This window comes from Tubulanus polymorphus, chromosome 8, assembly GCF_964204645.1.
Source record: "Tubulanus polymorphus chromosome 8, tnTubPoly1.2, whole genome shotgun sequence".
In the NCBI taxonomy this organism is placed as follows: Eukaryota; Metazoa; Nemertea; class Palaeonemertea; order Tubulaniformes; family Tubulanidae; genus Tubulanus; species Tubulanus polymorphus.
Genome location: NC_134032.1, coordinates 2174364 through 2462721, shown reverse-complemented (window position 1 = coordinate 2462721; position 288358 = coordinate 2174364). Strand labels below are relative to the sequence as shown.

General features: G+C 38.4%; 10 protein-coding genes, 2 long non-coding RNA genes and 1 other non-coding gene across 26 annotated transcripts; 4 read left to right on the top strand and 9 right to left on the bottom strand.

The window, feature by feature from the left end:
* Window positions 1-12728: 12728 nt before the first annotated feature.
* LOC141910011 (uncharacterized) lies at window positions 12729-23699 on the top strand. The gene is made up of 11 exons (XM_074800702.1): window positions 12729-12895; window positions 13001-13091; window positions 13210-13297; window positions 13451-13536; window positions 13621-13794; window positions 13934-14031; window positions 14255-14382; window positions 21489-21601; window positions 22503-22654; window positions 23076-23256; window positions 23657-23699. Exons 1-11 carry the CDS (start codon window positions 12847-12849, stop codon window positions 23697-23699), a joined length of 1203 nt encoding a protein of 400 aa, XP_074656803.1. The 5' UTR covers window positions 12729-12846.
* Window positions 23700-24446: 747 nt separating this feature from the next.
* On the bottom strand, window positions 24447-27107 carry LOC141910010 (G2/M phase-specific E3 ubiquitin-protein ligase-like). The gene is made up of 5 exons (XM_074800701.1): window positions 26645-27107; window positions 26147-26322; window positions 25777-25946; window positions 24971-25197; window positions 24447-24694 (listed from the first exon to the last, which is right to left on the bottom strand). Exons 1-5 carry the CDS (start codon window positions 27105-27107, stop codon window positions 24447-24449), a joined length of 1284 nt encoding a protein of 427 aa, XP_074656802.1.
* A 45897-nt stretch (window positions 27108-73004) lies between these two features.
* LOC141910107 (uncharacterized) lies at window positions 73005-77287 on the bottom strand. The gene is made up of 5 exons (XM_074800820.1): window positions 77172-77287; window positions 76448-76578; window positions 75085-75276; window positions 74946-75008; window positions 73005-73518 (listed from the first exon to the last, which is right to left on the bottom strand). Exons 2-4 carry the CDS (start codon window positions 76566-76568, stop codon window positions 74962-74964), a joined length of 360 nt encoding a protein of 119 aa, XP_074656921.1. The 5' UTR covers window positions 76569-76578; window positions 77172-77287; the 3' UTR covers window positions 73005-73518; window positions 74946-74961.
* An 18577-nt stretch (window positions 77288-95864) lies between these two features.
* LOC141909737 (uncharacterized) lies at window positions 95865-99622 on the top strand. Its single transcript, XR_012619786.1, has 5 exons — window positions 95865-95993; window positions 96108-96406; window positions 97044-97138; window positions 97252-97359; window positions 98027-99622. It is a non-coding gene; the product is annotated as an uncharacterized LOC141909737 (long non-coding RNA).
* Window positions 99623-100375: 753 nt separating this feature from the next.
* LOC141909479 (uncharacterized) lies at window positions 100376-101102 on the bottom strand. The gene is made up of 3 exons (XR_012619745.1): window positions 101074-101102; window positions 100597-100645; window positions 100376-100511 (listed from the first exon to the last, which is right to left on the bottom strand). It is a non-coding gene; the product is annotated as an uncharacterized LOC141909479 (long non-coding RNA).
* A 24192-nt stretch (window positions 101103-125294) lies between these two features.
* On the bottom strand, window positions 125295-138106 carry LOC141909485 (cubilin-like). 6 transcript variants are annotated; one of them, XM_074799869.1, is made up of 15 exons: window positions 137940-138106; window positions 134643-134794; window positions 134311-134392; window positions 132438-132569; window positions 132228-132361; window positions 131877-131967; window positions 131663-131797; window positions 131314-131543; window positions 131110-131227; window positions 129874-129918; window positions 129387-129431; window positions 128028-128078; window positions 127844-127939; window positions 127706-127755; window positions 125295-127234 (listed from the first exon to the last, which is right to left on the bottom strand). In XM_074799869.1, exons 1-15 carry the CDS (start codon window positions 137998-138000, stop codon window positions 127037-127039), a joined length of 1620 nt encoding a protein of 539 aa, XP_074655970.1. In that variant the 5' UTR covers window positions 138001-138106; the 3' UTR covers window positions 125295-127036. The 6 variants fall into 6 exon arrangements, 4 of the variants coding, with proteins under 4 accessions (XP_074655970.1, XP_074655971.1, XP_074655973.1 ...); XM_074799870.1 differs by having other exon boundaries at window positions 131886-131967; XR_012619749.1 differs by lacking the exons at window positions 125295-127234; window positions 127706-127755 and adding exons at window positions 129549-129593; window positions 129692-129756 and having other exon boundaries at window positions 127853-127939.
* An 11656-nt stretch (window positions 138107-149762) lies between these two features.
* On the bottom strand, window positions 149763-161621 carry LOC141909490 (caspase-7-like). Of its 2 annotated transcripts, none has more exons than XM_074799883.1 (4): window positions 161530-161621; window positions 154836-155020; window positions 154297-154417; window positions 149763-152817 (listed from the first exon to the last, which is right to left on the bottom strand). In XM_074799883.1, exons 2-4 carry the CDS (start codon window positions 154938-154940, stop codon window positions 152594-152596), a joined length of 450 nt encoding a protein of 149 aa, XP_074655984.1. In that variant the 5' UTR covers window positions 154941-155020; window positions 161530-161621; the 3' UTR covers window positions 149763-152593. The 2 variants fall into 2 exon arrangements, with proteins under 2 accessions (XP_074655984.1, XP_074655983.1); XM_074799882.1 differs by lacking the exon at window positions 161530-161621 and adding an exon at window positions 155966-156276.
* Window positions 161622-170124: 8503 nt separating this feature from the next.
* On the top strand, window positions 170125-279248 carry LOC141909487 (beta-1,3-galactosyltransferase 5-like). 5 transcript variants are annotated; one of them, XM_074799879.1, is made up of 4 exons: window positions 170125-170234; window positions 180960-181962; window positions 247691-247798; window positions 268700-268755. In XM_074799879.1, the coding sequence occupies exons 2-3, from the start codon at window positions 181057-181059 to the stop codon at window positions 247754-247756; spliced, it is 972 nt and encodes a 323-aa protein (XP_074655980.1). In that variant the 5' UTR covers window positions 170125-170234; window positions 180960-181056; the 3' UTR covers window positions 247757-247798; window positions 268700-268755. The 5 variants fall into 5 exon arrangements, with proteins under 5 accessions (XP_074655980.1, XP_074655977.1, XP_074655976.1 ...); XM_074799876.1 differs by lacking the exons at window positions 170125-170234; window positions 268700-268755 and adding exons at window positions 172700-172795; window positions 279167-279248; XM_074799875.1 differs by lacking the exon at window positions 170125-170234 and adding an exon at window positions 172700-172795.
* On the bottom strand, window positions 191631-196839 carry LOC141909489 (caspase-1-B-like). 2 transcript variants are annotated; one of them, XM_074799881.1, is made up of 12 exons: window positions 195960-196839; window positions 195272-195405; window positions 194912-195002; window positions 194699-194833; window positions 194354-194583; window positions 194158-194275; window positions 193705-193872; window positions 193507-193615; window positions 193143-193399; window positions 192758-192905; window positions 192401-192445; window positions 191631-192237 (listed from the first exon to the last, which is right to left on the bottom strand). In XM_074799881.1, the coding sequence occupies exons 6-10, from the start codon at window positions 194251-194253 to the stop codon at window positions 192831-192833; spliced, it is 705 nt and encodes a 234-aa protein (XP_074655982.1). In that variant the 5' UTR covers window positions 194254-194275; window positions 194354-194583; window positions 194699-194833; window positions 194912-195002; window positions 195272-195405; window positions 195960-196839; the 3' UTR covers window positions 191631-192237; window positions 192401-192445; window positions 192758-192830. The 2 variants fall into 2 exon arrangements, with proteins under 2 accessions (XP_074655982.1, XP_074655981.1); XM_074799880.1 differs by lacking the exons at window positions 191631-192237; window positions 192401-192445; window positions 192758-192905; window positions 193143-193399; window positions 193507-193615 and having other exon boundaries at window positions 193734-193872.
* On the top strand, window positions 200303-203867 carry LOC141909899 (collectin-10-like). The gene is made up of 3 exons (XM_074800583.1): window positions 200303-200399; window positions 202999-203202; window positions 203644-203867. The coding sequence occupies exons 1-3, from the start codon at window positions 200303-200305 to the stop codon at window positions 203865-203867; spliced, it is 525 nt and encodes a 174-aa protein (XP_074656684.1).
* On the bottom strand, window positions 224342-237611 carry LOC141909486 (uncharacterized). The gene is made up of 6 exons (XM_074799874.1): window positions 237437-237611; window positions 230054-230401; window positions 229094-229361; window positions 228320-228475; window positions 226623-226722; window positions 224342-225798 (listed from the first exon to the last, which is right to left on the bottom strand). The coding sequence occupies exons 1-6, from the start codon at window positions 237471-237473 to the stop codon at window positions 225340-225342; spliced, it is 1368 nt and encodes a 455-aa protein (XP_074655975.1). The 5' UTR covers window positions 237474-237611; the 3' UTR covers window positions 224342-225339.
* Window positions 242227-242298, bottom strand: Trnat-cgu (transfer RNA threonine (anticodon CGU)). Its single transcript has one exon. It is a non-coding gene; the product is annotated as a tRNA-Thr (tRNA).
* On the bottom strand, window positions 269830-279245 carry LOC141909484 (monocarboxylate transporter 12-B-like). 3 transcript variants are annotated; one of them, XR_012619747.1, is made up of 4 exons: window positions 279156-279245; window positions 275085-277126; window positions 271414-272934; window positions 269830-271286 (listed from the first exon to the last, which is right to left on the bottom strand). XR_012619747.1 is itself a non-coding variant. In XM_074799867.1 (3 exons), the coding sequence occupies exons 2-3, from the start codon at window positions 277024-277026 to the stop codon at window positions 272726-272728; spliced, it is 2151 nt and encodes a 716-aa protein (XP_074655968.1). In that variant the 5' UTR covers window positions 277027-277126; window positions 279156-279245; the 3' UTR covers window positions 269830-272725. The 3 variants fall into 3 exon arrangements, 2 of the variants coding, with proteins under 2 accessions (XP_074655968.1, XP_074655969.1); XM_074799867.1 differs by having other exon boundaries at window positions 269830-272934; XM_074799868.1 differs by having other exon boundaries at window positions 269830-272934; window positions 275085-277145; window positions 279156-279239.
* Window positions 279249-288358: the final 9110 nt, after the last annotated feature.

Sequence of the window (288358 nt, the reverse complement as noted above, 5' to 3'; positions counted from 1 at the left end):
TATATTATGTATACTTGAATCCAATGATTGAATATCAGTTATTAAAAAAAAAGATTAGCTATTTCCCTATATTATACAATGCCGTATAATATTAAAAATTAGGCCTACTGAGGTGGTTTTTAGATATGCCGTAATCTAGTATCCAAATTCAAAGGACGAGCTCTGACTATTGTTTAGTTGTTTCATCGGGTATATCATGCGATATTACAGCATTCAACAGTATTTATACTAGTATAGTATAGTATATATTTATTACTCATCACAGTTGTACAAACTGGTTTGATGGGAAAAAATAGTTTTACAATAGTTTTACAGAAAGCATTCTACTGACGACTGCGGAATAAGAGTATGACAAAAGGTTATGTTATAGGTTAAATATCATACAGAGATGATTAATTTTCTGGTAACTATGGTTCGAGGGCCTTGAGAAGGAACTTTCTTCGTTTAAATATTTTAATAAGAAGGCATCCTAATTATAGTATTTATAGAAAGATTGACACGAACAAACTTAGGGCCTATTTCCAAACATAGACCTTGTCAAATAGAAACAAAATACTTAAGTAAAAGACTCACCTTTCAGTTAAAGAACAAATCATAATATCTATGATGTTATGATTTACGTCGTTCTTCTTGATGTTCTTGAAGAGAAAGAAATGTATAAAACTGCAATGAGGCTCCTTCACACTAACCATTACTCAAAAATGTCTATACCATTGTTTGGTTACTAATTACTGAGTTCAGCTATAGGCAAGATGACACATCACAGGTGACACACTGTAATTAAAAATGGCATTGTTAAGAGTGCAAGTCGACTAACTTCCCTGAATAGGCTTAAAGAGTAGTTGCTCACCGAGCCTCGGCTAAACATAGCAACAACCAGCTTACTCTTAAAATTCCAAAACGCAAATGCCTCTAAAATATATAAAACATATATAGGATCGTGGTGTTTGACTAGAGAGACCAGAAACAGAATTGATTCCTACAATTTGATGTTACAAATGCTTACAGATTTATTCAAGCAACAATATCAATATGTCACTGCAATATGAACAGTGTAAACCATGGAAATCAAATATGACATCGAATACACACAATGGCACAGTGAAACATAGGACCGCGTCCCAAAAGCGATATTCTACATTTCACTAAACCGTAAATACGTGTGCATTTAACAGTGTACATGTAGATACAATCATTAAACTATTCTGATTATTGTGAACACTATACCCATTTAAAATCTGTTGAAAGTTTTAAGGACTGGTAACTTTAACCCAGGGCATAATTTCCGTGGGTATTTTCAGCAACAACAGCAGTATAGACATTTTCCATATAGATGGACCCACAAACTATTAGGCGTAAGAAGTACGTAAAGGTTTGATGCTCTAGTCTAGTGAGACCACCCCCCCCCCCCCCCGAGACAGGGTGTCTTTATCCCCGAAATGTGAACTGCCGATTAGTCATTCGTATTCGAAAAAAGGGTCAGATTTTAAGAAAAATCCCGTTTAAGATTCAACTCACCTTACCTCGCCTGAGGACCGGTCGTAATGCGCGTGTATAGTAAATTCAACGTGCGTTAAGAATGAATCCTCAGAACAGGTTGACAATACAATATTACATGATTTCAAAGACCGAACTCAATAACAGGACACAATGTAAACAGATATTGTCATAATGCGGTTCAACGGACACCGTAAAATTTGACCCTGTATATATTCTAACTTCAAGCAATATTCTAACATTTTTGAAGTAAGATATTCTACCGGTCCTCACTAAAATGATACGTTTATAAAGCAACTTTAATCCGAAAAATCTTAGAACGGTTTGCGATATATACATTCAATTACTGCACCACCAATAGATTGTTTAGTTTTAAAAACGAACTCGTTAGATCATGGATAGAGCAAAACTATCTCATCTGATAATGTTAAAAAATACCAAACACAACCATATGTTTTCTTTACTTCTCTCATTCCGTTTCATTATCCTTAATAACACGTTCTGTTAATTCGAACGTATGATGAATTTTTGGAGAAATCCGCGGAATGATGCTCCTATCATGTCGGTGCGGGATGATGGGATCCTGATACCCTCTAAGAGGTTGCCGATAGATACGTTTACATATACTGGGTGTCACACATGCAAGATCTCCCACCGAATTACTAACGCTGATTTCTAACGAATCGTATTGTTCACCACATTTCTTTCTAATCAACAACAAAAATTGATTGTGAATATTCCTCCCAAGGTCAAACGAAGAGAATTTGACCTTCAGGTCTGATATTCATATCGACTTCGGGAGGAATATTCCTCGGAATGTCAAACGAAGGAAAATGGAACTGTTGGTTTCCATAGACAAGTGGCTACCAGGTAGTTTTTCTTTTTATTGTGGGTTTTTGTCTAAAATGGACTTGGTCTGATATTCGAAATATCAACTTTGGGATGAATTTGCTTCCAAACCACTAAACGCTAAAAACCTGAGCTTTTAGAATGAATGATTTCGTGAACGTTTTCTGTACGAATTGTACAAGCGCGAATCTCACAATTTTCGATCGATCTTATTTTTGATTGAATTAATTCGGTTTCGTGAATTTCAACTAAATCCACTATGTCGGGCGTTAGTGGGTTGCGAGAAAACTCTGGTCGCATGATTTCACCATTCAGCATGAGCATATCTCGAACCATTCTCACACGGTTTTGTTCATTGTGTTTTAGCGCTTTGAAGTCGTTGATTTGGGCGGCTGCTCTATCATTCATTTTTAGGGGTAGTTGGTCTCGTACGCAGTAATTCGAACCTTTTAGGTTTTTGCTATACGTCATAGCTTCAATTTGCACTTACTTCCCGATCCGATACGATGTGCTATGTCTAAAACAGCTTTACTGCTTTTTGAAGCGAGAGAAACTTTCATTTTCTCGGTTAAAAGGTTATGGGCCACTTCAACAAAGGTTTCGCTGAAACAGAATACACTGAACAATAAACCGTATAATAAAGTGGAATTATAACGAGGGTTGAGGGACCGTTGTTCTAAAGAACATTAATGTTTCTAAAATTGTTTTATTTGTAAAATAATTTTCAGTCTCTTATTTAACTTTATTTTTACTTGCGCAGTTTGTAGCTGGCCCCTTGTTTAAAGTAATGGAGACAAAAGCTAAAATCCAGCCAATTGATTTTCCAGTAGAGCTCTCCCATTTGCCTCAAAAATGCAAAAAGCAGCTTTAATACAATTAGCTCCGCACTCGACGACGCTACGTACATTTCTGTTTGCGATCACGTGGTTTGTTTTCGCCCAATTTTGTGAGTTTTTCTCGCTGTGTTTGTCGCCTATCAAACATTCTGGCAGTCGAGTGTATTGTTGAATGCGGAACTCGGTGAAAACCTCATCGGTGACGACGAGAAAGAAAACACCGACCAGTAGAATGTTGATTGCGTTCATGATCTCATCTGATGAAATTCTCAGTTGAATGTGTTGAATGACACCTCTATGATTATGATTATGTTATATATGAATAAGAAAATTTATCACTCCCATTTTGCATTTAAAACGATTTTGCAGTGGAAAGGTGCAAGATGTTTGAGTCTGATTGGTCCAACACATCTTCACAGCTCGCATTGTCCAAATTTCTGAAAAACGATTGCCTGAATTTATCGCCAAAAGCAAAAAAACTAAATCGTTTAGAATCTAGAAACTGTCTGGAATTAGAATGTAGGCCTTTAGGTTCGAAAAGTGTTGATCTCACCAGGGGTGTTTTTCTGTAAAGAAAGATTTCTGGATCCTTCATTCGGACCCTACAGCCACAAAATTACTGAAATGAACACAATGGGAGTCACAGTACTGAATACAAATGGCCCTTGATGCCGTTAAGAGGATTGCAGTGTTTGAAGCTGAAGTTTGTCTTCAAGCTCATACAATCTGAATATCAAAACCTGAATTCATGTAGAGAGGAGTAGAATCGTATCTTTGCTTTTCGCTGCAGTTGATGTAGCTACAGTTGAAAGTGATAGTTGCGATGGTTGCAGTAAATGGTAAATTACTGTGAATTCGCTGAAGTTGACGAAAAAAAAACAAATATATTGTCGTATTTGAGATGGTGTTATAAATGTAGCCGGTATGACGAATGATTAGATGCATGCGTTTCCTCCCCATGTTGTTTTGGCGGAATGTTAGTTGCCATTTGAGTCTTCAGATTTTTATTCAATAATCTATAGCTGCTGCTGGTGCTACTAATGCTGTTATTGCTGCTCCTGCTGATATAGCTGCTGATGCTGCTGCTGCTACCACTGCTTCTACAGCTGATGCTGCTACTGGTGCTACTGCTGCAGCTGTTGGCAGCAGTTGGTCCATCATATTTCTTCTGAAACCAGCGTAAATAACAACCTATTTGTTTAGAAAATTATTTTTACATTTTAACATTTAGAAAAGGTACACGTTATTCTTCTCAAGGAACAGATTTAATAATCGAAACCCGTCATCCGCAAATTCTAAACATTAAACACACAATTAGTAGTCGATTCAAATATTGAAGGACAATTTTCTTTCTCTTTTCATATTATATGATATGATAAAAACTATGCTCCAATTTTTATTTTTATATCTCTCTTTTTGTTAGGCCGAGATCCAACGAAACAAATGCTCACACGGAAAACGTACTGCGCATTTCACACAATTCGATCAATGCCAACTACACTATCGCTTACAAAGTTAAATCAATATCAATGATAATACATGCAACGGTAATGATAATGGTAATAAAAATAATAATAATAGCATAAATTATAATTAGTGACAATTAATGATTATTAATAATATTGATAATAATTATAATAATTATACTTATTATAATAATTATACTATACTTATTATAATAATTATCATAATTATAACAATGATTATAATTATAATTATAATTATAATAAAATATAAGTACTGTAGTGCTTTGATGATCTTTATTTACTTCGAGTTCGTTAATACCAAACATTTAATGTAAGGTTATCCACAGTGCCATAATTGGTATGTGACAAATGGCGGAAAATTGGATAACCAACCTTCGTTTGGTACATCGGCGCCTTAACAATTTGATGGATTGACATGCGCGCATGATTAACGTACAAATCGCCGTTTGTGCATCTCAATGAAACCCATTTCCCCTTGCCGAATAAACTACCATCGATTCGATACTCTAGTATCTTTTTCTTCGGATATTTCCCACACTCAACTTTACGTCCACTGTGATACAACAGCAAGTATTTCTTCATGTAAACCGATCCGGCACCAAATCCACCAACTAATAGAGAAATCGAGTAGCTCTTTATCTTTATAGGTTTCTTTCTGTCTCCAAAATACAATTTCAGATACTTAATCGTCGAGTTCACAGCTTGGCTGTTATTAGCACCTTCGACCAGTGTGAGTTTCACGTTGTTCCCTGTTTCATGATTATACGCCGTCATATTGGCTCCCTCTCCGTACACGATTCCACGTTCAGTATCAACTTTATCAAAATCGAAGAAATAACAAAGATTGCGCAGATTTGGTCGCACGACTTCATCAGCTGAAATAAGAACATATACCGTGCATCAGTTTGATAAATGCGGTTCAGTGAACTAGTGGTTTGTACGGTGTGGCTGATCAGGGCAATCGTGTACAATTCCACAATTCCTGCTAAGCATATGGGGACACCAGAATGCTCGCTAAAACAAAAGAAAACGCCGAATCTTTCTTAAAAAGTCCGTTTAGGCGCGGCAAAACTAAGAACGTTCCGTTTTGGTAACAGTGTCGTCTTGAGATATCATAAAAGCGCCATGGCCGACTGGTTTGAGGTATCCCCTTTCCAGATTTGTGGGTTAGAATCATGCATAGTTTACGGCAGATTTCGTGTGTAATTCATACCCTTTGATTACCGCGATAACCAGATGCAAATATTATAGGCAAATAACTTACTGTTTTTGCTACACATGGATTTACTGCTGCTGCTACGGCTGCGACTGCTGCTGTTGCTGCAGCTGCTTCGGTTGCTGGGACTCGTACCGGGAGTGGTCGGTCCATCATCTCTCTTCTGAAACAAATGTTAATAATAAACATATTAGTTCACGAAATAATTTTGCATTAAGAGACAGAAACGTAATATTTTATTGTTTTCATGTATTTACTTATCTATCTATTATAGTGACTTGTACATCACATATTAATACATAGATTTAGAACCCACCCGTAAGAATTATAAGTCACTTTATACTAAATGATGTCATAATATCATGAAAAATAGACTTCCTTAAAGCGCGAGACCATAGAAAGTATATATCATACTGTAAAGACTGACGAGGACGGTACATTTCAGTTATAACAGTTCTATACCTCATCAACGAACTAACTCTTTGAATGACAACTTCAAAAACAAGAGTACAAGCCACATTTGTTAGTTTCAGTCCCGACCTCGCGCTATTCTGCATCCGATTTTAAACAAGTAAAATCGTTACGATAAACTGCTTTAATTAGATACCCGCACCGCTACTGTCGCAATCGAGGATTCCACGTATGGCAGGCGAGGATGCGCCAGGTGTCGCTTGTAGATAGTTAGTCACCAACGTTCAATTTCCTTCTACATTTCAATTAAATCTGAATGAACTCTTCGCTTAAATGAATCGATTATTCATATAATGTATTGTATATTTGGTGGGTGCTGTGATAATATATGGACACAGGAGTCTAAAAATCCAGTTCAAAGTTTACTGTAACAGTTATTGAACTGGATCATTTCTTTTTGCGTTGAAAGATTTTTTTAAATTCTAAGAATGCATTCAGTAAATTGTTACTATGTCTACTGTAATTTACTTGATATTTAGTATTTGAATGAACCTACCTTGTAGTACTTGGTTATGCCGTTGATGGCACTGCACGCGTAGTCGGTGTTGACGTCATACAGGTAACAATATCCTCCGTTGAACGACATGTCCGAACATTTCTGATCTTTCATACAATCACGAGCGCACTTGATGATGTTTTGAACATTTCTGTTTGCGATCACGTGGTTTGTTTTCGCCCAGTTTTGTGAGTTTATCTCGCGGTGTTTGTCGCCTATCAAACATTCTGGCAGTCGAGTGAATTGTTGAATACGGAACTCGGTTAAAACCGCATCAGCGACGACGGAACAGAAAACACCGACCAGTAAAATGTTGATCGCGTTCATGATCTCGGCTGATGAAATTCTCAGTTAAATGCGGCGGATGACACCAAAATACTGATTATATATGCATTCCGAAATCTGGACCAACCTCTAAAAATCTGATTGGTTTTTAAACTAATCATGTCATATATGAATACAATTTTCATTGGCTTTTTCCCAAAGATTTTAACACTCCCCAAATGTATTTCTAGGACTGCGTACGTACGAAAGGCGCATGGTGTTTCAGTCTGATTGGTCCAACACATCTTCACAGCTCGTATTGTTCAAATTTCTGAAATCCAATTGCCTGAACATTTTGCCTAGAGCACCTAACTAAATCAATTAGTATAAAAATCGCTTGGAAAAAATGTATCCCTAAATAGAAAACATGAAGAAGAAGATACTGGACTTGAACAATGCAGTAAAATAAGTCTCTTCTAACAATTATAATTTATAGTCGACTGTAATATGAACACATTCAACCAAATACCTGCACGCTTGTAGTTGTCTGAATTGAGAGATAGGGCTTTCATTGTGAATAGAGTTGATCTCACTGGGAGGCGACGTTTTGTTAAAGTGGATTCCCATATTCGGACCATACAGCCCAAACATTTTGAACATTACTGAATAATACAAAGTGGGCTTATGTTCCGTTGACGAATTCCACTATCTAAAAACGAAGATTCTCTCTCTTATTTGAATTGTTTAACTTTATTGTAATTTTAATCTTCTGCTTTTCTCTGAAATAAATTAAAATCAAAACTAAAATATAGCTGCAAAGCAGCGATAACGGGTTTTCTGCACAATCTTAGAATCCTGTTCAACGGTGGATTTCGACAAAGCATTTGATAAGGCACAACATCAGCCATTACTAAACAGGCTATTAGGAAACAGTATCAATGATAGGTCGCCCAAATGGCTCAGAAGTTATCTCTGAACGAAAACTTGTAGCCGAAATCAACGGAACGCCTCATCTTGGAATAAGTCGGTCTAACTAGTGGAGTCACGCAAGGTAGTATCCTAACCCGTCTTCTGTTTAATGTCCTGACAAATGACATACACAGTAATCCAATATATACCAGACCGAGTAAATTTCCAAAACAAACTTAACACGCTGTTCGACCAAAAAACTTAACGTTCCGACAAGAAAATCTTGTTCGAGTGAAAACAATTCTGTTTGATCGAACAATACGCTTTTTGTTTGAACCAAAACTTTCTTCATTATGACATAAAAATTTATTCGAATGAAAAGCTTTGTTATTGTTGAAATGAAACACATTTTGTCCCTGCAAAAAAAAATCTGGTTGAGCGAAAACAATTCTTTTCGAACGAATGTTTGAATGAAAACAATTCTGTTCGATTGTCGAAATACTTAAATCTTTTGGTTGAAAAAATTTTTTACAATATACTAGTTCGAATGAAAATCTTTTCGAACGAATGTTCAAATTAAAACGATTCTGTTCGATCGAACAATTGTTCGAACGAAAAACCTTTCGTTTGGACAAAAAAAGTTTGTTCAACTTTGTTCTAACGATTTTATCAAATTGGTTCAATCGAAAAGAATATCATTGGTTGGAATGAAATAAATTTTGTTCCGACGAAAGAATTTTCAAGCGAAAGGTCGTTTGAACGAAAAAAAAGATATTTCTGTGGCTCCGCAGTAACTTATCGCCAGACGTAGGTCAGCCTTGTGACGCGATGCGATCCTCGTGTTGCATCGCAAGTTTCGGTGCAAGTCGGTTGCGATATGATTGTCAGCGACTGTGTGCGACCAGTTTCTGCCAGTCGCAAGAGCGCGTCGTGTGCAACCAGTTTCTGCCAGTCGCAAGAGCGCGTCAGTCGGTTGTGACAGTCGTGTCGCGTCGCAGAAAGTAGAACACGTGCGACTCCTTGTGACTGGCGTTGCTGAAAGCCGCAACCTGTCGCAAGGGAGCGTAGGTCGATGAGTCGTTGCGAGAAAATTGTTGCTGGCGGTCGCAGTGATTGGCATCGCAGTGAGTCACAAGCCGTCGCAAGGCCGACCTACGCCCTGCTTAAGTCATTAGGAATTAATGAAATACCAGTTTCATTTATGATGAGAAAACTCAAATGAAAAGTCTGGCTTATAAAGCTGTCTGCCCAGACGAAATTTTCAAAAAAATCTTTATTTTTGGCAATAAAATTGATAATTGTGATTGATCTTTGCAAGTCACAACCAGTTAATCACTAATTAACATGCATTTTAATAAATCTGATTCCTCCTTTACAGTGAACTTAGCTTTAACCTAGCAGAGGCTACTAGCCTATGTAGGCCTATGTATATGCGTAGGCCTAACATCCGGACAGATTGGTCGTAGGCCTATTGAATAACAACCCACCTAAATATCGTAAATTGTGTTTTGAAGTTCAATCCAATGAGTCCGTTAATAAACGCAACAATTATACTGTGTTTGTTTGAGACAGTAAAGCTCAGTACCGGTAGGCCTAAAGCCGCGTAAAACTCGATAAACACTTCAAGCGACATAGCAAACCATCTCCTTTTCCCCACAGCGAACGCTTACTCCGAATGTCAAGTGTGAGTCCAGCATACGGATAGGAGTGTGTTATATACTTGTATTTAGTAAATACCTTGTGCATTTGACAATGATCGGTATGTACTGTAGGAAATATAGAGTATTGATGGTATTGATATAGAGGTTGAAGCCCGCGGCCGAATAAAGTAATATATTCTTTTATTTTGATACCTCGTCGACCTCGGCTTTTCTCCGGTATATCTCTTCGGCGTGTTTCGTTTAGGCCCACGACTCCCCTGTACACCTAGGATTTATCTTAGTAAATACACGGTTAATTTGGTATGGAAAAATAGGTATTGCTTAACTAACTGCCGAAACCTGAAAACCTGAAAATTTCGAAATTGTTTGGAATAATTTATACGGGGCATTTCTTATAGATGATTGTGGTGAATTTAAATTTAAAGTTGGTCAAAATGTTAGAATTTCTAAGTATAAAAAGATATTTCATAAAGGATACGATCGTAATTTTACTAGAGAAATATATAAAATATAAAAGTAATAACAACAAAACCGTATGTCTATAAGTTAGAAGATTTAGATGGTGAAGAAGTTGATGGGAATTTTTGTGAAGAAGAATTAATTTTAACTACTGAAAATCTAGAACAAGAATATAAAATTGAAAAAGTACTAAAAACAAAAACTGTTAAAAGAAAAAAATATGGGGTTGGACGGCCAGATGAATTTAATGATTGGATATTATCGAGTAATAAAAATTCGAATTTCGAGATCCAAATTCGACTTAATAAATCAAATTTCCACATAATAAGTCAAATTTCCACATAGTTAGTCGGAATTCGACCAACGTAACAAATCAAATTTCGACATTAAGTCCAAATTCGACTCGATAAGTCAAATATCGACTTAATAAGTCGAATTTCGACTTAAATAAGTCGATTTTTCACATAATAAGTCGAATTTCCACATAATAAGTCGAATTTCCACATGAGGAGTCGAGATAATCAGTCGAAATTGTGAAAATATTATCTCGTATGTCACCTAGGGGCTTCGGTACGTATGCGCCGTTTCTCTATCGTGTAGAAACTTCTACAAACGCTACCAGTTAGTACGAATTCGGTGCTAGTATTTCACTTGACAGACCCTGCCTTCACAAGCAAGAAATAACCTTACTCTTAGTTGGGTAGTTTCCTAATCATTTGTGTATTATCTGCGACATGAATGTCATTCCATATTGTTTCTAATTCACATGAATCTTACATCGATTCCTGTACGTATTGGTTGATTAGGGTAACATGCCCATTTTTATCTATAACCATATCTTATGGATTTATTCAATCAATTTTACTCGTCTAATCACAACAATAACTATAACTATATCTGATTATTTGTCATAGCCATATACGTTTATTTCATCATAGTCCAATAGATATCATTAGAATTATTTGATCTTAATTCTATGGTAATTTTGGGGCCTTCTCATTTAAGTTGCATTGTTTTACTCCCGAGGCCCAGAAAAACAGTTGATTCGATGTCAAATGAAATGTAGACATCAACCAACCGAGTAGACAAACTACTAGCGCACTCTGGCGGTGCCGGCAGGTCGCTGTAACGAATTTACTGTGTCTAATTTAGGCTGCTCGATCGACGGCTTCACGATGACGATGATGGGATTCATTTCGATATACTCGACGATGGAAATTGCGCTGGATCGCTGCTTCGTATGGTGGCTGATTAGGGCCAAGTTAAAAGAAAAAAATTTCGTGCAATATACCATGCAAAAAATATATTGCTTCGTTTCTGCGTACGTTTCTGCGCGGTGCAAAAACGAAATTTACCGCGCTAAAACGCGCCAAAACGAGCGCAGAAACGAAATTTCGTTTTAGCGCCCGTTTTGGCGCGTTTCTGCGCGGTGATTTCTCGTTTTTGCGCCGCGCAAAAACGAAGTTCGTTTCTGCGTCCGTTTTTGCGCCGCGCAAAAACGAAATTTACCGCGCAGAAACGCGCCAAAACGAGCGCAGAAACGAACCTTCGTTTTAGCGCCCGTTTTGGCGCGTTTTAGCGCGGTGATTTCTCGTTTTTGCGCCCCGCAAAAACGAACTTCGTTTCTGCGTCCGTTTTTGCGGGGCGCCAAAACGAAATTTACCGCGCAGAAACGCGCCAAAACGAGCGCAGAAACGAACCTTCGTTTTGACGCCCCTTTTGGCGCGTTTTAGCGCGGTGATTTCTCGTTTTTGCGCCCCGCAAAAACGAAGTTCGTTTCTGCGTCCGTTTTTGCGCGGCGCAAAAACGAAATTTACCGCGCAGAAACGCGCCAAAACGAGCGCAGAAACGAACGTTCTTTTTAGCGCCCGTTTTGGCGCGTTTCTGCGCGGTGATTTCTCGTTTTTGCGCCGCGCAAAAACGAACTTCGTTTCTGCGTCCGTTTTTGCGCGGCACAAAAACGAAATTTACCGCGCAGAAACGCGCTAAAACGAACGCAGAAACGAACTTTCGTTTTAGCGCCCGTTTTGGCGCGTTTTAGCGCGGTGATTTCTCGTTTTTGCGCCCCGCAAAAACGAAGTTCGTTTCTGCGTCCGTTTTTGCGCCATCGCAAAAACGAAATTTACCGCGCAAAAACGCGCCAAAACGAGCGCAGAAACGAACGTTCGTTTTAGCGCCCGTTTTGGCGCGTTTTAGCGCGGTGATTTCTCGTTTTTGCGCCGCGCAAAAACGAACTTCGTTTCTTCGTTCATGCGCGGTAATTTTGGTCGGATGGTGGCGCCAGGGTTCATCTCGTGATACTAATTACGGCCTCAAAACGTTGTATTATTATACCAATTATTTTCTAATTAATTTTCAGAGTTACGTTTATACGCAATAAAATTTCCTTTATCGGTGATTTTCTGATTTTTTACGAAAGCCAGTAGCACTGCCTTCACTTAAAAGTAAACAAATTCAACTTAAATATTTGTAAAAATTGACGTTTTGATGCGGTAGCCAGTGCGTCAAGAATAGTGGTTATATTCACGGTTGAGAAGAGAGTAGGGCATGCGCGTGTAGTTTTAATACAATACAATAAGGTCAGTTCAGTTGAACGTCTGACTGCCCCATTGATACGTGTGATATTGACGACGCGCTATAAGGGTTCCTACGCCGCTACGGCCTCCCAAATCCCACAAATAAACCCCTCGCGCGGTAGATCATGTCGTGTTTTCTACAAGAAGAAGGACAGGATGATGATGTCAGCTCAGGTATGGAAATTGTCTGATTGTCAATACTGATATTTCGAAATTTCATCAAAATATTAATTCTTGGTATTCTAATCCACTCTGACAACTGGTTATATTTCTTTATAGAGGACAATATCATCACACAATTGTTCAACGACGGATTTACTAATAAGGAAATTTGCCACTCACTCGAGACTTATTTTGGATTGGCAATGAGGTAAGAGGTTATGTAGCCCCTAAATAAATGTTACATGCTGAGAGATCGATTAGGCTTAGTTATGCATTTTTGCTAAAATATTCGCAGAATCGTTCTCAAAACCTTGCTCTCTTTGCAGTGAGCGTACATTAAAACGGCGACTCAACAAACTGGGATTAAAAAGGAGATGTAACTATCAATTACATGAAGTTGTCAGTGTAGTAGAGGTAATTATACGGTGAGACCTATCCATATTTAATTTCTAGTGTTTCATTAATATCAAAATGTGTCATCGTAATATCAAGAATGTATGAATGGAGATTCAGATATCATTCTGACAAGTTAATTACTGCCAGTAATATAGGTTTCTTTAATTATAGGAAGAGGTACGTGGCAGTGGTAGCTGTTTGGGCTACAGAGCCATGATTAGTCGATTGAGGAATCGCTATGGAATTCGTGTTCCTAGGTACGATGATGGTCCGTAATTATCAGGAGTGATACATCGACTGTTAACCTATATTTTAACCCAGCATTGATGAATTATTTTCAGGACAGTTGTTTCGGGTGTCCAGCGCTTGATTGATCCAGAAGGAGTCAGGGAAAGAGCTAGTGGTATCCTCCGTCGCCGTAATTATTCAGCCAAAGGTCCTAATTATTTGATACATGTTGATGGGCATGATAAGCTTAAGCCGTATGGCTTTGCTATACATGGAGCCATAGATGGGTAGGTAATCGGTTGTTTTTCCATATGCTGGCCTGGATTGTTCTATCATTTGATCTGATATGTGTGTGTGTGTGTGTGTGTGTGTGTGTGTGTGTGTGTGTGTGTGTGTGTATGTCTTAGGTATTGCTCCAATGTATAGTTATTCTAGGAGGATTCTTTGGCTCAACGTAAGCAATACAAATAATGACCCTGCTGTTATTGGCTGGTATTTTGTCGATTTTATAGAGCAAATAAAAGGTAGGTATTTTGTCATTATGCAACAAACCTGAAAATATAATCTCAATTTTCCAATATTTTCGATACTCTAATCGAAATAATGCATGAAAAATATTAAATTGTTATTGCCTTACAACGACTGCTTTGAGAAATACAATGACTTCACTATTACAATGCAATGCCATATATACATGTCAAGAACAATTGGGTATTCATGTTTTTTTTATTATTTGATTTTTTTTAGCTGTACCTCGTTGCGTCAGGATTGATGCGGGGACCGAAAATGGTATTTTGGCATCCATTCAAGAAGCTTTCCTTACGGACCATACAAATGAAGCCAGTGTAGTAATCGGAAGATCTACTAGTAATCAGGTTCGTTGACGATAAAAATTTCACTCTTTTACAATGAAAAAGTTTCAATCATCACTTTCTGATTACATATATTTAATTGTTGACATGTATCCGTAATAACCAACCTTAAAAACACTGCTAGCTAAAATAAATTTATAACCAAAGCTCAGGCGCGGATCCATGAGGTAGCACCTGGGGCACGTGCTACCCGCTTGACTTTTAGTTGGGCCCCAAAAACCTTTCCCATCATAAATTCGGTACCACCTGAGGACGTCCAATGGCCTAATATGTCCCCTAATATGTTTTTCTTTGTTTGAAAGAAGCTCAAATGCTTGAAATTGCATCTGCAGGGGCTTATTTTCAGAGGGAGGAAACCCCCTTTGGCTTCGCGTCTTCGGCGCTCACTACCAGTGGATATTGCCTCTTTGCAATAATTATCGCCCTTTGTCGGTGACGCCATTCAGTTTGACACCATTCTTTCTCTAGTTTATAGTTTGAACCGCTCTTATCAGTACACTTTCATTCAGGCATTACGGTAATTCGACTCTCTTTAGATAAACGACTATTTCCAGGCATCACCCACGTCTCTCTTTCCTCTGCGCATGCGTATATAATCATAACCTTATAGTTTTAGTAAAATATATTCAGTTAGTGATATGGAAATTCATGAGTTAGATCTGATCAATTGATAGTCGCCACTCGGACGGCCAGAGTCGACGACATTGGTGCCGTGACCAGGATACTAATCATCATCATCAATACACAACGCAATGCATTAATGGATAAAAAAGTCAACTAACTCAAACGAAGTCAAAAGTTAAGAAAATTCAATTCATCATGACGAAGATCGAACAACTCATCAGAAAAAGAGAATCAACCATCGACGCATTTGATGCGGAATACTCTGTTATTCTGCAAATAATGCAGCAAACAACGGTAACCGAAGACCAGGGGACTGAGCTCGAAGCTCGCCTGGAAGAATTACAAGACGCACACGAAACACGGGAAAACGTTTCTAATCAAATCCAAGAGATGATTAGAAACGACGACGACGACTATAAAAACGAAACGAAAACATCAAACGCAAGACGATCAGAAGAACGAGTTAAACTTCTGAAAACCAAACGATATATTGAAAACCACACGAAGTCTAAACAACCCGAAACATCAACTGTCCGGGTAACAGACGACAATGATCATCATCAATTTACGGCGAGATTACCTAAATTGAAACTGCCTGTATTCGACGGAACTTACACCCAGTGGACAGCGTTCTGGGAAACGATTGAATGCGACGTCATCGCAGGAAAATTCAGCGATATAACAAAATTCAACTATATCGTCGGTCAGCTTCGGGGAAGCGCCCTCGAAGCAGTTAAGGGACTATTCGCATCCGGCTCGAATCTCGAGACATTGACATCAATTCTGAAAGATCGTTTCGGACAAAATCGAAAAATTGTTCGAGCGCATATTCAGGAAATCTATGATATTCCATCAACAACTTCGAACTATTCAGGACTGTCACAATTTCTAAATAAGATCAACGCGAATGTAAGATCATTAAAACATCTGGGCGTTGACGTTAACGCGTGTGCACCATTCATCATAACATCGTTAGAGAAAAAACTACCGCGTAATCTATTAGAAAAAATGGGCACATGCGGTCAAAAAGATAACTTTGATCTGGATAAATTCATTAACACATACGAAGAGTGTCTCGACAATCTGGGTGAAAATGTAAGTGAAAAATCTCTACAGTACCAACATCAGTATCGAAATTCGAGATCCGGTACTGCGACATCATTGGTATCCGTCACTAAACAGACACAGTTGAAATGCACATTTTGTGACGGTGAACACTACCCAACAAACTGTCAACTACCAATCGAAGAACGTCTTCAAAGGGTAATCGAAAGACGATTATGTCGAAACTGTCTCAAACCAAATCATCAAGCAAAGGACTGTCAAAACCGCAATCGCTGTAAAATATGCAAGAAGACACATCACACGTCAATTCACCGAGATCAACATCAACAAACCGTCTCCGGATGTACATTCGTCAACCAAGGTCATGCGCTGGATAAAATCGTTCAAACATCGGATATAAATAATGTCAAATCATGCGAGGATATGAATTTCAGTATCGATTTCGGAAAATACGCATTGGATACTACCAACATGGTCAGTAATCAAAATCATGATTATCAAAATGAGGTTGTGTTGCTGCAAACGGGGCAGGTGAGTATTGAATATCACAATCACACTTTGGAAGCCAATACCCTGCTCGACAATTGTTCCTCTATGTCATACATTCGCTCCGCTGTTGCCAAAGCTCTCAAATTGGTACCGTCGTACCAACTATCGAAAAAGGTAAATGGTTTCGGTGGCCATTCTACGAAGCGCGTATTTGATATGGCACCCATAGGCATTAGAACATCTGATGGCGTTAAATTCATCGACGTAGCTGTCACTGATGAGATAATTCGTCCCATCTATCGACACGGTTGGGCTGATTGTCTAAAGTACGAACAAATCTCAAATGCAAACCTCGCAGATAACTTCAAATCCGAGGTATTCGTGGTCGATTTATTAATCGGTACTGCCCATCATCATCTATTCTTAAAGAACAATCTGGAGGACGTACCGGACGGTCCCCAGTTACAACACACGAATCTCGGTAGTTTCGTTTTCGGGCCCTTACACAGGTTGTTAACCCCTATTGATACAAATAGGTCTAGTACAAATGCATACACGGTAAGTACCCTTACAGACTCATCAATTAACAATCGGGAACTGTTGGATGACCAAAGCATAGGAGACTATCTACACCAAAACATAGCTGAGTTTCCCGGGGATAACACTTTCGATCGAGAAAGTTTCATAACGCAGTATCAAGGTAAGATAGAGTATAAACATGGGTGTTACTGGGCCCCACTCCCATGGAAACATGAACATGATGAGCTGGGTACCGATCTGGAACAATGCCGGGCTAGATTGTTTCAGATCACCAATCGTCTCCAAAGAACCAATCAACTTGACCAGTACATAAAAGTAATGGAAGAACATCGCAACCGAGGTACAGTATCTGAATTACCAAACCCTGATTCTGTCAAGGAAGGGGATTGTTACTACTTGCCACATTTCCCTGTACTAAAGGAGAGTAACACAACCCCTTTACGGATCGTCTTTGCGGCTAACGCAGGCTCCCCATCATTAAACGACTGTCTGTATGAGGGTCCAAATATGCTCATTGATCTACCTACCCTCATAATGAAATTCAGAATTGGTAGAATTGGTTTGTCGGCAGACATAGCTAAGGCATTTCTATCAGTGAAACTACAGGAAGGCGACAGGAGGTATGTACGATTTCTCTGGTACAAGGACAATAACCCAAACAATCCGATCGTTCCTTACCAACACAATACCGTTATTTTCGGTTCTACTGCTAGCCCGTTCATGCTAGCGGCAGTGTTGAATAAGCATTTGCAACTGAGCGATTCTTGGATCGCAGCGGATATGATCAACAGATTTTACGTTGATAATCTACTCACGAGTGTGATGTCAGAGGTCGATGCTCTGTCATATTATCAATCATCGAACAAAATTCTCAACGACGCAGGTTTCCACTTACGTCAGTGGGCCTCGAACTCGAAACAGGTAAGCGATGCAGCGAAAATCGATGAAATTCAGTACCCCACAGAAGAGGTGTCAGTTCTAGGAATGAGCTGGAATACTAGAACTGACCTCATTTCGTTATCTCAGGCTCAGTTGGTTACAACAACAACAAATACTAAACGGTCTGTAGTTTCGCAAACAGCCTCGGTTTATGACCCACTTGGCTTAGCTGGCCCAGTTATCGTATTAGCTAAGATATTTATCAACAAACTGTGGCTGACTGGAAAAGACTGGGATGACAGGTTATCAACAGAAGAAACGGGTGAGTGGGATGTCATTAGGTCAAATTTACGACAGACGAATGAAATCATAGTGCCGCGTTGGCTTGGTATGGACACCAATCAGAAGGTACATTTCATGGTATTCTCCGATGCTGCTCCGAATGTAGCCATCGGCTGTGTGGTTTATGCAAAACAAGGTGGAAATGTACAGATTATAGGTTCTAAAAACAAAGTCGTGTCCAAAAACAAATCCGGATGGACTGTTCCAAAGTTGGAGCTCGAAGCGATGACTATGGCTGTCAAATATGTAAACACAGTCATAGACGCATATTCATCACAATTCAAAACAATTGAGGTAAGATATTTTACCGATTCAACTATAGCTCTGTGTTGGCTGAAATCAAACAAGGATTTGACCCAATTTGTAAAGAATCGAGTCGAAAAGATCAAGAATGGGAGCCTTGTGGATCGCTGGACGCATGTGGCTTCAGAACACAATCCGGCTGACATCATTTCTAGAGGCATGTCCTTTGACAATCTTAGAAGATCTATGTGGTTCACAGGCCCTCAGTGGATGCTAGCCTCTTTGGCCCCTCCCGTTGCTAATGAGGATATCGGGGTCACAATCCTCGCAGCAGCAACAGAATACGAAAATGAATTCATCACTCGAGAAACGCAAGATTCCGACAAACAAGGTATTCACAACATTATTGATGTCAACGAATTCACTGATTGGACCAAGCTCATAAAGGTTATAGCGTTGGTCAAGCGAGCCTTTAAAAAAGGGCTAACACACAAACGATGTCAATTGTCTGCTGCTGACATGTACTCAGCTGAAATGACACTGATACTTAGCCACCAACGTAGAACATACCCTGATGTTTTCAGATACATCGAAACAAACAAAGGTAAGTGCCCTGCTCTTGTTAGGCAGTTAGGTATCGAAAAAGACAAACATGGTGGTTACCTTCGTTGTGTAGGTCGACTTAAGAATGCGAAACAGGTAAACCCTCTTCTCATTTCACACAACTCATACCTAGCTACGCTCATCATACGCCAATCTCACGAAAATGTCCTACACTACGGTGTTGGTATGACAATATGCGATGTTCGGAAGCGATATTGGATCTCGGCGGTCAGATTCGTTGCCAAGAAAGTTCTCCATCGATGCGTAACATGCAAAAAGCTGTACGGTAAGCCCTATACCGCCCCTGACCCCCCACCTCTTCCGGACTTCAGGTTGACCAATTTCAGGCCTTTCTCCGCCACTGCCGTGGATTTCACTGGCCATTTGAATGTCCGGAAAGGGGTGACAGAGGTAGGTAAATGTTACATATGTTTGTACACGTGTTGTACAACCCGTGCGGTGCATTTAGAAGTGGTTAACGACCTGTCCGTAGATTCATACATACGCTCGTTTCGACGTTTTTGTACGGCCTATTCGACTCCAAATATACTCTACAGCGATAATGCGAAAACCTTCGTCGCGGGGGAGGCTGAAATAAAGCGTTTATTTGAAATCGCAAATTCGTCTCAATCACAAAACCATTTTGCTGAAAAGCGTGTTGCCTTCAAGTATGCTCCAGTCCAAGCCCCTTGGATGGCGGGAGTTCACGAGCGGTGCGTAGGTACGATAAAACGAGCTGTCAAGAAAACGCTTAAGAATGCTCTCGTTACAATTGAAGAATTACAAACGCTTGTTAAAGAAATTCAGGCTATAGTAAATAATAGGCCCCTAACTTACGTCGAAGAAAAAATTGACGAGCTAAAACCAGTCACTCCTAATTCGTTAATCTATGGACGTGACGTCGAGTTGATACCTAACGAAGAAATCGGGGAATCTGAAATATTTGATGCGGATTATTTGAACAACACGAGCATAACGTTGCAAAAGATGGCCTTTTATAGAGCCAAGCTCATTACTGATTTTCAAAACCGCTTTAAATCTGAGTACCTAGCGGTACTCCGCGAACGACATAGAACTGAAATTAAAAAGCGACATCACAAAAAGGCCACAATAAAAAACGGAGATGTGGTAGTGATTAACGACAAAGACACTCCTCGTCACAAATGGAAACTCGGAATTATTACCGAAACCCTCGAAAGTAGTGACGGCGGTATCCGCGCGGCTAGGGTCAAAACCATCAACGGAACAACTTGTCGAGCAGTGTCAAAATTATATCCACTTGAATTTAGTGTAGATGTGATTGTGAAACAAAACAAATCAGCATCTGACAAACCCAAACCATTAAAAAGACCCTGTCGTGAAGCAGCACACAAAGCTCGAGCTAAGATTGCTCAACTGGCGACTGATAGTGATCATGATTCGGATTCGACTTAGTTGGGAATTTACATTCGAACGTGTTTAAGTTTACATAAAAATTCTTATGTTGAAAATTGTGTGCATCTCGTTCAATCTCGCATATATTTTAGTTTAGCGTAGATTAGTATTAGATTAAATAGTTTGTTATATGTTACATGTTCAAATGAAATCAAAGTGTATCGGTGATTACATATTCGTGGATTATTTCAACGCGCGCAGCCATGACCTATGGAATGGAACACAGTGACCTACAACCGTGGATAACTCATATCACCGGATGATATAAACATTAGTAATTTTAATCACGCCAGTAACTGTTTACGCGTTTACACCTGGAACTTTAATTGTTCAACTACAAATTGCATATGCGGATATTATAAAAAGACACTAGAACTACGCTGCGACTATTTCATATCTTGTACCTATCTTCCGGCGGGGGAGGATGTCGGTGACGCCATTCAGTTTGACACCATTCTTTCTCTAGTTTATAGTTTGAACCGCTCTTATCAGTACACTTTCATTCAGGCATTACGGTAATTCGACTCTCTTTAGATAAACGACTATTTCCAGGCATCACCCACGTCTCTCTTTCCTCTGCGCATGCGTATATAATCATAACCTTATAGTTTTAGTAAAATATATTCAGTTAGTGATATGGAAATTCATGAGTTAGATCTGATCAATTGATAGTCGCCACTCGGACGGCCAGAGTCGACGACACCCTTTCATCAGGTGCTACCACTCCATATATGCCCTGGATCCGCCCCTGAAGCTTTTGCATACCTATTTGATTTGTTTTGTCATTTTATTAGTTCCCTGTAAATATGTACATTATTTACATCAGCAAAAACACCAAAAAGGGTACGTGCGCACACAAACTATAAATAGAAAATGTTATTTTCCTTCAGCGAATAGAGAGGTGGTGGCGAACACTGAGACATTCACTTGGCCAATATTGGATGAATCTGTTCAAAGACATGGCGGATCGTGGTTTGTTTTCGAATGCTGATCCTATTCATATGTAAGACTTAATCACTGAATGTTTGTTTTTAGCCCACTTGGGACTTTAGTCCCAGCGGGCTATTGCGTTCACTTTTCACCCGTAGATGGAATCCAGCTTCAATGCATGGATTGTCTTGATCTTTGATTTATACATGTATCTCCCCTAAACACATCTTCAGCCCAAAAACTGGCCCGGTCAGATTCAAGATGGCCGACTCGCGGCTATTTTTGTTCGCCAAAATCGCACTTACACATTTTTGGAGTTTTTAAGGGCAATTTTAAAGACACTTCAATCTTGATCTTTCAGATATGTTTGTATCCCCCTATGGTGCATCAGCATAAGAAAAATTGGGTCGATCGGACACAATATGGCCATCCTGTGACCTTTTTTATGCCCAAATAGTTCATTTTTGACCAGAATTCGGAGACCTGAATGGTTTGCCATTTTTCATTGAAATTGGTGATGGGTATATTTTGAGAAGGGCTCTTAAACAAATTGTTCGATCAGTCAAGCGTGACGCAATTGACAGCCATCTTAGTGTCGACAGTCCTCATTTGTAGATAGAAAATGGTTTTCCGGACTCATTCTATGATTGTGTCGAATTTCAAGGTCATTGGTTTTTGTATTATGGTCACCAGGGGCGTTGAATAGCCGATTAACTTAGTATTTTCATATTGTATTTGTCCCTAGGCATATTTTGTAACCACAATCAATTGCAAAATTGTAGCTTGCGACATTTTGAATGATTGTGGTCAGTTTCAAGGTCATTCTTTTCTTGATATGTTCACTAGGTCTATTGAATATTGAAATTTTCAGATTGTTTTTCAAACCACTTTCCAAGTGGGCGTGGTGTCCCTGGTCCCCTAGTTGTATCATTAATATGATATATGGATATATTTTCAAGTATTACCATTTTCAGTGACACGCTACGATACTGTTTTTTTTATTTGATCACCAACGACTTGCTTGACTTCCAAAGGGAATGGAACACACATGTAATTGGTCCTCAGAGTAACATGGAAGTACCGAGTGGTAAACCTGATTTATTGTACTTCACTCCAGAGGTGTTTGGTGAGTTATATTAAAATAATGTCACAAATTATACCATTTATCATTTGCCTACATAAAACGTTTGAATATATATCTCTAGTGAGGGAATTTATTATTATGTGGAAACTAGGGTAGGATCCCGGATTTTGGATAAGGGAGGCGGGAGGCATCCGGCTAAATCCCCCGAGGGGGTCTGGAGGCCGTTCTCCTACAAAATTCTGAAATACAGGATTTTCAGGCATGAGGACAAAATCCACACCTGGGGTCTTTTTCAAAACGTATCTCGGCAATAATAAGGGGGCGGGCGGGGCGTACGCCGCTTCCGTCCCTCTAAATCCACCCCTGGACCATACGCATTTATAGCATTGTTGTCTTTGATATGGTCATTGTACTTATGGTTCTCGTATAATGACCAGTATGTTTATCTGAATTTGTATTCTAGGAACAGATGATTACAAAGTGGCCATTGATACGGGAATACTGGATCAAATACGCCGGGATTTTTGCAAAATCCCAAATCGAACTCGAGGGTGTGATCCACAATTTTCCGCGTTATGTGATGGAATTCTCGCGCAAAGCAATTTTGGAAGATTTCCTTCAACCTCGATCGAAGCTTGCGACATGTATGATTGGCTATTATCTAAGTTTAGATAAATGTGTAAAATGTATTTTGTATACATGTTAGTACTGTATGTATATATTGGAAGATAAAGACAGAATAAATTCATATTTTCCAAGATACTTCTTATTAGATCTTTATTCTTGTAGACTTGCTGGCGGACACATATTCAACAATGTTAGAATACGTCTCTTGGTGGAAATATCTATTTATTGAAGGCAGTTGTCTTGGGCAAAGCCTTTACATGTTGTTCTTATCGAAACATATTTGAATGGTATCTAAACTCAATCAATGGTTAATTGAAGAAGTCCTACTGGTACCCTTGGATGTTTTTATTGCTGTCTGTTTCTTTAGTTCTGACACATTAGCTTCTGTTTTTCATCATGCGAGTTTATATACTTTAGGTTACTTGTATTTCTGGTCATTCCACCTGATGATGGCTGTTAATCAACAGCCAAAACGTTGTGGTCTCGTTTTAATAAATTCTATTATTTAAAATTCAAATTGTGGGACTTCTTCAATTATGTACAGTCTACACGGATTAGAGTGTTTATTCAACTACTATCAATCAATAGTGGTGGGTTAAATTGACCAATTGGCATCTAATTCTGCTAATCTAATCTATTAACACAATCAAGTCTCAGCATATCCAACTCATGATCAACACTGACTTTAGTTTTGAGTTGTTCTGTTTAACTTAATGGTTTCTCTTGAAGAACAAACAGTCTCAACCAGAATGCCGACAAACATCAAGAGAAAGCGATTATATTTCTATTAACTGGCAATAAATTTTATTGTTATATTCAACCACTGTGGGGAAATAAACATTAAAAAATGTGTCAGGCATATAACTTTGTCTTCATAAAATGACCTTAACATTCATACTTTGATGTGCTAGCACACAATAGGTAGTATTTTAAACAGATTGCTTAGTCATCCCTAGGCAATCAATAAAAAAAAAGTTAATGTTAAACAGTAGATTATCCTAAGTTTCGTTTCCATAATACTTAGTCGTCCATCAATGAATTGTAAAAACATTTTAGTGCATTTATAACCGTAATCAATACCATAAAATCTAAGCTAGCATAATCACTTTTACTTAAAACAGTAGATAATGCAGTGTCACACATGTAACTAGAAGTAAAGTCTACAAACAGTTTAACAGATTATAATCCAGCAAATCACGGTTATGACCTATGCCTCAGTGAAAGTTTGGCTGGCATTTTTTATTGCTGCATCCATATAAAATTTAAACAATTCGTAAGAATTGTGTACCGGCACCGAAAGAACATTGCCGCATGTGTTTGCAATGGGAAAGTCTTTAGTACAGTCACCAATATCTCCCCGATGTCGAAACTGCAGGGTTAATTTAGGGCTGAACCCTAAAACTGGAATCTCTTCTAGGCCAGTGATGAAACGTATGAAATCCGTAATGAATTCACCTAAAAAACAAATTTAATCAGAAAAATACTTAATTTGCTATGAAAAACGCCACCTGGTTGTAAAGCAACCACATTTTAGAACCACCAAATATCAAAAGGATCCATAGAAGCGTCTTCAAAATTTCTCAAACTAACTGGATTCTGTCTAGGGACGAATGAAAAGTGAACGCAATAGCCCGCTGAGACTCAAGTTCCAAGTGGGCTAAAAATTGGTATTACTGTCTATTACAGCTAAAGTCCCAAGTGGGCTAAAAATTACAACATGGCTAAATTTACCTTCGATATCAAGGATATATTCCTTGAAATATCCGTATGCTCTGTTTTCCAAACGTAATCGATTTGATTCTGGTTCGCTCCAGTAGGTTTGTTCCATGTCGAATAGAGCATACACATCCTCGGCTGTATATTTTCTGCCTTCCAGTTTACAAAACGCATCTTTAAAAAGATGTGGGTATGCGGTTATGTAAAATAACACGCCATTATCCTCCAATCCAGATTTTAACCTGAAAGGAATGATACATTTTAAAGCAAATCGTGGCATCTCATCGACTCAATCAATTATATAATGCATTTTTAATTTCTATAGTTTGGTGGCCATTTTTAAAGAATTATTTAAGTGAAAAAACATGTAGTCTGTCCACTGATGTAGCCCTGCTGTGTATCGTTAACCCTAATTATTCTTTATTTATGTAATGGCTCGAATGTTGCAGCCACTTGTATTATATGGATGATGAACTGAATTACTATTAAATTACTTATTGCCATTGGGAGTAGGCCTAAGGAAAGAATATACGAGCATAATAAGTTCCAGGTTTATCATGTTATCAAATTTCAAGATTTTAAAGTTTTCAAAAAGCGGTGAGATCGAAGCATTGTATTTTGAATTAGTTATTACCCGAACAGCTTTTTCCGCAATTTAGTTAACGTATTGATTTATTGTTTAGAAATCATAGGCCCCAAACAGGAAGACAATAATTGAGGTGTGAATCTATATAGCTATATTATAAATGTCCGAATTGCCTTTGAGATAATACTTGTGTCCACAAAATACAACATATATAATATAAAGGCACTGAACTTACTGTGCCAAAGGTACACTCAGTCGCTGAACAGCCAGAAATTTACATAGTCCTTTGATTAGTCGCTCCTTGTTGTTATATGTTGCCAGAGTCATGCAGCCAGAAACTGAGATGACGCATTCATGTTTTGCCACCATCTCGTTGAAGCTTTCTTCATCTTCACATCCTGCTATCTATAGAATCAAAAATACATGTATTTTTGATAGAATTCAGAGAAAAAAGATAACTGTTGCTGTGAATACATGTTTACTTGATCTTGCCCATCATCTGGGGAAATTTGTTTACATGAAGGCTTGGCTGCGTTTCTAAGCTACGTTCAAGACGTAATTTTTTCTTTATAAAAATGTATCAGATTAAGAAGACATTTCCTTACCTGTTCTAAAGTATCTTTCTCATCCCCGCAAGCTTCCAACGGTATCTTATTCCCTCTAGTCTCGTTTGCAATCATCGCATACGTAAATGGATCCAAGAAGGTTGGTAGTGGTCCTCTGTGCGTTATGCTGTACGAAAGTATGCGTCCAGCTGCCAGATAATACTGCTTTTCAACGGCTTGAATTAATGGAATACAATTAATTAATCATTCTGTGATACACTTACAATGTATAAATTATTTTTGTTTAATTTTTCTTCCTTTTACACATTTCTGTCAGTCTAGCATAATGCATACTGAGCCGTCCTTGTTTAAGACAAGTGTCACCAATTACTGTAATAAATATTTTTCCAGAGATTCGCGATGGTAAACTACAGGTTAATCATTCTTACCAATAAGCTGTTGAATGATGCCAAGTGATTAGTATGTGATTATATAAACAACAATTTTTGGGAGCTGTATGAGTTTTTGAGATGAAATGATGTGCCGATAGATATTCACCTGATGCGCTCAAAGCCAAGAATTTTTTCTCTTCATTTCCAGCGAACAAACACGAATTACTCAGCTGTTTGACGAATAAAGTAAGAAATTCTCTCGTTGGACCACCTCCATCAATTGCAAATTCCGCCTCAAACAATACGTTTAATCTGTTTCGGGCGCACCACTGTCTTCTTAAAGCAGCTCGAAATCCGACGTAGAGTGCCTCACTGCGGTCCCCTACATTTATCAAATTTACCCCATTTGCGTGTTCATCGGGCTGAAGCATGTTCAATATATCTCTGAGTGTCATGAGATCGTCTGTGTCACGAATGATAATTGTACTACTAGCACCGTCAATAATAGAGTCCTGATCTGAAACCGAGCCTGCTATTGGACTGAGAACAGTCGCAGAATGTTGAGAAGTACTTGCAACAGCTACTTGGTTCATCTGAATGTGCTGATTCTGTGTTGTTGGTTGTTCCATCATCTGATGAATTTCAGGGGGGCGAAACTCGTCAGAAGAGAAAAGAAATGCTGACATCGAACTTCCATTTGTTTGGCCGAGTGCTGACTGTGAGGGGGTTGATTGGTTAGGTTGACCGGTTTGGAAAGGCGGGTAAGAGAGTCCAGTGGTGAAATCAAGTGCTGACTGTGAGGGGGTTGACTGGTTAGGTTGACTGGTGACCGAAGGCTGATGAGATCCGAATGCTGATATTGAACTTCCAATTGTTTGACCGAGTGCTGAATGTGAGGGGGTTGACTGGTTAGGTTGACTGGTGACCGAAGGCTGATGAGATCCGAATGCTGATATTGAACTTCCAATTGTTTGACCGAGTGCTGACTGTGAGGGGGTTGACTGGTTAGGTTGACTGGTGACCGAAGGCTGATGAGATCCGAATGCTGATATTGAACTTCCAATTGTTTGACCGAGTGCTGACTGTGAGGGGGTTGACTGGTTAGGTTGACTGGTGACCGAAGGCTGATGAGATCCGACAGCTGATAAAGGGTCCGTATCTGCTTCATGTGTCGACAGTTCTTCACAACGCGTATGTAGATAAAGTCTTATGGGAAAATTGTTCACCGATGTCGCATAAGTCCCGAGACAGAATGGTTCTCCATTTATAAGATTTGGTACGGACTTCCCAGTAAAATCACCGACGTAAACATCCGTAAGATCGGAGCATTGTACATTATTGGCTCGTGACAAACCATTCGGAAGAAAATAGTTTTGTAACTCTTGTTTTAGTTCTTCGTAACTGAGGGATTTTTCTAAGTCCAATTTAAACGATCCTCCTCCTCTACTGATTGGCACCAGTTCGTATTTGCCGTTTGCCTTCGCATGTTTCCACCCAATTCGAATTTTGTAAGTTGTTTTGACAGCGTTTTGGTTTCCTATTTTACTATTCTCAGCTGCTTTATCCTTGTTGCTTACGCCTTGTTTAGTTTTCAGTCGCCGGTACGAGTGAAGTCTGTGAAGGACGCTGCTTGAACTTGTCCCTGAAATAAGAATTCATATAGTAAAATGCTGGAATCAAATTTTAAAATTATCCATTTAAAGTGCGTACGCTTGACTTCTGGGTATTTTTAACCCCCCTTCCCCCCATGTACGCTATCTGTACATTTTTATAACCCACTTGAGTAAATACTTCAGTAAATACTAAATAACCCCCCTCCCTATAAAACTAAATTTTTCAGGATTCATGGTTTAAAGAAGGCAAAATTCTCCAGCCTTCATCAGAGCTCCGACGACGATGTACCGTATCGACAAAGTGAAAATTCCTGGGAAATCCCAAGAAACATAGGGGATATTTGTAAAAATCATAATAAACTTCCCCCCTTAGAAAGTATGTACACTTTTAGCTCACCCCTCCCCTCCCCCTGTACGTTTTTGTACGGATTTTAAAACCCCCCTTCCCCTATGGGCATACGTACTTTATGCACGGCTCCATATTTTTCACAATCAGAATCCACAGATTAATGCATGAACTGTTTCTACTTTTTAGAATTAGGCAAATGTAGATTAATGAGAGATTAATAATAGAACAAATTCTTAGTATAATCAGATCACTTACCAGTACTGTTCCGAGCTACTCTGCATCGTTGTTTCAGACGATTTCGGTCACCAACCGTTGTGATTCCTATCGTACAAAAATCTTCATCGCTCAACATCTCTACATCTTCTAAGCCGATCTAGAGTAAAGATATGAATTGATTAAATAACAGCTATAGCCCATAAGCTACAACTTAATAGATGGGACGCGTATATGTGGATACTACAATGTGTCTGAAATATATTTCTTTTATCAGATTTAATGTCGTTTGACCCTTAAACCTCGATGAGAGTCCCTGTAGAAGCGATTTGCCTTAAAGCCTTGCGGCGAACAGGCACCTCGCTCGAGCAGCAACGTCGCGGTCGGCAAAACATGTAGTTGCCGCCCCTTTCTCACCAAAAATGGAACTCTCAGCCACGTACACCATTTATTTTGAACCGTACATTCCCGGCTCGCGCGATATTTTGACAGAAAAATTTTTTTCAAATCAATTTTGTAACTAATTGTATTAATAATGTTTTCCTAGGGAATTTTCGGTAAATTTTCTTGCAGAAAAATATATTATTTAGATTTATTACACTTATCTAGATTTCATCTATTACATATTAACTACTTGTTAGCAATCTGAGCCAGGCCAGCACTACTACTTACCTTCTGTTCTTTGAATATACTAATGAATTGCCCGAGACCAAGTTCCTGTAATATATCCACAAGCTGAAAAACGAATTACAATTTACTTCTGGGTTCATACGACCTTGACGTGTTGCTGGAACCGAAATTGACACAGAAAAGGAGTGTGATTTGGAGCCGTCGGAGCACACGTCGGAGCATAGTAACTCCGATATCGCCATCGGGAATTACCGTACACTTCGGATATATAAATTATGGACCGGGCCCTCACTATCACGGATAGTTTTGTAAAATTACAATTGTCTTTGCTTTAAAGGCCTTTGATTTATTCATTTTTACCAATTCTATGAGGCCCGGGAAAATTTTGACCGGCAGCGCCCTTTTCGGGTTTCCAGCGCGATATCCATAGCAACGTAGGCTACCTGGTTAACATACCGGTACGCACGTGCTATTATATCCCAAATCAATGTAGGCCAACAGACGATGAAAATATATACGTATAGTATTGAGTAGTTCCTTTGAGATGACCACAATAAAATCGGGTCACTGATAAAGTATCTGATGATGATGATGATGATGATGATGATGAAATAACAAGAGAAAAAGCTCACCTCAACAGCGTCCATGATTGCGAAGAAGGCGATCGATACAGGGGTCGTCTCAAAACTTCTATAGAAAACGAATATCTTCTAGTCCTCGAAACCCTCTTCCCGATGATTTTAAAGAGCACCCTTCTTTTACAGAAAAATGACACTTCTATTAGATGAGAATAGAAGGGCCCAGACACTATGATGCCAGAGTTAATCGTTTAATTTGAAAATAAATCGAGTTGAACCATTCTGTTTCCAAAAGCACGCAACCATGAATTAGATCTTCGAAAATAAAAACTCAAGGGAGTTCATAACTCGATGTGCACTGGGCATCAATATCGGCGTTTAGATAGACCTAACAAAATTTTGAATTATATGGCGTTTATTGTAATTAGACAAATTTCATGATATATTTTCTATTTAATAATTTTTTCGCCATTAATGGGCTTACTGATCAATTCAATGTTTTTCACGCCGTCAATAAACTTTCAATTTAGTTTTCTTGTTTTTCCACGATTTCGGGAAGTGGGGGCTAGTTAGTCAAGTAAGTGAATTAGTGCCTTGGCCTCTAAAATAGGCTACGTTTTAGGATGAAGTGTTGAACTTTAGAGATGGGCCCCGAACGTGGTGCCGTTGTGACCTAGAATGCACGGCTCGGGACTGCACCACGTGGTAAAAATGGACGCAGAAACGAAGTTCGTTTTTGCGGGGCGCAAAAATGAGAAATCACCGCGCTAAAACGCGCCAAAACGGGCGCTAAAACGAAAGTTCGTTTCTGCGCTCGTTTTGGCGCGTTTCAGCGCGGTAAATTTCGTTTTTGCGCCCCGCAAAACGGACGCAGAAACGAAGTTCGTTTTTGCGGGGCGCAAAAACGAGAAATCACCGCGCTAAAACGCGCCAAAACGGGCGCTAAAACGAACGTTCGTTTCTGCGCTCGTTTTGGCGCGTTTCTGCGCGGTAAATTTCGTTTTTGCGCCCCGCAAAAACGGACGCACAAACGAACTTCGTTTTTGCGGGGCGCAAAAACGAGAAATCACCGCGCTAAAACGCGCCAAAACGGGCGCTAAAACGAAGGTTCGTTTCTGCGCTCGTTTTGGCGCGTTTCTGCGCGGTAAATTTCGTTTTTGCGCGGCGCAAAAACGGACGCAGAAACGAACTTCGTTTTTGCGCGGCGCAAAAACGAGAAATCACCGCGCTAAAACGCGCCAAAACGGGCGCTAAAACGAAGGTTCGTTTCTGCGCTCGTCTTGGCGCGTTTCTGCGCGGTAAATTTCGTTTTTGCGCGGCGCAAAAACGGACGCAGAAACGAAGTTCGTTTTTGCGCGGCGCAAAAACGAGAAATCACCGCGCTAAAACGCGCCAAAACGGGCGCTAAAACGAAGGTTCGTTTCTGCGCTCGTTTTGGCGCGTTTCTGCACGGTAAATTTCGTTTTGGCGCCCCGCAAAAACGGACGCAGAAACGAAGTTCGTTTTTGCGGGGCGCAAAAACGAGAAATCACCGCGCTAAAACGCGCCAAAACGGGCGCTAAAACGAACGTTCGTTTCTGCGCTCGTTTTGGCGCGTTTCTGCGCGGTAAATTTCGTTTTTGCGCGGCGCAAAAACGGACGCAGAAACGAACTTCGTTTTTGCGCGGCGCAAAAACGAGAAATCACCGCGCAGAAACGCGCCAAAACGGGCGCTAAAACGAAATTTCGTTTCTGCGCTCGTTTTGGCGCGTTTTAGCGCGGTAAATTTCGTTTTTGCGCCGCGCAGAAACGGACGCAGAAACGAAGCAATATATTTTTTGCATGGTATATTGCACGAAATTTTTTTTTTTTAACTTGGCCCTAATCAGCCACCATAGTTTGTTCCTTATTTACTCGAAAATGTATCCTTTTGCTGGAGCTCAGTTTCCTTTGGTCTCTTGGTACAGGCAGCACCCTCGCTCTTCGGTGTTGTCATATCGCGGAAAGACGGAATCGCGGAATTTTCCAAAAACGCGGAATTTCTTCATTTTTACTATAAATAGAAAACGGGTTTTCCCACGGGGATACCCGTGCCTAATATAAACATATTATCCGCAATTGCAAGTAGTCGCAGAATGTAATATGTGGTTACATCTGATTTAAAACGATATAGAATGATATATGTGTAAATATTGAGGAAAAATCCAGACCGTACATATTGACCGTATGTAAACGTACCTCGTTTGGTCATAATACGACCAGTGAAACAGTGCAGTTTTAATAACCATCGTTTTTATATCTATTTCACAATGCAGCATTTATTGAATTAGTATAAAGGTTTATTAATGGTAACATTCACAGAACTCGTATATGTGGTCTCACCCGACGCACTGCCTTGAGTACAGGCCCGATGCACAAATTACTGTGATTGGTTCAGCAGTCAATGTTGATAGATTAATTGCCCACGTAGGTTCTCCATTTTTTTCGTTTGGAAGTATCCTTAATTAGTTGAGTGACGATGGTAATAGATTATCACATAGGCCTACCAGGTATCGGTAATGAAAACATGCGTCCGGTGCCTGGTCCAACAAGGGTTATCCCGCGGAAAAACACGGTTATTATGTATAGTGGAGAATGCAGAAATTCCGTGTTGTTGGAAAATGCTGCGATTCCGTGATTCCGCGATATGACAACACCGCTCAGGCGCATCTTATATTCAAAAGAATTTCGGGGGGAACTCCCAGACCAAAAACTTTGCTTTGTCCACCCCTAACCGAAATCCCGAATCCTCCGCTGACAATATTTTAGCAAATCTCCTCTGAGGTAACGGGTAGCTATAGCTCGTATCTAAACCCTCCCGTGGACGGGTTGTGCTAGTATTCATATTCTCTAAATGGATTATGTTTATGACTAATTTTTTTATTCAATTTGTCAAACAAAACTTACGCATTGTTATGTTCCTTCTATTAGTAAAATGTGATTCAAATAGAAGCAGTGTTATTGATTACTTCGTAATATACTTCTGAAATTGTAATGCCAGCGCAGTATTCAAATGTTACTCTACGTAGTGCCCGACAGCATCATTAATCTATTGAGAATCTGTTACCATAGCATTCAGCGATTATTTCTTAATGCCGTAAAATCTCTCGCCAGTTATGTTACTGCCAAGGACGACAATAAGAAACGGCTCAAATGGCACGATGGAAAATTCTACAGTTGAACAACACTGTTCATTGAATAAGGTCATCTTTAACATCGTAATCGTGTATGTTTAGACATAGAATAATTTGGAAAACCTTACAAAATAACGAAGGTTGAACCTTTCAAAGGCATGAATTTGAAAATTTGAACGCCTTTATTCTCCAGGTCAATCATTCCCATTCATGGAAAAACCACTTCTATTTTTTGCAAATTCCCATGTAATGATCCATGTACGAAGTACATGAAAAAAAACTGAATTTCCCGTACAATTAAAGCATACGGGTTAACAGGCATGCAGAATTACATTTTTCCTCGTGTCTTTCCGAGCCTGCAATCGGACTTCGTGGAATAATTCATCTGTCCCATCGTGTTGAATTTGTATAATATTGCAGAAGTCTTTCTTCGCGCATTGGCATCGCATAAGAACAAAAACCAAGGCATCCCCATCCGGTATCAGCCCAATTGCTCATTTGGCCAAAAAGGATAATATTTCAGTTCCGGATGATTTACCAATAACATCAGTCTAAATAAATGCTACGTATTTATGATTATTACGTACTCTATACTTTCTTATTCATCATCGAGATCTTAAATCATTACTCAGTGATTTGATGAAAACTCTTCTGTAGAGGTTGATAAGTATAATATCTCAATCTATGCTTTCAACGTTCGTAGTTGTAAAGTGAATTTTGAACCATTTTCATATCTTTTGAACAATTTGAAAGCAGACTTTTCTATTTTGAGGCTTTCAAAAACCTGGACAAACGAACTGCATGATAATCAGAGGTTTTACAGATTCCAAGGCATGAAAAGCGTTATAAGTTTTTTAAAAAATTTTAAGATTATAAAAAATTGTCAGGGGGTAGGATTTTTAGATACATTTTTTACGTAAAATTTAGACCAAATCTATATGAAGACAAAAATAGTTTTAAATGCCTCTTTATATATAAATATATCGATTTTGAAAAAGAAAGAAATAGTTAATTGGTTTGATCTACCAACCACCAACACAAAACAAAGCAGCGATGGCTTAAACAATTTATCATTTCATTCCACTTTTAGAGAAACTCAATACAGAAAACGAAGTTGGCATTCTAATGGGCTATTTCAGTTAGTAGAGTATCATATCATAAAAAAGATGGATATATATGGGAAATGATAAGGATGCACAGGGAAATGATCTACTGAACATTATAACAAGGGCAACGTATTAGGTGGGCCTACGTTAGAAGCAATGTGTACGTATTTAGAATATATGGAAGATATTCATTTGAAAATAGCGCAGCTGAAATTGTTGAAGTATTTAAATCGATGAAAATGGATTCAAATTCCGTTCATTTGTTTGAACTGAACAAACCGTCTAATTTACGTTGTAATATTCGGTTACTACTGCTGTGAAAACACTTGTCTCGCTAGTCCACGTATATAATAGCACCCAGCGGAAATAGAATCACAACTGAATTCAGTTAGTTCTACGAAATACGTGAGTTAAACGATTTGTTATCATTCTAAAGTGGCAGTTCCTAGTTTTGTGCTCTGACGTCTCCCTTTTAAACCCTATAATTTAAAACACCTTTTCCAGGTTTTAATACATTGTCAACGATGATCAGTAAGTCAAATATCATAAATCAATTCATTCTAAACATATATTCATTCGAATGTTTTCTAATTCATTAAGTAGCGACTCAATACGTTTCATACAGATAAGACTAGGTTTACGGTTTATTAATGAACATGTATTTCTAGGTGAGTTATTAAAGCTTATTCTTCCACTTTGTGGGATTTTTGCGTCAGTGTGCGCCATGGCTGCAGGCGAAGGAGAACGAAAATTGACGACCAGAGGATTCGTGTTCGACTGCTTTGTTGATCAAAGTACTGAGTGTTCATATCTTCTTTGAAATAATGATGTATGATCATGTAAAAGATTCTGCAGTTGTAGAGACTGACTAGGGCTGTATATTTCAGTTCATACACTGGTAGTTTATTTCTCTCTCTTTATATTGCATGTCAGCCAAGTACACAGAAAATTGGACCTATTTATTGAGGCACTGTGACTGAGATTAGTAACGGGTTTTTAACCGCTACGTGTACTCAAAACTCAATACCGAACGAATAAACCTGCTTACAATGCTTAGAATGCATACAAAATGAATACAAAACGTTAACCACGTACTCCCGCCCCAAAATTTCGTGAATATTATTATCCCCTATAAAATATTAATATTTCAATATCATTTACATTTATATCTGACATATATTTTCACTAAGTGAAATTAACGTTGGTAAAGAACTTGATTGATAACTAATGAATGCAAATTACGAGAGTCTCGTGTTCAGAAAACAGAATTCACATACACATTTTGTCGTTTCGCTCGGCGGTTACGAACAGCCGTGATTCTTTGATCAGCAGCAACGGCAGATGCGCGGATTGGACGTTTTCCAACCACAGATCCGTCTACGTTTTCGGTAGGATTCGCCTCGCCTAGCGATCCCGGATCTGCGCATGTTGTACCATTGGTGAATCCAATGGATGTCCTCAAAGTAGCGTTTCGAACTTTCCAGTCTTTTTCACGACGCAACGCGGTGTCGTCTCCTAGACGCCATAGGTTTCTGGGTCGTCATGAATTTGAAAGACGGAGCCTAATTTAACATTTTCCTGATATCTCCCGGGCGAAAGATGCCGTTCGCGTAAGCTCAACAAATATTCACATTTTGCAGCGACGACAAAATTAACTGAACAATAACCATATATAATTCATACGACGAGTAATCAAATCTCGATGGACAAGGAATTCAGGATCACTAAATTCCGTCTCGCACACGTAGGCTTGAGGAAACCCTGCAATACGGCGTCCATACTTGAGCATGGACGGCGTGAGCGGCTGAATGTCGGACGCATTGAAGATTGATGTCAAAGGCCAAATCATTCAGTTGACTTTCAATTTCTATTAACAGTACAATGTAACTAAATTCAAATGTGAGTTTCGATCGACATAAAATCTTTTTGATCATGCCTTTAACCAAGCCCACTAGCCGCTCATAAAAACCCCTTGCCAGGGACTACGTTTGGCTATAAACTCCGGTTGAACTCGATCTATTTTCAGCCAAATAACTAGCAACCTTATTCGACGAAATTATCTCATTCAAGACTTCATTGGCCGATGTAAAAGTAGATGCATTGTCGGATATGCATTTTCTAGGAACTGACCGATACTACTCGACTGCTAGGCAAATGCAGATGTACGTAGTGGAAGAAAGCATGGTTTACCCTAAATACACTGGCATTTAAAACTTTAATAGCAATTTAACGCGCTGTCTGAGATCAGGAATCCAATAAGAGACCATTCAATTAGTACGTACACGCTGAGGGGGAGTGGGTGAGTAGTTAACGTAGAATGCGTATTTGTGTATGGTGGAGGGAGTAGGATTTTTAGGTACATTTTTGTTCCGTTTATTTCTGACATCCGACAATAGTGGTTCCGGGACTCAAGGTCACTAGTCTCGCCGCGTAGTTTGATAGATCTCAACACGTGGCGCACGGAAAACTGAAGATGTCGCAACATAAACTCGAAATCACCAAATCCACAAATTTGTGATACTTTGGCAACGAAATAGGATAGGTCTCTTTGCCAAATCAGAAATGTCAGCATCGTCGATTCTGCCGTTTGAATGTATTATTCCATCGTCACCGATACATAACTGTAAGTTTTAAATCAATCTATCAGTAACTGGGGCTCAATTATGTAAGAAAACTATTATACCAATATCCGAGTAAAAGATCGAAAGTATTGTATTTGATGATGCTGTGATAATATATGGATTGGGGAGTAAAAAAAATCCAGTTCAAAATTCATTGTAAATGAACTAATTTTGACAACGGACTACCTATCAGTATTGTAGTAGAACAGTTTTATAAATTGTCTTCTAAAAACTTGTAACGTACCGAAATATATGAAAAAGTTTACGCAGAACAAGACGTTTCGAAATCCGTAAAATATTCCTTCTAATTCACGCCACAAAAGTATTAGGTAAAACGTTCTAGTAGGGGATCCGTAAAGATTAATACGATGGTTTATCCAGATCACATACATGAGAAATTCGTTGAAGTTATGCATTAATTTAGTGACAGTGTTGGGTAGAACACAAACTATATAGACTAAAATGACAACTAGAAGTGTTTTACTAGTCGATGACCGAAAGCGTTCTGCTCCTGTTCTATTCAACATGCTAGATTTCTGAGCACGGGATAAACCAGTTAGAATTGATGCTATGATGATCGCAATGGCCGGAAATATCTCCTGAAAGAATACTCTTGCCATTGTTATAATAACATAAAGAAATTGATTCATCCTATAAGACTGCTTGCAACTGAATTGAATGAAGGTTTCGTTATATCTACGAACCGCATTGCGATAAATGTAGATACTTTTACTCGAAGAATCGAGGTTTATGATGCAGGAAAACACTATGACACCACATACTATGACGACACGCCGCTTGTAGGTGAAATATCTCATATGAAAGAATGGTAAACGTATAGAAACAAATCTTTCAACAGCAATTGCTAAGACTATGTAGTGTGATACTGCTATTGCTTGGTTGTAGGATATGTTAACCAACAAACATTTTGGAATTAATTTGTTAGGAATGTACTGAAAATAATAATAGAAATGGTACAATGATGATGAACACAGTTTGCCATGTTTTGACAATGTCATATAGTTATCTCCACATATTTTCGGGTAAAATTGGAATTTTACCAGGATGTATTTCAAATAATATGGAAAGTTGCTCAGCTTGATAAATAAAACGATTTGTTCTGAAAACGCGAGAGTTATGAGATAGGGGAACGTGTAACGAACAGTCTGGTATCTGCGACATTTAATCAGTAGAATTATTGTCAGAAAGTTGAACACACTTCCGAGTGGAAACACTAACAAAGTAAATGTGTAGAAGTTGAGAAGATAAGCGCGTCTAGTGAAACTTCTAAAGGCTGTAATAAAAGCTGGTGTCCTGGAAGCGTATGACAGTCGCTGGGTTGTAGTAACGGCGATGATAGTAACATTATTCATTGATGATACCAGCCGTTTAGAATCCGAATGCTACTCGGTGAACTGCGCAGAAACGCACACGATGCTCCCGTCTCTCAACTGTTATCATTTCTCAACAATCGATATGAAATTACAGTTGAAATGCTCGACATCAAACTCACCGTAGATAATTATGGAGATAAAACGGTACTTCTAATATTACTCATTCTGATCGCTTTGTCGATCTCATACAAAGGTTTCAGTCCTCATAATAAACTCCTTCTAAAATTTGTCAGTACGCTAGGACCCAAAACCTAACTATGCGCAGTGATTCGTGTATTTTATATCAATGTATATTTATTTATATTATAGGTGTATTTATTTGACGTATATAACATTTTAGACAGAACCACCAAAAATATTTCTAGTATTTTATATTAACTTTTTACTCTTTTTACTCTCAACAATTGTGGGATTTTACATTTATTGTTTCCTTTCCAGTTATCCATGGTTTCAAGTAAGCCTAATTGACTGTTTGTTGAGCTTCGTTGTATAAAACCGTGTTGACCGTTGAACAGGATTCTATTTAATTCCCTTCATTTTCTTAAGCATGGTGTAGCTGCTTCGGCATACATGCGATCGTGGTCGACACAGTATCCAGACAAGATCAAGAAGTTTTCTCCGATCGAAAACAGGTGGCCGAAATTAACGGAACTGTCTCATCTTGGAAATAAGTAGATCTAACTAGTGGAGTCACGCAAGGTAGTATCCTCAGTCGTCTTCTCTTCACTGTCCTGAGAGGCAGAGTAATCGCAAAGGTACAGGACCGAGTAAATTTCCAAAACGACCTAATCAAGTTGTGTCCCGTACATGGTCAGAAACACGTATGATAAGCATCATCCTGAAATGGCATAATATGGATATCGGATACAAAGAAAATCCAGGTTCGTATCATACCTATTGTGTTCGGGTGTGAAGATTACTTTGGTCGAAAAAAGTTTACTCCGTAATGAAAAGACTATTTAGTTCCACGAAAATCTTTTTCTTTGGAATGAAAAATTTTCGATGGATCAATATACTTGTTTGAACGAAAAACTTAATGTTCCGACAAGAAAATTTTGTTCGAATGAAAACAATTTTGCTCAATCGAACAATATACTTTTTATACAAATGAAAAGTTGTTCGAATAAAAAGCTATGTTATTGTTTGGACGAAAAATTGTTTGTCCCGACAAAAAAAAAATTGGTGAACGAAAACAATTTTGTTCGAATAATAGTTTGAATAAAAAGAATTCTGTTCGATCGAACATTTTCGAATTTTTATTTAAAGTTTTGTTCGAACGAACATTATTCATTGATGATACCAGCCGTTTAGAATCCGAATGCTACTCGGTGAACTGCGCAGAAACGCACACGATGCTCCCGTCTCTCAACTGTTATCATTTCTCAACAATCGATATGAAATTACAGTTGAAATGCTCGACATCAAACTCACCGTAGATAATTATGGAGATACAACGATACTTCTAATATTACTCATTCTGATCGCTCTGTCGATCTCATACAAAGGTTTCAGTCCTCACAATAAACTCCTTCTAAAATTTGTCAGTACGCTAGGACCCAAAACCTAACTATGCGCAGTGATTCGTGTTATATTTTATATCAATGTATATTTATTTATATTATATGTGTATTTATTTGATGTATATAACATTTTAGACAGAACCACCAAAAATATTTCTAGTATTTTATATTAACTTTTTACTCTTTTTACTCTCAACTATTGTGGGATTTTACATTTATTGTTTCCTTTCCAGTTATCCATGGTTTCAAGTAAGCCTAATTGACTGTTTGTTGAGCTTCGTTGTATAAAACCGTGTTGACCGTTGAACAGGATTCTATTAAATTCCCTTCATTTTCTTAAGCATGGTGTAGCTGCTTCGGCATACATGCGATCGTGGTCGACACAGTATCCAGACAAGATCAAGAAGTTTTCTCCGATCGAAAACAGGTGGCCGAAATTAACGGAACTGTCTCTTGGAAATAAGTTGATCTAACTAGTGGAGTCACGCAAGGTAGTATCCTCAGTCGTCTTCTCTTCACTGTCCTGAGAGGCAGAGTAATCGCAAAGGTACAGGACCGAGTAAATTTCCAAAACGACCTAATCAAGTTGTGTCCCGTACATGGTCAGAAACACGTATGATAAGCATCATCCTGAAAAGGCATAATATGGATATCGGATACAAAGAAAATCCAGGTTCGTATTATACCTATTGTGTTCGGGTGTGAAGATTACTTTGTTCGAAAAAAGTTTACTCCGTAATGAAAAGACTATTTAGTTCCACGAAAATCTTTTTCTTTGGAATGAAAAACTTTCGATGGATCAATATACTTGTTTGAACGAAAAACTTAATGTTCCCACAAGAAAATTTTGTTTGAATGAAAACAATTTTGCTCAATCGAACAATATACTTTTTATACAAATGAAAAGTTGTTCGAATAAAAAACTATGTTATTGTTTGGACGAAAAATTGTTTGTCCCGACAAAAAAAAATTGGTGAACGAAAACAATTTTGTTCGAATAATAGTTTGAATAAAAAGAATTCTATTCGATCGAACATTTTCGAATTTTTATTTAAAGTTTTGTTCGAACGAAATCAATTTTGTTCGATCGAAAAAAACATTTTCGGTTCGAACAAAAACATTTTGTTCTGACAAAAAAATTATTTTGAACGAAAAGATTTTCAGACGAAAAAAAGATCTTATCATCCGGGGCTCCGTAGTAACTCATCAGGAATTAATAAAATACAAGTTTCATTAATGATGAAAAACTCAAATGAAACCCATGTTTATAAAGCTGCCTGCTCAGACGAATGCTAACAGCTTATCAAAATCTTCATATCAGCTGATGCAGGCCTACGTATATGCACGTAGGTCTAGCTTCCAGACAGATGAGGCTTAGACCTATTGCGGTTTAACCCTCGTAAACATCGTATTCCTACACCTCTATTTAACAGGGTTAGATTTCATGGTGTATTCCATTTGCAATATCAATTTCATTTTCGGACGAAGAAACAAATCATTTGTGCTACGTGTCATGGCAGTGTTGCCGGATTTTCTATTGCAAATTTTGAAAAATTATATTGTGTTTGTTTGAAACAGTAAAGCACGTAGGCCTAAAAGTAGCACAACTCAATAAACACTTCAAGCGGCCAAACGATCTCCGATCACCCGCGGTATCGGAAATACTGAATCCGAATATCAAGCGTGATTTCAGCTTGCGGATAAGCATGTGTTATATACAGTTATTTATTAAATATCCTGTCGATTTGGTAAAGCTCGGTGTGTACTGAGAAATAGAATATTGATACATGGTTGAAGCCCGTGGCCGAATCACTGGTGGTAATAAATTCATTTATTTTGGTACCTCGTCAACACTACCGGTGTTGTCATATCGCGGAAAGACGGAATCGCGGAATTTTCCAAAAACGCGGAATTTCTTCATTTTTACTTTAAATAGTAAACGGGTTTTCCCACGGTGATACCCACTGTCGGACAGGGCACTGGACCGATCGATGCAACGAGTTAGGTTCGAATCCCATTATTTGCAGGCAATTTTATATGGAATTATTATATTACGATACCGTTGACTGGCTGCCACCTGTAGAAGAAGTCAGAATCAAGTGGGGTGAAAGAGACCAGGCACCTAATGTCTATTTCTACTAGGCAAACTTCGGTTATCGAAGTTCATCGACTTTTTGAGAACTTCAGAAACGAATATTATCAGATAAATATTTAGCACGTTCGCGGTGTCGGACCGTAGTTGTAGATGGTTGCAAATATGAAATCCTACGACCAAACAAGTTCCGGTTCAAATTCCTTTGAAATTATTATAATTTTACGGCCGTCCAGTACCGCTACCAATAAGTCTTTTGATCCAAATAATCAGAATAGGAACATATGTGTTATAGCAGTCACAAAGTAAACTTTAAAAAAAACGAAACCATTTTATAATCTTTCATATCATTTAATTCTAAAAGATAAACCGCATTCGCTTTTAACAACAATGTAGACACACAACACGCATGAACAATCCTAAGCCAGAATGAAATATACATAATGTCTATTTATTTTCGTCTGACATCGATCCAGTCCCACAGTTTTGAGAGTTAACTCTGAGTTACTTAGAATCAATTCATTTCCAATGTTTTAAATCCAGAGACCAGAGTCAAATCTTAACTCGGAACTGAGTCCTGGAGAATGACCCATGGTGTCATCACAAATCCTACGTTTACGTACCATCGATGTGTATTCCTTCAGTTAATGCAGCGATACTCTGTATCACTGAATTCGCAAAGCACGTATTGCCATTCTTGGTATTGCCTAGGTTCTCCATTATTTGTAACAGTATCGTTAAGTTGTTGACTGGCGATATAATAAATTATCAAATACTAATTCCCGGTGTTGAAAACCTGGGTCCGGTGCCCTGTCCGACAGTGGGTATCCCCGTGGGAAAACTCGTTTCCTATTTATAGTAAAAATGAAGAAATTCCGCGTTTTTGGAAAATTCCGCGATTCCGTCTTTCCGCGATATGACAACACCGCAACACTACAGCTTTTCTCTGCTGCATCTTTCCGGCATGTTTAGTTTAGGCCTACGACTCGCCGGTACTTTAATGGTACTTAAATGATATATCGTACTAAATATCCGTACAATTTTGTAAAGGAAAATAGAATATTGTTAAACTAACTGCCTGAAACCCGTGGCCAAATCACTGGGAGTAATACATTTATTTGTACTTGATTTGATTTTCATGGCGAGGAGAATTCGCAGCGGATCCGCGGAACGACGATTAAAGACACACGTTGATTCATCGATCTTTACAGCTACAGCTCGACGGTGCTTGTAATATTTAGAGCAGTAAATATCCCGTGGATGATGAAGTGTACAGATGAAGAAGACGGGTAATTGTTGAAATTTTTCTTTGAAGACCGCGGCTGAGTGTGAAGTCTTGCGGCAATAAATTTGTTTATTTATATTTGAATTGATAATCGAAGTGACGAGCAGCCTATCACTCGGGTATCTTAACTACACCACTCTCGGATCATTTTTTCACATTCGCTTGCAGTCTATCCAAAAAACAAACAAATAATAGCAAGACCTCCAACACAAAACAGATAATCAATGAACAAGGAATGAAAAACATTTGTGAAAAACTAAGAACAACTAATTTCCAAGCACTCATTCACGATGATGACACCCCAATTAACGATGCCTTTGAATCTTTCTCTTCGACTATTAATCATATTATTGGATCTGAAACAATAACCAAGAAATTCTAACACAATAAATACAACACACCCAAAAATCCTTGGATAACGAAAGGTATAATTCAATCAATATACAACAAAGACAACAAATATAAACATTTTCTCTCGATAAAAAACCCTACTCTTCAAATAGTTGAAAAGAACAACTTTAAAATCTATAAAAATAAACTTAACTCTATTATCAGAGCAGCAAAAAAACAGCACTATCAAAAATCTTTAAATCTGCAAATGGTAACATCAAAAACACATGGAAAATCTTAAAAGAAATAATCAACAAAACAAACAACAAGCAAGACATCACACACTCATTCAAAATCAATAACACTGATACAGACGACCCAGCAGTAATCGCTAACTCTTTCAACAGTCACTTCAACAAAATCGGCGAAACCTTGGCTAACAATTTACCTAAGCCCCAGTTTTTATCAGACTTTTACCTAAATAAAGTGCCCAAATCTAATTCAAATTTCTTCCTTTCACCAGTTTGTGAACAAGATGTCATAGAAGTTGTAAGGAATCTTAAACAAAAACACTCATCTGGCCAAGATAACATTTCAACGCATACATTAAAACAAATCATTAACTATATCTCTTGTCCTCTCACACACCTTATCAATCAATCTCTCAAAACAGGGGTTTTTCCAAATCATCTTAAAACAGCCAAAATGATTCCCCTACACAAAAAGGGTGAGAAGGATCTAGTTAAAAACTATCGACCAATATCGCTACTCAACTCTATATCAAAAATATACGAAAAACTCGTTCACCAAAAAATCTCAAAATTCATTGAAAAACAAATATTCCAAAATCAATATGGTTTTCGACCAAACCACTCTACGGAACATGCCATTCTTGAACTTATCGACAGAATTACAAATTCCTTAGATAACCACAATAATTGGACCATTGGTATTTTTTTAGACCTCTTTAAAGCTTTCGACCCCCTGAACCACAAAATTCTACTCAAAAAGCTTGAACATTACGGTATTCGAGGAACAGCCTTAAATTGGTTTTCCTCTTATCTTTCTGACAGGCAACACTTCGTTTCATTTAATTCTTCAACCTCTTCAACACTCTTCACAAATATAGGCGTCCCCCAAGGCTCCATCCTTGGCCCTCTCTTATTCCTCGTATACATCAATGACATCTACCGCTGTACTGACCATTTAAACTACATTCTATTCGCAGACGACACAAATTGCATCTCATCTCATAAGAACCTCAACACTCTCGCACAAAAATACTGATCTCCTAAAATTAGATGACTGGCTTCTAGCCAACAGATCAACACCTAATCATACAAAAACTAAATACATTATATTTCATAACTACCAAAGAAAACCGTACTTGCATCACAATTTTCACATCAAATTAGGCGATACCGTTATAGAACGAGTAAAGCAAACAGACTTCCTAGGTCTAACGATACACGAAAATCCCAATTGGAAACCACACATCGAAAAAATACACAAAAAAATCTCTCGGATCACTGGAATAATAAACAAAACCAAGAACATACTTGACTATCAACACCTTGTTACACTTTACTATACCCTTATATATCCTCACCTAACCTACGGGCTACTAGCATGGGGTCACTCGCAACACAACAACAGATGCCTACTCGTCCAGAAAAAATTTCCAGAATCATAACCAAATCAAATTATACCACCCACTCTGATCCTCTCTTCAAAAAGTTAAACATTCTCAAAATAAACGACATCCTCATACAAAAAACCACCATATTCATCCATCAAACTTTACTATCGTCACCACATCATTTCAAAAACATCTTTACCATTGAAAACCTTTCTCCCACTATCAACACCTACAAAAGCATTCAACATGATCACACATATTGTCTACCTCTAAATCAACCAAATACAAGCACTAAATCTTTCTCAAAAATGTTCTCAATTTGGGAAAACCTTCCCTTCTCAATGCAAATGCTGCACATGAATAAACATACTCTTAAACGCCATCTAAAGTCACATCTCACCTCCAAATACAATATGAACATAATCTGCAACAACTCAACCTGTTACAATTGCTCCAAATTTGCCATTACATCAACTTAGCGTCTCATTATTATAACAATACAAGTATTCCCTAAACCATTCTACTGTACTTATAAATTCTCTCAAGCACGAGCTCATCTGTTCCTTTTCTCTCTCTGTCTTCTTCTTTATTCTCTCTCTTTCATTGGGTGCCTGCGTTAGCGGCCTTTAAGGCTTTGCAAGGCCCACATGGAAAAGCGCGCTATAACATTTGTAAATTTTTTTTTATTTTCTCGTTCTTTTTTATATTTGTTTAGCTTTCTTATGATTTGATTGTTCTGCTTTTCCGTGAAATAAATATTGAATTGAATTGAATTGCCTGTGGTGGATTTCGGGATGATGATTCAGAAAAACATGTACAGTGAGATCAAAAGTCATTTTCATAGCTCGAAAGGCCAATCAATACACACCAACCAAGCGGGGTACGTTAAACTTTTGGCTGCTTACTATAACAGAACCAGAACGAACCATCTAATTGAAGATGCGCTTTCGGAACATTGGCGCCAATGAGAATTTTGACCTTACTGGGCTCAACGACACTAAGGATCAAGCCTTTGTAGTGTTCATATTGACAACTTCGAGGATTGTGGAGGATAATTGAGTTCACCTTCATGCGTCCAGGCGATAGTAACAACGAGACGTTCCGCAATAGAATCGAACCCTGGCACTCACTGTAAACGAGACCCTTTCAGACATTTAAGGCTAATGTATCAATCAGATCGATTTCACATGGGCCTCTACTAGCGCATACATACGTAGAGATACGATATCCGATTAGCCCTTTGACTATAGCAGCTAGTGGGAGCATCCATCTCAATTTTTGAATCATGGGGGGATGCACGTGACCGCCGCCATCTTGGACGGGCACCATCTTGGATCACATGACCGTTGTCATATTGGATTAACCGCAACTACAATTTTAACACAACCCCATTGAAACCCCCTATTACTTCTCGGGTAGTTCTCGGAAACTAATATTCTGTATAGAAAACGGAACAAGTAATCAGTACCCAGCTTTAAAACGTTTCCAAAACATTGTAGCGACTTGAATCAAACTTTAAACACCTTTCTATTCTCTATTGTTGCGAATATTCTAAGTAAAAAAGCTAATATCCGAATTCCAGAGGTTTCACCGCTTCAGCTTTTCAATTTCCTATTGAAGCTCTCGTATCACACCTCCTGTTCAAATTAGTTTGCCTGCAAGATGATTGGTTTCAATGACATTGATACAAATTTGTATAAAATTGGAACTAATGCGAATGTTTCAGTTTAGATGATAGTAACAGAGAACTGCTGCAAACCAACGGGATCGTTTGAAAATAATGAACAATACACGAGCATATGTTTACCATACGCCAGGGGAGTTTAGATGGCTAGGTATAGCGTACATCACTCCGGCACTGGTTCTAGTCGGTGCCACGTTTAACGGAATGGTTATCGTCGTATTCCACAAACTGAAAACTAAGAACCGCTGCATCGATTTACTGAAATACCTCGCACTCGTCGACATCGTGTTTTTACTGTCGAATTTCATTCAGAACCCAGTTCGCTATTACATTCACTATGCGCGATTCGGTTTAGAGTCTGTTAAGAAATTTCCTGATAACCGAATTTCTCCGATAAACTTAAATATATGGGGAATTATATTTGCTAAAGGATTTCTTGTGTTTCGAAATTACCTAACCGTCATAATTCAGTGCGAAAGATTGGTTACTATAATTTCCCCGCTACAAATTAAACGCAGCCTAAAACCAGTCATCATAATCACGGGTATATTATCAATATCTTTATGTACTTACTATCCCATGACACTCATTGTAGTATTGTCCGGAAGATATGAAGGATTCCGCTTCCTTCATTACATAGCCATAAGACGAAATAAACCATTTTTTGTTCTAATGAACAGATACATAGAACCAATTATACGAATTATTATTTCAAATATTCTAGTTTTCGCTGCAAACATTGCTCTCATTGTTGTCTTATATGTCAAAAGTAAACAACGCCAAAAAACTCTCTCGGCGACCAAGATCTCAACCTCTCAAAATCAGACTAAAGCAACTAAAATGGTGCTTACAATGAGTATTGTTTTTACCGTTCTAGAATTGCCAGGTTTTCTCGGTAAGTTCGGAGGCCGCGTATATCACAAGGATATTATGCATCACATTTACGGGGTTACATCACTTTTTAATTCGTGTGTCAATTTCATACTTTATATAATTGTAAACAAGCAATTCAGAAAAACGATGTTTCTTTTATTGAAAGCCGTTTGAATTCCTTTTCCATCAAAATCCGTGGGACAAAGAAAATGACCAGAATATTTTCTATAAAAAAGTGCGACAGTGAAACTCTTATGACCTGCGAACTCTTAGAGTCAATGATTCTAACATTTGATTGACGATTGGTAATGTCGTTACACGTGATTCCGGAGTTAGTGACTACAACAGTCTAATTATAGTAGACCCAGCCGTACTCTGGCTGGCTGCATCGGTGAAATTCCATACACATTATCTGATCATTCGCGTGAAAATCCTAAATTCCCTGATTTCTTAGTCGGTATTTGGTTAAATTTAAATAAATTACGGTGACTAGAGCGGAGTCTTCGTATGCAGCCGGGAATTGGAACTCGGTACCCCTTCTACTTACTTTGACGCTATAACCGACGCCGAATTTGACTGGCCAATGAGTTCATAAAACAAGTCGTTACCCTGTCGTGATTAAAATATGATATGGTGAATTTCTCGCGTTCAATACTTAAATCTATAAAGGTCTATCTGTTTGATTCACTTGTATTCATCTGATGAGGGGATACGATCTCGAAAATTTCGTGTTTAATAAACCGTTTTTACTCATTAGAAAATGAGGTTTTCAACGTTATCGCTTTTATGGTTGTTCGGATACTTGAACTCTTTACCCAAGATCAATTTTCTATACCGCGTGAGTATCAGTTTCACTTTTGTTCAGTTTTGTTTCAGTTTTGACCATTCGGAAGTTGAGCTTTTCATTTTTTCCATTTGACAACCGTAAACCTTTGTAAGTACCTAATAACCCTGATCACGACGAACTAAGACGCACTTAAATATCCCTCCAGGTGATATGAGTCAATACTGAGATATTGAATTCGGTTCCTAATGACTATTGAAAATATGATCATCACGTAGTTATAATTGTTGTCTCACTCGGCTGAGATGCTAACAGATGGTTTTTATGGATCTTCAATCAATCAACACTGAATATTAATGCAATGATCAGCGCACAGGGCCTGGATGATTAGTCAGAAGTCCCGCGGTATTCGGTAAGGGAGGAGACGAGTTAGGAGACCGAAAGCAAGTCTAACATATCGAATTTCGGAGCCGCCACGCATCCAGACCGCTGTAGCCATAATGAAATCAAACTCAACGATTGGTTTTCTCATAAAAGGTGCGTCAATTTTTTCCACTGTAAAAACCGTTATTTATGTTGGATGACATGTTAAAAAAAAAATGTTTGCTGGTTTTTGTTCTCACCCGAGCATTCAAAACTTTTTGGATTTCTCACGCGAGAATTTGTAGATAATGTGGTTTTCTCGCGAGAGCTTTCGAAACTGGGTTTTCTGAAAAAGAAAACATAAACGTCTTGTCATTTAGTGAAGGATATCATTTTTTCCTTTTACCTCCACAGTTTCGCTGACGGCTGGTTATTTGATTGAAGCGATTCGGGTAAGAAACGCAATCCGTATAGTGATACCTGGATGATTATTCGAATCCATCAAAACTACGTTCTAATGAATTGACCACGTGACTGGTTTTTAGGGTACGACTTGTGATGCGCGATTCGAACGTTTCGCTACCGATCACGCCATGTGTCTGAAAAGAGGCGCCGACTCAGGTAAGAATACCGCTAAATCGATAAAAACAGAAAATTCTGTAAACTCGACCGCCGATCACACAACTATGTACTTTTGTACTTCGAGATTTCCGATTTCAAAATCAAACCCTCGGTTTCGCTCGCGGCAGCAGGTGTGGTGGGTTTGCAAGGGACACCAAATCCAATCAAATCTACGAATCAAGTGAATCAGAGGGTCAATCCTTATTTTCAGAACACGTAATAATAGCTTAAATGTTTAGAGTGTTTTCCAGATGCTGTTTCTAGTTGTGATGAACTGAAATAGCGTCAAAATAATAACGAAGATTGTAATGTTTGCAAGATTGAAATTTCAGCTAGATTTTTATTTCGGATATCCAATGGACTTCATTTAAGTGGTCCCTTTCTCGTCCTGTCTAAATTTCGATGAACATCCCCCGGGATCGAATCCCCTCCCTGTCTGGTTTTGTTTCAGAAATGGACGGCGCCTCACGAGACGTTTTGACAAAAATCGTCAACAGTTATAGAACTCTGAAAATGACCCGCGATCGAAACAGATACATGTTCCGTATGGTAAGCTAGTAATAACAATGACAAAAACTACAATAATGATAATTATCAAAGCGATTTATAAAGAGCTTCACCAGGGCGATTTACAAGTTAAAAATGCCTCCACAAAGAAAGCATTTTAACTGCTCCATCGATGGAAGTGACTTCCCGGCTGTGATAGGAAACTCGTCCCACTTTGGGGCACTGTTGGAAAATGCACGACCACCATTATACTGTGACTATGAACAACTAATGAAACTTGATTAGCTGATCGAATTGCACGTGTGTGCTGCTTGTTATAGTTGGGTAGTCAGTGTTAACTAATGATGTTACTCGCAGGTCCTAAGTAGAGCCGGTTTTTGACTCTAAGTGACAGGTTTTGTGCTGGGTGTCAAATCCATTGCATATGGAAGACAGACGATGGAAGTCAGTCCATGTGGACGTAACGCTTAAAAATGGGCACATTTCGCGCGCGTTATGAACAGCCCCCGATTTTGTTAGGAACCATTTAATAACCGGGAGCCAGACACTTAAATGATAATTTTCTCTTCTCATTACACGTAAACTCGATATTGCCGATGTTATTGTGTTTCAGTATTGGGATACAGTATTGAGTCGTATGGCTGAAAACTACGCGTCCACTTGTCCCGATACCGTCATATCCGAAACGAGGAACTATATACCAGGTAATACACAACCATCCAGAAATAAAACATGAGACCTCCCTCCGTACAACCCTAATGACGTCATCATTCAATAATATAATCTATACGATTCAGGTCGAGGTCGCGTGGATCAGTTGGTGTTAGTAATGGCGGATGAGGTGATGAACGTCTACCGGAATTACGTCACTGCGGCCGAGTCACGTGACTACGCGGGTATTCTCATGGATGCGGCTGGAGAACTCAGTGACGGAACGACGAATCAATTTCTGTCGATGTTCCTCTCCCCGGATAATGCGGTGAAAGTAAGAGCTTATAGCACCTCCCGTCGATTCGAAAAAAAAGTTTTGTATTACCAAAACAAATTCGTTTATTCAAGAACTAATTATCTTATTTTTTCAATTTTTAAAAGTTTTATTTTAAAGTTTTCCACAAACTCAAGATGTAACGCGCTATGTCAATCATGTCAGGGATCCTAAAAATGGCTTGATTTCTATGATTATATTTTCTTGTTTCAATGTTATAGTTTGAACATGCTACTGCTATGAAGTTGGGCTGCGGTCTGAAGGCGTGTTCACCGCAAAAGAACGTGCTCGTTTGTAACATAGCCCCCAGGTATTTAGCATTTCACTCAAGTTTAGAATTGATCATGGAGTCACCCGCATGGAGCTTGCAGAATTGGTGTCTAGTGTCAATATCAAATTGCGCCGGGTCGGGTTCCTGCTGAGCTGTCTTTTCAGTAGTACATATCTGATAAAGTTGTTTAGTTGGACAAGCACAGATGAGCAGCTTAACTAAAAACATCGATCATTTCATTGAAATGTTACCGAAAATTCTCCTTTAGAATTGGGTTGTCTTCAAAGAGACTTTTTGGTAATCTTTCATTACAGCATAAAATGGATTTTAAAGGTTGATGTTTCAGTTCAGCTGCCTCAATCTGTGCTGGTTCAATAAACACCTATCAAGTTTGTTCCACTAAAACTGGCTGAGCTAGGCCACCCAACTGACGTCCTCTCACGCAAAAGTTTAAACAAATATTTACAAAACGAATATTTGAAAAAATCTCAAGAGCTTTAAACCGACCTAATAAGCAAATTATCATAATCAGGCTGTCCCGGGTTCGAAACCGAGTTGATTCCGAGTTGGTCTCAGATGCTGAATCGATGATAAGAGAGGTCCTAGGTTCGAACCCATTGATTGTAAATTCTAATTGGTTCCTAATTAAACATAAATCATTAATTCGGGAATGATCCTACCTTTTGGATTTTCGTTTAACTTAACAATTCCGGACATTCAGTAATTTTTGGAAAGTTCCAAAAGATGGCGAGCTATGATTATGGTCTTTTCGAACAACATGTCTTTAGTAGCTCCATCGGAATTCAGTCAGTTCCGGTAAATTCTGATAGATGACGATCCATGATTCCAGGAACATCTGCAAATTCTAATTCATCCTGATTATTTTTGCTTTACCATAGGAAAGTTCGTCAAAACAGTGAGCGAATGTCGAGTGCGGAACCTTCACTGGATTGTCCCGACAACTTCAACGCAGAATATCAGTTATGTGGTGAGTTTCAAGTAACGCATTGGGCTGGGGAATATAAAATAAATGAAGGAAAAAGACATTATCTCTTATGACTGGATGATTCTTTGGTCGTTTTCTTACTCCGATGGAGGTAGGGGTAGTTCAATGTAGACATTTATATGTGGGCATGGGGGAGGGAGGTCAAAACTTTGAAATTTAGCGTGGACGTCTTTTGTTGAAACTCCTTAAGTTGTTTCAGTCGGTAGATCACCATTATAAACAACAATTTTATTCTGGTTGTTTTTATTTGATTGTTTTCAGATTGTGGTGACAGGAATGTGTGCAGCTATAACGCTTTGCTTTATCCGGTCACCTGCAGTTGTTGGTGCGATAGAGTTTTCGTATCTTCCGTCAAACCGTACGTTAACAGAGACGAATCATGTTCGCGTAAGTGTCTCGAAGGTTCTCACGAGATCCCGTCGCGTTTCCCGAAGTAATTTTCTCGAGGGTTCTCGCGAGATCCATCTGTACAAATACAATATTATTCTTAATATACAATTTGTATCACATAATTCGTTATCGACAACATTACGCAATGTGTTTTATTTTTCAAGGCGTTGATTAACTTCATCTTCTCGTTTGTTCTGTAGTAAATTGTACAAAAGTGAGAACGGATGAAAGTATGACGCAACAGTTTGACGGGATCGATTCTAACCTGGAGATGAAGGATTTAGTAGCGTCTTGTATGACACCGGATACATCTCCAACAACTCCAGCTCCAACGACTCCAGTTCCAACGACTCCGGTGCCAACGACTCCAGCTCCAACGACTCCAGTTCCGACGACCCCAGCTCCAATGACACCAGCTCCAACGACTCTCGTTCCAACATCAACAACGACTCAAAATTCGAAGATAACTTCGACTCCAAGTACCAGGACTCCAGCTCCAAGTGCGCAACATCCAGACGAGTCAAACGGTAGGGTATCTCTAGCAGCCAGTGAAGATAGTCACTGAAAATTTGTCAAATTTGTCGTGAAAAAATTCGCTCAACACAACCATTCAGCCGGAGACAGGGTCTCTAGTCGACTTCCTAAGTGAACATTCAAACTAAAACGGTTTTTCGATTTGTTTCTAGGACGACAGAAATTTGTTATCTGCAAGATACGTTTTACAAAGAAAAATGGCCGCTCTCCGGCGCGTCGCCGCAAGAAGAAGAGGTACATGTGCAGGCGGCCTATAAACTCCAGAATATTGAAACATTTATTCGGGCGACTGGCAAATAACACCGCACAGGTGAATATAGCGCCATCTAGTGGACGACTCCGTGACTAAACAGGCGAAATCAAATGTCGTAGATTTATTGATGTAGGCGTATGTTTATGTGTATATGTATGCCAAATATAGCAAGAAATACATGAACTGCAGCCTACACAAACTATATTAGTTTGATTTCTTACAATGGGCGACTCGTAATCAGAGAGGGTTTAGGGCCGATAAGGTACTGCAGTAACCATAGAATGAGCGGGCCGTAGAAACGGCCAACAGTCACCATGCACCAAGTCACTTAATCATCTGACTGGTCACTAGCCACTTCAATCGCTAGACAAACTTACAAACTTCGTCAGTCACTACTGGTCTATGGTCGAGTGATTAGCGTGCTAGTCTGGCGCGCGCTGGAGGTCGCAGGTTCGAGTCCATCTTAAGGCGTATCTTAAGGTTATCGGCATTTTTTGTCGTTTATTTTATTCTCGTGTTCCAACCTAGTCACTCTGGAAGGTCTAGGATTTTTAGGAGATTATTCCTCATGAAATAAAGAACCGTCTTTAACCATTTCTGGTCGTTGATTTTACAACTTATGACGTCATTCAATGAAATTAATTAATTGCTTATTTCACCCATCGATTCCGGCGCCCAATTAGCGACAACGAAACGAAAACAAAACAGGGAGTTGGAAACACAGGAATCAATTCTAATTCGATCGCAGCAGCAGCAGCAGCAGCAACCTCCTCTTATCGTCGCTTTTGTTAGATCTTCGGCACGACTACGCAATCTATTATCGGGAGCGTTAGATTGGCGGCAGCACGTGCAGTTATATATAATTGCTGCGAGGTGACACTAGTGCAGATAATTGAAAAGAAAAATCAGCAACTCGGGATGCAACACTGTTTGTTGTCTAACGATCTGGAGCAAGTTCTTCACCTGTACCATTGAAATACTGTTTGTTCAGAATCGTCGGTGATTTCTTAGTGAAACTCTCTGAAGTCGTCATCGGATGAGTCACGTCGATTGAAATCGTTTGTCTCATCGCTCTTAACTAACTGTAAGTCGTACTTTCTTTTCTCGATACACTCAAATTCACCACTTCTTCCAATTCAATTTACTAAGTGTAAGTTATACGCATTTTCATTAGTCGTCATATTACTGAAGTAATCCGAAGGGTTTCCTCCGCTGCCTGCGCGTTGCAGTTTTGACAAGGATGTTATTAATCAAAGAGATATTGACACCAGAGATATTGTCAATGGCATTTGTAATTTCTGACTGGATATCCGCAGCAGAGGGAGCAATTATATATCTTGCGACATCAGAACAAGGCTCACAAAAAATCCAATGGTAAGGGCGATGTCGGAGGTGGAATTGTAAGCAACCGTGCGTGAGGGGGATATGGAAGGAACCAGTTTAGATTAGAGTAGATAGCTTACAAAGAATACAGTGCGCAGATGTTGGATTAATATACAACATTTCAACATTACAAAATAATCTCCAGTTCCAACTAAATAACCAATTGTACTTGGTGCACGCACCATGGTGGTTGTAACAAGCAGATTTACCCGTTTAGTCAGCTGAAACACGACCATTGGTGATTCTGAAGTTTTACATAGATCTAGGAGCTTTACTCCAAGAGCATCAACAGCATGGTTGCCACTTGGGTTTCCCAGTTAAGAGGCTATCACACCCAACCCATAAACTAGATCATTAATACTATAATTTAATACGATACATGAATTGTCCAATTTGAAAATTGTTTATATCTGCCAATTTAAAAATTTTTGCAGACTTAAATAATGGTGAGGTATGGGCTCTAATATCGGTTTTAAAGATAATGCGGAACGCTTTCTTCTGGACACGACCGTAGAGTAGATACAGAATTTGTCAACAATTAATATTGATTTTCTGAGCCTCTTTTGAAAACCGATTGATGGCAGCACAATAAGTGCGCGCACCTGCTTTGTTCATTCTCATAGAAAACTAACCGAATACGACCAGCTGTACGCGCGCAGTTCCGTAGAGAAAACGGATAACGGGATTCGAGCCCACTTCGTTCTAATGTATTCTCAACCAGGTTTTGAAGATCTATATGTAGTCACAAGTTGAAATTTGTCAGTCGTCTGCGCCTGGTTGGCTGCTGAAAACCGGTTAGGCCAAAACTAACGACTTTCGAGATACATATTCGCTAATTATTTCTTAGGGGTTTGGGAAAACGAAATTATCTCAACATACCGATGTAGATGGTGCCATAAGCTTTCCGATGATATATGATACATATGGTTAGATACCTCATGAGTGGCTAGCGAATGTCATTTGTTTTTGCGTTTTAAGGACTTTTTTAAGTTTGGCGTTTTTCAGCGCCTACAACCTACGTAGCGCTAGCTGCCCAGGCCTTGCCCCTCCTTCGAACAAGAACTAGTCACTCTTGCACATCCAAAAAATAAGTCTGGTCTCTTAATATCGTTAAAGTTAAGACCTGAATGAAGCCCAGGGGCTGAAGTCAAGTCTAGCCTGACAGGCCTAGCCCTATTAGGGTACGACATGCCTAGGCCTACTACAATAAATAGTGAAAAAAAAAACAAAATGATTGGTGTTGGAAGTTGAGAAATTATCAAGTTAGTTAGGCCAGTTATATAATTGTTTCGTTTACATCCTAAAATAGGTTTGGCGGCAGGATTTTATGTAGATTCGGATGGAGTCTCGAACCACGAGTTAGTTGGACCAACTATTTCAAATCTCGGGTCGGAATCTGGTCAGTATTTCAAGTCTCGTGAATTAGTCATACATTTGATTCAAACTAAAACGGTTTTTCGATTTGTTTCTAGGACGACAGAAATTTGTTATCTGCAAGATACGTTTTACAAAGAAAAATGGCCGCTCTCCGGCGCGTCGCCGCAAGAAGAAGAGGTACATGTGCAGGCGGCCTATAAACTCCAGAATATTGAAACATTTATTCGGGCGACTGGCAAATAACACCGCACAGGTGAATATAGCGCCATCTAGTGGACGACTCCGTGACTAAACAGGCGAAATCAAATGTCGTAGATTTATTGATGTAGGCGTATGTTTATGTGTATATGTATGCCAAATATAGCAAGAAATACATGAACTGCAGCCTACACAAACTATATTAGTTTGATTTCTTACAATGGGCGACTCGTAATCAGAGAGGGTTTAGGGCCGATAAGGTACTGCAGTAACCATAGAATGAGCGGGCCGTAGAAACGGCCAACAGTCACCATGCACCAAGTCACTTAATCATCTGACTGGTCACTAGCCACTTCAATCGCTAGACAAACTTACAAACTTCGTCAGTCACTACTGGTCTATGGTCGAGTGATTAGCGTGCTCGTCTGGCGCGCGCTGGAGGTCGCAGGTTCGAGTCCATCTTAAGGCGTATCTTAAGGTTATCGGCATTTTTTGTCGTTTATTTTATTCTCGTGTTCCAACCTAGTCACTCTGGAAGGTCTAGGATTTTTAGGAGATTATTCCTCATGAAATAAAGAACCGTCTTTAACCATTTCTGGTCGTTGATTTTACAACTTATGACGTCATTCAATGAAATTAATTAATTGCTTATTTCACCCATCGATTCCGGCGCCCAATTAGCGACAACGAAACGAAAACAAAACAGGGAGTTGGAAACACAGGAATCAATTCTAATTCGATCGCAGCAGCAGCAGCAGCAGCAACCTCCTCTTATCGTCGCTTTTGTTAGATCTTCGGCACGACTACGCAATCTATTATCGGGAGCGTTAGATTGGCGGCAGCACGTGCAGTTATATATAATTGCTGCGAGGTGACACTAGTGCAGATAATTGAAAAGAAAAATCAGCAACTCGGGATGCAACACTGTTTGTTGTCTAACGATCTGGAGCAGGTTCTTCACCTGTACCATTGAAATACTGTTTGTTCAGAATCGTCGGTGATTTCTTAGTGAAACTCTCTGAAGTCGTCATCGGATGAGTCACGTCGATGATAATGGTGAGGTATGGGCTCTAATATCGGTTTTAAAGATAATGCGGAACGCTTTCTTCTGGACACGACCGTAGAGTAGATACAGAATTTGTCAACAATTAATATTGATTTTCTGAGCCTCTTTTGAAAACCGATTGATGGCAGCACAATAAGTGCGCGCACCTGCTTTGTTCATTCTCATAGAAAACTAACCGAATACGACCAGCTGTACGCGCGCAGTTCCGTAGAGAAAACGGATAACGGGATTCGAGCCCACTTCGTTCTAATGTATTCTCAACCAGGTTTTGAAGATCTATATGTAGTCACAAGTTGAAATTTGTCAGTCGTCTGCGCCTGGTTGGCTGCTGAAAACCGGTTAGGCCAAAACTAACGACTTTCGAGGTACATATTCGCTAATTATTTCTTAGGGGTTTGGGAAAACGAAATTATCTCAACATACCGATGTAGATGGTGCCATAAGCTTTCCGATGATATATGATACATATGGTTAGATACCTCATGAGTGGCTAGCGAATGTCATTTGTTTTTGCGTTTTAAGGACTTTTTTAAGTTTGGCGTTTTTCAGCGCCTACAACCTACGTAGCGCTAGCTGCCCAGGCCTTGCCCCTCCTTCGAACAAGAACTAGTCACTCTTGCACATCCAAAAAATAAGTCTGGTCTCTTAATATCGTTAAAGTTAAGACCTGAATGAAGCCCAGGGGCTGAAGTCAGGTCTAGCCTGACAGGCCTAGCCCTATTAGGGTACGACATGCCTAGGCCTACTACAATAAATAGTGAAAAAAAAAACAAAATGATTGGTGTTGGAAGTTGAGAAATTATCAAGTTAGTTAGGCCAGTTATATAATTGTTTCGTTTACATCCTAAAATAGGTTTGGCGGCAGGATTTTATGTAGATTCGGATGGAGTCTCGAACCACGAGTTAGTTGGACCAACTATTTCAAATCTCGGGTCGGAATCTGGTCAGTATTTCAAGTCTCGTGAATTAGTCATACATTTGATAGTAAAAAAGTCTAATAATTGTTTGTTTACTTTTAAAAAACAGGTTTTTCGGCAGCGTTTTTTTGTAAGACGATGGATAGTGATAAAAGTATTTCCTCAAAGTCTGGTTCCAGCAAAAGAAAAAAATATTTCCAGGGAAGCAGTTCGAGAAAAAATTTAAAAAAAATTGTTCAAATGGTTTTATCTAGTAAGTTATTGATACAAATATTGTGATTTTTAGTACGATTAAATTTATTCAAAAGTTACTAATTTGTTCTTGTAATTATTGTTAGAGGATTCTATGTTCTGTCTCATTTTCGTTCAATTCCCGTATCCAGAAGGTATCGTATACTCCATTTCTTTGCAATTGACATTTCATCTATACTTGGAGCAATCATTTAATGGTCAAATCGTTACTCCAAGATCAATTGTTATTAACTTGTGGTACATAAGTCAAACGTTCTTCGACTTCAGCTGAAAATTGTTGTTCATTTGCAGTAAATTTTTGGAAGTTGCATTTGGATTTGTGCCTAATAACTTTAAACAAATTGGGATCACAAATTTCTTCAGAGTCAAATGAAACAGTATGAATTCGATGAATCATAGTAATTAGGCATAGTTTAAAAACTTAATTTTACTCGTTAACTTAATTTCATCGATGCTTGTCAGACCGTCATTTCATTACAATAAAAATGAATCTCTACAAATGAATACAGGCAATGAAAATATTCTGAATTTCATTAGGACAAGGCAATAAACTACACGACACAGAAAACCTTCTTGCGAGTGAAGATGCCACAACACCAGTACATGAACAAACGACACAGACAGACATATCTGAAGATTATCTGGAACAACTGAATTTATTAAAAGAACAGCTGAAAAATGTCGAAAAGGAAAATGGCAATTTAAAAATCATTAATAGTCGCTTGGAAAAATTAATGACGGATAATAATGTTTTTACTGTATCGGAAGGTTCTCTAGATCATATATTCAAAGCTATTATTCCATCAGGTTCTCGAACAAATGAACATCATTTTTGCAAACTTGAAAAACCAAACACATCCATTTCAGAGTCAAGTCGACAGACTGTTGAGAAGAGAGCTTCCAAAGCAAAATCAATACTACAATTTATTTCATCCAAAGACCAAAGTATCACTGAGGCTGCTAAATTAGTTGCACATATGTTGAAAAAAGATGAAAATCTAAAAAATCTTGTAATCAATGAATTTCCAGAAATGAAAGGAACTAAGCTCACTCCTGAACAGTCAGTTGACTTGAAACTGAATTTGCGTCTTACAATGACCAAAATGCTAGAATAAGACCGTAACTTGAAAAGTCAAAATGTAAAGGTGTTTCCCTCATCAGATAAGATTCGAGTAGAACTAAAAAAACGCAGTGATCACATCGATCAGAATATATTCACTGGCGAAAAGAATTTAGTGATCAATGCTCGAACTCTAGAAGAAAAACTTGTCCCCTATGTATACATAGTGAATTTAAAATCACATCTTGAATACGTTGTTAACAATTTGATAGTCACCGGAAAATTTGTGACGGATGAGCATTTTCATGATGAAATTTGGGTAAAGATCGGAGCCGATAAAGGTGGTGGCTCTTCGAAGCTAGTACTGTCTGTACTAAATAGTACACTAGTAAACAGTACCGATCACACCGAGTTGATTTCATATTTCGAAGCTGTCGATACTTACAGCAATATGAAGATCATATTTGGCAAAATCTTTGATCAACTGCCACAAATTAGATATGTCGAATGTAGTAGAGGAACTTTGGCTATAAGATTTTTTCTGATCGGCGATTTAGCTTTTCTGTGTACATGTATGGGCCACCAGGGTTCATCGGCTTCTTATCCATGCCTTTGGTGTGAAATTAGATTGGAACAGCTGAGAAAACGTGATGGTAAACCACACACACCTGATCATATAGTAGTGCAGTGTAGAACTGTAGCCGATTATAATGTTAATGCTGAAAAGCAGCAACCAGGGCAAAACACAAAAAGCATTTGCAATGAAATGCTAGTGAGGATTGACGATTTGGACCATTTAGTTCCTCCTCCACTGCACATATCTTTGGGGTTAGGTCTGTTATTCTTTGAGATGTTGGAGCAGAAATGTCAGGAAGTCGACAATGAAGGATTAAAAGATCGGGATATCGATTTGTACAGAAACTGGAAAGAAAAATCCCTAGATGTATGCGCAGTGCAGGAGGAATTAAATCAGTACAAGGAAATGATTGTCACTCTTAATCAAACTGTTGACCTTCTTAAACAATCCAAAAAAAGGGTCGTTGTGTTATTAGTTGTTCAGCAAAGATTTGTTTGATTAGAAACATTCCGAATGCCAAACAAAATGATTTTGTTGAGTGCATTGATTGCGATTCCCCCTATCACAAGCAATGTATATTTGGACCTACAGCTAATTTCAAATGTATGGAATGTTGTACGGGGAAAACTATGTCAGCGGATAGTATTATCAAGCTGGAAATTCAAGAAATATCGGAAAAGAAATCTGAGTTAGCTGATCTAAAATCGAGATTGTCTGAAGCTCAAAACCAATTACAGGAAATATTCAAAGTTGTTAATTCATCAATGGGGCCGGTTACAAAACGGCTAAATGAAATTCTTGCCGAAATAGGTATTGATCGGCAAGCGTACTATAGTGGTTGCATTGTTGGAAACCATATAAATAAAATGCTCAAAAATGATGACAAATCCAACAATCCACAGAAACTATGTAGTGTTCTCTCAGGTCATGCTGATGATGATTACACGAAATTTCTCGAGCTATTCGAGAGACTTAGTAACTTATATGCACTATACACGGCATGTAGATTTCTCACAGCAGATGAAAAGTCCTTATTCCGTAAACTGTGTCATGATTTCGGACGATTTTACACCGACGCATTTCCTAGTTCCACTATCACGCCAAAACTCCATATACTTATTTACCACGCTCCTGATTTTGTTGATATGTGGGGTTCTCTGGGGCTCTTCGGTGAGCAAGCACTTGAAGGTAAACACGCAAGCGTGAACAGAGACAACAGAATCTACTGTACAGTCCGTGATCAAGTTCTGCGAACTAAATATCTATTCATCAATCAAGGTCTTTACGCGACAAAACCACCAAAATCCGAAGCAACGAAACGAAAATGCGAGTGTGGTGGCTTTTACATCAGTCAAGATAACACTCGACAGTGTAAAAAGTGTAAAAGGCTTGTTTGAATGTATGTACCGTTACCTGAAAAGAAAACGGAAAATTATTGTAAATGTATACCGCACGCATGTATATATCTTATATTTCACTTTTATTCGTTAAAATCACACAGGTCGGTGAAATAAGGCAGAGTATTTCTTGTTTGCTCTTAATATAATTGAGAGGAAAAAATTATGAGATTTTATTTACTCACCTTTTTACTTCACACGAACAGTTGTCGGTTTCAAGATTCACGATATATATACAATTGTCTTCTCTGCATAAAAAATATCAATTACTGTAAAATATTAAATTGAAAATTTGGAATTCTAATACAAGTAGATTATGAGATTTTGTCTGGTTAGCTAATGATAGCTTATTGATTAATGTTGTGCAATAAATGGAATAACAAATAAATTAATATATTTGGAACAAAAATACTGACAATCATTTTCATGTGCACAATCTTAAGTATCATGTTGGTTCTGCCAGAATGGGTTAGCTGCGTGAGTTGACTTGGAAACTTAACCAAACCGCACAGACTACAGCCTCGAATCAACATTAAATGTTTCCCATGGACCCGAGTCGACCCAGTTTCCCAAATTTATAGTAGACCCAAATCGAACAAATCACCTAGCCACCAGAAACAAACATGGAAGTGGTTCAAAACTACTTACTTTATTCTAAAATATTCCTGGGTTCAATCGCCATATTAGTTTAGGGTTCATTTCATTTTCGGTAGCCAAGGCTAAGTTTTGAGTACGTTGTGAGAAACTTTTTGATTTCCAATCACTGAAATCAAAAGATGAAAGAAACTAAGCCTCCCATACTTAACCTCACTGCCATATATACGGCAATCAGTGGGTCTTTAGGCCTACTATTAGCTTAGTCTTCATCAAATAAAAAGGAAGGACAAAAAGGCCTACCAGGTACACTGGACCAGGAGACCTAATCAGCCTGTAATTTGCCTTACAAAAGATCCTATAAATACTTACACGCTTATTTGGCAGCACACATTTCCTAAATAGACTTAATTACTCTCTGCAGTTAAGGGAGAACTCTTTTAAGCTTTTTTCTTCGTTGAAACATCGCATTCATCATCGATTCAATGAACCCGGAAGTAAAAGTAAACGTCAATATCAAGTAACTAACAAACTGCATCTTCTCAAGAATTATCTCAAGCTCAAATATGAACCGATTGAGGTATAAATATGTTGCGATAGTCCGTGTTTAAACTGATACAGACATCTAAAATACGCGTGAAACGGCAATAATCCGCGGTCGTGTCGCTAGCGAAAAGGCGGCCATTGTTATTTCTCGGAACCTATGTATCGGCTTGCTGTCACCGATTCAATTCAATTAAACGTCGGTCAAGGTCATTTATAGTTAGTATTAGCTCTACGGTCGTGTGTTAATGTTTCATTACCACACTGGGCTTGTAATGGGCTTGTGATCTCTCTATAGAAGGCTGGGTCTGTGTACTTGCTGTTATTGCATTCACTTTTCCATATTTGAGATTTTGCCATGTGCTTATTGGTTTTTAAAAACATTGACTCGTTAATGCTTTTTCTCGTTTCCATATGACAAATTGCTGAAATATGCTTAATCAACAACAATCAAACATCATTTTCTTAGCGACCGCTGGCCATAGCCTGTGTATTCGTGGCCAAGCAGGTACTGGCAAGTCGTTTTGTTTGCACCATATATATAAAACCATGCGTAGAAATGGTAAGGTGGAATCAGTTTGTGCGAGTACTGGCATAGCATGCCTCCAGCTAAGCAATATGAATGCAAAGACTTTACATAGTTGGAGTGGTATTCAAGATGGACGATATTCGAAATCTGAATTATCTCATCGGTTTTTACATGATTCTTCATTATCCAATGTAAAGTCTGCTATATCTGAGACAGAGGTTTTGATCATTGATGAAATCTCGATGATATCCCGTCATGTTTTCGAACAGGTGGAGTATGTTTGTCGGTTAGTTCGTAATAATGATAGTAATTTTGGAGGATTGCAAGTTATTCTTAGTGGTGACTTCTTTCAGCTCCCACTTGTTCCAAATCCATCCTGTTATGATGACGATAAATACTGCTTTAAGGGTGATGTTTTCAAATTCCATCACGTATGTATTTTGGAGCAAGTAGTTCGTCAAAGTGAAATGAGAAACAGAATTCAATTAGATTCATTACCTGGAGAAATTAAAATCTACAAGTCATCCAATGAATTTGGTTCACTTTCAGACATCAATTCACTTTCAGCTATTCAGAATCTATATTAACGGAAACGTATTTGGAACCTTACACGTCTCTATCTAACAATACGGATTGCAGTAAATCCCAATGCATTTCAGTAAACCACACCAATCGGTTACTTGGTTTTCCATGAGGGAATAATAGCACATGAAAAACACCTCAATGTTACAATACGGGTTTCGGCAAATCTCATGAAATTCAGTATCTACGGCCAATCGGTAACTTAGTTTGGAATGCGACATTTGGAATATTTTCTGTACAGCTATAAAACCATTGCACACTGTTGCTGACTGAAAGTATCGAGATGTCAGCATGAACGCACGAAGATTCAACGCGGCATCCGTCGAGAAACTGTATAAGTCGGCCTACAGGGTCAAATATTATTTGGAAGACACTCTGCCGGAGGAAACTCTTCGCTTTCTAGAAGTTTTCGAAAGGGCTTTTAACGTCAGCAAGACATTAAGTTTGTCGGTTATTATATCCACCACAGCTGCATAAATGGGGCCAACACAACGATTAAAGTTGGACCACACCTGTCGACGTCACTGAATATATTCATGACAACAGTTGCAGCATCGGGGGCGGGCAAAAGTATTGCCTTCGACAAGTTAATGAAACCGGCCTTTAATACTTTTTAGGCTGCGAAACACGAGTCTCCAACAAGTCACCAACAACGTTCCGGCGGTTATGGAATTATAACATCGGACGAAGGAGGACGAATCCTTAAAGCAATCATCCAAAAACAAAGCAAAGGGGAGTCTGAGCAAGCTCTACTTTGTTAACTATTGGGGGGAGGGGGCGGCGAAGGAGATGCCGTTAATCTATCATCAGGACAACGTGGATTTGACAAAACGGTCAAAATAGTTTCTCCATGCACATAATAACTCAGCCAGACACCTAGCTGACTGAATTGGTGCAGATTCAAGGAACGGCAGATGGTTTTTATGACAGGTTTATTTGTATGGTGTGCAAGCCAAAATATTTTGCGGCCGAAATAAACAACGAAAACGCCGCTCTTTTTATAAAGCTGATGTTATTAATGATATATACGATATAATATACAATACGCACAGCCGGCCGAGGGTTTACACCCTCGATGCAGCAGCATCGACAATGTACACTACCCTCAAAAACAACTTCGCTGCATATATGGCTGCAAAATATGCATCCGACTCATCAGACGATAAGTACAATTATTTCTTTAATGACAGTTCACGTTATGTATTGATACAATTTGCAGGCAATCTAACGTGTTACGTTACATTGTTTCAGACGATGAAATGGAGATACTGATACTGAAATGGAAACTCCGATCCTAAAATGGAGGCATCGCTGATGTCCACGAAAGACCCGATGCACGTGGTTAAACTTGTAGCAGTGCTCCATGTGTTTTATTCGGCACGAACTGGAGTTGACATCCCACTAGTCATTAATGAACCGATGTGGAGCGTAGCAGCGTCATTACTGCACGGCTCTAAAAAGCAAAAGGCAGTGTTCACAGAGGTATATACACACACAAAGTATATATATACCTATTTGTTGTCAGTGATTTTTTAAGTTTCTATACTAACCGTTTCATTTACTTCCAGGCAGTATCTTCCCTTTCCAAGGCCACGATCAATGTGTTTTTTTACTTACCAACAGAAGGTGGTTAATGTCATTTTGTAAAGTGACGGCCTGATTATACCTGTAAGAGCTATACAAAAGAGAATTCGAGGTAATACAGCACTCACACTTAAAAGTAAGCAATTGTTTTCATACACCATGCTAATCAATTCAGAATAGATTATGTTATAGATATTCATGTTAAATACCTTTCGCATTGCTGTCGAATTGTCGATAATTTGTGAACAGATGCGCTTTTGCAATTGGGAGAGGTTAAAATGCGGCCGAACATTTCGCGAGGTATTCTACAAGCCACACCTCGACAGTTTCGATGCTACCCACGCCGCTGTATTAAATAAAAACTTCAACCACGAACGGTATAGAGAACGTTTCAACAACTTCGGAAATACAGAGCAATCACTAAAACAAATCGCTGCAGCGCACCATCCGCATGCGCATTTATTAGCCGATTTGTCCGAAAAAGAAGTTACACAGGATGTTGAACAACCTCAGGAAGAACGGCAGGAAACCCAGGACCCGCAACCGACCCAAACCGACGAACCACAACCTTCGTCCAGTTGTGGAACCCGGCACGGACAGAAACGGCAGAAAGCGAGCGCTGCCGTTGGAGGAGCTTCTAAAAAGAAAGGATAACGATATAGATAGCTATTGTATAATTTTTACTTCTAAATAAATATGTGCTCTTAATTGTTAAAAGGCAACTTGTCCATTCTTTCACGGTGGTTTCTATGACTGTTAATCCCCTGATGACATTTGGAACTGAAATCATGCAACGAAATCACCAAACATAAGAAAAAATATTGTGAATTAATATTACTGTAATTAAGAATTTATTCAAATGAAGTGATAACTTCATTGTTAGATCGTACCGGTGTATGCAAATAAAACTATGGCAAAAAACACATCTAACAATCCACGCAATCCGCAATCGATCAAGTCAATCATGACGACGACCTTAAGGCATGTCTCTGTAACCGAAGGAAGAGCATAAAACACGGTTCAGGACTCGTCAGCGGACACCGGCCCAGAATGATTTTCAAAACGTGTATTGTCGGTACCTAGCACGATTTCAGCGTTTTTCGGGAATTCCCTGAAATTTCGGCGTTTTTCAGAAATTCCCTGAAATTTCAGCGTTTTTATTTCAGCGTTTCAGCGTTTCAGTGATTCAGCTTTTTCAGCGAAGTTCAGGAACCGGTCCACGACGTCTACACTAAAATCAAAGTCTACTATAGCCCCGTACATACACCCATTCACGCTGACGCTGCCCACGATGTCTACACTAAAATCAAAGTCTACTAAAACACAGTAAGGTATCAGGCTACCGTTGTCACACTAAAATCCAAAATGTACTATAACCTCAGAGTTACATTTAGTCTACTATGTACACGATTTGGTGGCGCTACTAAGCAATTCAATGACAATGAGACTTTATTTATGTGTCACAAAATCAACATTCTCCATTCTCATGATTTTAACTAATAAACATGCTCCTTAATGACACCTAAACTACAGTCGTACCGAATAGGTTTTCATCCACATCCCATTCAACCAGGAATTCGTGCATAAATACGACATTACACCACAAAAAGCTTCCCGAACGAGAAACTTATATCTTAATCTGTTTTCTAGCATCATTTTCATCATTTCCTTTCAGCCGCCATGACGAAATAAGGTTTGTTCTGGCAATTTGAATATGACCGAATCTGCTCCGCGGCATCCTCACCTGCCAGGGTCTGAACCCCGCCTGCCGAAGCTTCGGTGTTTGGTGTGAAACTAGAAAGGATTCGCCATTGAAAATTCATAAATTGACTAGTGCTTTAATGGGCGACTTCAATATGTCAAAAACAATTGCTGGTGTGCATTTGACCATACTGTACCGATACACCGGGTCGCGAAATGAAAATCTGTTGGACCGCGGATTCATCTTTAGTCGTCGAGAACGATATACCCCGTTTAATGTCAGACTAAAAAGGATTCACCAATGCAAAATTATGAATTGACCACACTGACCAATTCAAACTTTTCGAATATTGGAAAGATTTGATTTCGGCTAAAAAAGGATTTCATCAACGCAACTTCAAAAGTTGACCACCACTGATTACCACGAATGATAAATATTCAAACCTTCGCGTCCGATGTCAAATTCGATAGGCTCGTTGCATTTTCAATCCTTGAACTGGCCAGCAGTACGTAACTACATAACTTAGAATGGTTTTTTCACATCTGGGCCACATTCACTTGCCGCCGTGCCTTAATGTCAGATGTAGGCCTATCGTGTTACATAGTAAAGCTAACACCGGTACATAAACTTTTTAAAGCTTTACTCGAATTATCTGAACACAACAGAACTTGCAACAAAACTCAGAATGAATGAAAATGTTATTTTTTCCGTCCTAAGGCCACAGCTTTAGCCTTTCTCATTGGCCTATTAATTTGTTGTTCGAATGAAGTCAATTGACTTTATTGGATCATGGCGTTTATTTATACGACCTTGATTCAATTTCAATTTATTTTATTTTATCCAGTAAAAGTAATTAATTTCCGGTTTACAAAACTAGGCCCTAGTATCGCCACCTACAGTTTAATGCATTGATGTCTTTTTTACGAAAACACGAGTTTGTCCTTCGTACTACCTTCTACCTATTACTGGCCAACTTCATCATGTTGAAGATTTTTGCCAGGTACGGACTTTTGTTGGATCAGTGAGTCGACGAGCACTGATATGTGGCTTACCGGTATAACGTGGTTTCACAAGGATTCGAACCCAACCTCTCGGTTGTGAGCCTAACACCTTATCCACTATGCCACCATTCCACAGGACAGGACAATTGTCTTTTTGATAAATAGCGCCATCTACTGACATTTTCACGCGTTGATGTCATTTTCAAGAACACAAGAAGTTTGTCATTTTGGCGGGGATGGCCGCCCATAGTCGACACAGCGCTGCATCGTGGAAAAGACTAAGGGAATACTACGGAAAACGTAGATGAATCTGTTGTTGGAAAACGTCCAATCTGCGCTGCTGCCGTTGTTGCTGATCAAAGAATCACGGCTATTGCAACGGCCGAGCATAACGACTAAATCTCTATGTGGATTCTGTCTTCTGAACATGAAACTCTCGTAATTTGCATTCATTTGTAATCAATTAGGTATTCTTTACCAACGTTATCTCCTCTTTGTGAAAATATAAATCAGCTTTAAATGTATATTATATTGAAATATTAATATTGCATAGGGGAGATACTTATTTTCACGAAATTTTGGGGCGGGAGTATGTCGTTACGTTTTAGTTTGATTTGTATGTATTATATTTTGTAAGCATGTATAATCGTTCGGTATTGAGTTTTGTGTACATTTAGCGGTTGAAATCCTACAGTCACGGTGCCTCAATAAATGGGTCCGATTTTCTGAGTACTGGGCTCACATGTAATGTAATGAGAGAGAAATAAACTACTGTTACATAAATTGGGGTATACAGTCCTCGTCAGTCACTACAACTGCAGTATGTTTTACATGTTCACACATCATTGACAAAATGGAGGGTCCATTTCGATTTATCGATGGAGACAATAAGAAAATACCAGATCCAACCGTTGACTGCAGTGTTTGTTCAGATATTACGCCATGTCTGATAGATGACATCCCTCTCGCACTGCACGTCGGCCTTTACATGGTCTCAGGTTGATCGAAGCCATGGCTGTGCCACTGACTATTGTTTCAACAATCCCATCCTACCGAGCTACCTGTACATCAACTTGCTGAAATATTTTCAGCAGTCTAAACGCTACTGTGATTACTGATACGAATACAATCCATGAAGAGAGAACTGAGTTTATTTTTCCAGAACTGAATGCGAATTACAAAAACATGTAGTTTTGAATTGTTAAAATCAAATGGAATAAGTCTAATGGAATAGTCAAAACACATGTTGATGATATCCACACCGAGAGCGATTGTACGCATACAATTTATCAACAAAGCAGTCGAAAACGAAACCTCTGGTCGTCAATTTTCGTTCTTCTTCGCCTACAGCCATGGCGCACACTGACGCAAAAATCCCACAAAGTGGAAGAATAAGCTTTTATAACTCACCTAGAAATACATGTTCATTAATAAACCGTAAACCTAGTCTTATCTGTATGAAACGTATTGAGTCGCTACTTAATGAATTAGAAAACATTCGAATGAATATATATATAAAGAATGAATTGATTTATGATATTTGACTTACTGATCATCGTTGACAATGTATTAAAACCTGGAAAAGGTGTTTTAAATTACAGGGTTTAAAAGGGAGACGTCACAGCACAAAACTAGGAACTGCCACTTTAGAATGATCAAAAATCGTTTTACTCACGTATTTCTTAGAACTAACTGAATTCAGTTGTGAGTCTCTTTCCGCTGGGTGCTGTTATATACAACGTAAATTAGACAGTTTGTTCAGTTCAAACAAATGAACGGAATTTGAATCCATTTTCATCGATTTAAATACGTCAACAATTTCAGCTGCGCTATTTTCAAATGAATATCTTCCATATATTCTAAATACGTATACATTGCTTCTAACGTAGGCCCGCCTAATACGTTGCCCTTGTTATAATTAATGGTCAGTAGATCATTTCCCTGTACATCCTTATCATTTCCCATATCCATTTTTATGATATGATACTCTACTAACTGAAATAGCCCATTACATAGCCTACTTCGTTTTCTGTATTGAGTTTCTTTAAAAGTGGAATGAAACGAAAAATTGGTTAAGCCATTTCAGCTTTGTTTTGTGCGGGTGGTCGATAGATCAAACCAATTAACTTATTTCTTTCTTTTTCAAAATCCATATCTATAAAGAGGCAATCAAAACTATTTCTGTCTTCATATAGATTTAGTCTAAATTTCACGTACAAAATGTATCTAAAAACCTACCCCCTGACAATTTTTTATAATCTTAAAAACACTTTTCATACCTTGGAATCTGTAAAACCTGCGATTATCATGCAGTTCGTTTGTCCAGGTTTCCGAAAGCCTCAAAATAGAAAAGTCTGCTTTTGAATTGTTCAAAAGATATGAAAATGGTTCAAAATTCACGTTACAACTACGAACGTTAAAAGCGCAGATTGAGATATTATGCTTTTCAACCTCTACAGAAGAGTTTTCATCAAATCACTGAGTTATGATTTAAGATGTCGATGATGAATAAGTATAGAGTAGGTAAAAATCATTAATACGTAGCATTTATTTAGACTGATGTTATTGGTAAATCATCCGGAACTGAAATGTTATCCTTTTTGGCCAAATGACCCGTTGAGCTGATACCGGATGGTGATGCCTTGTTCTTATGCGATGCCAATGCGCGAAGAAAGACTTGTGTGAGTTATTTGGCACTATCGATTCCAATAGGAATTCCTGTTCTATCAGTTGAAGCAAATAACGGTTGAGTTACAGAAAAATTCGGTTGAAATACCAAGTCAATATCTACGTATATAATTCTAATGATGTTCACTGTCACCGAGTTTTCGAAGATAGTTCCTGATCTTAAAGGAAGTGTCATTGTTAGATACGTTGCATAGTGCTTTTTTCATTACGCGGTAGTATACTTGATACATTAATTAGAGCGCTGGGAAATGTATGTCAATGGATATTTATCATTTTTGACATATCCAAGATTATGTCTTAACGTGGAAATAAGTTGAAATGAGCTTATTCATAGGGAAGTCTAATTGAAGAGTGTTTGGGTAAAGTAGGGGGGTCTGACAGTCATTGTCTAGTAAAGCGTTCTTATCATTCTTTATTAGGTTTTCTGCTGCCTCCGCATAAACCCTATTGTATTCCCACTGATTATCATTTTAACATATTTTCCACTTAGTTTCGTCACGTAAAAATCATCTATTAGATTCGACCACTAACAGCTTTTAAACGAAATGTTAAACTGTGATAGTAATATAACAGTCTCTTTCTCTTCATAGATTCTATGGATGTACTGTGCATCGTATTTTAAACTTAGAATTACTTAAAGATAGCACCGGTGGAAATAGCAATCGCCAATCATGGCGCGGACTTGCTAAAATCTGGAAGTTCGTGACGTCATTTCATAAATAAATAAAGAAGAAAGGCTCCGAGAATTTCCAAATTACCAGTTACTGTGAATAAGCGGGGTTCCACCATTCACAAGTTCAAAATGTACTACTTCCTTGTTTGTGAAATAAGCTTATTCATACTATTATGAAAAAGCAGTTCCTTTTAAACATTCTATAATAATATATTTTTTTTTTGTTCGCGGATATCAGTACTACGAAAATTCATGCGGATCTTTGAGAAAATAAGGCCAGAAAACAAGCATAACTTTTACAATTAAGACAGTATTGAATTATAAATTACATTTCAGCACAAGTGGTGACATTTATTATTTGTTATACATGTAATTGTAATTGATACGTTTAGATACATTGATCCTGTTCCTTTTCCCTAACTGGAACTTCCGATTATCTCGATGAAGTCTCAAGGTCCGTGAACCTCTTGTTTTTCGTTGTTATCGCCGGTTTCTCCCTGTATATTGTTTTATCCATCGACGTCCTCACTTCCCAGTTCCAGTTGAGATTTTGCTTTAGGAAAAAAAATGAAAGCATAAACACCTTATAGAGTTAATACTGTTTGACTATACAGTCACATGAATATTTCAAGTAGTGGAATTCGGTACAGAGTAGATATAAACTGTATTTGTGTTATGTCGTTAAATCCAGCGCCTCTATAGTGACAAGCCTTTTTTTTCTTAATTTCAAATTTTTAAAATTTTAAAATCCTTGCTGCTGGAAATGACATGAAGAAAAAAGCGGGGGTGAATAAGCGGGGTTCCACCATTCACGAGTTCAATATGTACTTCCTTGCTTGTGAAATAAGCTTATTTATACTGTTATAAAATAGCAGTTTCTGTAATGTGCGTATGTATAGTTTAGTTATTTCAGTTCTGATCTGAATTTTAAGTCAACTCGTATTGTATACAGATTTAGAAATTCTGACAAATGTATTTTCACGCTTTGTGAGTTTAATGCTTAGTTGAGGTACAAAAGTCGAAATGCGCGCTTTTTGGGTGTCAGTCCATTCTGTAAGTCGGCAGGACGGTTTTCGTTCGCTCTGGAATAAATCTCTGCGGGAATAATGTGTTGTAAGTACATGTACTATTAATTTTGTAATGTATTTAGGCGTTTGTCGACGTTTTGTGTAAATTTCTGTCAAGATTCAACGATTTGAAAGCTCGTAGTTTACATTTTTGCAGCCAATTTCAGGATAAGTTTCGACTTATTTCTCTTTATAATTTGTCAACATTTATTTGAGCGCTAGAGCGCTTAAATTTATCGTTTTTTCCGCATACTTAATAAACTTGAAACTTCTTCATTTATATATGAATTTCGTAGCTAGTTTGCATATTAATTAAACATGTTAATTAAGGCTTGGAGTAATTGCGTAGACTTAGTATGTTTACAATTTGTATTTTGTAGAAACCGTGTCTCCTCGTCGTTAAAAAACTGAACATATCTAAACACGCGTTAACTCCGTTCATGACGTCTCGTTTCGACCATCCAATATAGTTCCTTTTAAACATTATTCCGATTTATATTGTAACTTAATCTGGGGTAGTAATTATGCAATAAGTCCACTCATTTTATTGCAAAAAGCAATAATAATTAACAATACGTCCCACTATCTAGAACACACTGATCCTATCTTCAAGAAATTCAATATCCTAAAATTGAAACATATTACAAAATTCTAACTATTCATGTTCAAATTTCATAACTTACAATTGCCAAATTATTTCATCCAGTATAACCAGAGGAATATGGATATACGCTCATATCCAACAAGAAACAGGAATTTCGCATTGCTAGATTAGAGGATCATCAAAACACAATATTCTGTAAGAATTTCTGGACGTCTTTTTTGTAGCGAGTTGCAAAAGCTTCCCGAAATTACCGGGTAAAATCACTCTTTGCTCCTCGCTTTCTTCATTTATCATCGGGTTTCGTTTTGGGGTAGAATTTTCGAGTGTTCATTGGTGAATAAGTTGTTGAAATTGAGTAATTCGTCGCTCCACCAAACCTCTTTGTTAGTCATTTTCAACGTCGATCATTTTGTTTAGACGTTTCTTCCAGACACCTCTGAACTTGAGTGACATCTGAAATAATGAGATCAGTTTCGGATGTTTTCTATGGTGGCTGATTCTGGTCACAATATTTCCTATTGTTTCAAAGAAAGGTTGTGCAATAAAAAATATTTGTCGAGGCATCGCTGAAAACAGCTTGATTTTAGCACCCACTTTATGTAGAGTTAGATGCTCAATCACAGGCTACCGGTGGAATTCTGGTAGTGGCGCGGAATCGCCCGTGTCAATAGGCTGTGCCAAAAGTGTGATTTAGAGGCGGTAGGGGACGAGTATCACTTTTTACTCGTCTGCCCGTCCTTCCAGGAATTCAGAGCAAGATACATCCCGGAACGCTATTGGAGATTCCCCAGTTAGTTGCACAATTTTTTTTAATTCAAATTGCCAAACCCTTAAAAAACTGGCGTTGCATATACGCAAATGTTTAACACATTGTTAATGTAAATTGAATGCTGCGAGGTATGTTGTAAAATAATTTTCTGCTTTGTGCAATTGCATAATTCTGGACTAAATTAACTTATTGTAATTGTAATTGTAATTGAAATCAACTTTGGACGAGAAAACAACTTTTGGCCCAAGGGCTATCTTGGTGGTCCTGAAGAAGACCCTCAAATTCTGAATATTCCTTTTCACTTTTCATCTGCTGATAATTTAGTTACGTGTAGAATACCCGTGATATCAGTGAAATATGATACCGACTTACTGGATATGCAACTGGAAAGTTGGAGCAATTTGAAAAAGGCGGGTATAGGTATCGGTTCATTTGAAAATGGAAAAAGTAATACACATTAGCCTAAACGTTGAAGAAGGTTCACGAGCATGGGCAAGATGAATATGAAAAGGACACACGGTTCGTGCAATTGCATTTTAGAAAGGCGCATAGCCATATTTAAAAACAAGAATCTGGAACTAATCACTGTAAAATGGCTGCTCTTCATAGAATTCAGTTATTCAAAATGAATTTGTAACAAAGGCTCTTTTAAACTTTTCAAAATGTGCTACTCGTCGCCACTCAAAGATAGAGACGAGTTGTTTTTCTCCTAAGAAATTATTTCTAGGGATCAAAACTTTGCAGTTCAATGGTTTTAAGAGATTGTCTTAGTTAATCAGATGTAGTAAAATATCAAACCTTTGGAAGTACCTTTTCAATAAAGTGCTATTTTCCTTTGCCACAAGGCTCGCAACCTATTGCTCCTAGATTCATCCCCATTCCCGATTTTAAATCACTTTTGATATCATTTGATTGAATCACCTAGGATGTTTCTCTCGAATATTTTACTCAGACCAATGTTTATAGGTATTAGTTGTTTTCAAGATCTGAAAGTTGATCTCAGCATGGACGTATGAACTAGTTCATACGTTCATGGACGTATGAACTAGTTTATACGTCCATGATCTCAGCACCCGCTTTTAGGGCCTGAAAACCGACGGTTAGACCCTACCTAGTCTCTCGTCAATTTACAGCAAGGTAGCAACAGTCGATGGGCCAGATTTGCGACCATGCTCTACAATGAGAAGTACAAAAGAGTCAAAATACAATCAACCCTTGATAGCCCTGGTGATTACAATCTATAATTCTACCTGAGTTCTCAGAGGTGCCGACGCCTCCGAAAGTTGAAGATATTTTCGTCTCATTAGAGGAACCGCCTACACTCATTTCAGAATGGTCTACATTTATCCGTGGATTTTTCTCCGCCACATTGTCACCGATTTGAACATTTTCAGAATGTTCTACATGTATTTCTGGATTTCTCTGCGCCACGGTCCCATGTACTGAAAAGCCGAATTTAGAATGCAGTCAATTCATCTCAATAAGTCTTTATCATCTTATAGTAAGACATTGCCCTAGTACTAGTACTGTCCAGAGTATTTTCACAATTAGCCTCTATTCATAATCATTCAGGTTTTCCATGTTGAAACAATTCATATGGATTATCATTTACCTATTGGGCAGATTTCGGTTGAACGTATTGCGATTTAGGAATAGAAATTTCGGATAACAAATTCTCTACCGACCGCTTCTACCAGGTTTATAAATTGCAAACTCTCTACCGACCGCTTCTACCAGGTTAACATATTACAAACTCTCTACCGGCCGCTTCTATTAGGTCTTACAGATTACAAACTCTTTACCGACCGCTTCTATCAGGTTTACAGATAACAAACTCTCTCTGCCTGCCGCTTCTATCAGGTTTTTCAGATACGAAAACCTAATTTTATCAATAATTCTCTAAAACTAAACTAAATCAAAACATAAATAATACAAATAGTGGGATTTTCTTTTGATTCATCCCGGGAAGATGAACGTATATTGTACAAATCAAATATCATATCCATCGAGGAAGCGTCTGCAAAACTTACTAAGATAACTCGATACCTTCTATGGACAACGGACGATAAGTGAACACAATAGCCCGCTGGGACTAGAGTCATGAAAACAACATGGTTCAAGCTTACATCTTCACTGACAAATCGTTGTAAAGATGCGCGTAACCTGGGAGTTTTACTTATCTTATGCCGTTCTGGTAGATTTAGTTATTTTGTGTTACTCCCTCTCGGGTTGTATTAAAATTGAGAACATTTGTTGCATCTAAAATTCCCATAAACAAACTTTCGAAGATTTCATTCTTGCCCAACTAATGCTCGGTTTCATTAAAAGTCGACACTGACCAAAATCGAGTCAATTTTTGATAAACTTTTTTCTTATCTATGCATTGTTGTTACAGCGTAGCTGATTTTTACCTCGCACAGTTTAGTGGGCCACTCGACCATTGGTCGTTTAATATTCATTCAAGAATTAAAAACATTCGGGTGAGGGGGTCCATTTTTTACTTCAGAATCTCCAGACACACATCTTTTTATTGCCTACTTTACTATTTAAGATCACATTTGGACTCAGTCACACCCGTACAAATGAACACTGAATATAACCATATATTATTACCTAGATTCTCAGCAGGTCTGCTGATGCCTTCGAAACTTGACGATATTGTCGTCTTATTATTGTTACCGCCTATCCTTATTTTGGAATTGTCTACATTTATTTCTGGTTTTCTCTCCGCCATCGTACTTGCACTGAAAAACAGAATTAGAATTACATCATTCTATCTCTAACAGTGCAGACATTCTACTGACCTATGAATTGTTTTTTCCTGTATTTTCACAATTAACCTCTACTCATATTCAGGCTGAAGCTTTCCGTGTTGCTGACTTTAACTCTCTACCGGCCGCTTCTATCAGGTTAACAGATTACAAACTCTCTATCGGTCGCTTCTGTCAGCGTTACAGAATTCGAATCAAAACCTGAGTATCTACTCAATAGCTAGTATCTAGTGCCAGACAGTTGACTAGCCATAATCAGCACACTAGTTATCGAACAGCTAACAGCTGTCGAACAGCTCGCTAGCTCTCTCACAGTTCGCGCGATATCATACAGTACATTTTAGCTATCAAAGAGCTCACTAGCTCTCAGGCACTTCCCTATTAATCAGACAGCTCCCTGGCTGCCAGACAGCTGTCAAACATTTCACTAGCTACCAGACAGCTGACTAGCCCGCGAGCCGTCAGATGGCCCACTAGCTGTCAGACTGTTCGCTAGTTATCGGGCAGTTCACCCGCTATCGGACAGTTCACAGCTCTCGACATTGAAAAAGATCTAAACAACATACCTCTTGATATGACGAAACTGTATGAAAAATGTACGGACACTACTGCTCCGTATCTTCTACTTAGACACTGAAATGCGGTAAAATTGAATTTTCACGGACCAATATTCAACCATGCCTCTGTCACGTGATATATTGATATAGCCATGTCGGCTGTTGTTTCGGTCCACGCGATTGAAGTGAAATCAAAAAATTTTTGTTTAAAAAATTTATTTTCAACACCCGGTCTAGTAACACACTGACCTAAAACGAAATTGTTCAAAAAGTAAGATAAGCGAGAGCACAGTCCTAAATGACGTTCAATCACATTATATTCCAAAGTCACGAATCGGAGGTGTACCCCTGGTTTATAATATGGGAAAGTTGCGCCATAGAACAAAGCATTTCTTTCAAAGGCTTGATCGGTGATGTTTATTTTCAGATGGCCACATTTTATGGGTCGACTTTTGAAAAATGAAGTTTTGAAAATGTTTAATCCAATGAACCCAAAATAATATCGAGGTTTTAAATGTAGCTAGATTCAGATCGCGCTGTATAAAAAATTAGTAATTGAAAATGAATAAGATCACAGGTTTTCTGTTTATTTGAATTCCTCGTGATTTTGAAGCAGATTTGTTCTCATTGTTTGAGATTTGAACCTGTGTTTTATGTTTGCACGGTTGTTCTTGTAAGTAAATAAGCTGATGTGATTGAAAAGTTCTCCTGGTTACACACCTCTTGATTAGGTTCTATAGAGATCTGTTTCAATATGCAGTTACATATATATTTCAAGAACGTGGAATTCGGTCCAGATTAGATATAAATTGTTATAGTGACATGGTTTTTATTAGATCTCACAGTTCAATCTCATTGAAAGTATGTAGAACGATAGATTTCAGTAAACAATTGAATTGCAAATCAATTTTGTGCACAAAACGCTGTATACGTACTGCATATACGCTCATTCTACGGAATATCAGTTAATACTATAAATTCAGTTAATACTATAAATTCAGCTAATTACCATCTGTATTGTAAATAATATGATACCTGGATTCAAAGAGGGCGAGCACCTAATGTAGGTTCGGACCTACACATTTTTGGTTGGTTTACCATTTCCGAAATTCGTATTCCAATCCATAAACATGTTTAACGGGTTTAAAATCAACTGCCATCAAAATAGAATATTGTGGAAAAGTTATTTTCAAACGTAAAGTATATCAAATATGCGACTTTTGAGTTTAAGTCAAGCTATTACCGAAAAATTAGACTTTTAAATCGGCAATTTTTCAGCACGTGGTCACTGTCATTGCTTTTGTTAGTAGGTGCGCGTTGTGACGTCATCTCTGCCAAACGCTAACGGCTTCCAGTCATTTCACTAGGCATTTCATAGGGACATCACATCGTTTTCGAACTCCTGATATTGTTGCTTCTCTTATATATGACACGATAAACGTATATTAGTGAGTGGTGCTGTCGGTCTGTGACAAACGATGTTTATTTCATAGGCTACGCACATAGGCTACGCGAACTAGCGCGCGCATGTGCTTGTGTTGATCGTCAAAGATAACATCATAAATAGAGCCACCGCGGGTGGTATGTGAACTATACGCACAATGTGAAGGATAAATGAATGACTGACTAATTTACGGCTAATAAGAGATACCTTTTTTTCCATCAGACAGATCTTAGGTCGTAACTTATATACTAAATTTTTTTTTAAATGTTTTTCAAGAATTTGTCAAGTGAAAAAAGATATATACCTGCTTATGCGTATAGTTTGACGCGCGACCATCGCAAATATAATGATATAGTTCTGATATAAATCGCAATAATTTGTCTCGCCATTTTATGGTGGCTGATTCGGGCCATACTAAAAAATTTTTCTTTACGGCTAGAGCAAACAATAAAAACATTTCCACAATGGCCCGTTTTTTGGTTTTCTCGCGCGAGAATTCAAAACTTTTGGTTTTCTCGCGCGAGAAAACTAAACATTTTGGTTTGGAAATTTTTTCTGACTGGCTAGAAGCTGGATAAAAACCAAAGTTCCCGAATTCTCGCGCGAGAAAACCAAACTTTTTGAATTCTCGCGCGAGAAAACCAAAAAACGGGCCAATGTGAAAATTTTTTTATCGTTGCTTTAGCCGTACAGAAATCTTTTTTTGCATGGCCCGAATCAGCCACCATACCATTTAGATAACCGCGTGCTAAATATTTGTGGTACGGACCGGGGAGAGCTGAAATGATCTTATTTATTTGGTGGTTACCTCTCTATTTTCTATTTTGTAGTTTCGATATCATCCGCAAGTCATATCATAAATGTAGTAGTGTAGTCATCCCCTCGATTGATCAGTCTTATTACGCATCTCTTCGCATATACGTTTTTTGTTGTTTTCTGGAATTTTTTTGACATATAATTTTGCTCTCTTGCCATTTGATGATGTATGTACATTTTTCAACGATTCTAGGTCGAATCTGTGTAAGGAGGGGCATATGATACAGGAATGATACAAATTGTAATTTCTTTGAGAATTTCTTTGTAATTTCTTTAGCATTAAGATTATTTTACGTAAGTATCACTGCAAATTCCCCTGCACTCTGCACAAGGTTCCAGCGCCTTAATTTTAATTACAGCCTGTTGGCTTGCACTGGATACCTCGTAACCGTACTACGTTATTTGTTAAAAGTATTAACTGTTCTTGCGATTATATGTGTCATGGTTTACGAAAATAAATTATTATTATTATTTGAATAACTTAAACAATATATTCAAGTAACTTAATAAATGTTTCATTATTAATTAAATATGCAAAAAAATAGTAGGCTTGACCTTTTATCGGTGCCGGACTGGCCAAGTGTCTAATTATCTGTGCCTATATAAGTACATTTTCAAATTCGTTCTATTGCATCTGACATTCATAGAATACAAATCTACTCAAATTGATGTGAATCGTAAGTTTGAGAGGGTTCATAGTTAGATCACACACACACCACTATCACCGTTACATTTAAGGAAATTTATCATATCTGAAACATCTTATATCGGTACGGTAGCTAGAAATAGACTTATTCACTTAGCGTCGCTGTAAGTAAAATGTAAAACTTGATATTTTCAGTTCGACAAAAGCCGTTGCCACGATAAAGCAGCCCATTGTTGTACCTTTTGTCCCCTTCTCAGGAAAATCAAAAACTCCCCTTCATCTCTTAATAATAACAACTTGTTTTCACGCACTGCCGGACTGGCCAGTGTCTAATTATATGTGCCCATATAAGTACATTTACTCATTCGTTCGCTCGCATCTGGACATTCGTAGCATAAAAATCTACTATGTCTACTTCAACCCATACTCAGGAGGATCGAGTAGCAGTGCCCGGCCTGGATTTAGCCCGGTCAACCTGCTACCTAATTGCTAAATCTCACAATTCCCCAAATTTCTTAAAACTTCGATTTCAAATTTGCAATCCCACGTTAGCTTATCCCAAAAATTCTACATTATTTTTCGCAGGCATCAAATAATTCATTGAAATTAATTTTCTTGTTATTGCTGCTTTTTTAAATGGAGGTAGAGGTAAAAACTTGCCGCCCTCCTCACTTTTTCAGAGGGCAGGTAAAAACTTGCCGCCCTCCTCACGTTTTCAGAGGGCAGATGAGAAACAAGGGCATTTTTGCGTGGTTAGGTTATCATCGAATGAATTTGAAATCCATTGAAATCCAATTTCTTCCTAAGTGCGAGAATGAATGATTTTAGAGATTAGAGAAAATTTTAATTCTTGTGAAAATCGCAGTGAAACAATGCATCAATTGGTACGCAATTCACAAGTGATAATCATTGACATCAGGCTACAGAGGAGCCATCGAACGTCTTCCCAAAAGTAGAGAACTCAATAAGTAACGGAATAAGGAATAAGGAACAAGTTACCAACTTCACCGTGGTAACTTATAGACGAGCACAAAGTGAAAGATCCTAGAGACGCAAAAACAAACGTTTAATGATGACCTGGTGACATAGACTCAATATGTATTTATGGCAAAATATTACATTTTTTACCTAAATGAGTCATCATTTTAGTAGAACGCGTGGATGAATTTATCCAAATGACTCGACGATTTTCTGGCCGGGTTGTAAAATCGCAAGTTTTTCTTGAAGCACTCGGCGGCAGTCTTGTCGCATTGGCACAGTACCATATCACATCTGTTATTTCTTGATTCTAGTAGAAAAAATGAGAATCTTCAAAAGAATCTTCATAAAAAACAAAATGCACTAAATATGGAATTAATCATAAGATCTCGTGAGCTTAATTACAAACGCCGAATAATCTATTAGCTCAACGATACAATGCACTTTTTGACGTGTCGAATTTCATATCATCTGCTTCGCCCTTTCACTGGCGATATCATTTGGGCTGTGACGATGTAATCCGATAGATAACGGCGATGTCCCCTGACACGTGACACTTGACCTATTAACCTAATTTCGACTAGATGACAAACTAGCCACCTGGCTGCTAAAACGTCATCAGTATGCTTTACGGATGTCTTACAGTCGTTGAAATGCTCTATCTCATAGAAAGTGCTTACAATGTTTTCTATTATAATAAAACTAATTTATGTTAACAAAGACGTGAACTAAGATTAACATCGAGATCTAAGTCACTGGTTACCTTGATGTTCAAACTTTGTGTACCAAACATTTTATCGTCGTTTAAAGCTCTTACAACTAGCATCATAACCGATAGTTTGATGAGTCTTTCTTCATTAAAAAACCGCATGAATTCATTTTGAAATCAAAATCAACATAAACACAGATTTATTGCTCGTGGATTATTCAAATAGTACCCAGCGAAAGGGTTCAGGCTGCTTTTATTTTCAATGTTAGATTTTGTACCATCTTTGCAACACGGACGCAGATTGTAGTGTCAATGTTCTCCTCAAATGTACCGAGTAAACGTCGTTACTTATCTTACATTGAATTTGAGTAAAGTACGTAATTTCAAAACGCTAAGTGCAACAATCGGGTTTAAGTGATCGGCACTATCGACGTTAAGATATCTCTGGTTGGATATACGTACCGCAAATGATCGCGCCATTTTGCATTTTCCACGCGTATCTATTCAGATAAACTGAAGTAAACAGAATGTCCCAAAAACTCTTGCTTTTACATTCGTTGTTGCTAATACGACCGTAACAATCATCGTGCACTTTACAGCACCTTTAGAAAAATAGTACGGGATTTTAAGCTTGAATTTCATGTGACAATTTACATGTGAATAAAATGATATATATGTATTGAATAAAACAAACCGACAATTAATGAGATGCGTTGGTACTTTTACCAGTTAATAACTTAAAACCCAATAAAGGAAATGTTGGCTCCATAACCAAACCTAACAACTTGAGACCAGTCTTAATTCATTCAGGTTCTACAGCATTCCAACAGCATTAGGCCAGCGGAATTATGCTTTGGTTCTATAACCGTTTACAATATAGGACCTGTAAAATCTAAGTTGGTACTTTAACTGATCTAAGGATATTGAATTTAATTTCCAGTTAAGTAAAAAGGTCAAAAAAAGTAATTAACTCCGGTTAAACATTGAAGATTGTCTTTTGAAGTTATAGATCGAAATACACGTATTTGTCTCTTGCATTGCAATGGCTTTAAATGCATTTGAATGAAATTTGGTGTAGGTTTGTTGCAAGGTATTATCATCGCATAGAACGTAATTTCATCGTCACTGTTGGGTGCTATATACCTGTCAATCTGATCAAGGACACGCCCACTACCTCCCTTCCCGCAATAGTTGCCGTATTCGTTGAAATCTGATACCGGTCGTTTTGTCAATTCTTTCATCATATGGCCAAACTGGTCCAAGCTTCTTTCCTCAACGCTGATAGAAATTACGGTATCTGTAATAAAAGTTCAATCTGTAATTGCATCACTGTATTATAACCTGTGCAATGTAATTCAGTTTTCGATCGTATTTAAATAAACGAACATTCGATAAAACTCGTGAGTGGCAAACGGGATGGAGTCCTGCTTGCGGCTAACAGTGCACGGACAACACTTCAGAGACTGCGGTCCCGTTAGGTTAAAACAACAACGATCAGATAGGTTGAAAATCTGCGTGAACGAAGCTCCAAAAGACGTACAGTAAAGCAAAACCTGAGAAGACTTACCAAATTTCCACAATGAGCACAACAAACAAATGTAAAACAAACGATAGAATATGAAATTCCTGTAAAACAAAAAGTAGCATTCAACTATAGTTACTTCCTGAAAGTAAAGAAGAAATCTACAAGAACATTGCACGAACGTTTTTAGTATTATCATTGTAAATGAAATTTTGGTGTTTTTTTCAATATATCCAATTATCTGTTGAAACTATGCAAAAAGACTTCCTGTAAAACTCACATTTTTCTACGTCAGTCTTGGAGCACACGATAACTGCAACTGCCAGAACTAAACTACTGATAAAACTACAATCAAAAATCTAATATAATCTAAACCTATTTAAATGCGGATTCGAATATAAATTTTATTCAAAATACGTGCAGTAATCTGTCGATTGATGCTGTTCAGAGGTCATTGTTCTGACAGAATGATCAATCGAGGGATTTTGCAATTTCATTTGCGCTGGAAATATATCCATCATATCTTTGAATAATGAACTTATCATACAAATAAATTGTTTGCCATACACTGTGCAAGCAACATACAGACCTTGTGACCTAGATACATATATGATTAGAAATTAGGATTTTATCTCAAGCAAATAACGCAAAAATTGTTTCTAAATCTTTTTATAGACTGATTCTAAAGAAGTGGAGAACAATAATGACGGTGCCCAGGGGTCACTCAGATCAAACATAACCCCATCAATACGATATTGTTCACCGTTGAGTTCCATATTTCCGTACCATATTTCTATGAAATATTTTGTTAAAATAGATTTCTTTTATCATCGTATCAAAGAAAAGAAGTGTAGTTATCTATATCTGTGTGGAAATTTGCTCTATTTTGAGGATTACTATTTTTCCAGGCTTCTATTCCAGAAATTGTGCATGGTAATTTCGAATCCAAGATTGCTGACTTAGGTCACATGACCTCAACGCACCAATCTGAACCCAGGAACTCTGAAATTAATCCCCATTTCGTATCTCAAATTTGGTGTATAGTTTGTTTATATAGGTTCAGTAGCTCCTAAGTAATGCTTAAGTTAACTGGAGACACTAGTTTCACCCAAAATCACCTTCGTATTATACCATGTAAAATGGCCAGTGAAAGCTCGGGGACACGTGTGCATATTCAGATCAGGATTTACGAATATATGATAGAATATGATTTGTTATGGTTTTCATATGCAAATAGTTTATAACGTTTTAAATCGCGTTGCAGCTGTTCGTTTATTTATCATATCGGTATAACTTAATGATACATTCATATTATGTTATGGTATGTTGTTGCTGTAGCTTTATTCAGGTCTGAACCTGTTAATCCCCTGATCAACCTCAATGAAGTATTGGGACCAATCGAAATCAATTCTGGGATTTGCATCCCTGTTATTTATGAATTCAGCGTCAGCATCAAGTCCGAACCTAGGCTGTTCCTCGTCATCGTGTGCACTGTGTTGGTTTAATATGACACTATGTTCAGTTCCAAAAACCGAAACACCATTCACCAGGAACCGTCCACCATCATCTTGCAAAGTTCTCTTCTTTGCTTGGGTATTACTAACGTAGTCTTCAAACGGCGTTTGCACACTATGTTAATAACCTCGCCCAACGAGAAAATGCTTGGAAGTAATCGATGGCTCGTCTAGAGGCGAAGGCGATACAGTGGCGATTTGGCGACTATTCAGTAGCCCGGCAATAATCGAGAAGACTTCTCCCATTCAAATGTTAGGTTGTCGGCTTTGACGATATGTCTCACGGATTTCTTCACTTCTTGCACCATGCGTTTAACCAGACCCTGATGACGTGGTCCTGTGGGTGGAGCAAGCTTCCACTGGACATCGTACTTCCGCGTGTAAGTTTGAAGTTTTTCCCGATCTAGGCTAAACTGCAACTAACGGAATTCGTTATCTGCTCCTCCTAAACAAGTTGCGCCGTCACGAACGATAATAGCGGGGGCACCACGTGTGCTAGCGAATCGTTCGAAAGCTGGCATAAATGCTGACGTCGACAAGTCTCGGACAGAGATTAAATGTACAGCTCGTAGCAAGCCCAAACGAATACCGCACAATTGTCCTTGGTTGTCGTATTACGGTTCAACGTCACGAGGACTGGTCCAAGGTTATTAACAATCGTTGTCTTGAACGGTCGGCTGAATGGCGTCAGCCGAAAGTTTGATAGGTCGGCCATTCGTTGCTGTAGTGGCTTCACTCGTTAACGTCGACAGGTGACGCACTCATGGATAACACGTCTGGCTAATATTGGTGTCAACAACAATCCAGTACTAACACCAAAATGGAATTATTAAATTAAGTGGAATCAGTTGTAAAGCTGAAAAAAGAAATACAGTTATGCTTGGGTCAGGATAAAGACATAGCAATAAGGGAGCATCTCAAAATTTCGATAGTTATTTAAATTAGAATAACCCTCGGAAGGGGATTGGGTGAAAGCCTCCCGCGGGTTATTCCTCGCGTTGCGGGGGGAGGCATACTGTATTAAATTCGTCGTCCGCCTGTACGCAGTGGTTTCCGTGTCATAGCAGCTAAACGACAAAATTTCTTCAAATTCAACAGTTGTGTTGTACTATATGTGGTTAGTAACTGATTAGATTTTGGGTCCTGTTACATCCAAGGTCAACGTCACAGGAAGCCATTTTGCGAATTTCATTTACGGGCTCTAACTCATAAACGGTATAGGATAACTAACTGAAATTCTATGGATGGGTTGTCCTAGGGACCGTGGGTAACTGATTAGATTCCTGGTCGTATTGGTCAAAGTCAAGGTTACTATGAGGTTACTAGAAGCTGTTATGTATTTTTCATTTCCGGGCTCTATCTCATGGATTGAAGATAATTTGGTGCCATTTTTTGGATGGGTTATCCTAAAGACTAAGAGTAGGGTCAATAACTTATTACATTTCGGGTCCTGTAGGTCGAAGGTCAAGGTCCCAGAACCTGTTTTGTATCATTCACGCTTGTCAGTGTAAACGCTATCTTAATTTTGGCGTTGATTGCGATTAAATGTTCACGAATTGGTAAAGGTCGTTAATCAAAAAGAATCAAACACGTTAGAGTCAAACACGCTGCCAACACGTTAGAGTTACCGCACGCGCATTGAGGATGTCGTTCGGCCTTGTAGCTCCATTTGTCACATCCGAATCATTCATATTTTTCGAAAGCCTGCAGTGGGCTGGGTTTGGAATAATCTATCTCTCGCGAACTCTGAAAATATCGGATATTGACTTATCGCTATCGAGCTGCCCTGGTTAGAAAGATGGAAGGAGAATGCGATTTCAATGTTTCATTTTCAATTGTTATGTCTCCACCATTCATCTGTGTATGCAAATTAGGCTCGCACTACACCATCGTCCCATCGAAAATTGATCATCTTTTAATCAATTGGTTTACGATTATAGACGTCGTCGTCATGATGGTATAAACACTTCTGCGAGAAGTCTGGAATGTAATTGCCATTTTATAAGATTGGTAACAAGCACATATACTGTTCGCAAACAAGTAATTTACACGACGGACAATCGAAGTTTTTAAAGCCCCCGTTACATTTTGTTGTGTTGTACTGCGTGTCTCCAACACCGACGGGCAGACGAATTCAGATGTGTGGACGGCCTCTATCACAGCATGTTACACTATCTCAGAAAATGTATTACCGAAGCCTAAAAATCAATCATTCATTAAATAAAGTTGAAATATTTTTTGTGGGCATCTGTTCCTAATGCAAACTAGCGACACGGTGCATCCTCACTTGCCACAAATGGAATTATAATATCACAAAACATGTGTAACCGGTTGGATCCCGGCTTGCCACAATCGGAAGCCTCGATTTCTACAATAGAACGTGGTATCACTTCGGTTCTCAGTGATAGTACGGCCTGGGTCAAACTCGAGCGAGTTAAGATAAGATAAGATATTTATTTCACTCCAACCATAAGATGGTACGTGGAGACAAGATTGAATACAAAATATGGAATATAAAAATTTACAAAACATGAACAGAATTATATACATATATACAAAACAAAATAGGAATTAACAAAATTTAATATCAAACTTTCAGTAATAAAACTATTTACAAACTAAGCAAGTACAGAGATTGCATTATATACAGCAAGATATATCACACGTATATACACAATTCACTGGAGGGATCTGTATAAACTTAAACCTAACTGGATAAATCTAGCTAATTGTGGGGTAGGATTCCTTAATATTTCCAAGTTTCTGGACATACTTAAATGGATGGAATTATCACGCAGATCACTTAGCAAAGTGCAGTCATAAATGAAGTGAAGCTCATCTCCTACGGTGTTACAGGCAGGGCACAGTCTTTCACTTCGGTCTATATGAGCGTTCGATCGATTATTTACCGGTAATAAATAGGAACCAATTCTGAATTCGAATAAGCTATGCACAAGACTTCCATCAAGTTGAGTTATATATTTTTCAAGCCTAACATCGTTCTTATATAGTTTGAAATTAACATACTGCTGATCGTCATTCACTTTTTGAAGCATTTCTTGTACGTGTTGGTCACGGAGGACTTGTTTCACGTACTTGGAGAGCGTTTTATAATTTTCCATGTATTGCTGTAACCATATGTAAGATAAGCCAATGTCGTCAAATATTTTCTTTATATACAATAACCAAGGGGACTTGTGTTTTTCGCGTACATACAGATTGAGGGATATACGGTACAGGATTGCATTAAGTTTTGATTCTTTGCCGGTAACAGTTTTAAGCCAAAAGTTTACCATCCTCCGTTTTACCTCGATACTCATGGGGTACCGCCCAAGTTCAGCTAATACCTGCAGGTTGTGCGAACATTTTGACACTTTCATAATAATTTTGCAAAACGTACAGTGCAGACTCTCTAATAAATCGAGGCTTTCAAAGCCCCATATCTCACAACCATATAACGCAACGGGTGCGACGCACATATCAAATAGTTTCAGCATAACATCTATCGGGAGCTTCAAGCGTCTGCCTTTTTGTATTACCGAGAACATTGCTCTCATTGCCTTGTCATATAGTTATTTTTTTGCTTTGGCGAAGCTGCCATTCCAATTGAACTTAACTCCCAGGTATAGATAGTCCTCAACGATCTCAATCTCATTGTAGAAAACTCTGCGACAGTCGGGCCCTTAAACGGGCGCACCAAAGACCAACAACACACACACGTATATCGCAGATACAAAAATGACATAGAATTTATTCCCAATACTGTATTTATATAAGGTACAAATAATGTGAGTAATAAACCGTGAACTAACTCGACCATAAACCGTAACAACAGGATATACAGATAAGCTTGCTTACAATATTCAACATTTCTCCCGCCGCAAAATATAAATCTCAAATTTGATATTACAATTTCATTTTCTTACACCATTCTAGTTTACCTCAAATAAAAAATACAGATATACATACAATAATTAAATTCGATTTTAACAGCAAGTATTATAAATATTTCAAGAGCGCAATTAATCATCATCCGACTCCTCCGCCCGGCGCGAAAGTTGACGAATTTTTGCTTCTGCTGCAACTGCCGCTGCTCTCTTCGGACGTGTTGATACTGGAGCATCACTCACTGAAGAACTTATTACGGGTTCCTTAGCGCAAACCTCTAACGGATACAAACAACTTATAGCTCTATTCGTAAATCCGGTTGATGTTTTAAGAGATGCGGATCTCACGTGGCCATCGTTTCCTCGATGTAATTCAGTAACTACACCTAGACGCCACCTTAAACGAGGACCGCTATCGTGAATTTGAACTACTGAACCGACCTTCATATCACAACAATTATGGCCCGTAGTACGGTGAAACTCACGTAAACTTAACACATATTCACCCTTCCATCTATTCCAAAATTGTGTAATCAATGAATCCAAATAATTATATCTTTTCACAAATTTCTCATTATCAACACGAAAGTCTGGATCAGTATTATCAAAATCTGCAACCGGAACAGAAGTAAGACGGTGTCCACAAAGGAGCATGGACGGAGTCAGAGGTTCCGGGTCGCGTACATCATCAGATATATACGTAATTGATTTAATCGACTTTCAATCTGCGTAACTAAAGTATGCAACTCATCAAATGTCACGGAGGTTCTACCTAGCACCTTATAAATTGATGATTTCACCAAAGATACTAATCGTTCATAAAATCCGCCGTGCCACGGCGCACGTTTTGGAATGAATTTCCAAATAATCCCTTGTTGGGATGAATATGTCGAAAATTCTACTGCAGAAAAAATGCGGATCAGAATATCATTAGCACAAGTGAACGTAGATGCATTATCAGAAATGAGCTGTCTAGGTACGGACCTACGTGACACAAATCTCTTAAATGCTAATATGAATTGTTCTGTAGTAAGATCTGACACAAGCTCCAAATGAACTGCACGGCTCACCGCGCATGTAAACAAACAAATGTGTGTTTTCACATAATCTCCACTTTTCGATCTTACGAACAAAGGCCCCAGATAATCCACGCCTGTAAAATGAAAGCATGGTACTTCTGTGATTCGAGATATAGGCAAGGGTTGAGGATCTGGGAGCCTGTAAGGTTTACATGATAATTTGCGACATACAACACATTTTCAAGTATATTCTTTACAAGTTGTCGAATCTGCGGAATCCAATAGACCTCTCTGAGTTGTGCGATAGTAGAATTAACTCCAGAATGGAAGTTGTAACAATGCTCTCTGTACACTATCAAACGAGTAAGGTAATGATATTTTGGGAGTAATATTGGAGTCTTAGCAGAATCGATGATAGGAGCATTTTGCAATCTCCCTCTACATCTTATCAAATTATCGTTACCTATATATAATTGTAATTGATTGACAATGGCCAAGCAAGAACCTTTGTTACCCTGAACCTTCGTCAATGGTTCGCGTACCTTTGGAAACTCAGAATCTTGAATGAATTTTATCCACCAATATTCTGCGGAATGCATTTCTTCCGCTGTAATTCTACCGTGAAGCCTCGGGGTAACTCCGGCTCTGCAGTTGTTGATGAATCGAAACACCAGTGAAGACAGTCGTAACAAACTAACAATAGAAGAAAAACAATTTTAATCAACAAACGGTAACGGTGCATCGAAAACATCGGCATCAGAATCAGTGGACATAACATGGATTTCAGAATCATCAATGGCCATCGAAAGGTACTCCGGCCTAATATTACTAATAAGCCAGTCTGGACCATGGAACCAGAATTGATACAACTCACGTAGTTTAGAACAATCAACACCTCGAGTGAGCAAATCAGCAGGATTTTCATCAGACCTACAATAATACCAGCGTGTACTCTCAACCAAAGATCTTATTCCATACACTCTATTCCTAATGAATTCACTTAATTTCTTTTTAGACTTAAGCCATGATAACACGATCTGGCTGTCTGTGTACATATATACATCGATATTTGGAGCATTTGCCTTTAAAGCGGTACAAATATAATCAGTCAACCTTGACGCTATCAATGCTGCAATTAATTCTAACCTTGGAATAGTAGTTTCTTTGTTAGGAGCTACCCGTGATTTAGAAGAAATCAAGATACATTCATCACCACACTTCAAATATGAAACAGCCCCATACGCAGATTTACTGGCATCAGCAAACGTATGTAATTCTAGCTGTGCATTTTGATCACGACCGGCAAAGTAACATCGAGGTAACGAGATTTCTGGAAGATTGCTTAGGTCACCAGCTATTTCTCTCCACCGAGAACACAAAACGTCTGGCAGGGGATCGTCCCAGTCGTAAGAATCCTTCCAAAGACTCTGAACAAAGACCTTTATTTTAACAGTTACTGGGGTGAAAAACCCTAATGGATCATAGATCTTACTCATGTCTCTCGTTACTGTGCGTTTCGTGATAGGTGTACCGGGTTCTAGGGTATTTATGGATCTAGATTTCAATGATAGACAATCGGATTCTGTATCCCAAGTAACACCTAAAATGTCTACAGTTAATGACTTCTCTAAGACGCCATCACTTCGAGCGTGTTCCCTCAATAGAGAACAGTTCGAAGACCAGGAACGTAAATTGAAATGACCTTCAGCGAGCACATCTCGCGATCGTGAATAATATTCCAAGGCCTGTTCCTCATAATCTACGGAGGAAACTACATTATCCATGTAAATGTTGTGTATCAAATCGTTGGTAACAGAATTCAAATTATTCTGTAAATGGAACAAAACTGTACTGTTTAAAATGAAAGGCGAGCATGTCGCACCAAACAAAACCCGTTTAAAACGGTATACCTCCAAGGGTGAATTCGGATCGGTTGGATCTTTAGGCCAAAAAAATCTAGTCACGTCACGATCCCGAGGGTGTAACCCAATCTGTAGAAAAGCTTTTTCTATATCAGCAGCTAGACCTATTTTACCGAAGCGAAATCTCATGAGTATTTGAATTATTTCATTGAACAACGAAGGGCCACTATTCAAACAGTCATTTAAACTAGGATTATCGCCTACACTAAAACTACAGTCGAATACGATACGCACAGGCGTCGTCACTGACTGTTTGAATACTGGGTGATGAGCTAAGTAGTGTTTAACATTAGAATTATCTAATTCAGATTCGGAAACCTTTTCGATGAAATTCTTTGAAAGCTGATCAACAATGATGTCCGAATACTTTCCCAACATCTCAGGAGATTTCCTTAATCTATCAATAGTTGAATGCGTTCTATTCACTATCACGTCAAAATTTGACGGCAGAACTGGATGATTTTCACGCCATGGCAATTTAGCGTAGTATGTATTGTCATGCTTTTCAATATAATCCGTGCAATAATATGTAACAAATTCTTTATCATTATCAAACGATGAATTTGGCATAATTCCAGTGTTCTCCAATGACCAAAAATCACCAACTGATTCCGGCGTTTTTCCTGCGCTTGTTAATACACTCATTACAGCTACAGGACGATCAGCAAAAATACCAACCGGACCACAAACCAAATAGCCCAATTTCGAACTAATTGCTACAGGACCAACAGACGACTTAACAATATGACCGGTCACAAAATCATAATAAAAATCCGACCCGATTAACACCTGAACATTAATCTTGTCAGAATTTACAGTGTCCGCAAACTGCAGCGATTTAAATTCTGGAATATCTCTGAATGCAGTATTCACCGATATAGGCTGAGTAATTTCGGGTACTACCAATGCTTTTACAACTACACAGCTGTCATTGCAACGGACATTCAATGTAACCAAATCCAAATGATGTACACTACGTTTATCAGAACCAAAAACAGATATGCTTACTGTCTCTTTCCTAGTGATTGGAAGCCCTAAATCTTTGGCTAATTGAGACGTAATAAACGTCCGTTGCGCCCCATCGTCAAAAAGCAAATTAGCAATGATTGTTTTATCAGTACCGGAAACTTCCGTCACCGCAGTTTTTAACATAACAGTATCTAATAACTTAGCATTAGTCGTTACAGCTGTGGTTTCAAATTCTATCAAGGATATATTTTGGTTTGATTGGCAGGTTCCACCTTCAACCACTGAATTAGTTTGAGTTGCTGAATTAGATACGATTAATCTTCTTTGCTTAACTCTACCCGGTTCACTAAAGCTCATGTCAGCCTGATTTCCGGTACCAGGCCACATGCGGGATACGGCAAAATACAAACTACTGTGGTGTCGTTTTTTGCAAAACTTACATAAAACTTCCGACCGACAATTACTCACTCTATGCTTTCCAAGGCAATTAAAACATAAGCCTGCCTTTTGAACGATGTCCTTTCTCTTCCTAACGTCGGTAACATAAAAACAATCTGATGGCAAATGAGATTTACAACAGTACACGCAGTTTCGAGTAACATTCCTGACGGGTTTCGAATTAACAGATTGTTTTGAATTGATATTTAAATGCAACGATTGAATAGGCGCGTTCGTTTCTGGTGACATGCATGATTCCTTTAATTGAATTTGAACAAGTAAAGCTTCTCTGAGCTCAGATAAACACCAATCACTATCAGGTTTATTATACATAATTGCCATAGACATTTTAACATCGTAAGGTAACTTGTCCAACATAGCTGGAACAAGCATCACGCCGTAGGATTCAGTAGAAATACCAATTGAACCGAGATGTCGAATATACGTTTCAGAACTATCATAAAAACGCCTTAATGACGAAACTTCAGTTGTTGGCGGATTCAATTCAGTTAAAGCCTGCAAATATGCTTTTGACAAACGGTGCGTCTGACCAAAACGATTTTGTAATAATTCAACGGCACTATCATAGTTTTCTGAAGTCATAGGAAGACCATCAATACAGCGTCACCACTAATTTGACCGAGCAAATAACTATATTTCTCAATGTTAGAAAACGCTGAATTATTATGCACTGTTGATTCAAACAACCCCCAAAAGGTAGACCATTCAAGCAGATTCCCAGTAAACGTGGGCAATTTAAGCGTCGGAAGTGTGGATTTCCGAAATCCTTCAGTTCTAACTTTAGTAGCGGTTAACGTCGTATTCTTCAAATATTGTTCATAAAACAACTTACGATCAGTGGCATTCGAAATGGCCTCTTCTGCTTCATTAGAAACTTGCATGTAGACGCTGTCATCTTTCATCATCACCAACATTTCTTCATTTATGTCAGTCAGAAGCGTGATCTTGCTCTCGAGTCGCTGCACTAATCGTTCGAGTTTCGCGATGTCCGGCGCCTGAGTTGTTCTTGAATTGACCACCGAATCTGCGTCATTCAAAATCATCGTGACTTGTCCCCGCTGGGCTGTCCTCTTCCGCACAAGGCCTTTGTAGCCTTCGCTTTGTCGTCTGTCTTCCGCCATCACGTACTGCCAGGCTCGAGGGCTCGAGGGACCAAAAATGTAGAAAACTCTGCGACAGTCGGGCCCTTAAACGGGCGCACCAAAGACCAACAACACACCACGTATATCGCAGATACAAAAATGACATAGAATTTATTCCCAATACTGTATTTATATAAGGTACAAATAATGTGAGTAATAAACCGTGAACTAACTCGACCATAAACCGTAACAACAGGATATACAGATAAGCTTGCTTACAATATTCAACACTCATCTGTGCCAAACATAAACTTTGTATCTATCTTGATCCTACATTTACTTCTTGCAAAAATTAAAACTTTAGTTTTATCGATATTAACCGTTAAATCGTTTTCTAAACAATATGCATACAAAGTATCCAGCTGCGACTGCAGTGAATTTTCATCCTCAGCTAAGATAACTGTGTCATCTGCATACAAAATAATAAATAGATTTAACAGGGTGTCAAGATCATGATCGCAGTCCGAATTCAGCTTTTCTATAAATGAGAGAGTTGGATTACCATTACCCACGAAAAATGCCTCTATATCATTTAAATAGAGTGAAAATAGGATTGGTGATAGATTTTCGCCCTGTCTCAAACCTCTGCCGGCAGTGAAATATTGTGAGGTATTGCCATTATATTTTACGCACGATTTTACAGAGTCGTACATGCTTTTAATAACGTTCAGGAAGTTTCCTGTAATACAATTACTAATTAGTTTCTTCCAAAGAGTTACTCTACAGATTGAATCAAATGCCTTTTTAAAATCTACGAACGCACAGAACAGTCTTCTCCCCTGGCCAAGGTACAGTTCAACAATGGTTTTAAGAGTGTAGATATGATCAACTGTCGAGTATTTAGATCTGAAACCACCCTTGGCTTCACTTATAATATTGTTTGCATCTAAAAATAGAGATAGTCTCTGATTCAATATGCTCGTAAACAGTTTTCCTAGGCAGCTCACTAGAGTGATGCCTCTGTAATTATCGGGATCGTCGGGATCACCTTTGTTCTTGTAGATCGGTTTGATCACCCCAATCGACCAAGTATCCGGTACATGGCCAGTCCTTAGAACAAGATTGAATAGGTTTTGCAAAATATCAACTAAATAGGGATATCGGTTGACTTTTAGCAATTCATTTGTTATCCCGTCGATGCCAGATGCCTTTTTATTCTTAAGTAGCGAGATCGCTTTTATTACTTCATCAGTATCTATCTCGCGGTTCAGAATATGATTATCATAGATAGGCAGCTGATTGTCAACAATATCGTGCTTGTCCTGTGTCTCGCCTAAATCATTTAATTTCATGAAATGCTCGAAAAACGAAGATTATTTCACACGCAAGCGCCACCTAGCGGCGATCGTGGTCAACACACCGTATTAGCAGAGTACGGTGAATTAAACGCCGTCTGCTCGGTCGGATTTTCGTAGTTAAAATATCACGTGATAATAATCACGATCACGATCACGTGATAATCATTCGAAAAAGAAATTTAGAAAAAGAATCGTTATCAACCGTATTATGGTATGTAAGATAAAACACATGACCTCGAAAGCGAAATAAGTTGTAGGCACCGCGGCCGTAGACTGAGAGTGGCAGAAATTGCGGATTCGAACACGATCGACCACTGCGATTTATACCCTTGAACATCCCTTTTTTCAGTAACCATTATTATCATTATTATAGACCACGGCTGTACAGCGAGGAAACTTGAAGCAACCTTGACCCTACTTAGTATGCGAACGCGCACCTGTAGCATATTCAGCCAGCGGAGTCATCGGCGTTTGTCGATGATTTCCGATTCATATTAAATAAGTTTGTAAGCTATATTTTATTAGTCTTGTGATGAATATTCAATTGTATTTTGCTAATATACGATATTTAAACTTTCTTTTCATAAATAAATTGATATTACGGTATTTTATAAAATTAGATTTCGTGCGGAGTCATGTGACCGTACATCATGGCGGATTGTAAACAAAAAGTGATGACAGCTAGAGAAGATGAATATGTCTTTAAATTACACCCAAAAATGTGTTTTCCTACCAAATAACAATGATCAACTATTAGGATACGACGGTTACTATTGTTTTAAGATCATCATGCTTTCAAATGGAAGAATGAAACGACAGCTTGTCACCGGAAAGCGATTCAATCCAAATTCAATTAGTTTTATTGAAAACTGCCGCTGATCAAATCACGTATAAAGGATAAAGCATGAGTTCACCCACGGTAAGTACTTTATTGCTATATGAATAAACAAAATATGAGGCCAGAATGTATGCACCTTCGTTCGATTTGCTGCCGATAGCCTAGGCTACTAGCCTACCTATACATCACGTCCACAAACTCCATTCATTTGTAGTACACGTCTATTCAAATGTATAGTTAATTATCCTCTATAAACCGCCATACTTTCTATACTGTCAAAATCCTTAAATGTAGCGGCACACAAGCGTATTTTCGCCCGATCGCGGCGAATTTATAAATCGCCCGAAAAATTCGCTCGTGTGGCCACTCACGGCGACGACGATTTCGTCGGCCGACTCGATCGCCCGGCGAATCGCCCGTATCAAACATGTTTAATATTTTCGGCCGATTATTTACACCGGCGATCGGGTGTATGAATTCGCCGGCGAATTCGCTAGCGCTCGTGTGTCCCTAGCTTAATACTGATGCGGGCGGGCGGTAGGCCTATCAGAGGCTTGCTGGCTGTAGGCTACATCTCTCTCCCTTGCCCTCCCTATTTTGTTTTATCTCTCGTCATCACTTAAGACCGAATCAGGCAGGGCTGTCAATGAGAATCAGTAATTAAGTATGAACTAAAACTGGTTATAAGTTTCAGCTTGTTTTTTCTTTTATTTTTCAGAAATTACATAAATTTATGACGTGCAACAGTGATTTACATCATAGAACAAAAACTAATTAGAGAATCTGGAACTGATTGGGAAGCTAGCTTCGAAGGTACAGTTCCTCAAAATTTTCGGCATTTTAAGTTTTTAAACATTATAACAAGTATGATGAATAAACTTATATCAATGCATATTCAGCTCATGAAGAAATATTTCTCATTATAGGTTAAACCTGATCACTGACATTGCTACATTTCTGGCAAGTTCGTGTATTACTCGATGGTGACATTTTCTTGAAGAATCCTCCACAGTTACACTTCCGGATTATTTTGTGTAAGTGCAGTGATTTTGTTGAGTAGAGACCTTGATTCAAAAACATTAATTTTGTGCGGACTACTCTGTTCCGCAAACAGGAATAGATTCTGGCATCTTGGTTCATACTCGCATGCTTGCTTTCAAGCCCCTGCTCTCCAAAGAGCCCCAATGACTTCCATGTTTGGATGAATTCAGGCACGTGATAGATCAAAACATGCAATTTGGGAGTTATATTCGCCGTGGGGAAATTTTGAGGAAACCATGTACCAAATTCATGAATACTGTTCACTACATGTTCTATTTCAGGTTCGGACAAAAACCGACAAGCTGAATATACTTGATAGATATCTTGAAACTTCTCGAAAAGATCCAAAAATAACTTTCGGTCATTCGGATAATTGTTGAGACAGGATAATAGTATTTGTGGATTGTTAATTCCATTTTCCTCATCCTTTTTAAACAACTTGTGTACATGGTTTCCTACAAAGCTATTCGAGTGATATGCCTGTCTGTCGACTCCTATCTTTTTAAGATTTTCATTTAGATCTTTTTGTATTGGTCCCATCTCTAAGGTTATGTCCTTATATATTTGGTTAAGCTTGGTTCTTCTCGGATTTAACAGTACTTTTATTGATGGAATTTCTATATCTTTGATTTTGCTCATGTTTTCTTCTGCTTGTTTCAGGAATTTATCCGGTGTTATTTTTTTGTCCGCAAGTGGCCGACATTTCAAACAAAGGAAATCGCTATCAGAAATATCAGGATCATATACAGATTGAACACATTGGCTGTGGTATGGTGCTTCGCAGTTCGTGCAATACAAATATATATGTGGCTGCGGATTCTCAATAGAACGAATTATACAAATCGGCGCCCCACAGTTTAATGGACTAGAGCGTTTTTTCTTTGCATTTTTCAATAAGTCGACTAGCTCTTGACAAGATTGTAACTTCTGTTTTAGGCTATCCAGTTCATCCTGCAAGCTAGTTACAGATGCTGAAGCTGCTCTCCATGCTTCCCATTGCTCGGGAAAACGTTCTCCGAGGGAAGATTCATCAAGTTCACAACAACGTTTTTCTAGCATCTCGAAGAACATTAACCCTAAGCCAAGAGAAACATGGAGACCAGGAGGAACTAGATGGCCTAAATCAGAGGGCTTGAAAAGCATACTACTTTGAATATTTTGTGTCTCCGCACCAATAACCCGTGGTGTAGCTTCAGCAGTTTGTGCATTCCTTAAATAGGACCCGATTGAACGCGATTGGTACTGCTTGAATGTTGGGGTATGAGGTGTTGCATCTTTTTTGCGCAAATCATGGAGTGTTACCTCACACCATAGGCATGGATAAGATGATGCGCTGCCTTGATGGCCCATCATCTGGCAAAGGAAATGAAGGTCCCCCATTAGAAATAGTCTAACGGTAATTTCTTGATCAAAAACGATGATGGTTTTGACAGTTGAAATTTCACCCTGGAATTTTCCAAAAACCTTATTCAAATTCTCCAAACAGTCAACCCCTTCATAAAAACTGATCAAATGCGTTTGATCTGGACTATTCGGGGATGGTCCGTTTATGATGGCTAGTACCATCTTTGTACTACCGCCCCCTTTATCCACCCCGATCTTTGCCCATATTTCGTCATGAAATTCTGGGGACCTATTTAACTGATTTTTCATTATCAGTTTTTCTACTGACTTTTGTATTAATAGCTCTATTGATGTCACAGAAACAAACGCTGACAATTGCTTTTCATGCGTTCTGCTATTAATTTCCAGTTCTATTTCACCAGCTTCAATGAATGTAGAAAACGACTCTTGTCTGGCTGCAAGCTCTTGTCTAATATTTCGACTAGACGGAAAAATCTGAATATTGTAATGTTTCAAGATTTTTTTAAGTTCAAGTAACTTATTCATCGGTAGTCTCAAATTTAATTTCAATTCTATTACTTGAGTTGGATCTAATTGATTTACAGTTGCGATACCGGCCAACTCCAGAGCCTTTTTGACTAAATCAGGATACCTTTTCATGAAACAAGATAATGTTACAGCCATATCATTGCCTGACGATGAAATAGAGGATAATTTATCCAAAACAAGTTTCAATTTTCTTGCTCTCGAGTCAAGAGTTTTCTTTGAGGCTGAACTGGAATTAATTGTTGGATGTTCTAATTTGGTGTAACAACTGCTTTTACTGCGAAAACTAGTAACAAGGGGAGTAGCTTCAAATGTTTCTAAGTTTGATGAATCTGTGTCAATTTTTAATAAATCTTGTGAATAAATTTGCTCAAGTTTCGCTTTCAAATTTTGAATTTCTTCATTCTTCTGTCGAATTTGGTCGGATAATTCATCGATTTTCTCTTTCATGGTAATCAAATCAGGATGACAAGAACATTGACAATGAGACTTAACAGGTGATATTGAACATAAGGAAACCGAATTTAGATCACTACACTGGAGGAGGACATCAATATCAGACAAATCTACACCATCTACACCATCAACAGCAGATATCTCGAGTGGATTTTCCAGCAAAATATCGTCATTAGTCGAGCTTTCCTCTCTTTCCGTAAATTCACTACTCTGGCTTTCTTCAAATGTTGAATTTGCAACTATGTCCCTAGTTTTTGTTCCTAGGGAAATGTTAAGAGGGAAGAATAAATATGATTGTAGAAAATGGGTCCTTTCAAAGACCTTCATTATTTGAATGAAATATGTGTTGAATTGAGCAGAATCAGAAATATTTGTCTCATATTTTTTGCAGATGTTAGTAAAAAATAAACCTGTACCGAATAAACCTGTACCACCTTAAACAGAGAAACTGAAACTGGCCTCAGGGGTTTAATAGAGAACAACATATTTATCATACCTGCATTATCCTCATACTTATACTTGCATTATCCTCATTGTCGTTATCCTTTCATTTAAGTCATTTGATTGACAGTCACTCAATCAGAGTTCGAAATATAAAAAAACTTGTAAACCTCACAATCAACTAACGAATAACCAAAATTTCTAACATGTGTAATGAATTTTAATTCTTTAATAAAAACATTCCAAAAAATATAGATATAAGACTCACTCCTACGCTTTTTTCTGGAACTTCCGAAGTACTTCTTTCTCGAATGGGCACCTTGCTTGGTAGTGAGATTTACTGAGCGCTTTTTTGATGCTGTAAAAAGAGAAATATAGTGCATCTTAATGTTTTCATATTGCCTTAATCTTAATCTCAAGTTTAAAAAATTTGATATATTTACCAGTGGCTTGCTCAGCAGCAGACATTCCTAACGGTCAGTACTAATCATGCTAAAAATGAAAGAATAAATATCTGGTCAAATAAATGTACTTCATTTCACTAAATAAAATTTCTAGGCCTTTTCATCGGGTATTTCTGGGCTTCTTATATATCAAATTTCTGTAAAAAAATAGGAGAGCACCATTATTCTACTCCAAGAGGAAATACATGGGAGGGGAAATCATTTTAGGGGCCGGAAAGTGGCCGCTCTATAAAATCGGTCGAATTCTTACGAGGTACAAATTTACGAGCGTCAAAAAATCTCTGAAGCCCTAATTCGTCAATAGGGGTTATTGTATGTCAATTTCTTCATCTTTTTATGATCTACCTCGCTAAATCGGAATCCACTATGAAGTATTATGTTTTAATGTTCGCTTTGGCATTAAACTATGAATAGCTTGGCATTTGGAGATGCCTAAATTATCAAAAAATTACTTACGATTTCGGAGCAGGTTGTCACGGTTTCTCCACCACGAACTAAAGTCTCAAACAATATACCGCGAGGTACCTCGGGTCTTCAGGAAGCGATCTATACTGGTTACGAATTAATATATGCCTATCCATTCATGTACTATGTACGCTCAAATACGAATGCCAAAGCCCGGTTTCTTCAGCTTTAAAGCGTTACCAGCAGGTGCGCGTTAGGTCACGTGCGCGCCTTAGCCTATCAACAAGACTTTCACGCCGAAACGTTTAAAAGGTCAAGTTTCTAACTTCGTAGAAGAGCTGTAGAGCCGTGAGACAAATCCTATTTACAATAAATTCTAAAACCAAATAAAATAGAAAAATACATGGATAAATAGTTTATCACTGGGTACCACAGAACACAAGTTGTTTAATTGTCACTGGGTACCACAGAACACAAGTTGTTTAATTGTCACTGGGTACCACAGAACACAAGTTGTTTAATTGTCACTGGGTACCACAGAACACTTGTCACTGGGTACCAAAGAACACAAGTTGTTTAATTATCACTGGGTACCACAGAACACAAGTTGTTTAATTGTCACTGGGTACCACAGAACACAAGTTGTTTAATTGTCACTGGGTACCACGGAACACAAGTTGTTTAATTGTCACTGGGTACCACGGAACACAAGTTGTTTAATTGTCACTGGGTACCACGGAACACAAGTTGTTTAATTGTCGCTGGGTACCACGGAACACAAGTTGTTTAATTGTCACTGGGTACCACAGAACACAAGTTGTTTAATTATCACTGGGTACCACGGAACACAAGTTGTTTAATTGTCACTGGGTACCACGGAACACAAGTTGTTTAATTGTCACTGAGTACCACGAAACACAAGTTGTTTAATTGTCACTGAGTACCACGGAACACAAGTTGTTTAATTGTCACTGGGTACCACGGAACACAAGTAACTAGTAATTTGTAATTCGTAAAACGTAAAACGTATTTGGTAAAACGTAATTCGTAATGTCGTTTCAGGGCTTCCATGCTTTTGGCTATTGCTCCATGAGTTTTCAGAAAAACACAGGCTTTGCAATGAAGTCGAATCATGACGAATGATAGAATAAATCTGACTGAATTTATTTTGCATTTCGAAATAACACTATATCAATAGTAAAATTGACGGAGTTTCGAATGCATTCTTTTAGTATCAGAGTAATAATGAGGAATTAGGAAGTCAAAAAGTGACTTGATGATAATTTCAAATGATTTAAAGTATAGAGATTCAGCCTGCATACAAAGTCCCGGATTCATTAATTAATAAATTACAAGCACTGACACTGTCCTGTTTGGCAAGGAAGGGCACACGATGATGCAAAACTGGAAATTATTCGGGGTTCATGGAGATATAAAAAAGCTTAATTGGACTCCATATCGGTGTGGATACAATTGTGCGATTGTAACAAATGACCAGAACAAGTCTTAGCTTTTAATAATTATATCTAAATTTGAAAGCACAGCGTTTGGACTGCAAAGTCATCCATCATCGTTATCAGTTAAGGAAGCATTCGGCAAAAAATTACAACCGATCACACTACAGCGCTGCCTCCTGCCTGTAAGCTACCCAAGTGGCAATTTTTAATTGTTATTCACGGAGAGTGCACTACAACCTTGACCTCTTGTCATAAATTGAACCGAAATGTAGTGGTAAATCGTTGCCCAAAACGTAATTCGTAAAACATAATTCGTAAAACGTAAAACGTAATTCGTAATGTCGTTTCAGGGCTTCCATACAGTAAGTTTTGTATCTAGCACTAAAAGCAACCAATCGTATTCGAGTTTGATTATACATTGATTGTTAATCAAACTCGACTGCCAATGCGTCCCAAACGCATTGGCAGTCGTGGTCAAAAATATAACAGTTTGTATTTGTATCTGCGAGTTTTTTTTCGTACGGACTGGGCCCTCCTCAATTTAACTCGCGAAGAGTATCTACCTCAATGTATACCTCGCGAAAATACCGATTTAGTAATAGTACTTCATAGTAATTTATGAAAATTTAATTTCGATTGCGCCCTTTTCACTGCGATGCAATGTTCAATGGCGCTCGCTATTAAATCAGTATTATTACCCCCAGCCTTTAACTCTAACCATTTATGAGTAAAAAAAGACATTAAAGACATAAATACTCTGGGGAAAAAACATAACATCCAAGCAGTTACTAGACGCTCAAACGTCATGTCAGGCCAGGTACCCACATACCCCTGGGTGGAGAGAGGCGATGCGGATAAGTGTTAAGCGCCCGCGGATACTACGGTTATGTACGGGGTTCGACCCCACGACCTGGCCTACCACAGTCGAACGCTATAACCACTTTTCCAAGACGTCGATAAGATTTAAGTAAGTTTGCTAGTTTCGTAGTTGTCAGGCGTGAATATAGTCAGATTGGTGTGCTCGATATACACGCAGTACAACGACGAAAGGTTCAAAATAAATAATTGGACATCGATATCTACGATGCGTAAAACCACGAGCTGAAATTGTTGCACATATATTCACTGATGGTAATTACTGGGAAATAGATACCCTCGAGTATCTACAACGACGAAAGGTTCAAAATATAATTGGACATGGATATCTACGATGCGCAAATCCACGAGCTATAATTGTTGCACATAATTGATAATTGTTGCACATATATATATATATATATATATATATATATATATATATATATATATATATATATATATATATATATATATATATATATATATATATATATATATATATATATATATATATATATATATATATATATATATATATATATATATATATATATATACTGATGGTAATTACTGAGAAATAGATACCATCGAGTCAGGGAAAACGTGAAATAATGACTACACGAGTAAATGATACCAAAATCGCCTTTGGCAAAATATAATGGACTGAAAAGTTTATTCGTATCCTTAAATTGCTGAGTGGTTCAAACATTTTATTTCTGCAGTCATGTAAAGTTCTAAACAGGTGATCTAAAGTTCAGTTATAAACAGAACTTCAAAATCTGTGGACAGCCGAGCATAATTCGTATCGTGTCGATGTTGTTCGGTATGGAGCGGCGACTGAGAGCGCTGTTTATAGCGTCGCTGATCGTCTGTCAAGTTCGCATCGCGCGCGCTGATCGCACAGCAGACTCTATCGAGGAATCGTCTGTGACGGTAAGTTCGTCTTGTAACAATACGTGGTACCCGTTAGATTCTACGTCCGGTTACATCGTTTCGCCGAATTACCCTTCGTTATCGCGCGGTGTTGAATGTCGGTGGTTCATCAACAGCTCTTTACCGGGGACTTTTCACGTCCAAGTTTACCATGATATCGAGCTGTCAATATTCTGTGGTGATAACTACCTTCTCGTCAGTGAGTCCGATAACAGATTGTGCGGTGATGGAAAACATGAAATCCGCCGTGACGATTCGATCTCGTTGATGTTTAGGAGTAAAGTCGCTGGAGCGCGAGGTAGTCGCGTTTATGTCATTTATCGTTATGGGCGAAGTCAAATAAATATTTTCCACGACGGTTCAAGATTCGATTTAAAATTGGAGCGGCTAAAAGCTGAGCGGGGTTATAAATTCGCGATTCATAAATTACGTAATTGCAAGTTGTTTGTTGAGTGGAGCGGGATGCCGCGAGGTTATGCGATGAATCTTACGTTAATTGATATCGATTTCACATTCTACCGATTTGGGGAATCATCATCGGTGTCCATTAAACTCCACGACGGATGGAACACCAGCAGTGATCCTTTCGCTTTAATACCACAACAATCTGGACATCCACCTTCATCATTTTATTCTAAAACAAACAAAGCTGTATTCGTTTTACGGAAGACAACTGTGCAATCACTGCTTTTAGTCCAATTGTATAAAATATCAGATTGGAACGTCGCTAATCGGTTGATTCAGATCTCTAACAACGAGTCGGGAGTGCTCATTCCCGATGACAACAGTTTACACGTAACAACTCGATCAAAACACTTACACTGCTGGTCTATCACAGGACAGGTGTTACAGTACGTCGTCTTTAACTGGACACGTGATCTCGTCACATCCGGTGACGTCATTGGTGTATATAAACTAGAAGGGTTACGCGTTGTAGGAACTGATGTTTTACTCGGTCACAACTACCTGCAATCACTGAGTGTCAAATCTGACGGCTTTCTCGTCATACTGTGCGTTTTAAAAACAACAGTTCACGATGATGTAAGATTTGAAATAAGCTATAAAATGGAATCTATTTCGATAGACGATATCAAGGTCAACAACCGTCGGGTGAGTATAACCTCTGTAATTATGTTACCCCGTACCGAAATAACATATATTATCAAAAATCTGTCTGATATACTTATTATTGACGAACTTTAGGTGAACCAGTTGCCGTTTTTGACGCCAAACTCACTGTTTCCGAAACAAAAAAAAGTATCGGTAAATTATCGCATCACTAGATACGAGTTTAAATGGAAAGTTGACATTTATGAAGAGAATATGGGACTAACAGTTTTATCAGAGAACTGCGAGCGAGCTGGATTTTACATATTCGACGGTGGTAATTTCACGGCTAGACGATACGGTCCGTATTGTCCTCGTTTATACGACCCGTACGACCGTAACGTCGTCAGTCTGATTACATCCGGTTGGTCGGTAACTGTAGCAGCATACGCGTATAAGTGGAATGACCAGTTGACCGTTGAAAAAGAATCATATCTCAGATTTCGTCCTACCGACTGTGACGGGTACATCCTCCGGGAGGGAGAACAGCAGGTCGATATGACGTCACACTGTCTCGTGATAACACCCGAAAACCGACGCCTACCTTTGAGAAACATTTACATATTATCAGAACACGAATATCAAATCGACCGATGTTTTCAGGGTGCTATACCATTCGGGTCATGTGGTACGTACGTTAGCTTGATTAGTCAGTCGCTCAATAACAGCCTGGTATTAAACACTGTGAAAATGCGAACCGCGAGTTTATTCTGGAATTATTATTTAATGGTTGAACTTCGGAGTAAATGTCAAAAATTGAAATCTGCCGTTATAGAAGCGTATGTGCATGGGAGCGTATTCGAAGATGAATGCGGGTTGTTGCAGTCACCAAATTATCCGGGATCATCTGAGTATCAACATCAACCGCTATATTATAACTATCCTGTAGTGGTCAGGCGGGGCAAATTTTCCTACCACCGGTTTCTAATCAAATACATAGGCAGGGTACTGTGCACGAAATCGGGTGCAAGAGACAATGATCCGATAATCTACAAACAATCGATATATGAATCGGATACTAGAAGAATCACACATGAGCATAAAATATGTGACAATAACGCGATAACGGGACTTGTGTTTTATAGTTTAAGAGATGACAACCTGTGGTTTGAGGTGAAACATTTCATCCCTACATTTCAAATACAATACACATTAGAACAGTCGTTACCGGTTAAACAGTTTGAAAATGTCTGTAAATCGGGATTTCTAGATTCGGGAATTTCATGCGTAAAATACATAAGAGATGAACGTCTGAATTGGGAGAACGCTGAAATATACTGTAGACAGAAGTATGCGGGACATCTACTCAGTATCAACTCAGAACAGGAAATGATTTCCATCAAAAGATTATTCGCAACAGAACTTCTTCTAAATGCCTATTCACAGAAAGCGCTCATAATGATGATTGGATTAAAAATGCAGGTAAAATTCTTAATTTCTAAAATCCATCTCGTTAAAAGAATTTTATATACCATTTTGATGTTTTAATCATGAATTTGCAACTTAAACTTTTAGCCTACTTTTGGTTACTACACGTGGACTGATGGGAAACCATTGAGCTACACAGAGTGGTATAAACCTACAAATAACGACACGATACCAGAAGTTGTTCAAGGATTGATATCTCCTCTCAGAAAACAACCGATAAATGACGTCAATATGCCGTGCACGGCGATGATACTGAATAATCCACGAGGATCAGCGAACTGGGTTCGATTCCCCTGCAAAATTGAAGAGGTTCATACGAGTTTTATTTGCGAATCGGAAAGGATTGATAACGAAAATAGAACAGCAACAATGTTAAATATAACCAAAAACGACACATTTCTAATACTGGAAAATACATTTCAAGATATTGATTTCAATGAATCGAGCTGTACGATTGGTTTGGTAAGCATAGGCAGACAATGCTATCAAATACTGACGCAATGGAACAAACATCGAGGTCTTGATATAAAAACTGCGACAGAGATGTGTAATGGCGTCCGGGCCGAAGTAGGTAGTATTAACAGTAATACTGAAAAAGATATCTTAAATTTGATAACAGCATTTCAATATCAACATCAATATGGCTCTGTACTAACGATAACGTCTAATGACAGACTGCAAGTTATAAACCCAATAATCACTAGAGATGAAATAACTTATATTCAATCAGTTAAATGGATGATGAAATATTTTGATAATGCGACAGATACAGCGCATTCTGTTTTGTGTTCGTTCAATGTAACTGATGACGAGTCAGCTTCTATAAGCGGTTGTAAATCGCGGCAGTTTAAATGTAACGATCAAAGATGTATCAGCAACCATCGCGTATGTGATACCAGACACGACTGTCAACACGGTGAAGATGAAATCGATTGTACGGATATAAATCTACACAGTCAGTTTCAATGCGATGATGGTCAGGTGATATCAATAAGTGGTTTTTGTGATTTCGTACAAGATTGTGTGGATGGTTCGGATGAGGAATCTTGTTTTCATCCCCCGTGTTTGTCTGAACGATTTAGCTGTAAAAGTGGTCAATGTATCAGTATGGCTAACAGATGTGATGGAGTCACTGATTGTAAAGACGGATCAGATGAAATGGGATGCACTACTGAATTGTGTCAGGGGTTCCAGTGTAACAGTGGAGACTGTATCAGTTCTCAGTTGTACCAGGATGGTGTCGTGGATTGTAGTGGAAGCCTCGAAGAAGATGAATTAGTAACAACAACTAGTATTACAGTGAATCCTACTGTTCAGTGCAATAATGAAAACTACTGCACGACTAACTTCACAAATCTCTGTACGGAATCAGATGAACAAAGATGTTCTTTCAATTCTCCTCACTGCTATTCAAGACGTCACAGATGTATTCTAGAAAGAATGACGAATGGTTTCCCAGTTTGTAGAAATTTTGAGCACGTATTGAGATGTGAAGAATTTGAATGCCCAGCTGATACTGTAAAATGTCCAGCATCGTACTGTATACCGATCAGACAGGTGTGTGATGGTCAATCAGATTGTCCTAATTCAGAAGATGAACAAAACTGTGAGACATTTTCGTGTCCAGGAATGTTTAAATGTGGCCACGAAAATCGATGTATTCCACAATCTGAAGTTTGTGATGGTGTCGTAAATTGTAAATTCACAATTGATGACGAGGCTTTCTGTAACGTCACGTGTCAGATGGGCTGTAGATGCCAAGGTCATTTGATTGATTGCGCGAATGCCGGTTTAACAAATATTACTGGTCTTTTCTCGGAATCAACTCGAGTTTTAATTCTGTCAAAAAACGAATTTCGATTCAATGAATCGACGTTTTCTTCATTCGTTTATCTTCGAATGCTCAACATCTCTTCCAACGAATTGTCTCATATTTTACCGAACTCGTTCACAAACCTGCATAATTTACATACATTAGATCTTACATACAACAACATAACGTCATTATCCACAAACACATTCATCGGTTTGTATAATTTAAAAGAGTTATTGATAACTGCAAATCCACTACGCCATTTAGACGACAATACCTTTCGAGATTTAATGTCATTACAAATTCTGAACCTTCAAGGGCTTTCGCTATTGCTGCTTGGTAGAAATGTGTTTAGAGGATTATCTACATTACAGTCGTTGAATATCAGCAGCAACAGAATCCATCATATTTCACGATATGCTTTTTCAGGATTAAATAAACTTAGAATTCTCGATTTAACCAACAATTCTCAATTCATTTCCACAGAAAGAGAAGTTTTCATCAATCTGACATCGCTAGTATCTCTATCGTCTGACGCTTACAAATTTTGCTGCATGGCTCCGAATGTCGACCGGTGCCTTCCTAAAGCTGATCAGTTTTCCTCTTGTTCTGATCTGATGGGTAACACAGTCCTCAGAGCTATCATCTGGGTCATCGCCGCGTTCAGTTTCTTCGCGAACACAATTGTCATTTTATTTCGTCTTCGATCAATTCGACTTTCATCCTCCGAAAAGCGCAACACATCTTCCGACATCCTAATTATTAATATCGCAGCTTGTGATTTTCTCATGTCGATTTATTTGTTTTCGATCGCGGGCGCGGATTACGTTTTTAAAGGAGTTTATTTCCTGAATTCTGAAACTTGGACGGACAGTTCATTGTGCAGTTTCGCTGGAGTTACGGTCACTATTTCTTGCGAAGGCTCGTTGACGTTTCTATTCTTTCTAACACGTCATAGATTTTCAAATATCGTTAATCCATTTTCTGGAAGCCCGATTACATCACCGAGATACGTGTCCATTATTTGTGGCGTGTGTTGGGTTACTATAAGTACAATCTCCATATTGCCGTTGTCAGAATTATCTTATTTCGGTATTAAATTCTACGGAAAAACTGGAGTTTGTTTACCTATGAATTTAATATCAATTGACGTCAACGCCTGGCAATATTCCTTCGCAATTTTTGCCGTATTCAACACCTTCATACTCGCTACGATAATGACGACTTATGCGCAAATGTACAGACTCGTCTCTGGAAGCAGGTCTGGATCGGGTAGAATTGACCCTACCGAACTGATTTTAGCACGTAGAAGTTTGGTGATAAATCTTTGTAATTTATTTTGCTGGATGCCGTTAATTATCGTTCAGTTTTGCGCGGTATTACGGGTAGAAATACCGAATCAGGTGGCGGCTTGGCTGGCGGTTCTTTTCCTACCGATCAACTCGTCCCTCAATCCCCTACTTTACACAATACTGACTATCGATATGAAATCCATACGAGCAAAAACTAAACGCTTACGTTAATAAATGTTTTAAACAGCCTAAACGTTTTGATTCGGCAAATATTATCGGGTTGTCCTATCTAAGCTCAGGAATAGTTTTTTTTTAAATTATTCGTTCGATCAATTAAAGTTCGCACATTTCACCCAAAATCATGCCCTCTCTGCAAGATGCGTCTGAAAACTATTGAAAATATTGGAATTTTAAACATGAAATTGATTTCTTAAAAACCTGAGCGAACGAAGTTATCAGAATATTTCTGAAATATAATCGGGCGTGGGTATTCACGACACGTGGAAATGATGGAACCGAAAAATTCTTATGAATTGGATAAGAATGTGGTGCGAATATCAAACTGCCCAAAATTACCGTGGGATGTTGAACCTGTTATTTTTTTATTTTTCCTGCTCATTCAGGTTCATGAAAATAAAAGATGAATTGACCTCGTAAATAATCAGCGCATCATTAGAGTTGTTAAAATTCTAAGCCGTCACGTTTGAAACATTTAGCCAAATCTTTGCTTTATATCTAATAGAAGATAGCGAATATTTCGTTTCCTCTTTAAGATGTCAATCGAATGCGGAATTTTGCTTTAAGAAAAAAATTAATCTTTTATTTTTATTTCGCAAACACTTTCGTTTTGGATTCCTCACTTTGACCGTACGTACGAGTAACGTTAAGATAATAAATAGGTCAAGAGATTTAGGGCGTTTTTCAATCAGTGTTGTTTATAAGTAACTTAATGGTAAATTTCATTCTTGTTTGAAATAGATTTTTGCCCAGACCCGAGCTACCCACTCACCAGTCATCAACTGGTGGATCTTTTTTTTCCAAAAATGAATAAATGTAAATACAGCCTACGATGTATCCACAGAACTGAATTACATTGGAGAACGTTTACGCTGAAAGTTGCCAATTATATGTTTGGTCTAAAGAAAAACCCATTAGAATTTGACATAACAACCAACTATGATATATCCTATCGATTTCCAATTACAAACACGAACCCGCTGTTTTATTCCCGGTATGTTCGCACAACTTTTGAATCGAGACATGTTTGAATGGGCAATGAAGTATAAGTTTTAAGCCCCTACCCCCAGCACCATATAGTTGAAAAACTTTTGATATATTGTTCTCATTTTTTGGATTGCCAACAAATTAATGGGGTGCTCAAAATGTTAACATCTTCGGCACGGCTTGTCTAGGGATTCGAACTCACTACGCTTAAGCTGTTCCCTGGAAGCGAGTTCCGGAGTGATACCGGACCCCTGGCAAGCGAGGATGAGTGTTCAGGGCGGAACTAATAACCGAAAGCGGTTAATTTCGTTCCTGAATATAGTTCCGACTAAGCTTACATTCGGTTTCACTTAGATCGACAATTATAGTCGACTAACTCCGATAACCGAAGTACGCCCATCCTCGCTTGCCAGGGTCCGGTATCGCTCCCCGAACTCGCTTGGAACAGCTTTAGCGTAGTGGGTTCAATCGAATCCTTCAGCGTACGTGGTCACCGGTCAATATCAGTCTCCTCGTGATGTAGAAATATAATGTTTTGGAATTTTCTGCGAATTTTTCAACCCGAACTAACTGATTCTAGACAGCCGTGTAGCTTGTTTCAATACTCTCAATTTCGGCAAAATTTCTCGTCGTATTTACCGAAAATGATGAAATTGATTGATTTCCCTCTAGAAAAATGAAGCTTTCGCAGAAAATTCCAAAACAGGTTCTGAGTATTGTCCCACTGAAGTTCTCTTCGTCAAAGAAGGCTAAAAATCGAATGTTAACTTCTCAGCCGGGCCAGTTGCACAGTCGTGACTTAGACCAAAAGTGGTCTTAAATCTATAAGACTGGTTTTAAGTTGTCAGATTGGCTATAGAACTAGAATGAGTTTAGACTGGTCTTAAGTTGTTAGATTGGCTATAGAACTAAGTTGGTCTAAGACTGGTCTTTAGTCTAAGCCGTGACTGTGCAACCGACCAAGTTTTGCTCAATGTCCAAGAGAAATGGGCCTGCTGCTTTCACGGGTTCGAAACCAGCCAGTTTTCCTCTGTGTCCACGATGGCAGCGACAGTGACAGCGGGTCCGAATCAGGAATTCGTAGCGGAGCCTGGGGTGTAAACCGGGTTTAGAATAAATGTAACAAGACGAGTAGTACAATATAGGTGTGACTAGTTTATTTGACGCACAAGCTTTCACTACTATAGAGGCTGACATCTAAGTGAATATAGTCAACGTACAAACAACAATATTTATAGGTAAACTGATTCTAATTAGAGAGATCTGAGTGAGCAGGGTAATTATACAAATACAAGATAATACAATACATATTAAAACACATGATACAATAATACAATACATATAACAATATATATTTCAATACATGATACAATAATACAATACATATTAGAATACATATTACAATACATATTACATATTACAACAACAAAATAAAATGCATCAAATTAAAATAAATTCCCAAAATTCAACATCAAATGCAACCCTTGAGTGATGCTGGGAGTCATCTGGGATGCGTGAAAAGACTTCTAAAATGGCGCGAGATAAGACTTCAAAATAAAATGGCACGAGATGAGACTTTATATAAAATGGCGCGAGATGAGACTTCGAAATAAAATGGCGCCAGTTGAGACTTCGAAATAAAATGGCTCAACAGAGTTAGCGACAAGAATCTCAACAAATCGCGCAATAATTGACCCGTTTAGAGTCACGTGGTTTTATATCTTTCCCTAGTTCTACATGCGTTAACGTTTTTGTAGCTTGTATTTTGTAAAAAGTTGTCAAGTCCAAATCGTCAATTCATCATGCTACCAAAGTCACGCTTAACCCACAAAAATTGTCGAAGCTTCGTTTTAAGGGGTGGGGTTTGGTGGTGGATGATTGTGAAATATATTCAAAATACCTAAGAATTAACGGCTGAAATTATGTTTTAATTGGGGGTCATAACTAGCTATTACTAAGTTCTATTAATTCTATTTATCTACGAGAATTATTAGACATGTCATACAAGTCGCACCTGAATTTTTCAAGCCACTCTGTCATCATCATTCAACTTCGGGTTCGATCTTCTGTGGCCCGGGGGTCTTTTTCTTCTCACTGAAATCATGGACGTATCAACTCTAGTTGACAAGTCCACGCTGAAATATGTCCTACCTTATTCAATTCGGACCGCTCTTGTTTTTCATCAGTAGGCGTGTCTGTTCTTCCATGAAGCTGTAACACTGGGTACAGGTACCTGTTAATTAAAACCTAACCTTAACCCTAACCTAAAGCGCAACTATTTTTTTCTAAATCTAAACCTATAAAACATAATTTCGACCGCTAATGTTAAATAAATGCTCCACCTACCTTACAGCAACCTTGTAACGCGATGGAGGCTGAGGTCAATTTAATCCTTCTTTTATTCATGAGTCAATTTTGAAGTCATTTTTAATTCCGTGTCCTGTTGCCAAAATCCAGTTGTATTTACAACAAATAGTTCATATCAGCTCAGCTGCGTTTGTTACAATCTAATGAAAATTCTCTTTTTCCAATACGTGTCCTATCTGTGCAATATCCAGCGACAGAGACTTCAACACTGTGTAGAATTCCCAAGTGTATTGACGACTTGTAGGAGCACCCACTAGTTTTTAACTGACCCCTTTCAAATTCGTAGCCGGTGATTGGTTGCATCACCGATAATAAAAGCTTCGGCGAATGATTTCAAAAGGTAACGCAGGTAGGTCACTGGCCATTCTTGAATTGCGATCAATGGCATCTTTCCTTTTGAAGTTTGAAAATGCTTCGAAGTTTGAATACGCTGGGGTTATGTAGTACCGCTAATCGACGATAATCCGGCGAATTACGTTGGTAGGCGTCGAGTCGCTTTTCGACTTAAAGCCCGTCGCTTCGTTGCAGGAAGTTTAAAAAGTCTAAGGAAAAAGTGTATTCAGTGTCTCTAAAACAAATGATGTGCGAATGACCAGTTGCCCATCAGACAGAAAATGAAGTTCTTCTCCCGGCGGGCAACAGCACCAGCCGGTGGCGCCGCCCTCGGGCTATTAGCCAACCAGCCAATCAACGCGAAGTAAACACGTCCTTTCAGTTCCGGAACTCAGGCGTAAAGTTTAACATTTTACCACCCTCCATCCCCTACCTGCGCCTACGGCATTTGTTGGCCCTCTTACGATTAATCTTTTCTAGCCCATTTTTACAGCCCACTTACGATTAATCGAGGACTTTTTACTCCGAACTAGGTCAAACAGCTGGGGCGTTTGACTTCTTAGTAATAGTGGTGTAGTTACTTGTATTCATAAATAGGTCAAACAGCAGGGGCGTTTGACCGCGTAGTATTTTTTCCGATAATTGTTTAAATCAGAAACTAGGTCAATCCAGCTGGGGCGGTTGACCTAGTTAGTTTTGTATGACTTTGTATTTCTTTGTTAGATTGATGATATTGCAATTTTGTACGTGACAGCAAATTAGGTTGTCACGTGTTTTGGTATAATTTTTCAAATAAACGTCAAGCAGCTGGGGCGCTTGGCCTTTTCCATCTAACAATTTGTTCCGACTTATTTTCTGTTGCAAAAATATTAATATTTTCAACCTCACACAAGCCTCATTGCTAGGGCGGCGGATGATCGGTAATAAAAATGTGCACGCCAAATTCAGACAAACTGCATGTGGTAAATATTTGTCCGGAGCTGTAGCAATGTATGGATCGGAAACTTGTACGTTTTATGAAGTCAGAAAAATTACATTAATAAGTCAGAAAAAATAGTATGTTTTTCGGGGAGGGAGCCAATATGACGGCTACTAACAACAAAAACCGAGGGTACGACTGGTAGAACCGAACTGTTTTGGACGACGATGTACCTGCGAGGGTGAGCTATGCGGCGATTTACTGTCAGGATGAGGTATGGGACGATTTACTGGCAGGATCGGGCTATGGGGCGATTGACTGGCAGGGTCGGGCTATGGGGTTGTTTACTGGCAGGGTCGGGCTAAGGGGCGATTTACTGGCATTTAACCAAACAAATGAAAAATTTAACATGAATAATGAATATGAAAGCCGTTTTATTCTCAGACAACAAATACAGCTAAATGACAGTAAGACAAGGCTATCACAGTACAGCCATAGTTTGAGATGGGTATGTTACAACATATTTACTGACATGTAAAACAACCAACATTGGCACCACAACGTGGCACTGCCATATAGAAAGTTCGACTGATCTTTGTCTGGCCTTCAGGAGTCCACCACTGATCGTTTTTTCACGAGTACCAATTCACTATCTAGTTAGTGAACTAATATAGTCCAGTTAGTTCACATCCGGTAAATTCACTTATAGTCCAGTTAGGTCACTAATAGTCCGGTCTGTTCACTAGTAGTCCGGTTAGTTAACATATAGTCCGGTTAGTTCACTAGTAGTCCAGAAGAAGTGGACTGAAGAAGTAAAACTGATGAATTTCGGTTGAAGTCCACGTCCAGTATTAATGAGGAAGTTTACACGGCAGTCCGGAGAGGATAACCTATAATATATAATTGAAACAGTCATTAGAGAAACACATTAACAGGGAGACTGACTGAGAGGTTGGGGGAGGGTGGTTGAAAAGGGGAGCTAAACCTACAATTACTCTAGTAAGCAAAAAGTTTTCAGCAGTTTTCAGCACTTGTTTAATGGATTAACAGATTATCATTTTCACACCTCTGAAACGAGGTGCCGTGGGAAAATATGGCGAAACTGGTTGAGTCAGCTGGTGGTAACCTGCTGAAGATGTAGAAAAGAGGATAAAAAGGAATTGTAACAGCTCAACTAAATCTGTGAAACTATCGCCTGCACCATGTGCACGCAGCTAGTACGGCCTAGTGAAAGTGGTTATTGACACCGAATGAGGTCCCTGTGTCTGTTAGTTAGTTACCTAATCGTTGGTGGTAAGCTTTTTATAATCGGATGGGCTTATACCAACCAGGTTACCTTAAAATATTAATCTAAGTATCCATCGACGAAGCATCTTACGAAATTAAAAGAGGAGCACACTTATTTATAGTTGCCACAGAAATAGTTCAAATGATTATCCACGACAAAAAGCGTGGTAAAAGTGCAGATCCGCACCTCTCCGCGTTAAACGGTTCAATCAATTACATTAAATATCATTGTTTCAGATTCAAAATATCATCAGCAATTCAGTACATTGCCATTGGTTAATTTTAAATCTTCACTAGAAAGATTTTAGCCTGTATTCTGTCATTCAGCAGATTGCGTCAATCACGAGAGGTGCGGATCTGCACTTTTACCAAATGCGTTCCTAATGAAGCTTATTTCAATTAAAAACGTCTTAAACGAACAGACAGCGTATGACAGTACTTATAGTACGCGCTAGGAGAGCGCAGTAGTGCAACGCGCGGTTATACGTGAATGCCATGCACTGCGGTGTGTATGTACGTACGTTAGATATATGGATCATGTGATGGTTTCCTCTAGGTTATGATGAACACAAGAAACGCTGTCTTGATATTATTATCAACTGATATATTTGTGTCTACGTGTCATGGTGGTTGCAGCATAAGAGAGGGAGACAAGGTATATTTCTAAAAGGAAATATACTGCAACAGGTGGTTTTGCAAAGTCATTAAAAATCAAGATCAAAAGCGTCTAAGGATACAATTATTCCGATTTTGGAGAGAGAAGTAATAAAGAATGAATAAATTAATGAAGATTAAAAAATCGGAAGTAATAAACTAACAGTTTAAAAGCGGAAACACCCGTCACGATAAAATGAAGATTTAAATATTACAAAATCATTATGAAAAACGAAATGAAAAGAAAGAAATGCTACCGTTGATAGTATTCACGTACAAATTGTAGAATGAGAATAGAAAATTTAATTGAATACAAGTCATGAGAAGAGCAAAGAGATTTAGACAATCAATCCGGGGCTTGAAATAAAGAAACTGCTTAAAATGAATTAACTCGAATGCAAGATCTTTGCTTTCGAATAATTTGTTAATTACAAGGTAGACCTAAGGTTCATATAAATCTATATTTTTGAATTTTGAAATCAGGGGATCTAAAGATAGTTTTCATCATTAGCGGGACGTCGATTCAGCAATTAATTTTTCAGGGAAGAGCCGATCTGCCTTCCAGAAAGGGAATGCGTGAGCGTCGCAAAAAAAATATCTCATTGCTAATTAAAATTGAAAAATAACTTGTACGTTGTTTTCTGAATACTAAAAGATTCTTAATTTTATTTGTGTTCTTTCTACTTAATTGCAGAAATCTGATGTATTTGCAGTACTGGGAACAATAAAGTATTGAATAAAGTAACAATTAAGTATATTTGATGAGTATCAATAAAGTATATTTGAACTTGAATTTGAGCCCACTGGGTGGTGGTATTGGAAGACACCAGATGGTTAATATGCTCCAGCGCCGTGGCGCTGTCGCAAAAAATAAGCTGTACTACATAATATGATAATATGTAATAGATGAAATCTAAGTGACGGACGCCTCGTCACAGCTTGATTCAATTTTTCATAGTAAGAAATGATAGCGATGGGGGAAAACAACCTCAAGTACGGGGCAACGAAGTCGAAAACACTCAAAATATTGTCAGTGACAAGGAGCACACTAAAATGTTGTTAATGAAACTGGAAAGAGAATCAACTCCAATATTTCATATTGAAATTGTACTGTAGTTGAACCCAAAGCAATGAATTAATGAAGAAATTAAATCAATTCTTAGTCAAAACTTGGAAAATTTAAAATTAATGCTCGAGTTAAGGGGTGGGAAGAAAGAAGATGAAACTGTAACTCTGTAACTGTAAGTTTTGATTCATTTCTGAAATTTGGGCTTGATATATTATAAGCCCAAATTTCAGAAATGAATCAAACTTCATAATTCTTTAATCTTATATTATAAGATCAAATGAAATTTAATATTTTAATTTTTGCGAGAAAAAAAACTTGAAAAATTTCTTATAAATCAGGTCTCGGTACCACTGTCTGCTAAAAAGATTATTCTTTCGGTTTAGATAAAGTGTCATTTTTTAATGGTTTAAAACTCCTTGTGAAACCATAATGTAACCAATGACATTTCTATGGTGGAAACTGAGAGGGGTTTTTGCAATATTGAAGAATTTTGACCTGGTAGTTAATTTAGAAATTAGCTCCATTTGGAAATAAAAGGAAGATGAGAAGATTACAACGCATTTCTTAATTACCTTCAAAAAGAAAAAAAATCGAATACGCGTTGAAACGCACAAATCGGAAAATTATTTTCTGCTAGAAAAAACTCGAATTAGCAGGTAATGCGAATGTCTGTACAAAAATTGATTTCTCTTGCGAAAAATATACATTTCTTTCTAATCCGCCGGGAATACGGTTCAAAATAAGCAGTGCACGTGGCCAGCGATTCCGAATTCCTTATTTGCTGAAGAAGGGGCGGAGACTAATGTTTTTGCCGACCGCGATGTCGCTGCTGCTCGAGAGCGAGACTACGCCTTCCGTGCCGATCCGCCGCCGCGCTGGCCGAGAAATTTTAAGACTCTAACGCGACTCTCACCGCAGTTTTTAGGGTCGTTACTTTTGATTAAAAAAGTGTATTTCAGTGCTGCCGCTGGGAATGACAGCTGCGCGCGCGAGAGCGTAATTCTCCGGAATTCGAACCTGCGCGCCGAACCGCGTGGCACCGGGCCGCGGCCGGCGCGTGGTTTGTTTATTATGAATTCACTCCCGTTGCTAAGGGGATTTCAGCTATTTTCGAACTCGTTCGATCAACGCGGTTCATTGTTAAACTATTCATCGACCCAATCTTGTTCGAAATTTCATGAAATAAATAAATTCTGAAATAACCCGATCCATAAATTGGCTTATTTTATTTAGTTAATGGGCTGCCGGATTTTAGCGTGACGTAATTCTACTTCCGATTTCCCCATGAACTTCAGGCATCAGACCACAATTATTAGTAGGTTAGTAGCTCGAAAATGCGTAGGGCCGGACCCCAAAAATAGTACCTAGAGTGAAGAAGAGGTCCCCCATAAATGTTGCCATAATTTCTGCAAATGGAATAGGTAACGAATTTCGGTTATATGTATGAAATCCATTGATCCTGAGAGACAGATTGATGATGAAATAGGTAAGGGATTCCCTGGACTTTTTTTGCTTGGAGTAAGGGTACCAAACACGGTGGGGGATTCCCTTAGATATTTGGCTCGGATGTACTGGCATACCTGTACCGGGATACCCCTCCTTTCTAAAGGTTTGATTATTTCAAAAGTTAGGTTGGGTATGTGGGGCGAAAACCACTTCAATGCGTAGCTAAGATGCTGGCCTATGAGCCATAAGCAGGATTTCCCCTGAATTTACGCGCTTATATATGAACTAAACTCTTGAATTTCTTGTTTTTACTATAGGATATAGAAGATTTTGGAATAGTGGTCTGAGCTCTTCAAACCGGACGTCAAGTGACGTCATTTTTTTCTGACTTTGTCAGCTAGTCTACACGTTTACCAAAGGGACATCCTCCGGGTGCCTTCGGCGCCCGGCGTCCGTCAATTACAAGGTTGAAGATCATTTCGTCCATTTTTTTATTTTTTTGGTCGTTTTCTACGTGTAAATAGTCCGATCGTTTATTTTAGTTATTTTTTTCGGGTAATGATGTAGAAGTTCTCTTAGTTGATGATCCCGCGTGTTGACTAGATAGAAAGGAAGCACATTTCGAGACGCAAATTTTCCAGATGAGAGTATGGTCCTCAGGGGTATCCGAAGTGTAGTTGTATGACATCGACGGTGCAGCTCCGATGAGGATGGGTTTCTCCGTCGAGGGGTGCGCAGTTGGTATTTCACCATTATGAGAATGCCGGTTTGCTAGCGTATCTATTTAAGACCCGTATTGCTCGGGTTAGTTTTACTACCAACGGGTGGCGCTGTGTGTAAATTTCACATAAATCAACGACTTTCGGCTATTAGCGGTACTTAAGACCACTTGAAAACATCATAGTCGATTACGGTAGTAGTGAAAATAAAAAGTTACAGTTCGGTGTACAGCACCATAGCACCCATATAATACCACATACATTTCATTCAGACTAAGGACTTAGTTAACACTGATCTTCATTTCCATTAATTAATGATCTGTTGAATTAATTAGTAGCCTAATTCAGTCTTTCGGTGGTTCGAGATAAAATGCCCGCAAAATAAGAAATAACGAACCAGGGCTGACCACAAATTGCCCAACAGATAAATTTTCCGAAACGACACAATAATGTTTAGTATCAAATAACTCGTGGCGTGGACCTTGGTCTATCAACTGACCAATGCATGACCAGTACTGGCTATATAGTAAATTATCTGTTTTGCAAACAATTAAGTTATTTGGTGTCAAATAACTAGATATAATGTGGATATTAAACTAAAAATTGTTTAACTGACCAATGCTTGACCAGTTACCACTAACTAGAACCCACCATATGTAATTCATATGTTTAGTAAAGCAATAAAATCGTGTTTGGGCGTCGAGCTACTAGATACGGTGCGGGCTATGATCTAACAACTATTTAACTGACCAATATTTTACCAATACTGACCTTAAAGTAATTTGTTTATTCTAGAAGCAACACAGTCGTGTTTGGTGTCAAATAATTAGAAATGGTGTGGGCTTTCATCTAACAACTATTCAAGTGACCAAATCTTGACCAATACTGACCACATAGCTATATTTATCTGTTTCGGACACAACTTAGTCGTGTCTCGTATCAAATAATTTCATTCGGTCTGAACGTAAATATAACAACTCTTTTACCTGTACAAGCTACACCAGTACTGTCTAATTACCGGTTAAATGTTTTTAGAAATAACACGGGGTATTGCCTGAATCCTTCGTCAGTACTACTCTTATTAAATGTGTCGTTTTAAAAGTCTTGTCCAATTTTTATTGTAGGAAGCGAGCTAACTTTGAAATTTCCCACTAAATGCAAAAGATTTTCACATCGGGTTTTGAACGAACAACGTTTCGATTTGTAATTGTAACGTGCGCATTTTAGCCTGTAACGTGCACATTTCACTAGTGTGAACGTGCGTATCGGTATCATTATGCGAAACTTGTCAAACTTTTGCGTTCAAGACGTTTAAACTGAACACTAAAGGAGATATTATATCATATCATATCATATCATATAATTTATGAATAATGAATAGATGGAAGATAATGTAGTAGTTTTGAATGTTTCGTAACTGCTGTCCACTGACCGCAGATCATCAAAGTTAATCGCCTCATTTGAAATATATATTCGTTATAAGGGATGTAGTAGTTCAGTGAGAATTCAAACTTATGGGTAATTTTAAGTGATCACAACGCTGACCAATAGAGAAAGCTGTATCACAACAGAAGTGCGACTACCGTATCTTATTGAAACATTTAAAATACCGGAGAGTAAATGGGAGAACCCTGAATTCGAAACAATTTCACACTCGGATCGTTTACTTTGAAAACACAATTTGCAATTTGTGGACATGCATTATTTCTGCACCAAAAGCATGAAGTATATTATCTTTGCTCGTAAAAATTTGAAATTTTGAGGAAGATTTTTGGCCTCGTTAACCTGTGAACACGTCCTTCATATATTTTCTAAGACCGATCTTGATATAATGCTGAGAGTTTAGAGAAAATTATGGTAGGATGTAAACTTAGGCTGCTTCGTATCCGTGGAAGGTTGCTAATTATTGATCTTATACACAATAATCATAAGTACGTAACACGAGACTCCATAGAATATCGTTTTTCAATCATACGTACACAAATTATTGCGATATAAAGATAAATAGTACTTTAATATCCTTTTTACTTCTTATACTGAATATTTCTTTAGTAGTATTAATAAAGAGTGGATCAGCAGGCTACCTGAGCCCATTCCACGATTTGAGGTCAGTTGCCAAAAGTTAGTAAGTTTACATACCAGTGGATAGTTAACATTTAAAATGACAATTAAAACTTCATTGCTAAAAATAACTTTGTATTCGTAGAATAGTCACACTCAAATGCGGAGAATTGATAATACCATAATACGATACGAAAATTCACTGTGTACAAATTCAAAAAGATGATCTCTAGTGAACGATCGAACGTTGTGTCGTTATTTTCTAATGATAAAACTTGGTTTGAGATTTGAAATGTGTACATATTGGATCTTTTTCATATTAACAGTGTATTTGGTCATGTATCATATTGTATAATGGTTAATTTAAACTAACTGGTTTTAGAGTTGTATCCTTAAATCCTGTAATAGAGGATGCAATCTTTTTGCGGCAAACAGTGCAAATAGCTAGAAAAAGCAACGATAGTGCATTGGTAAACTTAAAGCAAGCGTACAATTGGTTGTTTAGGTTTTTCGTTGGGAAAATTAATGTTTAATCATTATTGAAATATCCGAGGCGAGCTTTTCCAGGAATTTACAAAGTTGAGCTTTACACAAGGAATTTTTTTTTGTAGTCCGATATCCGTGATTACCTCCGGCTTGGAGAGATACAATCTAAAACCAACCGTCGAGTCAAATATTAAAAGCGTAAAAAGCGAATTTTGAATTTGTACACAGTGAATTTTCGTATTGTATTATGGTATTATCAATTCTCCGCATTTGAGTGTGACTATTCTACGAATACAAAGTTATTTTTAGCAATGAAGTTTTAATTGTCATTTTAAATGTTAACTATCCACTGGTATGTAAACTTACTAACTTTTGGCAACTGACCTCAAATCGTGGAATGGGCTCAGGTAGCCTGCTGATCCACTCTTTATTAATACTACTAAAGAAATATTCAGTATAAGAAGTAAAAAGTATATTAAAGTACTATTTATCTTTATATCGCAATAATTTGTGTACGTATGATTGAAAAACGATATTCTATGGAGTCTCGTGTTACGTACTTATGATTATTGTGTATAAGATCAATAATTAGCAACCTTCCACGGATACGAAGCAGCCTAAGTTTACATCCTACCATAATTTTCTCTAAACTCTCAGCATTATATCAAGATCGGTCTTAGAAGATATATGAAGGACGTGTTCACAGGTTAACGAGGCCAAAAATCTTCCTCAAAATATCAAATTTTTACGAGCAAAGATAATATACTTCATGCTTTTGGTGCCGAAATAATGCATGTCCACAAATTGCAAATTGTGTTTTCAAAGTAAACGATCCGAGTGTGAAATTGTTTCGAATTCAGGGTTCTCCCATTTACTCTCCGGTATTTTAAATGTTTCAATAAGATACGGTAGTCCCACTTCTGTTGTGATACAGCTTTCTCTATTGGTCAGCGTTGTGATCACTTAAAATTACCCATAACTTTGAATTCTCACTGAACTACTACATCCCTTATAACGAATATATATTTCAAATGAGGCGATTAACTTTGATGATCTGCGGTCAGTGGACGGCAGTTACGAAACATTCAAAACTACTACATTATCTTCCATCTATTCATTATTCATATATATATGATATGATATGATATGATATAATATCTCCTTTAGTGTTCAGTTTAACGTCTTGAACGCAAAAGTTTGACAAGTTTCGCATAATGATACCGATACGCACGTTCACACTAGTGAAATGTGCACGTTACATGCTAAAATGCGCACGTTACAATTACAAATCGAAACGTTGTTCGTTCAAAACCCGATGTGAAAATCTTTTGCATTTAGTGGGAAATTTCAAAGTTAGCTCGCTTCCTACAATAAAAATTGGACAAGACTTTTAAAACGACACATTTAATAAGAGTAGTACTGACGAAGGATTCAGGCAATACCCCGTGTTATTTCTAAAAACATTTAATCGGTAATTAGACAGTACTGGTGTAGCTTGTACAGGTAAAAGAGTTATTATATTAACGTTCAGACCGAATGAAATTATTTGATACGAGACACGACTAAGTTGTGTCCGAAACAGATAAATATAGCTATGTGGTCAGTATTGGTCAAGATTTGGTCACTTGAATAGTTAGATGAAAGCCCACACCATTTCTAATTATTTGACACCAAACACGACTGTGTTGCTTCTAGAATAAACAAATTACTTTAAGATCAGTATTGGTAAAATATTGGTCAGTTAAATAGTTGTTAGATCATAGCCCGCATCGTATCTAGTAGCTCGACGCCCAAACACGATTTTATTGCTTTACTAAACATATAAATTACTTATGGTGGGTTCTAGTTAGTGGTAACTGGTCAGTACTGGTCAAGCATTGGTCAGTTAAACAATTTTTAATTTAATGTCCACATCATATCTAGTTATTTGACACCAAACAACTTAATTGTTTGCAAAACAGATAATTTACTAGGGCCTATATAGCCAGTACTTGTCATGCATTGGTCAGTTAATAGACCAAGGTCCACGCCACGAGTTATTTGATACTAAACATGACTGTGTCGTTTCCAAAAATTTTAAATTTATCTGTTGGGCAATTTGTGGTCAGCCCTGGTTCGTTAGTTCTTATTTTGCGGGCATTTTATCTCGAACACCGAAAGACTGGATTACTAATTAATTCAACAGATCATTAATTAATGGAAATGAAGATCAGTGTTAACTAATAGTCCTTAGTCTGAATAAAATGTATGTGGTATTATATGGGTGCTATGGTGCTGTACACCGAACCGTAACTTTTTATTTTCACTACTACCGCGTAATTGACTACGATGTTTTCAAGTGGTCTTAAGTACCGCTAATAGCCGAAAGTCGTTGATTTATGTGAAATTTACATACAGCGCCATCCGTTGGTAGTAAAACTAACCCGAGCAATACGGGTGTTAAATAGATACGCTAGCAAACCGGCATTCTCATAATGCTTCAGAAATAAGCCTCGCCACTGAAAAATTCCTTCCGACGGCTCTGATGCTCATCGTTAGCGGTTTTTTTTATACACTAACGTAAGTCAACTCTGGCAATCGACGTGCTCTCTAGTTATACTCCATAACCCTTGCTTGCCAAGGAGTATAACAAGGAGTATAGCGGCAGCACCGTACGGTGAAATAAATGTATGTAGAAAGTCACCAAATTTTGAGGGGTCAAGATGCAAACTCCTCTACCATGAGATTGGGTTTTCCGTAAGATATCCATGACGTCATCAAAACGACAAAAAAAATAAAACGCTAACGACTGTTTAATGGTTATATTCAAATTATCTTCTCAAATTAATTCATTCCTTTTTAGTTCATACAATCAATGAAAATACATATGTAACCCGCGGGTTAGATGATGGAAATATTGATCCAGTTTCATAGTGCTGAGATTTATCATAACATTTAAGATTTAACCGCGAAAAGTGGAACTGGATCCAGCTGCCGCAGGGCCGTCGGAACAGGGGCGGCAGGGTCGGCCAAAGCCGCCCCACTTTTTTGCTTAAAGTTTTTTCAAAGCACGCTGTACCGCGTAGCAGCTCGTCGTTCTCTGTACTAGGTGGTTGGCTCACGACTTCTCATGTTTCTATGAATGAGACCATGAAATGGCCCCAAAACGCATCTCCGGCGATTGAATTATCAAAATCTTTCTAGGGGAGGGCCCCAGACCCCCCTTCAGAAATAAGCCTTGCCACTGAAAAATTCCTACCGACGGCTCTGTGCCGGTTGCATAGTCATGGTTAGACTTTCAACCAGTCTAAGACCAGTTCTACAGCCAATCTGACATAAACTTAAAATCAGTCTTAAGATTAAATCTTAGACCCAAGACCATAGTTCTATAGCCAATCTAACAACTTAAGACCAGTCTCAGACCAACTTGGTCCTATGGCCAATCTAACAACTAAAGACCAGTCTAAGCTCATTTTGGTTCTATAGCTAATCTAACAACTTAAGACCAGTCTAAGCTCATTTTGGTTCTATAACCAATCTAACAACTTAAGACCAGTCTAAGACCAACTTAGTTCTATAGCCAATCTAACAACTTAAGACCAGTCTAAGCTCATTTTTGTTCTATAGCTAATCTAACAACTTGAGACCAGTCTAAGACCAACTTAGTTCTATAGCCAATCTAACAACTTAAGACCAGTCTAAGCTCATTTTTGTTCTATAGCTAATCTAACAACTTGAGACCAGTCTAAGCTCATTTTGGTTCTATAACCAATCTAACTACAAGACCAGTCTAAGACCAACTTAGTTCTATAGCCAATCTAACTACTTTAAGACCTTTCTAAGCTCATTTTGGTTCTATAGCCGACCTAACAACTTAAGACCAGTCTAAGACCAACTTAGTTCTATAGCCAATCTAACAACTTAAGACCAGTCTTAAGATTCAAGACCACTTTTGGACTCAAGTTATGACTACGCAACTGGCCCGGGGGAGGGGGCGGAGGCTGTAGCAGCTTGTTAAGATGGATAAAGATAACCGGTGGATAAATAGCATACATAGTAACAATAAACTTTTAATTGTCACTATCAATAGTCAACTATCCACTGGTTAACTATAACAACCAACTTAGAGGCAACTGACTCCTGCACAGTCATAAACAAACATTAGAAACATATTACAAACATACCAATATTAGACAGATAAATACTTATTTACAATTCATTTATTATCTAAAGAATATGATGTCTTGATTTTTATAAAATTCTACTTGGATAAATTATTATTATTAGGCCTATTATCATCATTATTTTTATCATTATTATTATTACTTTATTTCCTGCAAAAATTATGACATAGTATAATCCTATACATCAGTTTTCTAAGACAGAATATGATTATATGATCATCATAAAAATCTTACAATATATCAGTGGGAAAACATACAGTGGGACAGCTGACCGAAAAATAAAAAATAGTTACAGATAATATACAGAAAAAACAAATAACACAAACAAGAAATGAGAAAAGAAAATTAAAAATAATAGGAATTGATTGTCGCGATTGGCAGATTATAATTCACTGGTTTCAGTGGTTGTTTAGTTCTGTTAAAGGTATCGCAGGTCGACTGAAGTCTAATTCACCGTACAATCCGACATCTTCCTCGGCGCCTAGGATCACTCGTGGAGCAGTACGCCCCCTAGAGGTGATCGGTTGAAGCCTCGCGGGGTCCGGTCGGGACACGTTGTCTAGTCGTGCATAGATCGTCCCATCTTCACCAATATCCTGAAGAAGAAAAGATGTTTAATTATCTCGCAATTTATGCGGGTATCAACAACCTAATAGTCGGGACCCCCTACCGCCCTCAGTGTGGACCCCTCACCCTTCAGTCTAAAACCTGCACCCCTCAGCCAGAAACTTGCATTACCTTCAGCCTTGACCCTGCATTCCCTTCAGATTGTTGAAGGGTTGGTTCCATGCTATAGATTGAGGGAGTGTGGGTGGCTCCAAGCTATAGATTGAGGGGGTGTGGGTGGTTCACGCTAAATATTGAGGGGGTGTGGGTGGTCCTATGCTATAGATTGAGGGGTGTGTGGGTGGTTCCATGCTATAGATTGAGGGGTGTGTGGGTGGTTCCATGCTATAGATTGAGGGGGTGTGGGTGGTTCCATGCTATAGATTGAGGGGTGTGGGTGGTTCCATGCTATAGATTGAGGGGGTGTGGGTGGTTCTAAATCGGGATGGTTCGATACAAACCTCAATATTAACACTTCCCGCCGTGAAATCATCGTCTTCAACATTCTCAACTAGAAATAAAAGACACATTTCAGAAATAGAATCAGTTTAAGAAATTCGAAACGGATTCCGGCTGGACGCGTGGACATGCGTGCGCACCTTCTTCAATGAACCCGACACCAGCAGCAGGTGGAACAGCTGGAGCAGCTGGAGTAGATGGAGCGGGTGGAGCAACAGTTCGTCTGCCGATCCGAGCTACAAAACACAGAGAAATATCGCGTTATCACGGAGAATTCCGACTGAGTCAGTTACGTCATTTCAAACATGTTAAAACACGAGTTACCACTAGCGCCAACAGAACATTCATAATCGACATCCGGTTCAGAAACCACACCTGAAAAAAATAGACGAATATTTATCAGTTCAGTGAAATCATCGCCACATTACAACCCGTCGTCTCAATATTTTCGAGTATCAATTTCTATTTCTATTTCAATTTCAATTTTCAAAGTGTAAGTCGTCATTTGGATCAGTCGTCACATTACTAAAGTCGTCTCTATTTTTTACTCCTAATTCTTATTTCTGATTCAATTTACTCTAAGAGTTTCACTTAACTTCTCATCAACTCTTACAGGTCAAGAAGGACTCGATGAGTTTTAGGAATAGTTTGTTGCGGAATCAAGGAAGGACTAGTACCGGTACTAGCACTGAACTGTTCACTGCACTAGCCAAATCTACGGATTAGAACCTACAGTTCATAGTTAATTTACGGTTCATATGGTTGCCAGTTATTAAGAGTAAGACAAGAAAATAAGATAAAAACCCTCTATGTACAGATTAAAAGAATTCAAAAACAAGAATTGATTTATTCAATCTAAAATATCTAGAATACACGACATTTCGATCTCACCCTAGAGATCATCGTCAGGTGTGTCACCTGAGTTTTTATCTTATTATCCGTTCACCACGTTTGAGTGTGGTTATTGTTCTAAGACAAGAAGTTTTGAGGACCAAATGATAGAATGATATCGGGTATTGTAATCAGGTCATCACACCTGACTGGTCACCACTCGACTGTGATGATTGCTTAGGGCTAATTCCACACGTCTATGTTTTGCCTAGAACATAAATATTTGGTGATAATCTTCAAGTTTGACAAATTCATATTTCCAATTCAATATACTAAGTATAAGTCATCATTTGTATGAATCATCAGCACCATTATCGGGTTCCTGACTAGTATAGACAATCTCTCGATATAAGAATAATCTATGCATGGAATATTCAATTGGTTCTGATGCTGCTAAAACTGGATTTACAGCAATATTACGACATTGAGTGACGAGTTCTCAAACCCCCCTGTAAAATATAAACAACAAGCCAGTAGTATTTCTGTTATACATGTTTCTGCGGTGTATATACAACACGACCGTTACTACGATAACGATTGCAATCACAATTGAGAAACCGATTGCACTGCCAACTGTTGCCCAGAAACCAGCCACCGTGTCCGCAGGACCAGCATTTTTAGAATCTGCGATTATATAAAACTCAAATGTATGTCAACAGTTTCAAATTCATTATTTTCGTGGCATTTTTATATCAAAAAAAGTTTAAAGAGTAAAATGCTTTAATCAGGGTATATATTTCGCAAATGAATGTACACTTTCAAAAACTTTGGTGATCAATAGAAATAACTCACTTGATGTTGAGGTGGTTATTGTGACTTGTGTCACTGTTGATGGTCCTACAAATATAAAAATATATGTTTGTTCAATTTTAAAATGGTACCTAACCCGACCTGCAAGGGGCTCATGTAACCAACAGATTGTACACTTTTTAAACCTTCTGTAAAATAACTCACTTGACGTTGAGGTGGTTTCTGTGACTTGTGTAACTGTTGATGGTCCTACAATTATAAATATATATTTTTGTTCAATTTTAAAATGGTACCTAACCCAACCTGCAAGGGGCTCATGTAACCAACAGATTGTACACTTTTTAAACCTTCTGTAAAAATAACTCATTTGATGTTGAGGTGGTTTCTGTGACTTGTGTCACTGTTGATGGTCCTACAAATATAAAAATATATGTTTGTTCAATTTTAAAATGGTACCTAACCCAACCTGCAAGGGGCTCATGTAACCAACAGATTGTACACTTTTTAAACCTTCTGTAAAATAACTCACTTGACGTTGAGGTGGTTTCTATGACTTGTGTCACTGTTGATGGTCCTACAATTATAAATATATATTTTTGTTCAATTTTAAAATGGTACCTAACCCAACCTGCAAGGGGCTCATGTAACCAACAGATTGTACACTTTTTAAACCTTCTGTAAAAATAACTCATTTGATGTTGAGGTGGTTTCTGTGACTTGTGTCACTGTTGATGGTCCTACAAATATACATTATCAATTTTGAATATGGTTCGACTCGTGGTGCCGCCGTGTTTTAACTGAAGTTCAAGCTACAGGACTTAGATTCAACTCCACACTATCAAACAAACTAACAACTTACGCAACCATTTTTGGGGGTAGTTCTCTAAACGCGGAAAACGGCTGACGGAAACGGAATAGCGGAGGGAGTATCTATGAAGGCGGAACGGCAGAATAGCCTAAAATTCGGTTACGGATTCTGCAGAAAACACATTTATATTATACTGAACCTGGATTTTACTGCATGCGGTAGACCTAGCCCCGCGTGTATCAGCCGGCGCGTGTTTCAGTACGTCAGGATAAAGGGTTCATGGACTACATGTAGAGTTATTTACAAATCAAAACAACACAAAATACGTATCTGGTACCAGTTAATCAATGGTACGAAATTCAATGTAGCGTAATTTAAAGGAATTCGATGGAATATCAAAATTGCCATGATGAAATTAAACTGTATAGAGTCAAAAATCAGTAGAAGATAAACCCACTATATGAAAGAATTTATCAAAGGATTAAAAACAGAATTTTTTAACTGATCAAAACTGTGTGAATTTTTAAATTTTGATTAATTAATTTAGTTTTTAATCTACATTAGCGGGTTTGATCCACTGTGTGCTGTTTGTAGCTAAATATAACAGATGCATGACTGTATGTATCTTACTTTATGCTGTCGCGTTGACGAGGTATTAAAAATACAAGCGATTCTGCCATTTCGCCTTCATAGATACTCCCTCCGCTATTCCGTTTCAGTCATTTCGTTCTCCGCGTTTAGAGAACTACCCATTTTTTGGCTTAAGAAGTCACAACTGTGTAGGTTTACAGGTTGTGCTACTCACCGAATAGACTTTACACCTTGCCCGCTTGGGGCTTTAAGTTAAGTTGCTCAGGTTTTAAAAGGAAAGGTTTGTTAGCCTAGGCTTACCACCACAGTCTAATTATAAGTTCAGTTCATTGGGTATTCTGAGTTCAATAATACGTTTTAACGAACCTGGTCTGTGAATTTCTGAATGATAATTACAAGTCTGTGTGTTTGTGTATGTGTGGCTCTTACTGCAGTTATGCATGTACACAACATTGTTACCATCTATCACACCTACTAGCGCCACCTATTGAATTCAAATATATGAATATATGAGTTCATATCAAATTCACACCGGCCTCTCTCTCCCCACCCTCTCCATATTTCTATAACCTGGATGACGCGCCAGTTTGTACTCCATGCACTTTTCAACATGAGTTTTCCCGGTGGTTTTGGATTTGTGATTTTCACTGGTAACAACAGTTTATGAGTCTTGTTTGATCCGGCCTCGAACTCGGTTCCCAGGTGGAAGTACGTGACGTCACTACCTGTCTCACCGAAACCTATCCTGACTGTTAGTGTTATAATACCTGTACGCCCTGTAAACACTATCACCTGCCAAACTGAACCGGAAAGAAATAACAACAGATTTATGTGGTATCCATGGATCTCATCAATTTCAGAATTTCGTTCGACAAATATTTAATTTTTTTTACCCTTTTTATCGTTAAGCTATCTTTACCTTTCACTCGTACAAACCGCCAGGACAGTTTGAACCGAAGATAGTTTCTATAGCTGCTTGATGTAAATTGTATTGTTATATTTCCAGTGTATAATCGTTTACCAGGAGCTGTCTCGCCACAATATTTATTGATCCCTGATGAAGAAATAAATCTGATAAAACTTTATGAATCATAAAAATCATTTATGTTGTGGAGAGTGTTTAGATTTTTTACCGGTTTTACTTTTTATCATCAACTCGTCATAGCAACGACCGTTATATTTGGGTTGTATATCAAAATTCGAGTCAAATGATATTTCAACCAGCTGCAAAAAAATATATGAACTTAGAATTGAATTATCATTCATTACCTATTTATTCCAGGAATCTTTTTTTAATCAGTTTTTTTTTAACTTAAACCCGGAATTATCGGTTAAACTTAATCCCGGGATAAGGTTTTGAACTAATCCTAGCCCCATTGAGTTCCTACTAGTGCAAATATTACTCACTCCTGAGACCTGCTCGTGCAGAAATCGAGATAATATCATTTTTTTTAAGGACCAACATTTCTCAAATATATATTTACCGTGTTTTCGGGTGTTATAATCCTCCAGCTACAGCTGAGGCGGTTATAATAGCTGTCCGGAAAATTAGGACTGGTCATGTGACCTGATGTACCATTCTGTATTATAGGTGTTTTACTACACAGACGCGAATCAACTGCAAATAAATATTGAATTGAATTGTTTTGTATGTGATTTACTGATTCCATGATAAACTTTTCATTATGAGCTACCTTTTAATATCCTCCAAATCAGTTTAAACCCTTTATAGTTTAAATGGTTGTCTGATACAAACTCTATGAACACATTACCGGTATAGTATAGTGTAGGGGGCGCTGTACTGCCACAATAGTAATTTCCATTTACTGTAATATAATAATCATAATGATTCTAATATACCTTTATTCATCTCCACTTTTACTAAATAATCATTATACAGGGTGTCTCAAAAAATGTGTTACCATAGCTTAAAGATTAATTATACATTAAATAAAATTGAAATAAGATTTTTGGGTGGTAGGTTGATATACCTGGATGTTTACCCAAAGATGGAACGTTTAAAAGAAAGAAATAAGTCATGCATGGCCGAGCATACCATGTTTTTGAATGGTCCTTAAAATGGAGTCAAACCAATACAAGAAATAAGGATTATTGCATTATAAACGTGTATTGAAAATGTTCCGCTTTCACTGCACATAATTTGAGACCGGACAATCAAATCAACTGAAGCAGATTTCTACTTGATACAATTGTTGGTACACATGACTAATTAAGCTTCTCTGGGACTTGTTCAATATCATTACCATTTTACCAATGCACAGTAAAGCTCAACCTTGAATTTTGATACATCAGATTCAGTATTTCTCGAAACCTTTTACTTTCCGGACACTAAGTCCTTGATTCCTGCTGATCGTCTTTTAAATTACTTAGTTTTTACATTTTCCGACAGGCAAAAACATCAAAAGGAGTGAAATTCAATGATTTTTTTATTTTAAATCAATTTTCCAACAGGCAGGTGTTCATTTAACAATAGACATACACAAAGGAACAATCCGCAAATTTGGTTCAACAGCATTTTAATGGCGATTCATAAACCTGCTAGTGCTCAGCCATGCATGACTTATTTCATTCTCAAGTAATCATTCAGGTCTACCAACTTTACCCCCAAAAATAATAATTTAAATCATAGTTAAGGCCACACCAAAAAAAATCCAGTTTCTCGGGCGGGGCAATCACCAAAATGGGTAGGTCGGTAGGGAATTTGTTTTTATTTTTATAGAAAAAAAAACACCCGAAATTTTTTTCTATTTTTATAGAAAAAAAAATTTCGGGTGTTCTTCTGAAAGCGGGTAGGTCGCCATAAATAATCTTTTACGGGACCAAATTTCCAGTTAAAAATAGGATTAGCAGCTAGACGACCACAATAATAAAGGGAAGTTGATGTTTTTGTATTATATTTCACACTTGGAAACTGTTTATAAAAAGAAAATCATCAAAATCTTGAATAGGCGTATAATATATTGTATACGGAATTCCTGGAATTTTACAATCCAAGGTCGCCATCAATATCTGATTAGCATCGTTGTCTGAGTACACAAGTACCATATCCAGTATAAAATTGTTAAATCCGATGTAATAAGATATTTTTATCATGTCGTCTCGGTGCCGACATCCACGATTTCACGAAGAAAAAAATATTTACGAGAATGGAGAGCTTTGTAGTCGGTCAGCCACATATATATTTTTGAAAATAGTTATTTCATCCACAATATTGAAATAGGGTCGGTAGGCAATTTTATCTTATTTCGAAGATAATTATTTGAAATGACGAAATATCGGGTCGGTCGGGCCCGAGAAACAGGGTTTTCTTTTGGTGTGGCCTAATGAATATAGTAACCTTAAGGCAAAGGGTAACATATTTTCTGAGACACCCTGTATAAATACTGACAAAAGATGATAGTTAAAAGTACACTAATTCCAAGTTCAGTTTCACTGATAACATTTAAAACCATTCTAAAGAGCGAAAACTATTTTTGAACTCATACGAAATTAAATCATGTTTTGTTTCGTAAAAAGAAAATATGAAGAATGTAATTCGATTCTTACTCTTTATATAGTCATTGCAATTCCGGGTACTGCTGGTGGATGAGGGCTGCAGGTTGAATGTTTCGAACGATATTTCTAGTTTCTGAAATAGAAATGATTTAGATTTATCGTTATTGAAATGTGTTCACACCATTCTAACAGGATTAAGGGTTATTGATAATGAGTGATGTAATTTAATAGTTAGAGAGTTCAGCACCCGATTGTCAGGTTCAAAGAGAAATAAATAAAAGTTCCGTTCCAAACTCGTACAAAATGTGCTGACAAAAATATTCTTTCTTACACTGAATATTTCTCATTCCTGAGATTCACAATTTCCTGTGTTTTATATTTACCTTGTTTACAGGTGTTGCAATCCACCAGTGACACTCCTGGTTGTAACCATATTTGTGCGGAAAGCTACGAGTCGTTATAGAACCTGAAGTACCGTTCTGTTTTCTAGGTGGCCACCCGTTACTACACGTTGAATCTGTGTTCTCTGCCAAAACTGTATAGAAAAATACCTGTATAAATGAACTAATACTGCTGCTGCTGCTGCTGCTGCTGCTGCTGCTGCTGCTGCTGCTGCTGCTGCTGCTGCTGCTGCTGCTGCTGCTGCTGCTGCTGCTGCTGCTGCTGCTGCTGCTGCTGCTGCTGCTGCTGCTGCTGCTGCTGCTGCTGCTGCTGCTGCTGCTGCTGCTGCTGCTGCTGCTGCTGCTGCTGCTGCTGCTGCTGCTGCTGCTGCTGCTGCTGCTGCTGCTGCCGCCGCCGCTGCTGATCACCACACCACACCCGAGTGATCACCAGTCACCGCACCTGACTGATCACCAGTCACATCACCTGACTGATCACCAGTCACCACACCTGACTGATCACAGGTAATCGCACCAGACTGATCACCAGTCACCACACCCGAGTGATCAACAGTCACCTCACTGATCACCAGTCACCACACCTGACTGATAACCAGATACCACACCTGACTGATCACCAGTCACCACACCTGACTGATCACCAGTCACCGCACCTCACTGATCACCAGTCACCACACCCGAGTGATCACCAGTCACCACACCTGACTGATCACCAGTCACCACACCTGACTGATCACCAGTCACCACACCTGACTGATCACCAGTCACCACACCCGAGTGATCAACAGTCACCTCACTGATCACCAGTCACCACACCTGACTGATAACCAGATACCACACCTGACTGATCACCAGTCACCACACCTGACTGATCACCGGTAATCGCACCAGACTGATCACCAGTCACCACACCCGAGTGATCAACAGTCACCTCACTGATCACCAGTCACCACACCTGACTGATAACCAGATACCACACCTGACTGATCACCAGTCACCACACCTGACTGATCACCGGTAATCGCACCAGACTGATCACCAGTCACCACACCCGAGTGATCAACAGTCACCGCACCTCACTGATCACCAGTCACCACACCTGACTGATAACCAGATACCACACCTGACTGATCACCAGTCACCGCACCTGACTGATCACCAGTCACCCCACCAGAGTGATCAACAGTCACCACACCTGACTGATCACCAGTCACCCCACCTGACTGATCACTAGTCATCACACCTGACTGATCACCAGTCACAGCACCTGACTGATCACCAGTCACAGCACCTTAATCAGTGATCACCAGTCAACACACCTGACTGTTCAACATCGTTCATATTTCTGTTCAAATTAATCAGTAATCAACAGTAAACCCCTCAGTAACATCTTTCATATTTCTGTTCAAATTAATCAGTAATTAACAGTAAGACCCTCAGTAACATCTTTCATATTTCTGTTCAAATTAATCAGTAATCAACAGTAAACCCCTCAGTAACATCTTTCATATTTTTGTTCAAATTAATCAGTTATCAACAGTAAGACCCTCAGTAACATCTTTCATATTTCTGTTCAAATTAATCAGTAATTAACAGTAAACCCTCAGTAACATCTTTCATATTTCTGTTCAAATTAATCAGTAATTAACAGTAAGACCCTCAGTAACATCTTTCATATTTCTGTTCAAATTAATCAGTAATCAACAGTAAGACCCTCAGTAACATCTTTCATATTTCTGTTCAAATTAATCAGTAATCAACAGTAAGACCCTCAGTAACATCTTTCATATTTCTGTTCAAATTAATCAGTAATTAACAGTAAACCCTCAGTAACATCTTTCATATTTCTGTTCAAATTAATCAGTAATTAACAGTAAGACCCTCAGTAACATCTTTCATATTTCTGTTCAAATTAATCAGTAATCAACAGTAAGACCCTCAGTAACATGGTTCATATTTCTGTTCAAATTAATCAGTAATAGAGCATGAAAATATGATCTGCAGATTAGATCATTAGACTATTGATAATTAGGTCATTGGACAATAGAACATTAGTCCCTAAGATCATTAGATCATTGGGCAGTTAATCATTAGGTCATTAGACAGTAGATCATTAGAGACCATTAGACAGTTCGTCATTAAATCATTAGACAGTAGATCATTGGAACATTGAACAGTTCATAATTAGATTATTAGACAGTAGATCATGAGATCTTGGACAGTAGTTGGAAGCTAGAACTTTACTTCGGGTTTGAAAAACAGTACTGTTACTATCATAAGATCATTACACATTTAAATAACTGGAACATGAAACAACAGACAACAGATTATTAGAACATTAGACCATTAGACATCAGATTGGACAGTTGATAGTGCATTTTTAAAATATGGTTCAAAAATCATGAATCTGTTCTTATTGTTCTAGAGTACATGTGACTTGCATTTTAATACATTAATTTCTCTCTGAGAAAAATGATAGAGATAATAAGGATAGGGCCTCCTGGTCCAGGGGCGGATCCAGACCGTATCAGCCGTATTGCCCAATACGGTCTAGAATTTTTAAGTGCCCTTCGAAATTTAACCGGCAATATTTTTGACGGCATTATTTCAGCAACCGCTAATTCCGTGTCCGGAATCCGAGCATAATTATAAAATTAATCGGTATATACTGCTGCCAAGAAAGTGAGGAGAGATAATCATATTTGCAAAGCCTTCAATCATGATAAATTAAAAAGGGGGCACTCATGCTTTAGATGAGGGCACCTTGTCCTTGCCTCTTCAGAGAAGGCTAAAGGGGCACTCGTACTTTAGAAGAGGGCACTATACGCGGAAAATGTTGAATAAATGGGCACTTTTTTGCCTAATTTTTAAAATTTTAGGGGAACTTTTGGTTTGGAAGATGGCACACGACATAAGGATAAATGTGAAGACGAGGCAATTTTTGCCGATTGTTAACAATGAAGGGGCACTTAGCCGTATTCTGTATAATTGTTAAGGGGCACTTTTAAAGATTATAGGGGCACTAGGCGAAGTTGGCGACAACCATTCTTTCATGGGTTCGCCAGCTTCATTTTTTATCCGCATCTGTTGAAATCTTGTCTCGAATTCGTTTATTCTGGATTGCTCTGCTAGCCTCTAGAAGCCCTCTAAAAGCCTTTAAATGGTACCATATTTTCAAAATTTTCAGGTCGTCAGAACATTGAATACAACGGTTTCACGCGTGAGAATGAATCCATTGACATTGATCGCCCAGAGATATTGATATAAATATGCGCTTACCTAGAGAATTCCCGACGTATAAAAATACAGCGACTACAAACAAACTCTTCATCGACGCCATATTGAGACTTATCGATACTAAACAACTAACTGTGAACCACTAACAAAAACTGTGTTTATATAACATTCACACGGACACCGATATCATCAACTTTATAAATCAGAAAACTGCGTCGCACTGTGCGTTAAACTATTAGGAAACCAACGTTTTTATATGAAAATTTCACTTCCTTCTACAAAAAACATGTCCATATAAGGAAGAATCATCGTTTTACAACTATCAGGGCGGATATTAATAAATACTTAAACGTGTATAATCTTCTCTGATTGAAATATCTAGAGGGGTAGGTCTGAGGGGTAGGACCAGAAGTCATATATACCCTCATATATCAACCCGGTATACGTGCCGGGATTGAGGGAAATGAGGGATGCCCTGAGAGAGGGAAATGATGGACACCCTGAGAGAGGGAAATGAGGGACACCCTGAGAGAGTGAAATGAGGGACACCCTGAGAGAGTGAAATGAGGGATGCCCTGAGAGAGTGAAATGAGGGATGCCCTGAGAGAGGGAAATGATGGACACCCTGAGGGAAATGAGGGACACCCTGTGAGAGTGAAATGAGGGATGCCCTGAGAGAGTGAAATGATGAACACCCTGAGAGAGGGAAATGAGGGAAATGAGGGACACCCTGAGAGAGGGAAATGAGGGACGCCCTGAGAGAGGGCAGCTCATCGGGGAGGGTTCCACTATAATATTATATCACTCATAACCACCTTTTGATCGCTAGGTCTAGTTCCGATCCATCGATTCTGCCGCCCTAATCAGATATACTCATACAAGATTTAGGTTTAGACGAGAAGATACACAATATCCGTGTATGATGATGAGGAGAGAAATCCTACGATAACGAAGCCAAGATTGAAAAATTCTATATCAGAATGGTTGTATTTGAGGAGCGACGTTTCGGCTAACAACTGTTAGCCATCATCAGGCGAAGCCATCATCAGACGTACAACTGTTAGCCATCATCAGGCGTACAACTGTTAGCCATCATCAGGCGTACTGAGAATAAAATCAAATAACAGGATATTTATACCAGAATATGACAAATGATTAAGATTAAAGGATTAAGATTTAAGTAATTAAATAACAAAAACCGGGGAGGGAGGGACGGAGGGAGAGTGGATGAGTGGAAGTGTCAAACGGAGGTAAACAAGCTAACAGAATAATGAGGGTACAAGTGAAGCGAGTTTGTGAGGGCGCGAAACTCGAGAATTACAAAAATGAGTGCGACAGGCTCGAAAATAAGCTTTATTCAAAAGGTCGTTAGGATAAGCTAACTTATTAAGTGAATTCCTGATCTGGGTGAGTTCATCATCGAGAAAAAGGGGGTCGCAAATCCTAAAAGCACGAAGAAATAATCCCTGAGCAACACCGAGTTTTATGCTATAAGTGGTAAAGGGAAAATAATGCAAGTAGGATCCAGAATGAGTGGCTTTCCTATAAACTGAGAATTTCAAACACGACAAATAATTATGAATGCACACGTCTAAAAATGGGATTTTTCCATCAACTTCCAATTCAAATGTGAAGTTCATCGAGGGGTAAACAGAGTTAATGAATGAGAGAAATAAATCAATATCAAAATCGCAAGGAATAAGCGCAAGAACGTCATCAACATATCGTAACCAAAGCTTAGGGGGGAGTGCTAGTATAGAGGAGGTAATAATACAGTTTCGACATGTTCGAGAAATAAATTTGCTAAAATGGGGCTAAGGGGGTTCCCGTGGACGCACCAAAGACCTGTTCAAAATATGAATTATTAAAACTGAAAAAGGAGTTCTGAGTGCAAATTTCAATTAATTCAATGATACAATCAGTAGGAAAATAAAAAATTGAAGTCTAACGAGGGTAGTTTACGTTTGAGAAAATCCAAGGTAGGCGCGATGGGGACATTGGTAAACAGAGAACTAGCGTCGAAACGAGATGAATTTATCATTACCAGGAAACGTTCAAGTAAATCTTGGTTGTGCCGTAAGTGCATGGGGGAACCGAGAATCGGGGATAATTGTTTAGCCATAAATATGGATAAGCGATAAGAGGGAGAGTTGTAGTTCGATACGACAGGGCGTAGGGGAACATCTTGTTTGTGAATTTTAGGCAGCCCGTAAATATATGGGAGAGACGGAAGCCGAGATCGGAATTTCGAGGAATGTCTTTAGAATCCGGGAAACGTTTAATAATATCAGAAAGATTCTTGTTGAATGAAGCCGAGGATTGGATTTTAATGGTTTGTATACATTGAAATCACCGAGAAGGGAGAAGATTTTTCAATTTTAGTCGCAGATATCTAACCGAACAATTTTACCACCTTTGTCGGCATTATAAATACTAACAGAGTCCAATTTTTTGAGTTCGGCGAGGGCAATCCTAAAACGGCGAGGTAAGAATTCGGAATAGTTATTCCGAAGGTTATCACAGATAGTTTGTAAGTTCGTAAACAAAAAACTATAGTCCAAATTTGACGACGAGTTTTTGACGAGTTCTAAATCCGACATAAAATCCAGAATATTCGACTTACGACGGGGTAGAGAGAAATTCAAACCGAATCCGAGAAGTTGAAGTTGATATGTTGAGAGCGTAGCTGAGGAGAGATTCACAATGATGTCGGCGTCACTATACTTAGTCCGAGGACTAGCACCGACGAGTTGATGTAACTTCCGAGCTTTGCTAGAATTTCCAGAAAAATGACGGTTACTATAACGATAGAGACGAGAGTAAACGGAAAAGATGCGGGTGCGGAAGTTGTGATCTAAGATACTGATAATCGCAGTCGTCTTTAGCTTTACTGATCGCTGTTTTGAATACTTGCTCGCTGCGGAAACGAGCGCATCAAATTTCCTGATCCAATTCAACGAACGGAGATTCACTTTTTCTTGAAGGAATTTAACTTTGGTTTTCGCAGTTTTTGTGCCGTTTTTTCCGAAGTCCGAAAAAAAGAGATGAGATGAGATGCGGAAAAGTTACGACGAAGAATTGAAGAACAATTTTACGATCCGATTTACGTGATTAGCCGAGAAGATACACAATATCCGTGTATGATGATGACGAGAGAAATCTCGCAATAACGAAGCCAAGATTGAAAAATTCTATATCAGAATGATTGTATTTGAGGATTGTATTCTATATCAGAATGATTGTATTTGAGGATTGTATTCTATATCAGAATGATTGTATTTCAGTACGCCTGATGATGGCTAACAGTTGTACGTCTGATGATGGCTAACAGTTGTACGTCTGATGATGGCTAACAGTTGTACGTCTGATGATGGCTAACAGTTGTTAGCCGAAACGTCGCTCCTCAAATACGATCATTCTGATATAGAATTTTTCAATCTTGGCTTCGTTATTGTGGGATTTCTCTTGTCAAGATTTGGCGCCCGTAAGGGTTTGAAAACGCCTCAATAGGGTGAGAAAAGGGCCCAGAGGGTTAGGTTTAGGGGTCCTCCAGGGCTAGGGGAGGTTAGCGTAAACCTTCAGACGATTTGCGATCGAGATTGCAATCTTTTTATTTAAATGAAAAAACTGTGTTGTATTATAGCATAGGAAACCATCGTTTTTTTGACAGATAATTTCACTTCCTTGTACGAGACGTTATTTTGTGAATGACCCGGGATCATTATCTCTCTCTCTATTGACGCACTCTAATAATAAACTTTTGAAAACACATAATTGTCTCTGATTGAAATATCTAGAGGGATAGGGGCTTGAAGGTGGGCGGATAATTGAACATAGCTTCCTTATATCACAGTCGATATTGCCAAAAAATGAATGATAAATTGATTTTGAGATTTTTATATGTATAATAATCAATTTCGATTCCTGCTCGAGTTGCGTGGTTTCAAAATGCTTCACAGATATATTTGCATTTTCTAAAACCCTTTCGAATTAATTCGCGTTATTACCAAATTCCCCTCAGGGCGAGATTCAATCTGCGACGTCCAAACAGTCGACTTATTTCCCCCTAAATCAACACGAGTTTCCATTTAATACTTATTGTCTTTCATTAGTTCATTAATTAGACGCGGTTATTTTCTAATCATATTTCTACTATCATCCATTCTATCTTTATACTAGTTACATTAAGTGTATAAAATAAATTCTGGACCTTCGTAATCTGAATTGAAATACTCTATGATAAAGGAAAGATGACTGGATATCTACCAGAATCTATTTATCATCTTGCCTTCCTCGTAAATGGTCGCTATTTTCGAAATAACCTAAAGCCCGGCTCACGCAACCGCTCGGCAACCGGCGACAGAAATCGCTCGTCGTCGAGAGGATTTACTCCGCATCGCGCCCCAATATCAAACATGTTTGATATTCAGGCGCGGATCCAGACTATCGCACATGCAGCACGTGCGGTAGTCGCAGTTTTCAAATGCCCTCGAAAAATTTTTGTTTCGGGAAAAATGTAAATAAAAGGAACACAATTTGTGAGCCATAAAAAATAATTCCCTTTCTGCCTTTCTGTACTAGGACTAAAGCAAAATGTGAATGAAAATAAATTGACCAAAATCATAAAAGGCAATCGACGGCATTTTCCTTTACTCAAAAGGGCACTATTCCAAAAGAGACTTATTGTTGCTCTATAAATCTAATCGAAAATGGGCAAATTTCGCCAAAAATCTAAGAAAGGCACAAGCAAATTGAATGTTAAGGTAAATTAAGTGGCATGATACCAATAAATGGCACTCAAACTCAAACTCGCTCGCCGGGCATTAATACTGGCCCTTTTCAAAGTTGGTGCCCTTTTTTCACTGTGCTGTAGTCAGCGAATGGCTCTGGATCCGCGCCTGATATTGGGAAATTGCTGCCGTGTGCTAGCTGCAGCTGGAAACGCCCGTCGACAAGCGAGTCATCGACTAGCCAATGAATGAGCGAATAATTATCACGTGATACTTTGCGGTCTGAAGCGCGCATAAATGATGGCTGTATAATAAAACACCCGCATCTATTAAAATCATCATCTTGTCACATCACACTAGCTGCACCTTCCTTGTATATTGTCACTATTTCAGGAATGATACAAGGGATGTTTATTGTCCCTGAAGAGCTTTTCCAAAAAAACCTCAGAAATATTATCTTAATTTTGCGGCATTACTATTCATTCTAATCGATAAACTAAAGAAGGTTTTTGCTTAAACAAACTTTCAATTTTGAAATCGAAACTTCATCTTTTTTTTGATAATTAACTTTCTTTCTCTGCAAAACCATAATTAACTTTCAACTGTTATAGCAATCAAATAAACTATAGATATCTAAACATAACCATATTGTATAGATGACTGAATCTCAAAAACATAGCTCGACCTGTAGACGTGGGACGGTAGATATTTGGAATCAGGCAAGTTTTCTCAGAAAAAAAGGTTTGATAACAAAATAACTATTCAATTGTGTTAATAGCAGGCTACCGGTAAATACTTTATCAGGAGCTGCTCAAAGATTGGCTAAGAGTTAACCAGTCGATAGTTGACATAAGCCGTGATCACGCGGAGACGATTCGGCCCGGGCCAAATTGGCACGGATCAGGCTCGGGCCAAATTGGCACGGATCAGACCCGAGCGGAATTTGGCCCGTGCCTAATTAGAGAGCGCGTTCACACACAAACCATTCACTCGATACTAAACAATGCTCAAACAAAGCGAAGTGGATCATTTCAAATGCAATAATTTGTGTGGTGCTAAAATTAGGCTCGGGCCTGGTCCGACGTTTTAGGTCGGGCCAAAAGCGCTCGTGTGATCGCGGCTGGGGCTGCAGTTGCTCAAAAGTTGTTTACAGTTAACCAGTTGATAGTTGAGATGGTGATGATTTAAAGTTCATTGTTTCTATGGTATTTATCGGTTTGTTATCTTTGACGAACTTTTCACCAACTTCCTACTGGTTAACTCAAACAAATTCTTAGACGCTACTCACCGGGGGTTTTTGGTTGAAACCCGGGTTCAATGAGCTAGTGTAGACGCTACTCACCGGGGGTTTTTGGTTGAAACCCGGGTTCAATGAGCTAGTGTAGACGCTACTCACCGGGGGTTTTTGGTTGAAACCCGGGTTCAATGAGCTAGTGTAGTCGCTACTCACCGGGGGTTTTTGGTTGAAACCCGGGTTCAATGAGCTAGTGTAGACGCTACTCACCGGGGGTTTTTGGTTGAAACTCGGGTTCAATCAGCTAGCGTAGACGCTACTCAGCGCGGGTTTTTGGTTGAAACCCGGGTTCAATCAGCTAGCGTAGACGCTACTCACCGGGGGTTTTTGGTTGGAACCCGGGTTCAATGAGCTAGTGTAGACGCTACTCACCGGGGGTTTTTGGTTGAAACCTGGGTTCAATCAGCTAGTGTAGACGCTACTCACCGGGGGTTTTTGGTTGAAACCCGGGTTCAATGAGCTAGTGTAGACGCTACTCACGGGGGGTTTTTGGTTGAAACCCGGGTTTAATCAGCTAGTGTAGACGCTACTCACCGGAGGTTTTTGGTTGAACCCGGGTTCAATCAGCTAGCGTAGACGCTACTCACCGGGGGTTTTTGGTAAATTAGACTCAAAGGGGTGTGTAGAAACTAAGAAATAGAAACTGGTCTGTCGGGATTGGATGGTGAAACATGTGCGGTTAAAGCCAAGTCATTATGAAAGTTCCCAAAAGCAAATTTGACGACCGGTCAGTAGAAACCGATGTTGCTCATTGGCTCGGCGCAAAAAAAGGGGAGGGGGGTATGAAATCCAGACCGATAATAATCAGATTAACCACACGTACCGGGATAGGTACCGGGTCTTGAGCGTTAAACACCTACGGAGTGAATGATATAAAATCACCGGTGTTAGATATATTACTAACTCATGCTATTCCTGTTTTCAGGTGGTAGAATAAGCAAGTTTTCGCGGTAAATTGGACAGAAACGGATCGGGCCATTAACCTGTGTTTGAGATAACCGGAGACATTTAGATGGATGGACTCATCTTACAGCAGTTATCAGCGGGAAACACGAATACCCAGTTTTCAGAGTAGAATTCCGAGGTGTAGATTCACTCTATGATATTGAGCCCGAGAATCCAAATTTAGAATTCAGGAGAAACTTTCGATCTGCGATATTTCATCAGATCCTAACCGCACTTTCAGGGTTAACGATGATACATTTGATGGATTTACATATACCCGCTATTTCTGATATTTGTTTCGTATATTTTTGTACTAAAACTTGTGTGAAATAAGCTTTAGAACAACATAGCATACAAATATTAGTGTTCCGTTTATAAGGATTGGTTTATGTTTCTAAGGATTATCTGATCGAGGTTGTTCCAGGATTGACAGTAGTTCCAATTTCATGTAGTCACAACGTGGCTCATTTCATATCATTCTGTAGTTCAGATTTCTCACTTTGTTTCTAGTCTCTTTCTAGTGTCTGTAAATCTTACTGTGAAGTTGTGACTTGCAGTGTATTTTTATGAGTGTTCTCAAGCGGTGGATCATTTAGTGAGTTGAATTGACTGTAGACGGCAGCACTAGCTGGTTAACGCATACATATCTCAAAACATCCTACAAACCAGTTTAATAAATTCATCGAAATAGGATTAGATGTTTATAGATCCCTCTAATAGTTGATATATTGTAAATAGTGGATGTTTGTATCATTAACAACTTTGTTATATTTTATCGAGAAAAGTTCCTAATTCCTAATACATTATTTTACCTTTTCCGTTCACTCATAACATTATAATTTTATCGGCGTTAACTGATAAAATTTGAATTTCTTGCGATTTGTTTACAAAAATTTTGACGAATTAAGAGAAAAATAAAAACATTTCAATGAAAAACATAACAAGGTTATTTACAATATATACAAATACATGTACTATTTACTAAAACACACGACAGACAGGAGGATAGAGATTAGACTGGTTGCCGGTCTCTTATTACCGATTAGATTTATACAATTAAACCAGTCTTACCTGTGTTTGAGGTGATTGAGATCCACTTCCGTCCAGCACTATTCACAGAAGGCGAAATCAATTGACAGATTAAACGTCTGAATGAGTTGTCAATCACAAATCAAACTCCGCCTAAAATAGAAAATCATACATAACACAATGAGAAATGCTAACACACGAGAGAGGGCCGTAATCTGGCGTGGACGTGTAATTTTTAAAATCATTTTATTAACCCACTAAGCGCCATGCAGGGCATTAAAAGCGGGTTTAATGTTTCTTTCTCCCGATGGGGGAGAGACCGGAGAAGATCCTTCGACCGATAAACTCTGTCGCCACCGGGGTTTGAACCCATAAACCCTGGATTGACGAGACCAGTGACCGGCGGCTTAAACCAACCACTTAAATCATTCCTCGTGTTTGTGGTCATTCGTAGAATTACCATCAAACTTCTCCTTATACGGGTAAGTCTCAGTTGTAGATCAGGCAATACCTGTGGTTAATCAATAAGAGTAGAATCCAATGACAAATGAATTGATAGCTTAAAAGTTAATCTAAATTATCAGAAATATTTCGGGTTTCTTCGGTTTGAAAATGCATATTTCTAGACCGAAGAAGGATCTTAGCAAACACCTGCAATATTTCTAATATTCTAAATAAACTCTTTAGGTATCAATTCATTTATTGTGTAATTTCACGGGTAAGTCTTGTTTAATTGTATAATTTTACTCATTTCCACAATTCTACGAGATTTCGAATGAAAAATTCATTTCGTCGATGAATAAAAAGCCCGTACCGACTACAGTTGTGCAGATCCTCGCCAGAGTATTCTCAGAAGTTCCGATCATCGGCTTATTATAAAACTGTGCAAACGTGTCTTCGCAGTACGACCATTTGAAAGTGTTCGCGTCGAGCTGCTTCAACAGCTGAAGCAACCGCTGCCCGAGTTGAATGACTCCCACATCTAGAAGTATCAGTTCCTGTATCCGACATAACATCTTTCATTCAGGACTTATATATTGCGTCTCCCGATACCCCAGCATCAGGCTCGATACGACCTATAAATAAAAAGCAAAAACCAGCTCGATTATTAGCAGACGACAGTCAAATAGAACTCAAAATTAGCAGACGACAGTCCAATAGAACTCAAAATTAGCAGACGACAGTCTAATAGAACTCAAAATTAGCAGATGACAGTCCAATAGAACTCAAAATTAGCAGATGACAGTCTAATAGAACTCAAAATTAGCAGATGACAGTCAAATAGAAATCAAAATTAGCAGACGACAGTCTAATAGAAATCAAAATTAGCAGACGACAGTCTAATAGAACTCAAAATTAGCAGACGACAGTCAAATAGAAATCAAAATGAACTGATTCAAATTGTCCGAGAGTCACAGATCCTGTAAGTTACCTCTCACACGCCACACGTCAGCAGGCTCCGCATCTCGAGATCAATTTCTTCCTGCAAGGTTAAACATGAACTCGATTATTACACATTCTCATCAACTCGCGATACCAGACCTGAGTAGTGTGTATTAGACAACTCGAGAAGAACGCCCTACTTTCCCGGTTCCTTGAAACAAATCCGTGTTTAATGAATCAGTTTAGTTCAACTGTTTAGATTTATTTTACTATCAATCAATCAATACGCTCTGTTAGGAGCTGAGTTAGAGAGCTACTGTAGTTAACCTTAGTCTGATTTGTGAAGAATTATATCTTATCGAAGCCAGTGAAAAGAATAACATTCGAATAGATCGTTTAGAACCAATCACACTGACGTCTCCGGCTTTCCTGGAACCAGGGCAGGTTCAAATCCCAGAAAGAAAGGCAATTTTTCATAGGCACACGGGAGCCTCGAAGCCCCTAAGAGGGTCTGGGAATTTTTTCGAATTTTAAAAGCCTTTTCAGTCGCTAGAAGCCGTTTCCAGCATTCTGAACCTTGGAATATGAACAAGTTACTCACCACTTACACCGCTATTGTCTGTGTCTCCGTCAGAAAACTTTTAAACTGAAGCACCCCGAGGAGGATGATCATTCTGTATTGCTTGCCGATTGTGAACAGTATTGAGATCATTTGTCTGCTGTATCAGAAGTGTAATAGGATCAGCAGCGACATCCTTTTGCTGTGGTCGATTGTCAGATGATTGTGGAATTGGATTATCAAAACATCAGACGAATGTGGAATTGGTTCATTTACATGATTTGGCTGTGGTCGGTTGTCAGATGATTCTTAACTGAAATTATAAATAAACTAGAATTGTAAAAAATGTTTGAAGTTCGGCTAAAAAGAAAATTGATACCTTGTTTCTCCGCTCTGCTGAGCAGATAAGTTGACCCGGCCGGCCGCCTATCAACCCTGTACATTACTTTTTTTTTGAAATTGTGATTTTACCATCCGGCCGCTATAGAAATGAACTGTTTACATATTTTACAAAAATGACCCGACCGCTGCGGAGAAATATTAAGGTGCTATCATTTTTGTTTAGCCTCATCTAAAAAAACCGATTCATGTAATTTCATTCGAAAGTAAGGGGTAGATTGTTATCGGCCGTTTTTTACTGCCATTTATCGGACCCATAGAACAAGGTTCAATTAATTTGTTAAATTTGACATTGAAGCACAATGGGGAACTTCAGACTTTGTTTCGAGAGTGGTGATTTCATTTCTTATCAATTTCGTATATAGCGCTCAACTAAAATCATATTCTAAATGCTTTATATTACAAAAACATTTGCAGTGAACTTAGAAATTTTACACTTATAAATAAAAACATTAATATTTCTAAAAATGGTTCGTTTTAACACGATATTTAAAAGATTCAACCGTGGGACCTTCGTTGTATGTTTGCCGGAAGAGCATTTACAAGCGTGGGACACAGATATTAAAAGCACAGTCGCCAAAAGAACGGTTTGAGACAGGAGGTAATTAATTAGACGGGTGCTATCCTGACTAGAACGAAGAGCCCGTAATTAAGGCTTATAAACTGCACGCCATAACATAAGATAAACAAAAGTAAAACCATGCAAACACTTATAAGAAGAATTTTGAAATGAACACTGGCGGAAATTAGAAGCCAATGAAGCGTAACCAAAGCTGCAGTAACATGAACACATTTTTTAGTTTTTATGATAAGGCGAGCTGCATTGTTTCGGACTAACTGCAGACGATGAATTCGGGTTGTATTTGCACCAATGAGAAGAGAATCTGCCTAGTATATGCCTATGCATTTTACCATTAGAGTACAAATGAAACTTGACAGTTCTACGAAAGGAATTAAAACGTGATCTGTTAGAGAAAGGTTTTCATTTCTAATTTTGTATCATGGAAAAATTGCGCTCAGCAAACAGTAAGACGAAGATTAATATCAGTCCTCAGTTTTATAGATTGTATTCCGGTCACCAGTCCTCAGTTTTATAGATTGTATTCCGGTCACCAGTCCTCAGTGTTATAGATTGTATTCCAGCCACCAGTTCTCAGAGTTAATTGTATTAAGGCCGCCAGTCCACAGGGTTATAGATTGTATTTGGGCCACCAGTCCACAGTGTTATAGATTGTATTTGGGCCACCAGTCCACAGTGTTATAGATTGTATTCCAGCCACCAGTCCTCAGTGTTAATTGTATTAGGGCCGCCAGTCCACAGTGTTATAGATTGTATTCCAGCCACCAGTCCTCAGTGTTAATTGTATTAGGGCCGCCAGTCCACAGGGTTTGAACTATACTTCCATTGAATGAGTGAACAAACAAATATAGTTTTAAATATGACAGTTTAATCAATATATATATATATATATATATATATATATATATATATATATATATATATATATATATATATATATATATATATGATCATATATTACTCAAAAATGTGTTTTGCTTTTATTCTATGTATATCTTTTAATCTGTTTTATCGATACGAATAAAGATATTAAAATCGAGATTATCATAATATCGAAAATAGAAACATGTCTTTAAACTCTTAATAGGTTATAAACACTACGGATGTACATACAATTTCATCATAGCTTTAAGCCACGCAAAGAAATACCATTGTTTCTCATCAGTCCTTTTTGGAAAAGTGACAAGGGCGGCAGCACTAGTCGATAGTAGCTTCGTCAGATAAATGGGTTCAAATCCTCCCCAGCTCTCTTTCCTGGGCGCGTCTTGCTGCTCGTGGGCGGCGTCTAAATTCTACACATTTAATAATGTCAATAAGATAAGAACCCACTATCTGATCGGAATAAATCGTGAGCATAGCACCGTAAATCATGAAAGCACCGTATTTTGATATTTTATGTACAGATATAACTCTTCAGTATAATACTTATATTAATAACTAGAAATAAAAATATAATATATGCTTAGGCAAAACAATACCTCGTTTCTCCTAATCGGCCGGGTCGCTTTTGAAAAAAGCAATATTTTTTATCAGATCATTTCAATATTGTCGAGTCTGTTTTTATTGTTAACTTGATCAGGATTACAATTTAAATGAAATGTACAGGGTACATAGGTGGAAGGGCCGGGTCAACTTTTTAAGCTCAGCAGAAAATGAGAAACAAGGTATCAATTTTTCTTAGCCTAAATATTACTCGCTTTTTGTTTCATTGCATAAATTTTATCAGAAAATTTTTAATCATAGAAATTTTTCATTTATTTAGATTCGACACGAATTACTCACATTGAACATCATTGGTATCAATACAATTTAAAATAGTAGCGATTTCTGTATATTAACAAACACATTTTACTCATGAAGTAGGTGTCCAGGGACACATTGCCCATGAGGGAAATGTTGCGAAATAGTCAACAATCAGGGGCGGATCCAGGGCCCAATCTCGAGGGGGTTCTGAATTATGAGGGCGCTCACTATTATGGGGGATGGCACTTTCTATGTCAAATCATGGCAAAACAGGGGCGCTTAACATCAAACTTGTGGTTTTCAGGGGCACTATGCCTAACGAGGGCATATTTACGTCAAATCCTTGACTTTAGGGGCATCTCCAAGGGGCACAGATGAAGGGTATCCCAGAACCCTCGGAACCGCAACCCAGATCCGCCCTGTCAATCTGGCATATTCGATGCCTCCTGGTGAACAGTAATGAAACTAACGACTTTGAAAACTCACATTGATCATAGGAGCTGTAAGGTTTGCAATTAATTGCGGTGATAAATAAAAATATATATGTCCAATATAATTCACTGGTAGGTTAGTTGTAGAAAATTCAATTCTCAACTCCCTCCGGTGATAAAAAAACAAAACTAGAAATTTGGCGATTCCTAATTGTAATCCTAAGACAGTGGAACAATTATCAAATTTAAAGACTACAAATTAAACAGGGTTCCTAGAGGACCATCAAATACGAAATTTGAGAGGTATTTTTGGGAGGCTTTTGAGGGTAAGATCGCCAAATTTGAGAGTAATTTTTCAGGACGAAAACCTAATTGATACATTAAACAGAAGCAAAATACATTTAGGCGCTTATGAATAACCTCATTAAATTTGACTATATTTGACTAATTTAAATTGTTGACTTTGATTTTTTAGTGAAATAACTCGTCTAGGGTAGGAGGCTGATCACGACTGAAGAGCCTTCTTTCGATGATAAGGTACCAGAAAACTTTCTGTCACAAACTGAACATTTGATTTCGGCATTTTGTTACAATAAGTCTGACACTCAGCTCAACTACGAACTTCGAGTAACTGTTTCTAAACTCCTGGATAAATAGGTCTTATTGATTCTTTGCAATCAAATGAGCCCTCCAAAATGATTGGAAAGGTTAGTCTGGACAGGTGGAGGATAACAAGGCTTTTTTAATCTAGCTACATGTACTATGACAATGCAGTATAAAATGCCAATTCAGTGAGTACACAGTAATTAAAGCAATTACTGTGATTATCATCAAACAACACAATTTAATCATTCTGTCTCACTAAAACTTATGATGTACATTGTTAATAATAATGATAATGTATGCAGAAAGGTCCTTTAAAAATAGGAGATACAAAATTCTCTGAGACACAATTTTCAGAATTTGAGGGGATTTTGAGGGGCCAAGGGCTACAACTCAGATTTTGTATCCTCAAAAATGGATTTTTGAATTTAAGGGTTTTTTGAGGGAAGCCTCTACAAATAGAGAAACTGGCTGCCGATCAGAAGACAATTGACTGATTGAACTAGGGTTCCAGGGATACCATGATCGCCTGGGGAAAATACTTGAAAATCTGATCATTTCAATATTCATCACTCCTTCATGCACAGCTACAGTAATGAATCAGAACTTATCATCAGCAATGATATTGCAATTGACAAGGATAGAATTTCAAATCTCGAACACAATTCTTTTGTTCAAGAGGTACAACAGAATCTCAGCACACACTTTGTATCATTCATACTAACTACAATGAGCTGACGAAAGATGGTGTGTGTCAAAGGCCGAGGCCGTATTTTGGAGTTTTCTAGACATTTTGCTCAAATTCAAGGATATTCAAAAATGTAATTGTTTAGAAGTATTCAAGGAATAAAGGAGTCGTAGGGACTCTGTTCAACGCCCTCTGGAATTTCCTGATCTATTAGAACCCTTTATATCAGACATGTAGCGTTTTATGGTCTCTTCATTTTTATTAACGTTGATGTTGAAATTTTGGATCATAACGTGGTTCATCATTTCATCATTATGATTTACGAGAAAAATACAAATCTTTCCTTAATGAGCTGAAATAACACGGCATTTGTTTGGATTCCTCATTTTTTTTTTTGGTGACTTTTTTCGCGACTTTATCCCCGACTAGTGTCAACATTTTTACCAGGTCCAACGAACGAGAAGGTTCCTTCAAAACTTCACACAGGGTTTGTATATAACATGATCCTTCCTCTTCCTTCCTCCATGCAACGTAACCTGTGGAAAAAACGAAAAATTGTGCTTAACAAAGAAGTAGGGGCCGTGAGGGTATATATAAACCTATTTATAGATCTTCCTAATGAAAATGATGTTAATGGTTTTTAGTCTTTGCATCTGACAATGTGGAAAAAGCAAAAGTAGACCCCAAAGAGTTTTGATAAAAATATTGACTATGTACAGTAGACTCAATCAAAATCGAATCTGATCAACTCTGTAACCGTTTGAAATATTATGAGTAACATGTTCTATTATGTATTAGGATACGGTCCCCGTGGTTATCAAAAACTCGTGGTTCTCGAGTACTGCAGCCTCTTCCGGTATTGCAGCCATTGCGTACAGTCATGTTGAATAAAGAGCTCTGATACAATCCATGATAATCGTCCAATTGTTGATTGCCGGGCATGAAATCGTTACACCGTTTAACTCGAATGTTTTCATTTTTTTATAATATTTTTTGTGATACTTTTACAAGAAATACATAACACCCGACTCAGGTATCACTCAAAGCAGGCATTCCCAAAACATTCGACTTAGCGAAGTCTACTGAACTAGCTTGTCGCAGTGGAGTTGTAATGAAATTGAAATGAGCTCAGCTGCCAACTTCCAAAATTCCTGCGCTAGCCTCAAACACTAGGAAAAGGATAGGGATTTCCCACTCAAACCATTTCTATAATACATGGAGGGAGCAGTGTTGCCAGCACCTAGCTGTAATATTTCCAGAAATCTTTCCAGTATTTTTCTAAGTTACACACGTAAACCAGCTGACGGCAGAAAACCCTATTGTAATTCCGTAGATTGTTATGGTTATAATGTTGATTATGATTGTTATATATATTTTCTGCTTCATTTTACAAAGAATTCATCAAATTCTATTAGCTTCCAAATGAAATGTTGAATTCTGATTGGATAAAAAGGTCCATCTGAATATGCAGATTATTTGTATGTACCGTACATCATTATATTCTAAACCTAAAATTATTAAATGTCAGACAACACCGGCGGAAATATACTAAAGGCGATCAAGAATCAGTACGTCCCTTCAGGTATCCTCGTTCCGTCACACCCGGAAAAAAAAGGATTAGGCATTTGTTCACCAAATAACGATTTTAGACTAAAATACGGAATGCCACTAAGCACGCATGCAACACTAAAAAACATAGTTAGAATAATTGATTGAAGCATCTTCAAAATATCAAAAGTGTAAAAAGCGCTGATTTTAGCGAACAACAATGGCTGTCAAACGGCCATCTTGATTCTAATCGGGCCAGTTTTGGGGCTGAAGATGTGTCTAGGAATATCAAGACAATGCATTGAAGTGTCTTCTAAATAAACGAAAATAACTGGATTCCGCATGCGTCAAACAATCGGATGGATCAAAAGTGAACGCAATATAGTTTAAAATCCTCGCCTAAGAATTTAAAAACACACGGATTTAGTAGGTTTTTCACCAATCTGAAGCAGGTGCATAATTCTTACCTGGAATGGTTGCGTAGGCGATCAGGACATCAGCTTCATTCGGAATTCTCAAACCTTCATTAGCATCTATTGTCATAGAATCAGCGACTACACCTCCATCTGTTCCATCACCCCGACAAGCCTGTCAATCAAAATATTACCAAAAATCAAAGTATGGTGCTCTTGAATAGTTTAGGTATCACATACGCAAGGGGACAGTGGAGACTTAGTAAGATATGATATTCCCCACACAACCTGTTAGACACAATTAGTTCGTATTTATTGACCTTTCCACGAAACAACCTTAGATAGAGATAGCATTATGTTAGGTGGCAGTGGTATCAATGAGACTATTGTGTCACGTAAATTGCAAGTTGCAGCGAGGTGTCCTGGTCAAGTGACTAAATTTTTAGTGGGCTAAAAGTTTTCTAATTGCCAACTTCTTAACATTCAAGGAATTTTCAAGGATTTTTGGGATTGTTAGCTGAAATTCATTTTTGGAGTTATCGAGGACACAAGGAATCGTAGCGAGCCATCGTAACTTCCTGAATATTGTTTACCTGAATAAAGAATAGTTTTGGTTTTCCGGCTAAAGCTTCACACGCATTGCCTTTGAATGGTTCGATAAGTTCCTCAACACGAACAGTGTTACAATCTTTTCCCATAACCTTGTCACCCTTTTCTCCGTGACTAAGTATCGCACAAACAAAGGCATCTGATTCACGATGTATATGATCTGCGGCAGCTGAAAAATTGCACAGTGTTTAAATCAGTTAATTGAAATTTGGCATTAGAATTATAATGTGAACAGGTCACGATACGGTATATCCTTTGAACGAGCGATCCAAGAATACCACGGTCCACTTTATCCACACTGTCTATTTCTCGTCAAGTAATTGTCAGGGTGGATACAGGTGGATCGAGGAGTAATAGGGTGGATACAGGTGGATTGAGGAGTAATAGTCAGGGTGGATACAGGTGGATTGAGGAGTAATAGACAGGGTGGATACAGGTGGATTGAGGAGTAATAGTCAGGGTGGATACCGGTGGATTGAGGAGTAATAGGGTGGATACAGGTGGATTGAGGAGTAATAGTCAGGGTGGATACAGGTGGATTGAGGAGTAATAGACAGGGTGGATACAGGTGGATTGAGGAGTAATAGTCAGGGTGGATACCGGTGGATTGAGGAAAAATAGTCAGGGTGGATACGGGTAGCTTGAGGAGCAAAAGTCAGGGTGGATACAGGTGGATTGAGGAGTAATAGTCAGGGTGGATACAGGTGGATTGAGGAGTAATAGTCAGGGTGGATACAGGTGGATTGAGGAGTAATAGTCAGGGTGGATACAGGTGGATTGAGGAGTAATAGTCAGGGTGGATACGGGTAGCTTGAGGAGTAATAGTCAGGGTGGATACGGGTAGCTTGAGGAGTAATAGTCAGGGTGGATACAGGTGGATTGAGGAGTAATAGTCAGGGTGGATACAGGTGGACTAATACACCGCAGTGCTGTGTATTAGCCAAACCCCAATTCATGTTGACAAACTGATGGGTCCAATTGGAAACCTCTCGTTCATTCTAGGAACCATTTTTGACCGGGGTCCGACTCTACGCGTCTGACCTACTAGCTACTGATCTAGCCTAATTGTGGACTCGCTGAAAGTTGAAATAATAAAACTCTTTCTTATACTTGCCTTCACGCATTTTCGATTTCATTTCCTCCGCAGTCAAATTCTCATGGACGACAACTTCGAAGCCTAAATCACTAAACACCTCGCGTAAAGACTCCACATCAAACTCTGTGCCAATCCGATTTTTGCTGGTGTCAAATACCTTATTTGATATAACAAGAGCGAGGCCTCGGCGTTCATGATTCATATAGTATTGATCTATTCCACCCGATTCACACACATTCCCTCTGACATCTGGAGCTGGTTCCACAGTGTTTACAACTTTCATTCCACACACATTCCCTCTGACATCTGGAGCTGGTTCCACAGTGTCTATATTGTAGAATCTCAGTGAGAACTGTTTATTACTGTGATCCCAGTGATTGATAACTACAGTGTTACTGTTACACACGTGATGTATCTGATATGTCCAACTGTCAGAGTTCAGTATTATACGGTGATCTATAAACCCCACATCATTATATCTGATACTAATAACAGATCCTCTGTCACCAGTATTAGAGTATACCGATAGTAATATATGATCATCATTAATAACACACGGGAATCCTGCAATTGGATCAAATGTCAGTCCGCAATCGTGCATAGTAATAAAACGCATCCGTTTTGCTTCTTGTGTTAGTTTTGCTTCTTGTGTTAGATACAATAAGCTGTGTTCATGAATACAGTAGATAAATATACGTCCCCGCGTGTCGACATCGAAACTGTTGATACATTTGTAAACTCCATCCGGGAGCTGATGCTCCTTCACTCGGGTTCTATCAATCAATCTGTCTACAGGGTTTTCTCGTAAAGGTAAAACATGAATGTCACTATCACTATCTCCTGTCTGTGTAAAGATATTGTGATCACGGATTACTAAGGATCCACAGTCTCCAGGCAGGAGATCAGTGATATTTTCTTCGAGGAGTTTTCTCTTATTTTTATATTTTCTCAGGATGTATTCACTGTTTTTCTCCACGACCACAAACAGAAACCCGTTACTATCAGTATCGAGTCCTTGTATCAAACCATCAATCTCTATGTATCTCTGTATATTATCATCATTCACACTATATATATAATCAGTGGAGCACCAGCTCGCACATATAACACGTGACTGTTCACCCTCGTGTTCACCGGGTAGTGACGTCACCAGGTGGGGTATGAAGTCTGTATCTACCCGTTTAATGAGCGTCAATGAATCGATTTTCGCTTCCATGTTACGAGTTTAACCCCAACACAAGTTTAAAACAAACCAACAAATAACTGATGACTGATTGATGTGATCTCCTCTCCTCACTCACCGACGAGCGAGGTGAAATCTCCTCCGTTATAAAATGATCTTCTTCGGATTCACGATTAAACTGCTAACAAATAGTTCACTCAGTTGTATTCACTGCGATTAACTGATTCCTAAAATTGGCGATAAAATACCGTCAGTGTCACCGCTGCACAAGGGCGAGTACTGGATCGTAGAGCGGCTGCCGTTGAGTGTGTTTGATCGGGTTTGACGAGCCGGTTTTAATTCGACACAGACTCAAGATGGCGCTTCACAAGAGAGGGCGCCACCAAACGATAGCTTCACAAACGTTCGACATCAGGAGCGCTCCGTCCAGGTTCGGGGATCGCCGGTAACTCTCCAAAGTATCGCGGGTCGATCCTCTCGGTGGTACCGCTAGTAGGATGGCTTAGCGTTTGTTTTTGAATTGTTACCGGGTGGAAAAATTCACGAAAATTGGCCCAGATGTTGATACAAACCTAACTATCAATTTTAGAAGCCGGGAGCCGGGCCTCCATCGGGATCCAATTTTTACGTTTCCTTGGCAAAGTTATGTTACCTAATCGTTGGTGGTAAGCTTTTTATAAACGGATGGGCTTATACCAACCAATATCCGATCGTGAAACTAAACCACAGACAGGTTACTGACTACCATGGCAACTGAATGGAAATCCTATTATATTTCAGATGTATATAAGGAATAGGAAATTATAGAAAATTATTGAAATTTAGTCACATATTTCATTTATTCCAAAATAGATTTAGATCATTCCATACCTTGTACATGTTTTAAAAATGTATCCGTTATTTGAAGCGGTTAATGGAACTTGTGGTTAAGGATGCATCACAGAGAATGAAACACTTATATAAATCAATATCAATATAGCCTAACATATAGCCTTATGATGGTAATGTTTTTTAAATAACATGTTTCATTCGTTAGATTGTTTAGTCAGTATAACAAATGCGCAGAGAGAATCTGAGTGTCAGCTGTATCGCTATCGGACACACGCCCATGCTTTTCGCAAATCTCTCAATGTTCAGTGAAATGGCGGTGCGCAGTGGGAGACCCCTTTGGCGCGTAATCTCAAACTCTAGCGGTTAGAGATCAGTCGTCAAGAAAGATATTCACAAAATGTCAACGCAGGCCCTTAAAGCGAATAACGTTCTTTAACCTCAGTAAAAATGGGAAATCTAGCTTTAATAACCACTTAGATATTTTAAAATCAATAATAATCGCAATTTTTTGACGCGCAGTTGAAATATCTTGGTCCTTGGTTTCACATCGTCACTGCTCTTAATTGTTGCATTTAAAAAATCCAAGAATCACCGGCAAATATCTGCATTTCATTTCCTTTAAAATGAATTAAGTTAATCAAGCAAGGGACTGCAGAACTATGTGATATTCAATCTAAACTTATGTTTGAAAAATGAGCGCAAATTATCGCAACAATGGGGACCTCGCGGGACCGCCACAAAATGGTGCCTAGACACTGGAAACGTCTTTATTAGGTCAGTAGGCCAGTCGCGAATTAGGCGACATTGTCCATATTTTCGTCACGCCCAAAGTAACATATACGAGTAGTTTGAATTGGTCAGTAGTGGTCAGTGATGGTCAGTCTATGAATTTGCAATGATGAATCCTTAGTAGTTTAAAAACAAACGATGACTTGAACAATTTCCGATATTCGAAGTCAAACGTTCAGACTCGGGGATCATATATCTCAATTGGTCAGTTTCTGACCGTCACGGCAGGGGCGGGTCCAGGTTGCCTTCCATGCCTTCCGGAAGGCAGTCAACATTTTTAAATGCCCTTCAACTATCAACGTATATGATTTTTTTTTAAACTCTGAGAAAAAAATGATTGCTTCTGGCATGCTTTCAAAAACAAAGTGGTGGTTTACCGATGGAATTCGGGCGTCGCCGCCGCGTGGCTCGCTGATACAAGTGCAGACAATTTCTCTTATGATTACAATAATATGCCCTATTAAATCTAAGAAGGCAATCAAGTTTGCCCTCTGGGTCCGCCCCTGCACGGTGTCACCATTGTGGTCTACAGCTGAAATGAAATATTTGTAGCTAACCGACGAAGAGGGCCAAAATTGCAAGTCCCTGACTGGAAAAGGAAACCAAATTGGACAGGAAAATTAATTTGGAAAAGCCACTGGTCTTTCTACGAAGCCCACGCGATGGCGTTTTGGTTTATCATGTATGAAATCTTTTATTAAACACCATAATACATGAAGTGATAAGCATCATACCGCATCCCCCCCCCCGCAAAGAGGGGTTATATAGTTCAGCAAACCGCAGTTTACATTGGCCTATCTAGACTAACCTCCATCGTTCGGGCAGTCGGGCAAACCGGAAAACTCACCATAGAGTAGTTGATTGGAGCATATCGAATTGAGTGAAGATGTGGACATTCCTGACACAGATTAAAGTGCTTTATTCAATGAAAACTTTACATCTGAATCGAGTCTCGCACACCGGCGATTATGAATAATTAATTGGGAAGTTAATTGATTGCTGCAGATTTCATAGCGAATATAACCATTACATAATCGTTATTCCCTAATGAACTAAGCCTCGGTAAAAAAACTCCGTTATTGTCAGAGCTAAAGAATCCGTCTAATATCTGCAATGAGTTCCTTTAACGGCTGCCTAGTAGGTTTTATATTCACCGCTCTGATCTGCTGTATATGTTACCCATGCCGGGCACTGCCGCAACAGCAGCGGCGGCAGATGTCGCTAAACCGGTCTACGGTGGGCACTGGTGCGAGATTGTCCGTTTTGGCGACCGTTACAAATTTGAAATCACGGTTACGATGTTCGGAAGCGTGCACCTTGCGAGCGGATTGCCGTGCGATGAGCTTCACGCGTCGCGGTGCGAAATCATCCGTTTGTCAACTGTTTCGTAAAGACGAAAAGTCGACCACGTCCCCGATCCCGATCTGGACAGATGGTGAGTAAACTGTTCTTTTTTTATTTCGGTTAGGTTAAATGGATAAACAAATATGGTGGTCTTGGGGAGAACAGGATCTGAACTACGTTAAGCGAGAACAAAAAAGAATTCCCAGAGACCGTTAAATTGATAATAAAATTGAAACGCCAAAATTATTAGAAGGGCATAATACCAGAATAAGTAATTTGGTCGAATTAAATTTTTAGAACATGTTTCATTGAACAGTATTTCATTTAATGTTTCGACTATATCCTAATAGTCATCTTCAGGAATACTGATGTTGTCCTCATTATAACCATTGATGAAACACTCTGAGTCCGTGTTGTAAAGATAATATAAAATCCCTGCACACTAAGAATAAAAATAGTCTGAAATGTTTCCTTGAGCTAGTGTAGTTTATTCAACGTTTCGACTATATCCTAATAGTCATCTTCAGGAATACTGATGTTGTCCTCATTATAACCATTGATGAAACGCTCTGAGTCCGTGTTGTAAAGATAATATAAAATCCCTGCACACTAAGAATAAAAAGAGTCTGAAATGTTTCCTTGAGCTAGTGTAGTTTATTCAACGTTTTAACTATATCCCAATAGCCATCTTCAGGAATACTGATGTTGCAAAAGAAATCATCAAATATGTATAGCAGCTGATTACTGACTTAAAACCTTGATAAGATCAGTGGGTTCATTCTGTACAATTCAACTTGAAGCTTATCGCACTCAGAAAACTCCTGACAATCGTTGTTATTGTAGGAGAGAAAAGCGAATTTATCCGAGTGAGACAGGGTCATGAAATCGGTGAAAGTATCAAAATACGTGCAAATATCAGACCTTGCACTGTTAGAGTATCCGGTATTGGAGGTTTGTGGCGTCGCCCAGTTTAAATACGAAGATGGTGGGACCCAAGGTGTGAAGTTGATAAAGCGTAATTTAAATAGTTTGTAGGATCGGAAGGGCTTTTGTTTGAGTCGTCAATTTTGGGAATCTGTAGATAATGATATGCAGATGATAATACACAAAGGCATGTATCGAAAAGCCACCACATGAAACATAACAGACAAGAATCTATTATCCAATAATAAATGATTTATCCATTTTCTTTAGAAAATACATGCGAGTGGTCAAAAAAAATAATTTCATACCCTCTATTGTATGAATATACGGAAATTATTCCACCGGAAGAAATGCCACCGGTGAAAATACCACCGAATTTTGCAACGTAGGAAAACAATGCCAATGTAAAAATGCCACTTTTTGCACAGTGGGAAAAATTTCTACCTTAAAAAAAAGTTAAACTGCAACAATCTTATCAATGTTCTATTTAAAAGGCCTATATCTAACTTACCTATATTCAGTATTGTACTTTAGCACCCCCTCCAGTTTGCTCTTCTCTAATCTGTTAGGCTTGTAACCATTTTTAGGTTCAAAGTCCATAGAAGCAAAAACAGAACAAATCTCATTTTGTAATGAGTAATATATATTTATTGTTACGTTATCCCCTCGTCAGGCATAGCGCAAGTGATTAGATTTACATATCATACTGGTATTTATACAGAATAAGACGAGGCTAATTACAAACAATTTCAAATTACTGAGTGACAGGATAATTATGATACAAAGATAATTAATCACACGCAATCTAAATTACTGAGTGAAGATATTTGACTAGTAGGTATAGACCATTTTTTGACCATTTTTTGACCATTTTTAGGGTGGTTAATCATACGTGTATACATATATAATACTTTCAATAAAATTCATTATCAGTGGTCAATCGAGAGTACAGTCAACCGCCGATATACTGCCCTCCCATTTACAGCCACCCCCGCCTACCGCCAGGTATTCCCAATACAAATACATAGTAAAATACCGCCATACTCTCTACACCGATAAAATGTGGGCGGTATATCGGGAGGGGGGCATTTTATAATCATCCATTGCTCAACTGTTGAAAAACTAGAGGACCAAAGGTCCTGAGGCTCGAAAAATATCAGAAATTCAAAGGCGTCCCCCTTTCGAGTTTAGAACATTTATATTCCGTGGTATTATACTGGTACCTTCTGAAACATGGCCACGGCCACGACTGCACATCAATAAGGGTTTGAAAATAGGGGTGAGAAAAGGGCCCAGAGGGTTAGGTTTAGGGGTCCTCCAGGGCTAGGGGAGGTTAGGGTAAACCTTCAGACGATTTGCGATCGAGATTGCAATCTTTTTATTTAAATGAGAAAACTGCGTTGTATTATAGCATAGGAAACCATCGTTTTTTGACAAATAATTTCACTTCCTTGTACGAGACGTTATCTTGTGAATGACCCGGGATCATTATCTCTCTCTCCTCTATTGACGCACTCTAATAATAAACTTTTGAAAACACATAATCGTCTCTGATTGAAATATCTAGAGGGATAGGGGCTTGAAGGTGGGCGGATAATTGAACATAGCTTCCTTATATCACAGTCGATATTGCCAAAAAATGAATGATAAATTGATTTTGAGATTTGAGATTTTTATGTATTTTTTATATTTCGTATTATAATCGATTTCGATTCCTGCTCGAGTTGCGTGGTTTCAAAATGCTTCACAGATATATTTGCATTTTCTAAAACCCTTTCGAATTAATTCGCGTTATTACCAATTTCCCTCAGGTCGAGAATCAATCTGCGAGGTCCAAACAGTCGACTTATTTTCCCCTAAATCAACAGGAGTTTCCATTTAATACTTATTGGCTTTCATTAGTTCATTAATTAGACGCGGTTATTTTCTAATCATATTTCTACTATCATCCATTCTATCTTTGTTATTAGTTACATTAAGTGTATAAAATAAATCCTGGACCTTCATAATCTGAATTGAAATACTCTATGATAAAGGAATGATGGCTGGATATCTACCAGAATCTATTTATCATCTTGCCTTCCTCGTAAATGGTCACTATTTTCGAAATAACCTAAAGCCCGGCGCACGCAACCGCTCGACAACCGGCGACAGAAATCGCTCGTCGTCGAGAGGATTTACTCCGCATCGCGCCCCAATATCAAACATGTTTGATATTCAGGCGCGGATCCGGACTATCGCACATGCAGCACGTGCGGTAGTCGCAGTTTTCAAAAGCCCTCGAAAAATGTTTGTTTCGGGAAAAAAGTAAATAAAAAGGAACACAATCTGTCCGCCATAAAAAAATAATTACCTTTCTGTACTAGGACTAAAGCAAAATGTGAATGGAAATAAATTGACCAAAATCATAAAAGGCAATCTAAGGCATTTTCCTTTACCCAAAAAGGCACTATTATAAAAGAGACTTATTGTTGCTCTATAAATCTAATCGAAAAAGGGGAAATTTCGCCAAAAAATCTAAAAAGGCACAAGCAAATTGAATGTTAAGGCAAATTTAGTGGCATGATACCAATAAATGGCACTCAAACTCAAACCCGCTCGCTGGGCATTAATACTGGCCCTTTTCAAAGTTGGTGCCCTTTTTTCACTGTGCTGTAGTCACCGAATGGCTCTGAATCCGCGACTGATATTGGGAAATTGCTGTCGTGTGCTAGCTGCAGCTGGAAACGCCCGTCGACAAGCGAGTCATCGACTAGCCAATGAATGTGCGAATAATTATCACGTGATACTTTGCGGTCTGAAGCGCCCATAAATGACGGCTGTATAATAAAACACCCGCATCTATTAGAATCGTCATCTCGTCACATTTCACACTAGCTGCGCCTTCCTTGTATATTGTCACTATTTCGGGAATAATACAAGAGATCATTGTCTCTGAAGAGCGTTCAAAAAACCCTCGGAAATATTATCTTAATTTTGCTGCGTTGCGATTTATTCTAATCATTCCGATTAAACTAAAGAACGTTTTTGCTTAAACACACTTTCAATTTTGAAATCGAAAATTCGTCTTTTTTATAATTCTTTTTCTTTCTCTGCAAAACCATAATTAACTTTCAACTGTTATAGCAATCAAATAAACTATAGATTTCTACACATAACCATAACTATATCAGGAGCTGCAGATGCTGATAGATTGGCTAAGAGTTAACCAGTCGATAGTTGACATAAGTCGCGATCACACGGAGACGATTTGGCCCGGGCCAAATTGGCACGGATCAGGCTCGGGTCAAATTGGCACGGATCAGACCCGAGTCAAATAATACAAACCAGATAATACAACAGCAATCTCATGCTAAACAGTTCCTGGAAATTTCTGGAAAGACTCAAAAGTTTTCCAGAAAATTTCACCCTTTCGATATAGGCCTACTGTATCAGTTATGAACTCACAAACCGGCGTCGCTTGAAAAAAAACTTATGTAAACCCGAATTCAGATTATATTTATAACTCAACATTACAAACCCTCATATGATATAAGAGCGCATTTAAAGAACTTCTTAAAAACGCTACGTCCGGGATGTTTAATGCGGCGACAATCGCCTATATTTAAAACAAGATGATGGTGTAACCACGCGTAGCCAGTTAGACCCTACTCTAGTAGCCGAACTCAATCCAGCAAATTCTGAGAGTTTGTTACCGTTTTATTTCCAAACTCAAACCGGCATGGTACCTTAGAAAAGTCGATGATATTTTTGTCATTTTTTTTTAATTAATTCTAATTACTAATTTGCACGTAGATATTTTGTTATTACTAAACTAGATATATTTGCTAATAGAAATTTTTAAAACTAGGATAATATAATTTCTGATGCATGTATCGCGCGTGTTGTTTGCTGAGTCACAGAATGACGTCATTTTTGATGCGAGTAGGTAACTAAAAGTCACCGATTATCCAAGGCGAATATTCGGAAAAACGTCGCGGAGAATTTGACGTTTGAAAACTAATCAAGTTTTCCAACGTAAGAATATTACAGGTTCAAACACGCGTTCAATGCGGAGTTTCCCCACTAAACCCGGGTTTTAGAAACCCTTCTCGAAACAGAAGAGTACACGCCCGCATTGAACCCGCGTTCGCGTAAAACATCGCATTTTCGCTGGTGTAGACAGTAAACCCGCGTTCAATGCAGCGCTCGGCGCCGCAGTTAACCTAGAACTTGCACTACAGATATGGATTCTTACTTACCTAAACTGCATTAAGAGTAGACGCTACTCACCACGGGTTTTGGTTGAAACCCGGGTTCAATGAGCTAGTGTAGACGCTACTCACCGCGGGTTTTTGGTTGAAACGCGGGTTCAATGAGCTAGTGTAGACGCTACTCACCGCGGGTTTTTGGTTGAAACCCGGGTTCAATGAGCTAGTGTAGACGCTACTCACCGGGGTTTTTTGGTTGAAACCCGGGTTCAATGAGCTAGTGTAGACGCTACTCACCGGGGGTTTTTGGTTGAAACCCGGGTTCAATGAGCTAGTGTAGTCGCTACTCACCGCGGGTTTTTGGTTGAAACCCGGGTTCAATGAGCTAGTGTAGACGCTACTCACCGGGGGTTTTTGGTTGAAACCCGGGTTCAATGAGCTAGTGTAGACGCTACTCACCGCGGGTTTTTGGTTGAAACGCGGGTTCAATGAGCTAGTGTAGACGCTACTCACCGGGGGTTTTTGGTTGAAACCCGGGTTCAATGAGCTAGTGTAGACGCTACTCACCGCGGGTTTTTGGTTGAAACGCGGGTTCAATGAGCTAGTGTAGACGCTACTCACCGGGGGTTTTTGGTTGAAACCCGGGTTCAATGAGCTAGTGTAGACGCTACTCACCGGGGGTTTTTGGTTGAAACCCGGGTTCAATGAGCTAGTGTAGTCGCTACTCACCGCGGGTTTTTGGTTGAAACCCGGGTTCAATCAGCTAGTGTAGACGCTACTCACCGGGGGTTTTTGGTTGAAACCCGGGTTCAATCAGCTAGTGTAGACGCTACTCACCGGGGGTTTTTGGTTGAAACCCGGGTTCAATGAGCTAGTGTAGACGCTACTCACCGCGGGTTTTTGGTTGAAACCCGGGTTCAATGAGCTGTGTAGACGCAACTCACCGCGGTTTTTTGGTTGAAACCCGTGTTCAATGAGCTAGTGTAGACGCTACTCACCGGGGGTTTTTGGTTGAAACCCGGGTTCAATCAGCTAGTGTAGACGAGGTTATAGTTTACATAAGCAGAATACAAATTACAGTAAATTAGACTCGGAGGGGTGTGTAAAAACTAAGAAATAGAAACTGGTCTGTCGGGATCGGATGGTGAAACATGTGCGGTTAAAGCCGAGGCATTATGAAAGTTCCCCAAAGCAAATTTGACGACCGGTCAGTAGAAACCGATGTTGCTCATTGGCTCGGCGCAAAATAAAGGGGGGGGGGTTATGAAATCCAGACCGATGATAATCAGATTAACCACACGTACCGGGATAGGTACCGGGTCTTGAGCGTTAAACACCTACGGAGTGAATGATATAAAATCGCCGGTTAGATTTATTACTAACTCATATTATTCCTGTTTTCAGGTGGAAGAATAAGCAAGTTTTCGCGGTAAATTGGACAGAAACGGATCGGGCCATTAACCAGTGTTTGGGATAACCGGAGACATTTAGATGGATGGACTCATCTTACAGCAGTTATCAGCGGGAAACACGAATAACCGGTTTTCAGAGTAGAATTCCGAGGTGTAGATTCATTCTATGATATTGAGCCCCAGAATCCAAATTTACAATTCTGGAGAAATTTTCGATCTGCAATATTTCATCAGATCCTAACAGCACTTTCAGGGTTAACTTTAACATAGCTATTTTCTGTCCTATTCTCGAAGAATGGTCGACGTCGGAAATCCGGAACAGAGCGAAGAGAGTGATACTTAACTAACAGCTTGGAATACCAAAACTGGGACTGATTTATTTTTACACACAAACTTATTTATATACATTGAGATACGAGACAGGTGGAGACATGGAAAATGATACAAAAACAAAGGTGACGAATAGTGACATGACAGTGAGACAAACAACAATTAACGCATTAGACACAGACACACTGTCTCAAGAAACAAAGAGCATATTACGCGTAAACATTTAAACATTAAAGGAATATAGAATATAGATGAAATGTATACAAAAATTATGATGGACATTTAGTGTTGTTAAATAACGATGATACATTTGATGGATTTACATATATCCGCTATTTCTGATATTTCGTATATTTTTGTACTATAACTTATGTGAAATAAGCTTCAGAAGAACATAGCATACGAATATTAGTGTTCCGTTAATAAGGATTGGTTTATGTTTCTAAGGATTATCTGGTCTAGGTTGTTCCAGGATTGACAGTAGTTCCAATTTCATGTAGTCATAAGGTGGATCATTTCATATTCTGTAGTTCAGTTTTCTCACTTTGTTTCTAGTCTCTTTCTAGTGTCTGTAAATCTTACTGTGAAGTTGTGACTTGCAGTGTATTTTTATGAGTGTTCTCAAGCGGTGGATCATTCAGTGAGTTTAATTGACTGTAGACGGCAGCACTAGCTGGTTAACGCATACATATCTCAAAACATCCTACAAATCAGTTAAATAAATTCATCAAAATAGGATTAGATGTTTATAGATCCCTATAATAGTTAATATATTGTAAATAGTGGATGTTTGTATCATTAACAACTTTGTTATATTTTATCGAGAAAAGTTCCTAATTCCTAATACTAAGGCTTTCCAAGCATCCAGCCTCGTATGTATGTAAATTGTTTATAATCTATATATCATTTATACTGCATATGTACATGGCGAAATAAATATTATTATTATTATACATTATTTTTTACCTATTGATACGCCGGTCAAAATCCTCTCCTTAGTCGTATAATAATATAAGCAATAATCGGTCCCTGGCGAGAGAACGTGTCCGCGCACAAACCCAAGTAAAACTAGAATACCGGAAATTTTGAATGGATATAACAATACAAGATGAATTTATTTACCTTAATGTTTTGAAACACAGCTCTCCAGTTTAACACAATCCAAATCCTAGCTCTAAATTCCTATTGCACTCTCCTGTTGGTAACCCGTCCTGAATCAAGTCCCAAACAAGCTTTTAACAAGTAACTATCGAATCCCTATCGAGTGTCTTTTGAGTGTCTACCGAGTGGCTGCTCTCTCAAGATGCGGGTCCCTTTTATAGAAAGAATCGGCATTCTTAAAATACCGACTCTCCCACTCGACTTTTGGTAAGGAGCAGCAACGTAACGGTCATGACTGTAATGTGCGATTTATATCATATTCGATTTGCTGTATTCTAGAAAGACATTTTTGCTCATGGTCAGGCATATAGTACATTTGCCGGTAGGCAGTAGCAGTTATCAACATAAATTGAGGAAACTTTCAAATTATTTCAGTTGAATATTTTCCAAAGTATGTGAACGATGCATTTAGGAATTTTCGAGTACCAGGTAGTATTTTATTTTTGATTTATTACGGTAGGGCATACCGTACTGAATTATGACCGGGATGGTTATAACAGTGACGGAGCGTGGCGCAATAACCCTTGGAACATATTTCCATGATAATTCATTCATAGATCGGTTATATATTCTTTCCCGTATATCAGGACCAAATGCAATTGTTGTCCATGTATTAGCAACGACAACGCAGCAAATCTTATATAATAGAAATCGCACATTTATAGATGAAAACTCCGTTTCATTCGTCGTAAATACGTACATTTGTCGGCATAGTCGTAGCTGGAGCTTCCCCGAAGTGGTTGCGTGAATAATCCCAGGTTTGAAGTAAGTTTTGTCAAAGTGCATAGGTCTTCGTTTTAGTCATGCATAGTTTTAGTTTTGCGTGTGTAGGTGTTACTAAAGCTATGCACTACTAAAACGAGGACCTATGCACCCGAGAAAAATAAACGAACATTTTACGTTTCCTTATGTATGTTTATATCGAGTAGGTCCCTATTGCCTATACTCATCGACAGAGGTGGTTGAATATACTGATACACCGGTCACAATCCTCTCTTTAATCGTTATCTATAAAATACTTGAGTAAGGCCCTGGCGAGAGAACGTGTCCGTGCACAAATCCGAATGAATAAATTGAAATACCGGATGATAATATTGAAGATAATATATTTTATTTACCTTGAACAAAGAATGATTTTCCTAATCCCTATTGTATATGAATCCCTATCGTTCCGAAGCTTCTCCTATCCTGCTGTCGACACTCGTCTTACTAGGGTACAGATTATCTCCTCTCTCTCGATAGCGGCCCCCTTTTGTAGAAAGAACCGGCATTCTCAGAATTCCGATTCTCCCACGCAGGGTCTTCCGCTTTTTGGCAAGGAGCAGCTACCCAACTGTCATGACCGTTTTTAGTAACGGAAAAATTTAGCCCTACTGATTTGCTGATCTAAAGGTTTTTTAGAAACTGATTTGCTGAAATAAACTTTTTCTTCCAACCCTCCTGTCATGACGCGTTGTGATTTACTCACTACTTGCAAGTCGTTGTTGAGAAAGCAGCTATTGTCTGTGAATTACCAACGAGCGCATACAGACAACAGAAACTTCAGACAGCTAGTTTTAACATTTAACACAAATTAATTTTTCTAAAACATTAGCGATTATTAACAATTTGTTCTTAAACAACATCTAGATTACTCAAATTAGATATCTTTTCAAAACTTTGTTTTCTTTTCCAATTACAGTACAAATTCATTGTTTCTTTTTTAAATTATTGTAATTAACTACGATTCGGTATACATTGTGATTGATCATCAATTCTTAAATTATTTGAAATACTTATACTAATCATTTTATCTACAATTTAACTGATTCTATTTTAATACAGGATAAGCAAAACAACCACATCTTCCTAAACTTCCGGTTTTTCCTTTTACGGAAAGTAGCCGGGAATATCATCAAGTATCAGCGTGATCCCTTCACGAGCCTCATTATAAATACACTCCATTGTTCCGACCCGACCAAATATGGTTCCAACTATTTAAAAGTTTTATATAAAGATTTTCTGAATGTTTGCCAGATCTCACAGCAGAAGAACCGAGAAAGAATTGTTGTTTATAGACTGATTTATGGTTTGCGTTGGTAGATGAAAGCATCAGACAAGAACTTTCGTAATTCTTACTACTAGTACGTTCCTGTCTAACGGCCTTAACGTAACCCCCACGCATACGGAAACAACATTAAGAACATTTCTAAATACTACGAAACATTTTCAAATACTACGAAAATCTAGCTGTGGATCAATACAGATAGCGCCCCTAGTTATGATTTCTAATGAGTGCATAGGTCTTCGGTCTTCGTTTTAGTTGTGCATAGTTTTAGTAACACCCGATATAAAGGCGCAATTCCATATTCATTTTATAAATCGCATAATGATTTCAATATAACTGAATCATTAAAAGAACAATTCTGTGATGAATTAAAAAATGAATATGTTAACATAAAGATGAAGTCTATAATAGAACATTGAATATTTGGAATCATTTTGGAATGAAAAATCATGGACAATTAGTAGATTTATATTTAAAATCAGATGTATTATTATTATCGGATATATTTGAAATGTTTAGAGATGTAAATCTAAAATGTTCTAATATTGATCCTTGCCATTGTTATTCATCACCAGGATTAACTTGGGATTGTGGTTTAAAATTTACAGATATAAAAATGGATTTGTTAACAAATATAGATCAATTATTATTATTTGAAAAATCTACAAGAGGAGGAGTTTCAGGTGGATTAGGTGATAGGTTTTTCAATGTAAATGATAACCCTGGTTATAAGTTATTATATATAGATGCAAATACTCTATATGGTTGGGCAATGATAGAACCACAACCTTATGGAGTATTTGAAATTAGTGAAGATTTACAACATGAAAATAATGATAAATTTGATTGGAAGAAAATAATTCTAGATATTGCAGATGATTCAGACACTGGTTACTTCTTTGTTGTAGATTTAGAATATCCTGAAAACATTAAATTTAAATCTAGAAATCTAGCATACTGTCCCGAACATAAAACTGTAACACATGAAGAATTATCAAATTATCAAAAAAGAACTAAACCTGAAAATCATATTCATACAGAAAAGTTAATGGTAACTCAGGAAGATAAATATAATTATGTAGTACATTATAGAATGTTGAAGTTTTATCTAAAACAAGGAATGATTCTAAAAAAAAGTACATAGATATATTTCATTCAGTCAATCTAAATGGTTAGAAAAATATATAGATTTTAACACCAAACAGAGAACTAAAGCTAAAACTGATTTCGAGAAAGATTTCTTCAAGTTAATGAATAATGCATTCTATGGTAAGACTTGTGAAAAAATAAGAAATAGAATGATATTGAGTTAGCTAGTAATGATAAAAGAATTAGACATTTACAAACATATCCTAAATTTATTGGGAAAAGAATATCTTTATGAAAATTTAGCTGCAGTTAAAATGAGAAGAACTTCTATAAAATTTAATAAACCAATCTATGTTGGTGCTTCAGTTTTAGAAATATCAAAACTATTAATGTATGAATTCTATTATAATGTATTACAACCTCATTTTGGAGAAAAGCATATTGAAATCTTATATACACTTTTGCAGAAAGATATTAAATTTGTGTGGTCAAAAGAGTGTCAAACGGCTTTTGAAAAGCTTAAAATTTTTCAATGGCTGCTCTTCAAACTCTGCCCATTCTCAAGTTCCCAGACTTTGACAAACCATTTATTCTACAAACTGATGCAAGTAATTTCGCATGTGGTATGGTATTAAGTCAAGTCGGTGAGGATGGGAAGGAACACCCAATCGAGTACGCCTCAAAACAGTTTAATAAGGCAGATTAGGGAATTTACCATGGGGATTTTTGCCGTGGGATTTTACCTAGGGATTTTTACCCGGGGAAATTTTACCTAGAGGGGTTTACCATGGGGATTTTTACCGGGGGGGGGGGGGTTACCCACAGGATTTTTACCGCTAACCACCATCATTAGCAGGAGCTATGCGTCGGAAATACATAAAAACTTAGAAGGGATACCGTAGGAATTACACAAATCTAAACGGTAGATAGAGGTACGACATTATGAAATTGGTTGGTAGGGATTAGAAAGTTACGGGGCCATTTACTCTACTATAATCTAATATCAAAGAGTTGATACGTTGTCGATACATTTATCTTGACTTTCTCTTTGTACGATCCATTCATAATACCATTTTTTTTCAAAAAGAAATGCAGCATTTAGAAATTCTGATTTGAGCCCTATTTCAGTAGATGATCTTCTACACGTAACCTATTCGAACGTGTTTCTTTTCTTTTTGAACAACAAGTGCCGGCAAATTTCTATCCGGCCAACAAACCGACAAAAGGATAGTCACATAAGCTATATAGCTTACTACACAAAACCGTTTTTTTTTGCAACGACCTACATTTCATCTAAACTCATTAATTATAAATGCATTCGCAGGGCCTTTTATCCGCTGGCCCCATAAACAAGTTGAATCGAATGATTCATACACCGGACATACAAACCTCCAGATGGCACCACTAGTATCTCTTATTTTTACTTCTCACTTGAATCTAGTTTTGAACATGCCCTCAATTGAAAAACAAGTCAACGCGGGTGTCTAGTTGAGCTCATTTGGATCTAACGATGATGATCTTTCTAAGAATCTCTCGGAACACACCAAGGTTCGTATTACAAATTTGGAATATATGGGAGCAGAATACATTTAAAAGCTGCGAAATTCGCGCCCATCCTCACGGAATTAGAAGCTTTAATGATTTTTTTCTTCGAGAACATATCAAGACTGAGAGTTGGTCCCCGCTAGTGGCTTTTGATATTGCTGCTTTATCCTAGAAATGCCTTTTATTTTCTTCTTGACCGCGGACTTCCAATTATCCTGGATCCGCCCCTAGAACTGGAGTGCTAGAATGCCTAGAATGGAACTGCAGTATGAACGGGTGAATCTTCGGAAAAGGCACTTGGAAATTCGGCAAACTCGATATATTCATAGAAATTACTTTTTCTTAGATTGTAGTTTTTTTTAATGGCGAAAACTCATATAGGCAACAAACGAATTAGAATACTATGGTAGAACTCACCTAATAGGAAGGTTTCCAGACACCAGGTGCCATTTTGAAACAGTTCCACATGTCCTGTTTTGTTGGACAGATTTTAAGATTTTCTTAACTAAAACCTTTAGCGCGATTAATTGTCGTTTATCACTCTTTTGGCACAAAATATAAACTTATGAATCGTTAGAAATGTAGCAATTTCTATTTTCAGATGGTGTTTATGCATTAATTCATAAAAGATAATAACTCGACATAAAGTCTAATTTTCATTTTTCATAAATGATCTCCCCGAGACGGTGGTGGATATCGACGGGAAATCGAATTTTGAATTAAAGACGAAAATATTAACTCGAGATAAATCGGCAAAACTATTTATTAATCGTAAATGATTTTATGTTGCTCAACCAAAAATACAATTTTGTTATTCCTAAATGATGTCCCTAGAACGCTTCCGTAGAAAAGTAATTTCGTGTTTTGGCCCGAGTTAGATGGTCACGGCAAACTCGAACTTTTTACTAAGACAAGGTGCATTTGTATTTTTCAACTGTGACAATTTAATTCAATATGCACTGGCCTTCAATTGAGGGATTACTTGCCTTTAAGAAGTTTTTTCTTTCAATTATGATCTCGAGATTTTGCAGAAAACTAGAAAATCGTTTTAAAACAAAGCATTTTCCGATTTTTGATGCGTTCCGTTCTGCGAAGTATGAAAATGAAAAGCAAATTTTGCCGTAACATTGATGCGGAAGAAATATCCCATTCATTTTCTGAATGAATATTAGTAATTGGTAAATCAGGGTTTCAGACCAGAGTAGGAGAGTACGACACACACTCATCACCACAAGTTATTTTCTTCCCTAATGAATGGGAGACAGTGAGTACCAGACAGAAAACAATAATGTTTATAAAAATCAATATTATTGCCCATATTGTAAAAAATACATCGATAAATCTGATAAATCTCAACATGAAAAAACTGCAAATCATATAAAAAATTTAATAGATTTTGAAACCCCAGAAAATTCCAATGAAAGAAAAGAACGATTAGAAAATATGAATGTGGATGAAATAAAATGTGAAGTTTGTAATGAATTTATAGCAAAAAGGAATTATAAAAGACATCTCGAATCGCAAAAACACAAACAAAATCTAAGTAATAATGTTTTAGGAACAGATCATAACATCTGATTTTAAATATAAATCTACTAATTCACCATGATTTTTTATCTAAAATGATTCCAAATATTAAATGTTCTATTAAAAACTTCATCTTTCACATACTCCTCTTTTAATTGATCATAAAATTGTTGTTTTAATAATTCTGTTACATAAAAATCATCATGTGTTCTATAAAATGAATAAGGAATTGCACCTTTATATCTCAATAATTTAAAATCTTGTTCATTTGGATAATAATGTCGAGTTATTACAAAATTATTATCAACTAAACTTTTTGCGAAATTATCTAACGAACTTGCTAGAAATCTATAAGAATCTAAAAATCTAATGCAACCAAATTGAAATGAAATATAATTTTCAGATGTTTTAGCTAATAGTTTGAAATCATATTTTCTTACTTTTGCTTCATTCATAGCATTATATTCTTCTATTTCTTCATTAATTGCGCCCAAACTTCCTGATAATTGTTTTATAAATAGATGGGTATCATAGCCTGATAAATTATGAAATAATATTGGTACGAAATTAACTTTCTTAGCTTGTAAATTGCAATCTTCATGAGCAGCTCCACGATATTCTGAATTTAAATGATCATGATCTCTAACTTTTTTATCAAATGAATTAAAACGTTTTTCACAGTAACAACAATGAGTTGCATAATTAAAATCAATTTCATCTTCTTTTGTCATAACTATTCTTTTATTTTTGTTTAATAATTTTGCAAAATCATTTTCTAATTCTATAAAGTTATTAAAAAATTCATTAACTACATCTTCACCTCTAAAAGAAATATATTGACTTTCATATAATTCAGGATAATTTGATTTTATATAAATTCCATAAGCAGCAGCTCTTTGATGAACTTTTTTAATTGTATTTATAATTGGTGGGTCTCGAATTATATCTTCATTTAGTTCATTTCCTTTATCCATTGATTTTAAAAATTGCTTTTTATTATATATTTCTTTTCTATCTTGATCAGTTAATTCTTTATTCAACGATTCAAAATCCCCATAAATTACAAAAGGAACAATATTTTTAAATTTATGATTAGTAAATTTCAACTTACAATCTTTTCTTGTTGGCATTATTAATTTACAAAAATCTTTATTATCACATAATTCTTTGTTTTAGTAACGCATTCTCAGTCATAAATTTAGATAAACATTTTCTACATAGATAAATTATATTATGATGATCACTTTCTGTTCTAAAGAATAAATCAATTTGTTTTAACCACATATAATGTCCATTTTCATCTTTTTTTTTAATATAACAAATCTATAACATTTTCATCATCATAATATTCTGTTAAATATAAAGCTTCTAATGTATAATCTTTAATATTTTCACCTTTTGTCTCTGGTAATTGCATTAATTCGAATACATTTATTTTTAAATTATTAACTTTTTCTATTTCAGGAACAATTTTTATAGTTACAGGATATTGATCAACTTTATATAATGTTTCATATTTCCGGTAATTTGTTATTCTAAATCTATGAGTAATATCTTCTGTTGGATGTAAGCAACTAATAGTTGACCGTAGAAAACATTTATTATCTTCATTTTGAACATTTATTACTGCTTTTGTTGTAGATGGTAATTTGATATAAATTGTTGCTTTAATATCCCTTTCTGTTTTAAAGTTTGAATCATTTTTAAACATTGTTTTACTTTTTGATGCTTTATTCGTTTTTGTATTATAGATATTCAAATCTAAAAATATAATTTCATTCAATGTTAAACCAGAACCCTCAAAATATCTTTCCTCAATATGACGTTTAAATTCATTAAATATTTTTTCTAATTTCTCTTTTATTTGTGTTTTTGAAATTATTTCTTCAGAGTGTGTTTGAATATTATAATCCATTTTTTTTCTGATTTCTTAAAACTCACTTTCCCAGAAATAGTAATTTTTGGATATTCAACATCGGTAATAAAGTCCATTATTTTTTCCATGATTTCAAAAAATTTACTATAAGCTTATATTGTTGTACCTTTAAAAAATCAAAATACAATAGCTGCAGGTCCAATTTTATCGCGTAATGTTTCTAAGATTTCAATTGTATCTTTTATTTCTAGTGAATCAATATAATTTCTAACATTTTCCATGTAAGGTTTATATGAAATAAATTTAGTGTTTGGAACTGGTTTTTTTACTTGTTGAGGTTTATCATCAAAATAATCTGTTCCTAAAACATTATTACTTAAATTTTGTTTGTGTTTTTGCAATTCGAGATGTATTTTATAATTCCTTTTTTGCTATAAATTCATTACAAACTTCACATTTTATTATACCCACATTCATATTTTCTAATCGTTCTTTTCTTTCATTGGAATTTTCTGGAGTTTCAAAATCTATTACATTTTTTATATGATTTGCAGTTTTTACATGTTCATGAGATTTATTATTTTATCGATGTACTTTTTACAATATGGGCAATAATATTGATTTTTATTAACATTATTGTTTTCTGTCTGGTACTCACTGTCTCCCATTTATTAGGGAAAAAAATAACTGGTGGTGATGAGTGTGTGTCGTACTCTCGTACTCTGGTCTGAAACCCTGATTTACCAATTACTAATATTCTCTCCAAATCGGATTTTTTTCGTACCTGCCAAATCAGACGTACGTATACCTGAATTGCTTAGATAATGAAAAGATAACAGTTTCCAAGTCGAGCGTTTGTTAAAGGTCTCGTATGGTCCTTTTTTCGAACGCAGCACACAAGCTCAACTTACAGATTTGGACACAATCATTATTTTCATATGAACTCGAACTCGATCGTAGAAAAACGCAAAACGAAACTATATAGGTTGATAATTTATCGATTTTATTGTTCAACTCGCTTCATTTACATGTCATACGTAACCCACATACATAGAAGAAAACGACTTAAACGACGACCGGCCAAGATTTGGCCTACGAAGCACAACAGAGTTTTTGTATTCAAATGTACTGTTGATTGCGTTCAAATTCCTTGAGGTGGTTTGCTTGGATGATGAAGTTTGCTAGCTGGCTAAGAGACGCGGGGTTGTCAGTAGAGAATAAATCCAACGGGGTTATCTGAGTCGATGTGCAGAAGCCTAATTGTTCTTAGAATATGAAACACTGGGCAGGCGCATGCTCAATCTGCTGCAGATTACAAAATGTACACAACCTCTGGGTCGCGTGCGAAAAATTGAATTGAATTCACCAGCAGCCAGTCTAGCTCCGATAGAATTATGAAATATATCTAATTTTGCAAAATAAACTCCAAGATTCATAACTGTAATCATAATTTTAATTATCATTATAATTGTTACTGTAATTGATGTTGTGATTATAAATAATTAGCTAATATCTGTGACATAGTGCACGTCGACTCGCACAAAACCCCTTATAATATAACACATAGTTATCGATGTTTATCAACAAGAAAACGTGTTTTGGATGTTTGACTCGCTATAACCTAAAAACTAATAAAGATAATCGAAAACTGTAAAAAGTATATATGTCTATTGATCCTGAAAACTTCAAAAATGGAGATTAAGATTTGTAAGAATTAAGAACTTTTGAATGGCATGAGCAATAATTAAAGTTGAATCATCGGGAAGACGATATCTATGTTTATAATTTTACCAGCGCGCATTGTTGCATTAACTTTATAAATGAGTAATATCATACAAAGTCTAATTATCAGCCGAGTTCATCGATATTTTTACTCGGTTTCTATCTTAATCCAATCCAGAGATATGAACGAAATAAAAAAAAATTAAACGGGGGGGAAAAATATGGACAAAAAATCAATGCGGGTACCCAAAAATGGCGCATGGAAACTGTAAAAAGGCTTATTGTAACGTTTTTACGGCATCAGAAATTGATGAGACGAGAAGATACACAATATCCGTGTAAGATGAATAACAAGAGATAAATCCCGATACAAATTCAACCAAAAAATGAAAATTTCTACAATAAAATGGTTAAAAGAATTTTGAAAGAATAAACAACAGTTGTTGATATTTTTGCCGTCAATGTGGGTACCGAAAGACATTCGGGTTTACGATCTTTTTTCATCTGTTTGCAAATTGCGGCCGGTCATTATCTCTAAAAGTTTGCGTTTGAATGTAAATTTCAGAAGTAGTCTGATTTGCTTAATTTCAAACGGGATTTTTTGAAACGTTCTTTTTGCCGTAATTACAAAACGCGTTAAGTTCGTTCCTAACATTGTGAATTCGCGGCTGGCTTGAAGACAAATATGAAGGGTAAGGTGTCCCTATTTACGGAAAAAAGGAACTTGGAAATTCGGCGAACACGAAGGTACTTTCTATATTCGTAGAAATGTTGTTTTTTTCAAAAAAGGAAAATTCCATCGATATTCTTCGAAATTAGACCATTCGATGCAGAACGAGCATGGCCAAGCCGCACTTTGACGATTAGCTTTCCACCTTTCCACTTTTACCTACGTGTTAGCCATTTTTTAAATACTTTGTCCTTCTTGTGACGATATATGGAGAATCCCACTGTAATATACAACTACAAAAATGAACCTTCTTAAGCTAATAATTTATTGATTTGACGTTTTGACATAACCTTTTCAGATCTTTCTTGCCACAGTGGTGCTGGTTTCTCTTTATGTTTTACATATACATGTGATTTTTTTAACCTACAGCATTTTCACATCGTACCACGACGCGTACCAAGTTTTATTGTTGCATCGCTCTGAACTTGCGCGCATTGTGAGATTCTTAAAAGCAATGACTCGACAACATGATTTATTCCGCAGTCTAGCAATTTCTTTGTACTCAGGGAAGACCATTTGAATGAAAACCGGTTTGATATTGGAACACTAGGCCTATGACGAGTCTCAAATCTGGTTCCACACTTTGATACCCTGTATTCCCTGGGGTGTATCCATTAAATAATAATAATAACATATATTTCTAAACCGCTCTCCACTGCGTTTTAGAGCGCTTTACATAAACTATACATTATCATATTACATTTCAATAAAATGTTGTTTAAAAAGGTCGGTTTTCACACCAGATTGAAATTCATCAATATCTGTGCAGCTGCGTAAATAAAAGGGCAGATAGTTCCATGAAATTGGAGCAGCCGAAGCAAAAGCTCTTTCCCCGTAAAAAAATTGTATTAAAAAGTACATGAGACAGAATAACTTCATTTGTACATCTAAAACATCGACTAGGTCTATGAAGAGACATCATTTCTTTAATATACAGAGGGGAAAGACCATTTAATGCTTTGAAAACCAAAAAAAACTGCCTTGAACTAAATACATTTGTGTATAGGTAGCCAGTGCAATTCAAAAAGAACTGGCGTTATACTATCAAATTTATTTTTTGTACAATAAGGTATGGGGGCTGAGTCGGGACATGTGAAAATTTTTTTCGTCCTCCACGAAAACGCGCAAAAACAAATCTGACCGCGCAAAAACAAACTTTTAACGCGCAAAAACGAAATAATCCGTTTTTGCGGGCTAAAAGTTTGTTATTGCACGGTAATATCTGTTTTTGCGCGTTTTCGTGGAGGACGAAAAAAAAAACTTTATATGTCCCGAATCAGCCACCATAATAAGGCGAGCAGCAGCATTTTGTATGGTTTGAAGACGACCAAGTTGACATTTCGTAACCCCAAGTAGTAAACTGTTACGATAGTCGAGCCTAGAAGTAATAAAGCAATGCACCAGTCTCTTTGTCAGGGCTTGGTCAAGTAGCTTTCTGATTTTACTAATTCTGTACAAAGCAAACGAAGCAGTTTTACATACGTGGTTAACATAATTATCCATCGTCATGTAGGTATAAAAAATACATCCAGATTTCGTACATTATCTGATAGAGATATAAAGGAGTTTCCGACATGGATCTCACTGAAACTGTTTTGAGAATTCGGTCTAAACTTCGCGATGAGAAAAGGATAGCCTCTGTTTTAGGATCGTTTAAAAACAATAAATTATCCCTCATCCAAATGCGTATATCAGCAATGCAGGATCCAATCTTACATTAAACAGAATTGGGCTTTTTTACAAACGATGTATAATTGTTTATCGTCAGCAAACATCATATGATCCAGACCATGCTTTACAATAACATCATTTAGAGAATTGACAGTGAAATCACGTGCACTCACCGGGGATCGAACCCGGGTCTCGTGCGCGTAGAAAACAAGCGTGCTTATCAGTATACCAACAGAACTAGTCCACTTGGCCATTGGTTATACAGCTTCTGCTATATGCGTGAACCTTCTGCTATATGCGCAAGTTACGGTGGAACCAAAACTCTGCATGGGGATTCGTCTTGTCGTTTTCGGAGGATAAATCCCAACGAAACCTCGGCGTAGCGTTAAAAACGAACAAAAAACCGCGTTAAAACCTTCTGGTTTTAACACCACGTCAAAACTAAAGGCTGGTTTTAACGTGTCGTTAAAACGATAGATGCGAAATTTTAAAAAAGTTCATGGAGTTCGTGCGTCATTTTATTTCTATTTTTCAGTGTGGCCCGAATCGGCCACCATACCGGACAGATGGTGATATCAAACCGCATCAACCTGCTCAAACTATTTTCTTCCATAGCCTGAAAACTTTTAATCTATTTTCAGATACATATGGATATTTCTAGCCGCATTATGTCAGGTTCTACTACTATTCATCCTCCTACACGGCAAAATCGAGCCACTACCACCCGAGGTGCAAAACATGGATAGAGATGACGAGTCGTCACCCGAAATCGCCACTGCCACTGAGATACCACTGCCAACTCCTTTGACTGGGAATTTACGAGATATCGCATTCGTTATCAACAATACCACAATATGCTGGGGAAATCCCAAAACTATTGTTTTCATCATAACACGCGTACATAACTACCGACAGCGTCGGGTGATTCGCGCAACTTGGGCCAAGCCAACCAGCGATATTCGATTTGCTTTCTTGGTCGGATTGCCGGATGCGACCGATCATCTCTGGGATTGGTTTCTGTTCGCCGAAATGACCACGTACGGCGATATTATACAGCTGGGTGTTGAAGATACGTATGACAGACTGACAATAAAAACTGGTGGTATGATTAAATGGGTTTACGATTATTGCCGACACGTGAAATACGTCATCAAAAGCGACGATGACATGTATTTGGACGCGGCACAGTTCACGTCTGCGTTAGATGCGCACGCAGATCAGAACGCGTATTTTGTGTGTAAAGTCTTTTTTCGCCCAAAAGTCAATCGAGATCCGACAAGTAAATTTTTTGTCGGCCGAGAATCGTGGCCGTTGTCTACTTTCCCGAATCACTGTTGCGGCAGCGGATACGGTTTTACGGCGAACATAATTCCCGACATGTGGGGAACGGCTCTAAAAACTGATCTAATGAAAAATGAAGATGTCTGGTGGACGGGTATCGTAGGCATGAAAATAAATGGTGTTAAACTAATCAGCGATGAACGCATACATTTTACGCCTTCGTTGAAAAACTGGTGCGAAGTGAAGCCTTACATCACGACGCACGAGTTACAACCTGAAAATATGCTAGAAATATGGCGAGAAAAGCTGGCCGGTAAGACCTGCCCCCCGCCGAAAAGACCTCGTTCAACAAACAAACCAAAGGTAAACAAAAAAAGGAATAAAAGAAAGATAAATAAGCAGTAAATGCAAGCGCAATAGTGGCAATATATACATCAACAATGCAAAGTTGATAGCGATGATAATCATACGATAAAATGCCTCACGAAAAATGTTCCGCTTTGCAAGATCGAATAATTGTCATCCTTACTAACTTCAACTAACTGGATCATCTGCCAGGAATATGCCACAGTGTTTATCCCCGTTAAATCACGGACTCTAGGATAGAGGAGTGAACAGTTTGTTTTTGAGTCGATGGTTTGATAATGTTAATCTCACATAGTACAGAGTAAGTGTGACTAAAACATGACGTTCGTAGTGAAGTTACGTAGGGATTCCCCGATGATGCCGAATGATGACGTCGTCCCTGTTGTGATCAAGACGGCCGTGTCCGTCGAAAGGCTAGATGTTAAGTCATGAACATTTTTTTAGCGGTATGCGCAGACTAATCTGAGCCGTGAGTTAAAAGTGAATATTTCTGATGATTTGATCGTTTATTGTAAGGACAACAAATCATTTCTAGATAGATTAAAAGATATCACAAATGTCAAATCTGTAGATTATAAATTTAAGAAGTTAACAGAATTAACAATTCATAAGAAATATTTAATTACTAATATTGATACAGTTACTAACAAATATGGAGATAAATTAGTTATTCACTTAGAATATTGATAATAAGGATTGAAAGGAAAAAAATATAAATTCAGAACATATTTACCAGATAGATTTCATAGATTATCTAGCGGAGATTTTGAAGAATTGTGCTCTGGTGATTTCTATTTCATATATAAGGGTAAGAATGAAAATGGGCACCATGAAATAGATTTCGAATTGAAATATGTAAAATAAATGGTAGAATTAAAAGAATATAGAATATTTGTTGATTCTAGAAGACTCACAAATTATAAATCTCATAATTTACTAGTACAATTAGATAGGGAATTTAAGAATATTATAATGTATCGGATAAATCTATTGAACATAGAGTCTTTTTAATTCATGATAGAAATAAAAATAGATAGTTTCATCATTATCTTAAACCTGGATTATATAATTTAGAAACATTAGCTCAAGAAATTAATAAAAGAGCACGCTCAAAGATGGGTGCATCTGCTGGATTTGGATTAAGACTTATAAAAAGTGATAGCTCTGATAAAGTAAGAATAAAATTAGGAAATGAAGATCAGCATCAATTTCTAGTTAAAAACCTTTAGCTAAAATTTTAGGAATAAACCCAGATGTAAGGATACGTAATGCTGATGCTACACCAAACTTAATACCCTTTACACACTTTTATATTTATTGCAATTTAATTGACCCTACAAAGACATTTGAAGCAACTAAAGATACAATTTGTGATTCTGGTTTTTTGAATATTTTACCATTGAAGAATGTTAAAGAATTTGGAACTCAAATAAAGTATAATTTAGCCGAGTGCGATTTCAAACCATGCATTCCTCAATCTAATTATTTTAGATTAGAAATTAGAAATCATAATGGATATTTAATTGATTTGAATAACTTTCCTGTAATTTATGAAAAGAGTAATTTTTTTCACTATATGAATGTATATAACTGTTGGACCGAGTACATGTTTTGGGTTTGATTTTAAACATGGTAAAGAAATGAGAATTAAACTTAATGATGTAATTACTGATAAAATAGTAATTATGGTAAAATAGAAACGAAGGATTTAGAAACATTAAATTTCAATCAATTACCGAAATTCTATGATCATTTAAAACAAGAAAACAATAATGGTTGGGTTTATTTCATTTTAGATAATAGGGAAGGTTTTACTAAATCGGGTATACAAAGAATAAATCAATCAATTAGAACTTATTTAATATGTATTCTAGGTGCGCAAGTTGAAACAAGATCCCCAATAATTGGAAATTTAGATACATCATTTGATACACAAAAACAATTTAAAGTTTCATTTGAAGATTCCATTCATAATGATAAAAATAGATCAATTCCAGAAAACATAGTTAGGTACAAAAATTATCTAGATAAATCTCATGTAAGATTATTGTATAGGCCCTAATTCATTAATTATTTCTGACTATTTAATATTAAAAATGGGAAATATAATTGGTTGTAATAATCTAATTAAGACTGCAACAATAAGTAATTCATTTGGATTAAATGATATAAATATAAAGATTATTACCGCTCCTAAATTAATGGAAGGTGAAAAAATTAAAAAACATATATTCAATCAACAGAAACTAAAACTAAAAATATCAAATTAAAAAATGATTCTAAAATGAAAGATTACAATACTACAGAAAATATAAAAACTGATATTATTCAACATGATATAATTAAAACTAATATTGATAATAAATCACATGAAAATACTAAATTAGCTATAACTTTTGTAGGAATTGTAATAGGAGGAATATTATATTTTAAATTTTAATTTTTTTATCATATAATTGGAAGAAGATAGTCCAATGCATACTTTTGGTGACACCCCCGGTATAAGTGATGAACCACAAGCTGATTTTAATGAAACTTATATTGATAATGATAATGAAACAGCATATAATACTAATTTAGGTGAAGATGATTCTAGTGGGCCTATATTATATGATTATGATCAATTTAAAGATGATACTGAAACAAGTAAAAAATTAATAGATAATCTAAGAACCCACGATGAGATAATAATTAAAAGTAGACCAGAAAAAAAAGATTTAATTAATAGATTAGAAAGAACAGAAAACCTTGAATTGAAAAAATATTATTATTGTCACCCTGATATAATTTGCATATTTCATAATCATATAGATCTACAATGTGATATCGAACAGTTCATAATATTTCATAGCTCTACTACATATTAATGATAATAATAATAATAATAATATTAATATAATATAACTTATGACTATAGTGTCAATATGTGCTTTAAGGTCGTAATCAACATGTGACATTACTCAACATGTTTTCACGATAATTAGCTATAGTCAGTGCTCATCGATAATTAATTAATGTCTCTCAAACATGTCACTAGGTGTTTGTTTGTGAGTCCTGATGTCTACAACTTGTCTGACACCTAGTTCTCACATTATACTCATGATTCTGTATATAAAGACTATGTAAAGCTATGATAATCATTCTCATTCCGGGATGCAATAAAGATTGTACGTATAAGGTTTAACTGCCTTGCTGTTCCTGATGGATGGAATCCTGTACCGCTGGTGTAAATGCTAGTTCCCCAGCCAGCCTGCCGATACAACAACCAGCCGGTTACAGATGGCGGAGAACCGGATTTACCTTCACAGATCGACGGTTACATTATACATAAAACATAGTGTAACAAATACAGTTATTGAAGAATTATTACCAAAAATATAACAGATAACATTGAACCAGAAGATATTTCAGAACAAATTAGAGAAGATGATCCATTTTTAATTCAAAAATGATTTTAGTTTAGAATTTAAAAATGATTCATGGTACTATAATGTTGAATTAAATGACAAAACTGTATCAATTCAATTATCTAAAATGGGACAAGAAGATCTGTACCAACCTAAAATGTTAGCAAGATCTACAATTGAACGTTCAAAAGGTGGTTCAGAATTTCTCAGAATTATATGGAATGCACTCGATAGAGTAAATTAAGAAGAACCAATTCCGATTATTGATATTAACAAATATTCACCATTTAAAAATCCAAATGTAAATCCTACTTATATTGACCCAGAGATGGAAGAGCCCAAATTTAAACCCTACTTATATTGACCCAGAGATGGAAGAGTCCAAATTTAAATCCTACTTATAGATGAGTACCTTAAATCCTACTTATAAACCCAGAGATGGAAGAGTATGGAGATCGATTAGATAAATTAAGATCTTCAACACCAGAAACTTCGAGAAGAGATATTCAACAAATTGATGATGATTCAAGTCAATAACAATTAGCAAAACATTTTGATAGCATGTTAGATACAGTTCATTCATTTGAAGAATAGATGAATAGTGTTTTAGATGCACCCGGTACTGAAACTGGAACAAATCAAATGCAACATTTATTAAAAAAAGGATTACTTGATTTAAATGAAGAACAATTAAAAATATTTCCTGAACAAGCACGTAGAGAAATTAAAGGTATGCAAGAATCAGCTGGTGAAATTGCTAATATCAAAATGATATTTTCTAAAATAACCATGAAAGAAAAAGAATTAACTGATGCAAATGAAGAATTTAAACAATTAGAATTAAATAGAGATCTTCAAGTAATTGATGAAGTTGAATATGAATTCAGAAAGTTAGCTTTAGATAAAGAAATTGATGATTTAAAATATAACAAAGAATTACAGGAAAAAGAAAGAGATATATTATTGAAATCATATGATCTTAATCATATTGAAAAATTAAAAGTTATTTTTTAAGATTTGTTGATAAAACCAGATTCTGAAATATCATTAAAAGATAGAATAAGATTATTATTCAAACTAGAAGGTATAACAATTCTTTCAATTCTAACAGCTGTAACTATGTTATTTACAACAATTGGTTTAGCTATATCAAATTCATTAAAATCTACACCTACACCCAATAAACCGGATAAACCCCCAAATGATAATAATTCAATACAAGAAAAAGTGAAAGATGGTTTAAAAAAATTTGCAAAATATCTATGGGAACTATCTAAAAAATCTGCTGCAGCTTTACCCGGAGTTATTGCATCAATTGTTGGTTTTATATTGAAATCTGCTGGAAGTATTCTTAACTTTGTTGCAGAACATATTATTTTATTTTTAATTACAGTTGTAAGTGCAATTATTTTTTTAGTGAATATGATTAAAAATAAATAATCAATTTTTTTTGGTTAAATAAATGAGTGGGAGTTACATAAATCCTTCTAAGAATTCTAGAATATCTAATGCCATTAAGGCAGAAAGATCTCATCATATAATTACCCATAATCCTTCTAATATTAATCCTGATGAAACTTTATATGTTAGCATTCCTCGATTAACACTTTACTTTTTATGTTCCAAATAGTATACATTTGTCAGCTAATATAAAAGTAACTGGCCATGATAATAGTTATGTTGTTGATAATGTTGGAAGATATTTGACTAAAATAATTAACTGTAAAGATTGGTCCGGAAACAGTTTTCTCATTAGATGATTATAATTTATTTGTGCATTATAAAGATTTATGGTTAACTAAAGAAAATAGAAATAATATGATATTTCAAGGAATCCAATCAGAAAACCATAATAAATTAAGATCAGGAGCTAATGACGCAATAGTAACTCGTGCCACAGATAATTTGATTAAAAAGATTTATGAAAGCAAATATAAAATTCCATTATAGACTTTGAATTGATAAATAATAATGCGCCTTTATATAAATATGCTATACAAGAAGATATTATATTCGAAATAACATTAACAATAACAGCTCCTGTTAATGGAATTGTATTATCTAGCGTTGTTAAAGATATGGATTATAAATGATCAAATATATGTTTAGAATATGACACAATATGAAAATATTGCTAACACAATTCAAACTAAATACAATCAAGGATTTTCATTATTATATGATTATATTGATAAATTTAAAACTGTAATTATTAATGCAAGTGATGAAATGATTAATGAGAGTATTAACTTCCCAAGAAGATCTATTAAAGGTGTATTAATATTTTTTACCATTGCAACATATTCTAATGGCGCAATACAGGTTGATAATTATTATAATCCTGCAATATCAAAAGTAGAAATAACTATCGAAGGCATAGCAAATAAAATATTCTGTCAAGGAATGAGAATGATAGATCAATGGCCAGAAATTAGAAAACATTTTATGAATGAAAAAGTAAAATCATCTGAAGATTGTAATATTAATCAAATTGAATATTAAACCGGTAATAAATACGCATTATGGTTAGAGTTTAAAACAACTGAAGATAATTCATTACATGGTTCTGGGAAAAAACTACAGATCACTAATGATGGAATACAATTATTCATGACAAAGAAAAAAGGAAACTTAAATTTCAAAATACACATTTATATTATATCTGACGCGCAATTAAATATCATAAATTCTCAATTAAATAGTGTTTTGTATTAAGATTTTATTTTTAATAAAAAATTCTATAATAAATGGAAGGAGGAATATATGAAGTCCAAGTGAAATTATATCAGATAAATATCATATAATACCTTATGATGAATATAGTAAGTATTTTGGAGAACACTTTAATCAATTAAAATATAGAATAAGTAAAAAAGAACATAATATTGAATCTAAAATAGAAAATAATGTTGAACCTAGAATAGAAGATAATTTTGAAACAAAAAATGAAGATGTAACAGAATCTACCTCTAACTATGAAATAGAAAAATCAAATGTTACCAAAAGGTATCATTAGATGCACATATTGTGAAGAAGATTTTGATAATTATAATGATTATCTATTGCACATCAAAAAAGATGAACATATTTTACAATTAGTAAAAACATATGCCAATATATATAAAGATAAATGCAAAGAAGATCAAAATTATTGTGCCTTCTGTAATGAATGTATAGACTAATTGGTCAAAACATTATAAATTAAAAACAAAAGGTGGAAATGATTCAGCCCATGCAATACAGGTATTTAAATCTTGGTGTGAAAAATGTAAAGAATATGTAATATATGATAAACAATTGAATCATAGATGCTCATTAAACATATTGGTACAGATAATGTAATAGAAAATCCATTAATTACAAACCCGAAATTTAATAAAATGAATATATTAGATTATCGGTGGTATAGAAAAATATTTATAGATTATTTCTCGAGTAATGATATAGTTACCATATTGAAAAAGTTAGATAACTTTAAACCAAATGTAACATATACAATGAACTTATTTGAACTTAAATATGATGATTTAAGAGAATCTTTAAATAAACATCCATCTAAAACTGAAATCGAAAATTATATTCCAAAAATGTTTTCAAGAGCAAAATTCAATAAATATAAGCTCGGGAATCATTTAGGAATTAAATCAATGACAATGCAAAGAAATATATTGTTAGAATATAATAAGCTTAAAGAAAAATATGAAAATGAAAAATATTAATTTCTATTTACATATCGATGTACGAGTGTACGAATGGTACGAACTGTACACTGGTACGAACTGTACGAGTGTACGAGTGTAATATTATGCGGTTCAAATATAAATAAATCTTTATAAATCTTTATTCATTTATTCTTTTAATTTTACTAGATAAAATCCATTCATTAAATTTATCATCGTACCCTTTATATTTCACCAAAGAATACTTTTTTCCTTTAAGAGTTTTTGTTTTTAATACTTTTTCTATCGTGTATTCTATTTCATCTGGATTCAGTACAAATGATAATTCTTGTTCATAGAAATAACCTAATATTTCTTCATTTTTTAAATCTTCTTATTTATATACAAAAGGTTTAGTCAATATTATCTTTTTAATCTTAAATATTTCTTCGGTAAAATTAGGAGTATAACCTTTATAAAATGTTTTTCTATATTTAGATATTCTTACATGCTGTCCTATATTAAATTTAGGTTCCAAAATCATATGTTACAAACGCACCATATAAATTATTCCAAACTATTTCTGAATTATCTTCTTTTCTAGCTTGTACAGGTTTTATATTTATAGAACTATGTTTAGAATTATTATAACCTTTCACTAAATCATCTAACACATCGATATATTTATATGTTTCATTAGCAGTAAAATATTTCCACATTCTAGTTTTCAATGCTTTTTTATCTGAATGTGTTGAAAAATAACCTACATCGTTATCAGATAGTAGTTTTTAAAAATGTTTGTTATAGAATTCCTTACCTTAATCAAATTGTATCTTATCTGGAATAGCTTCTTTAAATATAGATTTAAAAGCATTTGTTACTTCTATACCAGTTTTATTTTTGATTGGAATTGACCATGCGTATCTACTGAATATATCTATAACATTTAATATCCAGAAATATCCTTTGTTGTATTCCTCTAAGTTCTTCATGTCAATTGAATCTGCTTGCCATTGTTGATCGATATATGAAACCATTACTTTTCTTGTTAAATAAGTTTTATCCATTTTCTTGTGGATCTGATATGTTGGTTGATTTTGTAGCCATGATTTTAATTCATTATATTTTATACTTCATACTTCACTCTCTGGGTTATAATATAACTCTCTTAAATATTGTTCTTTTTTCATCTTATTTTAATCCATTAATAATAATTTAGATTTAGTTTCAATGACTTTATTATTTGGCTTATTTTCTGGTATAATAGGTTTATTATCGGAATCTTTATCATCAGATTTGAATTTTGATTTATATATTACACCGGATAATATAATACTTGTGATTAACCCAATTGTAATATATAAGTAATTATTTCTTCCACTATTAGAAGAATTAGATGGATTATTATTTGAATCAATATCAGATAAAGTCTGTGACTCATTCATATCAGTTAATTTCTTTTTCTTAGCTTTTTTTAATTCTGAAGATCTTAGTTCTCTTGCCCATTTAATTTGTTTCTCGGATCTAGGCTTCTTCTTAACATGACTGTGTGGGTGCCGTACGGCAACATCATCACTCATTTATTAGGGTTTTCTGTTATTTCACAGAAAACCCTATTGATATCCGCGTGATTATTATAATTATTATTTTCTTCCACACTTTTTTTACCAAAAGAACATAGGCTTTGTTACCTTACCGCTGTTTCATATACAATCCATATAATATCGTTCAGCTCACTGAGATCTACAAATAGCCCGCGTGTTTTTTCACGAATCATCGTTACAAAAGCGCTGTCGGGCTGTAAACATCGAAAATTTAGCGGTGTTGTCATATCGCGGAAAGACGGAATCGCGGAATTTTCCAAAAACGCGGAATTTCTTCATTTTTACTTTAAATAGTAAACGGGTTTTCCCACGGGGATACCCACTGTCGGACAGGACACCGGACCGATCGATGCAACAAATTAGGTTCGAATCCCATTATTTGCAGGCAATTTTATATGGAATTATTATATTACGATACACCGTTGACTGGGCCAAATTCGGTTTTCGTATCTAGTCGACTAGTGGTCAGAACTAATAACCGAATGCGCTTGATTTTCGAACTATTTCCGGAATATAGTTCCGACTAACGGACATTCGGTTACGTTTAGTTCGACTATACTCGACTAACTCAGATAACCGAAGGTGGCCCTGGCTGCCACCTGTAGAAGAAGTCAGAATCAAGTGGGGTGAAAGAGACCAGGCACCTGATGTCTATTTCTACTAGGCAAACTTCGGTTATCGAAGTTCATCGACTTTTTGAGAACTTCAGAAACGAATATTATCAGATAAATATTGGGCACGTTCGCGGTGTCGGACCGTAGTTGTAGATGGTTGCAAACATGAAATCCTACGACCAAACAAGTACCGGTTCAAATTCCTTTGAAATTATTATAATTTTACGGCCGTCCAGTACCGGTACCAATAAGATCCTTTTGATCCAAATAATCAGCATAGGGACATATATGTTATAGCAGTCACAAAGTAAACATTAAAAAAACGAAACCATTTTATAATCTTTCATATCATTTTATTCTAAAAGATAAACCACATTCGCTTATAACAACAATGTAGACACACAACACGCATGAACAATCCTAAGCCAGAATGAAATATACATAATGTCTATTTATTTTCGTCTGACATCGATCCAGTTCCACAGTTGTGAGTTAACTCTCAGTTTCTTAGAATCAATTCATTTCCAATGTTTTAAATCCAGAGACCAGAGTCAAATCTTAACTCGGAACTGAGTCCTGGAGAATGACCCATGGTGTCATCACAAATCCTACGTTTACGTACCATCGATTTGTATTCCTTCAGTTAATGCAGCGATACTCTGTATCACTGAATTCGCAAAGCACGTATTGCCAAGGTTCTCCATTATTTGGAACAGTATCGTTAAGTTGTTGACTGGCGATATAATAAATTATCAAATACTAATTCCCGGTGTTGAAAACCTGGGTCCGGTGCCCTGTCCGACAGTGGGTATCCCCGTGGGAAAACCCCGTTTACTATTTATAAAAATAGAAATTCCGCGTTTTTGGAAAATTCCGCGATTCCGTCTTTCCGCGATATGACAACACCGTGTTATCAGAGTCGTTACCAAACCGATTCCACCACCGACTTCTAACCAGAAACTGAGTCCGTTAATACCAGCCGCAGTATCTGCAAAACCAATTTTTTCATATGTACCTGTTATGTTTCTAAATGAAATTTACCTATACAGTTTCAAATTCATTTTCGTGGCAATATATGTCTCAAAAAATGTTCTGCAATAAAGTAATCATTTTGCAAAATTGAATGAACACTTTCTATAAAAATAACTCACTTGATGTTGAGGTGGTTTCTGTGACTTGTCTAACTGTTGATGGTCCTACAAATATATATTATCAATTTTGAATATGGTTCGACTCGTGGTGCCGCCGTGTTTTAACTGAAGTTCAAGCTACAGGACTTAGATTCAACTCAACACCATCAAACAAACTAACAACTTACGCAACCATTTTAGGGCTTAAGAAGTCACAACTGTGCAGGTTGTGCTACTCACCAAAACCTACAGTGTTTAACTCGATGTACTCATTGTGGTACTCACCAAACTGTACAGTGTTTAACTCGATGTACTCATCGTGGTACTCACCAAACTGTACAGTGTTTTTTAACTCGATGTACTCATTGTGGTACTCACCAAACTATACAGTGTTTAACTCAATAACAGCCACTTGATTCGATCCAATGTACGTGATGTATCTGATGTAGGGTCAGTACAACATCGTTTTTGTTGTGTTAGCGACAAATTGTTTATTCGAGAAAATCTTACTGGAGTTCATTGAGAACTACAACGAGAAAATCATCAGAGATAGATTTAAAATCCTGAGAGAGGTGTGAGGTGAGGGAGTGAGGAGAAGCGAGAGGGTATGAGGAGGGTAGAGTATGAGGGGAGATTGTGAGGGGTGAGGAGGGCGGTGAGAGGGAGTGAGGGGAAGAGGGCAACTGGGAACCTGTATTATTTATTGTTCATCGAGAACTACAACAAAAAAATCATCAGAAACAAATTCTTTCAATCAATTCACCTGAAAAATGTAAATCGTTGATGATCCTCGATTCCAGATAGCGACGCGAGTAAGATGACCTACATGACGAGCAGGTTGACCTACATTATGGGTAGGTTGACCTAGATCACGAGTTTTGGTGGTTAGTGTCTGTATCTGGTAACCTGTAGTGATACGACCGAGTCGACTGAAACCAGATTGAACTCCATTCGATCCAAACAGATTCATATAAAGCTCGTCAGTTTCTTTATCAGTTTTAATCTTGATTTTCCATTCAACTGAAACAATTAAAACTGTCATTAACATTCAATGTGTTTTTATAACTGATAGTTATTCATCAATATTTGTGTCGACAAATTCATTAAATTCAGATCTAATTTTGCACCTTCTCTGGTTGTATTCGGGACCAGAGAAACTTCGTTGTAATCCTTTCTATCCAAGAGAACATTAAAACCAAAATCCGTTTCAGTGACGTCATCAGATTTGAGTTCAACCTGAAATTATGCGCATAAACAAGTGTACGAACGACTGTGAATTCATTTTACCAGTCCGGACTACAGTTTAGGACTTATTGACAACTTACTCGTTTTAGGAACCACCATTTTTCTCCATCTCCTGGTTTGCCTTTCATTTTTACAGTTTTAGGTTTTCCAATATTTCTTGTGAATCTGAATATCAACTCTTCCACTGGTATAGTATAACCTTGAACTATTCCGCTTGATTCCACTAAAAACAGCGATCTGCCATTTAACTAGAAATAACAGGAAAAAATATGACTTTTCACACTTGACCGCAATCTGTGAGGAGGGACCCTTTTACGACCTTTGAGGATAATTCAAACACCGGATAGTCATCATTATCATTAGCTTTCAGCATGGAGCCTTAGTAGACTTTACACCTTGCCCGCTTGGGGCGTTAAGTTGCTCATAACTCAGGTTTTAAAAGAAAAGGTTTGTTAGTCTAGGCTTACCGCCACAGTCTAATTATAAGTTCAGTTCATAGGGTATTCCGAGTTCAATAATACGTTTTAACGAACCTGGTTTATGAATTCTTGATTGATAATTACAAGTCTGTGTCTTTGTGTTTGTGTGGCTCTTACTGCAGTTATACATGTACACAACATTGTCACCATCTATCACACCTACTAGCGCCACCTATTGAATATAAATATATGAGTTAATATCAAATTCACACCACCCTCTCTCTCCCCTCCCTCTCCATATTTCTATAACCTGGATGACGCGCCAGTTTGTATTCTGTGCAGTTTTCAACATGAGTTTTCTCGGTGGATGTGGATTTGTGATGTTCACTGGTAACAACAGTTTATGAGTCTTGTTTGATCCGGTCTCGAACTCGGTTCCCAGGTGGAAGTATGTGACGTCACTACCTGTCTCACCGAAACCTATATCGACTGACGCTGTTGTACCTGTACTACGCCCTGTAAACACTATCACCTGCCAAACTGAACCGGAAAGAAATAACAACAGATTTATGTGGTATCCACGGATCTCATCAGTTCCAGAATTTCGTTCAAATATTTCATTTCGTTACCATTTTTATCATTAAGCTATCTTTACCTTTCCCTCGTACAAACCGCCAGTACAGTTTGAACCTGACATAGTTTGTAGCGGCGTTTGATGTAAATTGTATTGTTATATTTCCAGTGTATAATCATTTACCAGGAGCTGTATCGCCACAATATCTATTAATCCCTGATGAAGAAATAAATCTGATAAAATTTCATGAATCATAAAAATTATTCACGTCGTGAAGAGTGTTTAGATTTTTACCGGTTTCACTTTTTATCATCAACTTGTCATAGCAAACACCTTCACTTTTGGCCTGTATACGAAAATTCTTGTCAAATGATATTTCAACCAGCTGCAAAGAATATATATATACGAACTTAAAATTAAATTATCTTTTAAATTATCTTATATTTATTTCAGGAACCGTTTATTTTGATCAGTTTTCACTTAAACCCGGAAATCCCGGGATAAGGTTAGACCTAATCTTAGACCTAAGCCCCATTGAGTTCCTACTAGTGCAACTATTTCTCACTCCTGAGACCTGCTCGTGCAGAAATCACGACAATATCATTTTTTTTCTCTCGGATCAACATTTCACAAATACACAATGTATATATTTACCTTGTTTTTTGGAGTCTCAATCCTCCAGCTACAATTGAGGCTGTTATAATACTTGTGCGGATATTTAGGACTGGTAATGTAACCTGATGTACCATTCTGTATTCTAGGTGTCTCACCACACAGTCGCGAATCAACTACAAATAAATATTGAATTGAATTGTTTTATATGTGATTTACTGATTCCATGATAACCATCTCATTATGAGCTACCTTTGACAAACTCCCAATGGAGTTTAAACCAGTCAGGATGGATACAGGTGGATTTAGGAGTAATAGTTAAGGTGGATACAGGTGGATTTAGGAGTAATAGTTAAGGTGGATACAGGTGGATTTAGGAGTAATAGTTAAGGTGGATACAGGTGGATTGAGGAGTAATAGTTAAGGTGGATACAGGTGGATTGAGGAGTAAGTCAGGGTGGATTGAGGAGTAATAGTTAGGGTGGATACAGGTGGATTGAGGAGTAATAGTCAGGGTGGATACGGGTGGACTAATACACCGCAGTGCTGTGTATTAGCCAAACCCCAATTCATGTTGACAAACTGATGGGTCCAATGGGAAACCTCTCGTTCATTCTAGGAGCCATTTTCGACTGGGGTCCGACTCTACGCGTCTGACCTACTAGGTACTGATCTAGCCTAATTGTGGTCCCGCTCTAGTAAGTTGAAATAATAAAACTCTTATACTTGCCTTCACGCATTTCCGATTTCATTTCCTTCGCAGTCAAATTCTCATGGACGACAACTTCGAAGCCTAAATCACTAAACACCTCGCGTAAAGACTCCACATCAAACTCGGTGCCAATCCTAGTTTCACCGTTGTCAAATTCCTTATTTGATATAATAAGAGCGAGGCCTCTGTGTTCATGATTCATATAGTATTGATCTATTCCACCCAATTCACACACATTCCCTCTGACATCTGGAGCTGGTTCCACAGTGTTTATATTGTAGAATCTCAGAGACTGCTGTTTATTACTGATATCACAGTGATAGATAACTACAGCGTTACTGTTTAACACGTGATGTATCTCACTTGTCCAACTGTCTGTAGAGTTCAGTATTATACGGTGATCTATAAACCCCACATTACTATATCTGATACTGATAACAGATCCTCTGTTACCAGTATTAGAGTATACCGATAGTAATATAAGATCATCATTAATAACACACGGGGATCCTGTAAATGGAACAAATGTCAGTCCGCAATGTTTCATCCGGATCAAACCAATCAGTTCTGCTTCTGGTGTTAGATACAATAATCTGCGTGTATGCGAACAGTAGAAAAACATACGTCCCTTTGAATCGACATTGAAACAGTTGATATATTTGTACTCTCCATCCGGGAGCTGATATTTCTTCACTAGTTTTCTAAAGATCAAACTGTTTTCAGGGTTTTCTAATAAACGTAAAACATGAACTCTTCCCGGTGTCTGTATATAGATAGGCCTATTGTGATCACGGATCACTAAGGATCCACAGACTCCAGGCAGGATATCAGTGATTTCTTCTTCCAACAGTTTTATCTCATTTTTATATTTTCTCAGGATTAATTCACTGTTTTTCCACACGACCGCAAACAGAAACCCGTTACTATCAGTAGCGAGTCCTCGTATCACACCATCAATCTCTATGTATCTCTGTATATTATCATCATTCACACTATATATATAATCAGTGGAGCCCCAGTCCACACATATAGGCCTAACACGTGTCTGTTCACCCTCGTGTTCACCGGGTATTGACGTCACCAGGTGGGGTATGAAGTCTGTATCTACCCGTTTATTCAGCGTCAATGAATCGATTTTAACTTCCATGTTACAAGTTTAACCCCAACAAAAGTGAAACAAACCAACAAATAACTGATGATGACTGATGTGATCTCCTCTCTCTTCTCACCGACCGAGGTGAAATCTCCTCCGCTCCGTTGTTATAAAAACGATCTTCTTCCGGAATCACAATATTAAACTGCTAACAAACAGTTCACTCAGTTGTATTCACTGCGATTAACTGGTTCCTAAAATTCGCGATAAAATACCGTCAGTGTCACCGCTGCACAAGGGCGAGTACTGGATCGTAGAGCGGCTGCCGTTGAGTGTGTTTGATCGGGTTTGACGAGCCGGTTTTAATTCGACACAGACTCAAGATGGCGCTTCACAAGAGAGGGCGCCACAAAACGATAGCTTCACAAACGTTCGACATCAGGAGCGCTCCGTCCAGGTTCGGGGATCGCCGGTAACTCTCCAAAGTATCGTGGGTCGATCCTCTCGGTGGTACCGCTAGTAGGATGGCTTAGCGTTTGTTTTTGAATTGTTACCGGGTGGACAAATTCACGAAAATTGCCCCAGATGTTGATACAAACCTAACTATCAATAAGAAAAAATCCCACTATTTACAGATTAAAAGAATTTAAAAACCAGAATTCAATCTTATCCGTTCACCACGTTTGAGTGTGGTCATCGTTCTACTAACTATCAATTTTAGAAGCCGGGAGCCGGGCCTCCATCGGGATCCAATTTTTACGTTTCCTTGGCAATAGTTAGTTACCTAATCGTTGGTGGTAAGCTTTTTATAATCGGATGGGCTTATACCAACCAATATCCGATCGTGAAACTAAACCACAGACAGGTTACTGACTATCATGGCAACTGAATGGAAATCCTATTATATTTCAGATGTATATAAGGAATAGGAAATTATAGAAAATTATTGAAATTTAGTCACATATTTCATTTATTCCAAAATAGATTTAGATCATTCCATACCTTGTACATGTTTTAAAAATGTATCCGTTATTTGAAGCGGTTAATGGAACTTGTGGTTAAGGATGCATCACAGAGAATGAAACACTTCCATCAATATAGCCTAACATATAGCCTTGTGATGGTAATGTTTTTTAAATAACATGTTTCATTCGTTAAATTGTTTAGTCAGTATAACAAATGCGCAGAGAGAATCTGAGTGTCAGCTGTATCGCTATCGGACACACGCCCATGCTTTTCGCAAATCTCTCAATGTTCAGTGAAATGGCGGTGCGCAGTGGGAGACCCCTTTGGCGCGTAATCTCAAACTCTACCGGTTAGAGATCAGTCGTCAAGAAAGATATTCAAAAAATGTCAACGCAGGCCCTTAAAGCAAATAACGTTCTTTAACCTCAGTAAAAATGGGAAATCTAGCTTTAATAACCACCTAGATATTTTAAAATCAATAATAATCGCAATTTTTTGACGCGCAGTTGAAATATCTTGGTCCTTGGTTTCACATCGTCACTGCTCTTAATTGTTGCATTTAAAAAATCCAAGAATCACCGGCAAATATCTGCATTTCATTTCCTTTAAAATGGTCTATGAATTAAGTTAATCAAGCAAGGGACTGCAGAACTATTTGACATTCAATCTAAACTTATGTTTGAAAAATGAGCGCAAAGTATCGCAACAATGGGGAGCTCGAGGGACCGCCACAAATTGGTGCCTAGAAACTGGAAACTTCTTTATTAGGTCAGTAGGCCAGTCGCGAATTAGGCGACATTGTCCATATTTTCGTCACGCCCAAAGTAACATATACGAGTAGTTTGAATTGGTCAGTAGTGGTCAGTGATGGTCAGTGATGGTCAGTGATGGTCAGTTTATGAATTTGCAATAATGAATCCTTAGTAGTTTAAAAACAAACGATGACTTGAACAATTTCCGATATTCGAAGTCAAACGTTCAGACTCGGGGATCATATCTCAATTGGTCAGTTTCTGACCGTCACGGTGTCACCATTGTGGTCTACAGCTGAAATGAAATATTTGTAGATAACCGACGAAGAGGCCCAAAAGCACAAGTCCCTAACTGGAAAAGGTGTCTCTCGATGAACGAAACCAAATCGGACAGGAAAATTAATTTGGAAAAGCCACTGGTCTTTCTACGAAGCCCACGCGATGGCGAATTGGTATATCATGTATGAAATCTTTTTTAAACCACCATAATACATGAAGTGATAAGCATCATACCTCACCCCCCCCCCCGCAAAGAGGGGTTATGTAGTTCAGCAAACCGCAGTTTGCATTTGCCTCTAGACTAACCTCCCCCGTTCGGTCAGTCGAGCAAACCGGAAAACTCATCATAGCGTAGTTGATTGGAGCATATCGAATGGAGTGAAGAAATGGACATTCCTGACACAGATTAAAGTGCTTGATTTAATTAACATTTCAAAATCTGAATTGAGTCTTGCACCAGTATCAGGACCACGGATTCAGTGGTCCATCCTCCACGCAGCATCAGTACCATTCTGAATCAGTTTCATTGATTACTGGGTTGGAAACCGGGACACCCCTAAACATCTTATACTCAGCATCATGACTCTAAGCATCAGGCATTTATTCGGCATCCTCTACTCAGCCTCCGACTATCCCGCTAGATGGCGTGCGTATCAATAATATCTCAATCATATTGGTGAAACATTGTTGAGTCCAGGTTGTAACGACAATATAGAAATCGACCTTCATCTTGAATTGCGTTAGAGATTTTAAAAATGAATCAAATGAAATAAAAAAAACCATATGTGCATAGTAGCTTAATCCGGTAAATCAGTAAACGGGCAGTACTCGGTGTAATTCAACTGACCTTATTAGAAATCACAAGCTTTTAGTTAAAAGTGTAAAGAATAAATTAGGTGCCGCACATCGGCGGTTATGAATAATTAATTGAGACGTTAATTGATTGCAGCAGGTTTCATCGCGAACATAACCATTACATAATCGTTATTCCCTAATGAACGAAGCCTCGATAAAAAACTCCGTTATTGTCAGGTCTAATATCTACAATGAGGTCCTTTAACTGCTGCCTAGGAGGTTTTATATTCACCGCCCTGAACTGCTGTATATGTTACCCATGCCTAGAACTGCCGCAACAGCAGCGGCGGCAGACGTCGTTTAAGCGGTCTACGGCGGGCACTGCTGCGAGATTGTCCGTTTCGGCGACAGTTACGAATTTGAAATCACGGTTACGATGTTCGGAAGCGTGCACCTTGCGAGCGGATTGCCGAGCGATGAGCTTCACGCGTCGCGGTTCGAAATCATCCGTTTGTCAACTGTTTCGTAAAGACGAAATGTCGACCACGTTCCCGATCCCGATCTGGACAGATGGTGAGTAAACTATTCTTTTATTTCGGTTAGGTTAAATGGACAAACAAATATGGTTAGTCTTGGGGAGAACAAGATCTGAACTACGTTAAGCGAGAACAAAAAAGAATTCACAGAGACTATAAAATTGATAATAAAATTGAAACGCCAGAATTATTAGAAGGGCATAATACTAGAATAAGTAATTTGGTCGAATTATATTTTATAACATGTTTCCTTGAACAGTATTTCATTTAATGTTTCCACTATATCCTAATAGTCATCCTCAGGAATACTGATGTTGTCTTCATTATAACCATTGATGAAACACTCTGAGTCCGTGTTGTAAAGATAATATAAAATCCCTGCACACTAAGAATGAAAAGAGTCTGAAATGTTTCCTTGAGCTAGTGTAGTTTATTTAGCGTTTCGACTATATCCTAATAGTTATCTTCAGGAATACTGATGTTGTCCTCATTATAACCATTGATGAAACACTCTGAGTCCGTGTTGTAAAGATAATATAAAATCCCTGCACACTACCAATAAAAAGAGTCTGAAATGTTTCCTAGAGCTAGTGTAGTTTATTCAACTATTTCGACTATATCCTAATAGTCATCTCCAGGAATACTGATGTTGTCCTCGTTATAACCATTGATGAAACACTCTGAGTCCGTGTTGTAAAGATAATAAAAAATCCCTGCCCACTAAGAATAAAAAGAGTCTGAAATGTTTCCTTGAGCTAGTGTAGTTTATTCAACTATTTCGACTATATCCTAGTAGTCATCTTCAGGAATACTGATGTTGCAAAAGAAATCGTCAAATATGTATATCAGCTGATTACTGACTTAAAACGTCGATAAGTTCTGTGGGACAATAGGAATATTAATTACCATCTTCTGCACAATTCAACTTGAAGCTTATCGCATTCAGAAAACTCCTGACAATTAGAAATTTTCAGTTCAGAATAACAGGATCGATGAACATGAATGTGAAGTATTTCATCCGCCAATAATTGTGAATAATTTAGTATTGACCAAAACGCCATTTTCTGTTACTGCAATAAAAACCTCAATTATCAAGTTAGGCCTTAATAATTCACATGGTGAAAACCAATTAGTCCGATTCGATCGTGGAGCTGAATGTTTGGAGTGTTCATGGCTTCAAATATCGTGTATTGCCTTAGTGTACCCTGGTGAGATACCTTTCCAGTGCTTCTTTCACCCGAGAGAGCAAGGGGACCATTTGACTCTGGGATACCAGTTTTCATAGGTTCACTCCGAGTACCTGACCTGATAGACTCCTTAACACTAGTTGTTTGAGACACCTTTCTCTATACTTCTTTCACCCAAGCCAGAGTAGTTATAGCGCGTTATTCTTTTTACTCATGGGATGCCAGTTTTCATAGGTTCTTGTTGTTGTCCATGGTTGAGACGCTTTTCCTCATTGCCTCTTGCCGCCCAGGGGTAAATAAGTACCTGGCCTGATGGACTCCTAAACGTCTTTTTACTCATGGGATACCGGTTTTCATGGGTTCATGTTGTCCCTGGTTGAGACAGTTTGCATTTCCTCTCGCCGCCCCGGGGTAAATGAGTTCCTGGCCTACTAAGCCTTAAAGATCACTCCTGAGTTCGTAGTAGTTTTTCGGGATGTTATTTCCCCCATGAAGAGATAACTGACTGATATGATGCGTACGATTAGAGTAAAAAAGTTGTAATCCGTGCGAATCAATGAAATCATCAGTATAGCGCTATCAGCAGTTGACTGAGCGCTACGTGGACCTCATCATTGATATGAGTAGAATTGGTAAAAAGATTGATGATTATGTTGACGACTTGCATGATTAGTGTAGGAATAGTATTGCTGAAGATGACTATAAGAGTACATCGAGTCAATAGGCCTATAAGCTCATGCAAAACATTTCAGACCCAGTCATTTTAGTGTTGGAGTTATTTTTCTCGATCTTAAGATAAGGATCGACTGTTTAATTGGAATAGATTCGGTTCGACTACATTCTATTTGGTGTTCCTCAAAAACCCTCCAGTCGCACCTGTCGGGGCGGAAACACAGGGGTTTGATTTCTGAAATCTGAAATCGCAACTGAAAAAGTACAGATACAGTTGTCTGATGGGTCTAGTTTTACAGAATCTGTTCTCTATATCGATGTAAATAATTGCCTTCCTCCAGTCTGAACTGGCAAGCGACTGATTGGGGTTAATTTTGATGACTGCTTGTTTTGGTTCATCGAGATTTTGGAAGTAACTATACCATCAGGGGCTGAACATTATTTTTTTCCATTTCTCATATTTTAGGGGTTATCATCCATCAATCGATATTGATATTGCACCATTTTACATTGTAGATGTACATCCTCCTCATAATTTACGTAAATAGTTACAATTTTCTTTGTAAATGATCTGATAAGAAAAAATAGAAATCAATCTGCCAAATATTCTGAACCGACAAGCAACGAACTGGGGGTTTATTTTGTTGGTTGCTAAATTTGGTACATCGTACATCTGAAGATTATTGTTTCGTTTTTATGTTTAAGAACATGTGGGATTTCTATTCCTTGCTTCGCGCTTTCTATTTTTGTCAACTTTCTTTTCGTTTTCAATTGTAGCGTCCTATATACCTTGCCCGAAAGACCCGGGTTACGTGCAGAGCGTCGCGGGGGACCAGTGTTTCTACGTCATACCGGGAACCCGTAAAAGCTGGCTCGATAGCTTCACACACTGCAAAAATACTGGTCTCAGACTCGCGGAACCGAGAACTCGCAAGATAATGGATTCTCTGGCTCAACGTATCAAACTGCAGTATACAGCGTGTAAATGTCTAGATTATTTCACTTAACTGTTAATTTTCTATGAGGTTACCTTGAGAATCCCGCAATAATAGGCCTTCTGTGGCAATCGAGGATCTTACTCGCCGTGTGTGGGTGTCCGCCAGGTGTCACTAGTTGTCTTTCGGGCATCCGCGCTTCAATTTCTTCACATTTCAATTGAAATCGGATTAACCTTTCCTTGATGTCAATCGTTAAGAATTACATCAACCTACTGTAAACAGAATTACAGAACATCGGTGCCCTACTGCACCCAAGCGCCATCTGGTGAATCCTCACTTGCCACTAGCGGAAACTTCTATTCCAGCTGTAGTTAATGTCCAGCTGCACACTAGCGACATCTGGTGGATCCTCACTCACCACAGGTGGGATCCAAGATTACCGCGGTAATTCTTAACGACGCGTCTCTTCTTTTCATTGATTTAGTCTACACGCACATAGGGGGCGCTTTAATCGATGGTCAGTGGAAATGGAAAACTTCGAACGTTTCGATAGACTACGATTACTGGACCGACGGCGAACCGAATGACGACCCGAATTCGGGTCCGATCTGTTTATCCCTGTTGAACGGCGAACTGACTTGGATCGACGTGAAATGTAACAACCCTGCGGAAACATGGCCGTTCGTGTGCGAAAAAGTGCACGGTTAAAACGCCGCAATAAACAAAGTTGTTTCCAATTTATCGCGACAATATTCATATTTCTCACGACATCGTGGAATTTATTATTCATGAATTTTAAATCGAATGTAAATATAGTTATTCGCTCTGCAAATGCGTTTCGCGATTTGTCGCCGTTGTCGTAATGGCCTCACATTGTGTGAATATTTTTTCTTGCTTCGCAAAACCAAGCGTGGAGTACGCATTGACGATACAAGCCAGTAAAAAACTCTTCGTACGAAGCTCGTCTTTGGTCGAAAGAGATTTAGAAGAACGAATTTTTTACTGTTTTTTTTTTTTGTTGAATCGATTCAGAGCCGAACATCTTTTCCGAGGTACTTTTAGAGGTAACATCAATACATTTTTACCTCCCAAAATGCGGATGAAATATCAAGGTTCACGGTGTCTGATGTGTTTGAACCCTGGAAGTTTTTTTGCCGGTCGTTTCTAATACGTAGTAACAGTGATGACCAATAGATGGCGTGTGGGTAAAAGGAATTGCCAGTACAGTAGAAAAACCTCGCCTTAAACCCGTACGAACTTGGAACTGGTTTGTTCGGAGTATACACGATCTGGTGATGCTAATGTATAGCTTCATCATAGGCCCGTGCCTAGCATTTGAGTTACTTTTTAGGGGGGGCTCTGGGGTGTGGGGTGTGGGGGGGGGGGGGGGGGGGGGTGGGTGTTGGAGGATCGTGAATAAGGAATGTTCTATTGGATACAGCCTACGTCATGTGTTTGTAAGGGCACTTTTCCCAAATATCTGGGCAGCAACCTTGGTACGGGCTCTGCTTCAGGCGACTGAGCCTAACCACTTCCCAACTCGTTGTTCTAACCCAGGTTTACAGGGCTTTATCTACAAACCCTCTCGTCACGTACCGTATACGTGTAGTTTATCCGAAGTATCGTAAGATGGCGCTAGAAATTGAGAGTTTATTATATGTCCCTCTGTATACCTCTCGTTGAGGTGATGAGTGTAAATAAATTTCATTTGCGCTTGTAACTAGACATGATTTCAATAAAATGAGTATCTCTTCCTGAGTGGAGAATGGGGATAGACTGGGTACTGACGTTATCTAATCCGTAACCTGCAGCTAACCCAGCTAAACAATATCCTTACGTAACTGCATTCCAATACTGTAATGTTTAGCATTTTTGTGCTTTTAAAGGTGGTCGTTAGAATTCAATTCTTAATATAATATCTAGGCTTGTGAAGTCCAGGATACGGAACACGGCCATGAGTGGACGATCAGCTTACGAAATTGTGCTGATGATATGTCTAATATCTGGTGTTTGTAGTACATTTTCAATTGAAAACGTCTCAGGTGAAGTTCTGAACACATGTGAAGTGTGGGCGATCAGTTTTTGAAAGTGTGCTGATGAAATGTCTAATGTCTGGTGTTTGTAGTTCATTTTCAATTAGAAATGTCTCAGGTGAAGCCATGAACACATGTGAAGTGTGGATGATCAGTTTTTGAAAGTGTGCTGATAAAATGTCTAATGTCTGGTGTTTGTAGTTCATTTTCAATTCGAAATGTCTCAGGTGAAGTTGTGAACACATGTGAAGTGTGGGCGATCAGTTTTTGAAAGTGTGCTGATGAAATGTCTAATGTCTGGTGTTTGTAGTTCATTTTCAATTAGAAATGTGTCAGGTGAAGCACTGAACACATTTGAAGTGTGGACGATCAGTTTTTGAAGGTGTGCTTATTTTTATCGAATGTCTAAGGGGGCCAGGTCCAGGTCCACAGGTCCAGGAAGCGGATACCTGAACACGTAACCAGGGCTAGTGGGAAGAACACGTTTGGACCAGGGCGCGGATGAAACCAAGCCGGTTTTGGTTTCTTTTACACTTCAGACCCTCGCTATTTCGACACAGAAGTCATAAAGGTATATTCGATCTTTATCGTGTGGTAGGTCTATAAACGGTTTGTGGTTTTATGGCGTTTTTATTCGTCAATTTAGTCACTTTTTATTTGGCTACCGTTCGGTATAAAAGCATAAAAGTGGCTTTGTAACGCGCCGCCTCCGTTTGATAGCCCAAAACCGCTTCGCGTTTCGGTGAAAGTTTTAGGATCTTTTATTGTCGTCATTGTATTCTACGCGTTTTGAAGTCGGTGTTTATCGATTTTGAGAGTCGTGAAATGAAAAGTTCTTGTGTGTTTTGCTTTATTTCGTTGTTTGCCGGTCGACTTTTCTCAGAAGAATCTCTGTGACGTTATCAACAAAATAAGTAAAAAAGTTACAAAAAATCTAACCCAAATGATCAAGATTTATTTTACCCTCAAGCTAGTCAGAGATTTCTAGTTTCCTTGAGCTAGTGTAGTTTATTCAAAGTTTCGACTATATCCTAATAGTCATCTTCAGGAATACTGATGTTGTCCTCATTATAACCATTGATGAAACACTCTGAGTCCGTGTTGTAAAGATAATATAAAATCCCTGCACACTAAGAATAAAAAGAGTCTGAAATGTTTCCTTGAGCTAGTGTAGTTTATTCAACGTTTCGACTATATCCTGATAGTCATCTTCAGGAATACTGATGTTGTCCTCATTATAACCATTAATGAAACACTCTGAGTCCGTTTTGTAAAGATAATATAAAATGTACACTAACAATAAAATGAGTCTGAAATTTCTTATTGTGAACTTTGATTTAAACGAATAATTCTGTAAATTCGACCGCGGATCACACAACTATATAAATGCACGTACTTCGATTTCCGGTTTCAAAATCAAACCCCCTGTTTCGTTCCCGGCAGGTGTGGTGGGTTTGTAAGGGACAACAATGAAATCAAAGCGAATCAAACTAAATCAACTAAAACAGGATCAATCCCTATTCTAAGAAGAGTTAACTTATTGGACTTTTCAACAATATCCTACAGTAGTCCCCTTCGGGAATGCATGTTGATGACCATGCTGATGGTGCGGGCACGTAACTATATATGTTATATTACTGATACAACAAACTATTTCAAACACATTCATCAACATGGACCTGTTGCACGGAGCCGGGCTCCGGCAGATGCGGTAGCTTTCGACCAGAAGACGATCTTTTGTCGGTGTCCGAGATACATTTCAAAACCGTACGGATCAAGAACCGCGTCGCCGAAAGGTGTTTGTTTAGCAAACACAACGATCTTAGTTCGTGCAAACAGCCGAGTTACTTTAATACGCCGAGCCGTCGTTACTTTGTACAATTGCGAGACGCGCAGTCGAACCATAAACAAACAAAAATTGAAAGTTTACAGATATTCGTTATGTGGACTCTCTTTAAATCTATGGCCGACATAGAGAAGCCTCGTTTCTCAAGATCCCGGTTCTAAAGAGTTGTGGGTTTAGAATTGATTTTTGACTCAAGAGTTTACTCGCAAAATGAACGGATTTCAACTCCGTGGCCCAGTGTGGACTCAGTTCCACATTTTGTGAGTTAAGATTTATCAAAATGAACTGACTTTTACTCTGGGTTAACTGTGGCCCACAACAGTGAACGAAGTTGCACTTGTGAGTTAAGATTCATTAAAATGAACTGACTTTCACTCAGAGTTAACTCTGGCCCACAACTGTGTATTTATTTCCACATTTGTTTAGATTTGACCTAAAAAAGTTAACTCATTAAAAATGAAATGATTTTAACTCAGAGTTTAAAATAATAAATTGACCAACATCAATTTTTTTCATGTTTTTGTAGAATTAAAAAAGGAAAATTGTTAAATATCTAAGAATTGACCGACCAAGTAGCCTTTACAATTAGCCAAAATTACGAAAATCTACTTTTCTATCAGGCTATAATTTGTATATTGTAAAAAATGTTTGTTATGCTCCATGAGCGTTCTATTTTGCCGTAGGAATAAAATGAAGATTAAATCAATTAGATATCTATATCTAGAAAATAAGTCGAATATCTATTTATAGCTGAAACGACGTCTTTAAACCGACCAGGCCTGCTCTACGAAGAAACGAAACGTCTTTTTCTTTTAGCCTGACGGACCTGTCAGTCTTGATTTAATGATATTGTGTATACTACTTATGATACGGTGTGCGGGCGGATGACCGGTTAATTTCGATTTCGTCTTTCTTAGCGCTCGAGCAAACAACACACTCGACTTCGGAAGTTAAGCTTTTAATCCGGTTAATAAACACGACCGACTACTCTAAAAGCCCGGATGAGCTGAATGTAAAATATAAAGCATACACGGAGTTCAGGTCGGTTACATTACAAAGACAAACAAATGAAATTGACACATATATTAAACATACACGTTTACCCAGAGCGCGGCATCGTTCACGAGAAGCGTTTTTAAAATGGCTAGATAAAAAAAGATGGGCAGGTAACCGTAGTCGTAAAGCAAGATTTAAAAATCATGTAGCATCGCATTTTCGAATTTAGAATATGGGTCCTAAAAACTTCCTGGACCTGGGTTATATGGTACATAAACGGTGAGACCATTTATACAGATTTGCACCCATCCTTTGAGGCAAATGAGGCTTTTCTTAAACTTGATCTACACATTGGCACTCCCGTTCTGTCCTGCAAGCAAGCATTGGGTGTATAGTGGTGGGTTCTAAGGGGGTGGTCTCGGGCGTTCGGACCCCTGCCTCCCCGATTGTTTAACCCTTTCGCTACGTGTGACGTTTTGGAAACGTCATATGAGTGACACGTGCTGTGCGTATGACGTTGTAGAAACGTCATGCACCTATTGATTTATAACTCGAACGCGTACACAGCAAACAGTATGGAAACGCATGTAAGACAAGATAGTTAGCTTTCTAAACAACAGATGGCGAAAATGCGTCAGTAGTTGGTGCTGTCAGCCTGTTGAGCACATGGTAATTTGTGCGGGATTGAGATGGCTCCCCACTTACGTACCTCTACCAGCGGAAAAGGATATCCCATATCAATTGAATTTCTTTCATCCACACCGTAGCATCAATCACCAAAGACTGAGATAGGCACTTTGGTGAAAAACTGAAAAAAAAAAATTTCTAACCCATCCTGACCCCCCCCCCCAACACGCCCCCCCCCCCTACAGAAAAGGCTGTTGGTATGATTTTTTACTGATTTTCACTAAATAACATCATAATCTTCGATAAAAACGCGAAAAATCGGGGTTAAAAACAATTTGAAAAAAATCGAATTTTTCGGAAAATACCTTACGTAGGGGGCGGTGCAAGCGTGTACGCAGCGAAAGGGTTAAACCAGTAAATTTGACACTCATCGCCTCGGACATTGCATATTTTTGGATCGTCTTTTTTATTTTTGTTCTTCAAAAATTATCTAACATCGACGACGGTGAATAACCGCTAATAGCCTATAACAAACATGGCTACTTTATCTATGAAATGCCTTTTCCTTTCAGCTGGACCGCAGATTTCCAATTTTCCGCTAGTATTCTGACTTAACTGCCGCGTTGGGTCCTTAAATTTAGTACCCCCACTCTACCATGCAAGCTACGAAGCCATGGCTCTGGAATATCGTTGGGTATCGTGGATAGCTTCGTAACCCCAAGCGTATTGGTTGATCACCGCCCACCCCGAGCGAGCGGTGTGGGCCAGTGGTTAGAGCGTTCGACTCTGGGAAGCAAGGTCGTGGGTTCGAACCCCGTACATTACCGTAGTGTCCTCGGGCAAGACACTTATCCTCATTTGCCTCTCTCCACCCAGGGGTAAAATGGGTACCTGGTCTGATAGATGACTCATGAGCGCCTAGCAGCTGCTCGGATGTTACCTCTACCCAGGGAAAGGTGACTGATACATGGAATAGAGTTAAAGGCTGGGGGTAATAATACCAAATTTGGAGCGCATTTGAACAGGTTCCGCGGTTAATCGAAATTTAGCCCCAGAGACGCTACAATAACGCTTTGGTCAAACTAAACGATTCCTAAACGATCTCAAATGCAAATTTGTAATTCAACGCGCATTCGAAATCCGTAACTCAAACAATAACCCGCTATTAATTGAGCAAAGAGACCAATCGAGCGATTGTCTATTGAAATGGATATGTTTGTTTTTCGAAGCTTGTTGGCAACAAAGTCGCGAAGTTCGGCGGTTATTGTTTAGTTAAAGACCGGAGGATCAGCGCGTTATGAAGCCGTAGCTGGAAGATTTCAAATATTTGTATTCGGTCCCATATGTTACCGTGGCATCGAGGCCTTAAATTCGTTTTCGTTTTTGGAGAATTGGACAAAAGCAAAAAGGCATTTCGTATAGGTTTCTAAGATAATAGAATATATATATATATATATATATATATATATATATATATATATATATATATATATATATATATATATATATATATATATATATATATATATATATATATAAATTCTTCATCAGGAAATTGTAATAAAAAGTATAATATCTGATTGAATAACGGATGATTTATTATCATTTTCTTTAAGCATTTAGATTTTAGAATATAATAGAAAATATATCAATTTACGCTCCAAACATTTCCATGGTATGGAAGATAAAGAGTTACAATTCACTAAAAAAAAAAAAAAACAAACGAACAACCAGAAAACGAAAGCTTTTAAGGAAAACGCGTTTGTGTCGTTGCCGATAGGTGTGGCAGGGTGGCAACCTTCCTCCTTATTTCAAACCGTCTACGTTTTCCTTGGTTTTTCCATGTCTTTACACAAAATGTCAAACTTAAAGATGTTTCTTTTTTCATTCATTGAATCATACAGAAACCATTAAATCCGAATTCCCCGAGTTTTCGATCATTCATCAAACAATCATACAAATAGACAGAAATATAGAGGGAAATTTCCCTATTTTAAGAAAAATACGACGCGCCATTATTTTGTCACGACCAATAGCTGTCCCGACTGACGCGAGGGTATTTTGACAAATTGGCCTGCAGTTAGCCTCACAACCTAACAATCAAATATCGCCACGCTAATTCCCACGTTGTTTATCGACGCTTAAGTGAATTACCGCGGCGCGTAATGGCCCTCCGCGGTCACATTAACGCGCGCGCCTTCTCACCGCATCGGCGACAGCCGCGCGCGAGTGGTCGTTAAACGCGCACTCGACAAGACCGATCGGCCGAAACGTCGACGCTGGGTAAACTCGGCGAAGACGAAGCGCGTGAAATATTGATGAACCGACTCGACTTCAGGTGCCACAATAGAAGCCCGATTGGTTTGTTTCTATGCCCTCGATAGGTTCATAAATAACCCGTCATTCGGCTTTATCGCGCCGGAGAAGCGTTCTTAACGGTGGTTATTTTCATCTTGAGAACTTGAGAGAATTTGACGGATCGTGAGTGACGCGCAGATGGCTGTATCACGCGCACGACCCAGTGGCTCTATGTTGGTTTGAGAGTCGTAATTAAAAGTCCCGTGTAACCGCAGTTTTATAGGGAGATCATTTTTGGGAAGTTTGCCCTAGCAGGCAGTCTACAGGCCGAGTCTCTCTCTTATCATGTATTCTAATCAAACTATTCAAAACATTTCCTGTGGAAGGTACTAGGTATCAATACCAACATTCTTAATTAAGGTTACCGAGACATTGTCCATTTTAGATAGAATCTCAGATGAAGTTCTGAACACATGTGAAGTGTGGACGATCATTTTTTGCTGATAAAATGTCTTATATCTGATGTTTGTAGTTTTTTTTCAATAAAAAATGTCTCAGGTGAAGCACTGAACACATGTGAATTGTAGACGATTAGTTTTTGAAAGTGTGCTGATAAAATGTCTAATATCTGGTGTTTGTAGTTCATTTTCAATAAAAAATGTCTCAGGTGAAGCAGTGAACACATGTGAAGTGTGGACGATCAGTTTTTGAAAGTTTGCTGATAAAATGTCTAATATCTGGTGTTTGTAGTTCATTTTCAATAAAAAATGTCTCAGGTGAAGCAGTGAACACATGGGAAGTATGGACGATCAGTTTTTGAAAGTTTGCTGATAAAATGTCTAATGTCCGGTGATTGTAGTTCATTTTCAATTGAAAATGTCTCAGGTGAAGTTCTGGAAGTTTGGACGATCAGTTTTTGAATGTGTGCTGCTGATAATTTCCGGTGTCTGTGGTTCATTATCAATTTCCAAATAAACGGATCTAAATGGTTTTATCTAGAAAACCTTTGCTGAATTCTAAGCTCATATACTTGATAAATCATTTGACACATGCTTACTCCATGGTATATGGAACTAAGATTAACTCAAAATCCAAAGTTGTAAGTATCCAAAACTTTTGTTGCAAAGCAAACACGTGCGCGCTGAAATGAACAATGTGCGTCAGCGCGTGGTGTTTTCGTGAAATACCCACGACACAAATCATCGAGACCAATTTAAAGCAATTTAGAGATTTTCAATTTCGATTCTAATTCATCGCGACACAAAACCCTCGCGTAATTTTCCGTAACGTAGACGCTCGATCAAAATATTATGAGATGGTTGGTTGATTGGGCCGGGTGCGCGCGCGCGCGTGTGTGTGCACGTCACTTTTCGCGGTCGCTAAAAATCGAGTCGTGTTTAAAGAGACTAGCTACCCGCAGTTGGACACGTGTCACGGCACGTGTCGATAATAGGATAAAGATCGACCGAGTGACAGTGAAATTGTACCCGAGCCAAAAAATGAACAGAGTATATTCAAAGCGTAAATAGGCGGGAGGATTTATTCACATTATTTTAGTGAATGGAATAGTTTTGAGCGGCGCTATTGTTGGTAAACTTGATGCGAGCTACTCTTGGTGAAACACTCTTGAGTCCATGGCGTAAAGATAATATAAAATCCCTGCACACTAAGAGTAAAAAGAGTCTGAAATGTTTCCTTGCGCTAGTGTAGTTTATTCAACTATATTCTATTAGTCATCTTCAGGAATACTGATGTTGTCCTCATTATAACCATTGATGAAACACTCTTGAGTCTCGGTTGTAAAGATAATATAAAATCCCTGCACACTAAGAATAAAAAGAGTCTGAAATATTTCCTTGAGCTAGTGCAGTTTATTCAACGTTTCGACTATATCCTAATAGTCATCTTCAGGAATACTGATGTTGTCCTCATTATAACCATTGATGAAACACTCTGAGTCCGTGTTGTAAAGATAATATAAAATCCCTGCACACTAAGAATAAAAAGAGTCTGAAATGTTTCCTTGAGCTAGTGCAGTTTATTCAACGTTTCGACTATATCCTAATAGTCATCTTCAGGAATACTGATGTTGTCCTCATTATAACCATTGATGAAACACTCTGAGTCCGTGTTGTAAAGATAATATAAAATCCCTGCACGCTAAGAATAAAAAGAGTCTGAAATGTTTCCTTGAGCTAGTGTAGTTTATTCAACGTTTCGACTATATCCTAATAGTCATCTTCAGCAATACTGATGGTGTCCTGATTATAACCATTGATGAAACACTCTGAGTCCGTGTTGTAAAGATAATATAAAATCCCTGCACACTAAGAATAAAAAGAGTCTGAAATGTTTCCTTGAGCTAGTGTAGTTTATTCAACGTTTCGACTATATCCTAATAGTCATCTTCAGGAATACTGATGGTGTCCTGATTATAACCATTGATGAAACACTCTGAGTCCGTGTTGTAAAGATAAAATAAAATCCCTGCACACTAAGAATAAAAAGAGTCTGAAATGTTTCCTTGAGCTAGTGTAGTTTATTCAACTATATTCTAATAGTCATCTTCAGCAATATTGATATTATGAGAAAGTTGTGTAATGTACATATATCTATAAATCCCAGAACAGAGAGACTCACAAAATGAAAAGATCTGATACAAATTAGGGGAAAATATTCAGAATAAACCGAGCTTATGTTTGGAGCAAGGCGGCCGTGGACAAAAAAGGCACCTGGTACACATTGCCTGCACTACGGCCTCTCCGGTCGAATGTTCCCGTAACTCGGTACAGTTCACGCGGGGTCGGTCAGGTGCGTTCCTCCGCCCGCGCACGCGAACCTTGTACCCGCCGTTTGTTTATATATTTCGACGATCGAAAACGAATGTAAATTTGCCTAGAACTCGAGTCGGTGAACGCGGGACGCTGTGGGCGGCGGGTAAAACGTCATCGCCGCGGATTGATTCGAAATTCAGAAGTCAAATAAGAAGATCGTGTTTTCAAACTTGCATCGGGAAGCGGTCGGGACCCCGTTTAAAAATTCGCAGCTAACTCGGGACCGGCAAGGGTCCTGAGGGAAGCGAGGATTCAGCGATAATCCACCAGGATCGCTAGTGGTACTGGGTGACCGCGCTTCAATTTCTTGTAAATTGCTATTAAATTTGACTCAAATTTTCTGATCAGTAAATCAATTTTCAGTGAAATCAATACCACACACTGAATGAGAAAGCGAATCTTATATCTATCGTTTGATCATTTTCGGCTTAGCAATCCTAAAAATTAGGTTCAAATTCCATCGATAATGAACTGACTTTCGCTACGAATGGCCCAGTTTTTTGTTGCGCCATCTGGTGGTGCCGGTATCCCATTGCAGTTTCGCGTTTAAGGTAAACTGATATTCTTAGAAAAATTTCTCAAGGGTTCAGTGAAAAATATGACACGATAATAATTGGCATTTATTATGTATTTTAAAGTATTATTACCCCCAGCCTATTACTCTATTCCATGTATCCGTCATCTCTCCCTGAGGAGAAGTAACATCCGAGCAGCTTCTAGCCGTTCAGGATTCATCTTTGAGGCCTGGTAGCCATTTACTCCTGGGTAGAGAGAGGCACTGAGGATACGTGTCCTGCCCGAGGACACTACGGTAAAGTACGGGGTTCGAACCCACGACCTGGCACCCCACAGTCGCACGCTCTAACCACTCGCCCACAGCACTCGCTTGATAAGTAGACATAAAACTAGTGAAGATACCAATCTCTAAATTAGATTTTTATCCGCTGATTTAAAATGACAGAAAATGATTTTGTACTATGACATTCTGTGCGATAAAAAGGTTCATGAAATCGGATATTAGTATAACTTATGTACTTCTCAACAACAACTGGCCCCATGCCTTCATCACTCATCACTTTTGCTGTGATGAAGAAATATTATTTTAGTTCATGTTTTGCCGGTGACGGTGGCGTCTTAGCGACGAATCGCGATCAATAGGTCACCGATATCGGTAGCCTGGGAAAGCGGCCATCACTCGCGCGAGAGAGGACAGTAGCTATACACAGTGACCCCTGGCCTGCGAATACCGGCAACCCGTCACAGGTGGTATAGCCGCAACAATGCGTCTAATGACAACCAGACCGTCGAACTCGAATTCATCGTCTGCCAAAACAAACGTCACGTGATTGCATTCCCATAACGATCGATAGAGCAGGAATGCCTCGATGGATAGAAATCGAGTTGGGGTTTTTGCGGGTTCGCTTATCAACTTTGAAATTTTAATTTTGCATAGAAGTTCCATTTCGGCCAACTACTAGTTTAAGTACATTTAGCATTCCGTTTCAGGGTTTCAGTTTATACAAGCCTTGCTTTTTCCGAAACCCCAGTTTTATATTCAACATAATGTTATAATAATCATAACATTATGTATAATCTTTCATATTGTACAGATTGTTGAGGGTAATAGACTATGAAAATTGATACCTCATTTTTCCTTTCTGCTTTGGTCTTTTTAATTACTTGGGTACCTTCAGATCCGCCTCCCGGAATTCTGCAATAAATCATTAAAAAAAATTATAATTTTTTGCTTGTCATCCTTCGTGTTTTCATCACGATTGTACAATTGAAAAAAAGAACAAAATTTTGATATGATCGTCTTGATTTTAAATCTAGTAACTTGTACAAGTTTTATTCACCCCAATTTGCATATAATGATTTGCCAAAAAAAGTTTTTTTTTTCATTTCTTCCATTATTTGAAGGAAAATACTCAAGTAATAGAAAAAAGAATTCTTAAAACCCTTTCAGTGCTGACTAATTAATACCCTATAGTGCTGGAGAAAATTTGAAAATTCTAAAAAATTCCACCCTATGTGTTGAATAACGGGAATACCACTATAGTGCGTCTACACCGCACTGCGGTGTAGACGCACTGAAAGGGTTAAATGTTTTCTCATTTTAAATTTAAAACGCCTGATAATTAAAATACCCGACGTTTCTGACTCTTTCTCTAGAGACCATCATCGTTTTTTCATGCCCCCTCCACGTTAAATCAAAACGCCAAGTATTAAAAGACTCGATTTTTCTGACTCTTTCTCCAGAGAGCGTCAGATATCTGAGTCGCCAAGTCAGTTTTCTACGGGTTAACGTTAACCTGACCAAAGCAAACAAACCCTCCGAGCGACCGGTTCGATTCAGAACTAGGACTAACGCAAATAAAAAGAGATGAAAATAATAACTATACGTACATGTTTTGATGGCGAAAAAATACCGGTTGAATCGATTGAGGAATATTTGTCATCGCGATACGTTAGAAAAAAGCGAATAGCGCTTTGTTTGATATAGAAGTATAGTTGAAATAGTTGCCGTGTATATTTTTACTGGTTTAATTCGAGCTAATCGACTCGTTCTCAGCCTCTGTATCTTACAACAACATTTCCCACTGCAACTGATTTGTTTGCGTTAGGATTTTCCCTCACAGTTTGACGTCGCGCGGCTTCTTTCGTCCGGGGAATTTGTTTTTCTTCGCGACGCAGTAGCCTTTTGTATATCTTTCTTTCTTGAACATCGCTTTTTTCGATATGCTATAAATTTGTCGTTTTTTTTATGCCTTGCTTGCTCAAATTCTGAGACCTTATACCACAACATCAGGTACTATACGTGCCTTTTTGTCCACATCAACCTTGGCCCGATTTATGGACCGATTATCGAAGCACCCCTAGGGGTCAATTCCCAATCTAAATGACAACCACCGAAATGACAAAATCATACTTAAATCCATAAGATAAATATTCATACAGAATTTTTTGCTTCCAACACATCAATGGAACCCAGCCCTGGTTTCAAAATTAATCCTAGGGGCAAATCCTCAATCTCGGCCCGGTTTTATAGACTGGTATTATCTTTAACCCGGGGGTTAACTAAATCGAGCATGAATTGAATTAGCCCCCCCCCCCCGGGCTAAAGTTGATACCAGTCTACAAAACCGGGCCTTGGTATCGAAGTAACTACCAATGGTAAATCCTAAACTTTGGTGACATCGTAAAAGACTGTATTATCATTTTTTTTTCAATAATTACATACGACGACATTAGAAAACAAGGATATATAACAATTGACAGATTTCAAAATGTTACCAGCAATTATTTAGCCCGCACATCGATGAAACTAGCGATAGATTGCAGGTCCATTTCCTTTTTTTATCTTCCAAATTGAAAAATGTACGAAGAGCTTTCTTGACACCGTTTTATGTAAATAGACCTAACACTTTTAAGATGTCACAATTACTAAATGCTGTAGGTAACGTTATACTAATTAAAGTCGCTAGATTTGTAAATGCAGGTCTCAATCTACTTAAGTGAAATTCATGTATACATCTATTATCTCTATCATTATTCTATGTGTATTTCTGTTTTCTTGTTTTATTAAGTTTTGTAAATTATAAATTTTCATCGTACAAATTCTTGTAACTTCTATATACCAATGTTCGGTTAGAGCGAAATAAACCATTCTATCACACGGTACGTTTTATCGTCTTTTAAGAAAGCCCGCGGTAACCACCAACCGTAACTTGTAAAACACATCTTCCGACATCCGCCATCAGGCACGATCTCACAGCACGCTTAAACACGGCGTCTGATGCGACGTCGGAGACCAATTACCCCTGTTCATCGGCCATCTTCATCCTTTGATGCGACCCATCAGCGATAGTCGTAAAATCGCGGTCGCCGCCTGCGAAAGGTTACACCTTCGGCGATAACCTTAATAAAAACGCTAACGCGTCCCCTGGCGGCGTATATCTGCACTGACGGTTTTGACTTAATTGACTTACAGCGATGTGTATTGTCTACGGCAACGAGTCGCTAGAGGATTTCGTAAGTCCCTTCTGAAGTTAAAGAACGAGTGAGAGCGGTTTTTATTGTTTGTTTATATCGGAGGCATTAAGCCGGCGTCATTCGGGAAACTCGGGTCGTTAAACTTACGGAATCGGGAAAAGCCATCCAACGATAGTATCGCCGTGTTTCAAATTGACAAATCTCTGGCGAATTCGTCACCGTTCCTTTTTTCAAATTTATAGGCAAATTTAATTAATGATTCTTTCTTTGTCTATTCCGAAATATGTCTTGAAAGGAGCCGTGAGTAAAGATGAATTTTACGGTTGACTAAAAGGCACCCAACATTGGACTCTAACACGTAGAGTTATCAGACATGATGATACATTTTCAGTTTTATGGTCGGTCAAATTTTTTTGTCCACATTTCAAATCAGAAATATCTGATTGAGAATAACCTAATTACAAACATCAGACATAAAACACAATTTTCAAAAACTGATCGTCCACACTACACATGTGTTGAGAACTTCACCTGAGACATTTATAATTGAAAATGAATTACTTAAACCAGACATTAGACATTTTATCATTTCAAAAACTGATCGTCCACAAATTACATTCGTTCAGTGCTTCACCTGAGACATTTTTAATTGAAAATGAACTACAAACACCAGATATTAGACGTCTTATCAGTGCACTCTAAAAACTGATCGTCCACACATGGCGAATCCCTCAAAAAGGTCCCAGACTTAAAAACTCGTTCAATATTTTTGACTTGTCTTTTCGAACTTCAATCAAATATTTGAAAATAATAGCTATGGAATCATTTAGCGTTTAACCACACGTCAATCACGGGCTCGCCTCGACATAGGGTCATGATCCTAGCTGTCACTCAAACGGGTTAGCTTGTCAGAAAGTCCGTTGTGTCAGTAAACACAAATGTCACGCGGACCCCCCAAACCGCGCTACTGTTTACCGGCAGATAAGCGAATCTTTCATTGTCGCTCAAACTTTATTTGATCAAAATCTGCTTATCGGCGACAACTCCACAATAGCGTATTTATCACCTAGTGTGCTCGGCGCTTATCAGTATCTCGTCAACTTATCATAATGGACAGACGGGCAGCTTGAACGAGGTAACACGTTACTCTGAACACGAACTGCACCGAAATGCCTCCGGTTGTTGAGTGGCCAGGTCGCCCGTTTTCCTTTAGACCTTTATCTGACGATTTGACAGCTCCTTCGAGCGCCGAACTAACACCCTGCGCATAACTACCGTAATCAATTTGTTTTCCGTTGCAGGTCTCTACTGTTCAATTTAGTTGTTGCCTTTCGATGGCGAATCGAGGGCGACTCCGAACCTTAGATTACGTATACTTTAACAACAGAAAATATGACGAAACATATTATCATTTTTTACTCTGAAATCCTCTAAACACTCAGCCGTATAACAGTTTTCTGGGGTATATATCTTACTTGACACAGTCTAATAGCAGCTTTCTGGGGTATACATCTTACTGATACAGTCTTATAGCTGCTTTCTGGGGTATATATCTTACTGATACAGTCTTATAGCTGCTTTCTGGGGTATACATCTTACTGATACAGTATTATAGCTGCTTTCTGGGGTATATATCTTACTGACACAGTCTTATAGCTGCTTTCTGAGGCATATATCTTATTGACACAGTTTTATAACAGCTTTCTGGGGTATATATCTTACTGACACAGTCTTATAGCTGCTTTCTAGGGTATATATCTTACTGACACAGTCTTATAGCAGCTTTCTGGGGCATATATCTTACTGACACAGTCTTATAGCAGCTTTCTGGGGTATATAACTTACTGACACAGTCTTATAGCAGCTTTCTGGGGTATATATCTTACTGATACAGTCTTATAGCAGCTTTCTGGGGCATATATCTTACTGACACAGTCTTATAGCAGCTTTCTGGGGTATATATCTTACTGACACAGTCTTATAGCAGCTTTCTGGGGCATATATCTTACTGACGGAGTACTATAGCGCCGGCAAAGTGGCCGTGTACTAAAAGACAATACCGGGGTACACCCAGACCGTAGCACAGTTAGTATATACTACTGTCGATATATCTCTCTGGATCAACCCTATTACGCTAGTAAGAAAACGCGATTTCAGAAAAGTCGGTGGATAAAACCACCTGAGCGCATCCATTTTTTACGGAATTCTTTCGTTTTCATGTTTATTCACCACAGGAAACAACCGGTAATTTTAGTTATTGTCATTTCGACTGGCGGGGGTTGTTTACGACGGACGGGTGCCCGCTACGCTATGTCGCTCTTTTGTGCGCGTTCCTGTCAGGAATTCGTCGGTTTTCGTTGCCGCGTTTGATCTTTACGCAATGTTTTTCCCAAGCACTACGTCTGACGTTTGGTTCCCTGTCAATTTTAACAGGCAAAAAAAAGTTTGACCTTTGCCCGAAAATGTTTTAATCTCCGGGGCTGGTTCCTCAGTTGAGAATTAAGTCCAAAAATGGTCTTAAATTTTAAGACTTGTCGTAAGTTGTTAGATTGGTTATAGAACTAAGTTGGTCTTAAATTGGTCTTAAGTCTAAGCCCTGACTATTGAACTGGACCCGGGAATCAGTTCCACGGTTTCGGACCCATTTCAACGGTTCAGAGAACACATTTGACTCAATGGTTGTTAACTTACAGAAATGAGCTAATTATATCTCAACTGAAACTGGATCCTGAGTCCACAGGTGACTATAACTCACGACTGTGGAAATGGATCCCGAGTCCACAGGTGACTATAACTTATAACTGTGGAAATGGATCCTCAGTTCAGAGTTTACCCTACTAACGACTCTTAACCAATAAAAACCCATAATGAGATTTAAAAAGGGAGGAAGGGTGGTTGTTCGGACCCCATTACCCTCCCCCCTCCCTGGATCCGCCCTTATCTTTTTCTACACGGATAGGGATTCAATAAGAACCTCACTTAACGCGCTTAAGCGTTTTTAGAATTTTCAAAATCGACCGGAAATCTCGTTGTCTTTCGAAATCGAATGGCTACTTGACTGCGAGGGCTTATCTAACTGACCAACAGCTCAGGTATTCGTGATCAAACACACATTCGCTCGTTCAACAGGCCGAGTATTGCCAATCGGAATGCGATAAGGGTTCATAGTTAGATGAACTCAAACTCAAACAACGCGAATTATTCGCAAAACCAACAAACGGTAAGAAAACCGTTACGGACGAGATTGCGCGCGAGATTACGGCGAGATCGGTGACAAGTTTATCAGGTGCACGACGGTCGCGGTGCTGGGGGAGATTTGACAGCGTCACGTGACGACCGGGTGAGATGACAGGTTACCGCGCACTTATACGGGTCATTGAGTGCGAGTTCTGGTTTAATTGCGCTTAAACGAAAACCTTCAAAACTAGATTGAATTTTTGAGCATTTTTTCATTAGTATTTTTGTCGTTTTTGGGATGAAATATCAGGTTGAAAGGGTTAATTTTTGAACTACAGGACCCACCCAGTTTCACGGAAAAGTTTAAGCCTAAAACGGTTAAGTTTGAATTGTTGTCCTCGATAATTGAAAACATGGAGTAACCACAATGACAATTTCACCAAAAATTTGAGTTTAACTTGTTTGTGAAAATGGGCCCAGGGCGCTCCGCAGAAGTTACGTATACTACTGACGAATGAAAGCGGCCGCGGACGACAAGGCAGACGATTACTCAACCGAGTCCGATACCGAGTCCGATACCGCGTCCGATACTGGACCTCTCAGAAATAAACCACATTCGCAAGGGCGGATTTAGGGGCTGGTCTCGGAGGTCCGGACCCCTGCTTTCCCGTTGAGTTTGCCCTTCTCGCGAAATTGAATCGTCACTTAGTTATACCCCGGGGTCGGTTCCATAGCCACTCAAGACGGATCTCAGACCGAGACCCGTTCTATAGCCAATCTAACAACTTAAGACGTCCAGTCTTTAGATTTAAGACCACTTTTAGTCTCAGGCGTTGATTAAACAATATTTGGACATCACTTGCGAAATGATTTTATAGATACCGTCAGAACTAGCAGAAATTGGGTGGTGGTCTGACATATCCTACTTAGAAAACACCACTTTGAGATATTGCATAGATGAGAAATCGTTTGTTGGATTATCACAATATTTACCGAAATCAATATCATAGTCACCTTATAAAATAACACGGTTAGGTTTTCATTGGCGACTTGGCTTTGAAATTCTTCAAAATTTGATAGCGCTATATATATATATAGATTATACGCATACAGTTAACATACTCGATTTACTGGGAAGTCCAGCAGTTGAATTATATTATACCTCACTAATAGGCGCTAAAATTATAATCTTAACGGTGAGAAGGTGACAATAATCAGGAAAATGCGGGAGCGAGTTACGTTCTGGAGGTGACTTTGAAGTGACCTCTGTAGATAAGCCTTGACTGCAGTGTATAAGGCAGTCACGTGGATTTCAGCACAGGTGATGGGCTACCTTCATGAGTGTTCTCTACTTGAGTCGCCGTGCACCAGATCTGGTGACGTATTACGGCACTGCTAAGCTCCGTGTTCTGATCGGGAAGCGCTTTGTGTAACCAGGGAGGTGGGAGTTCGCTCCCACCTCCCTGGTGTAACCGATTCGGCGTGTGGGGACATGATAACTAGTCACGTGGGTTCCTAGTGAACACACCGCTCTCAGGGTCAAGGACAAGAAGGATCCCCAGAGTGAACCCCACCCCTCACTGCTGTATCAGGACAGCCACGAGGTTCCTCCGAACCCGCTCCCTCACTGCTGTATCAGGACAGCCACGAGGTTCCTCCGAACCCATTCCCTCACTGCTGTATCAGGACAGCCACGAGGTTCCTCCGAACCCATTCCCTCACTGCTGTATCATGACAGCCACGAGGTTCCTCCGAACCCATTCCCTCACTGCTGTATCATGACAGCCACGAGGTTCCTCCGAACCCATTCCCTCACTGCTGTATCATGACAGCCACGAGGTTCCTCCGAACCCATTTCCTCACTGCTGTATCATGACAGCCACGAGGTTCCTCCGAACCCGCTCCCTCACTGCTGTATCAGGACAGCCACGAGGTTCCTCCGAACCCACTCCCTCACTGCTGTATCAGGACAGCCACGAGGTTCCTCCGAACCCATTCCCTCACTGCTGTATCATGACAGCCACGAGGGACCCCAGTGAACCCACTCCACTGCTGTTTTGGGACAGTTATCCCAGTTTATTTCCTAAACTCTTTATTGCTCTTGTTTTGATAGCTATAATTATATTATGAATGTTCGACTTGTTTTTCAACGAATTTCTAAATTTCCTCGTTTTTATTCGTTGATTCGTTCGCCTCCTAATCGTCGTCGCTTTATCGCACTAACAGCTGTTCTTGAGTGTTTGTCGAGCAATTATGAAATATAGTTCCGCGTATCCCCTCTTATACTGGTACCCACAAAATAATAACCGATTAAAATTGATAATTCTCACAGCGACCGAAAACAGAGGCCGGCGACCAGGAAGCCCCCGCTAGCCGAAAACCGGCCGTCAAAGCGACACGCGTTCGGTCGACTTTATGGTGAACCGTTGAACCAATGAACCCGCATCTAGACTCTGAGTATTTCCAAAACACTTGATTACCCAACGATTAAAAGACAATAGTAATGTTTTTACAACGTCGTCGCTTCGTCGCGGTAATTTCAGCACCTTTTTGTCGGCTGATGTTGCCATAAAAAGTCAAGGTCGTTGCTAACCCAGCCGGTAGATTATCGATAATATGAGAATAACCGCGTCGAAAGCTTCCAGGGCCAAATTCGGTTTTCGTAGCGAGTCGACTGCGCTTTATTTCCGAACTATTTCCGCACTAAAGTTCAAACTAACTGACATTCGGTTTCACTTAGTTCGACTATAATCCACTAAAACTCAGGTAACCGTTGGCCCAGGGTTAAAGGAATTGGGTGTCCATTTCAGAAATAAAGGGCCTTACCAAGCCTGGTTGCCTTTGCGTTGCTCAACTTCTTATTTTAGATCTTTTGGATAAAACCACCTAAGCGCATAAAACCGAGCACCAATTATTTTTTGCGTCGATTTTTCCCGAAATATATTTGTGAAAAAAAAAACATCCAAAATCCACTAGTATCGATATTTTAGAAATTTTTCCCATATTGGACCTAGAGTCACGTTTTATGAAGACGTTTAGGCGTTCAACGGTTAAGTTTGAAAATTTGAATCCTCATTAAAAACAGGAAGTAACGCAACTGACTAGTATCAATCTCAGAGTATTTCAGAGTCAATGAGCGAAACCCACAGTTGAGGATTTAAACAATCTTTTCTGACAATTACGAAGTTTTGACTAAACTACATCACTCAAAGAAACCAAAATCGATAACATAAATTACGTCAACTATCGCTTTTGCTCATTAACATAAAGTAACCACGCCCAGTTTCTGAAGCGAAGAATTCATTTGAACGTAGACCAAGCCAGCAACATGAAGAAACATTTTTTACCTTATCAATATGTTTATTTCTTTCCTATAGAATATACATCACATAATTTATAATAAATCAATCTCGTATATACGATATATTTACATAAATATTCTCTACATAATTACATGTGATTTTATATCATAACGAAAAATGCCACGGGAGTACATACAAACATCTTTTAGTTAGCTTATCTTTTCGATTGACAAAATGTACAAAAAAAATCCTCGAATAACTACGAATGATTTTTAGATGGCGATCATCTATTTTTGTCGATACTGATTGAGATTGTTGCTGATTTGTGCCGGAAACTTTAAACATAAATCCAGCAGTTGATTCATATTTCGCTAATAGGTGTTAACGTTGTAACATTAACAACCAGAAGTTGATAATCATGATAAGGAAACGCGTGCATAAGCGGCGTTCTGGAGGTGACTTTCAGGTGACCTCTGGGCGTCAAGAAAATGAGCGAAATATCGCAACACGGTTCATAGTCGTAGGGCAGAGTATAAAAACAACACAACGCAACACTTTTCAATACGTTTTGACGGTTGATGGAAGCACTTTTTAAGCACTCCTTTGTATGACAAATTAATGCGACACCTTTTAAGACCGACCCGATCCAAAATATTATGAATCGTCGCGGCAAAAAGTATTGTGCAAACAATGATTCGGGATACAAAAACGTCGAAATTAAATATTTTTCATGTTTGTTTTCTTCAAAAAAGTAAGCGCTCTAAAGCACCACGCATAACGGATAGTTGAGGAACCAGACAATTACTCGCACTTTCCATTTTTGGCTTTTTTCATATTCATGTTATATTTTGTAACCTTTGATTCTGAGTTTTTGCTGCCTGTGGCCAAAAAGCGTAATTATAACCAGATATTGTCATCGTTTTTAGATAATGTTTGTTGTAAAATCTTCAAAGTGAAGAAACTGAATCACGGATTCTAACTAGAACTAAGTCGATGCGCGTTGAAAGTTAAATCAGATCTAAATTACCAGTGAAATTGCCCGTCTATTTCGCGTCTATTTCTGTGTGGCGAGTGTTAGTCGACCTTCAACAGCGGTGAAGGTGACCTTGAAAATCTGCATTCGTCTGCAGCTCGAGTATCTTCGTCCGTCGTCCAGTGGTCCGAGTCTATCGGTATTCGCCAGCAGTCCGCCGAATCTTCCGATTTCACTTGAATATCGTTGACCGGGGAGGCAGACGGCTCGCTAGGTTGCGCTGAAGGCTCGATATGAGGCGCAGACGGCTCGCCGGTTGACTCTGGTAGCTGCCCGCTCGCGCCGGTCACTTCAGACGGATTCGACCCGTCCGCTATTGACTGGACGAACTCGAGACTGTGCGTCAGGCTGTGTCGACGCAGGTCGCAGTTGCGGCGGAAGACCTTCCCGCAGTCGGGGCAGTTGTACGGTTTGATATCCGTGTGAGTGAGCAGGTGCGTTTTCAGATTGCTGCGTTGGTTGAACGTTCGGCCGCAGGTTGGACATTTATGCGGTGAGTCCTAGAAAACACAACAAAGAAGGCGTTACTATAAGGATTCATTTGATAAATCGGTCGATAGAACTCTCAAGTCAGTTCTACGTAGCCAACCAATTAGTTCTAGGCTCTACGGTCAAAATTATACTTTGTCTCTAAACATTTTAACGTAAAATTCAAATCTTAACAACTGACAATACGTTGGAACAGGGTTCCAAAAATTAAGAATAGTGCTTGCTACATTCACCAACGGACACTCGTGGTCACGATAAATCATTAGGTGATGTGAATAGCAATGATTATTATCAGTTATACATAAGCAAGGAATTCATTCCATGTCACTAGATAATCTTAATATCACTTTTAGATTCAACGAATAAGACAATAATTAATATATTAATATATATGCAATTGATTTAGACTTTTAAAACTCCTCCAGCGAGTTTAAGTTTAAGGACTCGAATAAAAGGTGTTTACAACAAATCATGACTGGGCCAAACCAGTGTATGGGTAGTCCTTTTCAAGTCTAATATCTTACTTGGTAACAGTTCATATATCTGCCTAATTATTATTCTCAATTATTTGTCCAATGTTTTATATGCCTGTAATTATTATAGTTGGTTGAGGTATTCTATGTAACGAAATATAAATAAATAGATATTATAATAATCATGATGATAATAAAAATAATAATAATTATTATTATTATCATTATTATTATTATTATTATCATGAGTCCTGGGCCCACCCCTGGTGGTGGAATATCCGACGATTCGAGGCAGTAAAGTGGACCAGTTGGTCGTGTGAGATTCTTGAATAAATAGTATGGTTTACGTACCGTGGACGTACCTGCATGTGTAACGTTTTATGTACCGCCAGGGTGCGCGACTGGCAGAAACCTTTCCCGCATTCGGTGCATTTAAACGGCTTCTCTTTAGAATGAATGTAACTGAAATCATAAACATATCAATAAATTAACAAACTCAATTATGTTAGTTTGTTTTTTGTTTTACGTGTAGTGGATCTTGTCTTCCAAGAATAACCCGATTGGATTGATTCATTTACGACGTAACCGCGGCCTTTGAAGTGTTGCCCGCACACTGTAAGCAGCCAGCAGGACTCGAACCCACTTGTCACTCAGCACTAGTCGCGTTTCCCCAAGACTAACCTTATTCGCCTAACCCCACTACGGGACCACGGCATTTGAATGCCCGTATACCGTCTAAGGGACCAGCTGGACTTTTAACTCCAATCTGGATTTCTGGACCAAGTTCCACAGTGTCAGTAAGGTTTGATTCTAAAGATTGGAATTAGTTTATTTGTAATGTTTTCACTAGTCGGATTCTTTAACCAGGTCCTGCAGATTCGCGAGGTGCTTGATTCGGCCGAGCTAGAGATGAAAGGATTCCCTTAAGACCCTACATCCCGATCAACAGGTTGAGTTCGAAACTCCAACCAGATTTCGAAAGAAACTTCGATCTTGTTTCCTTATACAATCCTTGATTGTGTAGTACAGGTCAGTCATTTCTGGAAATAAGGAGTTTTCAAGGAGTTTCGAAAATAAAATTCAAAATCGGTGCTATCTGGATGAACTGTTAATTCTGTAATTTTATAAGCAAACGTTCATCCTTTCACTAAAGCAAGAGTTACATTTGGTAATCGCATAATCGGGTAAAAAAGATCCTGGAGTCGTAGGGATCCTGTAGCATGAATCATAACTTTCACGATAAAACAACGCGCGATTGAAACATAATATCCCCCTTTGAACGGAGACACTATCAGCACCTTGTCGAAACGGTGGATGTTTTATGACGCGGGTCGGTGCCTGGTATTTTGCCACGTGCGGCCATTAATCTCCTTTTCGTATGAATCAAACAGTCAACAGACCAACTTCAAATATATATCTGCCGATACAAGTTATTTTTAATAGCTTTTTTTCTTTGTTTGTCTTAATCATTTTGGACGAAATGCATCAGCATCACAGTAGCATTTACTCAAATTAAAATAAACACAATTATGGAGTGAGACCCAGACTCAAATTAAACCCATGCAGCTGTGGAACTGGATTCAAAGTCGAATTAATTCGAGTAATTTGACAACTGTTGAATTGGATTCAGAGTTAATATTAAGCCCACACAACTGCGGAGCTTGGCCCAGATGGTGATTAAACCCAAACAACTGTGGAACTGGATCCACAGTCCACTGGATCCACAGAACTGTGGAACTTGTTTCAGGGTCAAATTAAACCCATACAACTGTGGAACATGTTTCAGGGTCAAATTAAACCCACACAACTGTGGAACTGAGTTCAGAATCGAATTAAAGCCATACAACTGTGGAACTGGATTCAGAGTCAGATAAAACCTTCATAACTGTGGAACTGTGAGACCAAATCGGTATTTCTAATTCAATCAGATTAATTTGGATAAGTCCCAAACATAACCCTCACCACAACGAGTGGATTTTCATACATAATCGGCTCTAATAAAGAGATTAGAGACTAGAGGGAGGAAGAGAGAGAGAGGGGGGGATAGTACGACGCTCACCGATGATCTCTGAGATGGTCCTGTCGTCTGAACGCTTTGCCGCAGATATCACACGTGTACGGCCTTTCGTCCGTGTGTGTGCGTTCGTGTATCAACAAGTTGTACGATTTAGTGAAATGTCGTCCGCAATATTTACAGATAAACTCCTTTTTCGTTCTGAAAATTCAAACCAGAGAAATCAATGGTTTATTCGAAGTTACGTAGCCTATAATCAAGGTCGAAAAAATGATTTGGTGCCCAATTTCCCTTAAGTATGATATTATCAAGCAAGGGTGTATCCTAAGCCTATTCTTGAAGGTCTTGCGACACTTTCAGGGCATTTCTCATCTTTGATGCAAATTTTTATAAATTTGTGCATGGGTGAGATGCATTTTTCAACATATTTCCAAGTGTAAAAAGAATTCAAAAGAGTCTGAAATGTTTTCTTTAGCTTGAAGTGCATTCGACCTTTCATATATATCCTAAAAGTCTTACTTTTAAAGGACTTGTAACGTATGAAAGAATTTTAAAGGCGTATTTAGAGTTGCAAGAATTCGTTGATGGGTTGAATGCACGAATTCCCATTCATTATCATACCAATATATACGGATCGAAGATTCCATATCTTAAGACAGTTAAATGTAAATTTCGAATAGAGCGCTACTTCGATATTCAGGGTCGTTATAAATTACCCACAAAACCCGAGAACAAACCGAGCAACTACCACTGGTCAACTCGGACCGGCTTTTTAGCCGATGGTCCCTGCTGGAATTGAAGCTCGAAATAAAATCCTACCTGGCTGGTCCACGGCCGCGGCGTTTTGGGGTCACAGCCGCCGCCTCCTGGTACATATTGTGACGCGGAAGTATCGGGCAGAACCCGCTGCGGAGCGGGTCGTGGCGGAAACCCTGGAGGTAACCGCTCCCGAACGCGTGACTCGTGACCACCGCCGCCTGATCGAGTTTGTCATCGCCGCCTGGGCTGTTGTTGTTTTTATTCTGGTCGCCGACGCACGATTGCGCCAAATGTCGGTAGTCGAACCTCGGTTTTTTCTGTTTCGGTTCTGGAATGATTGAAAATCGTGAATGTAAATGACGATCACTCGTTGCTAAAATGCCGTCGAAACGATGCTGTGGCAAGTGAGTTCCATCCATAACAATAATTTGACCCGTGCGGAAATTTAGCACCGGCCTGGTCCGACATTTTTGACAAACAGGCATGGAGCCATTTGGAACCACTATAAATGGTAATACCAGTCATGACTGATTCAATCGTCGAGCCTTAAGTTGTTTGATGGGCACTGGTCTTAAGTTGTTAGTTTTATAGAACCAAAATGGGCTTATACTTGTCCTAAGTTGCTAGATTGGTTATAGAGCCAAAATGATCTTAGACTGGTCTTAGGTGGATTGGTTACAGAACCAAAATGAGCTTAGACTGGTCTCAAGTTGTTAGATTGGTTATAGAACCAAAATGATTTTAGACTAGTCTTAAGTTGTTAGATTGGTTATAGAACCAAAATGAGCTGAAACGGGATAAGTTGTAACCTGAACCCAGTTCCACAGTTGTTAGAGTTAGAGTAAACTCCAAGTCAAATCCTAACTCAGAGCTCAGGATCCAGTTCCACAGGTCTGAGTTAGAGTAAACTCAGAGTTAAAATTAAATTAGATTAAGATTTTCAATGAGTTAACTCTTAAAACTGGTCTTAAGTCTGAGATAAGACTAGAATCGGCCCAGATGAACCCAGGTCTTTCTTACCTTTATTACTTTCGCACTTGGCAGCCATCGAGACATCGTTCTCGGAGCGCGGAGGACTCGGTAACGAATGCACCAGTTGTCGCCGCACCGAACCGGACGTCATCGCAGCCGCAGCCGCCGCCAGGTGCTGCATTTGCGAGGCGGTCGACTGTATATAGGTGGCGTGGTGGTAGTACGCCGAAAGCGGATATCCGGTAGCGAGCACGTGACCGTGTAGTTGATTGAGGAACGCGCCGTATTTCGAGTAGACCGGAAGTGGGTTTTGCAGCGCCGCGTGTGGCGGTTGGCGTGATGATTGCGCGCATGCGCGGTTCGGCGGTGTCAGCGGTGGGGTCAGAGACGATTTATCTGTAACCAATAAAAAGTACGGTTTAGATAGGCCTATTTGGACGATTACATTATTGAAATAGTTATTATAATAAGATTGTCCACAGAACCAGTCTGCAGATTGTAATTTAAAATGAAAAGAGGCATAGGATCGGGTCTGTTATGGTTAGAGCCTGATCATCATTTCAAAAAAGTAATGTACAGGGAAGATAGGCGGCCTTTTAGAATATTGTAAAAGAAATTAGAATATTCGATTATTAATTAGAATAGTGGATTAAAAATTAGAAGATTTTTATGAAACGAATCCTTGGTTTTAAAACGTTTAAATCAGTATAGAAAATGGATTTTTGTCTCATGCAATTCATGTATGACATATGAAATTATCTATCATTTCAATATCATCTTTTCTAAACGCAATGAAGTAGGATAATTATTTTAGACTCTCAAACTCTTCCGGCAAGTTTAGATATTTGAATAAGAGGTGTTTTATAAATGATAACTTTGACAATAATTGTAGCCTGCTCCGGGAACTAGTTACACCGCTGATAGCTGCTTGTTTCCCGCGTGTCAGCAGCTCAGCGCCGATATCCGAACCGACAGCCGCGATCAGAGGTCATCGATTCGGTAACCAGTTGCGATGATAAACCGGCGACTGTTTGCGCTGATACCGCTCGCGATCCCAGCAACTGGTCGACTCCGCCCGAAGTTTAACCTCGATTCATATCCCCGTACAGAGGCTGCAGTTGCTTAAATATTGGTTAGAGCAAACCATTGGATAGTTGTTACACAGCGAAAATGAAAAGTTCATTGTTAAAATCCGCTAATTATATTATGAGCAACTAGCCTCTGGACCCAGTTGCACAGTCGTGACTTAAGGTCTAAAAGTGGTCTTAAATCTTAAGACTGGTCCTAACTTGTTAGATTGGCTATAGAACTGAGCTGAGTTTAGACTGGTCTTAAGTTGTTAGATTGGCTAGAGAGCTAAGTTAGTCTTAGACTGGTCTTAAGTTGTTACATTAGCTATAGAACTAAGTTGGTCTTAGATTGGTCTTAAGAAGTTGTTACATTGGCTAGAACTAAGTTGATCTTAGACTGGTCTTAAGTCTAAGTTATAACTATGCAACCGGCCCCTGCAGTTTATCCCTGCCAAAGGAATGATGAATTCAACATTTCATGATAGACTTCGGGATATATCTCACTGAACCATAAAGCGCTATGGTACCAGTTCCAAAGCTATGTCTTAAGATTTCAACAAGAGTTACCTTATTGAAAAGGAACTAATTTCTACTTAGATAGTTAATCTTCTATGTTACAATCTAATTCTACGTTCTCGGTCCACTGAATTGCAATGGCATCTTAACAATTGTTATTATGATAATATATTCGTACTATTATTACCAAGGCATTATCATGATAATTAGGCTACTATCATCATTATCATCACTGTAATATTTTGGTTCTAAAGTGCTATGATTATTTTAATAAGTACGAGTAGATTATTATTCATATCAGTAATAATCGACCTCTTAATCTTCGGAACTGTAATGACATTGATGTTTTTAAATCCTGTCTTCAAACTTTTCTTTTGAAGAAGCTTTTCATCAGCAATTCCAATGTGTTTTGTGGCCTAACTTAAATTGTAAACCGCAATGAGACGCAGTGAACTGCGATCTATAAATATCTATTATTATTATTATTATTATTCGTTATCGTCATTTATTACTATTATTATTGCTATTTATTATTGTTATTGCTAAATTATTAACTCCCACAGCAAGTGAATCTACGAGCCTCGTCGGGGAGGTTCCTAACATCCAACTTCCAGTAATCACATTACGCGATAGAATTTCAGATTTCCCGCCATCCCAACCGCAACCGTTTACGTCGTATTCGATTCCTTTCAAAACAAACACCGTGATTGAAATCTGTTGTTTCGATCGTGAACGGAACTCGAGTTAGGTGTAACTTTAATGGCATATTACATAACTACCATGCACGTGCCGCTTTATATAATATATATTCCCATGTATATTGTTTTACGATACAATTGGAAATGTCCTAACTGGTTCGAAACTTGTTCTTTGTTATCCTTTGGAAATCTCGAAAAAATTGCAATTTTAGAAAGGCTACTCCCGAGCGATCCAAACAGCTGATAATCCAGTGAAGTCCACTTAATTCGCGATTAACTGATTAATTCGTACATCGCTTAATTCTTAATATCCTCAAGGTCCATTTTGTTTTCTATTTATTTCCTTAATCATACGTCATGTAGTTCGCAATGTAATTTTTCAATCAAAATAAAATCAGATAAAAAAAAAGAAAAATCAGTTAAAAAGAAAAATCTAAATTATTATAAAATTATTGAAATCCTTTATAATCCTTTCCTATAGCAATTCAATGACTTAATTTCAAATTTGAATCTAACCCCTGTTTCGCCCCGGGCAAGCAGGTCGTAGGTTTGTAAAGGACACAAAATCCAATCTATCAATCAGATGGATAACAGGGAGAAGCCCTATTCTAAAGTCAGAAAAAAAGCAATTCTTCAGGGTTTCAAGCGGTAATAATAAGTACTGAAAAGTACTTTTTCGGAATTTTCATACCCAATAGGAAGTACTTTTTAACTCGGAAAGAAGCACTTTCCAGTAAAATGGGGCCCATAAGGAAGCATTTACGCAATGCCTTCACCGGCCATATAATCGAGGGTAATTCCATGACGCATTCCTGTGTTTTCAATCTAACTGACAATTGAATTACCAGGCCTAAGTAATGAAGTATTTCAATGGTCGAATATGCAAAATGATTGATAATGGATTTATCATAAAATCAAATATTTCAATATACAATTATCATGTGATGGAATCATCCCCATGCTGTAGTATATATGTCGCGTAATTAAGTTGAGCTGTTCTTTTTTCGGGAGCTTGAAAACTTTCCCATATATAAGCGGCGTACGTGTTTAACCTTCCCCCTGTCTGCTGAGAAAACTGCGCGTCGGTATCCGATCACATCGACTTGACGCAAATCGATCTAGGAATCATTAAATAATTGACTCTAAAATATACAAACGTTTGGCCGCATTATCAACGATATATAAACATGTACGATAAACGATATACGCGGCCCTCTCTCTCCGGTCTCACCCTCTCTATCATCTAGCTCACTCCCTCTCTACTCTCTACTCTCCCTCTCTCCTCTCCCTCCCTCTCTACTCTCTCCTCTCTCTCTCTCTCTCTCCTCTCTCTCTCTCTACTCTCCCTCTCTCTCTCCTCTCCCCCTCTCCTCTCTCCTCTCCCTCTCTACTCTCTCCTCTCCCTCTCTCTCCCACCACTCTCATTATCTCTCCTCTCCCCCTCTCTCTCTTACCATCTCTCTCCTCCCATTTTCTAAATCTTCCCACTCTCTTTCTCCACTATCATTTTCTCTTCTCTCCCTTCTCTTTCATATCCACTCTAGAATATTTTCAAAAGTTAAAATCCAGTTCTACAGTTGTGAGTTAGAGATAACTCTGAACTCAGGATCCAGTTCCACAGTTGTGAGCTAGAGTTAACTCTGAACTCAGGATCCAGTTCCACAGTTGTGAGTTAGAGTTAACTCTGAACTCAGTATCCACTATCAGAAATATGCGAATTAACTTAGTTTTCAGAAATGCGATTGAGGCGCCTCGTGACCAGAGCCCGGCACATCTCTGACCGGATGGGAAGTCTACACTTTCACGGCTGCCATCAAACCGCAGCGAGCCATGAAACAGATTTAATAATATCATCAAAAATAACATCGATTCTCAGCGCACAAGTGCCTGGTTTAGCAGCCTATGTTCATCATTTCCACCCGATGAAGGCTGTTAGTCAACAGCCGCAACGATATGGTTTTATTTCAATAAATTCCATCGTGAACAATCCTATTGTGTGACACTTCTTGATTCAAGCGATATTATGTTTAAGCTCATTTAGGAACACGTTGTCATCGGCTTTATCTACGGATCATTGTTAGTCATCTAAAACCACTCAAATCCAATAATTACAAACAAATCTTTTGTCGCGACAATCAGCGTTTGAATGGCGGTATTACTTAACCGGTCGCAGCTGTGGACCGGTGACCGTGACAGAAAGACTGGTCACCGGCGCTAAACAGACTCATAATTCGCAGGTGACGCTCGAGTTTACGACCGACGCGCCTTAAACGTGGTTAGACGCCGGAACGGTATCGGTTTTATGGCCGCGCGTCGTTTCAGACGCGATCGATCGTCCCGGCGGTACGCGGCGCCCGAGATCACACGGAAACTTGCGGCCATCTCGAGAGATACGCTTCACCGATTCGCGTACGGAGAAAATATCTACCTTTAATTAAACGATAAACATAATAATCATAGAAATTAGGCCGAATCGCTGTTGATATATCAGAATAGAGGTGTAGCCGTAGGGGGGAGGAGCTATCGAACCTATCTTTAAACCCCCAGGCCGGGTTTTATCGACTGGTATTAACTTCAGCCTGTGGGGACTAACTCAATTCATTTTCAATTGAGTTATGTGACCAAAACTGTTCTCCAATGTTTTACTTTTTAGCAATAATAAAAAAAATGTTTTTAGATGAGTGTTCCCTAAACGATGGTATTCACAAAATTATGCTTTCAGTTTCTGCCCATCTATGAATTTAAAAAAAAAAACTGGTCCCTAATGATTTACCTTTTAGCAATAATAAAACAAAAAAGTGTTTTTTAGATGAATGTTTCCTAAATGACTGTATTCACAAAATTATTCTTTCAGTTCCCGTCCATCTATGAATTAAAAAAAAAACTCTAAATAGTGCCATGAATGGAATTGGTCTATTTCCAAAACAGTTGTATCAGTAATAACGGGTAGCGAAAAAAGTGAAATCTAAAACCTTGGGCCCGGTTTTATAGACTGGAATTATCTTTAACCCGGGGGTTACTCATTCGATAATAATTAAGTTAAGCCCGTGGGTTAAACATAATACCGGTTAATAGAACTGGGCCTTGGAGTTCATCATTAAATGATTCCAGTAATTAGTCAAATTTTGACAAATTATTGCTAGAAGATAAAACTGACTGATACCCGCTGTGGCTACAATACAACGCGTGAACGGCTGGTCTTTTCGTGAGAAAAAATTCCAAGTTCACCGAGTTGGATTTAGGGGGCCTCGGACCCCTATTTTTACCGATATAAAATCTTCACAACCCGACTTAAGAGTCACATAAACAATAGCGAATTTCTGCGTGGCAATTTTATTCTTGAAATCACCTTAGATATTCAGAAAATTATTTAAAGTTTTCTGTTCTTTTTTTTACAATTTTCTACTGCGCTCGCTTTTCATGTATACTACTGGCCCTAGGAGGTTTTTGGCCGCTGTTCTCAACCCCTGGGCCAGAAACAATATTGATCTATATGAGACATTGTTGGAAAAACACCGAAATAAATACGGCACCAATAATACCAAAAATGGACTGGACTTGTTTTGACCATTAGTGCTGTCTGTGAACCCAGATTTTCTGGTTAATACCAGTATTGATTAGATCATCGATGAAAAATGCGATATTATCAAATCGGTTTTGTTTACATATCAACATCCCCCGAGGCGTGTTCTATAATCGCATGGCTTAATTCAATCTACAGCCAATCTAACAACTAAAGACCGGTCTATGCTGATAACGATTCTAGTAAAAACAGTAGCCAGTCGAATCCTGGTGCAACTAGTCATTTTACTTTCAATCTGATGGTTAAAAGATGCTTTGATGAAACCACATCCATTCATATGATAAAACTACACCCTGCGTTTATAGTCGATATTTCAGTTTGCAGGTCGTTAATGACATTATCACTTCGAGGGGGGTTATGTGTGGTAAGGTGCTAAACAGTCGCAAATGCCACTAACATTGTTACTGTGACATTACCATATATTTCTTTAAACTCAGCCAATATATTACAAAATTCTAGAAACTTAATACTAATGATGATAATTTTTTTGCTTAGGCCTAATCTAATTCATATCGCTATACTACAAAACAATTTTGCTAGGAAAAAATTTGGTTTAACACGCACCAAAACTGCTATATCCTGAGATCCTAGCTGCTCCGGGCATCGCTAATTAACTATATGTCTACCCAATGTTATAGTTACAACCGTTTTCTTTTTATTTGTGGAAATTATACGAATCAGCGAATTTGAAAAAGGTACGCAGGCTTAGAAAGTTGTAAATCGAGATTTTTGTGTTCGCCACGCCCTAAAGTGCTTATTTCGGTGTCCATTTCAATAGAGGCTTTCAACTATGACTCTCGATTCAAGCATGATCGTTAAGATTATTAGGCCAAACGAAAAACTCTCGGCAGTATAACCGGTTTAAGTACGTCAAAGTTTGAGCTAAGGTTCAATTTGTGTCTGACTAAAACGTGAAGTAACTATTAAAGCAATTGAAACAAAATTTACTAAAAATGATGCCAAAATTGTAAAAATCTATATCTGGTCCAATGAAGGATGCTAAAACGCGTATCAAAAATAGTTTTTCAAAAGAAAAACCACGACCCAACAATTCAGGATAAAAGTACCCTAACAAAATGACGGTGAGCAACTATGAAATGGTTTATCAAACCAGTTTATTTTTGTGGGCTTAAACCACTGATCTGGTTGCATAAGCCTTAGAAAGCTACGATTGTCGAAAGCGTTTTATCATTCCAATTCTAAAGCCCGTCTTAAGATAGAGACCTGGTTTTGGCTCAGTCTTCGCCTGCGAAAACCGGGCCCGATTTGAACGCAACAATTCCGCATCTTCCTTCTGAACCAACAGTTCGGAAGGCCTGAATTATTTACGAAATATGAAATCAAAAAACCTTCCAGTTAATCGTGTAGATTTTTATGGCTAAAAATTTTTAAATTATCACAAATTTTTAAATTATTATAAGTCGAATCTTAAAAAAAAACTTTTCAAAAATTGTTTACTTTAACAATTTTCGACTCGCACAAAGGCTACACACAATATGTGCGAAAATTGCTATCGGATTTTTTTAATCATTTCAAAAATAAATCGAAGAAATTCTCAACATACCTGGTACAATTCCAGCGGCGGGTCGCATCGTGGTCATCTTCTGGTGTTGAAATTGACGAGTTTTTCAGGCGCGCAGTGTAGCAGTCCCCGGGTTGGAATATTAAAATCCGAACTCGCGCGAAGCAGTATTTGAGTTAATCTGAACGCGTACGCAGCGGGAAGCTCTTAACTTCTAATCGTGTGGCTTACAATGCCCTCAATGATTACGACGTTGACTTTTGGCCGGCGTGTTTCAATTGACATCGCGTCGACCGGTGGGCGTGTCCGACGACACCGACGCGGCGTCTGATTGGTCGGCGTCGACGCTTGATCGACTGCCTTATTTGTAATGTTTATCTAGTGTAAATCACGCAGGCGGGTACTCGCTCCATTACGATACCACTTTTAGTCGATGAACTATGCTCCGATTGAGTCACTCTTTTTCACCGTCAAATGGCGCAAACGTGGTAGTTCGTCTGAATAAAATTCGATTAATTCCGATCTGAAAACACGGGTTTTCAACGCGCAAAAATAATCAAGATTTAATTCCGTTTTTTTCTGTCCTAATTGAAAATCTGAAAAGGAAAATACTCGGAATTCGTACCGAGAACGAACGCGCATTTCGAGGAAAATGGACACGCTGTTGAATCAATGGTCCCCGGGTATAATACGGGCCATACTGGTCCCTGAAACAGGCCTATTATAGTCACAAACGAGTTTAAGCTTTAAAAAATGTTTGATGGATGTCCTCATTGAAAACATGAAATAACCGATATACGCCCGTGCAGCCACAGGGGTCTGGCACAAAAATTTTCTAACCCCAAATAAAAAAAACAACAGGATACTGGGGTCAAAAACTTTTGCATCAGGTCCCTGCGGCCCGTGCCGACCTTTTTTGAGGGGCAGTTCTATTTCAAGAAAAATGGCACTTTTTCACCTTGAATCGGGGAACTTTCCTGTAAATCATAAGTATGCACCTGAATAAATCAGAAATGGATTTGAAAATCTGGACTCGATAAGATTCACTGACTTTATGAAGGGCAATTTGAAGAGCCTGTCAAAGAAATTAGAAATTTGAGTTAAGCTTTTCGTGAAATTGAAACTGTCTAACACCTCGATGTTTGCGGTCTATTTGTTATGTTATTTCGAATGAAACATCTTCATCGTGAAGCCCTTGGAATAAAAAATGAACCCTCGTACCCGACGCCGCGACTCAAAAGGTGGTTACGAACCCTTAATATCTCGGAACAAGTGGCCTTTTACAAAATCGGTGGAAAGGGCGCGAGATGTTCCGTTGTCAAGGCACCTAACACTTATGCCTAGTCCACGTGTAAAGTCCTTTTCGCCAAGATTGAACCAACCTCGGCTTTAATCTGGATCGGATATGCGGACCTCAGCAAGTATAAAAGGTTTCTAGTTGAAATTAAACAGAATTCACAATTTAACGCATCAAGATAACACGCAATACAAGAAATTGTTTTACGCACTTGTAACAACAACACGATTAATTAATTTTATCTTCACCGTGTTGATTTCCGTGGCAATCAACAGCCACCGCTCCGGATGACCCTGAATCGCGCGCGACTAAACACCTAAACCAATCATCGCATCCATCGAAACAGATCATAAAATATATCGTTTACATGCGCCCGATGTGATATCAATGATAAGAACGAAGTTGTTTATGAAATGATACTCGCCAAGTAGATTTAGATGTGTTTTGTTTCAATAAATAATGCAATGGCTAATGATGACAGACGCTCGCTTCAAAGTGCCGTATCAGAACTCCTTTTTCATAGAACTATATCCCGAATCCATTAATCTGCCGTTCTTGAATTTCACATTGGAACTACAGTTGAATCTAAGCCGCTGGGGCCAGTTCCACAGTCATGACTTAAGTCCAAAGGTGGTCTTAAACGTTGAGACTGGTCTTAGATTGTTAGATTTGCTATAGAACAAAGTTAGTCTTACACTGGTCTTAAGTCTAAGCCATGACTATGCTACCAGCCCCTGGCCCCAATCTCGGTTTAAATCCAAATGTGGTATTAAGTCTTAAGATTAGACTGGTAGCTCTAGAATTATAGTTCTTGCTCGCTTTAGTCGTATGGATTTTGGTTTCCCAAGACAAACCCTATTTGGGCAGTTCTCACGGCGGGACCGCGGCCCTTGAAATGTTGCCCGCACACTGTAAGCCGCCAGCAGGACTCGAACCCACTTGTTACTCAGAACAGCATCTCGCCTCGCGTCACTGACAGAGCGAGCATGCGAACAAACCGCTTGGTTTATCAAAAATCATTTCACGAGCGGTCGCTTACTGTGTAATTTCGACAGAACGGTCTCTTTAGAAAGTTCCTGTGATTTGTTTTTGACTTTTTGATCTAATTCTGTGGCGGGTTTCGATCTTGTAATGTATTCTAGTAGTGAACTGATCTAGATCACATGATAGTTAACGAATAAAAAAAAAACACAGTAGATCTGTAGAAAAAGTTCATTTTCGAGGTTAATTCTAAATCTCATCTTCAGGGACCGAAATAATACAATATTGAATTACCAGTAATTCATTATTCTATTATCTCTTGATTATCTCTCTATTGTCTCTTCTATTGTCTCTTGATGATGGGGTTAAGAATTAACATCGAAATTGTTAGAAAATAAACTTTTTCTACAAATCTACTGAGGGTCTTTATTCGCTATCTATTCTACAATCGTACTATAACGCGCTCTATTCAGGGTATGATCGACAGTAAATGGAAAAAAGTGCGAACTTCCCAAACTCGGCCAGAATTCCACTCCCAAATAACCGATTATGCAATAGGTACAAATAGACTTTCTATAAACTCCTACGCGCTTAACGAAGAAAAAAAACCAACAAGGCCGAACTTGCATGAGCGTCTTCCGGTTGAACGGGTTCCCAAGAGAAAACAAGCTTCTAACAAAACCGACTATTTTAACGAGCTCATTGACTTGTAAAAAGCGATTCGATATTTGCCCCGAGTCGGTGTCGCGGCAAACCGCTTTCTATTGAAGTCAACGATCGACATTTTTTCGCCTATTTTGAAACTGTCGTGTTTTACAAGCCGAATATATTGTCGCGTATATAAAACATGGGAGCGATCGCGTCGAGGCCTTCAATTCCGCGACGACCTAGGTCGCGGGAACGCTCGTCGAAATGATAGTAAATTCGGCCGGCGATGCCGGCGTCGCGAACGGGCGCCTTTGATGTGGCGTCGCGACCGGCAAAATAGGGGCGTAACCGGTCCATAAACAACCTGTACGACTTCCGGTATTGGCTGGGAAGCGAACGCGACTGGTTTCACGCGAAATTTAACAACGATTAGGACCCGAGTCGGCGATATAATAACCCGAACGGTCGGTGGGCGGCTCCGCAGAAACCTGTGGCTTCTATTTAGAATGCTGACTTCTTTTGTGAAGTTCTGGCCACATGTGTCCATCGTCAATAAGACCTAATTTGCCTGAATGATTCGATAATCTTGATTTTCTGTTTGTTTTCTCAGCGCCTGGTCGGAGTATGTCACTGAATGCAAAACGATTCTTCTTAAATTACGCGCTTCATTGCGGACGAAAAGATGGTTTAGGTTAACTAGAGATGACAATGAATATGAATTACAAATAAGTCGCGGCTGGTACCAAGCGTTTTCAAAACTTAGTATTTATCAAGAACCTTAGTATACCATAATCATGTGTGCGACCGGGAGAGATCGTGCGCCTATTTTATTTTATAACTGAAAATGCTGTAGGCGTATATTCGAAAATTTGTTCATGGGTTAGATGCAATTTACAGTGTTCCAAAGTGAAAAAAAATGCTTTCCTTATCCCATGAAAACATAATAAGACCGGTTTAAGTCAGCTTCAGTCTAAGCCCATTTTGGTTCTATAACCAATCTAAAAAATAAAGACCAGTCTAAGCTCGTTTTGTTCTATAGCCAATCAAACAACTTAAGACCAGTCTAAGCTCGTTTTGTTCTATAGCCAATCTAACAGCTTAAGTCCAGTCTAAGCTCATTTTGGTTCTATATAACCAATCTAACAAATAAATACCAGTCTATGCTTATTTTAGTTCTATGGCCAATCTAACAACTTAAGACCTGTCTAAGCTCATTTTGGTTCTATAACCAATCAAACAAATTAAGACCAGTCTATGCTTATTTTGGTTCTATAACCTATAACCTATAACCTAACAAATTATGACCAATCTTAGCTTATTTTGGTTCTATCTAATCTTACAAGTTTAGACCCGCGTTTAGAATTGGGACTTTCAGGCCTGGAGTCTCGACTTGTTGTTCAGATAAAAAATCCCACGTTGTTGATGGCTCAGTAATCACTAGCATTCTATCAAATGAGATTTTCTATTTCTGGTAAACGATAGATTCAGAATATGCGAGCTTGCAATGTCTCGGCCCGCATTATCCGCGCGTGGAAAATGGGGCAAATTTATGAATATGAATCACCACGTCCTTGTCAATAAATCGCTCAATTGAAATGTGATAGTATCGTTTTAAATTAGAGCGCATCGGGGCCTTGAGACAATAAACAGCTATCAAAAACACAGAAGACTCTTTCCTTCCTGAAAGAATTACTACTCGATAGAACATCCTGGAACCCCTGGATCGAGTTCATCATCTAGAATTCGGGTTTTTCTCCATGAGATACAGATCGCGTAATTACTATTATTAAAATCATATTTGTGATTAGTTCCCGTAGGTTTTAAAAATAGGATATGAGGGTTACTTAGAAGGGAATTTATGAACGTCATCATAATCGGACAAATACATTTTGTCGACGAAAAATCAAGGCCCGGCCGGGGGTCGAACCCGGGATCTTCGGTTTACGAGACCGACGCCTTACCACTTGGCCACCGAGCCTCTATGTTCGGTGGCGCGCACGCTACCGAACCTAATTGCACGTTCTTAATTCGGCACCGCTTTTGGAGGCGATCGACCAAAATCCGGCCTTTTTTTGTGCCTAGTGTGTGTATTTATGATAAGATTAAAACCAGCTATTCTAAGATTTAAAAAATAAAAACGGAAATTATTTTATCAATTCTAAATGAATTTTTAATTTTCCAGATGTTTCAATTTAGTTTATGGTCAAGGCTTTAAATCTTATATTTTCTCAGTCAGTGCACGGGCTATCTAGATACCAATCGATAATGTTGTTTTTACCCCGTTTAGATTTTAAATCGGGCTTGAATTGAATTCGTTTTCAATCGACTTAGGATAAACACGTTATATAGTTAAATTTGATAGGAAATTGAAATCAGTTCATTTTCAATCTGATGGAAGCTTTAAAGAATCGAATTTTTGAACTCGAAAATTTGACCTACATGTATATATCCCTAAACAAATGCGCGAATCAGTAAAAATATCGTCCATATGCATAATTATTTTGTATGAATTAAACAATTAGCTATATTCAATCACATAATAGCCTATTTCCATTCAAAAATGACGCTTCAATTCAAATGGGCATCCTGTATACCGACCAGGCACCTGTTACTGTAGCTGCTGCTGCTGCTGCTGTTGTTGTTGTTGTTGCTTAAACAGAAGTATAAATTAGTGATGCGGGTTTGTTTCAGATTGCGCGTGTGTGACAGCTTCCGGGTAGCTAGATAATCGATTTCCGGGTATAAGCAATCGTAGAATTGATGAAACAATCTGAGTTCGTGTTGTAAAATCCCTGCAGAATAAAAAAGGGTCCGAAATGTTTGCTTGATATATTGTTTATTCAACGTTTATCCTAGTAGTCGCCTTCAGGAATACTGATGTTGTCCTCATTATAACCATTGATGAAACACTCTGAGCCCGTGTTGTAAAGATAATATAAAATCCCTGCACACTAAGAATAAAAAGAGTATGAAATGTTTCCTTGAGCTAGTGTAGTTTATTCAACGTTTCGACTATATCCTAATAGTCATCTTCAGGAATGCTGATGTTGTCCTCATTATAACCATTGATGAAACACTCTGAGTTCGTGTTGTAAAGACAATATAAAATCCCTGCACACTAAGAATAAAAAGAGTCTAAAATGTTTCCTTGAGCTAGTGTAGTTTATTCAACGTTTCGACTTGGACCTAGAATTTTTGGTCATCGAAAAGACATATTTGGAGGCGTTCCGGGCAAAATTCGATCACGGCTATTTTGCTAGTTTGAAGCCAAATTCACAGTACCAGGAAGCTTTTTAGTTGCAGGTAGCCGATTATAAAATAGCGATTATCAAAAACGATTTCACATCGAAATTGGAGGCCACAAACAAAGCGGTTATAACGATAAAACCATCCACTCGTCGACAATAGCTTTTATCAGGTTGAATGGACCATGGATTATACCTGCATAAATCGACCTGTTTATATTATTATACGTCGGGTCAGAATAATAGACCTAAACAAATTTCAATGGTCCTCCGCGAACGAGGAAGCCTCCATCGTCTAGTATCGATATACTCACACTGCTTGTATTCGTCGTTTTAATAAGGTCTGATTCGACCCTGGTTCTGAACGCGAGAACTGTAATCGATCGCATTAGAACAGTGTTATATGGGCTTGATTTTGACTTCGGTTTAAAACGCATGTTGAATATGTTTATTTACTTATCGGTCTTAGATAATCCAAGACTGCATGCATCTGTGACTCAGCAATCTTAGGTCAATTAGTCGTCCAAAGTACTAAAATGTTGAGCCTCAAAAAATTATTTATTTTTGGGGACATTGACATCATCTTTTTTTCTTCCATCTCGATATAGGGATCGTTTTCCTTCTCATGTATTTTAACCAATTTCATTTCTAGCTATCTATTGAGTCCCTGCCGGGAACGAAACAGGGGGTTGATTGATTTTGAAATCGGAAATCGAAGTACGGATAAAACTGGTTGGTCATCGGTCAAATTTAATTATTTGGAAGTATAGATAATTGAAATTTTCGGAACCAGTTCATTCAAGATCAACTAATATTCCGTCCATATAGCCTGAACCGGTAAACCACTGATTAGGATTTCTGTTGGCCTTTTGAACACGAAAACATCAATGTCGTCAATTTTCATATACATTTTATATCTCTGGACGTTTTTCACGCGATACTAATCAGAAAGCTTTTTTTTAAATATTTTTCACCGAGTTGTTTGCGTCCAACACGTTTTTACAAGACGGTGCATTTTTTTCAAAATTCCGTAACTTCGTCTAAAAGCAGCCCTTTTACTTGAGAATATATCGAGATGATCGTGAAAATTTCGAGTTCAAACACGTTCTTGGCGGTTTTGCGTCGAGTGTCAATTTTGTCACGGCAATTACTAGAAAATTGTATCGATTTACTGGTGTTGATATCGACAGTCCCGTAACTCGACCGCGCAGCGATCAGCTGTTGCTATAGTACTAGACACCGCGAGTCGGTTTACATACAGGTACTTAGGCAGGATTATCATAATACATCCTCCGAGTTTGCCTTAAATGCAAGTATCGGTTCTGAGGCATCAAAAAAAAAATCGAATTAAACCCGCACAACTGTGGAACTGGGTCCAGAGTCAAATTAAAACCCACACAACTGTGGAACTGGGTTCAGGGTCAAATTAAACCTACACAACTGTGGAACTGGACCTAGATTCAAATTAAACCCACACAACTGTGGAACTGGATTCAGGGTCAAATTAAACCCACACAACTGTGGAACTGGACCTAGATTCAAATTAAACCCACGCAACTGTGGAACTGGATCCAGAGTCAAATTAAACCCACACAACTGTGGAACTGGATTCAGGGTCAAATTAAACCTACACAACTGTGGAACTGGACCTAGATTCAAATTAAACCCACGCAACTGTGGAACTGGATCCAGAGTCAAATTAAACCCACGCAACTGTGGAACTAGGTTCAGGGTCAAATTGAACCCACACAACTGTGCAACTGGATCCAAAGTCAAATTAAACCCACACAACTGTGCAACTGGATCTAGAGTCAAATTAAACCCACGCAACTGTGGAACTGGATCCAGAGTCAAATTAAACCCACACAACTGTGGAACTGGATTCAGGGTCAAATTAAACCTACACAACTGTGGAACTGGACCTAGATTCAAATTAAACCCACGCAACTGTGGAACTGGATCCAGAGTCAAATTAAACCCACGCAACTGTGGAACTGGGTTCAGGGTCAAATTGAACCCACACAACTGTGCAACTGGATCCAGAGTCAAATTAAACCCACACAACTGTGCAACTGGATCTAGAGTCAAATATGATTATATCAGTTTTGTTTGATATGAAATATTCGTTGTACAAAACAATTCCATTCATTTCATTAAAAGCACCACATTGTAGATACACGGGTCGCGAACACAACGTCTGCCTTTCATCAAAATACTATAGATCGATATTTAGCTGATAACGCTATGAAAACAGTAATACAATAGCAGCCGCGATCCAGTCTCAGTGCGAGCTGTAAGTAAGTTGTTACAGTATCGCTGGAACAGGTGTCTCCTGTCTCTACCCTCACAAGAAGTTGTAACTGTAATTTCAGCGGTTTTCTATAAACAGTAGATCGGAGTACGCGCGCGTATCGTGCGTGACACGCAACACCCGCATTGTTCAAACTACCTGTATCAAAATACGATATCCGCGCTGATCTGGCGCGTGTGGTTCTTATCAATGCCTTGAACTGCAGCGTCAGCGGCAGCAGTTGCAGCAGAAACAGCAGCGGCAGCAGCAGCAGCAGCCTGGGTTAACCATTGAAGATGAACTAAACTTATTCATGATGTTCCAATAATTAAAAAAAAAAACTTATGTAAATGGGCTATGATCTTAACCCTTCAAAATTTTCACGTTTTCTTAATCTTGAAATAGGGATTGACCCTGTAATTTATTCGATTGGTAGATTTCGTTTGATTTGTTTTAATTCGCTGTCCCTTATACAAACGCACCATACCTGCCGGGAGCGAAACAGGGGGTTTGATTGTGAAATCGGAAATCTGGTGGGTTTGTAAGGGACAGAACCAAAACTATGTGGAAATCAAATCATTTGTCATGAATATATACCGGCAAGCGGGAAATCATCCCTATTCCAAGGTAGAAAATGCCGAGCCTTCCAGCATGGATAATGGTTTAGTTTTTCTCCGGCAAAAAGAGTTCTAATCATTAAGCGCCTTCGAAAAACATTGCGTTCATTTTCACGCCTTTCTGGTGCGGGTTTCGGCGCAATATGGCCCGTGTCAAGCCATTCACTGGCACACGCTCCATTCGCGCCAGTGTTGTTCCGCTTCGTGATAAACAAACTGTTTATTTTTACTATTCTCCGGTAATCTGAAATAACAGCCTATATAACAACCTACGTCGGTTCGCCATCGCGCCGATATGGGTTATTGTTATAGGGATACGATGGAAATCGATCGAATAAGACCTATCCTATATCGCCTCACTCGTCAAATCGCTGGGTTTTGTTTATTTCTTTAAGCTATAAGTTACGTTAAATTCGATATCAACAATTCGACGACCTGTCGGTTTAATTAGGCGTAGCTCTTTCCGATTCGAGTAATAATCTTTAACCCGCGTGGATTCTTTATCGAGAAAATGATATTTCGTTTATATATATATTTCAAGGAGGTTGAAGATAAACAGTAATGATACATCGCCCTCGATATCTGCGTATTTGTTCCAGTTGTCCGATTCCCAGTTGTGCAGAAACCCATGGACACAGTTACTATTACGAATTGAATCCGCAAATAGTTTTAAAAAGTTCAAAAACTGGTCTTAAGTTGTTAGATTGGTTATAGAACCAAAATGAGCTTAGACTGGTCTGAAGTTGTTAGATTGGTTATAGAACCAAAATGAGCTTAGACTGGTCTTAAGTTGTTAGATCGGTTATGGAACCAAAATGAGCTTAGACTGGTCTTAAGTTGTTAGATTGGTTATAGAACCAAAATGAGCTTAGATTGGTCTTAAGTTGTTAGATTGGTTATAGAACTAAAGTGAGTTTAGACTAGTCTTAAGTTTTTAGGTTGGCTATAGAACCAAAATGAGCTTAGACTGGTCTTAAGTTGTTAGATCGGTTATAGAACCAAAATGAGCTTTGACTTGTCTTGAGTTGCTAAATTATAGAACCAAATTGAGCTCAGACTGATCTACGTACAAGCTCTGACCGGTTCCAGTAGCTAAGTCACGACTTAACCGATATAGTACCTTGCATATGTACATTTTCTTCTCGTAATTACGGGAATTTCGTTTTTTCTTTTTTTTTCTTTCTATTCCATTTTGCGTGCAATTACATTCGATCGCAGGATTATCCTGAGAAAACGAATCATCGCCAGAAAGAAAGCGCCAACGAACGCGTAAATATCACTTGACTTAAACTAAGAGTGGTCATTATTAGATTCGTTACGAGATCGGTGAGTAAATAATAGTTTCGTTTTTGAGGGGAAATCTATAACACGATGTTTAACCCTTTGTGCGCTAATTGCGATGATTAAACACCTCGATTAAACACACATATCCTCCGCGAGTCGAGTAAACGACGCGTTTGTTTGACTCGGGCACAAAGCGACTGCTCTTAATCGAACCCCGCTTCGACTAATTACTAATTAACCTCGGCCGCGATTATTTGCGCGGCCATTTTGATTTTATCGCCGAACAAACACACGTGCGCGCCAATGTTACATTACAACTTGCGACAAAACCTCGCAAAATCTTGAAGATTTTGTCGATTACTTATTCTGTGTACTTTAATGTGTTCGTTTTTAATTGCTTTAATCTGTATTCAACTTTTAATCACTCACTCAGTTCCTTTGTTACATTCCTGTACAAATATCTTGTCAATCCATTTTGTTCCCAGTACGCCTGATGATGGCTTATAGTTTTTAGCCGAAACGTCGCTTTGTGAAACAGGTCCCCTGTTGGTGCATGCAGCTGGTGCTGCTACTGCTGCTGTCCCTAACCTCTTGTCACTGACATTGATATGCGTGCCATAAATTACTGAAACTGTTTTTTATCAAAGGTGATTTTTACCAAGGGGATTTCCACTCAGGGGATTTCTACCACTAACCTGGTGAGCTGATGATTCACAATAGATTGCTTGAAATATCCGATGACTTCATTCTGGACCAAATTCATCCAACTAAACGAAAAAGACGTTTATTTATTAGAACTAATTTAGTAACAGTGTCGGGAATCTTCATTTCCTAAGCGAACATTGGAACTATTAAATCAGTTTAAAACCCGCGCTGTTTACCACAAAACCACAAAATCTAAAAGATTAGGCTAAACAAAAACGATACATCGTTTCTCCTAATCGGTCGGTTCAATTTAAATGCGATAAAATCCGGCGTTATGGTAAAATTGATCACGATTTTTAAAAAGTAATATGGAAGGTGGATAGGCGGTCGGTTGAGTCAACTTGTCAACCAAGCTGAAAGGATAAACAAGTTATATCATTTGTTGTAGCCTTAAAAAGCGACCGCCGATCACACAACTATATCTGTACATCGATTTCCGATTTCAAAATCGAACCCCCTGTTTCGCTCCCGGCAAGTGTGGTGGGTCTGTAGGGGACACTCAATCGAAAAAAATACCAACCAAATAAATAACAGGGACAATCCCTATTTTAAGATCAAAAGCGAATTTTATCCATCAAAAGAACTAAAACCGAAGGCTAATTTTAGGTAAACAAAATTTGCTTTATTATGTTTCCATATACAAGTGATCGTTTTACATCAATAAACTGTAAAACAAAAAAACTAGGATATCGTTTAACGTTTCAGACATTGACATTTTACAAAATCTGATTTTGAAAATGGCTCATAGAATTCATTTGAAAAGTCAGAATATATCCTAGTTTTCTCGAGGTTTTCGGCTTATTATAAAGCTTTGCTTTAATCTTTCAAACTCTGTTTATAGTGGGTTTCAAACTTCTAATCTATTTCAGTATGTACACGCTAATTTGCTATATAGAAACGATATGATCATATCGATGACGTCATAGTGACCGAAAAATATCAAACGCTGTTTTCGTAACGATATTAATCATTACGTTATTATATTAATACTAAATATTCTATATTTGTTGAATACTTCGAGCGCTCGTTTCGTTGCTGACCGCCCCGGGGCATACGGCTCAGTTTCGAGCAAGAATGCGTACATTCTTCCCCGGTTCCAAAAACGATACACGCTGTATCATTGATGTGACCTGCGGGTTCCGTCGCACCGTCGCGACTCAAGTCCGAAAGTGGTCTCAGTTTTTACTACTGGTCTTAAGTAATTAGATTGACCATAGTAGTTAGATCGTCTAGATTACCTAACTATCAGCTTAGACCGGTCTTAAGTGGTTAGGTTGGTTGTAGAACTAAATGAGCTTAGACTGGTCTTAAGTTGTTAGATTGGTTATAGAAAAAATTAGCTTAGACTGGTCTTAAGTTGTTAGATTGTTTATAGAACCAAAATGAACTTAGACTGGTCTTAAGTTGTTAGATTGGTTATAGAACCAAAATGAGCTTAGACTGGTCTTAAGTTGTTAGATTGGCTATAGAACTAAAATTAGCTTAGACTGGTCTTAAGTTGTTAGATTGGTTATAGAATCAAAATGGTCTTAGACTGGTCTAGAGTATCTACATTTTTAATGCACAATTGACCCCCGATATCAAAATCAAGAAATCACAACCTACATTAAGTACATCGATGTCGTTGCGACGGTGGGATGGGACAAGCAGAGATACTCGTCACTTGTCTGTTTGAAAGCCATTCACGGCTCGACGCACGCCAAAATTAGTAAACAATTACCCGGCCTTTTGTCGCGTCAATTCTAGTAATCGCCCGCGTTCGCTTCGCCTTTTATTTATTCAAATCTTTACTAGGTTTTTTTTGTCGGACGCGTCGGCCGCACGAATAGCCTCCTTAATACCGCCTCATTACATCCCGATAGAATCTGATATAAACACCTTCAGGTGCTTGTGTCCATTCATCCACCGATTTTAAAGGCGCCGATCTCGATTCGGTCAAAGATGTTTATGCGTGATTTGATAGTACGGACCACAAAAGTACAACTGTTACCAGAGTGTGTGTGTTTCCAGGTACACCGGCCGCGACTTGTCGTTCGTAAACTCAACCTTAAATCGACTGGAAAATCGAAAACCGTTTTCATTGAAAATCCTTAACCGTTAAATATTTAAAATGCGTTGTGTATCTTTCCACGATGGAAAATTTTGATCTTACTTTCGAAAAAAAGTCCATCTTAATGTCTAATTTCATTTAGAAGTTGTTGTTGGTATATGGATAACTAGACATGTATCAAAATCTCAAAACTTTTTAGTCCAGTCAGTTCCATAGTCACCGATCTAAGATCAATTTAGTTCTATAGCCAATCTAACAACTTAAGACCAGTCTAAGCTCATTTTGGTTCTATAGCCAATCTAACAACTTAAGACCAGTCTAAGCTCATTTCGGTTCTATAAACAATCTAACAACTTAGAGCCAAGTCTAAGCTCATTTTAGTTCTATAACCAATCTGACAGGTTAAGACCAGTCTTTCTGGTCTTGAGTATCGACCATAGAACCAGTTGCACATACATGGCTTAGATTTTAAACCAGTCTAATACCATGTTGATTCTCTGCCCATTCTAACAAGTTAAGGCCAGTCTTCGACTGAAGACCATTTTTGGACCTAGTCATAACTGTGCAACTTGGCCTAGGGCCATAGTCATTGATTAGACTTGAGACCAGTCTAAGCCACCTTCTATAGTTCAATAACCAATCTAACAGGTTAAGACCAGTCTTTGAATTTAAGATCATTTTTGGATTTAGGTCTGGACTATGGAACTGGACCCATAGCCTGGTTGCATAGTCATGGCTAAGACATAAGTTCCGTCTTAGACCAACTTAGTTCTATAGCCAATCTGACAACTTAGGACTGTCTTAATATCTAAGTACACTTTTGGACTTAAGCCACAACTGTGCAACCAGCCCCAGGGGCCAGTTGCGCAGTCGTGACTTAAGTCAGTTAGTGGTCTTGAATCTTAACACCAATCTTAAGTTGTTAGATTTGCTATAGAACTAAGTTGGTCTTAGACTGGTCTTAAGCCTAAGCCATGATTATGCAACCAGCCCCAGGGGCCAGTTGCACAGTCGTGACTTAAGTCCAAAAGTGGTCTTAAATCTTAACACTGGTCTCAAGTTGTTAGATTGGCTATAGAACTAAGTTGGTCTTAGACTGGTCTTAAGTCTAAGCCATGATTATGCAACCAGCCCCAGGATTTTAAACACGTGTGGATACCGTGTAGGCTTTGCTAAAATGAGTTTAGAATCGCGTACCGTAGGTGTCGCATGGGCTAAGCTGTACATTCGTGATCTAAGTCCAAAAGTGGTCTTAAAACCTAAACCTGTTCTTAAGATTTAGATTGCATATAGAAGATTGACTTAGACCGTCAAGGTCAATTCATTGTACAAAGTACTAAAATGTTGAGCCCCAAAACATTTATTTATCAATTCATCAACTCTATTGCTTACATCTTCGAGAATTAATTTATGACCATAGGTGATTTGTAAATCACACCGTAACTTTTGACAATAGCGTCTATTGAACCAACCGCCATCTTAATAAGTCAATAATAAGCCATACGCATCGCTTATGGAAGGGAATAGTCGCAATTCCCGAGTCACCAAATCGTAAAAATTGATATTGAAATAAATAACTTGTGATTTAGAGGGTTACGGAATATGTTATCATCCTGCGTCGGTGAACCGCACGTCCGCCGAATAAACACGGTCATCTTAGGATAATAATAATTATTATTATCATAATTCCTCTTTTTAAACCATTATAGTCGAAAAATCGCTATCGCCGAAACGTTACGCAACAATATATCGGAGGTATCGTTTTTAGAAACGAAATTAAGCTTATTGGCGATAAAAATGGTGTCGTTAAATCATGTTTTTAAAACGCGTGAATTGAAGCGCATGGAAGGTGCCGTGTGCCTTTGTAGTCGATTTCTATGGTAAGCGTACAAAATTTGTCGCATAGGCGCGTTTTTAATATTCGCATTATTACTATATATAGCGCGCATCGCAATTTAAAATATCGCGTAGATGCAAAATAGAAAATGCCACGAATATATTAAACTTGTTTATTTTTGAATTTGCCGAATTCATTGAAATGAAGATTTTAAGCTTTGGGCCTAGTCGCTAGAGGCGAAATAAGCGAGGGGGCCCTGCTCCGATAGTTGCTCATCTAACAAAGCAGCGAATTCAAACTGTAGCTGCGCTCGCTTTCAAAACCTAATATAGATTGACTCCTGATTATCAGTTTTTAAAATCCTCCCAAAATATCCACCTTCTTGTCAACTAACATAAGTCATTTCTTAAAATAATGCTTCATATCCGCGTTGCATTAACGTCAAAAATCTATATCGGATTTTAAATCATAGTTTTTTAAGCAAAGCACAAACTTGAATATATTAATATATTATGTTATTCTATTCATTTACTTCAAGCCATGATACATTATCATAGGCAGAAAATATACATCAAGGGCTGGGGGTCTTTGCGGTCCGGATCTCTGCCTACCCAATCAGGTTGCCCTTTTCGTCAGGCAGATCGTTAAAATCTGTATATTCGACAATCCACCTTCCGGAAATTGCACATTTTCGATTTATTTCTCCAGGCTCTGGGAGTAAGACCCCGGTAGTAGCCTATGAAAATGCCTATTCATTTCTTCTCTGGACTCCGGCCTTTCGTCTAGATCAGTCCCGCCAGAGGATAGAGTTTTAAAGTGATATGTCGGTATAGGCTACGGTTGGCTAACCCGCGCTACCGGACTTATTCACCAGGAGCCCGGGGCCGCATTCCGCCGGTCTGTCAAGCAGGAAATGAGTAGTGAATTCTAATCAGTTTAGACTCTCTAATCGAACCGTCCTCGTCGACGGAAAAGCTTTGTTTTCGAAATGAACGCCAGACTGTCCGACCCCGTTCAATTTCCGTCGAGGTTCTTGATTTTTCATCTGTGACTACGCGACACCGGTTTTTGATTGGTTTTTATGGCTTTTGAAAAAAAAAAATGTGTCGAAAGACCAGAAGGAATACGATTTTAGAGTTGAATTAAACCGCACACAACTGTGGAACTGGGTTCAGAGTCAACGAAACCCACACAACTGTGGAACTGGGTTCAGAGTCAACGAAACCCACGCAAATGTGGAACTGGATCCAGAGTCAAATCAAACCCACACAAATGTGGAACTGGATCCACAGTCAAATTAAACCCACACAACTGTGGAACTTGATCCACAGTCAAATTAAACCCACAAAACTGTGGAATTGGATCCAGAGTCAAATTAAACCCACACAACTGTAGAACTGGGTTCAGAGTTAAATCACGGTAAGCCCGAAGAATGAAATTGGCTCTTCTAGAGTCATATTAAACCCACACAACTGTGAAAGTGAGGCCAAAAGAGTCGATATCGAGAAGTCCACGGTATCTCGGCGAACAATAAGAAAATAAGTACGCGCAGAACTGGTATTTGAAAGTTTAACCAAGTGCAAATCAATGCATACCTTGAACCCACGCGACACATTGTAAACATATCGATAATATTTACTCTACGAATCTTACGCATATATATATATATATATATATATATATATATATATATATATATATTTTATTATACATTCCACACAAAGAGACGTCGAATTTATCGATTTTATTTCGAAGCGCGCTGATTGGTCGAGTACGGACGAGTCAATATTGTACTTCCGTTACCGGAAAGTAACCCACATTTTGACCGCACGCAGCGGTTTTTTTTTTACACGAGGAGGCGTTTTTTAAGATTTGTTTTAGCGGACAATTAATACAACGATTGACAATATTCGTGACAATACAAGCCGTAAAACATTTCGCGACCATATTTGGGCCCGTATAAACTTTGCAATGGTATATCATTCCAACTGACTCATTTTTCTATTAAGGTCCCTTAGTAATTCTAATCACCATTTAGGACTCCACGTTGGACTGCGACAATCGTGGCAAGTGAGGACCCAACAGGTGTCGCTAGTGTGTGGTAGGACATCAACTACTGCGGCAATAGAGGATTCGACTTGTGGCAAGTGAGGATCCACCAGGTGTCGCTAGTGTGGAGTAGGACATTAGCTGAGGAGAGAATCCCACAATGATAATAAAAAGTCCGAAAATGAAACTTCGAGATAGTAGTTTATTTCAACGTTTCGACTATATCCTAATAGTCATCTTCAGGAATAATGAGATACTACAGAAATTATGAGATATATATACAATCCAGAGACAAAGAGACTAATTCAAGTAATCAGAGATGATACAACCTAAAGGAAAATTAACGTAGAAACAGTTACACTTTTTATTATCATTGTGGGATTCTCTCCTCATCGCGTCAACACGGATATTGTGTTCTACCTATCGTGAGGACATTAGCTGCTGCGGCAATGGAGGATTCCGCTTGTAAGTGGGGACCCACCAGGTGTCGCTAGTGAGCGGTATGACAACGATGCCGGTTTTTTGCAGATTCAAATAAAATCTATCATAATTTCTAAAATTCTATTATAAAAATCCGTGCTATGTTTGAACCGTAAACATTAATCTGAGTTTATCAGAGATTCTTTTTGCCTTATTTCCGATGTGGATGGCTAAAAAATCAAGTTCATTGAAAGCGAATTTTGATCGATTTTTTTATCTGTTGATACGCACGCCATCTAGCGGGATAGCTGCTGCAGGACATCAACTAGCGGCATAGCTGATGGTGGCATTGGGCCACGATTAACACATTTCAACACTTTTTATCACATTTCAGCTAGCTAGCGGTAGCCGAATGAAGGATGCCTGGGAATTCACAGGACATGCACCGGCATCTATACCCTGCCGCCCACCTGGGAGTGGAGCGAACGTGACCGGTTGAATCGGTCTCGTCGCCCGTCAACAGCTGCGGACCACGGGGGGCCGCCCGACAAAACGGGTCGTAAAACTATAAAACTATAAACTCATCCGCGCCGGTTAGAATTTCTCGTCGTAATCGTAACATAATATTAAATGGACGATGACATCAGTGACGGTTCGCGAGACGGCTGGTGCAGGTGGAACGTACTGCCTGAACTACGGTCGAGATTGTTCGCGGCCTCTATTTGCCAAACTAGATTACACTTTAACCTTAGATTACGTAAATCCCAGCATCAGGCGCAGATCCAGAGGGGTCAGTTTTAGGGGTCGTGACCCCCCTGCTGCCAAAATGTTTTTTAATCGTTTTCTTTAAGACACAGTGGACGGACAGTAATACATAATCGAGTAGCATATTATCTTATGTTTGGCCAAAAAATATGCCGTACTAAATTATTACCGATTTTAGTCGGTGGTTTAACATTAACGTATTTATGAACCCCTGTTACGATTAAGAGAAGTGACAATGAAATTACGCGCACTTACCGGGGATCGAACCCGGGTCTTGTACGTAGAAAGCAAGCGTGCTAGCCATTAGACCAATAGAACAAGTCCACTTGGCAAGTGGTTATACAGCTTGTGGTATATGCGTAACACCCCCTCCTGGAATAATCCTGGATCCGCGCCTGAGTATTTGTATTATACTTAGTCGTATATTATCAGTTTATAGACAATCATTACATGCTGTATATGGAACTTACGTTAAAATCTGAAGAAATTCTAATGAATTGTAGAAATTGTAAAATATGTTAGTAAATATCAAGTACCACCTGAGCGTGGTTTGAGGTTCTAGTGAGCTAGATTTGAAGGGTGCCCACACGACAGTCGTCAGAGTCAGAGTTAACTCCGAACTCAAGATCCAGTTCCACAGTTGTGATTTAGAGTTAACTCTGAACTCAGGAGCCAGTTCAACAGATGTGAATTAGAGTTAACTCTGAACTCAGGAGCCAGTTCTACAGTTGTGAATTAGAGTTAACTCTGAACTCAGGAGCCAGCTCCACAGTTGTGAGTTAGAGTTAACTCTGAACTCAGGAGCCAGTTCAACAGATGTGAATTAGAGTTAACTCTGAACTCAGGAGCCAGTTCTACAGTTGTGAATTAGAGTTAACTCTGAACTCAGGAGCCAGTTCCACAGATGTGAGTTAGAGTTAGCTCTGAACTCAGGAGCCAGTTCAACAGATGTGAATTAGAGTTAACTCTGAACTCAGGAGCCAGTTCCACAGTTGTGAGTAAGAGTTAACTCTGAACTCAGGAGCCAGTTCCACAGTTGTGAGTTAGAGTTAACTCTGAACTCAGGAGCCAGTTCCACAGTTGTGAGTTAGAGTTAACTCTGAACTCAGGAGCCAGTTCAACAGATGTGAATAAGAGTTAACTCTGAACTCAGGAGCCAGTTCCACAGATGTGAGTTAGAGTTAGCTCTGAACTCAGGAGCCAGCTCCACAGTTTGTGAGTTAACATTTGACTTGATTTGAATTAGCTAACTCATTGAAAATTAACTAAGCAATTTCATTCCGAGAACGCTGATTCACAGGTGTGGAACTTGCGTCTAGATTTCGATTTGTTTCTACTGAATCTACTGACTAATGATACCAGAATTCTCGTTCGTTTTGACCAAAATGCGCTGTCAACTTATTTCGGAATAGCCCATTCTGTAAACCCGATAGAAGCGGCCGGTAGAGAGTTTCTAATTCGGAACTGCTGCTATTCCTAAATCAGATTACGTTTTATCGAAACCTGCCTAAGACTTTCGACAAGTAGGCTGGGAATTCCACCTGATGGCGGGTCATTTTAGTCACCTGTGGATTTAGCGACGAATCCAGCCGAGGCCTATCTGTAGGAGTTACTAGTGATAAGCTATCAATAGCTGGATTTAGGTTCCATTGCACAGATTCCCGTTCAAAACTTATCGCATATAAGAATCGCATTCAATGTTGATAAGAACACGAACCTCGTTAAGAATCTTCTAGTGGTGGGTTCAGGTACATAAGCAGATTTTGTCCGTATCAATTAGCAAGATTTCTGGTGCCACGGCGGCCGTTTTGTTCCACTTTTCAAAATAGATGAAAATAAATATAACTTAAGTAACCTACGTTTACCCCGAGGCTTTTTCTGAATCATTGCTTAGTTTTAAAACTGGTCTAAGACCGTCTAAACTCTATAATATCCAATCCGACGATATGGTATGATATGATTCATCCAATACCGATCTTAAAATTTAAGACCATTTCTGGACTTTGAACTTTTTGCAAACGGAAGAAATGCCGTTAAACCTGGAAGACGAGGAAGAAACGTTTTCTTATTTTGAAGCAGGGAACTCTGTCCATTCGTGTCTGGCTTCGAGTTTCAAAGTTCCTGTTTATCGAAATTCTGTTTTGTAGGCTAGTTCCACCAGTCTAAGACCAATTAATGAAAGACCACAAGCGGTAAACGAATAAAAACCCACAGTAGATCTGTAGGAACAGTTTATTTCCTAAAGTTCTTAGGAAATAAACTGGTTTTTTTTTTCTAGGAAATAAACCGTTTCTGCAGATCTACTGAGTGGGTTTTTGTCCGTTAACATTGCACTGAGATTTATATCAGTTGCCAACTGCCACCACAAGCGGTTTTATCTGTTTTATCTGTGAAGAAACCTCGGAAGCTGCCACAAAACTGTGACTTAAAGCCTAAAAATGCGAACGGGAAATACTTTGATAGAGGATGTTTTGTTTATGGTTGCCTTATTGGCAGACGCTCGACATTCACACCCGTGGATCTGATCACGATCGTGGCGATTATGAGAGGCACACACATTGGCATCATTATATAGCATCGTCCATTCGCTTCTCGAAGGTCTAGGGAAGGTGGTTTGGCAAATTTCGGTTTCGAAACAACTATTCATGCATTATTCTATCATCGAAAGTTGACCCGGACCCGTATTTTACGCAGACATTGTTTTGTATTTTGATCTTGTAATGTTTGTTCCGAAATTGACTTTTACCGTTAATCCGCAGACAATGGCTCGAGCGATCACGCGGTGACAAGACACAGGGGTGTAGCGCGATTTGAGGAGATGCGGGCGGTTGTTTTCGCCGCTAGACAAAAATCTTCGTACAAACATCGGGGCATCTTTCTTTCAACAAGCGAGTATTGTCCTCCCCGTCCGCGTAACTAAACACTATTTGTAATACAAACAAAGCATTGTTTACGGCAAAAAGTGGACATGTTTTGATGGTGCTTTGTATGACTTTCATAGATATACCTAGCACTGCCAAATTAAACCCACACAGCTGTGGAACTGGATCCAGAGTCGAATTAAACCCAAGCAACTGGGGAACTGAATTCAGAGTCAAATTGAACCCAAGCTACTGTGGGACTGGATTCAGAGTCAAATTAAACCCATGCAGCAGTGGAACTGGATTCAAAGTCGAATTAGTTCGAGTAATTTGACAACTGTGGAACTGGATTCAGAGTCAAATTGAACCCACACAACTGTGGAACTGGATCCAGAGTCAAATTAAACCCAAGCAACTGGGGAACTGAATTCAGAGTCAAATTGAACCCACACTACTGTGGAACTGGCTTCAGAGTCAAATTAAACCCACGCAACTGTGGAACTGGATTCAGAGTCAAATTAAACTCATGCAGCAGTGGAACTGGATTCAAAGTCGAATTAATTCGAGTAATTTGACAACTGTGGAACTGGATTCAGGGTCAAATTAAACCCACACAACTGTGGAACTGGTTCCAGAGTCAAATTAAACCCACACAACTGTGCAATTGGGTTCAGAGTCAAATTAAATCCACACAACTGTGGAATTGGGTTCAGAGTCAAATTAAATCCACACAATTTTGGAACTGGATCCATTTTCAAATCAAACCCACAAAACTGTGGAATGGGGTTCAGAGAAACCTGAACTATTTAGGATCTGGAATACTGTCGATTGGAATAAGTAGGACCGGCTAAAACTGAAAATTGAAAATTGAAAATGCTTATTCCATATATGGCTAATGTGTGACGGTGAAAGTTTACCAATAGCCCATAAAACATTCCACTGTGCTGTGTATACTGACGACACCGCGAACTGTCCCGAGGCGACTAGCAATATATACCAGCATTCATCCTACGTTCAAATTCACTATTTTCTCATTCCGATCTGTTATTATAGGGCGAAAATTCGTAGTTTATTTTCCTAAGCGAATTAAATGAAAATAAGCCGCTTTATTTCACGCAGCGGCGGTATAGGGCGGTCTCCGTGCGAATATGTTTTAAATCGTGATCAGCTGTTTTCCTATCCGTCTGCAACGGAGAACGGCGGATCCTCGTCGCTACTGGCCAACAAACAGTATGAATTCAAGCGGTTGTCCTATTGATACTGGAAATAACCATCTGTACTACTGGCATCGAATTTCTTTTGTTGCCTCGCGAAATATGATCTATAGATTAAGATTTATCGTCCCCGGATTAAAATAAAGAAATACGTGTAGTCTGGTCGGGCTTACGCGCATAGGCGAAGTATCGCATGACAAAAAATAGCCTTCTTTCCAATACTTGAAGCAAGTGCAAGAAAACTTGAAGAAAAATATAGTTTTCCCAAAAAACATTGGATTGTTGATTTAATCGACACTACGGCCTTTGAAGTGTTACCCGCACACTGCAAGCAACCGGTAGGACTCGAACCCACTTGTTACTCAGTACTGATAGTGGATGTTATAGAGCATCACGCCTTATCTCACTGAGCTACTGAGTGTGGGTTTAATTTGACTCTGAATCCAGTTCCGCAGTTGTGTGGGTTTAATTTGACTCTGAATCCAGTTCCACAGTTGAGTGGGTTTGATTTGATTTTGGATTCGATTTCACAGTTGTGTGGGTTTAATTTGACTCTGAATCCAATTCCACAGTTGAGTGGGTTTGATTTGATTCTGGACCCAGTTCCACAGTTGTGTGGGTTAAATTTGACTCTGAATCCAGTTCCACAGTTGAGTGGGTTTGATTTGATTCTGGACCCAGTTCCACTAGTTGTGTGGATTTAATTTGACTCTGAATCCAGTTCCACAGTCGTGTGGGTTTAATTTGACTCTGAATCCAGTTCCACAGTTGTTTGCTTTATGTCATTTGGATCTTAGTTTCCCATCCCAAGACTGAACCCTATTCCACGACCACGGCCGTGTTGCCCGCACACTGTAAGCAGCCAGCAGGACTCAAACCCGCTTGTCACTCAGCACTGAACCCGATGTTTTCCAAAGAATAACCCTATTGGATTGGTCATTCAATCTCACTACGGGACCACGGCATTTAGAGGTGTTTCCCGCACAATTTCAGTCTTTTTAGCGGCCGGGGGTTATAGCCAATTTTACCAGGAATATTGCAGATAATCTAAGCTGCAGTTCACCCCCAAACTACAAACACGAGCCCCTGTGGAAATAGCCTCTGGGTCCATCTAGTTGGGTTGAATGAGGGGTACAATGCAATTTATACATAATTTCTGTTAATTTATAACTGGTTTCGTGTTTTTACCCCTTAAAAGATTTACGACATAGGAGAATAGACCAGCTGGCAGTAATAACAGACCGGTCGTCGAGCCCGTATCGATTCTATAAATCGCGAATATAATTGAAAGTATATATAAAACGGGGGGAGGCTCAGGTTATTTTCTGGTCCATGGTGGACACGTGCCGACTCGTCTGGCGAGCGAAAAGAGACTCATTCTATATCTTTATCTTTCACGAGACCCTAAAACTACGAAAAAAGAAATTATACGCTGACTTTCCATTGAAAGCGTGCGGCTTTTGAAATATTTTAAAACGTTTAAATTGCTAAGCAGTGTTCATTGTACGGGCGGGTTGAGTGCAAGATTCTGAACAATTGGCAACGTATGTTATTCAAAAACTCATTAGAATTGCGGGAATTCAATGGTTTGAAAATGGCCCATCTGTAAAAATGTTTATTGTATACGCAGTGGGTATGGATGAATATGCGGCGTGTATCTGTTGTGTGCTCAGAGTTAATTATTGTGCCCAGATATTCGAGTCTTGATGCAAGAATTCTATGGTTGTATTGCATGGTATTAGATTTTTAGAATTCTAAGGCCAGTCGTAGCACTGGATGTTAGACCATACTGTAGCCAATTTAACAACTTACGTATGACCTAAGGTCATTTTAGTCATATTTAAACAATCTAACAACTTTGAAAGACCAGTCTAAGCTCATTTTGGTTCCATAACCAATCTAACAACTTAAGACCAGTCTAAGCACATTTTAGTTCTATAGCCAATCTAACAACTTCAAAAGACCAGTCTAAACTCATTTTGGTTCCATAACCAATCTAACAACTTAACACCAGTCTAAGCTCATTTTGGTTCTATAACCAATCTAACAACTTAAGACTAGTCTAAGCTCATTTTAGTTCTATAGCCAATCTAACAACTTAAGACGAATCTAAGCTGATTTTGGTTCTATAGCAAATGTAACAACTTAAGACCAGTCTAAGCTCATTTTAGTTCTATTACCAATCTAACAACTTGAGACCAATCTAAGCTCATTTTAGTTCTATAGCCAATCTAACAACTTAAGACCGGTCTAAGCTCATTTTAGTTCTATAACCAATCTAACAACTTAAGACCAGTCTAAACTCATTTTAGTTCTATAACCAATCTAACAACTTAAGACCAATCTAAGCTCATTTTAGTTCTATAGCCAATCTAACAACTTAAGACCGGTCTAAGCTCATTTTAGTTCTATAGCCAATCTAGCAACTTAAGACCAATCTAAGCTCATTTTGGTTCTATAACCAATCTAACAACTTAAGACCAATCTAAGCTCATTTTAGTTCTATAACCAATCTAACAACTTAAGACCAATCTAAGCTGATTTTGGTTCTATAGCCAATCTAACAACTTAAGACATATAGTTACACAGTCTTAAACACAAACTTAAGATTTGAGACCGTTTTTAGACTGAAATCACGATGGTCACCGTGGTATATAGCACAATAATGAACATTTGATTTTATTAGGAGCCAACCCTTCCAATATGGGGTGGCTCCGGATGGAATTGTGTATATATTCAGCTACTGTCATAATCCTGGGCAAGAGAAGAAAAACTGAATTCTTGAGTCGACTTTAAAAACTACAAACGTTTCCCCCGGTGGTTTTTACGTTTTTCACCGCGTTTCCGTGACGCTGCTACTTTAAACCGTTCAACGCACCGCGTAACGTGTCGGCGTTCATTAAAATGCAAATCCGATCGACGGAACGACGGATGGCGAATCGGCAGCTTGGCACTTCGCGTCGTTGCGCTAATATTCCCCGTCTCACTTCATAAAACTACTCATCCGCGCCTCGGTACGGGACGAATTCATTATAGAAGTGTTTAATCGCTAGCGATAATTATCAGACTCGGTAGATTAGGACACGAGGTGAATTAGAGCTCATTCATATTAAATTAGCTTTAAAATCACGGAGCGCATGAAGAAGCTAATACCAAAAATGACGGGATTTTTAGCGTATCCCTTAAGCCTAGCGCACATCGACACTGCGATTGGAGACAACTAGTTGCTACCGAACGATTACCCCGCGCACATCGAAATCTAGTTACAACCGGTCAGTTGCAGCAACTGCGTGGCGCGTGTCGACCGTCGAGATCCAGAGCGCGCACATCGACGGATATGACTGCGATTGAGTACAACCAGGTGCTCAAAAGTAGAACATGGGCAACTGGCTGGAACTGGAGATAGATCGACGCTTACCAATCGTAAGCTCGCTCACATCGACAAATTCAAGCAACTGATCGTATCCAGCCAGTTCCTCTCATGCGCCGAAAACTGCCTTGCAACTAGTTGTCTCCAATCGCAGTGTCGATGTGCGCTAGGCTTTATGTCGTAACCGACTGACTGGTACCCGACTCGGAGATGTTGAGAGGATTCTTCAACACTCATAGCTGAAACAGGATTTTCTACTCAGTTGTAAGGGGTTTCCCCATTCATAGCTAAAGGTACTGCGACCACAGCTTGAACCCTCAAGCTCACGGGATACAAATGGGTTCGCCGAGATTACTCGTGTTTTTACTCAAAGAACCCACGGACCTGTTAATGTTACTTCTACATTCCTTCAACTATCTCAACTTGCGCAACAACTCGAGTATTTCACCAACAGACAAAATCTTGGCAGCTTTTAATTGACTCGCTTTCCCCCTGACTATTCCCAGACGTGTTCATTGTTTTCCCTGCTGACTGTTGAGCATCCAATGGATTAACAAAACAGAAAAGACATATATAGGGAAAAAACTCTGGTTTTACGTGCGACTAAATAGCAACCCTCAACAAATTTCTGTGACTGAAGCCTGATATTCAGCTCTATTACCAAATTACCTGACAATCCCTGACTTTTTTTAAAGAAAAGAACACTACCTGGCTGATCTCTGATTTCCAGGTAAGTGGCGCCATCTCGTAGACAATTAATTATACAGCGCACGAACGTACAAACGACAAACACGATGTGGTCTGACAGTCGTGTCTATATTATTGTCGTATGAAACGACGGAAAACGTCGAGGGCGGGTGACCCGAAAACAGTCTATTTTGCAAAAACGTCGACACTTCACATGAACTTCACATTCAGAACTTCACCTGAGACATTTCAAATTGAAAATGAACTACCAACACCGGATATTAGACATTTTATCAGCACACTTTCAAAGACTGATCGTCTACACTTCACATGTGTTCAGTGCTTCACCTGAGACATTTCTAATTGAAAATGAACTACAAACATCAATTAGACATTTTATCAGCGCACTTTCAAAAACTGAACATCCACACTTCACATGTGTTCAGTGCTTCACCTGAGACATTTCTAATTGAAAATGAACTACAATCACCAGACATTAGACATTTTATCAGCACACTTTCAAAAACTGATCATCCACACTTCACGTTACAGTAATACATATCTGACGGAATCAGACTAACATGTACATTACCCGGATGAAACAACATCCAGCAATTCCACAAAATCTTAAAGAAAGTCCCAGTGAACCAACCGAGAACTGATCATTACTCGAGTCCCAGTGAACCAACCGGGAACTGGTCATTACTCGAGTCCCAGTGAACCAACCGAGAACTGATCATTACTCGAGCCCCAGTGAACCAACCGAGAACTGGTCATTAATCGAGTCCCAGTGAACCAACCGAGAACTGATCATTACTCGAGTCTCAGTGAACCAACCGAGAACTGATCATTACTCGAGTCTCAGTGAACCAACCGAGAACTGATCATTACTCGAGTCCTAGTGAACCAACCGAGAACTGATCATTACTCGAGCCCCAGTGAACCAACCGAGAACTGATCATTACTCGAGTCTCAGTGAACCAACCGAGAACTGATCATTACTCGAGCCCCAGTGAACCAACCGAGAACTGATCATTACTCGAGCCTCAGTGAACCAACCGAGAACTGATCATTACTCGAGTCTCAGTGAACCAACCGAGAACTGATCATTACTCGAGTCCCAGTGAACCAACCGAGAACTGATCATTACTCGAGTCTCAGTGAACCAACCGGGAACTGGTCATTACTCGAGTCCCAGTGAACCAACCGAGAACTGATCATTACTCGAGTCTCAGTGAACCAACCGAGAACTGATCATTACTCGAGCCCCAGTGAACCAACCGAGAACTGATCGTTACTCGAGTCCCAGTGAACCAACCGAGAACTGATCATTACTCGAGTCCCAGTGAACCAACCGAGAACTGGTCATTACTCGAGTCCCAGTGAACCAACCGAGAACTGGTCATTACTCGAGCCTCAGTGAACCAACCGAGAACTGATCATTCCTCGAGTCCCAGTGAACCAACCGAGAACTGATCATTACTCGAGTCCCAGTGAACCAACCGAGAACTGATCATTACTCGAGTCCCAGTGAACCAACCGAGAACTGATCATTACTCGAGTCCCAGTGAACCAACCGAGAACTGATCATTACTCGAGTCCCAGTGAACCAACCGAGAACTGATCATTACTCGAGTCCCAGTGAACCAACCGAGAACTGGTCATTACTCGAGTCCCAGTGAACCAACCGAGAACTGATCATTACTCGAGCCCCAGTGAACCAACCGAGAACTGATCATTACTCGAGTCCCAGTGAACCAACCGAGAACTGGTCATTACTCGAGCCCCAGTGAACCAACCGAGAACTGGTCATTACTCGAGCCTCAGTGAACCAACCGAGAACTGATCATTACTCGAGTCCCAGTGAACCAACCGAGAACTGATCATTACTCGAGTCCCAGTGAACCAACCGAGAACTGATCATTAATCGAGTCCAGTGAACCAACCGAGAACTGATCATTACTCGAGTCCCAGTGAACCAACCGAGAACTGATCATTAATCGAGTCCCAGTGAACCAACCGAGAACTGATCATTACTCGAGTCCCAGTGAACCAACCGAGAACTGATCATTAATCGAGTCCAGTGAACCAACCGAGAACTGATCATTACTCGAGTCCCAGTGAATCAACCGAGAACTGATCATTACTCGAGTCCCAATGAACCAACCGAGAACTGATCATTACTCGAGTCCCAGTGAATCAACCGAGAACTGATCATTACTCGAGTCCCAATGAACCAACCGAGAACTGATCATTACTCGAGTCCCAGTGAACCAACCGAGAACTGATCATTAATCGAGTCTCAGTGAACCAACCGAGAACTGATCATTACTCGAGTCCCAGTGAACCAACCGAGAACTGATCATTAATCGAGTCTCAGTGAACCAACCGAGAACAAGTCATTACTCGAGTCCTAGTGAACCAACCGAGAACTGGTCATTACTCGAGTCCTAGTGAACCAACCGAGAACTGATCATTAATCGAGTCTCAGTGAACCAACCGAGAACTGATCATTACTCGAGTCCCAGTGAACCAACCGAGAACTGGTCATTAATCGAGTCTCAATGAACCAACCGAGAACTGGTCATTACTCGAGCACCAGTGAACCAACCGAGAACTGGTCATTAATCGAGTCCCAGTGAACCAACCGAGAACTGATCATTACTCGAGTCCCAGTGAACCAACCGAGAACTGATCATTAATCGAGTCTCAGTGAACCAACCGAGAACTGATCATTACTCGAGTCCCAGTGAACCAACCGAGAACTGATCATTAATCGAGTCTCAGTGAACCAACCGAGAACTGGTCATTACTCGAGTCCTAGTGAACCAACCGAGAACTGGTCATTACTCGAGTCCCAGTGAACCAACCGAGAACTGATCATTAATCGAGTCTCAGTGAACCAACCGAGAACTGATCATTACTCGAGCACCAGTGAACCAACCGAGAACTGATCATTACTCGAGTCCCAGTGAACCAACCGAGAACTGGTCATTAATCGAGTCTCAGTGAACCAACCGAGAACTGGTCATTACTCGAGCACCAGTGAACCAACCGAGAACTGGTCATTAATCGAGTCCCAGTGAACCAACCGAGAACTGATCATTACTCGAGTCCCAGTGAACCAACCGAGAACTGATCATTAATCGAGTCTCAGTGAACCAACCGAGAACTGATCATTACTCGAGTCCCAGTGAACCAACCGAGAACTGATCATTAATCGAGTCTCAGTGAACCAACCGAGAACTGGTCATTACTCGAGTCCTAGTGAACCAACCGAGAACTGGTCATTACTCGAGTCCCAGTGAACCAACCGAGAACTGATCATTAATCGAGTCTCAGTGAACCAACCGAGAACTGATCATTACTCGAGTCCCAGTGAACCAACCGAGAACTGGTCATTAATCGAGTCTCAGTGAACCAACCGAGAACTGGTCATTACTCGAGCACCAGTGAACCAACCGAGAACTGATCATTACTCGAGTCCCAGTGAACCAACCGAGAACTGATCATTACTCGAGCCTCAGTGAACCAACGGAGAACTGATCATTAATCGAGTCCTAGTGAACCAACCGAGAACTGATCATTACTCGAGTCCCAGTGAACCAACCGAGAACTGGTCATTACTCGAGCCCCAGTGAACCAACCGAGAACTGGTCATTAATCGAGTCCCAGTGAACCAACCGAGAACTGATCATTACTCGAGTCTCAGTGAACCAACCGAGAACTGATCATTACTCGAGTCCCAGTGAACCAACCGAGAACTGGTCATTAATCGAGTCCCAGTGAACCAACCGAGAACTGATCATTACTCGAGTCCCAGTGAACCAACCGAGAACTGATCATTACTCGAGTCCCAGTGAACCAACCGAGAACTGATCATTACTCGAGTTTCAGTGAACCAACCGAGAACTGGTATTACTCGAGTCCTAGTGAACCAACCGAGAACTGATCATTACTCAAGTCCCAGTGAACCAACCGAGAACTGGTCATTACTCGAGTCCCAGTGAACCAACCGAGAACTGATCATTACTCGAGTCCCAGTGAACCAACCGAGAACTGATCATTACTCGAGTCCCAGTGAACCAACCGAGAACTGGTCATTAATCGAGTCTCAGTGAACCAACCGAGAACTGATCATTACTCGAGTCCTAGTGAACCAACCGAGAACTGATCATTACTCGAGTCCCGGTGAACCAACCGAGAACTGATCATAACTTGAGTCCCGGTGAACCAACCGAGAACTGATCATTACTCGAGTCCCGGTGAACCAACCGAGAACTGATCATTACCCGAGTCCTAGTGAACCAACCGAGAACTGATCATTACTCGAGTCCCGGTGAACCAACCGAGAACTGATCATAACTCGAGTCCCAGTGAACCAACCGAGAACTGATCATTACTCGAGTCCCAGTGAACCAACCGAGAACTGATCATTAATCGAGTCCCAGTGAACCAACCGAGAACTGATCATTACTCGATTCCCAGTGAACCAACCGAGAACTGATCATTACTCGAGTCCCAGTGAACCAACCGAGAACTGATCATTACTCGAGTCCCAGTGAACCAACCGAGAACTGATCATTACTCGAGTCCCAGTGAACCAACCGAGAACTGATCATTACTCGAGTCCCAGTGAACCAACCGAGAACTGATCATTACTCGAGTCCCAGTGAACCAACCGAGAACTGCTCATTACTCGAGCCCCAGTGAACCAACCGAGAACTGGTCATTTTAACACCACACAAAATAAAAGGTTTAACTATAAAACACATAACGTGGTCTGTTTCTAGCTCAGTCGAGATTAATTTGTTAAAACACAGTAGCGACATTATTAGTTAGAACATACGGACGATATTTACTGACTGTAAACCAGGATAAAGCGCAGCTGAATTTGCTGAAATGTTCAACTCGACTAAAATGGTTTCAAATTTCTATCGATCACTTGAATCGAACACGCTGTAAATTTACATTGTAATATTCAGTTACCAGATCGCGATGAAAAACAACTGTCTGGCTGGTGTTATATATTAGACCGCGGCAAAACTAGATTCACAACTGAATTCAGATAGTTCTACTGAACACGTAAGTTGATTATGAATTATGAATATTTCTAGTTTCAGTTTTCTGTTTTGTGACGATTTTCACTACTATATTTCTTCGGATGTCATAGTCCTCCATTTTAAACCCGATATATCTTCGAAAATATTTTCCAGGGTTTAAAACATTATCTACGATGATCAGTAAGTTATTCACACATTTATCAATTTTAGACATAAATCAATCTAATATTTTCTAATATATCAAGTAGCGCTTGTAGTGTAATATACAGGATCTGTGACTAGGTTTATGAAGCTGGTACCGAAGAATATCTATTTTTAGGTGAGTCGTTCACACTCGTGCTTCCCCTCTGTGGGATTTTCGCGTCTATGTGGGCCATGACTGTGGCAAAAGAAAAGGATTTGACGGCCGATGAATTGCTGGACAGATTCCGAAGACGCTGTCTTGGAAGGTGTGTTCATTCTTAGAACCACTGGTGCACATACCTGCTCCCCATGAAACGACACTTTCAAACTTCCTTTCGCTTATTCGCTCCGTTTTGATCAATCTATTCGTTATTAGAATCTGAAAAATAAAATTACATTTCCTGCTCCTTTGAAATCTGTTTTTGGGAGTGTTTGATAAATGTTTTTAAAATCCTCCAATGCCAGGAATGATCATTGTATTAGTAAGAAACTTTTTACACACATTTTAAGTCGAGCCAAATCAATGATATGTGTACGTGTACCCTGTTCGGGGCTTCAACTTAGATATCTTTGGTTGGAAGATGAACCAATAGCTTAGTATAGAAAGAAAGGCGGTGTATCTGGAGTTTATTCTTACCAGTTCGAAGACTAAATAAGGAAGTTCAGTTCTAGAAAAAACCTGGTGGTGGTTTGCCAGGGGGTTCCACTACAGCATCATGAGTCTAGGGCGAGGTATCTCCAACCCTCTCCTTCTCTCAAAGACTTACACAAGAGCATAGTCTAGTGAGCTCCAGATTATATGAATATATCCCTTCGACTGAGGTCAACCACCACAAGAGACGAACCACAACTTAATGAAACTTCTCTGTAAGAGGCCGAATTTATTTCATAAAAGTTGGACATATTCTATAAGACACGTTCGTATATAACAATGACGTAGGTCGATCGCTACAACGTACAACAATTCCACCTATCAAATACAACTCTTTATCCCGATATAACAACTCCAAACCGCGATACTGAATCTTACCACGACAGCAAAATACGATCATAACATAAAATACTGAAAATAAAATAGTTTATTGACGATACAAGACATTTTAGATTTAATTCCACTGTTAGGCCATCTCGGTTCTAGGCTACAATCTAACAACTTAAGACCAGCCTATTTTGACTTATTATGGTTCTATTACTAATCTTACAACTTAAGACCAGTCTAAGCTCATTTCAGGTATAAACCCTATCTAACAGCTTAAGACCAATTTATGCTTATTTTTGTCCAATAACCAATTTAACAACGTAAGACCAGTCTAAACTCGTAACCAACTTAAAAAACCTACCAAACTATGCTCAATTTGGTTTTATTACCAATCTAACAACTTAAGACCAGTCTAAGCTCATTTCGGTTCTATATCCAATCTAACAACTTAAGACCAGTCTAAGCTTATTCTGGTTCCATAACCAATTTAACAACTTACGACTAGTCTAAAACTCATAACCGACAAAAAAACTTAACAAACTCTGTTCATTTTGGTTCTATATCGAATCTAACAAGTTAAGACCAGTCTCAGCTCATTTTCTATAACCAATCAAACAACCTGAGACCAGCCTTATGATTCAAGATCACGTTTTGACTAAGTCACGACTGTGAAACTGGTTCTTGTATGCAAAATACACCGAACGCAAAACACGCTGAATCTTATACGAATCATTCCAGGTATCATGAACTGTGCTTGGACAAAATTGGATTCTATGCAAGATCAACTACGAATAAAGTACGCGTCGAAATCAGTGTCTAGAACATTTTACCGACTATAATTATGTTCGGGCGATGAATTCAGAGCCACAATCGAGGCTGTATGGACCTGAGCGTGAGATATGATTTTTGATGTATACCCGTAGACAACCCTGAGATGAAATAATATTCCGTGTAAATTAGTAATCGTGCACGCGCAGTGGAACCTCGTTACAACGAACTCGGATACAACGATTCATCAGACCAACCAACAACAAATATAGAATTTCGTCCCAAGTAGGAACATTTGATTAATTTCATACTAGATATAACAGTGAACTATCGGTTATAACGAACAGATTTTCTGGTCCTGTGAAGTTCGTTGTAACGAGGTTCCACTGTATCAATTTGCTGCCTGTAACCTTCACCCCTTCGGGCAATCTGTTGCCTGGACCGTGTACCCCTTCGGACAACCATCATATGACTGGACCTGAAGTCTGTACGATCTGATTTGTCATTATTCATGGCAAGGGAACCACAGGGACTTGATTATCTATGAGACCAATGATCGGGGTAGCAGTATCCCAGCAACTGTAAAATAGAAACACTTTCTTTTTATCATACAGGACTCAGTTCCACAGTTCTGAGTTAAGATTTGACTCGAGAGTTAAATCATTGGAAATGAACTAATTTTAACCCAGATTTAACTCTAACTCACGACTGTGGAACTGGGTCCAGGGATATAATACTGCGGTTGGTCATTCACTATCAATGTGGTACCCGCAGTGCCACTGTGGCAATCGAGGATTCCCGTATGGCAGGCGAGGATCCGCCAGGTGTCGCCAGTAGATGGCTGGTCGTCTGCGTTCGGTTACTTCGACATTTCAATTAAATCAAAACGAACTTTTCTCTTAAATGAATCAATTATTTATGGAGACTTTGTCCGATATATGAGCAGAATGAAAGTATTGTATATTTGGTGGGTACTGCGATAACATATGGATTCAGGAAAAAAAAAGATCAGTTCAAAGTTCATCGAAAATGAACTAATTTTGACGACGAACAACCTACTGCTCGTCACGCCACCTGGTGGGATAGCTGCGGGTACGCCATTGTTACTAGTCCCCGTAGAGGAAATGTGTAATATGTTTGTTGGTGTTCGTTAGGTCACTGCAAACTGCAGTTCATTATCTCATTTGAAATGTTGAAGATCGCTGTTTGTATGGACGGCGATGTACGTCTGAAGGGATGCAGGGTACAGCGACCCTGAGAGCAGCTAAATACTGACGCGGGACCTGTTTTCTGATCCCTGATCAAGCCACAAGGTCCCGATAATATCACAGCTAGTTTGTTATTCATATGATTGTAATACACAGATATTCTGTCAGCACCAATGATTTGAAAGATACGCCATACTGATAAATCGACCAATCAATCCAATCAATCGACCAATCAACCAGCCAATCAACCAACAAATCAATCGACCGATCAATCAACCAATCAATCAATAAATCAATCAAGCAATCGAACATCCGATCAACCAACAAATCAATCAACCGATCAATCAACAAATCAATCAATCAATCAATCAATCGATCAACCAATCAATCAACCAACCAGCAAATACCAATTAACCAATCGACCATACAATCAGTCAATTCATTAGTAAATCAGCTATTCAAACAATCAATCAACCAATCAGGCCGTTAACCAGTAGTCGAACACTTAACTAATCGCATATTCGGTATTTTTGTTGTTAACCGGAGCCCCATCCAGGGCATTAGTAGTGGGTCGGTCTCAACCCACTGAGCGCCACTCCTGATATTAATAGCATATTCGAGCTTTCTCAAAAGACTAGATCAAAAACTATGCGACACCGCTGGGATTCGAACCCAGGAACTGCGAATTATCGAGCCCAATAAGCGGCTTAAACCACTGTTTATGCTTTCGATCATCTCGATGGTCTGGACGCCAACTACCGATTAGGTCCAAACGAAGCCAAATTCATAATCCTAACGCGATAAGTTTCGTCAGACCAGCGGCACGGCAGCGGACAATTCTTTATCCGCTAGATGGCGCCGTTGTTCGTCCAGTTCTCGCTGTAGGTGGCGCTGTTCACGAGCGTTGTCGCATTTCTCGATCAACGAAACGGAGAACATCATGAAACCGGAAATAGCGATGCAGACCCCGCCGGCGATGAACGTAGCGTTGTACGACCCGGTGTAGTCGTATAGCAAACCTGAAAATAAATAAGAGGTGATACGAAATGAGACGCGAAGCTTCCAATTACCGTTCTCTAAAGCCCAACGCACACGACACAGGGAAACGCCAAGAACCATGTTTGATCTCGGAAACGGCGCCGTTTCGCGAAACCGTGTTTCTCGCTTCTCGTAAACGCACACGACACGTAGACACGCTCGAAACATGTTTCCGTCACAGCTGTTTTCATTGTCGTGTGCGTGGGTTTAAAAACAAGGCGCTAACATCGATATCTGTGACAGAAACTACTACAAAAAACGATTTAAATGACAAGGAGAGGGAGAGGGAGAGCCAGGAGAGGGAGAGGGAGAGGGATAGCCAGGAGAGGAAGAGCCAGGAGAGGGAGAGGGAGAGCCAGGATAGGGAGAGGGAGAGCCAGGAGAGGGAGAGGGAGAGTGAGAGCCAGGAGAGGGAGGCGATTACTTTGATCAGTTGCCGGTTGGTTCACTGGGGCTCGAGTAATGACCAGTTCTCGGTTGGTTCACTGAGACTCGAGTAATGATCAGTTCGCGGTTGGTTCACTGAGACTCGAGTAATGATCAGTTCTCGGTTGGTTCACCGGGGCTCGAGTAATGATCAGTTCTCGGTTGGTTCACTGAGACTCGAGTAATGATCAGTTCTCGGTTGGTTCACTGAGACTCGAGTAATGATCAGTTCTCGGTTGGTTCACTGAGACTCGAGTAATGATCAGTTCTCGGTTGGTTCACTGGGACTCGAGTAATGATCAGTTCTCGGTTGGTTCACTGGGACTCGAGTAATGATCAGTTACCGGTTGGTTCACTGGGACTCGAGTAATGATCAGTTCTCGGTTGGTTCACTGAGACTCGAGTAATGATCAGTTCTCGGTTGGTTCACTGAGACTCGAGTAATGACCAGTTCTCGGTTGGTTCACTGGGACTCGAGTAATGATCAGTTCTCGGTTGGTTCACTAGAACTCGGGTAATGATCAGTTCTCGGTTGGTTCACTGGGGCTCGAGTAATGATCGGTTACCGGTTGGTTCACTGGCCATTCAATTTCTAAAATCTAGATTTATTCAGAATTACGATTGATGAAAATTTACATTTTCCACCAACAGAAAATTAAAATTGGAGCGAGCCTCTACTTCAATTTCATCTTTTTTTTATTGAAACAACGGGACGAGTAGTAAACAAATAAAAAGCCAGTTAGATCTGTAAAACAGTTTATTTTCCTGACAGTTTCTAAAGGCGGGCGTAGGTCGGCCTTGCGACGGCTTGCGACTCACTGCGACGCGACTCACTGCGACCGCCAGCGACGATCGCGTCGCAACGACTCACTAACCTACGCTACCTTGCGACCGCCAGCGACGGGTTGCGACTTCCAGCGACGCCAGCCGCGATGAGTCGCACATGTTCTACTTTCTGCGATGCGACGCGACCGTCGCAACCGACCTGCGTGCTGTTGCGACTGGCAGCAACTAGTCGCACTCAGTCGCTGACAATCGCGTCGCAACCGACTTGCGCGGCCACTTGTGACGCAATGCGACGATCGCGTCGCGTCGCAACGTCGACCAACGCCCGGCTTAAGCTTTAACTAAGCCTCATCATCAGAGGAACAAATCACAATAATTATTGTTGTGTTTTTGTTCCTCTGATGATGTTTACTCTACTCTGAGATAGATATCAGTTAATTGCAGGGACGAGTTGTACTTTATAGATCAACTAGTTTATCAGACGGACGAAACCATTAAAATCCAACGCGTTCTACTGCGAGAACGCCAAGAAAAAAGATGGCGGATTTCGCCGGTGGCTAAATGCAATACCGCAGGGCCGGGTCGCGTAGAAAAACCATTGGCGATCAATCCAAATTTAGAAAATATCGGCAAAACCATAGGAAAGGGTACAGTACTCGACGGAAATACTTTAAACTGTTAACTTTTGACTAATTTATCTGACGCACTAGCTTTCGCTACTAATGTATTAGCTTCATCGATCATTTACCTGGTGAAGCTGCTAGCTACATGCACTAGTAGCGAAAGCGTCAAATGAACTAGTTAAAAGCTAAGAGTTTAACGTTTAAAGTTAATAGTAAACCTTGGACTCTTTAGTTGCTTCATTCACCTGATGTTAATCTTTAATCCGGAAACCTACACCGCACTTTAGTGAACTTACCAGCTATGGGTGGACCGATGAGATTAGCTATCCCCTGACCGCACATCATCATACCGTACGCGTTGGTCAGCTGTTGCAGCGAGAGAATTTCGATGATTATCACAGAGCAGAGCGCGTAGTCGGCGCCGATGAAAAACCCGAACAGCGCGCTATAGACGCAGATCGACGCGAAATCCGTGCAAAGCGGCGTGAACGTGGTTGCGATGCCGCACAGACCGATAGCAACGGCGTAGACGTACGCCGTGCGTAGACGGGGCAGGTCGCCGAGATAGCCGAAGAATATCTGACCGATAGTGTTCATCACGCCCAATATGGCGACGCTCCAGGCGGCGTTCTGGGCGCTGATGCCCTGCTGCGTGGCGAACTCGGGCAGAAAGAAATAGGCGACGTCGTACCAGACGTACAAGATGAAATTCGACACGAAAAATAGGAAATACGTCGGTTGTTTAAGGATGTTTAAGTCGAACATTTCGCTCCAGACTTTGCGCACGAGTTTCCGATCGCAGCAGCCGGCTGCCCGTCTGTCCTCTCTACCGGGCGCAGCGGTCTCTACTTCGCTGTCGCTGTCGAAAACGTTCGGACAGCTGAAACTGACAGCGCCTCGTCGGTAGTCGGGTAAAGGTACCATAATCCTGCTGGTACTGACGCAGTGAGCTAGGCTTTTGTGTTTAGCGGTCAGGCGCGCGCTTTCGAGCCCGCATCTATGGGAAATATGATTTTTATTGCACTGGTTTGGTTCTAATAAGGGTTCTTCGTTTTCGCTGTCGCTGAAGATTCGAACTTGGCCGTTTTGAAGGCGACCGTTCGCGATGCTCGAAGCGGCGCCTGGTTCATCTAAATCGACGGTTGCTCCTCCATCTTCCCGATCTCCCCCGCGACGATACGGGCGTCCGTCGATGAAAGTCGGTATTTCTATATCCGACTTGACGACCGAGGTCTGTATCAGATTCAGCATATTGCGACTAGGCCTACGGCCGTTATGACGCGCTACGAGCGTCTTATCCAGATCCGACGCGGCGTCGTTTCCGCCGCATTCGCTATTTTCCCTAGAAAGAATTTCGTCGAAAGTCCGCAAGTTCCGGCGTATCGTCCGTTGCGATTTCGTCTCGACCGGCCGAAAGAGGGCGCCGCAAACGACGAAATTCAGCATGATACCGCCGAGTATCCATAACGTGCCCTTCCAACCGTAGATACCGATCAGATACTCGATCAGAGGGGCGAATATGAGGGAACCGATTCCGCTACCAGATGCCGCTAGTCCGGTAGCGAACGAGCGCTTCTTGTCGAAATAGAACGCGACTATGACGACGGCCGGAGTGTAGACTAGCGATAAACCGAAACCGGATAGCAACCCGAAACTGAAGCATAAATAATCGATATTTACAGCGAAGAAACTTATTATGAAGCCTAGACTTGTTAACACGCCGCCGGCCATGCAAACCCACCGACATCCGTAACGCGTGATGAGCGCGCTAGCCAGCGGTCCGGCTATTAGCGGTATACCGTGAAATAAGGACCCGACCCAGGAGGTTTTGCTGTTGCTTTCGCGGAAATAGTCCAAGAACTCGTCCATCAGAACTCCGAACGAGAAGGCGACGCCGTCTGCCATGCAATCGCACATGAACGACGCGAATACGATCAGCCATCCGTACCCGCCGTCAGGGGCCGCTGGCGTCTGCGAGACGTCGTCGTCGTGTTCGTAACCGCCGCCAGAGTTCGCTATGATCGCTCCGGTTTCGTTGAAACAGGTCGTTGGCGTTCTCGATGTATTGCCGTTTCGTTTCGGGCCGTCGGTTCCGTTTTCGGAGCTCGCTGGCTTGAGATCTTTTTCATCACCGCCGCCAGAGGTCGCCGGCGTCTGTCTACTGACATCGTTTTCGGTACTGCCAGCAGAGGGCGCTAGGGTCTGTTTATCGACATCGGCGCCGCTCCTTGGCAGCATTTTCGAACTTTCTCAGTTTGTTTCGGCAACTACTGGGCCGTAGATGTATTTGGCTTTCGGTATTGTCTTCCAGTCAAAGATTGCCGACCTCTAATCTAATCTAGGGACACAAATTAAAACTAAATTGGTTATGATATATTGTGACAATATGTCTATAAAACGGATCCAGGTCACGCAGTATATTGAAGCTCGCGTCGTATCTGAAAATATGAACTAGTTTTTTATCCGGCGTTCTAAGAATTAGAAAATTTTTAAATAATTAATGTTGTAACCCGATAGACCCGAAAAGCGTAAAGGGACGATTTGAAAAAAACATGTTGATAATGCGAAGCTAACGTCTTCTTCAGCACCATAATGAGAACACACTAGATCAGGTTTTAATGATCGGGGTCCAGTTCCTAGTAACTAATTGAATAACTAAATAATAACTATTAATAGATAAATAAGTTAACTTAATTGAAAATGAACTAACTTTTAACTGAGAGTCAACTTTAACTCCTGGACCCAGTTCGACAGTTGTGAGTTATGATTTGACTCGTTGAAAATGAATTGATTTTAACTGAGAGTTAACTCTAACTCACGACTGTGGAACTGGGTCCAGTGTTCTAACTTTAACCCCGGGTTAGCATCTGCTAATTCGAGCCGATAATACCAGTCTATCGAAGCCGGTCCCAGCTCAGGAATAAATCCAAAGCGACCGGCCGAAACGAAGTACACGTATTTGTGCATACTTGGACAATTCCTTTTGAAAATATTGTTAAAAGTTTCGTTAAGGGCCGCGCGCGACTAAACATTAATGCGTCGACGAATTCCACTGCCTTAGTTTTTATATGCACGTTAGCCAAAAATCGACTGGAGCTAAAGCTATTCGGCTACGATCGAATTAGTTGTTAATTCGTTGTAAAAAGTGAGCACATTCGAAATAATCTAGAAACCCGACCCGAAAGTGGCAGTAACAAGAATGTAAACAACACTCATATCGACTTTAGAATATGAATGGATTTAACAAATTCGCCTATTATTGCATTAGCAATTAGGTCATCAATTCAATATTCGGTAAATCTGTGACGATAAATCATTTCAATGTTTCAAATAAAGCCTTGGAATTACGTAATTTGACTGCGCGAGCTTTATTGCATTCAGATTCAAACGCGCTTGTAGCATACACGCACGTAGTCCCAAAACTAAACTTATGTGTTAAAAATGAGCGCAAATTGCCGCAACAATTTGGACCTCGAGGAACCGCCACAAAATGGCGCCTAGAAACTGGAAACTTATCTTTCAGCCAGATTTCATAGTTTTCAGCAATTTGTATTGTATTATGTGTCAAATGTTTTATGCGAGTGCCTCCAACGCGATTGTCGCGTTGCGTCGCATGAGACCGACGACCGCACGCCATGATGAATGATAACATTTCGTAGCAATGATTATATAACCGATAGAAAACCAAGGTTGGGTTTCTATATGGCACAGGACCCAGTTCCACGGTGTTGTGTGAGTTAGAGTTAATTGCGAGTTAAAGTTAATTCATTTTCGAAATGAGTTTACTCCGAGTTACTAAATCTCAACTCGCAATTGTGGAACTCGCAACACTGTGGAACTGAATCCTGAACAACAAACTGTTTGATTCTTTTCAGTCGGACAAATGATCACAATAATAATGATAATGACAAGGACAATAACAATAACAATAACAATAACAATGACAATAATAATAATAATAATAATAATAATAATGATAATAATAATAATAATAATAATAATAATAATAATAATAATAATAATAATAATAATAATAATAATAATAATAATAATAATAATAATAATAATAATAATAATAATGATAGTGATAATGATAGTGATAATAATAATAATAATAATAATAATGATAGTGATAATAATAATATTGGTGATAATAATTCAATTTCAGACTGCATCCTCGATGCAGTTCCACAGTTGCGAGTTGGCGATAACTCCGAGTTGAAATTGGTTCCAGTCAACGAGCTAGCTTCACTGACGAGCTAAATGCGTATATTTATTTCGTGATGGATTATCTCATTTTCGAAATGAAACAAACCGAGCGCATTTTATCATAACGCGTGTTTATATTTGCATGAATATTTACTTACTTCTGTTTTAGTTCCATGACGGCGTATTTCGTTCGAAACGTCTTCGCAGACTACGTCTATAGGCCAGTGCATGTTAGTCTATATTGTATAACACTTCGACTGAGCATGTCCTCGTTGAACATTGAACTCAGAACGCCGACCCCGTGAACCTTTTATCCTGGAAATAAAACTATGTTATGATATACAGCGATTAAATACTGTTTTAGGTCTTTCTAGATTTTGTAATTTTCACCTATCTACTGATCAGGCACGCAATACTGCTCGATATTTAGGCCAGCCTTTTACTTTTAACCTACATCTTTTGAGAAATTCTTAACTAAACCTTACCCAGTAAAACACATTTGGAGAGTTCCGTTAGTGGTTTTGAGTCTAAAACTGATGTAAAGTCGTTAGATCGTGGTGTTACAGAACCAAAATGAGCTTAGACTGGTCTTAAGTTGTTAGATTTTCTATAGAACCAAAATTAGCTTAGACTGGTCTTAAGTTGCTAGATTGGCTATAGAACTAAAATGAGCTTAGACTGGTCTTAAGTTGTTAGATTGGTTACAGAACCAAAATGAGCTTAGACGGGTCTTTAGTTGCTAGATTGGCTATAGAACTAAAATGAGCTTAGACTGGTCTTAAGTTGTTAGATTGGTTATAGAACCAAAATGAGCTTAGACTGGTCGTAAGTAGTTAGATTGGCTACAGAACCAAAATGAGCTTAGACTAGTCTTAAGTTGTTAGATTGGTTATAGAACTAAAATGAGCTTAGACTTGTCTTAAGTAGTTAGATTGGTTATAGAACTAAAATAAGCTTAGACTGGTCTTAAGTTGTTAGATTGGTTATAGACCTAAAATGAGCTTAGACCGGTCTTAAGTTGTTAGATTGGTTATAGAACTAAAATGAGCTTAGACTGGTCTTAAGTTGTTAGATTGGCTATAGAACCAAAATGAGCTTAGACTAGTCTTAAGTTGTTAGATTGGTTATAGAACTAAAATAAGCTTAGACTGGTCTTAAGTTGTTAGATTGGTTATAGAACTAAAATGAGCTTAGACCGGTCTTACGTTGTTAGATTGGTTATAGAACTAAAATGAGCTTAGACTGGTCTTAAGTTGTTAGATTGGCTATAGAACCAAAATGAGCTTAGACTAGTCTTAGATTGTTAGATTGTCTATAGAACTAAAATGAGCTTAGACTGGTCTTAAGTTGTTAGATTGGCTATAGAACCAAAATGAGCTTAGACTAGTCTTAGATTGTTAGATTGGCTATAGAACTAAAATGAGCTTAGACTGGTCTTAAGTTGTTAGATTGGCTATAGAACCAAAATGAGCTTAGACTAGTCTTAGATTGTTAGATTGTCTATAGAACTAAAATGAGCTTAGACTGGTCTTAAGTTGTTAGATTGGCTATAGAACCAAAATGAGCTTAGACTAGTCTTAAGTTGTTAGATTGGCTATAGAACCAAAATGAGCTTAGACTAGTCTTAGATTGTTAGATTGTCTATAGAACTAAAATGAGCTTAGACTGGTCTTAAGTTGTTAGATTGGTTATAGAACCAAAATGAGCTTAGACTGGTCTAAGATTGTTAGATTGGTTATAGAACTAAAATGAGCTTAGACTGGTCTTAAGTCGTTATAGATTGGTTATAGAACCAAAATGAGCTTAGACTGGTCTTAAAATGTTGGATCGGTTATAGAACTAAAATGAGCTTAGACTGGTCTTAAGTTGTTAGATTGGCTATAGAACCAAAATGAGCTTAGACTGGTCTTAAAATGTTGGATCGGTTATAGTACCAAAATGAGCTGAGACTGGTCTGAAATTGTTAGATCGTATATAGAACAAACGCGAACTTAGACCGGTATTATATTAGCCTACCTAAAAGTCGAATTCGAATTTCAGCATAGTAGCGTAGTGGTAATGTACGTCGCAATGATAGAATAAAATAGAACGCTAGGAATATTTAAATAATTACAGTCACCTGGCGTGAAACACTGAATACAGCTTAACGATCATTTATAGTATAATACCAATCCATATGAATAAGAGGATTTCTCATAAAGGCAAAATTCATAATTTGTAAACGAAGGCCTTTTTGAGTGCGAACACACACATACTGAAATTGAAATTCAAACACTGAATTTTCTCTAGAAAAAATGTTTGTAATACCAAAACTGAGTGCCAGGGTACTAATGGCCAAGTTCTTATTTTTCAAACATTCTTTAAACTTTCTAAATCAATTTATAGCAACTATATGAATTTCCTATTGTGATATCATTACGTTATAGTGACATAGGCGACATATTGGTAGGGCTAGCCGCCAAAATTGTGTATATCGTGTTTTCATGCCTACACATCTTAAAATCCTGAATACAAAATCCAATTATTCTCACACAACTGTGCAACTAGATCCAGAGTCAAATAAAACCCAGACAACTGTGGAACTGGATCCACAGTCAAATTAAACCCACACACTACTGTGGAACTGGGTCCGTAGTCAAATTAAACCCAAACAACTGTGGAACTGGATCCACAGTCAAATTAAACCCACACACTACTGTGGAACTGGGTCCGTAGTCAAATTAAACCCACACAACTGTGGAACTGGATCCAGAGTCAAATTAAACCCACCCAGCTGTTATAGACCTAAGCCCGGTTTTATAGACTAGTATTAACTTAAACCCGGGGGTTAATTGATAATTAATTCAATAAGCCCCGAGAACACGTTCCCAAATGTTTTGATACTTTCTCAGTTTGTATCAAAAATATTGCCAATTTCTGGTCCTTGAGTCCTGAAAAATGATAAATTTACAGCGCAAAATCGTACAAACGTGTCAATTATACTTCTAAACACTTTATTTGCGGACCAGTTTATGAATTGAACGTGGGCCATAGAGCGCTATATCCGCCTATGATCTCAACTTTCAATTTATTACGTAAGCTATTCGTGAACAAAATGCGGCCGGCGCACAATAGAAACTTCGCTCTATGTATTCTTTCATTACCGCCGACAAAGAGGACCGATATTTCGCAAATTGGATTCGGGAGGTTTAAACCTCCCAAGGTCAAATCACTAAAATTGTGACCTTCGTGGAGATTATCTAAAAAGCCGATGGTAATCAAATTTAGCAGAACTTTTTACCCAAACGTTCAATGGCATTCCTAAGTATTTGATGAAAGTTGAGAAATCATAAGATATTCATATAACCATGGACTCTAAAACCTAAATCGTATAAGAGTCTCTGATATAAAAAAAAACTTCGCATAACGAAGAAGCAAAAATTCGAATCTGATTCATCTGTTTGGAATTGATTCTTATGAAATGGAAACAAATGCGTGAGCACCTACTCATTCATTCAATTTACTTTGCGGCTTTACAACGGCTATTTCACTGGTTCTGCGTGATGAGATAATTCTGATTAAAGTTATTGTAATAATTTCTATATGTATATACGTAATGATACTCTTTCTGAATAAAGGATGCACGTTATTCGAATCCCCACCATTGTTCTCTACAATGTACGTTAATCAAACTCACGATAAAACCAGATCCAAAACCATGGACTCAAAAACAAAGAATCCGTGGTCAAACATACAATTCTAATTTCCCCGTTAGTTCACTGATGCCGCCATCGAATGCAAGGATTCTAGCCAATCAGAGAGGCGCATGTACACATCCATTGGCATGTTAGTTATAGTACAACTTAGACAATAATCAAGGTTCGAGCCAATGAACTAGAATATGTTCTTTCAACTAACTAGAATATGTTCTTTCATCGAATAAAAATAACTCAGTAGTAGTCAGTTAGTTGAGTTTGTTTGACTTGATTTGTATTTCATCAATCAATCTATTTCATTTTATTTTAAAGTACAAACTAAACGCTTGAATTGCTTATAACACGACCAGGTATGAATTAGAATAGATCGGCTTAATATTTCGAATGCAAATTTGGCGTTTAAGCAATCGGAAATTCGAAGTGCTTGAGAAATTTTTCAATACGCACATTACTTCGAATAGCGATAAGTTCATTGACACATGTGACCATTGTTTTGTTACTTTCGATAGCGAGTCGAATAAGCTATGGGACAGCTAACGACAGCACAATCGCAATATCAACAGAAGTTCATTTTATCCTACATGATGAGGCTAAATTCAGTGAAATCGATCGTGTTCTGAAATATATATTTTCCTGGATACATGTTGTTCATTGTAGCTATTCTATGCGGTTTTACATTAACCTGCTATAACATATTGACCGTTTTCAAGAACCCAAAAATTACAATTTGCTGGGAATCTGTTTTTTTTCAAAAACAACCCAAACCCGAAATTGTGTACAGTTAGTACGCAGCGTATATAATGTCGGATTAGAGAATATTGAAAAAACTTTAAAAAAAGTTGAGTGAAGGGAAATAAGCTCAGCAGTGACAAATTGTCATTTCTACCCTTCACGTGATTAATTGATGTCCAAATATGTTCTACCGTGAAAACTCTGCATTTAGCATCAAACGAATTTTTGTATACGTATCTCAGGATGCATGCTCTTCAAAAAGGTAGCCTATTAGGAAAAAACTTACCCGGTAAAATCCTAATTTGTCCTAAACGATATTCCAACTATTATTTTGTTAATTATTCAACTATCATCACTAACTGGGTAAGTTAGTTGAACTTACATAAAGATATATCATTAGGGACACTTCAATTTCACACCATTCAATATCATAAGGGAACAAAATTCTTTGAAACTTGGTTAATGGTAGTTCTTAAGACTAGGTTTTGTTTCCGGAATTTACTAAATGTACCAATTCTAATAATTCACTCATTGAAGCTTCTATACATTAGAAGCGAAAGCTCGTGCGTCGAAATAAATAGTTAACCTTTAAAGTACTACTTGTCTCTTCATTTAAATTCAAAATATAAGTCTTTATTGATTCTTTTTTGTTGGAATATGCATAACTTTTTCTGGGCAAATTTCTATATTCTGTCAAGTCATGGACTCTAAAACGATTTAGACATTAAAGCGTTTTAGAGTCCATGGTCAAGGTATTTTGGCTATAACGAATATAACTAACTCCCTGGGGCAACGATGTGGCTGATGAAATGATCTCTCCCATTGTAATCCAACCATTTAATTACTCATTGTATAACAACTCTCACAATTAAGCCTCGGACTCTTAAACGAATTATGAGTGCATGCTTTAGTATAGGCTCTGATATAGAGCATATTGTCTTGATTTAGAACATGTATGCATAAACTCTAGGCTGCAAAGAAATACGTTTTCAGCGGCTCTAATCGAGTTAAATCTTTCGTGATAGATTAACACAGAGAGGCGGCACCCAATCGCTGCTTATTGACATTAGGCACAAGCCACTGTTATGTTCATTAGTAAAACTAATATAGAATGAATAAGTGAGGAGGGAAAATGTATAAATTAAATTTATAAATGAATTTATAAGAATTTAGCATGCATCGGAGTGCACTTAAATTGGATTATTACAAAATAACTCACTTCAAAATTTATGATATTGTTTCATTGATATTTATTACTTTAAAGCAATTCACTTTAAGAACTTTGGTCAACAATAAGTCTGACCTGCAAATCAAATCATCGGGAGACCAAATATTGTTTCAAAAAATTATATTGCTAATACATTCCTAATCTTAACCTTTCGCCATAAACCTACTGGATTTAGGGCCTGGGGCATTTTAGATGGTTGTAGGTAAAAATCCCCTAGGTAAAATCCTCACTTGGCGATTTTTCAAGAACATTTGAAAGCACGATATTTATTCAAACATATTCATCCACAATACAACTGCAATATATTTAACCGTGCATTGATCTCTTTTGTTGAAATAAATCTTTAAATAAATTCATAGAATAAATGAAATTAATGAACTTTTTATACTATCTTTTCATAATTTTATTCATACTATCTTTTAATTCGAACTAAATAACTCTTTTTAACTTGTGGTATAGTATGCTTATGATATGGATTCGATTTACGTATCAATATTTTCATGTTGACGGGGGCCTGATGATGGCTAATAGCATTAGCCGAAACATTGCTCGTAGAAGATTTTTTGCTGAATTCATTGTGGGATTTGTCTCGTTATTCACCATACATGGATATTGTGTATTTACTTCTCATTTTCATGTTGGTTTTGAACAACTTAAATTTTGCGATTCTAGTACCTTATTAACTTTAGATGACAGTAATACCTTCAATTTACATGTAAAATATGATCACTGCTGAAAGTGTAATAAGGAATATATATTTACTCCAGTGACAATATTTTGATTCTAAGATTTAATTCAATCATCAAGTCCGAGTCTGTATGGTAAAACTTCTGGCTAACCAAGAGCTAACCGAATACCGACAATAGAAGGTGGTCGCTTAAAAATTAGTTAATTTACGCAACAGGAATCTATCTTGATTTCAAGGGCACTTCAATTAATCGTTTCAATAGTGACCACTGTAAATTAGCTAGTAGTTTAAATGACCGAATTCAATCAACCGATTCGTATCCTAAGAATGAGAATTGTATCTAACCACAGTAGTTATTCCTCATCAAACGTTCGGTCATCATATTATACATCTATACATCATTACTATCATCTTTAGTTAACAGAAGTGCAATTAAATCTAGAATCTATGAGTTGAGTTTTTTTAGACATAATAAATTGTGTTGATTTTATGTTAGTTAAATCAAATATTGGGAATATCGTATACATCGAATATGTACACGCCGATTTCGTGTCCTAACACGTTCCCAAATGTTTTGATACTTTCTCAGTTTGTATCAAAAATATTGCCAATTTCTGGTCCTTGAGTCCTGAAAAATGATAAATTTACAGCGCAAAATCGTACAAACGTGTCAATTATACTTCTAAACACTTTATTTGCGGACCAGTTTATGAATTGAACGTGGGCCATAGAGCGCTATATCCGCCTATGATCTCAACTTTCAATTTATTACGTAAGCTATTCGTGAACAAAATGCGGCCGGCGCACAATAGAAACTTCGCTCTATGTATTCTTTCATTACCGCCGACAAAGAGGACCGATATTTCGCAAATTGGATTCGGGAGGTTTAAACCTCCCAAGGTCAAATCACTAAAATTGTGACCTTCGTGGAGATTATCTAAAAAGCCGATGGTAATCAAATTTAGCAGAACTTTTTACCCAAACGTTCAATGGCATTCCTAAGTATTTGATGAAAGTTGAGAAATCATAAGATATTCATATAACCATGGACTCTAAAACCTAAATCGTATAAGAGTCTCTGATATAAAAAAAAACTTCGCATAACGAAGAAGCAAAAATTCGAATCTGATTCATCTGTTTGGAATTGATTCTTATGAAATGGAAACAAATGCGTGAGCACCTACTCATTCATTCAATTTACTTTGCGGCTTTACAACGGCTATTTCACTGGTTCTGCGTGATGAGATAATTCTGATTAAAGTTATTGTAATAATTTCTATATGTATATACGTAATGATACTCTTTCTGAATAAAGGATGCACGTTATTCGAATCCCCACCATTGTTCTCTACAATGTACGTTAATCAAACTCACGATAAAACCAGATCCAAAACCATGGACTCAAAAACAAAGAATCCGTGGTCAAACATACAATTCTAATTTCCCCGTTAGTTCACTGATGCCGCCATCGAATGCAAGGATTCTAGCCAATCAGAGAGGCGCATGTACACATCCATTGGCATGTTAGTTATAGTACAACTTAGACAATAATCAAGGTTCGAGCCAATGAACTAGAATATGTTCTTTCAACTAACTAGAATATGTTCTTTCATCGAATAAAAATAACTCAGTAGTAGTCAGTTAGTTGAGTTTGTTTGACTTGATTTGTATTTCATCAATCAATCTATTTCATTTTATTTTAAAGTACAAACTAAACGCTTGAATTGCTTATAACACGACCAGGTATGAATTAGAATAGATCGGCTTAATATTTCGAATGCAAATTTGGCGTTTAAGCAATCGGAAATTCGAAGTGCTTGAGAAATTTTTCAATACGCACATTACTTCGAATAGCGATAAGTTCATTGACACATGTGACCATTGTTTTGTTACTTTCGATAGCGAGTCGAATAAGCTATGGGACAGCTAACGACAGCACAATCGCAATATCAACAGAAGTTCATTTTATCCTACATGATGAGGCTAAATTCAGTGAAATCGATCGTGTTCTGAAATATATATTTTCCTGGATACATGTTGTTCATTGTAGCTATTCTATGCGGTTTTACATTAACCTGCTATAACATATTGACCGTTTTCAAGAACCCAAAAATTACAATTTGCTGGGAATCTGTTTTTTTTCAAAAACAACCCAAACCCGAAATTGTGTACAGTTAGTACGCAGCGTATATAATGTCGGATTAGAGAATATTGAAAAAACTTTAAAAAAAGTTGAGTGAAGGGAAATAAGCTCAGCAGTGACAAATTGTCATTTCTACCCTTCACGTGATTAATTGATGTCCAAATATGTTCTACCGTGAAAACTCTGCATTTAGCATCAAACGAATTTTTGTATACGTATCTCAGGATGCATGCTCTTCAAAAAGGTAGCCTATTAGGAAAAAACTTACCCGGTAAAATCCTAATTTGTCCTAAACGATATTCCAACTATTATTTTGTTAATTATTCAACTATCATCACTAACTGGGTAAGTTAGTTGAACTTACATAAAGATATATCATTAGGGACACTTCAATTTCACACCATTCAATATCATAAGGGAACAAAATTCTTTGAAACTTGGTTAATGGTAGTTCTTAAGACTAGGTTTTGTTTCCGGAATTTACTAAATGTACCAATTCTAATAATTCACTCATTGAAGCTTCTATACATTAGAAGCGAAAGCTCGTGCGTCGAAATAAATAGTTAACCTTTAAAGTACTACTTGTCTCTTCATTTAAATTCAAAATATAAGTCTTTATTGATTCTTTTTTGTTGGAATATGCATAACTTTTTCTGGGCAAATTTCTATATTCTGTCAAGTCATGGACTCTAAAACGATTTAGACATTAAAGCGTTTTAGAGTCCATGGTCAAGGTATTTTGGCTATAACGAATATAACTAACTCCCTGGGGCAACGATGTGGCTGATGAAATGATCTCTCCCATTGTAATCCAACCATTTAATTACTCATTGTATAACAACTCTCACAATTAAGCCTCGGACTCTTAAACGAAT

Excerpts from the sequence above, each read along its gene's own strand:
- LOC141909486 (XM_074799874.1), bottom strand. The coding sequence starts at position 237,473 with ATGACCACGATGCGACCCGCCGCTGGAATTGTACCAG. Across the intron at positions 230,402-237,436 it reads CGCCGCTGGAATTGTACCAG|ATAAATCGTCTCTGACCCCA; the intron begins GTATGTTGAGAA and ends TATTGGTTACAG. Across the intron at positions 225,799-226,622 it reads ATAAAACGTTACACATGCAG|GACTCACCGCATAAATGTCC; the intron begins GTACGTCCACGG and ends TGTGTTTTCTAG.
- LOC141910010 (XM_074800701.1), bottom strand. The coding sequence starts at position 27,107 with ATGGAACAACCAACAACACAGAATCAGCACATTCAGATGAACCAAGTA. Across the intron at positions 26,323-26,644 it reads CTTGGCTTTGAGCGCATCAG|CCGTTGAAAAGCAGTATTAT; the intron begins GTGAATATCTAT and ends CATTAATTCAAG. Across the intron at positions 25,947-26,146 it reads AGAAAGATACTTTAGAACAG|ATAGCAGGATGTGAAGATGA; the intron begins GTAAGGAAATGT and ends TTGATTCTATAG.
- LOC141909484 (XM_074799867.1), bottom strand. The coding sequence starts at position 277,026 with ATGCTGCCAAGGAGCGGCGCCGATGTCGATAAACAGACCCTAGCGCCC. Across the intron at positions 272,935-275,084 it reads CATCGGTCCACCCATAGCTG|GTTTGCTATACGACTACACC; the intron begins GTAAGTTCACTA and ends ATTTATTTTCAG.
- LOC141910107 (XM_074800820.1), bottom strand. The coding sequence starts at position 76,568 with ATGGCGGAGAGAAAACCAGAAATAAATGTAGACAATTCCAAAATAAGG. Across the intron at positions 75,277-76,447 it reads CAGACCTGCTGAGAATCTAG|TACATGGGACCGTGGCGCAG; the intron begins GTAATAATATAT and ends TCGGCTTTTCAG. Across the intron at positions 75,009-75,084 it reads CGGCACCTCTGAGAACTCAG|AGCATGGTCGCAAATCTGGC; the intron begins GTAGAATTATAG and ends TTCTCATTGTAG.
- LOC141909489 (XM_074799880.1), bottom strand. The coding sequence starts at position 196,563 with ATGTTTTTCTACTGTTCGCATACACGCAGATTATTGTATCTAACACCA. Across the intron at positions 195,406-195,959 it reads GAAATCGGAAATGCGTGAAG|TTGATTCGCGACTGTGTGGT; the intron begins GCAAGTATAAGA and ends ATTTATTTGTAG. Across the intron at positions 195,003-195,271 it reads TTGAGACTCCAAAAAACAAG|CTGGTTGAAATATCATTTGA; the intron begins GTAAATATATAC and ends TATTCTTTGCAG.
- LOC141909490 (XM_074799882.1), bottom strand. The coding sequence starts at position 156,230 with ATGAAAGTTGTAAACACTGTGGAACCAGCTCCAGATGTCAGAGGGAAT. Across the intron at positions 155,021-155,965 it reads GAAATCGAAAATGCGTGAAG|CTGCCGCAGATCATATACAT; the intron begins GCAAGTATAAGA and ends GCAATTTTTCAG. Across the intron at positions 154,418-154,835 it reads CAAAACTATTCTTTATTCAG|GCTTGTCGGGGTGATGGAAC; the intron begins GTAAACAATATT and ends TTTGATTGACAG.
- LOC141909485 (XM_074799869.1), bottom strand. The coding sequence starts at position 138,000 with ATGGCGTCGATGAAGAGTTTGTTTGTAGTCGCTGTATTTTTATACGTC. Across the intron at positions 132,570-134,310 it reads TTGCAATGACTATATAAAGA|TAAATGGAAATTACTATTGT; the intron begins GTAAGAATCGAA and ends ATTATATTACAG. Across the intron at positions 131,544-131,662 it reads GCGGTTTGTACGAGTGAAAG|TTTGGCAGGTGATAGTGTTT; the intron begins GTAAAGATAGCT and ends TTTCCGGTTCAG.
- LOC141910011 (XM_074800702.1), top strand. The coding sequence starts at position 12,847 with ATGTCGTGTTTTCTACAAGAAGAAGGACAGGATGATGATGTCAGCTCA. Across the intron at positions 12,896-13,000 it reads GGATGATGATGTCAGCTCAG|AGGACAATATCATCACACAA; the intron begins GTATGGAAATTG and ends ATTTCTTTATAG. Across the intron at positions 23,257-23,656 it reads TCGATCGAAGCTTGCGACAT|GTTACTTGTATTTCTGGTCA; the intron begins GTATGATTGGCT and ends TATATACTTTAG.
- LOC141909487 (XM_074799876.1), top strand. The coding sequence starts at position 172,758 with ATGATGATCTTTCTAAGAATCTCTCGGAACACACCAAG. Across the intron at positions 172,796-180,959 it reads ATCTCTCGGAACACACCAAG|ATACATATGGATATTTCTAG; the intron begins GTTCGTATTACA and ends ATCTATTTTCAG. Across the intron at positions 181,963-247,690 it reads GTTCAACAAACAAACCAAAG|GATTATCCTGAGAAAACGAA; the intron begins GTAAACAAAAAA and ends ATTCGATCGCAG.
- LOC141909899 (XM_074800583.1), top strand. The coding sequence starts at position 200,303 with ATGAGCTTCACGCGTCGCGGTTCGAAATCATCCGTTTGTCAACTGTTT. Across the intron at positions 200,400-202,998 it reads GATCCCGATCTGGACAGATG|CGTCCTATATACCTTGCCCG; the intron begins GTGAGTAAACTA and ends TTTCAATTGTAG. Across the intron at positions 203,203-203,643 it reads CAAACTGCAGTATACAGCGT|TCTACACGCACATAGGGGGC; the intron begins GTAAATGTCTAG and ends TCATTGATTTAG.